At 44.3% G+C, this 288,358-nt stretch overlaps 8 protein-coding genes, 1 long non-coding RNA gene, 1 other non-coding gene and 1 pseudogene across 17 annotated transcripts in view; 6 read left to right on the top strand and 5 right to left on the bottom strand.

Moving 5' to 3' along the window:
- Positions 1-1,304, top strand: part of LOC144697897 (uncharacterized) — a 3,435-nt gene extending 2,131 nt beyond the window's left edge. The window contains 1 exon segment of the mRNA XM_078569860.1: positions 513-1,304. Within this exon segment, the coding sequence (XP_078425986.1) occupies positions 513-1,232 (720 nt within the window). The 3' untranslated portion in view covers positions 1,233-1,304.
- The window catches only part of LOC144696961 (uncharacterized), a 7,411-nt gene extending 2,266 nt beyond the window's left edge, over positions 1-5,145 (top strand). For 2 of the 5 annotated variants that reach the window (XM_078568687.1, XM_078568686.1), the window contains exon 2: positions 3,607-5,145. In XM_078568687.1, the coding sequence (XP_078424813.1) occupies positions 3,715-5,004 (1,290 nt within the window). In that variant the 5' untranslated portion in view covers positions 3,607-3,714 and the 3' untranslated portion in view covers positions 5,005-5,145. Of the gene's footprint in view, positions 1-1,751; positions 1,794-3,606 lie in introns of those variants that run through there. The other 3 variants (XM_078568688.1, XM_078568684.1, XM_078568683.1) reach the window with 2 other exon arrangements.
- A 46,476-nt stretch (positions 5,146-51,621) lies between these two features.
- Positions 51,622-113,982, bottom strand: LOC144697382 (uncharacterized). The gene is given in 6 exon segments (XM_078569360.1): positions 51,622-54,014; positions 66,141-67,187; positions 73,147-73,620; positions 107,383-107,550; positions 109,442-110,549; positions 113,889-113,982. Coding segments are annotated over 5 exon segments (3,135 nt in total). The 5' UTR covers positions 110,212-110,549; positions 113,889-113,982; the 3' UTR covers positions 51,622-53,338.
- LOC144697457 (uncharacterized) lies at positions 82,102-89,523 on the bottom strand. The gene is made up of 2 exons (XR_013580370.1): positions 89,440-89,523; positions 82,102-83,062 (listed from the first exon to the last, which is right to left on the bottom strand). It is a non-coding gene; the product is annotated as an uncharacterized LOC144697457 (long non-coding RNA).
- LOC144697447 (uncharacterized) lies at positions 96,732-124,981 on the top strand. The gene is made up of 5 exons (XM_078569424.1): positions 96,732-97,066; positions 97,542-97,595; positions 99,476-100,597; positions 118,061-119,992; positions 123,907-124,981. The coding sequence occupies exons 3-4, from the start codon at positions 99,585-99,587 to the stop codon at positions 118,938-118,940; spliced, it is 1,893 nt and encodes a 630-aa protein (XP_078425550.1). The 5' UTR covers positions 96,732-97,066; positions 97,542-97,595; positions 99,476-99,584; the 3' UTR covers positions 118,941-119,992; positions 123,907-124,981.
- A 1,757-nt stretch (positions 124,982-126,738) lies between these two features.
- Positions 126,739-165,312, top strand: LOC144697896 (uncharacterized). The gene is made up of 4 exons (XM_078569859.1): positions 126,739-128,803; positions 151,711-153,648; positions 154,148-154,403; positions 165,197-165,312. The coding sequence occupies exons 1-2, from the start codon at positions 128,063-128,065 to the stop codon at positions 152,317-152,319; spliced, it is 1,350 nt and encodes a 449-aa protein (XP_078425985.1). The 5' UTR covers positions 126,739-128,062; the 3' UTR covers positions 152,320-153,648; positions 154,148-154,403; positions 165,197-165,312.
- Positions 130,229-135,137, bottom strand: LOC144696958 (uncharacterized). Of its 3 annotated transcripts, XM_078568681.1 has the most exons (3): positions 135,068-135,132; positions 134,141-134,302; positions 130,229-133,204 (listed from the first exon to the last, which is right to left on the bottom strand). In XM_078568681.1, exon 3 carries the CDS (start codon positions 133,097-133,099, stop codon positions 131,894-131,896), a length of 1,206 nt encoding a protein of 401 aa, XP_078424807.1. In that variant the 5' UTR covers positions 133,100-133,204; positions 134,141-134,302; positions 135,068-135,132; the 3' UTR covers positions 130,229-131,893. The 3 variants fall into 3 exon arrangements, with proteins under 3 accessions (XP_078424807.1, XP_078424806.1, XP_078424805.1); XM_078568680.1 differs by lacking the exon at positions 134,141-134,302 and having other exon boundaries at positions 135,068-135,137; XM_078568679.1 differs by lacking the exons at positions 134,141-134,302; positions 135,068-135,132 and adding an exon at positions 134,734-135,049.
- Positions 164,087-182,245, bottom strand: LOC144697895 (uncharacterized). The gene is made up of 4 exons (XM_078569858.1): positions 182,171-182,245; positions 180,630-181,547; positions 177,503-177,630; positions 164,087-165,415 (listed from the first exon to the last, which is right to left on the bottom strand). The coding sequence occupies exons 1-4, from the start codon at positions 182,243-182,245 to the stop codon at positions 164,566-164,568; spliced, it is 1,971 nt and encodes a 656-aa protein (XP_078425984.1). The 3' UTR covers positions 164,087-164,565.
- Positions 182,246-188,363: 6,118 nt separating this feature from the next.
- On the top strand, positions 188,364-190,170 carry LOC144696948 (uncharacterized). The gene has a single exon (XM_078568665.1). It carries the CDS (start codon positions 188,364-188,366, stop codon positions 189,786-189,788), a length of 1,425 nt encoding a protein of 474 aa, XP_078424791.1. The 3' UTR covers positions 189,789-190,170.
- Positions 190,171-224,256: 34,086 nt separating this feature from the next.
- On the top strand, positions 224,257-224,329 carry trnav-cac (transfer RNA valine (anticodon CAC)). The gene has a single exon. It is a non-coding gene; the product is annotated as a tRNA-Val (tRNA).
- A 17,407-nt stretch (positions 224,330-241,736) lies between these two features.
- On the bottom strand, positions 241,737-242,983 carry LOC144697894 (Ig heavy chain C region pseudogene; annotated as a pseudogene). The gene is made up of 3 exons (XR_013580433.1): positions 242,929-242,983; positions 242,407-242,715; positions 241,737-242,044 (listed from the first exon to the last, which is right to left on the bottom strand). The product of XR_013580433.1 is annotated as an Ig heavy chain C region pseudogene (transcript).
- Positions 242,984-288,358: the final 45,375 nt, after the last annotated feature.

Here is a 288,358-nt window from a genome sequence, read left to right as displayed (position 1 = left end):
AAATTTCTGTTCATCCAGTACTGGATGTCAGACAAATCAAGACGGTGTGTGAGTTGGAGGGGAGCATGGAGGTGATGGTGTTCACATACACCTGCTATCCTGGCCCTCCTAGGTGGTGGAGGTTCAGGGTTTTGAGTTCCTGTCAAAATTCTGGTTGAATTGTAATCCCTCTTTTTCAACCCATGCCTCTCCCACCTGACCCTTCTCTCTCTTGTTATCTTCTCCAATCTAGGCCAGTGTCTTGTGTAGGCCCAGACTGGGTGGCAGATTCCCTTCCCTGAAGTACATTAGTGAACCAGTTGGGTTTTTATGACAATCCAGCAGTTTTCCAGGTCACTTTTTCCTAGTGCCAGCCCCACAAATTACCAGATTCATTCAGCTCAATTTCACAACCCGCCCTTGTGTTTTTGTGGGTTCTCTCTCACTCCCTTTTCTCTGTTTTCAGTCAATTTCACAGGGTATTAGAAGGGGAGGATTTGCAGTCGGGAAACTGAAACCAACCATCACATCAGAATCTGACAGATTTGCCCAATTTATCAAAACCTGAATATCATTGGATTTTGAACGTGGTCGGAGAAAGCACCGTTCACAGTGGAGAGAAACCGTACACGTGTTCTGTGTGTGGACGAGGTTTCAGTCAGTCACCTGGCCTGTTGAAACATAAATGCAGTCAGAATGGGGAGAAACCATGGAAATGTGGGGACTGTGGGAAGGGATTTAATTACCCATCAGAGCTGGAAAATCATCAGCGAGTTCACACTGGGGAGAGGCCGTTCACCTGTTCTGAGTGTGGGAAGGGATTCACGTGTTCATCCACGCTGCTGAAACACTGATGAGTTCACACTGACGAGAGGCCTTTCAAATGTCCAGACTGCGGGAAGTGTGTTAAAAGTTCCCAGGAACTGACGGCCCATCAACGTGTTCACACTGACGAGAGACCGTTCAGGTGCTCTCACTGTGGGTCTGGGTTCAAGACATTATCTGTCCTCACTGTGCACCAGCGAATTCACACTGGGGAGTGGCCGTTCAGCTGCTCTGATTGTGGGAAGAGATTTGCTCACTCATGCCATCTGTTGACACACCAGCGAGTTCACACTGGGGAGAGACCTTTTAAATGTCCAGACTGTGGAAAATGCTTTAAAAATTCCGTGGACCTCATGCTCCATCAACGTGTTCACACTGATGAGAGATCGTTCAGGTGCTGTCACTGTAATTTGTATGTTCATATGTAGGATCTGGATATGATCAGCATTTAAGTGTAAGCATTGAGTTCCAGGTTATTACTACTCGTTGCAAAAAAATTCTTCCTCATATCCTCCCTGTAGATCTTGTGGAAAATCTGAAATCTGTGTCCCACAATCCTTTTACAGTCAGATAATGGGAACAGCTTTCCTTTGCCTACCTTACCTACATCTATTATAAACTTGTACACCTCTATCAAATCTCCCTTTGATCTACTTTGCTTCAAGGAAAGCAACCTCAGTTTTACCAACCTAACATTTTGACTATAAACCCTCATCCCTGGAACCCTTCTGGTAAATCTCCCCTGCACCCTCTCAGGACCCTCACATCCTTCATAATGTGTGGTGATCACTGGTTTGCACAGACCCAGATGTCTATGTTCGTGTCTGTGATGTCATCACACACCGACAATTACACGGTGACATCACCCCGCTCCCCGGGTATTTCCTCAACTGGGAGATTTTTCTCTGACTGCAGTGCTTCTGATATCTTTCCAGCTGCAGGCTCCAGCAGGAGATTTTAATCTTGAAAAGAGTGAAATTGTTTCAGAGGTGAGTATTTTGACCATTCATCTATAATTCAGTTCTTTTCATGCTCTGTTCTGTTATCTGTGAGAGGTTCCATGGCTCTGGGGCTGGTGTGGCTCCTTTGCTGTGGATCTGAATCCATGTCCATCCATTGCTCTGTTTCAGCTCTGCCTAATCTCCCTGATCACCTCTCTGCCATTGTCTAACTTCCTCTGTCTCTAATAATGGGTGTGTTTTAGACATGTTTAGTATTTTACTGTTACTTCTGCTGACCATGTCTAAATGAGGTTCCCATCGCTGCCCATCCCCTGACCATGTGCTGTTGGTTGACCTGCTTTATCTTCCCACAGCATTTTTCAGAGTCAGGAATTGTTTTTCCAGCACTATAGTCCATTTCTCTTCTGCCTCTGAGCTTAAATTTTCCATCAAGCTCTGCACCATTTTTATTCCCTGTAATTCATTCTGTACACACTGAAATGGTAACTCTGTTTTTTGTCTCCACAGTTACTGCCTGATCTGCTGAGTATATCCAGTATTTGCTCTTTTTGTTTCAGATTTCCAGCACCTGCAGTATTTTGCTATTATTGTATTGCAGACGTCGCTCACAGAACTGAGTCTAGAATCACCAATAGACTAATTCAAAGCTGGTTTGTTGCAGGGTAGGCATTGGTTGTAGAAGTTAGCTCCCTGGCCTCCAGTGTATCTCCTTTTTCATCGCGTCATTGAATCACTGGATAGTTAAAATATAGACGGAGGCCACTCAGCCCATCCTGCCTGTGCTGGATCTCTGCAAGAGCAAATCAGCTAATCCTATCCCCTGCCCTTTAACTAACAAGACCAGCAGTTACCTGTGGAGAAGATGATATTTAACCTTCTTGAACCGCTGCAGTGCATGTGGTGTAGATTTCTAAAACACTTTTCATGTATTAGACCTTTCCAAGGTGTTGCACAGGAGTTTTATGAACCAGGAGCCTTGTAGGTCAGTGAGCACAGGGGTGATGGGTAAACAAGACTTGGTCTGAGTAAGTACACGGGCAGCAGAGTTTTGGATGACCTCATGATTACAGGGAGGTTGAATGTGGGAGGCCGGTGGGGAGTATGTTAGGATAGCTAAGTCTAGAGGTAACAAAGGAATGAATGACGGTTTCAGCAGCAAATGAGCTGAGACTGGGTTGGTGTTGGTCAATGTTACTGAGGTGGAAACATACTCTAATCGTGATGATGCAGATATGTGGTTGGAAGCTAAGTTTGGGGTGAAATATTTCACCATTGTTGTGAATCATCTGGTTCCTCAGTCAGTTGTCAGGGAGGGGGATGGAGTTGGTGGTTAGGAAGTGGAATTTGTAGCGGGGACTGAAGACAATGGATTTGGTCTTCCCGATATTTAAATGGAGGAAATTTCTGTTGATCCAGTACCGGATGTCAGAGAAGTCAGGTGTTTGACTTGGAGGGGAAACTTGGAGATGGTGGTGTTTATGTACACCTGCTATCCTTGTTCCTCTAAGTGATGGAGGTTGAGGGTTTGGGAGGTTCTGTGAAAGTTCTGGTTGAGTTGTAGATATGTAAAATCCCTCTTCTTCACCCCTTGCCTCTCCCACCCCACCGCTTCTCTCTCTTGCTCTCTCCTCCCTTTCAGTCAGAGTCTTGTGTTGACCAGTTTGGGTGGCAGGTTCCCTTCTCTGATGGACATTAATGAACCAATTGGGTTTTTATGACAATCCAGCAGTTTTCATGGTCACTTTTTCCTAGTGCCGGCCCCACAAGTTACCAAATTCACAATCTGCCTTTGTGTTTTTGTGGGTTCTGTCTCTTATTCTGTTTTAAATCAATTTCACAGGGCATTAAAGGGGAGGATTTGCAGTCGGGAAGCTGAGGCCAAACATCACATCAAAATCTGACAGAGTCGCCTAATTTTTCATAACCTGAATACCATCAGACTTTGAACATGGAAGGAGAAAGCACCGTTCACAGTGAGGAGAAACCGTACACGTGTTCTGTGTGTGGACGAGGCTTCAGCCAATCATCTGACTTGTCAGATCATAAATGCAGTCACAACAGGGAGAAACTGTGGAAATGCAGGGACTGCGGGAAGGGATTTAATTACCCGTCTGAGCTGGAAAGTCATCAGCGAGTTCACACTGGGGAGAGGCCGTTTACGTGCTCTGAGTATGGGAAGGGATTCACTTGTTCATCCACCCTGCTGAAACATCGACAAGTTCACACTGACGAGAGACCTTTCAAATGTCTAAACTGTGGGAAGTGCTTTAAAAGTTCCCAGAAACTGACTGGCCATCAATGTGTTCACACTGACGAGAGACCGTTCAGGTGCTCTCACTGTGGGACTGGGTTCAAGACATTGCCTGACCTCACTGTGCACCAGCAAATTCACACTGGGGAGAGACCATTCACCTGCTCTGAGTGTGGGAAGAGATTCACTCAGTCATCCCATCTGCTGACACACCAGCGAGTTCACACTGATGAGAGACCTTTTAAATGCCCAGACTGTGGGAAGCGCTATAAAAGTTCCTGGGACCTGATGTTTCACCAACGTGTTCACACTGATGAGAGGCCATTCAGATGCTCTCACTGTGGGACTGGGTTCAGGCGATCTACTGATCTGATTGTCCACCAGCGAGTTCACACTGGGGAGAGGCCGTTCACCTGCTCCGACTGTGGGAAGGAATTCACTCAGTTATCCAACCTGCTGACACACAAGCGCACTCACACTGGGGAGAGGCCATTCACCTGCTCCGACTGTGGGAAGGGGTTCATTCATTCATCCAACCTGCTGACACACGAGCGCACTCACACTGGTGAGAGGCCATTCACCTGCTCTGAGTGTGGGGAGGGATTCACTCAGTCATCCCACCTGCTGACACACCAGCGAGTTCACACTGGTGAGAGACCATTCACATGCTCCAAGTGTGGAAAGGGATTCACTCGGTCATCCACCCTTCTGGAACATCAGCGAGTTCACACTGGGGAGTGGCCGTTCACCTGCTCCAACTGTGGGAAGGGATTCACTCGGTCATCCCACCTGCTGACACACATGCGCACTCACACTGGGGAGAGGCCATTCACCTGTGCTGAATGTGGGAAGGGGTTCAGTCAGTCATCCAACCTGCTGACACACCAGCGAATTCACACTGGGGAGAGGCCGTTCACCTGTTCTGAGTGTGGGAAGGGATTCACACAGTCATCCAACCTGCTGGTACACCAGCGAATTCACAAGTAACTATAGTGATTGGATTTTTCTGTTAATCATATTTGGGATGAACCATTGTTCATTGGGGTCTGTTCCTGCTGATAATAAACTCTAGCCCAGTTATCGTAGCTAATACTATGGATAAAAGCGAAATAAAAGAGCTTTGTGTTCAACACACAGTCTGTTGAATCTTTTTCATAAACTAACATGAGTTTGTTCCTTTTGAAGTGCTCTCCCTTTCCCTAGTATCATCCACACTCACCTCCAACAACAAGTGTGAGGAACTCGTGGATCTTCTTCGTCACTAAGATTGAGACAAGTTGATCAGCTGCCTCTGCTGCTTCCCTCCCTTCCACTAGCTCAATGGGACAAACTGCCCCCCAAGTTTCCCTTTGTCTAAGCCCTGAATTTGCATCTTTCTCCAGCCTCTCTCCTATCCTCCATCTTCTTCAGTGCTCATTTTGTCCATGAGACCTGCCTTCTGCTCCCTTGACCCTATTCTCGCTAAACTGTTGGCCATCCATCCTCCCCATGTTAGTTGATATTGTTAACAGTTCTCTCTCTTTTTTGATACTGTCCGTCTCATCTTTAAATTCATTCTCGTCATCCATCTTAAAAAATCCTCTTTAACCCACCGTTTTTGCAAACTACTGCCCCGTGTCCAACCTGCCTTTCCTCTCCAAAGTCCTTGTACTTGGTGTTCCCCAAGGATCTATCCTTGGTCCCTCCTATTCCTCATCTACATGCTGCCACTGGATGACGTCATCCAAAAGCACCGTGTTAGTTTTCACATGGACACTGACAATGCCCAGCTCTACCTCACCACCATCCCTCTCCATTCCTCCACTGTTACTAAATTACCAAACTGCTTATCCAACATCCAGTACTGGATAAGCAGAAATTTCCTCCAATTAATAATTGGGAAGACCAAAGCCCAATTTGAACCCAAGATGACATTCTGACCACATATCCACACCATCACTGATACCAGATATTTCAATCTCCATAACGTCGTCTGTCTCCACCCCACCCCAGCTCATCTGCTACTGAAACTTTCATCCATGCCCATGTTACCTTCAGACTTGGCGATTCCAATGCATTTCTGACCAGCCTCTCATGTTCACCCCACCCTGACATGGAAATGTGAGATCATCCAAAACTCTGCTGCCCATGTGCTTTCTCACACCAAGGGCTGTTCACCCATCACCCCCTGTGCTCACTGACCTACATTGGCTTCTAATCAAGCAATGCCTCAATTTTAAAATTTACATTCTTGTTTTCAAATCCACCCATGACCTCAACCCTCCCTCTCTCCATAATCTCCAATTTCACACTCTCTGATATATATGCGCTCCCCTCATTCTATCCTCTTAGAGCATCCCTGATTTTAATTATCCCAGCATTGGTGGCAGGGCATAGGCATGAAGCTCTGAAATTTAATTTTTTTAAAAAAAATATACTTTATTCGTGAAACACCTGAAAGAACATTTCGAAATGGCCATCACAAAAAGTGCAATCATATTCAACTTTTACACATGGATCACGAGGTGCTTCAGTACAATCAATTAATATTACAGTCATTTCAATATGGTTATTACAGACAGCCAGTGCAATGGTATTTGAGTTATCAACATACATCATGTTGCAGTCTGAGGTACAATTATAATATATTTAGTATTCACTACATACAATCTTTGTGAGACGTACAGTCCGAGGGGTCTATACAATTCCCAGCCCCTCGGTGCACTATGGCAGAAGGGTCTTAGACAGCGACCTTTTCCCATTGCGCCTTTGCGGTGGCTGCCCCAAGCGTTAGTGCGTCCTTCAGCACGTAGTTCTGGACCTTGGACTGTGCCAGTCTGTAACACTCGGTTGGGGACAACTTCTTGCACTGGAAGCCCAACAAGTTTCGGGCAGACCAAAGAGCATCTTTGCCTGAGTTGATGATCCTCCAGCTGCAGTTGATGTTTGTCACAATGTGTGTCCCCTGGGAACAGCCCGTAGAGCACAGAGTCCTGTGTCACAGCACTGCTCGGGATGAATTTGGACAAAAACCACTGCATCTTTCTCCAGACCTTCTTTGGAAAGGCACATTCCACAAGGAGTTGAACAGTGGTCTCTTCACCCTGTAGCCATCTCTAGGGCAATGTGATGAAGCTCTGAAACTCCCTCCTTAAACCTCTCGGCCACTCTCCTGATTAAATATGCTTGTTACAATCTGCCTCTCGAATCCAGCTTTTGGCCATCGACCTTAATATCGCCCTTCGTGACTCAGTCTCCAATTCTGCTTTATAAAGCTCCTCTGAAGCACCTTGCAAAGTTTTACAATAATAAACATGTTCTATAAATGTAAGTTGTTACTCTCACAACAGCCAGTTTGCACAAGGTAAGATTCCAAAAACAGCAATTAGATGAATAACCAATTAGTCAAGGTTTTTTTGGTGCTGTTAGTTAAAACAAGAATGTTGGTCCCACTGCACTAGGAAGAAGGGAGAATGAGGAGAGGCAGCATAAACTAAATGGTATAATTTTAAACAGGGTGCAGGAAAAGAGTGACCTGGGAGTGTAAGTGAACAAATCCTAGATTACGACAGGACAAGTTGAACAAACTGTTTGACAAAAGCTAATGGGGACCTTGGATTTATCAATAGAGACATGGAGTACAAAAGCAAGTCAGTTATCCTGAATCTTTATAAACCTGGAGTTAATCCTAAAGTGAAATATTGTGTTCAATTCTGAGTCCCACACTTCAGGAAAAATGTCAAAGCCTCAGAGAGGGTGTAAGGAATGGTATTAGGGATGAGGAGTTTCTGTTATGTGGAGAGACTGGAGAAGCTGGGATTGTTCTCTTTAAAGCAGAGAGGTTAGGGAATGATTTCATAGCAATGTTGATATTTTTTAGGAGTTTTCCTCTAGGGAGAAATTGTTTCCATTGGCAGGATGGCTGGTGACCACAGAACACAGATTCAAAATAATTGGCAAAAATCCAAGGTGAAGATTAGGGGAGAGTATTTTAGTCAGTGAGTTATCATGATCTGGAACACATTGTCTGAATGACTGGTAGAAGCAGATCCAATAGTAACGATCAAAAAAGTTTTGGACTTTTACTTATAAGGAAAGATTTGGAGGGCTATTGGAAAAGAGCAGGGGAGTGGCACAGATTGGTAACATTCTCAGAGACAATACAGGCACAGTGGGCTGAATGGCCACCATCCGTGCTCTGTGGTTCTATCATATGGTATTTACTATGAATCATTATATTATTATAGATCATAGAAGCCCTAACAGGACAGCAGAGAAAGAGGCTCCCACCATTAACCTACCACCGTGCTAAATGGGATAGATTCGAACAGATCTAACAACTCAAGACTGGGCATCCATGAGGCACTGTGGGCCATCAGCAGCAGCAGAATTGTACTTGAAAACAATCTGTAACCTCATGGCCTGGCATATCCTCAACTCTACCCTTACCACCAAGTCAGGGGATCAACCCTGGTTGAATGAAGAGTGCAGGAGGGCATGCCAGGAGCAGCACCAGGAATACCTAAAAATGAGGTGTCAACCTGGTGAAGCTGCAACACAGGACTACTTGCATGTCAAACAGCATAAGCAGCAAGTGATAGACAGAGATAAGAGATTCCACAACCAATTGTTCAGATCTAAGCTCTGCAGTCCTGTCACATCCAGTCGTGAATGGTGGTGGACAATTAAACAACTCATTGGAGGAGGAGGTTCCACAAACATCTCCATCCTCAATGATGGAGGAGCCCAGCACATCAGTGCAAAAGATAATGTTGAAGTGTTCACAACAGTCTTCAGTCAGCAGTGCCGAGTGAATGATTCATCTTGGCCTCCTCCAGAGGTCCCAGCATCACAGATGCCAGTCTTCAGCCAATTCGATTCACTGCATATGACATCAAGAAATGGCTGAAGGCACTGGCTACTGCAAAGGCTATGGGTCCTGACAATATTCAATATTCTGGGAAGAGTACTGAAGACTTGTGCTCCAGAACTTCCAGTGCCCCTACCCAAGCTGTTCCAGTACAGCTACAACACTGGCATCTACCTGGAAATGTGGAAAACTTGGCAGGTATGTCCTGTACACAAAAAGCAGGACAAATCCAACCTGGCCAATTACCACCCCATCAGCCTACTCACAATCATGAGTAAAGTGATGGAAGGGGCAGCAACAGTGCTATCAAGCAGCGGTTGCTTAGCAATAACCTGCTCAATGACACTCGGTTTGTGTTTTGCCTGGGCCACTCAGCTTCTGACCTCATTAAAGCCTTGGTTCAAACATGGACAAAAGAGCTGAACTCCAGAGGTGAGATGAGAGTGACTGCCCTTGACATCCAGGCAGCATTTGACTGAGTGTGGCATCAAGGAGCCCTAGCAAAACTGGAATCAATAATTTGAGGTAATAACACAGTGTAATGAGAAAGGAAATTCAATAGCAGGATTGGGGAGCTGGGACTTGTAACTGAAGATTTGAGAACTGAAATAATCTGGAGTAAGAAAGGAGAAATTACAAGAAACTGAATAATCAGTAACAGGACATCAATTGGTCTCTTATTAAAGAGAAATCGACAATTCATTACAACTCATCAATAAACCTCAACTGTCAGGATGAACATGGTTCATTCCTGAATGTGATTGCTCTCTTTATTCTTTATGGAATGTGGGCATTGCTGACAAGGCCTGCATTTGTTTCCCACCCCTAATTACCCTTGAGAAGGTGTTGATGAGCCGCCTTCTTGAATATCACTGAGTGGCTTGTTCGGCCAATTCAGAGGGCAGTTAAGAGTCAACCACATTACAGTAGGTCTGGAGTCACATGTAGGCCAGGCCAGGTATGGATAGCAGATTTCCTTCCCTGAAGGACATTAGTGAACCAGATGGGGTTTTAGAACAATTGATGATAGTTGTCATGGTCACCATTACTGAGACTCGCTTTATATTCTAGATATATTAATTCAGAACCGTGGAAGAAGAGTCATATTGAACTCGAACCATTAACTCTGTTTCTCTCTCCACAGATACTGCCAGACCTATTAAGTTTTTCCAGCATTTTCTGCAGATGAGGCTGGATGCACAAGTGAATCCTTTCCCAAGTATGCAGCAGATGAACAACATCTCTATGGTAGAAAGGACGTTTCCTCTTGTGGATGAGTCCAGAACTAGGGAGCACTGTTTCAAAATTAGGGGTCACCCATTTAAAACGAAGACGAGGCAAATTTTTTTCTCTCAGGGGGTCATGAGTCTTTTGAACTCTCTTCCTGAAAAGGTGGTGGATGCGAAGTCTTTGAATATTTTTAAGGCAGAGGTGAATAGATTCTTGGTAAGAAAGGGGTGATAGGTTATTGGGAGTAAGTGGGAAACAGTCAAATGTGGTGGTCTGCAGTGATCAGTGATAAGGCCACTTTTATTCTTATTTTGTATTAATGACCTGAACTTGGGAACAATATCAAAACTTGCAGCTGATACCAAACAGTATTTCTTGGAAGGATGCAACATAAGACAAGAAGACATTGGAACGCTTGGCAGTTTAGCGGCAAATGAACTTTAACGATGATAATATGCAATGATATGCTTTGGGAGCAAACATACAAACAATGCCCAGATCTTAGAGAATAAGAAAGTGCATGGGGTGGAAGAACAAAACAACCTTGGGATACAGGTGAACAAATAATGAAAAATATCATTGCAAGTCAGAAAATCAAGTAAAAATGCTCACAAAGGACTGGGATTTATTTTTAGAGGTACAGGACTAAGAAATCATAAAATTATGTTCAATCTGTTAAGTTTCCTGTACACAGTGTCGTCTCCATACAATCAAAAAGCCAAAAAAGCACTGGAGCTTGTGCAAAAAAGAGTTTTATGGATGACATCAGAACTGAGGGATTACAGTTATTGGGAAAGATTTAACAGATTAGGGCTTTGTATCTTAGAAAAGTGCCATCTTAGAGGTGACCTGACAGATGTTGCTTTAAATTATGAATGAGTTGCGGAGGGTAGAAGGGGAGCAATGTTTCCATTTATTGGAGAATCAAAAACTGGGTCCATATGTACAAAAGAGTTCCTGATAAATCCAGCAGGGAAATAAGGAGAAATGTCTGTACTCAGAGAGTGGTTAGAATGTGAAATTCACTATCAGAGGAAAAGGTTGAGTGAACAGCTTAGATGCTTTTAAAAGGAAACTCGGTGGGTACACTAGATAAACTGTTGATCAGATAAAAGAGATAAACTAAAAGGCTGAAATGAGGCAGATGAAATGGAAGGAGATTACTGTTAAAGATAACTACCAGAGCAAACTAGGTGAATCAATTGGTCTGTTTCTGGGCTCAGTATTCTCTGTAACTCCTGATTAGCATGTTCCACATCCACTACTTGTACTGCACATGCTCAGAGTACAGCCCGGTGCTGAGTAATCACACTGGGCTCCTATAGTCATTGATGGGGCATATCATGGCCACTTGGGAAATAGTGGATTGTATCACCATCACAGAAAGCCAATTGGTGAACAGAAATTTGTGTCAACACATTGAGATTGGACCGAATGGCCTGTTTCTGTAATGAAATCCTGTAAGGTAGAGGTGGATTAATACTCAGGTCTATACAGTTGTGGCCCAAGAGGTGAATTAATACTTGGGTCCATGAAACCACCCCCAACCCCATAACTCAGCACCGACTCCATCCCCTTCCTTGCCACAGTGTAAGGGCAGACCAGACAAATTGCAACCTTCATTTCCTATTTGAAGTTGAGCTGAGCATCGAGTTACCAATAACATATCCTCTCCAACCCTAAGATCACCTGCTTCCAGCTCTGTCATATTAATTGTCTGCATCCCGTCTCAGCCAATTTGCTTCTGAAATCTTAATCCATGCCTTTGTTACCTCCAGTTTCGGCTATTCCAATGCTCTCTTGACTGGTCGCTCATCTTCCACCCTTCATAAATTTACGCTCATCTAAAACTCTCCCGGGTGGACAGCAGATTAGTGCGAATGGAGACCACAGAGCAGAAAGTGGGACTCATGGACAAGTTGAGCTCATGAAAGGATAAAGGGAGGTAGGAGAGAAGCTAAAGAAAGATGCTTGATCAGGGCGAGGGCTGGTCAGATCTGGAGAGGCAGTTTGGCCTGGAGGACTGGTGGAAAGGAGGAGAGTGGCAGAGGCAGCTGATCAGATGGTCTGAGTCTTAGAAACAAGGAGTGAATGAGCTCCTCGCCCTTGTCATTGGAGGTGAGGATGGAGGAGACAGGGGGGAGGGAGAGCACTTCAAAAGGAACTAACTTGTACTGGAGATATTAAAATGACTCATAACTCTGCCCGCTTAACACAAAATTTATTTATTTGACTATTATCCAGAATATCAACACATATAACTGAGAGTTTATTAACATTAGCAGAAACAGATCCGAATGCTATATTTGCTATGAGACGAGGGACGGAGAAATATCGTGAAGGTCAATGCAATATGAAGATTGTATTCATTGATCTAAAGGCTTATTACCAGTTGCCCAGGAAGTCTGGAGGTGGGTTGTAATTCGTGGAGTCCCTGAGAAGTATATAAGAATGTTATAGGATGTATCCAAGGAATGCCAGGCAAGAATAAGAGGCTGTGTGGGAGAGAGTGAGAGTTTCAAAGTCAAAGCTGGATAGCACCAAGTATCAACACAGAACCCCCTCCTCTTCCTGATGGTCATTGATGTTCTAAATGAGCAAATGTGACAGGAAGTACCATAGGTGGGTTTGATGAGAACATGATTGAGTATCTGGAGAACTGGAGAAAAGCACTGGAAGACATGGGGATGAAGATTCATTTTTATTGTTCTTTCACTGGATGTGGGAGTCACTGGCAAGGTCAGCATTTGCTGCCTGTCCCTAATTGCCATGAACTTGACTGGTTTACCAGGCCATTGCAGAGAGCAGCTAAAGGTCAACAACATTGCTGTGGGTCTAGAGTCACATGTAGGCCAGACTGGGTAAGGATGGCAGATTTCCTTCCCTAATGGACATTAGTAAACCAAAGACCCAATCTATGGACTGTCAGTTTGAGCCTAGGGAAGAGAATCAGAGTGAAGATGTAAATATTATGGACAAAGACTTGGAGAAAGTGAGTAGATTCAAGTACCTGGGGTCAGTTGTTGCAGACGATGGAAGTATGGAAATTAAGCAACGGATTAGCTCTGGTTGGAGTAATTGGAAGAAGTGTAGTGGATTGTTAAGTGATAGAAAAGCATTACTGAAATTGAAAGTGTAAGTTTTTGAGGGTGTTTAACCTTCAAATCTATGACTGCACTCACTCAATATTAATTTGTTTTTTTGAGACTTTAACCATTCAGGAAATAGGAAACAATCTAGTGATGTAACTCGGGAAATGTTTATTAAACAGAAGTAATACTTAACAAATCTAGGCAGCAATTTTACTGGCTGAATACACTCTTGCTTCTCGATTCAGCCCAGGGCACGAGATGACATGTGGTCTCTCGTTCTGTCTGTCAGTTTTGTGGTCTTCGGCTCCCAGCTGTAAAACAGTCTCTTGTCTTCAGATTCAAATTCATTGCATGATGGAGGCTGAAGCTTTTTAACTCTTTCAAACCATGACTTACATGCATGAACAGTCATGGTCTTGAATTCTGATTGGCTCAGGAAGCACATGGTCAGTCCATGAAAAGTTTTGGTGGTACAGGATCCGTTTCTGATTGGTTTCTTGAGAGTGATGCTCATCTATTGATGACATTCCCTGTTGTCTCCTGACTGGTCCTCTAAAGTGTCATTTACTTGTGTGACAGCCCCCCTCATTATAGTTTTTCTTGTTATTTCATCAAATTTTATGCCTTTAAATTGAGATAACAGGGCCTTCAGGTAGTTTTAGTGTCCACTTGTTTGAGATGAGAGGGTATGATGTCAGTTATACTCAATGATTGGACTCATTGTCCCAAGTGCCTAATTGATATATAGGTATCAATATTGTATGTCCTGCAGAACGCTCATTCCGACAGGCACCTATCAATGTGTTTTGGTTATGGTAACAGCTTCACTATTATATATATATTTTTTAGTATCTGCCTGTGCTTGGTACAAGTTAAATAAAAATAGTAAAAGTGTAGAGTGGTGCATAACGTTACAAAAATTATTAAGTTACAGAAATTACATAAAGTCTATATAAAATACATATAAAATTGATGCATAGAAAAATGATTGGTGTGTTAAAGTTGAGGTAACAAGTCATACCTAAAAATACAGCATGATACATTCCGCTAATATATGTTCCTCAGTAATAAATGTTAAGAGAACTATATTGTTACATAAACTGATTATAGAACTTAATTTAAAGCCTGAGGCAGTTACAATATTGTGAAGGGAGGTGACTGCTTCTCTTACAAAGCATTATATGTTAAAACTAAACTAATTTATGACATAAGGCTGAATGTTTAACACTTCATAGCTGTTTTCTTTACACAATAGGCCTTTCTAACTCCTCTCTAAGTCATAGGTATGAGTACCACTGATAGGTTTTCATTGCCATGTAGTATGATGGTGTCAGACATGGACTGCTCAACCTTGACAGCTTGACAGGACTTGCTCTGTAATTAGACCATGAATATATAACTTTACATGGCTTGGGGCGATGTGGTGTTTCTCACTTGTCAAGTGTGGATGTGACTGCTGACAAAGACTATTCACATGATGTACTCGTGGCCTGTATTAACTACAATGAAGCAGAATATAATACTGAGTTATTCATTAATATACTTTGATCGTTTGATCATTACACATAACTAAACTACAAACTAATTGTAAATAATTGTGAAACCTAAGCTTTTCTACAGAAGGAAGAATCTACAAGATGGTTTTGAGACCGGCCTTGTTATATAGAGCAGAAATTTGCACCATATCAAGAAGTGAGGAACAACGACTAGATACTAATGAGATACAGATGCTGAGATGGATGTGTGGAGTGACAAGAAAGGACAAGACCAGGAACCAGTACATCAGGGGGTCAGTGAAGATTGTGGAAACATCAAAGAAAGTAGCTGAGAAGAGATTGAAATGCTCTGGTCATCCATTGTACAGAGAGAGAGGAAATGAGGAGAGGTGAGTGATGGACATGGGACTGTCAGGAAGAAGAAGAGGAAAGTCTAAGGCCAGATGGAAATATGTGGTGGCCAGAGACAGAAATGCAGTGGGATTGGAAGAGGAATGTGTGAGTGACAGGAGGAGATGGAGAAGGTGATCAAGCAGCATTGCGGTGACCCCAAGTAAAATGGGAAGAGAAAGAAGGAAAAAACAGATCCCAATGAACATGCTTCAGTCCTGGATGTGGTTAACAGCAAAATCAAATCACGGTAGTTACTCATGAACTCGCTGGTGTTTAACTAGGTTGGATGACCGAGTGAATCTCTTCCCACAGTCAGAGCAGGTGAACAGTCTCTTCCCAGTGTGAATTAGCTGGTGTACAGTGAGGTTAGATGATGTCTTGAACCCAGACCCACAGTGAGAGCACCTGAACGGTCTTTCATCGGTGTGAACACGTTGATGGGACATCAGTGCCCCAGAACTTTTAAAGCGCTTCCCACAGTCTGGGCATTGAAAAGGTCTCTCATCAGTGTGAACTCGTTGGTGTATCAGCAAGTCGGGTGACCGAGTGAAGCCATCTCCACATTCTGAGCAGGTGAATGGTCTCTCCCCAGTGTGAGTGAGTTTATGTAAATGCAGGTTGCCGGACTGAGTGAATCCCTTCCCACAAATGGAGCAGGTGAATGGTCTTTCTCCAGTGTGAACTCGCTGGTGTATCAGCAAGCTGGATGACCGAGTGAATCCTGTCCCACACTCAGAGCAGGTGAATGGTCTTTCTCCAGTGTGAACTCGCTGGTGTCTCAGTAGGTGGGATGACTGAGTGAATCTCTTCCCACAGTCAAGGCAGGTGAACGGTCTCTCCTTAGTGTGAACTCGCTGGTGATTCAGCAAGATAGATGAATGGGTAAATCCCTTCCCACAATCCCCACATTTCCATGGCTTCTCCCCGTTGTGACTGCATTTGTGTTTCGAGAGGCCAGATGATTGGCTGAAGCCTCGTCCACACACAGAACACGTGTATGGTTTCTCCCCACTGTGAACGGTGCTTTTTCCTTCCATGTTCAAAATCTAATGATATTCAGCTTACGATAAATTGGGTGACTCTGTCAGGCTCTGATGTGATGTTGGGTTTCAGTTTCATTACTGAAAATCCTCTCCTTCTAAAAACCTGCCAAATTGATTTAAAACAGAAAAAAGGCAGTGAGAGAGAACTCACAAAAACACACAGGCACCAGAAAGGTGACCATGAACAAGAGAGAGAGAGATAGAGAGAGAGAAAGAGAGGGAGAGAATTTCCAAAACCTTCCATGTTCACCACCTGGATAGCCGGTGTATGCAAACACTGTCACCATCCTGACCAGTCTAACATGAACAGAAATTTGCTTTAATTGAATATTGGGAAGACTGATGCCATTGTCCTGTACAAACTCCACTCCCGAGCCACCGACTCCATCCTTCTCCCAGGCAACAGTCTGAGGCTGAACCAGACTGTTCACAACCTCTGACTCCAAGTTGATCTTCCAACCACATATCTGCATCATCACCAAGGCCACCTATTTCCACCTCAGTAACACTGCCCTAACTTCAGCTCATCTGCTGCTGAAACTCCATCCATTCCTTTGTTACCTGCAAATTTAACTAACCTAACGCACCTCCGACCAGCTGTCCACATTCAACCTCCCTGGAATCTTCAGGCCAACCAAAACTCTGCTGCCGGTGTGCTTACTCACACCAAGTTTTGTTCACCCATCTCCCCTGTGCTTGCTGACATACAAAGGCTCCCGTTTAAGAAGCATCAAAATTTAAATTTCTTATTCTTGCTTTCAAATCCTGCCCTGATCATGTCCCTACCTATCTCTGGAATCTCCTCCAGATACACAACCCTTTGAGGTATCCGCACTCATCTTGAATTGCACCTGCCCTGATGGCCGTTATTACAGTTTCCTAGGCCCTAAGCTCTGGAATTTCCTCCTTCAATCTGTCCAGTTTTTTAATCTTAAAACCCACTCCTTTAAAACCTTCCTCTCTGACCAAGCTTTTGGTCACCTGCCCTAACATCTCCTTGTGTGTCTTGGTGTTAAATGTTGCCTGAGTCACTGGCCAGACAAGAGTTTATTGCCCATCCCTAATTGCCTTTGAGAAGGTGGTGGTGAGCTGCCTTCTTGGAACCGCTGCAGTCCATGTGGTGTAGGTACACCCACAGTGCTGTTAGGAAGGGAGTTCCAGGATTTTGGCCCAGCGACAATAAAGGAACAGTGATACATTTCCAAGTCAGGATGATGAGTGGCTCGAAGGGGAACTTCCAGGTTGTGGTATTTCCATGCATTTGCTGCCCTTGTCCTTTCAGATGGTAGTGGTATTGGGTTTGGAACATGCTGCCTAAGGAGTCTTGGTGAGTTCCTGCAGTGAATCTTGTAGATGGGACACATTGCTGTTACTGTGCGTCAGTATTGGAGGGAATGATTGTTTGTGGATGGGGTGCTATCAAGCAGGGCTGCTTTGTCCTGGACGTGTCAAGCTTCTTGAGTGTTGTGGCAGCTGCACTCATCCAGACAAATGGGGAGTATTCCATCACACTCCTGACTTGTGCCTTGTAGATGGTGGACAGGCTTTGGGGAGTCAAGAGGTGAGTTACTTGTCGCAGGATTCCTAGTCTCTGACCTGCTCTTGTAGCCACAGTATTTATATGGCTAATCCAATTCAGTTTCTGGTCAATGGTAACCCCCAGGATTTAAATGGTGGGGGTTTCCGCAATGGTAGTGTCATTGAATGTAAAGGGCTAATAGAGAGATTCTCTTGTTGGAGATGGTCATTGCCTGGCACTTGTGCAGCATGAATGTTACTTGCCATTTTTCAGCCCAAGCCTGGATATTGTCCAGATCTTGCAGCATTTGGACTTGGACTACTTCAGTATCTGAGGAGTCACGAATGGTGAACAATGTGCAATCATCAGCGAAAATCCCCACTTCTCACCTTATGTTGGAAGGAAGGTCATTGATGAAGCAGCTGAAGATGTTTGGGCCTAGGACACTACCCTGAGGAACTACTGGAGTGATGTCCTGGAACTGAGATGATCGACCTCCAACAACCACAACCATCTTCCTTTGTGCTAGGTATGACTCCAAACAGCGGAGAGTTTTCCCCCTGATTCACATTGACTCCAATTTTGCTAGGGCTCCTTGATGCCGCAGTCAATCAGTTGCTGCCTTGATATCAAGGGCAGTCACTCTCACCGCACCTCTGGAGTTGCTGGAGCTATGTTAAAGGTGCTTTATAAATACAACGTATTATTGCTGACTTGGACCTATATCACCATTCCTTCATCATTGCTGGATGAAAATCCTATAACTCCTTATCTAACTGCATTGTAGGAGCAGCTTCACCACATGGACTGCAGCGGTTCAGGAAAGTCAAACATCATCTTCTCCACAGGTAACTGGTGGTCTTGTTAGTGATGACCAAATCCCAAGAATAAATTTTAAAAACATGCATATGTCAAATAGATCAAAAGCATCTAAAGAAATCCTTGTTCCTAAAACAATTACATTGCCTGGACAGTGTCTGTTTATTAATCTGATCTCATCTAGTATCTACCTCCCTCGACAATTTCACATAGGAAATTGCTGGGCCCAACTGGGTTCCAAAGTCCTCGGGGTTAAACCCAGCAGCTTCTCCTCCGTCTCCACTCCAGCTCAAACTGATACAACAAAGGCTTTCAAAGGGAATTGGATAAGCACCTGGAGAAGGAAAATTGCTGGGCTTCGAGGAAAGGGGAGGGGGGTGGGACTAACTGATTTGTACTTGACAGCACCAGCATGGGAATGATGAGCTAAATGGCCTCTGTCTGTATTGTAATCATTCTATGGCTGCATAAAAACGGACCGACACTGGGGGCCAGGGACCAACTTCTACAACCAACACCCACCCTGATGCAAATCAGTATTTAATTGGTCCATCTCTGTTCCTCGATTCGGTTCAGAGAGAAATACTGCAATAAAAAAAAGCAAACTACTGCAGTTGCTGGATATCTGAAATAAAAAGAGCAAGTGCTGGAAATACTATGTCTTAGTTCTGATGAAAGGTCATCCAGACTTGAAACGTCAACTGTGTCCCTCTCCACAGATGCTGTCAGACCTGCTGAGTTTTTCCAGGTATTTTTATTTTTGTGCTGGAAATACTCAGCAGGTCAGACAGTAACTGTGGAGAGAGAAAGAGAGTTAACATTTCAGGATGTGCAGAATCAATTAGAAGGAATAAAAATGGAGCAGAATTTGATGGTCAATTTCAGCTCAGGAGCGGAAGAGAAACGATCTCTAGTGCAGGAAAAACAACTCCTGACCATTGGAAGGTAAAGCTGGTAAATCAGCAATGAATAGCCAGGGCATGGGCAATGGTGGAAACCTCACTTAGACACATTTGGAAGAAATAACAGTAAAATACCAAACATGGTTAAAATACATCCACTATTAGAGGCAGAGGAAGTTAGACAATGGCAGAGAAGTGGTCAGGGAAGGCAGGGGTGAAACTGAGCAATGGATAGACATGGATTCAGAACCACAGTAAAGGAGCCACACCAGCTCCAGAGCCATGGAACCAGAGTACAGCTCTAAATGGTAGATGAATGGTCAATAATACTCACATCTGAAACAATTTCACTGTTTTCAAAATTTTAATCTGCTGGAGCCTGCAGTTGAAAAGATAGCAGAAGCACTGGAGTCAGAGGAAAATCTCACAATTTTCAAATCTAACTCCCTGTAAAAAGAGATCACAAAAGCAATAAGTGTCAGTTCAGGATCTAAGTTTAGAAGAGACAAATATTTCTCTTGGTTTCAGTTTGCTGTGTGTAAATCCTCTCATTCTAACCCGCTGTTAAAGATGTTTCCAAAATCCATCACTGTCAATCCAGGACAGAAATTCACAACATTCTCTCCACCTGCTGCCTGTCCCAGGATTACTTAAGCACTAGTTAAACCACACCTAGAATATTGTGAACAATTTTGGTCCCCTTATATAAGGAAAGATATATTGGCATTGGAGCCATTCCAGAGAATGTTCACGAGGTTGATCCCAGGTACGGAGGGATTTTCTTATACAGAGAGGTTGAGTAAACTGGGCCTGTAATCATTGGATTTTGCAAGAATGAGAAGCGACCTTATTGAAAGATATAAGATTCTTAGGGGGTTTGACAGGGTAGATGCTGAGATGCTCTCCCCTTGTAGGAGAGTCCAGGACCAGAGGGCATAATCTCAGAGTAAGGGGTCGCCCATTTAAAGCAGAGATGAGGAGGAATTTCTTCTCTCAGAGAGTAGTCAATCTGTGGAACTCTTTACCACAAAGGGCTGTAGATGCTGGGTTGCTCAGTATATTGAAGACTGAGATTTTTAATCAGTAAGGGAATCAAAGGTTATGGGGAAAAGGCAGGAAAGTGGAGTTGAGGGTTGTCAGATCAGCCATGATCTCATTGAATGGTGGAGCAGATTAGATGGGCTGAATGGCCTACTTCTGCTCCTACGTCTTATGAGACATATGTGCATTGGAAGCAGTTCAGAGAAGGTTCACTTAGCTGATTCCAGGGATTAGAGTGTTTATTTTCTGTGCAAAGGTTAAGCAGTTTGGGCCTATACTCATTGGGGATTAGAAGAATGAGAGATGATCTTACTTAAACCTGTAAGACTTTGGGGTCTTGACAGGATAGATCAGGGAGGATGTTTCCACTCAAAGAGGATTCTAGAATTAATGGGCCAGTTTAAAAATAAGGGGTCTCTCATCTAAGGCTGAGATGAGGAGGAACTTCTACTCTCAGAGGGTTGCTAATCTTTGGAATTTTCTTCCCCAGAGAGCAATGGAGGCTGGCTCATTGTATATATTCAAAGTTGAGTTAGATAGATTTTTAATCTACAAGGGAGTTATCGGGGGCAGGCAGGAAAGTGGAGTTAAGGCCACAATCAGATCAGCCATGTTCTTATTGAATGGCAGAGCAGGCTCGGTGGCCCACTCCTATTTCTGATGTTCTTAGGGTGGCCGCGCAAACGCCCTGCAGCACCTTGACCCTCTAAAGAGGGTGGCAATTAACTCGGGCCTGTCACCAGCTCTTGTGCGCAGACTACAATCGATGAGTCAATGATTTTTTTCTCCTGGTCACGGGGACCCTGTAGCCCCGCCCCGCCCCTCTGTTGCATCACCAACACAGCCGCGCATGCGCTCCGTTCCCCGGTGGCCATTAACCTGGGCCTATTCCTGGGAAAAAGCCCAGGAGCTGTAAACGCAGGACCCGCAGGGTCTTATTCAGGCCTTGCGGCATACACCAGGTCTTTTTGAAGCCTCCTCTTTCTCCCCACCCCGACTCCCGGCTCCATCCCTCCCTCCGCCTCATCGACTCTCACCCGCTACAAAAAGCGACTCCCGCACTCAGGGCTCTGACCAAAGTGACACTGCGCATGCTCTGGACACAATCCAATCTTGCTCCTGCGCACTGGGCTCCTGTAGAGGGAATAGGGCATATTCACATTCGCAGGGGATGTTGGGTAACAGCAGCGCCATTGATACCCCAACAGAGAATAGAAAATAATTCTGTTACCGACTGAGATAAATTAATTTAAAAAATCATATAAACTCTTGTCAATGCCGTGTTTCATTTCTCAAAGTGATTCAAACCGCTGCTTTCCTGTGGCAATACACTGAGATTTTAAAACTTTCTTTACTCTCTCCTCTGAAGGTGTTGATTCTGGCTGGCTTCAATCTCACAGCAGCTGCTTCCTCTCTCTTTATCTCGCTATCCCCTGATACTGAATATTCACTGTTTTATAGAATGATACAACACAGATGGAAACCACTCGGCCCATCATGCCTGTGCTGGCTCTTTGGAAGGTCTATCCAATTAATTCCTCAGACCCGTTGGCACTGTCAGAACAATGTATATCTGCTATAGAAATGGAAGCGGTGAATGGAAAAGGTTTTCCAGTTGGATACTTCTCAGACACACCCACCACTGTGGAAAGATCAATTGTCCAATTTATTAAGCAGGATTAAGTGTTCACTGGTTAGTTAAGCACACAGAGTATTTGATGGAGTTAAATTCAAAAATTCTACACACCCCCATATACTACAGTGACATTATTAGTTAAAGGCCAAGGCAAGCGAATATCCCTGGTGTGATAGAGTAAATGAATTGAGTTACAAAGCAATGACATTAACATCCTAAAACTGAAAAAATTACCAATTGGCTGGAATGTTGCAGTATGAAGGAACCCCACGTACTTGTCAGGTGAAAAAGGCCATATACAATGGACCTATTAAAGCCACACCACTGTTAGACTCCAGTGGGAATTATTTGGATGGGTCTTTGTTTTATGAACAGGGACCCTATTAGACTGGTACTACATCCTTGATTCCTCATGACAGCCGTAGTATCCTTAGTGAATTCCCACCACAATACTTAGCCCAGAGATCTGAGGTTATTGAGATTAAATCCCTTCAAAACGTCACTGATAGAATCAGCAACTATTCTGAAACCTCCTTTGGTTGTAACTCCCTCAGGGAAAACCTATTTCTCCGGCAAAAAAAAACACGACAGAAAGGCAACCACTCACCCACCACTCCAAACTCCGAATGATTTGGGATATTGATGGTAAGTGTCCAACACAAATTGCAATTTGTAAGGCTAAGGTACATCAACAGCAGTTTAGTGATGAGGTTAATAACCAGGCAGACTGACTCACCAGGAAAGCTGCTGGGATCTGCTTGGGATCCACCCAAAGCTCCATCATTGGCACCGGTATGACAAACTCCAGTTAAACCTGATTTAAAAACTTGTCAGAGCATTGACCCTGATGTGACTATGGTCAAAGAAGTCGTACACCATAGGAGACTTTACCGCATTCCTCACAGCAAGTAAGGACTCGCTCATCCTACATGATTAGACTTTTCTATTACATGGATGACTCTAATTTGACTTGGGTCACACCTCAATGGCTCAGAAAAGGATTAATTTTGTTTATGGGTCAAATTGGGGACATGTTTCTCTTGTTCAAGTCATTGATATGTTACACAATTACTATTGGTGGCAGAGGATGCACCAGGATGTTCATCACCACCTGAACTTGTGTCTCATATGTGTCCAAATCAATCCAGATCTTCAAAATGTAAGGTTCCAATGGACACATCCCACCTGAATAATGTTCCTGGGAAACATTGTAGATTGATTATACAGGTCCCTTGTGCATATAAAAGGAGGGGATTAGTATATCATGGTAATTATAGATACCTTTACTCGGTGGATTCAAGATTTCTTGGTATGTAATAATGATGCAGTCACTACAGCTAATATCCCATGGGAATAGATCTTTACCTGATGGGGCTTTCTTAAAAGGATAGAGAGTGATAATGATTCTCATTTCACAGCAGAAGTAATGCAACAGCTCTGTCATCTTATATGTGTAGAACTACGTTTCCACATCCCCTACCACACAGAGTCCGGTGGGATGCTCGAGAGCATTAATTACTTTGGATAAACAACACTAAAAAAAGCTGTCGTGGAGGAAGCCTATTCAACACCTCCAGGAGAACAACCCCATCCGTTCCATTAACTCCTAAATGGGAGATGAAGTAATGCTTTAAAAAAACATTGTGAAAAGAGGTGGGGCTAGGAGGTTGATTGAGAAGATCCATATGATTTTCCGGATAATTGGGAGAATCAAATCTTAAATGAGTTAATTGGAAATGAGGAAGAGTTATCTGAGTTACTATGGAGATCAGTGTAAACAGTACAAAATGAAAAGGTCAGATAACTACATGGGGAATAAACCCTGTGTTTGATTTTGTGCAACAGGGATTTGATGTGGATAGTCATCGTGCTCCTGGGCTCTGTCCAGGCTGAAGCTCTGTTCCTGCCCAATGCATTTCCCCCAGATTGTCCTTTCTGAGCTCCAGCCAGGTGATGCTAAACACACAATTGAGAAAGACAAAAATCTACAACAATGTGTTTAAACCAAAGTTAATTTATTCCACATTCAAACAGAATATTAAACTCAAGCCCAATGATGGGATTATTACAATCCTAGGCAAACCCTGACTCTCACAAGGAACGTGTTTCAATTCTGCCTGTGATTAACAGCAGATTCCAACCCCCATAGTCACTTGTGAACTCGCTGGTGAGTCAGCAGAGTGGATAACTAAGTAAATCGCATCCCACACATGAAGCAGATGAACAGACTTTCTTCAGTGTGAGAGTACTGGTATGTCAGCAGATCATTTTTACTTTTGGTATTGAAATGTTGCCTTGTCAGTGTGAATGCGCTGGTGGCTTCTCAGATGAGATGAAGTAATGAATCCCTTCTCATACACACAGCAGGTGAATGGCCTCTCTCTAGTGTGAACTTGCTGGTGTATCAGGAGATGGGGCGACTCAGAGAACCCCTTCCCAAACACAGAGCAAGAGAAGGGCTTTTTCCAAGTGTGAACTAGCTGGTGTAGGTGGGATGAACAAGGAAATCCCTTCCCACAATCGGAGCAGGTGAACGGCCTCTCCCCGGTATGAACTCGTTGGTGTGTTAGCAGGTTGGACAATTGCCTGAACCCCTACCCGCACTGAGAGCAGTTGAGCGACCTGGAACAGGAGCGAATGTGCTGGTGCTCTTTCAGCCCACATGGATGTTTAAAGCTCTTCTCACAGCCGGAACATTTGAGCTCTCTTGTCACTGCAGGTGTCTCAGCAGGGAAGAGAAATGAAAGAACCCCTTCCCACACTCGGAGCAGGTCAATGGCCTCTACCCAGTGTGACTGTGTCTCCAGCTGAAATAAGTAATTAAATATCTCCCCCAGTCCCCACATCTATCTGGTTTCTTCCCAGTGTGACTGTACATGTGTGTCGACAAGCCAGATGAATGGCTGAAGCCTCGTCCACACACAAAGCATGTGTATGGTTCATCCCCACTGTGAACAGTGCTTTTTCCTTCCACATTCAAAGGCTGATGATAGTCAAGTCCTGACATACTGTCAGATTTTGACTTGATATTTGTTTTGAGCTTCCGTCTGCAATCCTCCCCTTCTAAATACCTTGTAAAATGAATTTAAAATAGGACAAGGGGAGTGAGGGAGAACGCACAAAAGCACAGATAGGTGATGAAACTGAACTGAATGAATTTAGTCATTTGTGGAACCAACCCTCGGAAAAAGCGACCATGAAAGTCGTTGGATTGTAAAACCCAGCTGAGTCATTGATGTCCATCAGGGTAGGGAACCTGCCATCCAGTATTGACCTACAATAAGACTCTGACCTCAACAGAAGTAAATAGAGAGGTAGAAGGTTTGGGGCCATGGCGTGAGAATGATACTGAAGGAAAGGGATCTTATACATTGACATGTCGACAAGAACTTAGACAGAACCTCCTAAAACTGTAACTTCCACCCACTTGAAAGACAATAACAGCAGGTGCATGCAGAAACCTTCATGTTCATTTCAAGTCACACACACCATCCTGACTTGGACACATATCACTGTTTCTTCATCTTTGCTGGGTGAAAATCCTGCAATCCCTTACCTAACAGCATTGTCAAAGTACCTTCACCAGAAGGACTACTGTGGATCAAGAAGGCCCACGATCAGCTTCATGTGGAGAAGGTTAGATTTCACAGGGTCTGGGTGTTGCTGGCGAGGCCAACATTTATTGACCATCACGAATTGCCCTTGAGAAGGTACACCACACTGCTGCTAGGAAGGGAGTTCCAGGATTTTGATCAGCTAATAGTGAAGGAACTGTGATATAGTTCCATGTCAAGATGGCGAGTGGCTTGGAGGGGAACTTGCAGGTGGTGGCGTTTCATTAGTCTGCAGGCCTTGCCCTTCTAGGTGATAAAAGTCGTGTGTTTGAAAGGTGCTGTCGAACAAAACTTAATGAGCTGCTGCAGTAAATCTCATAGATGGTACACATTGTTGCCACTCTGCATCGGTCGTGGATATTTAAGCTGGTCGGCGGAGTGTCAATCATGCAGGCTGCTTTGTCTTGGATGTTGCCAAGTTTCCAGAGCGTAATTGGAGCTGCACTCATCCACTATATTTGGTGGCCTTGCTGGCAAAAGCCCATACCCCAAGAATTAATTTGAAAAACTAAATGGAAATGAATTAAAAGCGTTTACTGAAATTATTGCTCTGAAGGGAATACTTGTTTACTTTGTAGGGGCTGTGTTTGTTTAGCAACCGAACATCCCTGAGGAATCTATCTCCCCTGGCAGTCCCACACATTGGGAATTTTGGGGCTTAACTGGGCTGAAAACTACACAGAATATTCTCCCCCATCCCCATTCCTTTTCAAACTAATACAACAATAAAGATCCACTCAGGAGGCCAGGGACAGGCAAGGGCATCTAACTCCAATCCTGAGGCAAATATTGGAAATATTATGTTGTGTAAACAGAATATGTGCAGAGAGAACCGAAAAAGAATTTCATGCCGTTGAGTTTCTGCCAGGATGCAGGAAAACACTTATCGACAGCTGCTCATTAATGGTGGCTATCGTTCCCACAAATCCGCGCGCCCCAGAAACTGCTCTATCCAACTCGCTCTTTTCCCCAGGCACTGAGCGCATGTTCCCCAGGGCCAGCCGCGGGGCATTCTGGGCGGTTCCTTTGTTGTGTGTCGGACTCGGTGGAAACGGGGGAAGAAACCGGGAAGCGGCGGCGAGGATGGGGGAGGCGCTGCAGCATCGCTTTAATGGGCAGCCCCGACCCCTGACCCCCAGCCCGGGAAGATCACCGCACGGCCGCACTCGCTGTTCCTGAGGCTGCGCTCGCCCCCCACTCAGTTTCTCCATTGAATCCTGTTTCTCTCCTTGTTTTTCCCAACTCAGATTCACCGCCTCATTTTCCTTTCTTCCTCTGAGCCCCTGAATTCCATCTGACAGGGTCATGTTGGAGAGCGGGCATTGACTGTCCTGGGAAACAACAGCAAGAGGAGCTCAGAGGCCGGAGAAGCAAAGGGAGCAGCGAGTTCAGTCACCAATCGGGGGGATTGAGGACTGGACCCTGAGTCACAGTCAGGGGAGTCAGAGTGAACCCCTGGGAATTCAGTCATCTCTTAAACAACATTAAATGAGTATCTCTTTTAGCAGCAATACAATTTAACTTTTGTCAATTTTAATTTTTAAAAATTTATTCTTTGTTATCTCAATCCCAGGACATCGCTGCTGGAGTTCCTCAAGGCAGTATCCTAGACCCAATCATCTTCAGCTGCTTTATCAATAACCTTTCTTCCAGCATAGGTCAGACTTGGAAATATATTGCTGTCCCTTCACTGTTGCTGGGTCGAAATCCTGGGACTACCTTCCTAACAGCACCTACACCACATGGACTACAGCAGTTCAATGAAGTGGCTCACCACCACCTTCTGAAGGCAATTCCAGATGGGCAACAAATACTGGTCTTGTTAGTGACATCAACATCACATGAACAGATTAGAAAAAGGAAAGAAACTAGGATTGTCTGTTCTGAATTTCTATCCTGTACTGACTTTTGTGAACTCCTTTTATAGGATATTTGAACAGGAAGATTTGCTGACAGGAAACTCAAACCAAAAACCACATCAAAATCTGACAGATTCACTCAATACATCAGCAGCTGGATATCATTGAACTTTCAATATGGACAGAGAAATGTTTTAACCAATTGCACAGCCTGAAAAAGCATCTCACCATTCATAGTGTGAATAAACTGTGTGTGGATGAGGTTTGATCTGACCATCCAACATGGACAGCCACGAGGACACCGGCACCATGGAGAAACCGTGGAAATGTGGGGACTGTGGGAAGGGATTTGGTTCCCCATCAAAGCTGGAAATTCATCAACACAGTCACACTGGGGAGTGGCCGTTCACCTGCTCCGTGTGTGGGAAGGAGTTCACTAATTCATCCAACCTGATGAGACACCAGCACATTCACACTGAGCAGAGTTCAGTCATCTGCTCCATGTGTGGGAAGGCAATCAGTCATTCATCAAACTTTCAGAGACACCAGCAAACTCACAGTGGAGAGAGGCCATTCACCTGCTCTGTGTGTGGAAAGAGATTTACTCAGTCATCCTACCTGCTGACACACCAGCGAATTCACACGAGGGAGAGTCCATTCACCTGTTCCTTGTGTGGGGAGGGATTTAATCAATTATCCAGGCTTCTGAAACATCAGCGCATTCGCACTCGGGAAAGTCCAAACACCTGATTTTTCTGTGGGAAGGGATTTAATCGGCCATCCAAACTACTTACACACCAGTGAATTCACACTGGGGAGAGGCCATTCACCTGCTCTGGTTGTGGGAAGGGATTCACTAATTCATCCGACCTGCTAACACACCAGCGAGTTCACACTGGTGAGAGGCCATTCACATGTTCCACGTGTGGGAAGAGATTCACTCGGTCATCCCACCTTCTGTCACATCAACTTGTTCATACTGATCAGAGACCCTTTGAAGGTTCATACTGTGAGAAGACCTTTAAAAGTAAAAAGGATCTGCTGACACACCAACGAGTTCACACTGGGGAGAGGCCATTCACCTGCTCCGTGTGTGGGAAGGGATTCACTCAGTCAGGTTCCTGGCTGACACACCAACGAGTTCACAAGTGACTGTAGGGGTTGGATTCTGCATTTTTTGCTGTTGCTAATCATGTTCAGGATTGAATTCTTTCATTCTGACATTTGGGTCTGTTTCTGCAGATTTTAATGGACCATATAATTGGGCTGCTGTTTAATATTTTGGATAAATGTCGAATAGAATGTCAAGCTTTGTTTTAAACACATTATTGTAGATTTATGTCTTTCCCATCTGAGTGTTTAACATCACCTGGCTGGAGCTCAGAAAGGACAATCTGGGGGAGGATCATACAGCAGGAACAGAACTTCAGCCTGGACACAGTTCTTCAGGGTTACACTGAGAGGGACAAATGGCACTTTGGTCTTTCTCATCTTTCTTCACTGACAACAAAACCCACATGTGGATTAATCCTGAGGCGTGCAAGAAATGTGCCACAGCCACTTCTGTGCAGTACGTACAGTCTAAAGATGACCAAGGTCAGGCTACGTGGAGTCCAAGGCCACATAGAAAAATGGATGGAAAAATACAAACTCACTGTAAATCTAACCCTCTGATTTCTGGTTTGTACCCATCGTGGTTCAAAGCTCCTAGGCACAGAGCAGAAGTTTCCTTTACAACTATGGTTGTTCAGCCTGAGTCAGGCAGACTGGAAACGTGCTGTTAAATCAGAGATTGATGTAAAACTGTGCTCTGTTCCTGACTGAAACTTAAACACCAGGGTTAAGTTTCCAGTTTAAAAGTGACTGTGATTATTCTGTGAAGTTTTAAAGATGTTTTAGTGACAGTTCTGAATCTACCACTTTAAGCCAACATCAACAACAACTTGTATTGATACAGCACCTTTAACATAGTAAAATGCAGTTAAAATACATTGTTTAAAGCCTGTACTAAAATAACACATGGAGGAGTTCACAGGATCCTGTTAACTGCTGGGACAATTATACAACAGACATTTGATTTCCAGATAATGAAGACCTGCAGCATGTTTCCAGGAATTCCCTGTTTTATTCATGTGTGCATTTTGGATCCAAGGATTTTGTTGCAGTCTGCTCAGTATTAACTGCATCAGGTCCTTGTGTCCTTGTTCAGTCTGCAAAAGAATTAAAGATTTAATGAACTGTGGTTCAAAGTTTTGTTGATTGGGAATTCTTATCAGTGATTTACTGTAATTCTGCTCCCAAATTTTAAAATTGGAGTTTCATTTTCTGGGTCCAAATCGTTTACGTAAGTTGTGAATAACAGGGATCCCAGCATTGCTCCCTGTGGAACACCACTTCTCACCTTTTACCAGTCTGAGTAGCTACTCTTAACCTCTTCTCTGTTTTTTATTTTGTCACCTGCTTGCTTTCCATAACAGTGTGTACAATCTACAAGATGACCAAGTAATTCACCAAGGCTCCTTCAACAGCACCTTTCAAACCCACGACCACTACCATCTAGAAGGACAAGGGCAGCAGTTTGTGGGAACACCACCACCTGGAAGTTCCCCTCCAAGTCATTCACCATCTTGACTTGGAAATATATCGCCTTCCTTCACTGTCGCTGGGTCAAAACCCTGGAACTCCCTCCCTAAAAGCACTGTGGGCGTACCTACACCACAGGGACTGCAGCAGTTCAAGAAAGCAGCTCACCACCACCTTCTCAAGGGCAATGAGGGATGGGCAATAAATGCTGGCCCAGCCAGCGAAGCCCACGTCATGTGAATGAAAATTATCAGGCAGTGTGGAGGGAAGGGCCAGACAGCAGAATGGATGGAAAGGTGGCTACAACACCAAAATCAGAGGGTTAGATTTACAGGGAGTTTGTAGGCATCTTTCCATCCATTCTGCTGTGTGGCCTGACCTTCACCCAGACCATCAATATAAAGGGACTTAGCATCATCTGTAATGCCAGCAGGAAAGTAGAGGCTGCAATGAGCCAAGGATATTGTCCTGTATTGTGTAAAAACTCCCATCAGGGCTTATCACCTGGGGTGATCATAGACCGTTCAATATCTATTGACCACAACTTTTTTGTTGCTGCTTCTGTCCAAGGTGTTGTTCATTATAGATTTAAGGTTCAGAGAAAGTGGTGGCATCAGATGGTCAAAACTGCTTTCAATCCCTGGAGGGTAATGTTTACATGAATTTCTATAACTTTTTGGTCCTTACAGATGCTGATACTTTATCCCCAGTCTTAGTCAGTCATCAGGTTGGCTGGTGTGAGGCAAAACCTTGTCCACCTGATTGGGAGGAAGTGTACCCATGTGGTTTTGTGTATGTGTGGCTGGCTCTGTGTGTGTGTGTGTGTATCTGTGTTGGGGGAGGGGGGTGGGTGGGGAGGTGGCGGTTTTGGTGTCAGTGTGTGTGTAAAACCAGGCACCTGTGCAACCACCATGTCCCACTTCCTTTATAGCAACATTAAGTTTTTTTTCCACAACCCTTCCTTTTGCTTCACTATTATCTTCAGATAGTTCACAAATTCCTTGTATACAATATCCTCCAACACACCTGTGGTCTCCATTTTAAATGCTTCCATTGGCCTTACCAACAGATAGCAATGGGATTGCTGCTACCACAGCATTCAGTTCTGAAATACTGTCATTCTGATGTTTTTTTATTCCTTCACGGGATGTGGGTTTCACTGGCTGGGCCAGCATTTATTACCCATCACTAATTGCCCTTGAGAAGGTGGTGGTGAGCTGCCATCTTGAACCGCTGCTGTCCACGTGGTGTAGGTACACCCACAGTGCTGTTAGGGAGGGTGTTCCAGGATTTTGACCCAGCGACAGTGACGGAACGGCGATATATTTCCAACTATGGTGAGTGACTTGGAGGGGAACTTCCAGGTGGTGGTGTTCCCATCTACCTGCTGTCCTTGTCCTTCTAGATGGTAGTAGTCATAGGTTTGAAAGGTGCTGTCTAAGGAGCCTTGGTGAATTCCTGATGTGCATCTTGTAGATGGTACACATCGCTGCTACTGTGCGTCGGTGGCGGAGGGAGTGAACATTTGTGGATGTGGTGCCAATCAAGTGGGCTGCTTTGTCCTGGATGGTGTCAAGCTTCTTGAGTGTTGTGGGAGCTGCACTCATCCAGGCAAGGGGGGAGTCTTCCATCACACTCCTGACTGGTGCCTTGTAGATGGTGGACAGGCATTGGGGAGTCAGGAGGTGAGTTATTTGCCACAGGATTCCTAGCCTCTGACCTGTTCTTGTATCCACAGTATTTATATGGCTAGTCCAGTTCAGTTTCTGGTCAATGCTAACACCCAGCATGTTGATAGTGGGAGATTCAATGATGTAATGCCATTGAACATCTAGGGGTGATGGTTAGATTCTCTCTTTTTGGATATGGTCATTGTCTGGCACTTGTGTGGCGCAAATGTTACTTGCCACTTGTCAGCCCAAGCCTGGATATTGTCCAGGACTTGCTGCATTTGGACATGGACTGCTTCAGTATCTGAGGGATTGCAAATGGTGCTCAACATTGTACAATCATCAGCGAACATCCCCACTTCTGACCTTATGATGGAAGGAAGGTCATTGATGAAGCAGCTAAAGATGGTTGGGCCGAGGACACTACCCTGAGGAACTCTAAGGCTTCCTGGGGTAAGATGCTGATCCAGATCTTCCCACCTAACACTAATCCATATCCCCATCTGAGTTCCTGATTTTAATGCGATTGTCCCATATGTTTGGCATCCTTTCATCTATGAGAGATGATGGGAATGCAGCCTCAGGAGCTTGGTGAGGTCAGATGAGATGGTCTGCTGCCTTTCATCTGATGGCTGAACAATCCGATTCTGGGAAGACAAATTCTATCAAAAGTAGATATTCCTTACTCATGTTGTGGGTTGATATCAGCTGACACCTTGTTTGCCGGGATGGTGTCTGTTGTGGAGATTCTGAAACCACATGTCGCCGTGGTGGTGAACTCCTGCTCACAGCTGGCATTGGTATTTGCATCAATTGTCAGCTAGAGTTTCCCGCTCATCATGATTAATGTTGAGGGCTTTCATGTCTCATTTCTGAAGCTTTGAATATGATTGTCTGGGTGGTGCAGTGGTTAGTGCTGCTGCTTCGCAGCTCCAGAGACCTGGGTTTGACCCTGACCTTGAGTGTCTGTCTGTGTGGAGTTTGCATGTTTTCCCTGTGTCTGTGTGTGTTTCTGCTGGGTGCTCTGTTTTCCTACCACCCTCCAAAGATGTGCTGGTTAGGTGGATTGGCGACAGTAAATTGTGCCCTATTGTGTGTGTGCCCTGTGATGGACTGGCATCCTGTCCTGGGTGTACCCTACCTAGCGCCTGTTGGGATAGGCTCCTACTCCCTGCAACAATGAATTAGATGAAGCGGTTCTGAAAGAGTGATTGTCCAATAGAGAAAACATATTTGACCTCTGTCAACCTGATTCAGCACATAATTACAGACTACAGGAGATTGTCTTTGAGATCAGTTTTTCCTTTACAGTCTCTGTTGTTCTGAATGATTATTAACCTTCTCCCTAATCTGTCCTAACCCTTCTGCCTGTTCATTTATTGAAACCAGGGACTCTCCTTATTCTAATAATGACATTCCCTGTCTGCCCAGTTATTCCTTTAAGTCAGCCCTTAGATTGTGTGTCCATTGTTTCAACATATTCCCACATATCACTAACAAATGTTGAAATGTTTGCCCCACACCCACAGGGTTTCATCTGTTTAAAGCCACAAACAGAAAGGTCCAGCTTTCTGCTGGAGTTTGAGACAAACCAGCTTTCAAAATGATGCAGTTTCAGCCAATGAGCGAGATCCCGGATCGTCCCCGCCCCTCATTCACTCTGATTGATTGGAGGACCAGCCCCGCCCCCTATCCCTATTGGTCCGGAGCTGCCGTCAATCACTCCCCGGGCATTGTGATCTGGAGCATGTGCAGTGCGGGTGATGTCTTTGGACAGACGCTTGTTTGTCTCATCTTCAGGCGGGAAGGAGGCGGATAAGCGGAGGCAGCGTTAGGGGCAGTGGATGGGAGGGGAGGCTTCACAAATACCCAGTGGAGGCCGCAAACATCAAAAAAGAAGTTAACTGTCCCGATTTTGCACCATTAGTGAGGGCTTTTTGGCAAAATCCGGTCACAGACCCGAGTTAACGGCCGCCATCTTGAGCGGGATAAATGTGCAGTAGGGCGCATGCGCGGTCATCCCTGTCCCTGTCAGCAGGAGGAGAGAATGTTGTGAATTGTCATACGGACTCGAAACGTTAACTGTTCCTCTCCGCAGAGGCTGTCAGACCTGCTGAGTTTTTTCAGCTATTTTTGCTTTTGTTGTGAATTTCTATCCTGGACTGACAGGGATGGATTTTGGAAACTCCTTTTGCAAGGGGTTAAAGCGGGGTGTGGAGACAGAAAACTCAAATCAAATATAACGTTAAGATCTGACAGAGTCACTTGATTCATTACGATCTGGATATTATTGGTTTTTGAGTTTAAGCATTGAGTTCCAGGTCATAACCACTCATTGTGTAAAAACATTAGTCCTCACATTCACCTGTATCTCTTCCCAAAAGCTTCAATCTGGGTCCAGTAATCGTTTTGCAATCAGCTAACTTTTTTTATTCAATCACGGGATTTTGGCATCCCTAGCTAGGCCAGCATTTATTGCCCATCCCTAATTGCACTTGAGAAGGTGGAAGTGAGCTGCCTTCTTGAACCGCTGCAGTCCGTGTGGTGCAGGTACACCCACAGTGCTGTTCGGGAGGGAGTACCAGGATTTTGACCAAGTGATAGTGGGTCAAACGGCGATATATTTCCAAGTCAGGATGGTGAATGACTTGGAAGGGATCTTACAGGTGATGGTGTTCCGATCTATCTGCTGCCCTTGATGGTAGTGGTCGTGGGTTTCGAAAGTGCTGTCCAAGGACCCTTGGTGAGTTTCTGCAGTGCACCTTGTAAATGGCACATGCTGCTGCTAGTGTGCATCAGTGGTGGAGGGAGTGAATGTTTGGGATGTGGTTCCAATTAAGAGCGCTGCTTTGTCCTGGGTGGTGTTGAGCTTCTTGAGTGTTGCGGGAGCTGCATTCATCCAGGCAAGTGGGGAATATTCCACCACACTCCTGACTTGTGCCTTGTAGATGGTGGACAGGCTTTGGGGAGTCAGGAGGTGAGTTCCTCGCTGCAGGATTCCTAACCTCTTACCTGCTTTTGTAGCCACAGTAATTATATGGCTCGTCCAGTTCAGTTTCTGGTCAATGGTAACCCCGCAGGATGTTGATAGTGGGAGATTCAGTGATGGTGATGCCATTGAATGTCAATGGACGATGGTCAGATTCTGTCTTGTTGGAGATGGTCATTTGCCTGGCACTTGTGTGGTGCGAATGTTACTTGCCACTTGTCAGCCCAAGCCTGGATATTGTCCAGGTCTTGCTGCATTTGGACTTGGACTGCTTCAGTATCTAAGGAGTCATGAATGGTGCTATACATTGTGCAATCATCAGCAAACATCCCCACTTCTGACCTTATGATGGAAGGGAGGTCAGTGATGAAGCAGCTGAAGATGGTTGTGCCGAGGACACTATCCTGAGGAACTCCAGCAGTGATGTCCTGGAGTTGTGATGACTGACCTCTAACAACCACAACCATCTTCCTATGTGCTAGGTATGACGCCAACCAGCGGAGAGTTTTCCACCTGGTTCCCATTGACTCCAGTTTTGCTCGGGCTCCTTGATGCCACACTCGGTCAAATGCAGCCTTGATATTAAGTGCAGTCACTGTCACCTCACCGTGGGAGTTCAGCTCTTTTGTCAATGTTTGAACCAAGGCTGTAATGAGGTCGGGAGCTGAGTGACCCTGGCGAAACCCAAACTGCGCGTCAGTGAGCAGGTGATTGCTGAGCAAATGCTGCTTCATAGCTCTATTGATGATCCCTTCCATTACTTCACTGATGATTGAGAGTAGACCGATGAGGCAGTAATTGGCTGGGATGGATTTGTCCAGCTTTTTCTGTATTTTTTGTTTCATACTGTTGAAGAGAGGGGGTGAAGCAAAATAGGGGTAGTCGAAGCTTAGGAGCAATTTGACAAAGATATCTGACACAGGACAAAGGTAATGATTGTGGTAAATGCAAAGGCAGATGTTAACAGTGGCATCAAGGTCAGTTAGCAGAATGTGTTAATAGCAGAACAAGGGCCAGCACTCTCTGAAAGCAAAACATGAGAATTAGATACAGACTGGCCCTTTCTGAGGGAGGGCATTGGGAAGTAAAGAATTATCAAAGTGGAGTACCAGTGAACCTTTGTTTCAATCCCTCTAGAACAAGTATGTCCTTGCTTAGGTAAGGAGACCAAGACTGCAAACACTACTCCAGGTGAGGCTTCATCACTGCTCTGAATAATTGTAGTAAGTCTTCTTTACTCTGATACTTAATTGCCTATGCACTTAGGAAATACTAATATGATCAGACAGTCAACATGGTTTTATCAAAGCAAAATTGTGCTTGATAAGTATATTAGCTTTCTTGAGCATGTAACTGACAGGATGGATAAAGGGCAACCAGTAGATGTCGTATACTTGGATTTCCAAAAGGCATTCGACAAAAGGCTGCAGAAATTCCCTTATCAATGACTCCAGGAGCCCAGTGCACCAAAGTGGGGTGGGGTTGTGCTCTGAGCATGCTCGTACCAGCTGATGGAGATGGACTGGGGTGGAAAAGATGGCTCAGGAGGCCATAGGAGATTGTGGGAGGAATTGGAGCTGTGCATTGGCCGGGAAGGTTCAGAAACATCTGGCCTAGGCCTGAGACCCACAATAAGAACCTCCACATCGCATGTTTGCAACTTTGGGGCTTTATCCCAGGGACATGCCCAAGTAAGCAGCCACCATCCTAGTTTAGCGAATGGCAGAGCGTATACACTGCTGGGAATAGAGAGTGAGAGCGTCTTTGTGGTCCCAGTGACCAGGAGAGAAAATGTTTGACTCATTGATTTTGTTCTCATTCTGCATTCAGGGGCTGGAGAATTGAACCCAGCCAGAGTAGAGGCAGAAAAGGGAACGGAGGAAAGATAAGGTGGTGATGGCGCTGAAATCCAATCATACTGGGAGGAGGGAGAATGTGCGCTGTGGGTGTACCTACAGCATATGGACTACAGCCGTTCAAGAAGACAGCTCACCGCCACTTTCTCAGGGGCAATTGGGGATGGGTAATAAATGCTGGCCTAGCCAGTGATACCCACATCCCATGAACGAATAAAAAAAAATGTATCAAGCTGTATGGGACGAGGATTTACTTTGAGAGCTGTGTCTGCCAGTTGGAGAACAAGAGAGGAAAAGATGTTCCATAGAAAATGGGATTGTCTGTTCTGAATTTCCATCCTGCAGTTAGAGTGATTGATGACTTGTGTAATCTCCTTTAACAGGGAATAAGAACAGGAGGATTTGCAGCAGGAAACTCAAACCAAATTTCACATTGAGATCTGACTAAATTCCTCAGGTCTGGAATATCATCGACCCTTGAATGTGGAAGGAGACATGTCTGTTCTGTCTGCGTAAAAGATTTCAAACATCATTGTGACTGGAAAAGCACCGAGACACATAAACACTCGAGTGAGAGTGTTCCAGTGAACTGACTGTGGAAAGAGCTTTAACCAGTTACACAATCTGAAAAAACATCACACCATTCACAGTGGGAAGAAACTGTACACGTGTTCTGTGTGGACGAGGTTTCAGCTGATCATCCAACCTGGAGAGACCCAAGGACACCTGCAGCATGGAGAAACCATGGAAATGTGGGGACTGTGGGAAGAGATTCAGTTGTCCATCCCACCTAGAAACTCATCGACGCACTCACACTGGGGAGAGACCGTTCATCTGCTCTGTGTGTGGGAAGGGATTTACTCAGCCATCCAGCCTCATGTCACACCAGCGAATTCACACTGAGGAGAAACCTTTTAAATGCTCTGACTGTGGAAGAAGCTTTAGGAGCTCCGGCTGTTTAATTCAACATCAGGGACTTCACACAGGGGAGAGACCGTTCACCTGCTCCAAGTGTGAGAAGAGATTTGGGTCTTCATCTCAGCTCACAAAGCACCTACGTGTGCATACGGGGGAGAGGCCATTCACCTGCCCTGAGTGTGGGAAGAGATTCAGGTGTTCACCCAACCTCACTGAACACATACGTGTGCACACGGGGGAGAGGCCATTCACCTGCCCTGAGTGTGGGAAGAGATTCACTTGTTCATCCCACCTTGCTGAACACAAGCGGGTTCACACTGGAGAGAAACCATTTGTCTGCTCCATGTGTGGGAAGGGATTCACTACGTCATCCCAGCATCTGACCCACCAGCAGGTTCACACTGAGGAGAGACCATTCACCTGCTCCACATGTGGGAAGAGATTCAGTCGTTCATCCACCCTGCAGAGACACCAGCGAGTTCACACTGGAGAGAGACCGTTCCTCTGCTCCAAGTGTGGGAAGGGATTCACTCAGTCATCCCACCTGCTGAGACACCAGCGAGTCCATAAGTGACTACAGGAGTTTGATTCTGCTGATATTGCTGCTGATAATCACATCCAGGACTGAACCATGTTCATTCTGACAGAATTCTGGCTTCCTGAACTGGGGTTTGGTGTCCAATGAATCACCTTTCTGTGTGCCAAGCCCTTGATTTCTCCAGGATAAGAGGAAACTCATTGATCTCCTGTTACCTACTGCTCTGTTTTTGGAACTTGATGGGATAGAAAGCTGACAAACCCCTGGATCTCACTGCCTACATTCCAGGATTCGGATAGAGGTGGCTGCACCGATATTGGATGGACTGCTTGTGATTTTCCAAAATTCCCTAGATTCTGGAATGGCACCAATGGATTGGAAGGTGGAAAATGTAATCCCAATATTCAAGAAAAGCCGGAGAAAGGATACGGGGAAACACAGACCATTTAGCTGGACATCAATCATCAAGAAAGCACTGGAATCTATTATTAAGGAAGTGGTAACATTGCACTTAGAAAAGGACAATTTCATGAGACAAAGTGAACATGGTTTGATGAAAGGGGAACCGTGTTTGATAAAGCTGATAGAATTTGTTGAGGATGTAACTCACCGGTTAGATAAAGCGGAACCAGGGAATATAGCATGATTGAACCTTCAAAAGTCATTTGATAAGGTGCCACACAAAAGGTTGTTGCACAATATCAAGGCTCATGGGGTTGGGGGTAGAATATTAGCATGGATAAAGGATTGGTTAAAGGTCAGAACACAAAGATTAGGAATAAACATGTCATGTTGAGGTCAGCGGGCTGTTATTCTGTAACAGCACGAGCAGTGTGACTGGGGCTTCACGTATTTACCGTCTATATTCAGGACTTATTTCAAGGGGGACTGAGTCCCAATGTGTTCAAGTTTGCTGATCATATCAAGTTAGGTGGATAAGTAAGCTGTGAGGAGGACACAAGGAGTCTGCAGAGGGACATGGACAGGTTGAATGAGTGGGCAAGAAGGTGGCAGATTGAGTATAATATGGGAAAGTGTGAGTTTATTCACTTGGGTAAGAAGCAGAGAGAAACTGAATATTTCTTGAATGGCGAGAAACTAAATGTTGTTGTTCAGAGGGATTTGGGCTTCCTTGTTCAAGAAGCAAAGGAAGTGAACATACAGGTGCAGCAAACAATTAGAAAATAAATGATATGTTAGAGTTGATTCCAAAAGGATTGGAGTAGAAGAGTAAGGAAGTCTCGCTACAATTGTCCAGGGCTCTAGTGATACCACATCTGGACTACTGTTTACAGTTTTGACCTCCTTACCTAATGAAGGATTCACTTCCTTTGGAGGGATTGTAATGAATGTTCAGTAAATTGATTCCTGGGGTGATGGGGCTGTGCTATGATGAGAGATTGAGTGGACTGGTCCTATACTCTCTATATTTTAATGGAAGGCTCTGAGAATTTTCATTAGATTGATCCCTGGGATGATGGGGCTGTGCTATGATGAGAGATTGAATAGACTGGGACTATACTCTGCAGTTTAATGGAAGGTTCTGAGATTGTTCACTAGATTGATTCCTGGGGCGATGGGATGTGCTATGATGAGAGATTGAATAGACTGGGACTATACTCTGCAGTTTAATGGAAGGTTCTGAGATCGTTCACTAGATTGATTCCTGGGGCGATGGGATGTGCTATGATGAGAGATTGAGTAGACTGGGACTATACTCTCTGCAGTTTAATGGAAGATTCTGAGAGGCTGTTTCCCAGGCTTGAGAGTCTACAGCCAGGAGGCATCATCTCTGGCCTTTCAGACTGAAACTAGGAATAACTTCCTTCACTCAGAGGGCTGTCAATCTTTGGAATTCTCTACTCCAGAGGATTGTGGATGCTCACTTGTTCACTGTGTTAGAGGCTGAGATCGACCGGTTTTTGGACTCGAAGGAAATCAAGGTTTGAGTGGGAAAGTCAAGTTGAGATTGAGAATCAGCCATGATATGATTAAATGTCAGAGCAGGTTTTAGAGTCTGTATGATTTACTTCAGCTCTTATTTCTTACGTTCTCCTTTCTAATTCTGGATTATTTCACTTCTCAGACCTTTGGTTATTCTCATGGACACGTACCAGCTCCCCATACCTTCCAGAGGTTCTCCATCATGCTGGGGTCAACAGCACGGAGACCACCCTCCAGAAAATTCCACTTAGATGGCCAGGCCATGTCCCCCACATGGATGATAACAGAATTCCCAAGCAGATCGTCAATGGGGAACTGTCTCAGGGTAAACAACATCAAGGTGGTCAGTACAAACGTTACAAGGACACCCTAAAAAAGAGCCTTACAAACTTGTGCATTGCAGACCACATCTCTGGGGAAAACATTGCAGCCTACTGGCCCATGTGGAGACAAACACTGAAATTTGGTTCAGAATGTTTCAAGGACCATCTGCTCCAGACTCACAACATCCGATGTGCCCAGAGGTGGAGCAGCAGAAGATGTTCCCCCAGGCACCAACAACAACAACATGAACTGTCAGTTCTGTGGACGTCCATGTCAATCCCACATTGGACTCTTCAGTCATGAGAGGACCCACAGAAAATTATGAAATCGCTTACAGCTTGGACATACTCGAACAACGAGGAGCCTACCCCAACATTATCCCTGTTCTCCGGATCGGGGAACTATACTCTGTCTGTATGATTGCAGTACTGTTAATAAAGTCAGGAAAAGACAACCTGTTGTTGTGAGCTTGATTATCTGGAGTCTGAAACCACAAGATTCAACATTTAGAGTCAACAAGATGAACAAGGAAACACATCACAGCTCAATACTCCAGCTCAATATTCCCAGGAGAAAGTCTGTCATCTAACACCTCGAGTGGACAGAACAGAGAAAGATCCCAACCGTAAGAAACCCTCAAATCATTTGTAAATATCTTTGAAATGCTGACAGGTTCCAACAGTCAGTTTCCATTACATTGAAGTCAATGGAAGGTGAGAGAGCAGTTATTCTAGAATTATAAAGAACACTAGTTAGATCACAGCTAGAGTACTGAGTACAGTTCTAGTCAGGGGCCCAGATAGAGTGAATAGGAAGGTCCTATTTCATTAACAGAGAGGTCAATGACCAGGTGGCAGATTTTTAAAGTCATTGGTGGAAGGATTAACGGGGAGTTGAGGAATGTTTTCACCCAGAGGGTGGTGAGGGTCTAGAACTCACTGTCTGAAAGGGTGGTAGAGGCAGAAATACTCACATTTGAAAAGTATTCCAAAATGCACAGGTGTAGCTGTAACCTACAGAGCTATGGATCAGGAGCTTGAAAGTGGGATTAGACTGGAGAGCTCATTTTCAGGTGGCACAGACATGATGGGCTGAATGGCCTCCTCTGTGCTGTAAATTTCTATGATTCTATGATGACAAGTGGTCCTCATGTTTTTATCCGAGACAGGCCTCAGACCAATCATTTGCTCCACGTGTTGATGTGATGGTTCGAGCTAAGAGGTGTGTTCCGGAATCTGTGGTCAAAGGTTGTAATTATTGAGACAGACCCTAATTGAAGAGGGAAACTGAGAAAGGAACTGACTTGCTAAGGAAACTAAGACTGAACCTGGTTAAAATCATATAAAAGGACACAGAGAGCCCTCAGAGCTCAGTAGTAGATGATTTTCAGTGCTGCTGTACAGGCAGGCTGAAGAAGATGGAGACTCGAAACAGAAGCTGAGAATAAGGAAATATACAGTTTCTGCAGCTGTTTCTGTTACTTGGTGGATCTACACCATCCAGACCGTTGTAAGCAGAGTTGAGATGGTTCCGCAGATGTGTGTCATTTTTGGTGAAGACCATGCCCGTGGAACTCAGGTTGTGCGCTGCTGTCGGCTGGAGATCAGGCTACATCCTAGAAGAAGAGGAGCTGAAATTCCTTGTGAGGAAGACAGTGTTCTGAGTTGTGACTGAGACTGATGACATATAAGCGATACACTGCCAAGTCAAATCATAAGACCTGTCTTAATTGTATCTGCCATTTAATGTGTAATTTATCATTTATAATTGACCATGATTTGCCTTTTAATTCATGTTGAACTAATGTTGACTTTGTGTTTTAGAGTATAGATGATTAACTAAGAAAGCGTTCAGTGTTTGCTTTGCTTGACTCCCGTACAGTAAAAATTCTTCTGTTTAAATTGTGGAATCTTGTGTCTTCGTTCTTTCCATAAATAATTGAGATTTCAGATTTCTTCTGTTTTGAATAACAAGCTACTGGTCTCTCCCGAGATTATGGCAGGTGCCAGGTATCAGGAGCAGTAAATAAAGTCTAAATGTCAGTAAGCAGTGATATGATTTATCTGTATCCAGTTCTATTTGAATACCTTTTGCTGAATGGGGCCCTCACCCAGTGCTCAGAATTGAACACAATATTTGAGCTGATCAGGGATTTATAAAGATTCAGGATAACTTCCTTGTTTTTGTATTCCATGCCTCCATTAATAAACTGAGAATCCCATCAGCATTTTTTAAAACAGCTTGATCAACTTGCCTTATCACAATGAAAGAAGTGTGTCCATTCACCCCCAAGTATTTTGTTGCTACACACTCTGTTTAAAATTCTACTATTTAGTTTATGCTGCATCTCCTCATTCTTCCTTCCAAAATGCATCACTGACTGTGAATCACTTTGGGATGTTCTGAGGGTGTGAAAGGTGTTAAATGAACACAAGAATTTTCTTTCTCTTTTACAGCTGATTTAAAGTTGTAGATTTTTCTCCAAAGATTAAATTTGGATCGATTAACTATTTTACTGCACAAACAACTTCAGGGAGTCAGTGAATTAAGAGGAAAGATCCCAGACAGCGGTTCTTCAAGGTACACTGCAGACCCAACAGCTCAATCAGCTCCTCTCTCAGCTCAGGAGATCTCAACAACCCCACATACTGTCCACAGGGGAGTTCTCCTGGTGCAGTGGGACCAACATTCATGCTTTAACTGGCACCAAAAAAACTGGATTAATCGGTCACTGGTCTGATTGCTGTTTGTGGAATCTTATCATGTGCATACTGACTATTGTGAAACAGTAACAAATTGTATTTGTATAACATGTTTAATGTAATAAAACATCCCAAGGTGCTTCGGGGGAGTTATAAAGAAAAAATTAACACGGAGTCACATTGATTGGAGAGGCAGATTTTAACAAGCATCTTTAATCAGGAGAGAGAGCTAGAGGGGTAGAGAGGTTTAAGGAGGGAATTTCAGAGTTTCATGCATGGGCACAGGCACCATTGGGGGAGTAATTAAAATCAGGGATGTTCAAGAGGCCAGAATGAGAAGGGTGCAGATATCTCACAGGATGTGTGAAACTGGAGATTACAGAGATAGAGAGGGACAGGGCAATGGAGGAATTTGAAAACAAGGATGTAAATTTTAAAGTCAAGGCATTGCTTGACCAGGAGCCAATGTGGGTCAGTGAGCACAGGGGTGATGGGTGAATGAGACATGGTGATGGTTGAATGAGACATGGTCTGAGAAAGCACACGGGCAGCAGAGTTTTGGTTAATCTCACATTTCCGTGTTGCGACAGGGTGAACGTGAGAGGCTGGTCAGAAATGTATTGGAATTGTCGAGTCTAAAGGTAACACGGACATAGATGAGGGTTTCAGCAGCAGATGAGCTGGGGTGGGGTGAAGACAGGAGATGTTATGGAGATTGAAATATCTGGTATTAGTGATGGTGTGGATATGTGGTCAGTAGCTCATCTTGGGGTCAGATATGAGACTAAGATTGTGAACAGTGTGGTTCAGCCTCAGACAGTTCCCAGGGAGAGGGATGGACTCGGTAGTTTGGGAACGGAATTTGTAGTGGTGACTGAAGACAATGGCTTTGGTCTTCCCAATTTTTAATTGGAGAAAATTTCTGCTCATCCAGTACGGGATGTCGGATAAGCAGTTTGATAATTTAGTAACAGTGGGGGAATGGAGAGGGATGGTGGTGAGGTAGAGCTGGGCATTGTCAGTGTACATGTGAAAACTAACACGGTGCTTTTGGATGATGTTGCCTAGTGGCAGCATGTAGATGAGAAATAGGAGGGACCAAGGATTGATCCTTGGGGAACACCAACTTCAAGTACTTTGGTGAGGAAAGGGAGATTGGAGATGGGGTGGTAATATTTGCAAAGACAGTGGTGTCAAAGGTTTTTTGGGTTGGATGATGAGGGTGAATTTAAAGGGGAGAGGGACAGTATCAGAAGTGAGACAGAACCATTAACAATATCAGATAACGTAGGGAAGTTGGGTGATCAGTGCTTTAAGTGGGGAAAGAGTGAAGGGAGAAGGCAGGTCTCATGGACGAGATGAGCAATGAGGGGGTATGATGGGAGGTAGGAGAGAAACTGGAGAAAGATGTGAGTTCAGACCAGGGGGAAGTTTAAAGACAGAATGACCGAGTGGGCTAATGAAAGGGAGGGAAGCAGCTGATCAGATTGTCTCAATCTTAGTGACAAAGAAGCTCCATGAGAACCTCACACTTGTTGTTGGAGGTGAGGGTGGAGGAGACGGGGGAGAATCTGGCAATTTGTGAGGCCGGCACTAGGAAAAAGTGACCATGAAAACTGCTGGATTGTCATCAAAACCCAACTGGTTCATTAATGTCCTTCAGGGAAGGGAACCTGCCACCTGGTCTGGGCCTGCACAAGACTCTGTCCTCTATGGGAGGGGTGAAAGGGAGAGAGAAAGAGGTGGGAGAGGCAGGAGACGAAGAGGAATTCTTTATATCGATAACTTGGCCAGAACTACAGAACATCCTAAACCCTCAACCCCCACCACGTAGAAGGACCAGGGTATCAGGTGTATGTGAACACCATCACCTCCAAGTACCCTTCCAAGACACACACCATCCTGACTTGTCTGACATCCAGTACTGGATGAACAGAAATTACCTCCACTTAAATATTGGGAAGACTGAAACCATTGTCTTCAGTCCCCACTACAAGCTCCACTAATCACTGACTCCATCCTCTCCCTGGCAACTGTCTGAGACTGAATCAGACTGTTCACAACCATGGAGTCATCTTTAAAACTGAGTCGAGTTTTAAGCTACATACCTGTTACATCCCTGAGACCGCCTATTTCCACCTTGTAAACATCGCCCGACTCCACCCTAGTCTCAGCTCATCTGCTGCTGAAACTCTCAACCATTCCTTTATTATCTCGAGATTTAATTATCCTAACACACTCCCGTCCAGCCTCCTACATTCAACCTCTCTGCAATCTTGAGGTCATCCAAAACTCTGCTGCCTGTGCGCTTATTCGCACCAAGTCTTGTTCACCCATCAGCTCTGTCTTTTTTAAAAATTCTTTCACAGGGTGTGGGCATCACTGGCTAGGGCAGCATTTATCACCCATCCCTAATTGCCCTTGAGAAGCCGGTGGGGAGGTCCAGTTCTCGTTGCAGTCCATGTGGTGTAGGTACATCCATGGTGCTGTTAGGGAGGGAGTTCCAGCGACAGTGAAGGAATGGCGATATATTTCCAAGTCAGGATGGTGAGTGATTTGGAGGGGAACTTCCAGGCAGTGGTGTTCCCTTTTATCTGTTGCCCTTGTCCTTCTAGATGGTAGTGGCCGTGTGTTCGGAATGCGCTGTCAAAGAATCCTTGTGAGTCGCTGCCGTGCATTTTGTAGATGGTACACACTGCTGCTGCTGTGCATCAGTGATGGAGGGAGTGAATGTTTAAGTGACTGGAGTGCCAGTTACGTGAGATGCTTTATCCTGGATGGTATTGAGCTTTGAGTGTAGTTGGAGCTGCTCTCATCCAGGCAAGTGGATATTCCAATATTCCATCACATCCCTGACTTGTGCCTTGTAGATGGTGGACAGGTTTTGGGGAGTCAGGAGGTGAGTTACTCTCCACAGAATTCTCAGCCTCTGACCTGCCCTTGTCGCCCCAGTATTTCTATGGCTAGTCCAGTTCAGTTTCTGGTCAATGGTAACTCCCAGGATGTTGATAGTAGGGGATTGAACGATGGTAATGCCATTGAATATCACGGAGGGATGGTCAGATTCACTGTTGTTAGTGACGGTCATTGCCTGACATTTGTGTGGCATGAATGTTCACCCTTCAACCCTGTGCTCACTGACCTACAAAGTCTCCAGGTTAAGAAGCTCCAAAATTTTTAATTTCCCATCCTGGCTTTCAAATTCCTTCATTCTCACAGCCTGCCATAACTCTGTACCCATGGTGACTGTCCGCCATAACTCTGTAACCATGGTGACGGCCTGCCATGACTCTGTAACCATGGTGACTGCCCGACCTAACTCTACAATCATGGTGACTGCCCCCCATAGCTCTGTAATCTCTTCCAACCTCACAAGCTTCCCAGATATCTACTTCTCTAATTCTGACATTCTGAGCTCGCCTGATTTTAATTGTTCCATCTTTGGTGACCACATCTTCGGCTGCCAACAGCATAAGCTCTGGGATTTCCTCTCTAAACCCCTCCACATCTCGACCTCACTTTCTTACTTTAAGATTATCCTTAAAACCTACCTCTGTGGCCAAGCCTTTGGCAATCTGCCCTCATATCTCCTTACATGACTCTGTGCCAAATGTTGCTTTATAAAACACCCGTGAAACACCTTGGAAAGGTCTATTACATGAAATGTGTTATATAAATACACATTGTTGTTGTTGATTTGGACATATATCGCTGTTCCCTCATCATCGTTGTAACTCCTTACCTCACACATTGTTGGAGCATCTTCACCACATGGACTGCAGTGGTTCAAGGAGGTCAAACATCATCTTCTCCACAGGTAACGGGATGGGAAATATCTGCTGCTGGTCTTGTTAATGAAAGGGCAGGGGAGTGGGACTAGCTGATTTGCTTTTGCAGAGAGACAGCACAGGCAGAACGGGCTGAATGTCCTCCATCTGCATTATAACCATTCAATGATTCAATGATAAAGAACCGACACTGGAGACCAGGGACCAGCCTCTGGAACCAATGCCCAGCCTGATACAAACCGGCTCTTCATTGATCTGGGAGCTGCGGCCCCGCTCGGTGTAAACGGGGGAGGGGGAACCGGTCAGTTTATTTCCGGGGTTTGCGGTTTACACAACATGTTTCCGGAGCCTCTCCGTCCACCCGCCGGATCCATCGCTCCCACCGCCCCGCCATCCCCCCATTTACCCATTGTGGACCCGTCTCCCTAACGCCATTACCCGCGCTGCGCATGCTTCAGTCACAGCCTGGCCCCGCCCCTTCATTCGCTCCGATTGGTTGGAGGACCAGACCCAGCTGATGGGACCTCCAGTCCCGCCCCCTCTTCCTTTTGGTCCGGAGCTGCCGTCAATCACTAGGGCATTGTGACGGTTTCAAACGCTGAGAGATGCCAGACTCAGCCTGACTTGCTGATTCTTGGCAGCATTTTCTGTTGGGGAATTAGAGCTAGAGATGGATGGTCAGTTCCCCTCTGTCCGGAGGGGATTCACACTCATTTCCCCAGTGCAGTGATTATCACGTTTACTTTACATGAGAAAGTCCCCGGCTAAATCCCGGCTGGAAAATTGTTACTGATTTTTTTTTATTCATTCACGGGAAGTGGGCTTCACTGGCTGGGCCAGCATTTATTGCCTATCCCCAGTTGCCCTTGAGAAAGTGGTGTGGAGCTGCCCTTTTGAACCGCTGTTAGGGAGTTCCAGGATTTTGATCCAGCGACAGGATGGTGAGTGACTTGGGGGGTAACTTCCAGGTGGTAAAAGCAAAATACTGTGGATGCTGGAAATCTGAAACAAAAACAGGAAATGCTGGAAAAACGCAACAGGTCTAACAGCATCTAGAGAGAGAATAAACACACAATTAATGTTTCAAGTCTGTATGACTCTCCTTCCAGGTGATGGTGTTCCCATATATCTGCTGCACTTGTCCTTCTAGATGGTAAGTGGTCATTGGTTTAGAAGTTGCTGACAAAGCAGCCTTGGTGAATTCCTGCAGTGCATCTTGGAGATACACTGCTGATACTGTGCGTCAGTGGCTAGAGGGGCAGCAAGTTCTGGAGCACCAAGTCTTCAGTACTATTGCCAGAACATTGTCAGGGCCCATAGCCTTTGCAGTATCCAGTGTCTTTAGCCACTTCTTGACAGCACTTGGAGTGAATTCAATTGGCTGAAGACTGCCATCTGTGATTTTGGATACTTCCGGAGGAACCCGAGATGGATCATCCACTCGTCACCTCTGGCTGAAGGTTGTAGCAAATGTTTCAGCCTCATCTTTTACACTGATGTGCTGAGCTCCTCCATCATTGAAGATGGGGATATTTGTGAAGCCTCCTCCTCCAGTGAGTTGTTTAATTGTCCACCACCATTCACGATTGGATGTGGCAGGACTGCAGAGCTTGGATCTGGTCCGTTGGTTGTGGGATTGCTTAGCCCTGACTATCACTTGCTGCTTATGCTGTTTGGCACACAAGTAGTCCTGCATTATAGCTTCAAAAGGTTGAAACCTTATCTTTAGGTATGCCTGGTGTTGCTCATGGCATGCCCTCCTGCACTCTTCATTGAACCAGTGTTGGTCCCCTGGCTTGATGGTAATGGTAGAGTGGGGGATTTGCCAGGCTATGGGGTTACAGGTTGTTTTTGAGTGCAATTCTGTAGCTGCTGATGGCCCACAGCGCCTCATGGATGCCCAGTCTTGAGTTGCTAGATCTGTTCAAAATCTATCCCATTTAGCACGGTGGCAGTGCCACTGTGGAGGGCATCCTTAATGTGAAGGTGGGACTTTCTCTTCATAAGGACTGTGCGGTGGTCACTCCTACTGATACTGTCATGGACAGTTGCATCTGTGGCAGGCAGGTTGGTGAGGATGAGGTCAAGTGTGTTCTTCCCTCTTCTTAGTTCCTTCACCACCTGCCGCAGACTCAGTGTAGCAGCTATGTCAGTTAGGTCTCAGTCAGTAGTGGTACCACCGAGCCACTCTTAGTGATGGACACTGAAGTCCCCCACCCAGAGTACATTCTGCACCCTTGCTACCCTCGGTGCTTCCTCCAAGCAGTGCTCAACATGGAGGAGCACTTATTCATCAGCTGAGGGAGGGCAGTACGTGGTAATCAGCAGGAGGTTTCCTTGCCCATGTTTGACCTAATGCCACGAGACTTCATGGGGTCTGGAGTTGATGTAGAGGGCTCTCAGGGCAACTCCCTCTCGGCTGTATACCAATGTGCTGCCACCTCTGCTGCACCTGTCCTTCCAATGGGACAGGACATACCCAGGGATGGTGATGGTGGTGTTGGGTGGGGGTGGAGAAGCGGGCAGAGAGAAGTATTAAATAAAGTACAAACCTGAGAGTTGGACCGGGGTTAACGGGACACCGATTGGAGCGGATGCGGAGCTGGGTGGAGCAGACCAGGTGATCACAATTGGAGGGGGGGGGGGGGGGGGGGGGCAGTGACTGATGTACACTCCAACCAATAGGGAGAGGGTCGGCAGGACTGGAGGACAGATTGGGGGTGGGTCCTCCAACCAATGGCGGTGCGGCAGGGGGCAGGGTGTGGTGTGGCGCTCAGGTGCGCTGACACGGATTGTGAGGCGCTGTCCCCGGGTGAGAGCAGCACAGAGCTGGGACTGGAAACTGGGGCTGTTCTGGGACAGGGGGCATAGGGGGAGGGGCATCACAGGCAAAAATAATACAATAATTAAAATGTTTATATATTATTTATTAATTGTAGATATATATAAAAGTGTAAATCGATAAACCTTTAAGAGAATGTGGAACAACAGCAACCTGACCAAGAACCAAACTGAGTCTGCCAAGCCCGCGTCCTCAGCACATTCCTCAACAGTGGTGAGATCTGCACAACATACGCTGGGCAGGAGAAAAGGCTGAACAGTTTCCACCTTCACCATCTCAACACGTTTCCTCAGCACCTCCCAGTCATCAACTCAGAGGCCCTGGCACACACTAATTCCATCAACAGCCGCTCATTACAAAGTAAAAGTGCTGGCTCAGCCACGTCCATCGGATAGATGGCTGTTTACCCAGAGCTCTTCTGTAGGTGAACTGGCCACTGGATAACAATCCTCCGGACATCCAGGTCTCCACTGCAAGGAGGATATGAAGATGAGGACATTGACACTGACAACGGGGAGACAGTTGCCAATGGCTATGACCTCTGGAGGCTGACTGCTTGGAAGGGCCTTGGAAGTGGTGTGAAGAAACGGAAAGCTCAGCTGGCTGAGATGAGGGCCCAGAGCAAACAGAGGCCATTGAATCCTGCACCTTCTCAGCCCATTGCCTTTATCTTCAGCACATGGAGCAGAGGCCTCCATGTAGGGCCCTCAGCCACATCAGGTTATGCTTAACACAGAGTTCATCACCACAGCACAAACCATCCGTTGACATTCAATGGCATTACCATCGTTGAATCCCCCAGTCTCAACATCCTGGAGGTTACCATTGACCAGAAACTAAACTGGACTATCCATATAAATACTATGGCTACAAGAGCAGGTCAGAGGCTAGGAATCAAGTGATGAGTAACTCACCTTCTGACTCCCCAAAGACTGTCCGCCATCTACAAGGCACAAGTCAGGAGTGTGTTGGAATATTCCCACTTGCCTGGATGAGTGCAGCTCTATCAACACTGAAGCAGCTCAACACCATCCAGAATAAAGCAACTTGCTTGATTGGCACCCCATCCACCACTTTAATCATTCACTCCTTCCACCACTGACGAACAGTAGCAGCAGTGTGTTGCATCTACGAGATGCACTGCAGCAACTCACCAAGGTTCCTTTGACAGCACCTGCCAAACCCATGACCTCTGCCACCTAGAAGAGCAAGGGCTGTCGACACATGGAAGCACCACCACCTGGAAGTTCCCCTCCAAGCCACTCACTATCCTGACTTGGAAATATATCGCTGTTCCTTCACTGTCGCTGGGTCAAAATCCTGGAACTCCTTCTCTAGAAACACTGTGGGTGTACCTATACCACATGGACTGCAGCGGTTCAACAAGGCAGCTCACCACCACCTTCCCAAGGGCAACTAGGGATGGGCAATAAATGCTGGCTCAGCCAGTGAAGCCCGTGAAGGAATAAAAAAAAAATCAGCTCAGGAGATGGAAGACTGCCAAAGAAAGATAAACACTTTTCAGAACAAGTATTTTGTATCTGTCTTGATGGTTGAAGACACCTAAAGCATCCCAAGAATAGTAGAAAATGAAAGGGCTAAAGGGAGGAAGCAACTAGAGAAAAACTACTAGGAAAACTAATGGGACTAAGGGATAACAAGTCTCCTGGACCTGATGGCCTGAGGGTCTTAAAGGAAGTGGCTACAGAGAGAGTGGATGCTTTGGTTGTAATCTTTCAAAACTCCCTAGATTCTGGAAAGATCCCAGCAAATTGGAAAATCAGAAATGTAACACCGTTATTGAAGAGAAGGAAGGAGACAGAAAGCAGGAAACTATAGACCAGTTAACCCAACATTTGTCATTGGGAAAATACTGGAATCCATTATTAAGGAAGTAGGCAGAGTCAACACGGTTTTGTGAAAGGGGAATCATGTTTGACAAATTAGAGTTCTTTGAGGATGTAACAAACAGGGTGGATAAAGGGGAACCAGTAGATGTAGTGTAAAAGAAAAATACTGCAGATGCTGGAAATCTGAAATAAAAACTGAAAATGCTAGAAAAGCTCAGGTCTGGCAGCATCTGTGGAGAGGGCTGAAGAAGCGTCATACGGACTCGAAACATTAACTCTGTCTCTCTCTCCACAGATGCTGCCTGACCTGCTGAGTTTTACCAGCATTTTCTGTTTTTATTTCAGTAGATGTAGTGTATTTAGATTTCCAAAAGGCATCCTAAAAGATGCCACATGAAAGGTTACTGCACAAAGATAACAGCTTATGGTGTTGGTGAAATACATTAGAATGGATAAAGGATTGGCTAACTAACAGGAGAGCTGGGATAAAGGGGTCATTTTCAGGTTGGCAAACTGTAACTAGTGAGGTGGCACAGAGATCAGTGCTTTGGGGCTCAACTATTTACAATCTATATCAATGACTTGGATGAAGGGACTGACTGCATTGTAGCCAAATTTATTGCTGATACAAAGATAGGTAGGAAAGAAGATTGTTAGGAGAACACAAAATTTGCAAAGGGATGTACATAGGATAGGTGGGCAGTCTAAATTTTGCAGATGGAGTATAAAGTGGGAAAATGTGCGCATTTCCACTTTGGTAGGAATTGGGAATATCGAGTCTAGGAGGGGAGGTGTGGAATATCTGACCAGGAAAAGGCCATTTAGCCCAATGAGCCTATTCTCCATTTCACCAGAAAATGGCTGATCTGTCACTTCCAGACATCCATTCCATGATATTTAATACCATTGGTTAACATGACAGCTGTGGCCTTGGTAGAACTATCACCTCCAAGTCAGCACCTATGGGATCAAGTCCCACATCAGCAGTGTGAAATGGCTAGCCTCACCTGTTGCTGAAATATTTGGACCTGAAGAGTGCCCAGTATGCCTTAAATAACCCTGGAAGGGGACCGTATCTCAAAACTTTGAGCAACAGGTGAGGTTAACTGTTTTCACGCTGTGTCTATGCAGTAGCAACACGAGTGGTATTTTCCACTAACAGGATGCTGACGTGAAGCCAAAAAGCATTTTGCCTACAACTCAAATGAGTGATGTGGTATATAAATTTCAGTGTTGCTGTGATGCCAGGTAACAGGCTGTACGTTGCAACAGGTGGATCATATCAAACTGCATGTCACTTTGGCTACTCACAATAGGCAGCATACTGGCTGTACTCAAACAGCTCAGGCTTGCAAATCTCAGGACATAATGTCTAACATTAGATGTGATTCTGTGAATTGCTGAACATTCCAGGGTGTGCTCAGAATTATACTAACAACCGATTTAAGATTATCAATCAAGCTCACCATGTGGCTGACGTATGCTTGCTGGAAGCTACATATGTTCCGACACAGGGATCTGTCCTCAGCAGGCAGGACACTATCCAGGCATTGCACCATTTTTGAATTAAATAAAAGTGTGGGGGATAATAGTTCCCTGGTGAATTCTCCATGGCAACGCCTCAAATGATCAGAGTCAACTTGTCAACCAATCAGCACCCTTTTCTGATGCAGTATATATTGTTCTTCACTTTGAAATTTAGCATTCTTGCATCTGTCCTGATGAGTGCAAGATGCAAAGCTTCGACAGCATATCTCTCTTTTTCTCAGCAATATTCACGTTTTGTTCTACCAAGCGAGTGCTGGCAAAATTGGAGCAGTGCAGTCAGTTGTGAACTTGCTGGTGCTTCACCAGGTAGGATGATCGACTGAATCCCTTCCCACAAACAGAGCAGGTGAAGGGCCTTTCCCCAGTGTGAACTCGCTGGTGGCTCACCAGGTTGGAAGCTTGAGCGAATCCCTTCCCACACATGGAGCAGGTGAATGGATTCTCCCCAGTGTGAACTCTCTGGTGGCTCAGCAGGTTGGAAGCTTGTGTGAACCCCTTCCCACACATGGAGCAGGTGAATGGCCTCTCCCCACTGTGAACTCGCTGGTGTGTCAACAGGTCAGTTGACTGGTTAAATCCCTTCCCACATTCGGAGCAGGTGAATGGTCTCTCCCCGGTGTGAACTCGCTGATGTCTGAGAAGGGATGATGACAGAGTGAATCCTTTCCCACACATGGAGCAGGTAAACGGTCTCTCCCCAGTGTGAACTCGCTGGTGTGCCAGCAGGCTTCCTGACTCAGCGAACCCCTTTTCACACACACAGCAAGTGAATGGCCTCTCCCCAGTGTGTACTCGCTGGTGTCTCAACATGTTGGAGGCTTGAGTGAATCCTTTCCCACACTCAGAGCAGGTGAACGGATTCTCCCCTGTGTGAACTCGCTGGTGCGTCAGCAGGTTGGAGGGATGAGTGAATCCCTCCTCACACAGAGAGCAGGTGAATGGTCTCTCCCCACTGTGAACCCGTTGGTGCGAAAGCAGGTCAGATGACTGGATGAATCCCTTCCCACACATGGAGCAGGTGAACGGTCTCTCCCCAGTGTGAACTCGCTGGTGTCTCCGCAGGCTGGATGACAGTGTGAATCCCTTCCCACATTTGGGGCAGATGAATGGCCTCTCCCTGGTGTGACTGCAGCGATGAGTTTCCAGCTCAGAGGGGTGACTGAATCCCTTCCCACAGTCCCCACATTTACACGGCCTCTGTTCAGTTTGGTCACACTTGTGAGTCTGCAGGTCGGACGATCGTTCGAATCCGCATCCACACACAGAACACGGATACAGTTTATCCACACTGCAAATGCTGCTCTCCGCTTCCATATTGCCGATAATCTTCAGGTCCTGATGAGTGGTGTGAGTCAGAGAGATTGGCGCAGTTTCATCTGAGGTTCCCAGCCACAGACTCTCTCCCTGTAAAGCAAGTTTCCATCAGCAATAACTAAAAACAGGAGAGAAATTCAGAATAGACAATTTACTAGCTTTACCTAAATATTGCTCCAAAGCCTGCTGTCTCTCCTCTCAGCACTGAAATCAGTCTATCTTGCAATGCCTCTGTCCCTTTAAATTACAAGTGAACACAGAGGGACAGTGTCCCTTTAATCCCCTTGGCGGCATTCTGCAGGGATCGTTCCCTCCGGGACACCCTGGTTCACTCCTCCATCACCCTCTACACCTCAACCCCCTCCCACGGCACCTTCCCATGCAACCGCAGAAGGTGCAACACCTGCCCCTTTACTTCCCCTCTCCTCACCGTCCAAGGGCCCAAACACTCCTTTCAAGTGAAGCAGCATTTCACTTGCACTTACCTCAATTTAGTCTACTGCATTCGTTGCTCCCAATGCGGTTTCCTCTCCATTGGAGAGACCAAACGCAGACTGGGTGACCGTTTTGCAGAACACCTTTGGTCTGTCCGCAAACATGACCCAGAACTCCCTGTCGCTTGCCATTTCAACACTCCACCCTGCTCTCATGCCCACATGTCTGTCCTTGCATTGTTCCAGTGAAGCTCAACGCAAACTGGAGGAACAGCACCTCATCTTCCGACTAGACACTTTACAGCCTTCCGGACTGAATATTGAGTTCAACAATTTTAGATCATGAACTGTCTCCTCCATTCCCACCCCCTTTCTGACCCCCCCCCCTTTTTTTTCCAAAAATTTATATAGATTTTTCTTTTCCCACCTATTTCCATTATTTTTAAATGTATTTCCATCCATTGTTTTACCTCTACCTTTTAGCCTATTTCGATCCCTTCCCTTCATCCCACCGCACCCCTACTAGGGCTATATGTACCTTGCTTGTCTTGCTTTCTACCCTTCATTAGCACATTCCTTAGATAATATCACCACCTTCAACACCCCTTTGTCCTTTTGTCTGTGACATCTTTTGGTTATCTCCGCCTATCACTGGCCTTCTATCCAGCTCTGCCTGTCCCACCCCCCCTTCAACCAGCTTATATTTCACCTCTTTTCTATTTTTCCTTAGTTCTGTTGAAGGGTCATTCGGACTCCACGTTAACTGTGTTCCTCTCCGCCGATGCTGCCAGACCTGCTGAGTTTTTCCAGGTATTTTTATTTTTGTTTTGGATTTCCAGCATCCGCAGTTTTTTGCTTTCGTCCCTTTAAATATCCCGAGCTGCTGCCGGGATACGCGCATGCTCAGTCGGTTGAAACCAACCAGGCGGGTCCTGGGCCAAGCGGCCATTGAAAGGCCGAATAATGGAACGAAGGCGAGTTTTCCCAAACCGAGTGAGCGAGCTCGAGGATGGGGTAGGGATGGAGAGGCGGGCGGAGAGACTCAGAGAGAGAATCAAATAAAATACAAACCGGAGAGTCCGACCGGGGCTGACAGGACACCGAGTGGAGCGGACACGGCGGCGGTCCTCGGAAGAACAGACCACGTGACCGCCGAGGGGGCGGTGACTGACATGTGCTCTGACCAATAGGGAGGGAGCGGGCCGGGCCTGGCTGGCGGATCGACGGGGTGGCGGGTCCTCCAACCAATGGCGGCGCGGCGCGGTGAGGGGGCGGGGCGCGGCGTGGAGCTGGATTGTGAGGCGCTGTCCCCAGGTGAGAGCAGCTGAGGCAGCACAGAGCTGGGAAAGGGAGATGGGAATCACACAGGGAACAAACACACATATATAAATATAAAATGTGTATTTTTATACGTACAAATTCACTAAACTATATGTACGTAAATGTAAAATGCTGCAAATCGAACTATAAAAAAGTAACGGTGCAGAAAGAGGCCATTCAGCCCTCGTGTCTGCGCCGGTCATTTTAACCCCACTTTCGAGCACCTGGTCCATAGCCTTGCAGGTTACAGCGCTTTCGGATGCAGATCCGCGTCCCTTTTAAATGAGTTGAGTGTTTTAGCCACAACCACCAACTGAGGCAGTGAATTCCAGACCGCCCTCTGGGTGAAAAAGTTTTTCCTCATGTCACCTTAAATCTGTGCCCCCTGGTAACTGATCCCTCAGTGAGGGGAAACAAGTCTTTCCTTTCTAGCCTGTCTAGACCCTAACCCTCAAATAGGCCACCTGACTAGTCTGCCATGTGGAACCTTGTCAAATGCCTTACTGAAATCCATGTAGAAATGTCCACTGCACTATCCTCAACAATTCCTCCTTGTTACTTTCTCAAAAAAATTCTGTTAGGTTAGTAAGATTTTCCCATAACAAAACCATGCTGACTATCCTTGATCAATCTGTGCACTTTCTAAGTGCCAGTTTTTCCTGTCTCTCATAATTGTTCCCAATAATTTTCCAACCACTGAAGTTGGACTGACCGGCCTATAATTTTCTGGTTTATCCCTCGCAACCTTTTAAAATAATGGTATAATGTTCACAGCTCTCTAATCCTCTGGGAACTCACCTGTATCTGGTGAGGATTGGAAAATGATCCTCAGAGCATCTGCTATTTCCTCCCTGGCTTCCTTCAACAGCCAGAGATACAATCCATCTGGCCCCGGTGATTTATCCACCTTCAAGAATGCTGGAAATCTGAAATAAAATCACAAAATGGCGGAAAAAACTCAGCAGGTCTGGCAGCATCTGTGCAGAGAGAAACGGAGTTAACGTTTCATGTCCAACATGACTCTTCTTCAGAACCCTTTGATATCAAAGGAATCTGAAGCCCTCCCTCCTGCAGGAATTCCCCTATGGTAATTCCGAAGAAGAGTCATATTGGGCTGGGAACATTATCTCTGTTTCTCTCGCTACAGATGCTGCCAGACCTGCTGAGGTTTTCCAACATTTTCTGTTTCTATAAATTATTTATTCTTTCACAGGATGTGAGCATCGCTGGCAAGACCACAATGTGTTGCCCATCCATAATTACCCTTGAGAGGTGTTGATGAGTTGCCTTTTTGAATTGCTTCACTCCATGTGGTGTAGGTACATGCTCAGTGCTGTTAGGGAGGGATTTCCAGGATTTTGACCCAATGACAGTGAAGGAACCTTGACATTGTTCCAAGTCAGTATGGTGTGTGGCTTGAAATGGAATTTCCAGGTGGTGCTGTTCCCATGCATCTGCTGCCCTTGTCCTTCTAGGTGGTGGAGGTTGCAGGTTTGGAAGGTGCTGTTGAAGGAGCCTAGGTGAGTTGCTGCAGTGCATCTCATAGATGGTACACACTGCTGCCACTTTCCAAAAAAAGGTACAAAGCGTGAACATATTCCTTTGTTGCAGAGAAGGGGTCCCTGCATATGTCACTTCTAGCAAGCATAATTTTTTAAAATTTGTTCCTGGGATGTGGGTGTTACTGTCTAGGCCAGCATTTATTGCCCATCCTTAATTGCCCTCGTTCATTTTTGCGCTTGAACATTTTTTTAAGAGTCACCCACATTGCTGTGGGTCTGGAGTCACATGTAGGCCAAATCAGGTAAGGACAGCAGATTTCCTTCCCTAAAGGGCGTTAGGGAATGAGTTTAGGACATGAAGGCAGTGGTTTTCACAGCTTTTAATTCCAGAATACACCCTCTGCCGTGGTGGGATTCAAACCCGGGTCCTCAGAGCACTTCCCTGTGTCTCTGGATTACCACTCCAGTGACAATACCACTATGCCACAACATCCCCATGAGCTATTTATAAGCTGGACTAATATTAGCACACTCGGGATTGTGCAGCAAGTGCTGGCCAATCATGGAATCGAATCTAACAGAACTAGATCAAGGCAGGTTAACATGGAGCTGGTGAATTGCTGCAGGAGGGAGGGCTTCAGATTCATAGGGCATCAAAGCCAGTTCTGAGGAATGAGGCACCTGTTCAAGATGGACGGATTGCACTTCAGCAGAGCTGGGACAAGGGCTCTTGTGGGTCGGTTTGCTAGTGCAATGGGGGAGGGCTCAAATTACTTTTACAGGGTGAAAGACAAAACCGTTGTTCCTTCCACTGGGGTCACTTAAAGAAACATTTCCCCAATTATTTAGTTTACTTCCAATAATTGTTACATTGAAGTCCAGTTTCAATTGCACCAGAAGACGGAAATGACACATGACATGTCCCCTGATATTAAGGTCAGCCTGACAGTGCTCCCTCTCCACTTTCTGTATTATTATTTTACGGAAGTTGGGCAGGTTCCCACACGTGCCATTGGGCATTTTGCAATTGGATTCATTCATCCTGGTTTTGTTTGGGTCTCTCGCTCTTTGCTTCAGGCTCTGTGATGGTTCCCGTGTATTCGGTTCCCAGCTGCAGGCAGCACCTAGTTTAGCTTTATTCGGCGTATCTATGGTCTGTGATGTCACGTTCATAAAGCTTTTTTCACATAGAGAAAACCATTCCAAGGTGTTTGGTAATGTATAATAAATAGGAGAGGATTAATTTATGACCTCATAGTAAAGGAGCCTCTAGGTAGCAGCGATCATAACATGATTGCATTTCGCATTTGGTTTGAGGGAGAGAAGAATGTGTCTAAGACAAGTGTTTTAAACTTCAGTAAAGGCAAATGCAAGGGAATGAAGACAGAGCTGGAAAAAGTGAACTGGGAAATTAGGTTAAGGGTAGGTCAATGCAGCGGCAGACATTTAAGGGGATGTTTCATAACTCAGCAAAGGTAAATTCCAGTGAGAAAGAAAGACTCTCGGAGAAGTATGTGCCATCCGTGGCTAACTAAAGAAGTTAAAGATAATAACAAATTGGAAAAAAAAAAGCTTACAATTCTGCGAAGATTAGTAGTAGGTCATAAGGTCATACAACATTTAAAAAGCAGCAAACAATGACTGAGAAAATGAGGGAGAAATTAGATTCTGAGAAGAATCCAGCTGGAGGTATAATAACAGTTAGTAAGAGTTTCTACAAGTATTGAAAAAGGAAAAGAGTAACTAAAATGAGTGCTGGTCCTCTAGGGAGTGAGTCTGGAGAATTAATAATGGAAAATAAGGAAATGGCGCAAGTGTTGAACAAATTTTGTGTCTGTCTTCACTGTAAAAGAGACAACTAACATCCGAGAAATACTTGTAAATCAAGAGGTGAAAGGGAGGGAGGAACTTAAAATCACCAGGGAAAGGGTACTGAGAACACTATTAGAACTAAAGGCTGACAAGCTCCCAGTACCTGATGGACTTAACTGATAGGGTCTTAAAAGAAGTGGCTGTGGAGATATTAGATGCATTTGATATAATTTTCCAAAATTCCTTTGATTCTGGAAAGGTCCCATCAGATTGGAAAATAGCAAATGTAACTCCTCTATTCAAGATAGGAGTGAGACAGAAAGCAGGAATACATAGACCAGATAGCTTAACATCTGTCATGGGAAAAAAAATCTAGGATCTATTATTAAGGAGGTTATAGCAAGGCACTTAGAAAATCTTAATGACATCAGGCAGAGTCAACACTGTTTTGTAAAAGGGAAAACGTGTTTGGCTAATTTATTAGAGTTCTTTGGGGAAGTAACAAGCAACATGGATAAAGGGGAACCTGTAGCTGTGATGTACTTGGATTCTAACTGGCATTTGATAAGGTGCCACATCAAAGGTTATTACACAAAATAAGAGCTCATGGGGATGGGGTAGCATTAGCATGGACAGAGGATTAGTTATCTAACAGGAAGCAGAAAGAAGGGATAAATTGGTCATTTCTGGGCTGGCAAAATGTAACTATTGGAGCATCACAGGGATTAATGTTAGGGCCTCAACTATTTACAATCTATGTCAATTACTTGGATGAAGGGACTGAATGTTTGGTTGCTAAATTTGCTGATGACATAGGTAGGAAAGTAAGTTGTGAAGAGGACATAAGGAGTTTGCAAAGGGATGTAGATAGGTTAAGTGAGCAGGCAAAAAATTGGCAGATGGGATAGATTCTTGATTGACAAGGAAGTCAAGCAGTATGGCGTGTCGGCAAGAAAGTAGAGTTAAGGCTACAATCAGATCAACTCTGATCTTATCGAATGGCGGAGCAGGCTCGAGAGGCCCAATGGCCTACTCCAGCTCCTAATTCATATGTTTGTATGTTTCACAGGGATGATGACCACAGGCCACACAAGGAGATATTAAGGTGTTAAACTGAGGCCCACATCCAACCCTCAGGCGATGTAACATAAGAATATAGGAGCAGGAGTAGGCCATTCAGCTCCTCGAGCGTTCTCTGCCATTCAACTAGATGATGACTGATTGTTTACCTCAACGCCACTTTCCCACGCTATCCCTGTCTCCCTTGATGTTATTAGTATCTAGAAACCTATCGACCTCAGTCTTGAACACACTCAATGACTGAGCCTCCACAGCCCTCTGGGGCAGAGAATTCCAAAGATTCACCATCCTCTGAGTGAAGAAATTCCTCCTCATCTCAGTCCCAGATGGCCTTCCCCTTGTTCTGAGACTCTGTTCCCTTGCTCTAGACCACGCCCTGGCCCCGCCAGGAGAAACATCCTTTCTGCATCCACCCTGTCACACCCTGTAAGAATTTTGTAAGTTTCAATGAGATCACCTCTCATTCTTCTAAACTCCAGAGGATACAGGCCCAGTCTCCTCAATCTCTCCTCGTAAGACAATCCTGCCATCCCAGGAATCATTCTTGTAAGCCTCCACTGCAATCTCTCTATGGCAAGTATACCCTTCCTTAGATAAGGAGATCAGAACTGTACATAATACTCCAGGTGCGGTCTCACCAAGGCTCTATACAATTGCAACAAGAATTCCTTACTCCTGTACTCAAATCCCCTTGCAATAAAGGTTAACATGCCATTTACCTTCCTATTTGCTTGCTGCACCTACCTGTTAGCTTTCAATAACTTAGGAACAAGGACATCAATACTTCCCATTCTCTCACCATTTAAGAAATATTCTGCACCTGCATTCATTTTACCAAAGTGAATAACTTCACATTTACCCACGTTATATTCCATCTGCCAGGTTCTTGCCCACTCACAAAGCCTGCCAAATCCCCTTGAAGCCCTTTTGCATCCTCCTCACAACTTACATCCCCATCTAGTTTTGTGTCATCAGCAAACTTGGAAATATTACATTGGTCCCCACGCCAAATCATTGATGTAGATTGTGAATAGCCAGGGGCCAAGTACTGATCCTTGCGGTACCCCACTAATCACAGCCTGCTAACCTGAGACTGACCCTTTTATTACTACTCTCTGTTTTCTGTCCGTAATCAATCCTCAATCTATGTCAGTCTATTACACTCAATCCTATGTGCTCTAATTTTGTTTACTAACGCCCTAATCAAAAGCCTTCTGAAAATATAAATACACCACATCCACAGGTCCCCCCTTAGCCATCCTGCTAGTAACATCTTCAAGAAACTCTTACAGGTTTGTCAAATGTTATTTCCCTTTCATAAATCCATGTTGAACCTGCCCGATCAGATCATTGTTCTCTAAGTGTACAGTTATGACATCCCTTATTATAGATTCTAGCATTTTCTTTATTAGTTTCTTTGTTCTCTTTTGCTGAATTCAAAAGTGCTTCCAATCCTCAGGATTACTACACTTTTGGAAATTTTATAAGTGTTTTCCTTTGATCCAATATAATCTTTAATTTCCTTTGTTAGCTACGGTTGACTCACTTTTCCTCTTGGGTTTTTGTGCCTCAAAGGAATGTATATTTGTTGTAAACCATGTACTAATTATTTAAATACTAGCCATTTTCTGTCTACTGTCATACCTTTTGATGTAATTTCCTAATCCATCACAACCAACTTTCCCATCATATCTTCAGTTTTCATTGATTAGATTTAAGACCTGAATTTCAGATTGAATCACAAATTTTTCAAACTTATGTAAAATTCTATCATATTATGGTCACTCTCCCTAAAGGTGCTTTTACAACATGATTATTAATTAGTTCTTTCTCGTTGTATTTTCACTCTGTTTGATGCTGGCATTTTTTTCTGCTGCTTTCCACGTTTGTTTACTGCTTCCTATCATCAGCATTGTATTTTTTCCTATCTGAAATGCCTCTCATGTCCCCATCTCCCTGAGGAGCTGTTTAAACCCTTCCCAACAGCACTAGCAAGTATCCCCACAAGGATATTATGTAAAAGATTCCATGAGCACTATTTGAAGGACAGCACGGAGTTCTTCCCGGTGTCCTGGCCAATATTTTACTCCCAATCAATCTCACTAAAAACAGATCATATCTGGTCATTATCAGGTTGCTGTTGAGGAAGTGACCTTGGAGTGTATGTCCACAGGTCCTTGAAGGTAGCAGGACAGGTGGACAAGGTGGTGAAGAAAGCATATGGAATGCTTCCCTTTATTGGGCGAGGTATTAAATACAAAAGCAGGGATGTAATGATGGAGCTGTATAAAACGCTGGTTAGGCCACAGCTGGAATTCTGTGTACTGTTCTGGTCACCACATTACAGGAAGGACATAATTGCTCTGGAGAGAGTGCAGAGGAGATTTATAAGAATGTTGTAAGGGTTTGAAAATTGCAGCAATGAGGAGAGATTGGATAGGCTAGGTTTCTTTTCCTTGGAACAGAGGAGACCAAGGGGTGGCCTAATTGAGGTGTACAAAATTATGAGGAGTCCAGATAAGGTATGGAGGAAAGACTTGTTTCCCCTAGCTGAGGAATCAATTACCAGGGACCATAGATTTAAGGTGATTAGTAGAAGGATTATAAGGGACATGAGGAAAAACCTTTTTACCCCGAGGGTGGTGGGCATCTGGAATTCACTGCCTAAGTTGGTGGTTGAGGCTGAAACGTTCAACTCATTTAAAAGGTACCTGGATCTGCAAATGAAGTGCTGTAACCTACAAGGCTATGGACCAGGTGCTGGAAAGTGGGATTCAAATGAGCGGCTAGTTTCTTATTTCTCTTTTTGGCAGGCACAGACACAATGGGCTGAATGGCCTCTGTATGCACCATAACCCTTTCTATGGTTTGAGGAGGCTTACTGTGCACAGAGACATCCTGAGGTTGTGAAAGGTGCTAAAGAAATGCAGGTTGAGTCAGTAGTTAGGAAGGCAAATGCAATGTTGGCATTTATTTCGAGAGGACTAGAATATAAAAGCAGGGATGTGCTGCTGAGGGTTTATAAGGCTCTGGTCAGATCACGTTTAGAATATTGTGAGCAATTTTGGGCCCCGTATCTCAGGAAGGATGTGCTGGCCCTGGAGAGGGTCCAGAGGAGGTTCACGAAAATGATCCCAGGAATGAAAGGCTTAACATATGAGGAACGTTTGAGGACTCTGGGTCTATACTCGATGGAGTTTAGAAGGATGAGGGGGGATCTGATTGAAACTTACAGAATACTGAAAGGCCTGGACAGAGTGGACGTGGGGAAGATGTTTCCATTAGTAGGAGAGACTAGGACCTGAGGGCACAGCCTCAGAGTAAAGGGAAGACCTTTTAGAACAGAGATGAGGAGAAACTTCTTTAGCCAGAGAGTGGTGAATGTATGGAATTCATTGCCACAGAAGGCTGTGGAGGCCAGGTCATTGAGTGTATTTAAAACCAAGATAGATAGGTTCTTGATTGGTAAGGGGATCAAAGGTTACGGGGAGAAGGCGGGTGAATGGGGTTGAGAAACTTATCAGCCATGATTGAATGGTGGAGAAGACTCGATGGGCCGAATGGCCTAATTTCTACTCCAATGTCTTATGGTCTTATGGACTCTTCAACAGAACTAAGTAAAAAGAGAAAAGAGGTGAAATATTAGCTGGTTTAAGGCGGGGGGGTGGGACAGGTAGAGCTGGATAGAGGGCCAGTGATAGGTGGAGATAACCAAAAGATGTCATAGACAAAAGGACAAAAAGGTGCTAAAGCTGGTGATATTAGCTAAGGAATGTGACAATAAAGGTACAGATAGCCCTAGTGGGGGGGAAGGGATCAAAATAGGCTAAAAGGCAGAGATAAAACAATGGATGGAAATACATTTAAAAGTAATGGAAATAGGTGGGAAAAGAAAAACCTATATAAATATTTGGAAAAAAGGGGGTGGGGATGGTGGAGACAGTTCATGATCTAAAATTGTTGAACTTAATATTCAGTCCGGAAGGCTGTAAAGTGCCTATTCCCAGCAGACCCATCGTGTCAGCCTGTTCCTGCCCCACGGAACTCATTTCTTGCTATCTTGACTCCATTCTCTCTCCCCTTGTCCAGTCCCTTCCCACCTACATCCGTGATTCCTCTGACACCCTACATCATATCAACAATTTCCAGTTCCCTGGCCCCAACTACCTCCTCTTCACCATGGACATCCAATCCCTCTACACCTCCATCCCCCACCAGGATGGTCTGATCGCTCTCCGTTTATTCCTCGAACAGAGGCCCGAACAATCCCCATGATGGGGGGGATGGGGCGGATGGAGAGAGAAAGAATCAAATTAAATACAAACCGGAGAGTCCAACTGGGGCTCGCGGGAGTGGATAAGACAGCGGCCCTCGGAAGTGACGACATAATGATGCTGTGGGGGCGGGGCCTGGACTGTTGACTGACGTTCATCTCGACCAATAGCGAGAGCGCGGGCAAAGGCTGAAGGACCAAGTGGGCGGCAGGTCTGCCGCTGGGCGTTCATTGTGACGTCAGCAGAGGACGCGGTCTCAGCCCGGAAGCAAAATCCTGCAGATGCTGCAAAAGCTGGAATAAAAAATGAGAATGTGAGAAATGCTCAGCAGGTCTGGCAGCTTCTGCAGGGGGATAAACAGAATCAACCTTTCAGCTCTATAAATTAGAGAGGTGGGGTAAAAAACAAAAGTGGGCAGGTCTGTGGAAGGCAGGAGAGATTAATCAGCGAAAGGAATGATGGTGCAAAGCAAAATGAGATGGTGATAAAGAACGTAGAAAAATTCCCAACACTGGAGAAGGCTATTCTGTGTCTAACCGGTGCTGTACCTGTCCTGGGGAGTTATCGACCTTTATCCTCCACTTAAACAACCTCCTGCTATTACATATCCAACTTCCATCAAGCTTAACCCTTTATTCTCACCTCCGTAACATCACTCGTCTCCTCCCCTCTCTCAGCTCATCTGCTGCCGAATATCTCATCCACACCTTTGTCACCTCCAAACTCGACTATTCCGACACACTCTGGCTGGTCTCCCACATTCTGCCCCCTGTAACCTTGGGTCATCCAAAATTCTGCCGCCCTATGTCTTAACTCACAGACAGCCCCTCCATCTCCACAACCCCCTCCTCTAATTCTGGCCCCCTGTGCATCCCCCATTTCACTTGCTGTGCCATTGGTGGCCGTGCCCAGAAGCTCTAGAATAGACTACAGGGCATGATGGGAGAAGGGAGAGAAACTGGAGAAAGATGTGAGTTCAGAGCTCGGGTAAGGAGGAACTTTGGACAGTTTGGCCCGGTGCACTAGTATCAGGGAGGGAAGCAGCAGAGGCAGCTGATTGGATTGTTTCAATCTTAGTGACAAGGAAATTCCATGATGATCTCATACTTGTTGGAAGGTGAGGATGGGGGAGACGGGGAGTGGGAAAAACCTTCAAAAATAATTAACTTGTGTTAGAAATATTAGAAAGATTCAACACAATGTATTCAACACAAAGCTGATTTATTTGACTTTTATCTAAAATATTAGTCCATGTAACTACATTGGAAATTATTAACATCAGTAGAAACAGACCCAGTTCAGTCCTCTGTGACTACCAGCAAAATCCAATCACTCTAGTTACTTATGAATTCGCTGGTGTCTCATCAGGTTGGATGACTGTGTGAATATCTTTCCACACTTGGGGCAGATGAACGGTCTCTCCTCAATGTGAACTCGCTGATGTGTCAGTAGGGTGGATGACTGAGTGAATCCCTTCCCACAGTTGGGACAGGTGAACGGCCTCTCCCTGGTGTGAACTCGCTGGTGTACAGTGAGATTAGATGATGTCTTGAACCCAGTCCCACACTGAGAGCACCTGAATGGTCTCTCGTCAGTGTGAATACGTTGATGGCGCATCAGTTCCCCAGAACTTTTAAAACAGTTTCCGCAGTCCGGGCATTTAAAAGGTCTCTTATCAGTGTGAACACGTTGATGGGACATCAACTCCCTGGAATTTTTATAGCACTTTCTGCAGTCTGGGCATTTCAAAGGTCTCTTATCAGTGTGAACACTCTGGTGATTCAGCAGGGTGGATAACTGAGTGAATCCCTTCCCACAGTCAGAGCAGGTGAAAGGTCTCTCTCCAGTGTGAACTCGCTGGTGTGTCAGCAGGTTGGATGACTGAGCGAATCCCTTCCCACAGTCAGAGCAGGTGAATGGCCTCTTGCCCGTGTGAACTCGCTGGTGTTCAGTGAGTTGAGATGACTGTCTGAACCCAGACCCACAGTGCAAGCACCTGAATGGTCTCTCGTCTGTATGAACACGTTGATGGAGCATCAGGTTCCGGGAACTTTTAAAGCACTTCCCACAGTCTGAGCATTTAAAAGGTCTCTCATCAGTGTGAACTCGCTGGTGTGTCAGCAAGTCAGATGACCGAGCGAATCCTTTCCCACACTTGGATCAAGTAAATGGTCTCTGCCCAGTGTGAACTCGCTGGTGTCTCAATAGGTTGGATGACTGAGCGAATCCCTTCCCACAGTCAGAGTAGGTGAATGGTCTCTCACCTCTGTGAACTCGCTGGTGTCTTAGCAGACTGGATGACTGAGTGAATCCCTTCCCACATATGAAGCAGGTGAATGGCCTCTCTCCAGTGTGACTGCGTCGATGAGTTTCCAGGTCAGATGGAAATCTGAATCCCTCCTCACAGTCTCCACATTTCCACAGTTTCTCTCCACTGTGAACGGTGCTTTTTCCTTCCATGTTCAAAATCCGATGATATTCAGGTTACAACAAATTGGGCGACTCTCTCAGATTCTGATGTGATGTTTGGTTTGAGTTTCCTGACTGAAAAATTCTCCCCTTCTAATATCCTGTGAAATTGATATAAAACAGAAAAAAGGAAGTGAGAGAGAACCCACAGAAACACAAACACAGGTTGTGAAATTGAACTTCATGATTCTGGTAATTTTTGGGGCCAGAACTAGGAAAAAATTACCATGAAAGCTGTTGGATTTTTTGTAAAAACCCAACTAGTTCATTAATGTCCTTCAGGGAAGGGAACCTGCCTCCAGTCTGGGCTACACAAGACTCTGGCCTTTATGAGAACACTAGGGGAAGGCAGTGACGTAGTGGTTTTGTCACTGGACTGGTAATCCAGTGACCCAGGTAATGCTCTGGGGACCCGGGTTTGAATGCTACCACGGCAGATGGTGAAATTTGAATTCAATAAAAACCTGGAATTAAAAGTCTAATAATGAACATGAAACCATTGCTGTTTGTCGTCAAAACCCATCTGGTTCATTAATGACCTTTAGGGAAGGAAATCTGCTGTCCTTGCCTGGTCTGGCCTACATGTAACTCCACACTCACAATGCGGTTGACTCCTAAATGCCCTCTGAACAAGGGATGGGCAATAAAAACAGAATTACCTGGAAAAACTCAGCAGGTCTGGCAGCATCGGTGGAGAAGAAATCAGTTAACGTTTCGAGTCTTCATGACCCTTCGGCAGAACTGAGTATAGTTAGGAGAAAGGTGAAATATAAGCTGGTCTAAGGTGGGGGGGGGGGGGGGGGGGCGGGGGGAGAGAGAAGTTGAGGGTGGGATGATTGTGGAGATAAGCAAGCAGTGATAGGAGCAGATAATCAAAAGATGTCACAGACAAAAGGATCAAAGAGGTGTTGAAGGTGGTGATATTATCTAAGAAAAGTGCTAATTAAGAATGGAAGGCAGGATACTCAAGGTACAGCTCTAGTGGGGGTGGGGTGGAAAGACTAACAAAGTTTTAGTTTTAGATTTAAAAATAATGGAAATAGGTGGGAAAAGAAGAATCTATATAAATTATTGAAAAAAAAGGGAGGGGGGAGAAACGGGGTGGGGATGGGGGGAGGGGGAGTTTAAGATCTAAAGTTGTTGAATTCAATATTCAGCCCGGAAGGCTGTAAAGTGCCTAGTCGGAAGATGAGGTGCTGTTCCTCCAGTTTGCGTTGGGCTTCACTGGAACAATGCAGCAAGCCAAGGACAGACATGTGGGCAAGAGAACAGGGTGGAGTGTTAAAATGGCAAGCGACAGGGAGGTTTGGGTCTTTCTTGCGGACAGACCGCAGGTATTCTGCAAAGCGGTCACCCAGTTTGCGTTTGGTCTCTCCAATGTAGAGGAGACCACAATAAATGCTAGGCTAGCCAATGACACCCACATCCAATGAATAAAGAAAAAGAAATAGGAGCAGGAGTAGACCATAAGCCCCAATGAGCCTGCTCTGCCATTCAACAGGATTGTGGTTGATCTTGGTCTTTAACACCACTTTCCTGCATGCTCTCCATTTCCCTCGACTGCCTGAGAGACCAAAAATCTCTCCATCTCAGCTTTAAATATATTTAAAGATGGAGCATCCAGAGCCCTCCGGGATGGAGAATTCTATGTGACAAGAGAAAAAGAGAGAGAGAAGTGGAAGAGACACAGAGAGAAAAAATGAGGGAAATGGGATAGAGAAAGAATGAGAGAATAGAAGGGCACAGGAGAGACAGAAGAGAGACGGGGACAATGGAAAGGCATTTTAGAGACTGACAACTGAACCACAATTTGATAGAATCTCCCAAACCCTCAACCTTCACCATCTAGAAGGAACAGCGTAGCAGGTGTATGTGAACACCATCACCTCCAACTCACACACTGTTCTGACTTGTCTGATATCCAGGACTGGATGAGCAGAAAGTTCCTTAATTCAAATATTGGGAAGATGAAAGTCATTGTCTTCAGTCCCCAATACAAACTCCACTCCCTAGCCAACGGCTCCATCCCTCTCCCTGACAACTCTCTGAAGATGAAACAGACTGTTCAAAGCCGTGGTGAAATATTTCCCCCAAGATGAGCTTCCAACCACATATCCACATCATCACCAAGACAGCCTGTTTCCACCTCAGTAACATCACCCGACTCCACTATAGTCTCAGCTCGTCTGAAACTGTCATCCATTCCTTTGTTATTTCTAGGCTTAACTCTGGCTGGAGGCTCTAGATTCAGGGGACACAGTCCGGCCGGTCTCCCGCATTCAACCTCCCCATAATCTTTAGGTCATCCGAAACTCTGCTGCCTGTATAGTTACTCACACCCAGTCTTATTCACCCATCACCCCTGTGCTCACTGACCTATGAAAGTTCCTTTTAAGAAGCACCAACATTTTAAATTTCTCATCCTTGTTTTCAAGTCCCTCCATGGTCTCACCCCTCCCTATCTCTGTAATCTCCTCCAGCCTCACAACCCACCCGGGTCTCTGCACTCTGCTCATTCTGGCTTCCTGAGCATTCCCAATTTTAATCGCTTCATCCTTAGTATCCACATCTGAGCTCAAAGGCCATAAGCACTGGAATTTCCTCCATAAACCTCTCCGCTCTCTTTCTTTCTTTTCTCGTTCAAGATTCTCCTTAAAACCTACATCTTTGACCAAACTTTTGGCCAACTGCCCTCTTACCTCTTTACATGATTCTGTGTCAAATGTTGCTTTTTAGCACATCTGTTAAACCTGGGAAGGTCTATTACATGAAATGTGCTATATAAATACACATTGTTGTTGTTGATTTGGACATATATCGCTGTTCCTTCATCATCACTGTAACTCTTTATCTAACAGCATTGTTGGAGCATCTTCACCACGTGGACTGCAGCGGTTCAAGAAGGTCAAACATCATCTTCTCCACAGGTAACTGGGGATGGGTAATATCTGCTGCTGGCCTTGTAAGTGAAAGGGCAGGGGAGTGGGACCAGCTGATTTGCTCTTGCAGAGCCAGCACAGACAGGACGGGCTGAATGGCCTCCGTTTGTACTGTATACATTCAATGATAAAGAACCGACACTGGAGACCAGGGACCAGCCTCTGGAACCAATGTCCAGCCTGATACAAACCGGCTCTTCATTGATCTGGGAGCAGCGGCCCCGCTCGGTGTAAACGGGGGAGGGGGACCGGTCAGTTTATTTCCGGGGTTTGCGGTTTACACAACATGTTTCCGGAGCCTCTCCGTCCACCCGCCGGATCCATCGCTCCCTCCGCCCCGCCATCCCCCCCTTTACCCATTGTGGACCCGTCTCTCCATCGCCATTACCCGCACTGCACATGCTTCAGTTACAGCCTGGCCCCGCCCCCTCATTCACTTCGATTGGTTGGAGGATCAGCCGCTTTCGCTGGGTCCTCCTGCCCCGCCCCCTTTTCCTATTGGTCTGGAGCTGCCATCAATCACCCGGGCTTTGTGACGGTTTCAAACGCTGAGAGCGGCCACAGACTCAGCCTGACTTGCTGATTCTTGGCAGCATTTTCTGTTTGGGAATTAGAGCTAGAGATGGATGGTCAGTTCCCCTCTGTCCCGGGGGGGGGATTCACACTCATTTCCCCAGTGCAGTGATTCTCACGTTTACTTTACATGAGAAAGTGTCCGGTTCAATTCCGGCCGGAAACTTTGTGTTTAAAATTGTTACTGGTGAGGAATTAGCAGTGAGTTTAGTTTCATGTCGAACAGGGTGACAGTTCCTGTTGTCTCATTCTTTAAAAGCTCCTTCCTCACCTTTAAACAGGTAACGATAAGTGAGAGAAACTGATCCACAGTGACCCGAAAACAAGATACTGCATATGCTGCAAATCCGACCTCAAAACAGAAAATGTTGGAAACACTCAAACAGCATCATTCACGGTGAATGTTTCATGTCGCTGAACTTTTATCCAAACTGGAAAATTTCCCAGGTTTAACAGTTTATAAACAAGTCCAGAGTCAGAGAAAACACGGACAGACAGAAGGAAACAACAAACGGTCTTGTGACAGGATGGAAGGCTGGAGAAAGTAAATGATAAAGGGGACAATGGTGCAAGGCAACATTGGGTGACCAGACAATTAAAGAAACTAATGGGACAAGGAAACAAATAAGACAGGTTCAGAGGAGGGATAAATGGTAACAGCAGAATCATTACCAGCATCTACTGTCCTAAAAATGGGAGTGATGATTATGATATGAAATTATTAAAATTACCGTTGAGTCTGGAAGGTTGTAAAGTGACTAATCAAAGACGAGCTGCTGTTCCTCGAGCTTCTGTTGGGCTTCATGCGGCAGTACAGGAGGCCGAGGACTAAGAGGTCAGACTTTGAAGTGAGGCTGAGAATTAAAATAGTAAATGAGAAGCAGCTCAGGATCACACTTGCAAAGAGAATGGTGATTTAACATGAAGCAGTCACCTAATCTGGATTTAATCTCCACAGTGTAGAGGAGACCACATCGTGAGCAGTGAATACAGAATACTAAATTGTAAGAAGTACAAATAGATCACTGTGTCACCGGGAAAGTGTGTTTGGGGACCTGGAACGTGGAAAGGGAGGAGGTGGCAATGAATCTGTTTCAATAAGTTTGTAACAGGCCAATGCACAGTTGTTCTGCTGTGCTTTATATTTTAATGGGAATTATCAAATGTTTTTACCACTATGATCTTGGCTGGTGGACTATAATGTCCTCGCATTTCTCTGTTGATCCATCCAGGAGGGCTGGTGTGGTAAGAAGTCTTGGTCTGTAAATTACAGTCACTGTGAACGTGATAATGGAACATTTGTATATCAAAGTGCAATGATACCTGATCACCTATCGAGTGAGTGAGTTTGTAACAATGTAACTCAAATGATCACAGCTACTGCAGGTGATTCTCTGGCTACAAGCCGGAAAGAAAGAAATCAGGAGCGTGCAGTCTCACCCAGCTGGACACCAGTGGAGGGGCATTGGAGGATGATGGTGTCTGCTGCCCTTGTCCTTCTAGACGGTAGTGTTCGTGGGTTTGGAAGGTGCTGTCTATGGAGCCTTGGTGAGTATAGAAACAGGAGAGGGAGAGCACTTCAAAGGAATTAACTTGTGTTATAGATATTAAAAAGACTCGGCACACTGTGCGTTTAACACAAAGCTGATTTATTTTAATTATATCCAGAATATTAGCACCTACAACTGGGCTGGAGTTTATTAACATCAGCAGAAACAGACCCCAATGAACATGGTTCAGTCCTGGATGTGATTGGCAGAAAAATACAATCACTGTCGTGACTTGTAAACTCACTGGTGACTCGGAGCAGGTGAATGGCCTCGCCCCAGTGTGAACTCTCTCGTGTCTCAACATGTGAGATAACTGAGCGAATCCCTTCCCACACAAGTAGCAGGTGAATGGCCTCTCCTGGTGTGAACTCGCTGGTGTACAGTGAGTTGAGATGATCGCTTGAACCCAGTGCCACAGTGAGAGCACCTGAACTGGATTTCATCAGTGTGAAAACGTTTATGGGATATCAGTCCTCCAGAACTTTTATAGCACTTCCCACAGTCTGAGCATTTGAAAGGTTTCTCCCTAGTGTGAACTCGCTGGTGTCTCAGCAGGTTGGCTAACCAAGTAAATCCCTTCCCACACTCATAGCAGGTGAACAGTTTCTCCCCAGTGTGAATTTGTTGGTGTGCAGTGAGTTGAAATGATGCCTTGAACCCAGTTCCACAGTGAGAGCACCTGAATGGTCTCTCCTCAGTGTGAACACGTTGATGAGACATCAGTTCCCCAGAACTTCTATAGCACTTCCCACAGTCTGAGCATTTAAAAGGTCTCTCATCAGTGTGAATTCGCTGGTGTCTCAGCAGGTGGGATGACTGAGTGAATCCCTTCCCACACTCGGAGCAGGTGAATGGTTTCAACCCAGTGTGAACTCGTTGGTGTGTAATCAGCTGGGATGATCGAGAGAATCCCTTCCCACACATGGGGCAGGTGAACGGCATCTCCCCAGTGTGAATTCGCTGGTGTACAATGAGTTGAGATGAACGCTTGAACCCAGTCCCACAGTGAGAGCATCTGAACGGCCTCTCGTCAGTGTGAACACGTTGATGGAGCAGCAGTTCCCATGAGCTTTTATAGCACTTCCCACAATCTGGGCATTTAAAAGGCCTCTCATCAGTGTGAACTCGCCGGTGTCTCAGCAGGTTGGATGACTGAGTGAATCCCTTCCCACACTCGGAGCAGGTGAATGGTTTCTCCCCGGTGTGAACTCGTTGGTGTGTAATCAGCTGGGATAATCGAGAGAATCCCTTTCCACACACGGAGCAGGTGAACGGTCGCTCCCCAGTGTGACTGCGCCGATGAGTTTCCAACTCACACGGGTAACTGAATCTCTCCTCACAGTCCCCACAGTTCCACGGTTTCTCTACACTTTGAACAGTGCTTTTTCCTTCCATGTTCAAGATGCTATGCTATTCAGGTTACGATGTATTGGGCAACTCCTTCAGATGCTGTTTTCTGACTGCAGATCCTCCCCTTCTAATATCCTGTGAAGTTGATTTAAAACAGAAAAAGGGGTGGAGAGAACACAGAAAAACACAAAGGCAGGTTGTGAAATTGAGCTGAATGAAGAGAGAGAAAAAAAAAGAGGGTAGAGTGAGATTTTACATGTTTTATATATCTACAACTTGACCAGAACTGTGAAAGAATCCCCAAAACCCTCAACCTCCACCACCTAGGACTAGGGTAGCACCACCTCCAAATTCCCCTCCAAGTCACACAACGTCCCGATTTGTTTGACATCCAGTCCTGGATGAGCAGAAATTTCCTCTATTTAAATATTGGGAAGACTGAAGCCGTTCTCTTCAATCCCCACTACAAACTCCACTGCCAGCCACCGACTCCATCCCTCTCCCTGGTAACTGTCTGAGGCTGAACCAGGCTGTTCACAACCATGGAAAAATATTTCACCCGAAGATGAGCTTCCAAACATATCCGCATCATCACCATGACCAGCAACTTCCACCCCAGTAATGTCCTCGTCTCAGCTCAGCCCCTGCTGTAACCATCATCCATTCCTTTGTTACCTCTAGACTTAATTATCCTAACACAATCCCAGCCAATCTCCCACATTCAGTCTCCTTGTAATCTTGAGGTCATCCAAAACTCTGCTGCCCGTGTGTTTACTCGCACCAAGTCTTGTCCATCCTTCATCCTTGTGTTCACTGACCTACAAAGGTTCCCGGTTAAGAAGCAGCAACATTTTAAAATTCTCATCCTTGTTTTCCTCTCTGGCTGCGATAATGCATATATCTGTAATCTCCTCCACCCACACAACCCTCCACTCAATGGATTTCCTCTCTGGCTTCAATCATCTCTATCTCTGTAATCTCTTCCACCCACACAACCCTCCACTCAATGGATTTCCTCTTTGGCTGCGATCATCCCTATCTCTGTAATCTCCTCCTCCACTCTGAAACATGTGTTCATCTACCGCCGGCCTCTTCAACATTCCCCATATTAATCACCCCAGCATTGGTGCCGCTCTTTCCGTTGCCTAGGCCACAAGCTTTGGAAATTCCTCCTCCGTTCACTCCGCTCTGCAGCAGCAGGAGCGCCTCAGCTGTCGCCCTGCTCTTGTAAACGGGGACCGGTAGCTTCTCATTCGGGAGACTGCAGCTTACACAACATGTTTACGAAGCTCTCCCGTCCAACCACCGGATCGTTCGCTCCCTCAGAACCTCCATCCCTCCCTCACCGATTGCGGATCAGAGAAAGAAGCTTCTCTCCCTCGCCAGTGCTCACTCCGCGCATGCTCAAACATTGTTCGACACTGCGCCTGCGCGCTGACCTTCCTGTTGCGTCATTCTCTACCGCGGGGAATGCTGGGTAACCCCTTCCCCATTGAAAGTCCAATTTAGGATATCCTGATTTGCTTTCCTGTTGCGGAGTGGAAGCTGGGTCGGAGGGTCCAATACTAAAGTTAAAAAACAAATTATACCGAAAGCCCTATGCATGGACCTCCCATTACCCACCAGAAAAAAAGAGAATGGGAATTAATGGCGAATCGAGAATCCTCAAAACAGCAGCAAAAACAGAATTCCAACCCCTACAGTCACATGTGACCTCGCTAGCATCACAGCGGGTGGGAAGAACAGGTGAATCACCGCCCGCGCACACAACATTTAAACAGCCTCACTACTGTGTGAATGTGCTGAACATGCATCAAGTGCTTTGAACTTTCAAAGTTGGCGGGAAAACTGAGTAAACCCTCCTGTACTGGTGAATTACCTGGATGGTCTCTCTCCAGAGTGACTGTGCTGCTGTGTCAGTAAATGGGATGACCGAGTGAATCCCTTTTCACTCTCAGCCAGTACAAATCCTCTCCCTGGTGCCACAGCGCCCATGGTTTTTCAACTGAGACTGGTAATGAAAGTAGCTGCTTAAAGTAGACAACAATAACTTGCATTTATACAACGCCTTTAATGCAATAGCAACTTTATTAAAACTTACTCATTCAATAGTAAGGGTGATTTGCTCCATTGACGCTTACTTGAATCTCCCATTTGCAGGCATCTTGCATTTGTTCTCATCGAGGTCATAAAATGAATGCAGCAAAATCAGACATGCTGAGATTTCATGACACACTTGAGTGGAAATAGATGTTCTTATTTCACTGCACTCACATATTAGCAGTTCATTCAGTTAACAACAGAAATTAATGGGTCTTTCGATGCAGATTAACAGTTACTGACCATGTCAAAGATGTCTCATAGTAATGTGTGCTCACAGAGGGAAAAAATATAATTAACGCGTCATTCTCAAACCGGTTCCCTGTAAAATTCTTTGATGATTCTGTTGAAATGCTGACTGTTGTGCTAAATCTCAAATCAGACCCATATCAAGTGCATTACCTGGTGTCTGGCATTCTTTTGTTTGCCAATCACGTTTGCAATTCGATGTTGTTGTATATTTCAGAGAGTCTCAAGTCAAGCGAGGGCATCAGTAACAAATAGAAATATATTAATACTGAATGTTGAATAATGTAAAAAATTGCTGAGTCTTCTGAGGAGAAGGGTTCATAATGATTGAGCAGAAAGCATTGCTGCCTGAGACATTTACTGGACCGAGCCTTCTGCATTACGAAATTCAAAACAAACTGAGGCACCAGGTGGAAACCAAGTGTTGCCTTCCTGTAACAAGTGACATGACCTCTCAAGTCTAACCATTGGAATCCTCCAAACATTCTGGTAGATCAGCACTGCCCTGTTTCCTAAAGAAATAAATATTCTGTAAAATTACATTCCCAGAACAAAATTATATTAAACCAACTGAACGAAACGACATATTTCAGCATGTGATCCTGGCAGGGCTCTATTTAACTGTAGCAATCATTTTCCTCTGTGATATAACATCCTCAATTAATGAGTTGTGGAGCAAATCTAATTAAATTGTGTAAATAACTCAGAAATAATGAGATGTTTGTTCAGAAAAATGAGCACTTCCGTCAATTCGACATGAAATCAAGAGAAAAGGTAAAATAATGTTCATATGCATAGCTATGTAGGGGACCCAGGTCTAAATCTTCATGGCATTGGGTGAGGGAAACAGTATTATTTAAGGCAAACTAGGCATGGAATCTGCAGAAACTCCTTTTTCTTAAGGGAATTGTGCAATTAATTGATATTCAGAAAAATAACAGGTTTATTAAAAGAGAGAAGGATACTGTGATTAATTGGTTTGCTCCTTTAAAAAGCTGACAGAGACAGGATGATGGAAGGTCCATGGTATGGGTACATGATGTTATGCCATTTTATGATGACATTGTTTTCTGAGTGTGTCTGCAGCATTCCAAATTATAGCAGCTGAATTCCATTTCCCCCAACCAAAGAGCTAGAGAACTGCTGCGGGACAGCACAGTTTAACATCCCGGATAGGCTCACTGCCATCAAGGCTGGTCAATGTTTCTGTAGTGTAGTGGTTATCATGTTCGCTTAACACACGAAAGGGCTCTGGTTCAAAACCAGGCAAACATTATCTGAGCTCACTAGTTTTGTGACAGGAAAATCTGCGCAATTCAGGTTTGTTGTTGAATGCTACCTGAATCTCGCATGCTTCAGGCATGGTGCTTTTGCTCCTATCTGGGCCTTAAAATGAATGCAGCAAAATCAGAAATGCTGAAATTTCATGACACGCTGAGTAGAAATAGATACTCGTTTTTTGACTTGGCACACATTTTAGCATAAAAGCAAAAAACTGCAGATGCTGGAAATCCAAAACAAAAATAAAAATACCTGGAAAAACTCAGCAGGTCTGGCAGCATCTGCGGAGAGGAAAACAGTTAAGGTTTTGAGTCCGTATGACTCTTCAACAGAACTAAGTAAAAATAGAAGAGAGGTGAAATATAAGCTGGTTTAAGAGGGGGTGGGGCAAGTAGAGCTGGATAGAGGGCCAGTGATAGGTGGAGATAGCCAAAAGAATCCATAAACAAAAGAACAAAGAGGTGTTGAAGGTGGTGATATTATCTAAAGAATGTGCTAATTAAGGGTAGAAAGCAGGACAAGCAAGGTACAGAGAGCCCTAGTGGGGGTGGGGTGGGGTGAAGGAATCGAAAAAGGCTAAAAGGTAGAGATAAAACAATGGATGGAAATACATTTAAAAATAATGGAAATAGGTGGGAGAAGAAATATATATATAAATTATTGGAAAAAAAGGCGGGGGGGATTGGAAAGGGGGTGGGGATAGAGGAAAGAGTTCATGATCTAAAATTGTTGAACTCAATATTCAGTCCGGAAGGCTGTAAAGTACCTAGTCGGAAGATGAGGTGCTCTTCCTCCAGTTTGCGTTGAGCTTCACTGGAACAATGCAGCAGGCCAAGGACGGGCATGTGGGCATGAGAGCAGGGTGGAGTGTTGAAATGGCAAGCGACAGGGAGGTCTGGGTAATGCTTGCGGACAGACCGAAGGTGTTCTGCAAAGCGGTCACCCAGTCTGTGTTTGGTCTCTCCAGTATAGAGGAAATCGCATTGGGAGCAACGAATGCAGTAGACTAAAGACTAAAGGGAAGTGCAAGTGAAATGCTGCTTTACTTGAAAGGAGCGCTTGGACCCTTGGACGGTGAGGAGAGGGGAAGTAAAGGGACAGGTGTTGCACCTTCTTCGGTTGCATGGGAACGTGCCGCAGGAGGGGGTTGAGGTGTAGAGGGTGATGGAGGAGTGGACCAGGGTGTCCCAGAGGGAACGATCCCTGTGGAATGCTGCCGGGGGGGAGTGAAGGGAAGATGTGTTTGGTGGTGGCATCATGCTGGGGTTGGTGGAAATGGCGGAGGATGATCCTTTGAATACAGAGGCTGGTGGGGTGATAAGTGAGGACAAGGGGTACCCTACCACGTTTCTGGGAGGGAGAGGAAGGTGTGAGGGCGGATGCGCGGGAGATGGGCCGGACACAGTTGAGGGCCCTGTCAACCACCGTGGGTGGAAAACTTCAGTTAAGGAAGAAGGAAGACATGTCAGAGGACCTGTTATTGAAAGTAGCATCATCAGAACAGATGCGACGGAGGCGAAGGAACTGAGAGAATGGGATGGAGTCCTTACAGGAAGTGGGGTGTGAGGAGCTGTAGTCAAGGTAGCTGTGGGAGTCGGTAGGCTTGTAATGGATATTGGTGGACAGTCTATCACCAGAAATTGAGACAGAGAGGTCAAGGAAGGGAAGGGAAGTGTCAGAGATGGACCATGTGAAAATGATGGAGGGGTGGAAATTGGAAGCAAAATTAATAAATTTTTCTGGAGAGCATGAAGCAGTACCGAAGTATCATTGATGCACCGGAGAAAGAGTTGTGGGAGGGGACTGGAGTAAGACTGGAACAAGGAATGTTCCACGTACCCCATAAAGAGACAGGCACAGCTGGGGCCCATGCGGGTACCCATAGCCACACCTTTTATTTGGAGGAAGTGAGAGGAGTTTAAGGAGAAATTGTTCAGTGTGAGAACAAGTTCAGCCAGATGGAGGAGAGTACTGGTGGATGGGGATTGTTCAGGCCTCTGTTCGAGGAAGAAGTGGAGAACCATCAGACCATCCTGGTGGGGGATGGAGGTGTAGAGGGATTGGACGTCCATGGTGAAGAGGAGGCAGTTGGGGCCAGGGAACTGGAAATTGTTGATATGATGTAGGGTGTCAGAGGAATCACGGATGTAGTTGGGAAGGGACTGGACAGGGGGAGAGAGAATGGAGTCAAGATAGCAAGAAATGTTAAAACGCATTTAGCAGTTCCTCCGGTCAGCCACAGAATTTAGTGGGTTTTCGATGCAGATTTACATTGTTACTCACCATCTCAAAGACATCTCATGTTAAAGTGCGCTCATAAAGACAGGCGCAAGCGATGCTGTAATTGAACCAGAGGAAATGACAGAGCTGGTACGGAATCACTTCTTTAAATAATCGGCCTTTAGAATAGAGTTTCAGAAAAAATGACCCAGGGAGCCCTGGACACTGAGGCGCAGTGCAGATCTGCTGGCTTCCCTCCTGTCTTCTATATGGACGCCATTTATGCGCCAGAAAGCTTCTCAACTGGAACAAAGAGGGATCAAATATCATGAACGAATCATTCTCAAAACTGTTCCCAGTGAAATTATTCGATTTTGTTTACAAGCTAACTGTGCTCAATTTCAAATGAGCACCATATGATTTGCGTTCCCTGCTGACTGGCATCCTTCTGTCTATCAGCCATGTTTGCAATTCAAGTTTGCTGTATATTTCAGAGAGTCTCAATTCAAATGAAGGCATCAATAACAGATAAAATATCAATATTAAATATAGAATAGCGGAACAAATACAGTTTGTTCAATTTCGTCTTCCAAGGATAAGACGGATGTTCCTAATGATTGAGCAGAAAGCATTGCACCCAGAGACATTTGCGGGACGGACACTTCTACATTGAGAAATTCAAAACAAGCTGAGGCACCAGGGTGAAACCAACAGTGACATGGCCTCTCAGTCCCACCATTGGAAACCTCCAAACACCCTGGTAGCTCAGCACTGCCCTATTTGCTACACAAATATTTATCCTCTGTAAGATTCCGGTCCAGGAACATAATTGTTTTAAACCAAATGAAGGAAATGAACTATTGCATCACGTGCTCTTGGCTGTTAAACTCCTTCACAAACATTTTCCTCTGTAATATAACGCCCTCGATTGAAGGTTTGTGGAGCAAAAGTAATAAGGTTGTAAAAATAGTAAGATTGAAAAAATAACACTTTCATAAATTCGATATGAGGATCAATTGCATAATTACATCATGTTCATATGGTAAAGTATATTAGGAGCCCAAGTCCAAATCGTCATGTGAACCTTGTGAATTAAGGCAAACTAGGCATGGATTCTGCAGAAATTGCTTTTTCAAAAGGGAATTGAGCAATTTAGTGAAAAGGAGGAATAAACAGGTTTATTAAAAGAGAGAAGTAAATTGTGATTAATTAGTTTGCTCGTTTAAAAAGAGGACAGAGGTCGCATGGTGGAAGGGCCTCTTATGCGATTGTATGAATACACGGTGCTCGGCTACTTTATGATTACTTTGTTATGTCAGTCTCGCTGCAGTGGTCCTGATAATTGCAGCTGAATTCCATTTCTCTGCAACAGACACTCAGAGTGCTGCTGCATTTCAGCGCAGTTTAACATTCCAGACAGGCTCGATGGCAGTATGATAGTTTCTGTAGTACAGTGGTTGTCATATTCGCCTAACACGTGAAAAGTCCATGGTTTGAAGCCGTGGAGAAACATTGTTAAAACTTACTCATTCAATCGTGACCATAATCTGCATTGTTGAAGCTTATTTGAATCTCCTATGTTGCAGGCATTTTGCATTTACTCTTACTGAGGACGTGCTGAGATTTCATGACACACTTGAGTGGAAATAGATTTTCGTATTTCACTGCGCTCACATATTAGCAGCTTGCTCAGTCAACAACAGAAATTAATCTGTCTTTTGACACAGATTAACACAGTTAAAGATAATGTGTGCTCGTAACGGCAGACAAAGGGGGATCAGATCTAATTAACGCATCATTCTCAAATCTGTTGCCTGTAAAATTCTTTGATTATGTTGAAATGCTGACTGTTGTGCTAAATCTCAAATCAGACCCGTATCAAGTGCATTACCTGGTGTCTGGCATTATTTTCTTTGCCAGTCACGTTTGCAATTCGATGTTGTTTTATATTCCAGTGAGTCTCAAGTCAACCGAGGGAATCAGTATCAAATTAAAAAAAAAATTAATACTGAATGTTGAATAACGGAAAAAAATGCTGCTGAGTAAAGTTTGTTGAATTTCGTCTTCTGAGGAGGAGAAGGGTGTTCCTAATGATTGAGCAGAAAGCATTGCTGCCTGAGGCATTTGGTGGACCGAGCCTTCTGCACTATGAAACTCAAAACAAACTGAGGCACCAGGTGGAAACCAACAGTTTTCTTCCTGTAACAAGAGTCATGACCTCTCAGCCTAACCATTAGAATCCTCCAAGCATCCTGGTAGATCAACACTGCCCTTTTCCCAAAACAAATATGTATTCTGTAAGATTTCATTCCCAGGACAAAATTATTTCAAACCAAACGAACGGAACGAACTATTTCAGCATGTGATCTTGGCAGGGATCTGTCTTACTGTATCAATGATTTCCCTCGATTAACGGGTTGTGGAGAAAATGTAATTAGATTGTGCGAATAACTCAGAAATAATGAGGTGTTTGATCAGAAAAATGAGCACTTTCGTCAATTCGACATGAAATCAAGAGAAAAAGTAAATAATGCTTATATGCATAGCTATGTAAGGAACACAAGTCTAAATCTTCATGGCAATGGCTGAGGGAAAACAGTGTTTTTAAGGCAAACTGGGCATGGAATCTGCAGAAACTCCTTCCTCCAAAGGGAATTGTGCAATTCATTGATATGCAGAAAAATAACAGGTTTGCTAAAAGAGAGAAGGAAACTGTGATTAATTCGTTTGCACTTTTAAAAAGCTGACAGAGACAAGATGATGGAAGGGCCATGGTATGGATACACGGTGTTATGCCATTTTATGATGACATTGTTATCTGAGTCTGTCTGCAGCATTCCAAATTAAAGCAGCGGAGTTCCAATTCTCCCAACCAAAGAGCCAGAAAGCTGCTGCGTGACAGCACAGTTTAACATTCCTGATAGGCTCACTGCCATGACAGCTATCTAATGTTTCTATAGTATAGTGGTTATCATGTTCGCCTCACATACGAAAGACACCCCTGTTCGAAACTAGACAGAAACATTATCCCAGCTGGCTACTTTTGAGAGAGGGCAATTTGCGTCATTCAGGTTTGTTTTTGACTGTTAACTGAATCTCTCATGCGACAGGCATGTTACTTTGCTCTTACCTGGGCCTTAAAATGAATGCAGCAAAATCAGAAGCGCTGAAATTTCATCACACACTGCGTAGAAATAGATGTTCATTTTTTGACTCGGCACACATTTTAGCAGTTCGACCGAGCAGCAACAGAATTTAGTGGGTTTTCGATACAGATTTTCATCATTACCCACCACCTCAAAGATGTCTCATACTAAAGTACGCGCATAAAGAGAGGTGCAAGCGATGCTGTAATTGAACCAGAGGAAATGACAGAGCTGGTACGGAATCACTCCTTTAAATAATCAGGCTTCAGAATAGAGTTTCAGGAAAAACGACCAAGGGAGTCGTGGAAACCGAGGTGCAGTGCAGATCTGCTGGCTTCCCTACTGTCTTCGATATGGCTGCGGTTTAGACGCCAAAAGGCTTATCACCTAGGACAAAAAGGGATCAAATATAATGAAAGTATCATTCTCAAAACTGTTCCCAGTAATATTCTTTCACTTTGTTTACAAGCTAACTGCGCTCAATTTCAAATGAGCACCATATGATTTGCATTACCTGCTGACTGGCATTCTTTTGTCTCTCACTCATGTTTGCAATTCGAGTTTGGTGTATATTTCAGAGAGTCTTCAATTCAAATGAAGGCATCAATAACAGATAAAATATTAATATTAAATATAGAATAACGGAACAAATACTGAGTTAAGTTTGTTCAATTTCGTCTTCCGAGGATAAGACGGATGTTCCTAATGCTTAAGAGAAAGCATTGCACTCGGAGACATTTGCTGGGCAGATACTTTTACATTTTGAAATTCAAAACAAGCTGAGGCACCAACTGTCGTCTTCCTGCAACAAGTGACATGGACCCTCAGTCCAACCATTGGAAACCTCCAAACATTCTGGTAGCTCAGCACTGCCCTGTTTGTTACGCAAATATTTATCCTCTGTAAGATTCCGGTCCAGGAACAAAATTATTTCAAACCAAATTAAGTAAACGAACAATTGAAGCACGTGACCTTGGCAGGACTCTGTTAAACTCCGGAACAAACATTTTTCTCTGTAATATCACACCCTCGATTGAAGGTGTATGGAGCAAAAGTAGTAAAATTGTACAAATAGTGAGATTGAAAAAAATAGCGCTTTCGAACATTGGAGATGAGATCAATTGCATAATTAAAAATCATGTTCATATGGTGACGTATATTAGGGACCCAAGTCCAAATCGCCATGTGAACCTTGTGAATTAAGGCACATTAGGCATGGATTCTACAGAAAGTACTTTTTCGAAAGGGTATTGAGCAATTTAATGAAAAGGAGGAAAACACAGGTTTATTGACAGAGAGAAGCAAATTGTGATTAATTAGTTTACTCGTTTAAAAAGGGGACAGAGGTCGGATGGTGGAAGGGCCTTTTATGCCATTGCATGGATACATGGTGCTAGGCCATTTTATCATTACATTGTTATATCAGTCTCGCTGCAGTGTTCCTGAGAATAGCAGCTAAATTCCATTTCTACGAAACAGACACCCAGGGTGCTGCTGCGTTACAGCGCAGTTTAGCATTCCAGACAGGCTCACTGCAATCACAGCAGTTTCTGTAGTGTCGTGGTTATCATGTTTGCCTAACACGCGAAAGGTCCCCAGCTCAAAACCGGGCATAAACATTATGAAAGCTTACTCACAGAGATAAAAACAAAAAACTACTGCGGATGCTGGAAATCCAGAACAAAAACAGAATTACCTGGAAAAACTCAGCAGGTCTGGCAGCATCGGCAGAGAAGAAAAGAGTTGACATTTCGAGTCCTCAAGACCCTTCAACAGAACTGAGTAATATTAGGAGAGGGGTGAAATATAAGCTGGTTTAAGGTGGGGGGTGGGGGGAGAGAAGTTGGGGGGGGTGGGTGGTTGTAGGGACAAGCAAGCAGTGATAGGAGAATATAATCAAAAGATGTCACAGACAAAAGAACAAAGAGGTGTTGAAGGTGGTGATATTATCTAAACGAATGTGCTAATTAAGAATGGATGGCAGGACACTCAAGGTACAGCTCTAGTGGGGGTGGGGTGGAGAGACTGACAGGGCATTAAAGGTATAGATTTAAAAATAATGGAAATAGGTGGGAAAAGAAAAATCTATATAAATTATTGAAAAAAAAAGGGAGGGGGAAGAAACGGAAAGGGGGTGGGGATGGAGGAGGGAGTTCAAGATCTAAAGTTGTTGAATTCAATATTCAGTCTGGAAGGCTGTAAAGTCGGAAGATGAGGTGCTGTTCCTCCAGTTTGCGTTGGGCTTCACTGGAACAATGCAGCAAGCCAAGGACAGACATGTGGGCAAGAGAGCAGGGTGGAGTGTTAAAATGGCAAGCGACAGGGAAGTTTGGGTCTTTCTTGCGGACAGACCACAGGTGTTCTGCAAAGCGGATGCCCAGTTTACGTTTGGTCTCTCCAATGTAGAGGAGACTGCATTGGGATCAACGAATGCAGTAGACTAAGTTAGGGGAAATGCAAGTGAAATGCTGCTTCACTTGAAAGGAGTGATTGGGCCCTTGGACGGTGAGGAGAGAGGAAGTTAATGGGCAGGTGTTGCATCTTCAGCGTGGGCATGGGGAGGTGCCATAGGTGGGGGTTGAGGAGTAGGGGGTGATGGAGGAGTGGACCAGGGTGTCACGGAGGGAACAATCCCTGCGGAATGCCACCGGGGGGGTGAAGGGAAGATGTGTTTGGTGGTGGCATCATGCTGGAGTTGGCGGAAATGGCGAAGGATGATCCTTTGAATGTGGATGCTGGTGGGGTGATAAGTGAGGACAAGGGGGACCCTATCATGTTTCTGGGAGGGAGGAGAAGGCGTGAGGGCGGATGTGCAGGAGATGGGCCTGACACGGTTGAGGGCCCTGTCAACGACCGTGGGTGGAAAACCTTGGTTAAGGAAGAAGGAGGACATGTCAGAGGAACTGTTTTTGAAGGTAGCATCATCAGAACAGATGCAACGGAGGCAAAGGAACTGAGAGAATGGGATGGAGTCGTTACAGGAAGCGGGGTGTGAGGAGCTGTAGTCGAGGTAGCTGTGGGAGTCGGTAGGCTTGTAATGGATATTGGTGGACAGTCAATCACCAGAAATTGAGACAGAGAGGTCAAGGAAGGGAAGAGAAGTGTCAGAGATGGACCATGTGAAAATGATGGAGGGGTGGAGTTTGGAAGCAAAATTCATAAATTTTTCCAGGTCCTGACAAGAGCTTGAAGCAGCACCGAAGTAATCATTGATGTCCCAGAGAGAGAGTTGTGGGAGGGGGCTGGAGTAGGACTGGAACAAGGAATGTTCCACATACCCCATAAAGAGACAGGCATAGCTGGAGCCCATGCGGGTACCGATAGCCACACCTTTTATTTGGAAGAAGTGAGAGGAGTTAAAGGAGAAATTGTTCAGCGTGAGAACAAATTCAGCCAGACGGAGGAGAGTAGTGGTGGATGGGGATTGTTCGGGCCTCTGTTCAAGGAAGAAGCTAAGGGCCCTCAGACCATCCTGGTGTGGGATGGAGGTGCAGAGGGATTGGACGTCCATGGTGAAGAGGAAGCGGTTGGGGCCAGGGAACTGGAAATTGATGATGTGACGTAGGGTGTCAGAGGAATCATGGATGGAGGTCGGAAGGGACTGGATAAGGGGAGAGAGAAGAGAGTCAAGATAATGAGAAATGAGTTCCGTGGGGCAGGAACAGGCTGAAAATATTCATACTGAATGTTGAATAACGGAAAAAAAATGCTGCTGAGTAAAGTTTGTTGAATTACGTCTTCTGAGGACGAGAAGGGTGTTCCTAATGATTGAGCAGAAAGCATTGCTGTCTGAGACATTTGCTGGACCGAGCCTTGTGTATTATGAAACTCAAAACAAACTGATGCACCAGATGCAAACTAACAGTTGTCTTCCTGTAACAAGAGTCATGACTCTCAGCCAAACCATTGGAACCCTCCAAACATCCTGGTAGATCAACACTGCCCTATTCCCTAAACAAATATGTATTCTGTAAGATTTCATTCCCAGGACAAAATTATTTCAAACCAAACAAATGGAACGAACCATTTCAGCTTGTGATCTTGGCAGGGCTCTGTCTAACTGAATCAATAATTTCCCTCGATTAACGTGTTGTGGAGCAAATGTAATTACATTGTGTAAATAACTCAGACATAATGAGGTGTTTGATCAGAAAAATGAGCACATTCGTCAATTCGACATGAAATCAAGAGAAAAAGTAAATAATGTTCATATGCATAGCTATGTAAGGAACACAAGTCGAAATCTTCATGGCATTGGCTGAAGGAAAACAGTGTTATTTAAGGCAAGCTGGGCATGGAACCTGCAGAACCTCCTTCTTCCAAAGGGAATTGTGCAATTAATTGACATGCAGAAAAGTAATAGGTTTCTTAAAGGAGAGAAGGAAACTGCGATTCATTCATTTGCACTTTTAAAAAGCCGACAGAGACAGGACGATGGAAGGGCCGTTGTATCACGGTGTTTTGCCATTTTATGATGACACTGTTATATGAATCTATCTGCAGCATTCCAAATTATAGCAGCTCAATTCCATTTCTCCCAAACAGAGAGCCAGAGAGCTGCTGTGTGACAGCACAGTTTACCATTCCGGACATGGTTGCTGCAGTATAGTGGTTATCACTTTCACTCCTCACGCGAAAAGCCCCGGGTTTGAAACCGGGCAGAAACTTAACCAAATTCGCTAATTTTGAGAGAGGGAAATTTGGGTCATTCAGGTTTGTTGTTGAATGTTAACTGAATCTCTCATGCGACAGGCATGTTACTTTTGCTCTTACCTGGGCCTTAAAATGAATGCAGCAAAATCAGAAGTGCTGAAATTTCATGACACACGGAGTAGAAACAGATGTTCGTTTTTTTGACTCGGCACACATTTTAGTCCGAGCAGCAACAGAATTTAGTGGGTTTTTGATGCATTTTACATCGTTACACACCACCTCAAAGATGTCTCATACTAAAATGCGTTCATAAAGACAGACGCAAGCGATGCTGTAATTGAACCAGAGGAAATGACAGAGCTGGTACAGAATCACTCCTTTAAATAATCGAGCTTCAGAATAGAGTATCAGCAAAAACAACCAAGGGGGTCGTGGAAACCGAGGCGAAGCGCAGATCTTCTGGCTTACCTCCTGTCTTCTATATGGACACGATTTCGGCGCCAGAAGGCTTATCACATAGAACCAAAGGGGATAAAACATAATGAACGCATCATTCTCAAAACCGTTCCCAGTAAAATTCTTGCATTTTGTTTGAAAGCTAACTGTGCTCAATTTCAAATGAGCACCACATGATTTGCATTGCCTGTTGACTGGCATTCTTTCGTCTATCAGTCATGTTTGCAATTCGAGGTTGGTGTATATTTCAGAGAATCTCAATTCAAATGATAGCATCAATAACAGATTTAAAAAATTATATTAAATATGCAATAACGGAAGAAATACTGAGTAAAGTTTGTTCAATTTCGTCTTCCAAGGATAAGACGGATGTTCCTAATGCTTAAGCAGAAAACATTGCACCCAGAGACATTTGCTGGACGGACACTTTTACATTTTGAAATTCAATCAAGCTCAGACACAAGGATGGAATTAACATAAAAGCAAAATACTGCGGATGCTGGAAATCTGAAACAAAAATAAAAATACCTGGAAAAACTCAGCAGGTCTGACAGCATCTGCGGAGAGGAACACGGTTGACGTTTCGAGTCGGTATGACTCTTCATCAGAACGGTGAAACCAACAGTTGTCTTCCTGCAGCAAGTGACATGGACCCTCAGTCCAACACTTGGAACCCTCCAAACATTCTGGTAGCTCAGCACTGCCCTGTTTGTTACACAAATATTTATCCTCTGTAAGATTCCGGTCCAGGAACAAAATTATTTCAAACCAAATGAAGTAAACGAACAATTGAAGCACGTGATCTTGGCAGATCTCTGTTAAACCTCCTCCTTAAACATTTTCCTCTGTAATATCGCACCCTCGATTGTAGGGTTGTGGAGGAAAAGTAATAACATTGTATAAAAAGTAAGATTGATAAAATAACACTTTCGTAAATTCGATGAGGTCAATTGCATAATTACATCGTGTTCATGTGATAAAATATATTAGGAACCCAAGTCCAAATTGTCATGTGAACCTTGTGAATTAAGGCAAACCAGGCATGGATTCTGCAGAAACTAAATTTTCAAAAGGGTATTGAGCAATTTAATGAAAGGGAAGAAAAAACTGGTTTATTAAAAGAGAAGCAAATTGTGATTAATTAGTTTGCTCGTTTAAAAAGGGGACAGAGGTGAAAGGTGAAAGGGCCTCTTATGCCATTGTATGGATACATGGTGCTAGGCCATTTTATGATTACATTGTTATATCAGTTTCGCGGCAGCGCTCCTGAGGATTGCAGCTGAATTCCATTTCTTCGAAACAGACATGCAGGGTGCTGCTGCGTTCGAGCGCAGTTTAACATTCCAGACAAACTCACTAGTTACGGCAGTTTCTGTAGTGTAGTGGTTATCACGTTCGACCAGCACGCAAAAGGTCCCCGGTTTGGAACTGCGCAGAAACATTATTAGAACTTATTCATTAAACAGTGAGGGTGTTTTGCATCGTTGAAGATTAACTTCATTTGCATTTGTTCTCAGCGAGGACGTGCTGAGATTTCATGACACACTTGAGTGGAAATAGATGTTCGCATTTCACTGTGCTCACATATTAGCAGTTCGTTCAGTCAACAACAGCAATTAATGGGTCTTTCGAAACAGATTAACACAATTACTCACCATGTCAAAGATAATGTGTGCTCGTAACGACAGACAAAGAGGGCTCAGGTATCATTAACGCATCATTTTCAAATCGGTTCCCTGTAAAAGTCTTTGATTTTGTTGAAATTGGGTGAGGGAAACAGTGTTATTTAAGGCAAACTAGACATGGAATCTGCTGAAACTCCTTCTCAAAAGGGAATTATGCAATTAGTTGATATTAAGAAAAATAACAGGTTTACTAAAAGAGAGAAGGAAACTGCGATTAATTCGTTTGCTCTTTTGAAAAGCTGACAGAGATAGGATGTTAGAAGGGCCATTGTATGGATACATGGTGTTATGCCATTTTATGATGACATTATTATATGAGTCTGTCTGCAGCATTCTAAATTATAGCAACAGAATTCCATTTCCGGGAGTTGAGGAGAAGCGCGAGAGTAGCCGGGAGAGCAGGGGTGACTGAGGGAGTTCGGTGAGGAGGGAAGGAAGTGATCCTTTGATGACTGTGAGTACGGCCGGGTAAGTAATTACTTCTTTTATCACTTCTAGTTTTTAAGGCCTTATTTTGTGGTTGATCGTTTGTAAGGGCTATATTCTGTAATAGCGAGGAGCAGGGAAGAAGGGCCCTCGAGTAATTGATATTATAGGTGGGAAAAGAAAGATATATATAAATTATTGGAAAAAAGGGGGATCGGGAAGGGGGTGGGGATGGAGGAGAGAGTTCATGATCTAAAATTGTTGAACTCAATATTCAGTCCGGAAGGCTGTAAAGTCGGAAGATGAGGTGCTGTTCCTCCAGTTTGCACTGAGCTTCACTTATCTTCCGACTAGGCACTTTACAGCCTTCCGGACTGAATATTGAGCTCAACAATTTTAGATCATGAACTCTCTCCTCCATCCCCACCCACTTTCCGATCCCCCCTTTTTTCCCAATAATTTATATAGATTTTTCTTTTCCCACCTATTTCCATTATTTTTAAAATGTATTTCCATCCATTGTTTTATCTCTACCTTTTAGCCTTTTTCGATCCTTCACCCCACCCCACCCCCACTAGGGCTATCTGTACCTTGCTCGTCTTGCTTTCTACCCTTAATTAGCACATTCCTTAGATAACATCACCACCTTCAACACCTCTTTGTCCTTTTGACTGTGACATATTTTGGTTATCTCCACCTATCACTGGCCCTCTATCCAGCTCTACCTGCCACCCCCCCCCCCCCCCCCCCCCCCCCCACCCCCTCAAACCAGCTTATATTTCACCTCTCTTCTATTTTTACTTAGTTCTGTTGAAGGGTCATTTGGACCTGAAACGTTAACTGTGTTCCTTTCCGCAGATGCTGCCAGACCTGCTGAGTTTTTCCAGATATTTTTGTTTTTGTTTTGGATTTCCAGCATCCGCAGTTTTTTGCTTTTATTTGAGTTAGATATAGTTCTTGGGGCGAAAGGGATCAAGGGCTATGGGCAAAAAGAGGGAGCAGGCTATTGAGTTGGATGATCAGCCATGATCATGATGAATGGCGGAGCAGGCTCGAAGCGCCGAATGGCCTGCTTCTGCTCCTGCTCCTAGTTTCTATATGTCTCCTCATGTACAGTAAACATGATAATCACTGCACTGGGGAAATGAGTGGAATCCCCCCTGACAGAGGGGAACTGACCATCCATCTCTAGCTCTAATTCCGGAACAGAAAATGCTGTCAAGAATCAGCAAGTCAGGCTGAGGCTGTAATAAAAACAAAAAACTGCGGATGCTGGAAATTCAAAACAAAAACAGAAATATAAATACCTGGAAAAACTCAACAGGTCTGGCAGCATCGGCACAGAAGAGCACAGTTGACATTTCGAGTCCTCATGACCCATCAACAGAACTAAGTAAAAATACGAAAGGGGTGAAATATAAGCTGGTTTAAGGGGGTGGGTGGGTTGGGGAGGGGGGGGGGAAGGGGGAGGGGGAGGGGAGTGTTGTTGGGACAAGCAGCCGGTGAGAGGAGGAGATAACCAAAGGATGTCACAGACAAAATATCAAAGATGTGTTGAAGGTGGTGATGTTATCTAAAGGAATGTGCTAATTAAGAGTGGAGAGCAGGACAAGCAAGGTACAGATAGCTCTAGTGGGGGTGGGTGAAATAAGAGAAAAAGGGCATAAAAGGTATAGATAAACGATGGGTGGAAATACATTTAAAAATAATTGAAATAGGTGGGAAAAGAAAAATCTATATAAATTATTGGAAAAAACAAAAAGGAGGGGGAAGAAATGGAAAGGGGGTGGGGATGGAGGAGAGAGTACAAGATCTAAAATTGTTGAACTCAATATTCAGTCCGGAAGGCGGTAAAGTGCCTAGTCGGAAGATGAGGTGCTGTTCCCCCAGTTTGCGTTGAGCTTCACTGGAACATTGCAGCAAGCCAAGGACAGACATGTGGGAAAGAGAGCAGGGTGGAGTGTTGAAATCGCAAGCGACAGGGAGGTCTGGGTAATGCTTGCGGACAGACCGTATGTGTTCTGCAAAGTGGTCACCCAGTCTGCGTTTGGTCTCTCCAATGTAGAGGAAACCGCATTGGGAGCAACAAATGCAGTAGACTAAGTTGGGGGAAATGCAAGTGAAATGCTGCTTCACTTGAAAGGAGTGTTTGGGTCCTTGGACGGTGAGGAGGGAGGAAGTGATAGGGCAGGTGTTGCATCTTCTGCGTTTGCATGAGGAGGTGCCGTGGGAGGGGGTTGAGGAGTAGGGGGTGATGGAGGAGTGGACCAGGGTGTCACGGAGGGAACAATCCCTATGGAATGCCACCAGGGGGGGTGAAGGGAAGATGTGTTTGGTGGTGGCATCATGCTGGAGTTGGTGGAAATGGCGAAGGATGATCCTTTGAATGCGGAGGCTGGTGGGGTGATAAGTGAGGACAATGGGGACCCTATCATGTTTCGGGGAGGGAGGAGAAGGCGTGAGGGCGGATGCGCGGGAGATGGGCCGGACATGGTTGAGGGCCCTGTCAACTACCGTGGTTGGAAAACCTTGGTTAAGGAAGAAGGAGGACATGTCAGAGGAACTGTTTTTGAAGGTAGCATCATCAGAACAGATGCAACAGAGGCAAAGGAACTGAGAGAATGGGATGGTGTCCTTACAGGAAGCGGGGTGTGAGGAGCTGTAGTCGAGGTAGCTGTGGGAGTCGGTAGGCTTGTAATGGATATTGATGGACAGTCTATCACCAGAAATTGAGACAGAGAGGTCAAGGAAGGGAAGGGAAGTGTCAGAGATGGACCATGTGAAAATGATGGAGGGGTGGAGATTGGAAGCAAAATTAATACATTTTTCCAGGTCCCAACAAGAGCTTGAAGCAGCACCGAAGTAATCATTGATGTACCAGAGAAAGAGTTGTGGGAGGGGGCCGGAGTAGGACTGGAACAAGGAATATTCCACATACCCCATAAAGAGACAGGCATAACTGGGGCCCATGCGGGTACCCATAGCCACACCTTTTATTTGGAGGAAGTGAGAGGAGTTAAAGGAGAAATTGTTCAGTGTGAGAACAAGTTCAGCCAGATGGAGGAGAGTAGTGGTGGATGGGAATTGTTCAGGCCTCTGTTCGAGGAAGAAGCAGAGAGCCCTCAGACCATCCCAGTGGGGGATGGAGGTGTAGAAGAATTGGACGTCCATGGTGAAGTGGAGGCGGTTGGGGCCAGGGAACTGGAAATTGTTGATGTGACGTAAGGTGTCAGAGGAATCACGGAAGTAGGTGGGAAGTGACTGGACAAGGGGAGAGAGAAGGGAGTCAAGATAGCGAGAAATGAGTTCCGTGGTGCAGGAAAAGGCTGACACGATCGGTCTGCCGGGACAGTCCTGTTTGTGGATTTTGGGTAGGAAGTAGAAGCGGGCTGTCCGTGGTTGGGCGACTATCAGGTTGGAAGCTGTGGAAGGAAGATCTTCAGAGGAGATGAGGTCAGTGACAGTCCTGGAAACAATGGCTTGATGTTCAGTGGTGAGGTCATGGTCCAGGGAGAGGTAGGAGGAAGTGTCTGCGAGTTGACGCTCAGCCTCTGTGAGGTAGTGGTCTGTGCGCCAGACAACAACAGCACCACCCTTGTCAGCGGGTTTGATGACAATGTTAGGGTTGGACCTGAGAGAATGGAGTGCAGTAAGTTCAGAGAGAGACAGATTAGAATGGGTGAGAGGAGCAGCGAAATTGAGACGACTGATGTCACGCCGACAGTTCTCAATGAAAAGATCAAGAGAAGGTAAGAATCCAGAGGGAGGGGTCCAGGTAGAGGGAGAATATTGGACGCGGGTAAAAGGATCCGTTGAACGGGGAGAGGACTCCTGCCCAAAGAAGTGAGCACGGAGACAAAGGTGGCAGAAGAAGAGTTCAGCATCGTGCCGAGCCCGAAATTCATTGAGATGAGGGCGTAAGGGTATGAAACTAAGTCCTTTGCTCAGCACTGAACATTCAGCGTCGAAGAGGGGAAGGTCAGGGGGTATGGTGAATACACGGCCGGGGCTGGGATTGGAAGACGGGCTGGGGACAGAGGGACAGGCAGGGGTGGAGGGTCCTGGATGGGTCTTGGTGTCGATGAGTTGTTGGAGCTTGCGTTCCTTAGTACTTGAGTGAAAGAGAAAAAGTATCTTGTTGAGGCGTCGGATGAGACGAAGAATAAAATGAAACTGGGGGCATGCGCAGCTTTGAAAAAGGGTGCGGCGGTGCTGCTGGAGGGAGAGGTCGAGTGTGTTCATATGGCGGCGCATGGCACAGAGTGTGGACCTCAGAACGCGATGGCTGAGGCTGTAGCCGCTCTCAGCGTTTAAAACTGTCACAATGCCCAGGTGATTGACGGCAGCACCGGGCCAATAGGAAGACGGGGCGGGACTGGAGGACCGAGTGGATGGGGGTGGATAAGGGGCGGGGCCAGGCTGTGAAACATGCGCAGTGTCGATAAAAATAAAAAACTGCGGATGCTGGAAATCCAAAACAAAAACAGAAATACCTGGAAAAACTCAGCAGGTCTGGCAGCATCGGCAGAGAAGAGCAAAGTTGACGTTTCGAGTCCTCATGACCCTTCAACAGAACTAAGAAATAGGAAAGGAGTGAAATATAAGCTGGTTTAAGGGTGGGGGGGGGAGGGTTGTTGGGACAATCAAGCAGTGATAGGTGGAGATAACCAAAAGATGTCACAGACAAAAGAACAAAGAGGTGTTGAAGGTGGTGATATTATCTAAAAGAATGTGCTAATTAAGAGTGGAGAGCAGGACAAGCAAGGGAGCTCTAGTGGGGGTGGGGTGAAATGAACGATGGGTGGAATACATTTAAAAATAATGGAAATAGGTGGGAAAAGAAATATCTATATAAATTATTGGAAAAAACAAGAGGGAGGGGGAAGAAACAGAAAGAGGGTGGGCATGGAGGAGGGAGTTCAAGATCTAATGTTGTGGAACTCAATATTCAGTCCGGAAGGCTGTAAAGTGCCTAGTCGGAAGATGAGGTGCTGTTCCTCCAGTTTGCATTGAGCTTCACTGGAACATTGCAGCAAGCCAAGGACAGACATGTGGGCAAGAGAGCCAGGTGGATTGTTAAAATGGCAAGCGACAGGGAGGTCTGGGTAATGCTTGCGGACAGACCATAGGTGTTCTGCAAAGCAGTCACCCAGTCTGCGTTTGGTCTCGCCAATGTAGAGGAGAACGCATTGGGAGCAACGAATGCAGTAGACTAAGTTAGGGGAAATGCAAGTGAAATGCTGCTTCACTTGAAAGGAGTGTTTGGGCCCTTGGACAGTGAGGAGGGAGGAAGTGAAGGGGCAGGTGTTGCATATTTTGCGTTTGCATGGGGAGGTGCCGTAGGTGGGGGTTGAGGAGTAGGGGGTGATGGAGAAGTGGACCAGGGTGTCACAGAGGGAACGATCCCTATGGAATGCCGCCAGGGGGGGTGAAGGGAAGATGTGTTTGGTGGTGGCATCATGCTGGAGTTGGCGGAAATGGTGGAAGATGATCCTTTGAATGCGGAGGCTGGTGGGGTGATAAGTGAGGACAAGGGGGACCCTATCATATGTCTGGGAGGGAGGAGAAGGCTTGAGGGCTGTCCTTGGCTTGCTGCATTGTTCCAGTGAAGCTCAACACAAACTGGAGGAACAGCCCCTCATCTTCCGACTGAGCGCTTTACAGCCTTCCGGACTGAATATTGAGTTCAACAACTTTAGATCTTGAACTCCCTCCTCCATCCCCACCCCCTTTCCGCTTCTTCCCCCTCCTTTTTGTTTTTTCCAATAATTTATATAGATTTTTCTTTTCCCATCTATTTCCATTATTTTTAAATGTATTCTACCCATCGTTCATTTCACCCCACCCCTACTAGAGCTAAACAAAAACAGAATTACCTGGAAAAACTCAGCAGGTCTGGCAGCATCGGTGGAGAAGAAAACAGTTGACGTTTCAAGTCCTCATGACCCTTCGGCAGAACCTTCTAGAGCTACCTTGCTTGTCCTGCTCTCCACTCTTAATTAGCACATTCTTTTAGATAATATCACCACCTTCAACACCTCTTTGTTCTTTTGTCTGTGACATCTTTTGGTTATCTCCACCTATCACTGCTTGATTGTCCCAACAACCCTCCCCCACCCCTCCCCCTTAAACCCGCTTATATTTCACCCCTTTCCTATTTCTACTTAGTTCTGTTGAAGGGTCATGAGGATTCGAAATGGCAGCTTTGCTCTTCTCCGCCGATGCTGCTAGACCTGCTGAGTTTTTCCAGGTATGCGCAGTGTCGATATTGGCGACGAACGGATGCTTCTTTATCAGATCTGCAATTGGTAAAAGATGCCGAATGAAGGGAGCGATAGATCGGTAGGTGGGCGGGAAGGTTTTGTAAACATGATGTGTAAGCGCAAAGCCCGAAAAATAACTTCCTGGTCCCCCCTTTTGCACCGAATGGGGCCGCAGCTTGGAGCGATGGGCCCAGGTTAACCACCGCCATCTTTGTAGGGAGCGATGTGAAGCAGGGCGCACGTGTGGCCGCCATCTTTGTAAGGGGCAACTTTTGTAATAACTGGGTGGGACTTGTTACCGATTTAGAATGGGGACAAGTTGTCCATTAGCTGCATTAACCTTTGACCTCGGTAATTTGACCCTCCATTACCCTGGTTTGTACAGACCCAGATGCCTTATTGATGAGGCAGAGCAGCAGCAGAGAAGGCAGGAAAGAGAAGCAAATCTTGCTCTCCAGATCCCACGACCTCATAGGACGACCTGCCCCATGTGCCCAAATATCTGCAGGTCTGTTCAGTCACTTGAAGACCCACGACAGATACCCACGACCCTGAATAGACGTCATCTGCGAATCGAGAGACTGCCGACGACAACGATGATGGGGGAAATGTGCAGCAGGGTGAATGGGCAAGGAAGCAGGAGCAGAGAGTGTTGTGAATTTCTATCCTGGACTGACAGGGATGGATTTTGGAAACTCCTTTTACAGGGGGTTAGAAGGGGAGGATTTACACACAGCAAACTCAATCAAGCGAAATGTTTGTCTCTTTGGAAATTTTACTCTTGGACTGACAGTGATAGCTTTTGTAAACTTCTTTTTTAGCAGACAGGAAACTCAAACCAAATCTCACTTCAAAACCTGACAGAATCACTTGATTCATCAGGACCTGGATATTATCAGCCTATGAGTGTAAGCATTGAGTTCCAGGTCATTACCACACACTGTGTAAAACGTTTTCCTCACATCCCTCCTGTAGATCTTGCTCAAAATCTTAAATCTGTGTCCTGTAATCCTTTTACAATCAGCTGATGGGAACAGCTTTTCTTTACCGACCTGATCTAAATCGATCATAAACTTGTGCACCCCTATCAAATCTCCCCCCAATCTCCGATGCTCCAAGGAGAACAATCCCTGTTTCTCCAACCTAACCTGCCAATTAATATAGCTCACCCCTGGAAACATTCTGGTAAATCTACTCTGCACCCTCTCAAGGACCCTCACATCCTTCATAATGTGTGGTGATCACTGGCACAGACCCAGATGTTCTGTGTTCATGTCTGTGATGTCAACACGCAGTGACGCTCAGTGACATCACTCCGTTCCCTGGGTATTTCCTCAACTAGGAGATTTTTCTTTGACTCCAGTGTTTCTGATATCTTTCCAGCTGCAGGCTCCAGCAGGAGATTTCAATATTGAAAACAGTGGAGTTGTTTCAGAGGTGAGTATTTTTGAATATTCATCTAAAATTTAGTACTTTTAGTGCTGTGCTTTGGTTCCATAGCTCTGGGACTGGTGTGGCTCCTTTACTGTGGATCTGAATCCATGTCCATCCATTGCTCTGTTTCACCTTTGCCCTCCCTGATCACCTGTCTGCTATTGTTCAACTTCTCCTGCCTCTAATAATTGGTGTATTTTAGTTATGTTTACTATTTTACAGTTGCTTCTGCCAACTGTGTCTATATGAGGTTTCCACTGTTGCCCATCCCCCGACTATGTGCTGCTGGTTTACCAGCTTTATCTTCCCACAATATCTTTCATTGTCAGGAATTCTTTTTTCCTGAACTATAGTCCATTTCTCTTCCACATCTGAGCTTATATTGATCACCAAATTCTGCACCATCTTTATTACCCATAATTCATTACGGACACCCTGAAATGTTAACTCTGTTTCTCTCTCCACAGATACTACCTGACTTGCTCGGTATTTCCAGCATTTGCTATTTTTATTTCGGACCTCCAGCAGCTGCAGTATTTTGCTATTATTTTATTGCAGGCATTGCTCACAGAACCGAGCCTAGAAACACAGATGGACCAATTAAAAGCCGATTTGTTGTAGGGTAGGCATTGGTTGTAGGAATAATTCCTGGCCTCTAATTTAGGAACTTTTCCATAGAGTCGAATAATCACTGAAGGATTACAATACAGGCCGAGGCTATTCAGCCCGTCCTGCCTGTGCTCGCTCTCTGCAAGAGAAAATCAGCTAGTGCCACTCCCCTGTGCTTTCACTAACAAGACCAGCAGCAGATATTACCCATCCCCAGTTACCTGTGAAGGAGATGATGTTTGACCTTCTTGAACCACTGCAGTCCGTGTGGTAAAGATGCTCCCACAATGCTGTTAGATAAGCAGTTACAGGATACAGTGGTATATGTCCAAAATCAACAATAACAATTTGTATTTGTATAGTGCCTTTCATGTATTCGACCTTTTCAGGCTGCCTCACAGGAGTTTTATGAATCAGGAGCCTTTGTAGATCAGTGAGTACAGGGCTGATGGCTGGACAAGACTTGGTCTGAGTAAACACACAGACAGCAGAGTTTTGGATGACCTCAAGATTACAGGGAGATTGAATGTGGGAGGCCGGCCGGCAGTGTGATGGGATAGTTAAGTTTAGAGGTAACAAAGGAATGGATGAAAGTTTAAGCAGCAGATGAGCCGGGACTAGGGCAGAGTCAGAGGTGAAAACATTCAGTAATGATGCTGATCTGCGGCTGGAAGCTCAGTTTGGGGTGAGATATTTCACCATGGTTGTGAACAGTCTGATTCAGTCTCAGACAGTTGCCAGGAGTGGGTTGGAGTTGGTGGTCAGGGAGTGGAGTTTGTAGCGGGGACTGAAGACAATGGCTTTCGTCTTTTCAATATTTAAATGGGGGAAATTTCTGTTCATCCGGTACTGGATGTCAGAGAAGTCAGGACAATATGTGACTTGGGGAGAACTTGGAGATGATGGTCTTCACATATGCCTGCTGTCCTTGTCCTTCTAAGTGATGGAGGTTGAGGATTTGGGAGGTTCTGTGAAAGTTCTGGTTGAGTTGTAGATATGTAAAATCTCCCTTCTTCACCCCTTGCCTCTCCCACCCTACTGCTTCTCTCTCTTGCTTTCTTCTCCCATCTAGTCTTGTGTAGGCCCAGACCGGGTGGCAGGTTCCCTTTCCTGAAGGATATTAGTCGTCCAGCTGGGTTTTTACGACAATCCAGCAGCTTTCATGGTCACTTCTTCCTCATGCCAGCCCCACAAATTACCATATTTACATCTGCCTTTGTGTTTTTGTGGGTTCTCTCTCACTCCTTTTTTTCTGTTTTAAATCAATTTCACAGGGTATTAAAAGGAGAGGATTTGCAGTCGGGAAACTAAAATCAAACATCACATCAAAATCTGACAGAGTTGCCTAATTTATCATAATCTGAATACCATCAGATTTTGAACATGGAAGGAAAAAGCACCGTTCACAGTGAGGAGAAACTGTACACGTGCTCTGTGTGTGGACGAGGTTTCAGCCAATCATCTGACTTGTCGGAGCATAAATGCAGTCACAACAGGGAGAAACCATGGAAATGTGGGGACTGTGGGAAGGGATTTAATTACCCGCCTGAGCTGGAAAATCATCAGCGAGTTCACACTGGGGAGAGGCCGTTCACCTGCTCTGAGTGTGGGAAGGGATTCACTTGTTCATCCACCCTGCTGCAACATCGAAAAGTTCACACTGACGAGAGGCCTTTCAAATGTCCAGACTGCGGGAAGTGCTATAAAAGTCCCCGGGAACTGACTGGCCATCAACGTGTTCACTCTGACGAGAGGCCGTTCAGGTGCTCTCACTGTGGAACTGGGTTCAAGACATTATCTGTCCTCACTGTACACCAGCGAATTCACACTGGGGAGCGGCCGTTCATCTGCTCAAAGTGTGGGAAGGGATTTGCTCACTCATCTCACCTGCTGACACACCAGCGAATTCACACTGGGGAGAGACCTTTTAAGTGCCCAGACTGCGAAAAGGGCTTTAAAAGTTCCTGGGAACTGATATTTCATCAACGTCTTCACACTGGCGAGAGGCCGTTCAGGTGCTCTCACTGCGGGGCTGGGTTTAGGCGATCGCCTGATCTGATTGTACACCAGCGAGTTCACACTGCAGAGAGGCCATTCACCTGCTCCGAGTGTGGAAAGGGATTCACTCGGTCATCCACTCTGCTGGAACACCAGCGAGTTCACACTGGGGAGAGGCCATTCACCTGCTCTGACTGCGGGAAGGGATTCACTCGGTCATCCCACCTGCTGACACACCAGCGCACTCACATTGGGGAGAGGCCATTCACCTGTGCTGAATGTGGGAAGGTGTTCAGTCAGTCATCCCACCTGCTGACACATCAGCGAATTCACACTGGGGAGAAGCCATTCACCTGTTCTGAGTGCGGGAAGGGTTTCACTCAGTTATCCAACCTGCTGCTACACCAGCGAGTTCACAAATAACGGTAATGATTGTATTTTCCTGTTAATTATATTTGGGGTGAACCGTTGTTCATTGGGGTCTGTTTCTGCTGATGTTAATAAACTTCAGCCCAGTTATTGTAGTTAATACTGTGGCTAAAAGTCAAATAAAACAGCTTTGTGCTAAACAGAGTGTGTTGAATCTTTTTAATATCTCTAACATGTTAGTTCCTTTTGAAGGCTCTTTCTTTCCCCTGTCTCATCCATCCAGAGCTCCAACAACAAGTGCAAGGAGCTCATGGAGTTTCTTTGTCACTAAGATTGCGATAAATCAATCAGCTGCCTCTGCTGCTTCCCTCTCTTCCACTAGCCCACTGAGACAAACTGCCTCTAAAGTTCCCCCTTGTCTAAGCCCTGAATTCACATCTTTCTCCAGTTTCTCTCCTATCCTCTAACTCCATCAGAGCTCATCTTATCCATGAAACACACCTTCTGCTCCCTTGACCATATTCTCACTAAACTGCTGACCATCCATCTTCCCCATGTTAGCTGATATTGTTAATGGTTCTCTCTCTCTTTTGATACTGTCCCTCTTGCCATTAAATGCACCGTCATTATCCACCCTAAAACAAAACAACCCTTCGCCCCATCACTTTTGCAAACTACTGCCCCACCTCCAACCTCCCTTTCCTCACCAAAGCCCTTGTACTTGGTGTCCCCCAAGGATCTGACCTTGGTCCCTTCTATTTCTCATTTACATGTTGCCACCAGATGACATCATCCAAAAGCACCATGTTAGTTTTTACATGTACACTGACAACGCCCAGATCTACCTCACCACCATCCTTCTCCATTCCTCCACTGTTACTAAATTATCAAACTGCTTATCCGACATCCAGCACTGGATGAGCAGAAATTTCTTCCAATTAAAAATTGGGAAGACCAAAGCCATTGTCTTTGGTCGCCTCTCCAAATTCCGTTCCCTAACTACCAAATCCATCTCTCTCCCTGGGAACTATCTGAGGCTGAACGACACTCTTCACAATCTTGGTGTCAGATTTAACCCCAAAATGAGTTTCTGACCACATATCCAGACCATCACTGATACCAGATATTTCAATCTCCATAATATCGCCTGTCTCCACATTCCTGACAAGCCTCTCACACTCACCCTGTCCGTACACAGAAACATGATCTCATCTAAAACTCTGCTGCCCCTGTGCTTTCTCACACCAAGTCCTGTTCACTCATCACCCACTGTGCTCACTGATCTACATTGGCTCCAGGTCAAGCAATGCCTCGATTTTAAAATTCACATTCTTGTTTTCACATCCCTCTATTGCCCTCTCCTTCCCTATCTCTAATCTCCAGTTTCACAACTGTTTGAGATATCTGCGCTCCTCTCATTCTGGCCTCTTTAGAGCATCCCTGAATTTAAATTACCCCAGCATTGGTGGCGAGGCCTAGGCATGAAGCTCTGAAATTCCCTCCCTAAACGTCTCCACCATTCTCCTGATTAAAGATGCTTGTTACAAACTGCCTCTCAAATCTAGCTTTTGGCCATCTACCTTAATATTGCCCTTAGTGACTCGGTCTCTAATTTTGCTTTATGAAACTCCTCTGAAGCACCTTGTGAAGTTTTATTACAATAAACATGTTCTATAAATGCAAATTGTTACTGTTTCACAACAGTCAGTTTGCAAAGTAAGATTCCATAAACAGCAATCAGATGAATAACCAAGAAGTCCAGATTTTTTTTGGTGGTGTTAGTTAAAACACAAATGTTGGCCCCACGGCACCTGGAGAACTCCCCTGTGGACAGTATGTGGAGCTGTTGAGGTCTCCTGAGCTGAGAGTCGAACTGATTGAGCTGTCGGTCCTGCAGTGTACCTTGAAGAACCGCTGTCTGGGATCTTTTCTCTTAATTGACTGACTCCCAGCTGAAGCTGTTTATGCAGTAAAGTAGTTAATTTTGAATATCAATCCCAATTTAATCTTTGGAGCAAAATCCACAACTTTTAATCAGCTGTAAAAAAGAAAGGTCTCATGTTCATTTAGCACCTTTCACACCCTCAGAACATCCCAAAGTGATTCACAGTCAATATTGCATTTTGGAAGGAAGAATGAGGAGAAGCAGTATAAACTAAATGGTACAATTTTAAACAGAATGCAGGAACAGAGTGACCTGGGAGTGTAAGTGAACAAATCCTCGAATACGACAGGACAAGTTGATCAAGCTGTTTGAAAAAAGTTAATGGGGACCTTGGATTTATTAATAGAGGCATGGAGTACAAAAGCAAGTCAGTTATCCTGAATCTTTATAAATCTGGGGTTAATCCTAAACTGAAATATTGTGTTCAGTTCTGAGCACCACACTTTAGGAAAGATGTCAAGGCCTTGGAGAGGGTGCAGGGAAAATTTACCAGAATATATCAGGGATGAGGGTTTTTAGTTAAGTGGAGAAACTGGAGAAGCTGCAGTTGTTCTCTTTACAGCAGAGAAGGTTAAGGAATGATTTAATACAGTTGTGGGCATTTTTGATGAGCTTTCACCTATATAGGGAAAAATTGTTTCCATTGACAGCATAGTTGGTAACCACAGAACACAGATTTAAAACAACTGGTAAAAATCCAGGGTGAAGATGAGGAGAGTTTATTTTACTCAGTGAGTTACGATGATCTGGAACACCTTGTCTGAATGACAGGTGGAAGAAGATTCTGTTGTAACTCAAAACTGATTTGGACTTTGATTTAATAAGGAAAGATTTGGAGGGCTCTCGGAAAAGAGCACGAGAGTGGGACGGATTGGTCACATTTTCAGAGACAGCACAGACACAATGGGCTGAATGGCCACCATCTGTGCTCTGTGATTCTATCATATTATGTTTACTATGAATCACGATATTATTATAAATCACAGGATCTTCTAATAGGACAGCAGAGAAGGAAGCATCCGTCCAGCAACCTCACACCTGACAGCTCACAATGCCCGAGTGATTGACGGCAGCTCTGACCAATAGGAAGAGGGGGTGGGACTGGAGAACCGAGTGACAGGCCCTGGTCCTCCAACCAATTCGTGTGAACGAGGGGTGGAGCTGAGCCCAGGTCTCCCTCATTGGCTGAAATTCTGTATAATTTTGGAAGCTGATTTTTCTCAAACTCCAGGAGAAAACTGGACCTTTCTGTTTGTGGCTTTAAACAGATGAAACCCTGTGGGTGTGGAGCAAACATTTCAACATTTGTTCATGCAATGGATTCATTCAGGACTGACAGCAGGGATTATTTCAGGGAATAACGCAGTGTAGTGAGAAAGGAAATTCAGTGGCAGGATTGGGGAGCTGGGACTTGTAACTGAAGGTTTAAGAATCGAAATGATCTGGAGTAAGAAAGGAGAAAATGATAAGAAACTGAATAATCAGTAACAGGACGTCAATTGGTCTCTTATCAAAGAGAAATCGACAATTTAGCACAACTCATCAATGAACTCCAATTGTCAGAACGAACATGGTTCATTCTTGAATGTGATTTCTCTCTTTATCCTTTATGGAATGTGGGCATTGTTGACAAGGCCAGCATTTGTTGCCCATCCCTAATTGCCCTTGAGAAGGTGCTGGTGAGCCACCTTCTTGAATACAATTGAGTGGCTTGTTCAGCCAATTCAAAGGGCAGTTAAGAGTCAGCCACATTGCAGTGGATCTGGCATCACATGTATGCCAGGCAGGGTAAGGATGGCAGATTTCCTTCCCTGAAGGACATTAGTGAACCAGAGGGGTTTTTACAACAATTGATGACAGTTGTCTTGGTCACTATTACTGAGACTAGCTTTACATTGCAGATTTGTTAGTTCAGGACTGAGGAAGAAGAGTCACACAGACTCGAAACATTAACTCTGTTTCCCTGTCCATAGATGCTCCCAGACATGCTGAGTTTTTCTCGCATTTTCTGTAGATGAGGCTGAACACACAAGCGAATCCTTTCCCACCTATGGAGCAGATGAACAGCATCCCCCTGGTGTCAACTCGCTGGTCTATCCAGAGACTGGATAATTGAGTGTATGTCTTCCCACACACACAGCACGTTTTACTGCTTCTCCCTAGGGTGAACTCGTTGGTGTTTCTGGAGTCTGGATGAGTTGATGAATCCTTTCCCACACAGGAAGTTGATAAATGGCCTCTCCCCCGTGTGGCAGTATTGATATGTTTCAAGCAGGAACGGACAACTGAGTCGCTTCCTGCCAGCCCCACATTTCCATGGTTTCTCTGTGGAGCAGGTGTCCTTGTGTCTCTCCAGGTTGGATGATCAGTTGAAGCCTTACATAGGGTTACATAGGATAAACAGCATAGAAACAGCCCAACCAGTCCATGTTGGTGTTCATGTTCCACTCGAGCTTCCTCCCATCTTTGGAGATCTAAAGCTACCATCATAACCCGGTATTCTCTTCTCTGTTAAATGCTTGTCTAGCTTCCCCTTAAACACATCCAAGTTATTCACTTCACTCACTCCCTATGTGGTACTGAGTTCCACATTCTCACCACTCTCTCAGTAAAGAAGTTTCTTCTGAATTCCCTATTTGATTTCTTGGTGACTATCTTATATTGATGATCTCTGGTTTTGCTCTTCCCCACAAAAGGGAACATTCTCTCTGTATCCTCTCTATCAAAATGTTTCATCATTTTAAAGACCTCGATTAGGTCACCCCTCAAGCCTTCTTTTCCAAGCGATAAGAAATCCAGCTTGTTCATCCTTTCCTGATATGTAAATCCACACATTTCTGGCATCATCCTTGTAAATCCTCTCTGCTCCCTCTCCAGTGTCTCTATATCCATTTTATAATTTGGGATACCAGAGATATGGAAAGCTCAGTTTTCTGAGAAGTAGTTCCAGGGAAAACAGAGACCAGTGAATCCTGCTCACTGCTCACCTTCTCAGCCCACGGTCTTCCTCTGCAACAATTACAGTGGGTACTGTCTTGCCAGAGTGAGGCTCCTGAACTACACCAAGTGATGTTTAAAACAGAATTGAACACTTAAGATGCAAACCAAATGAGACAGAAGGCTATTAAAGAAGTATGCCGAACGGGACTAATCAAGGTCCAATAAAGATTTAGCATAACCCTACGTTTTAATTTTATCCCTTTAGAAATAAAGCATAGTTCTTGGTTGTATTTTTTTTAATGTCCTTGCTAACCTGGGACACAATTTTTAGTTCAATTTTTAGAGATCCCTTTGTTCCTCTACCTAACCTAGACTCACACCTTCCATAGAATAACTGACTTCCTTACACTTCCTATCAAAATTTACTACCTCACATTTCTCTGTGTTGAATTTCATTTGCCAATTGTTTGTCCATTCTGTAAGTTTGTTAATATCCTCCGGTAATCTGTTGCAGTCCTCAATACTAACGCCACGCCCGCCCCCCAATTTGGTATCATCTGCAAATTTAGAGATTGTGTATTAGATTTCAAAATCCAAATGGTTAATGTAAATTGTGAACAGCCGTGGTCCTAGCATTGATCCTTGTGGAACATCACTTCCTACCTTCTGTCACTCTGAATAACTCCCCTTTACTCTCTGCTTTCTGTCTTGAAGCGAGCAAGCAATCCATTCTGTCACTTGTCCCCTGATCCACATTCTCTGACCTTATTCATTAGTCTACTATGAGGCATCTTATCGAAGGCCTTTAGAAAATCCAGATGAATTATACCTAATACATCACCATTGTCCACTCTGTTCCATCCTAAAAACATTCAGTAAGGTTGGTCAGACGAGATTTTCCCTTTTGAAATCCATGCTGACTGTTCAGTGTTGTATTTCTCATTTCTAGATGTTCTTCTATTCCCACCTTTAGTAGAGATTCTATTATTTTTCCTGCCACTGACGTTAAGCTGAATGGTCTATAATTCCCTGCACATGTCATGTCCCCCTTCTTAAATACAGGAATTACATTGACTATCCACCAGTCCTCTGGTGCTAAAGCTTTTGAATAAATTATTAAGCATGAGCAGTACTGCCACTGCTATTTCTTCCCTACACTCCTTTATGTGAAATCAATCAATCCGGACCACTTTATCCTCTTTGAGTTTATTTGGTTTATCCAAAACATCCTTTCTTGACTTTCAATGCACTTATCGCATTACTCATCTCAATAATTCAATGCGCTGTTGACCTGTTCTCTCTCCCTGGGAAACAATGAGGCAAAATAATTATCTAATATTTCTGACATCTCTCTATCATTCCCTGCGGTATTATCCTGTCTAATCCCTTAATTGTCCAATTCCCATTACAGCCATCATTCTTTTATAGATATTGTAAAATATTTTACTATTTTGTTCATATTCCATGATAATTTAATTTCATAATGGAGATGTCACTGTGAAGAATGTCCAAGTCAGCAGGGATTAATCAGCGGTTTCTAATCGAAGATGTTAATCAGGCACTGAATTGTAGATTTTGCAATGATAAATTTAGATTGAAGTAAAAGTTTAGAGTTTTATTGTAAATGAGTTCCCGTTGAGAGTTCTTGAATTATGGAGAAGGTCACAGATGACCTTAAAAAGGGACACTGCAGCCTCTAAAATCAGCAACAGATCCAAAATATTAAACTCCAGCCAGTTTAAATTAATAGGAACAAACTAAACATTGTTAGACTATCAGTCCTGGATGTAATTAATGGCATCATTGAGAAATACTACCCCCGCCTTGACAATGACTTCCACACCAACAAAAGCGTCTGCGAGGAGATTGACATCATCCCCAGCAAGAAACTTCGCAACAGCAACAGCAGAATCCAATCCCTGTAATCACTTATGAACTCGCTGGTGTGTGAGCAGGTATTGTGACTGAGTGAATCTCTTCTCACACACGGAGCAGGTGAACGGCCTCTCCCCAGTGTGAACTCGCTGGTGCGTGAGCAGGTGAGAGGACCGAGTGAATCCCTTCCCACACACGGAGCAGGTGTACGGTCTCTCCCTGCTGTGAATTTGCTGGTGTGTCAGCAGGTTACGTGAGTGAGTGAACCCATTCCCACATACAGAGCATATGAACAGCTTTGCCCCAGTGTGACTTCGCTGATGTCTCAGCATGTTGTTTAACTGAGCAAATCCCTTCCCACACTCAAAGCAGTTGAATGGCCTCTCCGCAGTGTGAACTCTTTAGTGTTTCAGCAACTGGGATGAATTAGTGAATCCCTTCTCACACACTGAGTAGGTGAATGGTCTCTCACAGGTGTGAACTCGCTGGTGTATCAGCAGAGTTGTTGACTGAGTTCCCTTCCCACACATGGAGCAGGTGAATGGTCTCTCCCCAGTGTTGATTCGCTGATGTGCAGTGAGGTTGGATGAACACCTGAACCTCTTCCCACAGTCAGTGCAGCTGAATGATCTCTCCTCAGTCTGAGCTCGCTGGTGTGACTGGAGACAGAAAGACTGAGAAAATCCCTTCCCACACACGGAACAGATGAACGGCCTTTCCCCAGTGTGACTGCATTGATGTTTTCCAGCTTGATGGGTAATTGAATCCCTTCCCACATTTCCATGGTTTCTCCATAGTGTTGGAGTCCTTCTGTCTCTCCAGGTTGGATGATCAGTTGAAGTCTTGTCCACACACAAAACACATGTACGGTTTCTTCCTTCACGTGAATGATGTGATGTTTTTCAGGCTGTGTAACTGGTTAAAGCTCTTTCCACAGTCAGCGCACTGGAACACTGTCACTCGGGTGTGTGTGTCTCGGTGCTTTTCCAGTCACACTGATGTTTGAAATGTTTTCCCACAGACAGAACAGACAAACATTTCTCCTTCCACATTCAAAGGCCGATGACACTCAGGTCCTTATGAATCGAGTGACTCTGTCAGATCTTGATGTGATGTTTGGTTTGAGTTTTCCATCTGCAAATCCTCAATATCTGGTACCCTGTTAAAAGGAGTTTACAAAAGTCCCTATTGTCGGTATAGGATAGAAATTCCAAATGGATAATTCTAGTTTCCATCAAACACTCTCCCTCCTCAATCATTTTGTCTCCTGGTCACTGGGATGCTGAAGCTCCAGCCATTCTCCGTTCCCCCACCAAGATGGCCCGAACACTGAACAGGCCAACCTTCATTAGGTCATATGAAATAGGAACAGGACAAGGCTGTTCTGCCCCTCAAGCCTGCTCCACCATTCAATAAGCTCATGGCTGATCTAATTCTGTAAATACAGGGCCAGTGGGCTCCATGAAAGCAGCCACTCTCTCCATGACAGATAGTCTCTGGTCCCTCCTCAAGCCCTATGACACTTCAAGTCCCTGCGCTCCTCCAATTCTGAACCCTTCCTCCCCCCCCACCCACCAGCCATCCGCATATATCACTCCACCATTGGCGGCCGTGCTTTCAGCTGCTAAGGTCCTGAGCTCTGGAATTCTCTCTAAACCTCTCCCACCTCCCTTAAGATACTTCTTAAAATCTACTTCTTTGACCAAGCTTTTCATCATCTGTGAAGCACCTTGGGATGTCTTACTGTGTTGAAGGCTCTATATTATTTTTTTCCTTATTCTTTCATGGGATGTGGGCGTCACTAGCAAGGTCACTATTTGTTGCCCATCCCTAATTGCCCTTGAACTGAGAGGCTCACGAGGCTACTTCAGAGGACAGTTAAGAGTCAACCACATTGCTGTGGATCTGGAGTCACATGTAGACCAGACCAGGTAAGAATGTCAGATTTCCTTCCCTAAAGGACGTCAGTGAAGCAGATGGGTTTTACAACAATCTATGATAGTTTCATGGTCACCAAATGTAACTTGCAACCTTACATTGGTGGAATCAAAAATACCACACACTAAATCCTCATACCGTTATTACCACAATCAGTTTCCGCCTCTGCATTCACTTGTGAACTCGCTGGTGAGTCAGCAGGTTAGATGACTGAGTGAATCCCTTCCCACACACAGAGCATGTGAATGGCCTCTCCCCGGTGTGAGTGCGTTGGTGTTTCAGCAGATGGGATGAACAAATGAATCCCTTCCCACACACGGAGCAGGTGAAGGGCCTTTCCCCAGTGTGTACTCGTTGGTGTGTCAGCAGGTTGGATGACCGAGTGAATCCCTTCCCACACACAGAGCAGGTGAAGGGCCTCTCTCCAGTGTGAGTGCGTCGGTGTCTCAACAGATTATTGTTGCTTTTAAAGCTCTCCTCACAGTCAGAACATTTAAAAGTTCTCATGTCAGAGTGAATACGCTGGTGTCTCAGCAGGTTGGATGAATTAATGAATCCCTTGCCACACACAAAGCAGGTGAACGGCCTCTCCCCAGTGTGAGTGCGCTGGTGTACAGTGAACTCAGATGATTTTCTGAACCCAGTTCCGCACTGAAAGCACCTGAATGGCCTCTCGTCAGTGTGAACACGTTGATGGGACATCAGGTCCCCAGAACTTTTATAGCACTTCCCGCAGTCTGGGCATTTAAAAGGTCTCTCCTCAGTGTGCACTCGCTGGTGTGTCAGCAGGTTGGATGACTCTCTGAATCCCTTCCCACACTCAGAGCAGGTGAACGGTCTCTCCCCAGTGTGACTGCGTCGATGGATTTCCAGCTGGGATGGCCAAGTGAATCCCCTCCCACAGTCCCCACATTTCCAGGGTTTCTCTATGGTGTGGGTGTCCATGGGTCTCTCCAGGTTGAATGATCAGTTGAAGCCCTGTATACACACAGAACAGTGTACAGTTTCTCCCCACTGTGAATGGTGTGATGTTTTTCAGACAGTGTAACTGGTTGAAGCTCTTTCCACAGTCAGTTCACTGAAACACTCTCACTTGGACGTGGGTGTCTTGGTGCTTTTCCAATCACACTGGTGTTTGAAATCTTTTCTCACAGACAAATATTTCTCCTTCCACATTCAGAGGCCAATGATATTCAGGTCCAGATGCATTGAGTGGTTCTATCAGATCTTGACGTGATGTTTGGTTTGAGTTTCCTGTCTGTAAATCCTCTCCTTCCAACGCCCTGTGAAAGGAGTTTACAAATGTCAATTTAAATCCAGGTTAGAAATCCAGAACAGACAATTCTAGTTTCTGTGGAACGCTTTTTATTTTTGCTCCACTTCCCACACACTCTCCCTCTTGCCTCTGCAGAATCCAGTTAAGTTTCTTTCCTCCATCCCCAGTTTTCTCTCTCCCTCCACTCTGGCTGGGTTCAGTTTACCACTCCCTGTTTGCAGACTGAAAGTAAAATCAATGAATCAATCATTTTCTCTCCTGGTCACTAGTACCGTGAAGCCCTGATGTCCTCTCATCAAGATGGCCGCCCAGGCACCCTGCTGAACAAGCCCCACCTTCCTCACTCAACTGGCAACAGCAGCTGGGGTAACCTGGGCCTGTCACCGGGAAGGAAGGCCAACCTCCTGGATCTGTCCTGACTCTCTATTTCTCAGATAGTCCCTCAGGATCGAGGATGACTTGCTTCCACTCTGATGTGATGTGTTCTGAAATGGCTGATAAGTCCAATGCCTGATCTGCAGACTCTGTCACACGCGGGGCAGGTGCTGCCTGAAGGGTTGGGTAGATGGGTAGTTTGCAGGGTCGTGCGTTCTCTCAGATGCTTCAACTTCGCTTCTGCGTGTTCCTGACCAAGTGTCTCGATGCACTTGAACATATGAAACAGGACCACAAGTAGGCCATTAGGCCACTCGAGCCTGCTCCACCATTCAATAAGATCATGGCTGATCTGTTTGTGTTGAATTCCAAATTCCCATCTACCCCGATAATCTGGGATTCCCTTGCCTAACAAGAATCTATCTACCTTCGCCTTAAAAATATTCAGTGGCCCCGCCTCCAACACCTTCTGAGGCAGAGTTCCAAAGTCGCACAACCTTCCTAGAGAAAAGACTTCTCCTCATCTCTGTCCTATAAGGGTGACCTCTAATTTTCAAACAGTGCCCCCTAGTTCTGGACTCATCCACAAGAGAAAACATCCTTTCCATGTCCACCTTGTCAAGACCATTCAGGATCTTCTATACTTCAATCAAGTCACCCCTCAACCTTCTAAACTCCAGCGGAAATAAGCCCGGCCTGTCCAACCTATCCCCATAAGACAACCCACTCATTCCAGGTATCAATCCAGTAAACCTCCTCTGAACCGCCTCCAATGCATTTACGTCCTTTCTTAAATAAGGAAACAAAAGCTGCACACAATATTTGAGATGTGGTCTCACTGATGCCCTGCTCTGTATAACTGAAGCATAACATCCTTACTTTTATGTTCAATTCCTCTTGAAATAAAGGATAGCATTCTATTAGCATCCTTGATTACATGCTGTACCTGCATACTAACTTTTGGTGACTCATGCACGAGTACACCTAGATCCCTCTGCACCTTGCAGTTCTGCAGTCCTCTGTTTAAGTAATTCTCTGCTTTTTTATTCTTCCTGTCAAAGTGAACAACTTCACATTTTTCCATTATATTCCATCTGCCCACTCACTCAACTTATCTATATCCATCTGAAAACTCCTTATGTCTTCTTCACAACATATTTTCTTATCTATCTTTGTGTTGTCTGCAAATGTAGCTACCATACCTTCGCTCACTTCATCAAAGTCATTGATTTAATTGGAAAAAGTTGAAGCCCCAGCACAGTCCCCTGTGGGACCCCAGTCATCACATCCTGCTAATCAGTCAAAGACCCATTTATGCATACTCTCTGTTTTCTCCCAGCCAGCCAATCTTCAATCCAGGCTAATATGTTACCCCCTACACCATGAGCTTTTATTTTCTGCAATAAACTTTGATGTGGTGACTTCCCGAATGAGCCTTCTCCATTTTTACCGAATGATCCAGTGAGTTGGTGGGGATATTTTGATCTCTTCAGAGGCACGTTGAGGAGATCTCTAAAGCATTTCTGCTGTCCTCCTGGAGTCTCCTGCTGTGACTGAGTTCCAAGTAGAGCAGTTGCTTTATGCGTCTGGTGTCAGGAATACGAGTAACATGTCCCATCCAGCAGAGCTGGTTTTGAATGATTAGCCCCGCGATGCTGGGTAAGTTGGCTTGGGAGAGGACGTTGCTTTTGTACTGCCTTTCTTGAATTGAACATCCACAACTCCATTCCTCAATACCCTGTGCTGCTCAGTCTCGGTGCTCCCACGGTCCACAGCAAAAATGTTAAAGCTATTTGACAGCTGAAAAACAACAAGATTTTCTGGAGCAAATGGAATCCCTACTGAAATTCTGAAACACAGTGGAGTCATACTCCTGGCCCGGCTGCATAGCCACATATTCCTTACTAGCGAAGAGGGATCCATGATGGGGATCTCTGGGACACTCAGATCGTGAATATATTCAAGAAGGGAGACAAGTCTAATTGCGATAATTACAGAGGAGACTCCCTGCTGCCTGCCACAGGGAAATTCATTGCAGGGAACTTCCTCAATCACCTTCTCTTCGTGGCCAAAGAGCTCCTTCCAGAGTCACAGTGTGGTTTCCCCCATTGGGAGACATCACAGACATGATCTTCACTGCATGGAAAACCCAAGAAAAATGCAAGTAGCAGCACCAACCACTGTCCTTGACCTTTTTGGACCTCAAAAAAGATGTTTACAAGTTCAAACGTGAAGTATTATCCTGTATCCTCCTCCAAGCCGTAATCCTCATCAATGGAAACACTACAGACCCTATCTCAGTGAAAACTGGGTTCAGACAAGGCAGTGTCATTGCACCAACCCTCTTCTCCAGTTTCTTCCCTGTATCTCATTACGTGCAAATTGTCCACAGGCGTGGAAATAATCTACAAAAGAAACAGTAAACGAACACTGCCTTCAAAATACAATCAGAATCAGTCCAACCTCAGACACTGAGCTCTAGTATGCAGATGCCTGATTTTTATGTTAAATCCATCCATCTCCCTTGATTCCATGACCCTTAATTCTGTCTTGCCTCACAAACGTCCAGCAATCTGTTTTTAAATTTTCAATTCACCAAATCTCAACATAATTCCAGATTTCCACTATATTTCTGTGAATTGATTTCTGACATTGTTCCTGAACAGCCGAGTCTCGGTTACACAAATAAATATCACTGATTTGTACATTTAAAGGGTAACAATTATCTTACTCTTAACTAATCCAACAAAATTTCAAAGAAACATAATTTTAGAAAAATACTGTGGATGCTGGAAATCTGAAATAAAAACAGAAAGTTCCGGAAATCCTCAGCAGGTTTGGCAGCTTCTTTGAAGAGAGAGAAACAGATTTAACATTTCCAATCCAATATGATTCTTCTTCAGAACTGAGTATTTCCAGCGTTCTGATTTCATTTTAAACACATAACTGATGTAAACTTTATTGTCCTTACAGGTATCTGGATGTAAATCTGATTTCAGACCTTCCTCTGAACAGTTTTCAAACTGAATCCAGCTCATTGTCCATTCCTTCACGAAAGACCCGGATGGAAAACCCTCAGCACAAGATGGCGGCGGCCGGTTGCCCGGGTAACCCGGGCCTGTCACCGGGGAGGAAGCCCGCCCTCAACCACCCTTCCCTCACCAAGATGGCCGCCCATGCGCCCGGCTTCCTGAACAAGGCTCAAACCAACTTATATTTCACATCTTTTCTATTTTTACTTAGTTCTGTTGAAGGGTCATTCGGACTCGAAACGTTAACTGTGCTCCTCTCCACAGATGCTGCCAGACCAGCTGATTTTTTCCAGGTATTTTTGTTTTTGTTCTGAACAAGGCCCGCCTTCCTCTCCCAAGATGGCGGCGGCCGGTGAGCCCAGCTCCCAGTGCGCAGGTGCAGTGTGGGTGTGCGCTCTGAGCATGCTCAGTGCCAGTCATGGGGACAGAGTGAGGAGGAGCGGACGGTTCGGGAGGCGGGAGGAGATTGTGAGCACAGGGTAGGAATGGAAACCGCGGCTGGACTACGAACTGGATCAACTTCTGGGGTAGGCCCCAGGCCCTAGGCCCCGTGTTTACCCCGCGGTGACAGGCCCGGGGGGAGGGAGCGATGGAGCCGGCGGCTGGACGGGGAGGATTTGGAAACAGAGATAAAAACAAAAAGCTGAAAGCTACTGCGGATGCTGGAAATCCAAAACAAAAACAGAATTACCTGGAAAAACTCAGCAGGTCTGGCAGCATCGGTGGAGAAGAAATCAGTTAACGTTTCGAGTCTTCATGACCCTTCGGCAGAACTGAAGCATAGTTAGGAGAGAGGTGAAATATAAGCTGGTTTAGGGTGGGGTGGGGGGGTGGGGAGAGAAGTTGAGGGTGTGGTGATTGTGGAGATAAGCAAGCAATGATAGGAGCAGATAATCAAAAGATGTCACAGACAAAAGGATCAAAGAGGTGTTGAAGGGCCCCAGCTATGCCTGTCTCTTTATGGGGTATGTGGAACATTCCTTGTTCCAGTCCTACTCCGGCCCCCTCCCACAACTCTTTCTCCGGTACATCGATGATTACTTCGGTGCTACTTCATGCTCTCGTCGGGACCTGAAAAAATTTATTAATTTTGCTTCCAATCTCCACCCCTCCATCATTTTCACATGGTCCATCTCTGACACTTCTCTTCCCTTCCTTGACCTCTCTGTCTCAATTTCTGATGATAGACTGTCCACCAATATCCATTACAAGCCTACCGACTCCCACAGCTACCTCGACTACAGCTCCTCACACCCCGCTTCCTGTAAGGACACCATCCCATTCTCTCAATTCCTTCGCCTCCGTCGCATCTGTTCTGATGACGCTACCTTCAAAAACAGCTCCTCTGACATGTCCTCCTTCTTCCTTAACCGAGGTTTTCCACCCACAGTCGTTGACAGGGCCCTTAACCGTGTCCGGCCCATATCCCGTGCATCCTCCCTCACGCCTTCTCCTCCTTCCCAGAAACATGATAGGGTCCCCCTTGTCCTCACTTATCACCCCACCAGCCTCCGCATTCAAAGGATCATCCTCCGCCATATCCGCCAACTCCAGCATGATGCCACCACCAAACACATCTTCCCTTCACCCCCCATGATGGCATTCCGTAGGGATCCTGGTCCACTCCTCCATCACCCCCTACTCCTCAACCCCCACCTATGGCACCTCCCCATGCCCACGCAGAAGATGCAACACCTGCCCCTTTACTTCCTCTCTCCTCACCGTCCAATGGCCCAAACACTCCTTTCAAGTGAAGCAGCATTTCACTTGCATTTCCCCTAACTTAGTCTACTGCATTCGTTGATCCCAATGCGGTCTCCTCTACATTGGAGAGACCAAACGCAAACTGGGCGACCGCTTTGCAGAACACCTGCGGTCTGTCCGCAAGAAAGACCCAAACCTCCCTGTCGCTTGCCATTTTAACACTCCACCCTGTTCTCTTGCCCACATGTCTGTCCTTGGCTTGCTGCATTGTTCCAGTGAAGCCCAACGCAAACTGGAGGAACAGCACCTCATCTTCCGACTAGGCACTTTACAGCCTTCCGGGCTGAATATTGAAATCAACAACTTTAGATCTTAAACTCCCCCTCCCCCCATTCCCACCCCGTTTCTCCCTCCTCCCTTTTTTTTCAATAATTTATATAGATTCTTCTTTTCCCACCTATTTCCATTATTTTTAAATCTAAAACTAAAACTTTGTTAGTCTTTCCACCCCATCCCCACTAGAGCTGTACCTTGAGTGTCCTGTCTTCCATTCTTAATTAGCACTTTTCTTAGACAATATCACCACCTTCAACACCTCTTTGATCCTTTTGTCTGTGACATCTTTTGATTATCTGCTCCTATCATTGCTTGCTTATCTCCACAATCACCACACCCTCAACTTCTCTCTCCCCCCGCCCCCCCCACCTTAAACCAGCTTATATTTCACCTTTCTCCTAACTATGCTTCAGTTCTGCCGAAGGGTCATGAAGACTCGAAACGTTAACTGATTTCTTCTCCACCGATGCTGCCAGACCTGCTGAGTTTTTCCAGGTAATTCTGTTTTTGTTTAGGATTTGGAAACACTTTGTGGATCCGCAAAGCGGCCTCTCAATTAGTGGTTAATGGAGATCAGAAACCCAGAGTCAGAGTGTCGAACCCCACATTGGGTGGTTGTTTTATTAAATATCGTTATTTATTATTTATCTACCCAAGAATATGTTCATATTTTTTTTTAATGTCATTTTATAAGCATCTGTGAAACGACCTATTAAAATACAATCCCCTGATGTATTTCTGATGAGAATTTGACTGACAGGATTTTGGGGAACAGTAAATCCTAACATGATTGTGTTTTAATTTACTCCCTGATACCAGATTTCAGCTTGTATTTCAAAACTTAATTTAGAATGTCAGTCCAGCAGCAAATGGTAAAATGAGATATAAGACAACAGCTGCACTTAAAACCATCTCTGACTTTTCGCGTCTGACACAGTCCTTGTGTTGGTGCAGGAAGTACTTCCTCTGGTGTTGTGGCACAAATAAATGCAGCCTCTCCCGGGAACAGGCCCATGTTGGTGGTCTTCATGTTTCAGCGGCGAGCAGAGCACATGTGTGGCCATTGTGGTAATGCAACACAGAGTGGGTGGGACTTCAGGGGCCTGTGACCAGGAGAGAAAATTGTTGACTCGTTGATTTTACTCTCACTCTGCACACAGGACAGAAAACTGAATTCAGCCAGTCTGGGGTGGGGGTGGGGGGGTGAGTGGAGGTGGGGGTGGGGGGGTGAGTGGAGCTTGGGGCGAAGCTCAGAGTGGAGACTTCAGATGGTGCAATAAGTTTGGATTCCAACCTAGGGATGAGGGAGTGTGTGTGGGACAGGGATTTATAGCTCTGAGTAGATGAGAGGAAAAATGTTCCACAGAAACTAGAATTGTTTGTTCTGAATTAATTTTGTAAATTCCTTTTCCAGGGTATTAGAAGAGGAGGATTTAAAGACAGGAAACTCAAACTAAACTTCACATCAAGGTCTGTCAGAGCCATTTGATTCATCACAACCTAAACAGGCAGCTCACCACCACCTTTTCAAGGGCAACTAAGGATGGGCAATAAATGCTGGCCCAGCCAGTGAAGCCCACATCCCGTGACCATGAAAGGAGAAATATTTCTCTCTTCTGGATGTGAAAGAAGATTTCAAAATTCAGTGTGACTGGAAAAGCACCAAGATACACATATATACCCGAGTGAGAGTGTTCCAGTGTAGTGACTGTGGAAAGAGCTTTGACCAGTTATTCTGCCTGAAAAAACATCACAACAGGGTGAAATCATACACGTGTTCTGTGTGTGGCTGAGGCTTCAACTGATTGTCCAACCTGGAGAGACGCAAGGACACCAGGTGCATGGAGAAACCATGGAAATGTGAGGATTGTGGTAAAGGATTCAATTATCCATACCTGCTGGAAAACCATCGACGCAGTCACACTGGGGAGAGGCCATTCACCTGTTCAGTGTGTGGGAAGGGATTTACTCTATCGTCCCACCTACTTTTACACCAGCGAGTTCACACTGAGGAGAGACCTTTCAGCTGCACTTACTGTGGAAAGAAGTTCTCATGTTCATCCAACCTCAGTGCACATCAGCGAGTTCACACTGGGGAGAGACCATTCTCGTGCTCCTTGTGTGGGAAGGATTTCACTGGGCGATCCGGTCTTTCATTACACCAGCGAATTCACACAGGGGAGAAGCCGTTCACCTGTTCCGTGTGTGGGAAGGGATTTACTCTGTCATCCAAACTGCTCTCACACCAGAGAATTCACACTGAGGAGAGGCCGTTCAGCTGCACTTTCTGTGGAAAGAGGTTCAGGTCTTCATCCAACCTCAATGCACACAAGCGAGTTCACACTGGGGAGAGGCCGTTCACCTGCTCTGTGTGTGGGAAGGAATTTACTAAATCATTCAGCTTTCTGTCACATCAGCGAATTCACACCGAGGAGAAGCCATTCTGCTGCACTCACTGTGGAAAGAGTTTCAGGCAGTTATCAGCCCTCACTGCACATCAACGCGTTCACACTGGGGAGAGACCATTCACCTGCTCCGTATGTGGGAAAGGATTCATTCAATGCGGCAGCCTGAATTTACACCAACTCACTCACACTGGGGAGAGACCGTTCACCTGCTCTGTGTGTGGGAAAGGATTCAAGCAGTCATCCCACCTGCTGACACACCAGCGAGTTCACACTGATGAGAGACCTTTTAAATGCCTAGAATGTGGGAAGTGCTATAAAAGTTCTGGGGAATTGATGTCCCATCAACGTGTTCACACTGATGAGAGACCGTTTAGGTGCTCTCACTGTGGGACTGGGTTCAAGCGATCATCTGAACTCATTGTGCACCAGCGACTTCACAGTGGGGAGAGGCCGTTCACCTGCTCCGAGTGTGGGAAGGGGTTCACTCAGTCATCCCACCTGCTGACACATCAGCGAGTTCAAAACTGTCAAGAAATCTTTTAAATGCCCAGACTGTGGGAAGTGCTATAAAGGTTGCAGGGAACTGATGCACCATCAACGTGTTCACACTGACGAGATACTGTTCAGGCGCTCTCACTGTGCGACTGGGTTCAAGTAATCACCTCAACTTATTGTATAGCAGTGAATTCACAATGGGGAGAGACCATTCACCTGCTCTGTGTGTGGGAAGAGATTCACTCAGCCATCCCACCTGCTGACACACCAGTGAGTTCACAAGTAACGACTATGATTTTGTTCTGCTGTTAACCACATCCAGGACTGAATCATGTTCATTGGGATCTGTTTTTATCTTCTTCAAAGGAAGATGGTTGTGGCTTTTGGAGGTCAATCATCTCAGTCCCAGGACATCGCTGTAGGAGTTCCTCAGGGTAGTGTCCTAGGCCCAACCATCTTCAGCTGCTTCATGAATGACCTTCCCTCCATAAGGTCAGAAGTGGGGATGTTCACTGATGATTGCACAATGTTCAGCACCACTCATGACTCCTCAGATATTGAAGCAGTCGTATCCAAATGCAGCAAGACCTGGACAACATTCAGACTTGGGCTGACACGTGGCAAGTTACTTTAGCTCCAACAAGAGAATCTAACCATCTCCCATTAATGTTCAATGGCATTACCATCACTGAATCCTTCACTATTAACATCCTAGAGATTGCCATTGACCAGAAACTGAACTGGAAAACCCCTAGATACACCGTGGTGAAAAGAGCAGGTCGAGATTGGGAATTCTGCAGCGCGTTTCTTAGCTCCTGACTCCCCAAAGCCTCCCCAATACCTAGAAGGCACAAGTCAGGAGTGTGATGGAATACTCTCCACTTGCCTGGATGAGTGTCGCTCCCGCACGGAGCAGCCCACTTGACTAGTGTCCAATCCACCACGTTCAACGTTCACTCGCTCCACAACCGATCCACAGTGACATCATCTACAAGATGCACTGCAGCAACTCACCAAGGCTCCTTCAACAGCTCCTTCCAAACTTGCAAATCTACCACCTGGAAGGACAAGGGCAGCAGACACATGAGAACATACAACCTGTAACTTCCCCTCCAAGCCAGTCACCATGATGACTTGGAAATATATCGCCATTCCTTCTCTGTTGGTGGGTCAAAATGCTCTAACTCCTCCCTAGCAGCAGTGTGGGCGTATCTACACCACATGGACTACAGTGGTTCAAGGAGGTGGCTCACCACCACCTTCTTAAGGGCAATTTTGGATGTGCAATAAATGCTGACCTAGCCAGTGACCTCATCTACGCTCCTGGTCACCTGTTTGAAAAATTCAGTCAAATTGGTTAGACATGACCTCCCCTTAACAAAACCATGCTGACTGTCCTTGATTAATCCCTGCCTCTCTCCAAGCGTAGATTAACTCTGACCCTCAGAATTGCTTCCAATAGTTTCCCCACCACTGAGGTTAGACTGACTGGCCTGTAGTTCCCTGGGTTATCCCTTCCTCCCTCCTTGAATAACAGTACCAGCTTGGCTGTCTGCCAGTCCTCTGGCACCTCTCCTGTGGCCAGAGAGGTTTTGAAAATTATTGCCAGCGCCCCTGCTATCTCCTCCCTTGCCTCACTCAACAGTCTGCGATACATTTCATCCGGGCCCAGAGATTTATCTACTTTTAAGCCTGCCAGACCACTCAGAACCTTTGTATGCTAATTTCTTCAATTATATCACAGTCCTTCTGCCTGATTTCCATACCCATGTCGTCCCTCTCACTTGTGAACACCGACACAAAGTATTCATTTAGAACTCTGCCTACGTCTTCCGGCTCTACACACAAACTGCCACTATGGTCCTTAATGGACCCTACTCTTTCCCTAGTTATCCTCTTACTGTTAATGTACTTGTAAAATAACTTTGAATTTTCCTTTATTTTACCTGCCGATGTTTTCTCATGCCCCCTTTTTGCTCTCCTAATTTCCTTTTTAAGTTCCCCCCTACACATTCTATGCTCCTGGAGGGCTTCCGCTGTTTTGAGCCCTCAGTATCTGCCATAAGCCTCCCTCTTTCTCTTTATCCAATCCTGTATATCCCTCAACATCCAGGGTTCCTGAACTTTTTGGTACCACCCTTTGTCTTTCTGGAATATGTTGGCCCTGTACTCTCCCTATTTCCTCCTTGAATGAGTCCCACTGCTCTGACGCAGATTTACCTAAAAGTAGCTGCTCCCAGTCCACTCTGGCCAAATCATATCTGATCTTATTAAAATTGGCTTTCCCCCAATTTAGAACTCTGATTTTTGACCCATCCTTGCCCTTTTCCACAACAACCTTGAATCTAGCGGAGTTATGATCACTCTCTGCAAAATGCTCCCCTACTGATACCTCTACTATTTGCCTGGCTTCATTCCCTAATATTAAGTCCAGGACCGCCTCCTCTCTTGTAGGACCTTCTACGTATTGGCTTAATAAGCTCTCCTGGATGCATTTTATGAATTCTGTTCTCTCTAAACCTATCACAACTATGACTAACCCAGTTAATGTTGGGCAAGTTGAAATCGCCCACTTTTACTAACCTATTATTTTTATACTTCTTTGGAATTTGCCTACATATCTGCTCTTCGATTTCTCTCTGACCGTTTGGGGGCCTATAGTACACGCCTAGCAATGTGATTGCTCCTGTTTTGTTTTTCTGTTCTACCCATATGGCTTCACTTGAGGAGCTTTCTAAGATAACTTTGACTTCCAGAAGGCCTTTGACAAGGTGCCGCACAGGAGGCTGCTCTGTAAGATAATAGCCCATGGTGTTAGTAGCAAGGTACTAGCATGGATAGAAGATTGGCTGTCTGGCAGAAGGCAGAGAGTGGGGATAAGGGGGTCCTTCTCAGGATGGCGGCCGGTGACTAGTGGAGTTCCGCAGGGGTCAGTGTTGGGATCACAACTTTTCACTTTATACATTAATGATCTAGATGAAGGAACTGAGGGCATCCTGGCTAAGTTTGCAGATGATACAAAGATAGGTGGAGGGACAGGTAGTATTGAGGAGGCGGAGAGGCTGCCGAAGGATTTGGACAGGTTAGGAGAATGGGCAAGGAAGTGGCAGATGGAATACAACATGGGGAAGTGTGAGGTCATGCACTTTGGTAGGAAGAATATAGGCATAGACTATTTTCTAAATGGAGAGAGAATTCAGAAATCTGGAGTGCAAAGGGACTTGGGAGTCCTAGTCCAGGATTTTCTTAAGGTTAACTTGCAGGTTGAGTCGGTAGTTAGGAAGGCAAATGCAATGTTGGCATTAATTTCGAGAGGACTAGAATATAAAAGCAGGGATGTGCTGCTGAGGCTTTATAAGGCTTTGGTCAGACCACATTTAGAATATTGTGAGCAAGTTTGGGCCCCGTATCTCAGGAAGGATGTGCTGGCCCTGGAGAGGGTCCAGAGGAGGTTCACGAGAACGATCCCAGGAATGAAAGGCTTAACATATGAGGAACGTTTGAGGACTCTGGGTCTATACTCGATGGAGTTTAGAAGGATGAGGGGGGATCTGATTGAAACTTACAGAATACTGAAAGGCCTGGATAGAGTGGACGTGGGGAAGATGTTTCCATTAGTAGGAGAGACTTGGACCCGAGGGCACAGCCTCACAGTAAAGGGAAGACCTTTTAGAACAGAGATGAGGAGAAACTTCTTTAGCCAGAGAGTGGTGAATCTATGGAATTCATTGCCACAGAAGGCTGTGGAGGCCAGGTCATTGAGTGTATTTAAAACCGAGATAGATAGGTTCTTGACTAGTAAGGGGAGCAAAGGTTATGGGGAGAAGGCAGGAGAATGGGGTTGAGAAACTTATCAGCCATGACTGAATGGCGGAGCAGACTCGATGGGCCGAATGGCCTAATTTCTGCTCCTCTGTCTTATGTCATCTCTCCTTATTGCTGTAATTGATTTCTTGATCAACATTGCAATACCCCCTCCTCTTTTACCTCCTTCCCTGTCTTGTCTGAAGACCCTATATCCTAGAATATTGAGCTGCCGATCCTGCCCCTCTATCAACCATGTCTCTGTGACAACAATGACATCATCCTTCCATGTGTTAATTTGTGCCCTCAACTCATCTGCCTTATTCATCTGACTCCTTGCATTAAAATAGAAACCATCCAACCTTGCCAAACTCCATTGTGCCTCAACTGGCCTATAATTTCTATGCCTTCCAGACTCACTTGCTCTCTCTTCTAATTTTGGCTGTGCATCTCCCCCTGCTGAACCTCCTGTAAGGATCGCATCTCCCTGCTAAGTTCGTTTTAAGCCTTCCCCAACAGCACTAGCAAGCCTCCCCACAAGGATGTTGGTCCCATTCCAGTTCAGGTGCATCCCGTCCACCTTGTACAGGTCCCACCGGAAACTGTTCCAGTGTCCCAGAAATCTAAAGCCCTCTCTCCAGCCACACATTCATCTGGACTAACCTCCTATTTCTATACTCAATAGCGCATGGCACCGGAAGTAATCCAGAGATTACCACCTTTGAGGTCCTGTTTTTTAATCTGCTTCCTGGCTCCCTAAATTCAGCTTGCAGGATCCCTCTTTCTACCTATGTCATTGGTACCAATATGTACCACGATCTCTGTTTGCCCTCTCCCTTTCGAATGCCCTGCAGCCGTTCAGTGACATCCTTGACCCTGGCACCAAGGAGTCAACATACCATTCTGGAGTCATGTCTACGGCTGCAGAAACGCCTGTCTGTTCCCCTTACTATTGAGTCTCCTATCACTGTTGCTCTTCCCCTCTTTTTTCTCCCCCTCGTGCAGTTGAGCCACTCAAAGTGCCATGAGCCTGGCTGCATTCCCCAGAGGAATACCCGAGTGAGTGGGTCGCAAATAAAACAACAACTTTTCAACTCTTTTCACTGAAAAATTCCTTCCTTTTGTTTAGAGCTGAATGTGGTGAATCTGAAAATGAGCACCATGGGATTTGTGTTACTGACTGACTCATTTGCCATTGTTTGTCCATCAGGTTTGTAATTCAGTTTGTGTTGGAGATTGAAGCGAATCTGATTTCAAAATGAGGTCACATTTTGAAGCAGGTCAATATTAAATCCAGAAACAAAACCTGAGAAAAAATGGATCACAATGTCTGGAAGGATGTGCATCAAGAAGTGGAAGTTGTGAATGATGTTATCGATGATTGAGCATGAAGCACTGGACATTTGTTGGTTGATTTCCTTTCCACCGTTGCATTCAGAGCAAACTGAGTCACCAGTGGAAACCACTGCTTGCCTTGCTCTAATAAGAGATTTGGATGTACAATTACTGCATGTCCGGCCAGCTCAACCAGTAAAGCAAAACTTTGCTGCTTTAATGCGTTAAGCCCAACTCTCCATTTCTGTGGTAGTAACAGCACTCTGAAACTGAGCTTTTCTCCTGCACGCTTTTGTTAATATCAATATTTCTGCTTTATGAGTGAAAACTCTCCTCTACTTCACTGGAAGCACAAGACACATGTTTGTAGCTGAGGCCGAATGTATAATGAATGATGAAACTTTAAAACAAGAAGTTCCAGTCAAGCCCCTATATCAGCAAAACTGCTCCGAGTCACAGAATTAGAATGGCCACTTCCTGGGGGACCAACAGCAGCTGGTGAACATTAAACCTGATCCAGAGAGGAATGATCTGATACATCAGATTGGGGACAGGATTCGGGAGCTCCCCTTGAACATTATTCACATCAAAATGAGCGAGGAGGAAGGATTGGATACAATGGGTTTGTATTCTTTGGAACAGGGAAGGCTCAGGGGAAATTTAATTGTGGCGCATTAAAATTGTGAGGGACCTAGATACAGTGGATAGGGAGAACTTATTTCCATGAGCAATGAGATCAATAACCAGGGGCTTAGATTTAGGAAGAAAGAAATCCTCAAATTTATGTAGCACCTCCCACCACCCCTGGAATCCCAAAACACTACAGTCAGTGAAGTTCTTGTTGTAAAGTAGGAAATGTTGCAAACTCTCACAAGCAGCGACATAATAATGACCAAATCATCTGTTCTTGTGATGTTGGTTGAGGAATAAATATTGGCCTGGGCGCAGAACCCTGTTCATTGTCAAAATAGTGATCCTTTATATCCATTTTAAATAACAGAGGGGGCCTCAGCTTAACATCTTATCCAAATGGCAGCACCTCGAATGGTGCCGCACTCTCTCAGTATTCTGCCAGTCCAGATTGCTGTGCCCACGTCCTGCAATCAGATTTTGAACTCTTAACGTACTGACTTAGAGGTGAGAGTGTCTGACCCACGGTTGACTAAACAATCCAAATTATCCTAATTGGTGGATGGATTAGAGCAGAGTTGTGGAGTAATTTATATCTCAGGGGTGGAGTACGGGGGTGGGGACCTGGGAATCACTGCTTGAGCTGGTGGTGGAGGCAAAATCCCCCTTTGAATTAAAAAAAGGAGCACTTGGATAAAACATCTGAGGCGCCACAACCTTCAGAAGAGCTAAAATGTGGGATTAGACCAGATTGTTCTGTTTCTGCTGGCATGGACACTATGGATGGAATGGCCTCCTCCTGGCCCAAAAATACTTCTATCTTTAAATCATAGAATCTTGACAGCACAGAAGAAGGCCATTCGGCCCATCGTATCTATGCTGGCTCTCCTAAGGAGTAATTCACGTCCTGCAACTCCCCCACTCTCTCCCCACATCCCTGCACATTCCTGCCTTTCAGGTGTTTAGAAAATTCAGAATTGTAGAAATGTTTACAGCACAGAAGGAGGCCATCCGGCCCACCGTGTCTGTGCCAAATGGAAAACGAGTCACCCAGCCCAATCTCATTTTCCAGCACTTGGTCCATAGCCCTGGAGGGTAAGGGACTTCAGGTGCATATGCAGACCCCCTGGTTTCTGCCTCTCCTCCCCTTTCAGACAGGGAGTTCCAGACCCCTTGCAGCCTCTGGCTGATTTCCACCCACCCCCCCGCCAAATCTCTAATCATTCTAACAATCACTTCAAATCTATGCCCCCCGCCACCGCCCCTATCCACCCCCCACCTCCCCTCTTCCCGCCCTCTAGTCACTGACCTCTCTCCTAAGGAAATAGTTTACATTTCAGGTCTATGATCTTTTATCAGAAATGTTATCAGAAGTGACCTCAAACATTAACTCCATTTCTCAAACTACAGATGCTGCCAGATATGCTCAGCATTTTGTCTTTTAACCTCCAGGTAAAGAAGTTGCTCCCGAATTGCATATGAGATTTATTGCTGACTAACTTATAATTATTATCACATTTCCACCATTTTGGGCTTTTAATTCAGATTCCAAGGATCTACGTCGTTTTACTTTTCTTTAACTGGGGAGTGCTGAGAATGTGGAGCTCATTACCAGAAATGTTTGAGATCTCCATGTGAGCTGGAAACTAATGGGTCAATTCCCACCAAGAAAAGATCGTTCACCAGCTGAAATTGGAAAGGGATTTATTCGGTGAATCCAATTACTTAGAGTGCAGTCGACACAGCAGGGAGACCATTCAGGTTCCACACGTGTGTGAAGGAATTTACTGAGTTTCCCCATATGTTAACACTCCAACCTTAGAAGTTTAAAGAATTTGATTCACAATTGATGACTTCTTATTGGCAAGGGGCAGTTGAACTGTTCTGTATATGGTAGAAATAAATATTTGTTCACTCCAACTGCTGAGACTCCAGTGAGTTCTTATCTGATTGTAGGGGTTTATTTTGCTGTTCACAGAATTGTTATGGTGATGAAGGAGGCAATTTGACCCATCGTGTCTGCACCAGTTCCCCCAATGAGCAAATGACCTAGTGCCGCTCCCCCTCCTTCTCTATGTAACCCTGCACATTCTTTCTTTTCAGATAACAGTCTAATTCCCTTTTGAACGCCTAGATTGAACCTGCATCCACCACACTCTCAGTCAGTGCAATCCAGGCCCTAACTACTCGCTGCATGAGAAAGGTTTTTCCTCATATCACTTTTGCTTCATTTACCAATTACTTTAAAACTGTGCCCTCTCGTTCTCGACCCTTTCAATCACACTCAGCACAGAACTATGGTGGAGAGCCTGTGCACTTTGATTGCTGTATTTGTGATTTTATATCTTGTCCTTATGGCTCCAATCGAAATCGGACCAGAAAACATAATTTTCGATCAACAAATGGCGGGGCTCTAACCCAGCATTCCCCGCGTTGCAGAATGTGCCCTATCAGCAGACCAGGAGCTCTCTGCGCAGGGGCAATGCTCAGCTGTGATTCGAGCATGCGCCCTTCGAGCTGTGACTGGAGCATGCGCCCTGCGGGCTGTGACTGGGGCAGGTGAGTTGCAGGAGCTGGACTGAGCGGCTAGGAAAAGACCACGAGCATGGGTAATCGAGCCGCTGGGTAAACAGAGAGCAGTAGAGCCGGTGGGGTGATCTGAAAGACTTCATAAGCACCCCGTGGAAGCGACAAACCCTGAATGAGCAGTTAACGAGCCCGTGCTTGTAGCTGTGCGGCTGAGATCAGGCCCAGGTGATGGTCGCCATTTTTATAGGAGCAATGAGGAGCGGCGCGCGTACGCGACCATAATCATACGGGACACTGCTCAGCAGTGCGCATGCGCGGAGATCCTGGATCCGGAAGAGAGAATGTTCTGAATTTCAATCCTGGCCTAACAGTGATCACTTCTGTAAACTCCTTTACAGGGGGTAAGGAGGGGAGGAGTTCCAGACGGTAAAGTCAAAACAAACATCATGTCACATGTTCTGATGAAGTCATACGGACTCGAAACGTTAACTGTGTTCCTCTCCGCAGATGCTGTCAGACCTTCGGAGTTTTTCCAGGTATTTTTATTTTTGTTTTGGATTTCCAGCATCCACAGTTTTATGCTTTTAACATGTCAAGATCTGACAGTCACTCAGTTCACCAGGACCTGAATATCATCGGCCTTTGAATGTGGAAGGTGAAATGTTTGCTCTGTGGGAGAAGATTTCAAACATCAGTGTGACTGGAAAAGCACCAAGACAGACACATCTGAGGGAGAGTGTTCCAGTATACTGGCTGTGGAAAGAGCTTTAACCAATTTCATAGCCTGAAAAACATATTGAACCATTCACTTTGGGGAGACACTACAAAGGTTCTGGTGGATGAGGCTTCCACTGATCACCTAACCTGGAGAGATGCATGGACACTGCACCATGGAGAAACCATTGAAATGTGGGGACTGTGGGAAAGGATTCACTTTCCCATCCCAGCTGGAAACTCATCAACGCACCCACACTGGGGTGAGGCCGTTCACCTGCTCTGTGTGTTGGAAGGGATTTACTCGCTCATCCAACCTAGCATTACACCAGCGGGTTCACACTGGGGAAAGGCCTTTTACCTGCTCCGAGTGTGGGAATGGATTCATTAATTCATCCAACCTCGTGTCACACCAGCGAGTTCACACTGAGGAGAAACCATTCAGCTGCACTTCCTGTGGAATGAGCTTCAGACTTTCATCCACCCTGCAGCAACACCAGCGAATTCACACTGAGGAGAAACCATTCAGCTGTACTGACTGTGAAAAGAGCTTCAGGCATTCTAGCAGCTTCATTGTACACCAGCGAGTTCACGCCGGGAAGAGGCCGTTCACCTGCTCCACATGTGGGAAAGGATTCACTCAGTCATCCAATCTAGCATTACATCAGCGAGTTCACACTGGGGAGAGACCGTTCACCTGCTCCATTTGTGGGAAGGGATTCACTGATTCATGCCAATTGCTGAGACACGAACGAGTTCACACTGGGGAGAGGCCGTTTATCTGCTCAGAGTGTGGGAAGGGATTTCCTGATTCATCCCAATTGCTGAGACACCAGCGAATTCACAAGTCACTGCAGGAGTTGGGTTCTGCTGTTATGGATGCTGTTAATTACAACCAGGCCTGAATCATGATCATACTGATTGGTCAGGCTTGTTTCTTCTGATAAACTCCAGCCTAGTTACAGGGATTATTCTGGATCGATAGCTGATTGGGCTGCAGTGTCCCTTTAAGAACCGCTGTCTGTGATCCTTCCCCATAATTCAGGAACTCTCTTCAGAAATTAGTTTACAACAAGATCACGAACTTTTACTTCAATCCTAAATTAATCTTTTGTACGAACTCTACAATTCAGTGTCTGAAAGGTCCACTGATTAACATTTCTGATTAGAAAGTGCTGATTAATCCTTGTTGACAATTCTTACTGACTTGCACATTACAAACAGTGACACCTTCATTATCCACCATAAAGAAGGGGAATGGGATTTGGTGGAGAATCGAGAGTCCCCAAATGTTACCCCTCCCATCTGGTACAAGTCCAAGTAACAAGCCAAGTAACAGACTGTAAGAAATTGCCATCTAATAACTTTAGAAAATCTTCAGAAATTTATGGAATATTATAAAAATAGCTCACTCTCTCTCTCTCTCTCTCATGAAGAAAGCTTCCATAGCAACTTGCTGGCTAACAACACAGGACAGGCCTGTTATCTCTGCTGAGGTCATGTCTCTAGCACGGGCCCTGAAACAAGACATTTCTCACCCTGATATGATTGGATCTCTTGACCTATACGTAAACCAACTGCCTGTGTAAAGGTTAAAACATGTTCTCGAGATCAAAAAAAGATTTCTAAGTGATCCATACTGGCTTCACCCCGACACCCACACTCTGGCCATTCAGAGGAGACTGCCACCACCAGCTACAGAGACTAACGTTCGCTTTGCATCATCCGTCCGTCTATCCTGCGGGACCGGCAAACGGTTCTCACTTGTCACAGCTCGTATGCTTTTCCTGTCTATTTAACTCCTGCATCATATTACAACTCTTGCTACTCAATAAACTACTTTAAAATCACTTCTGAGCTGGACCCCCTTTTGAGGTTATCTGTGACTCCCGGACCTAAATCTTACAACTGGTGTTAGGAGTGGTCGAGACCACAGGCTTGAGAACCAACAGTCTTGGTTAAATGTGAATGGAGAATATGAATCTTGACTCCAAAGAGTTAAAAAACAGATTGAAAATGCTTCTGTAGGTATGTAAATAGGAAGAGATGAGTGAAAGTAAACATGCCCCCATTAGAGACAGATGCAGGGGAAATTATAATGGGGACTAAGGAAATGGCAGAAACATGAAACAAATACTTTGTATCTCTCTTCATGGTAGAAGACAGAAAAAATTCTGGTCATGGGGAACTGAGGGTTCAGTGCAGGGGTCAGCAACCTGGACAGAAGGAAGAGCCATTTTTAAAAAATTAGTCAAAAATACAATATCCGAAGAGCCATAATGCTGTTAATCAAATGTCGGCAATAATGGAAAACCAGACAGAGACAAGTTTCAACAACATTCTATGGATTTTTACAGAAAAGTTGTTAATTGAATGATACTTTCTAACAAGTACAATATAACTAAAAGTTTTTAAAAATGGATCAAACCATTTAATTACCATCAAAATGGGTTTGAAGGATGAAGAGTGGTTGCTGCATGAGTCCTTATTGAGCTGCACTGGCTTTGGAGACACAGGTTATAAACTCCCTTGTCTAGTGAGAAGGAGGAACTTAAAGAAATAGCACTGGAGAAATTAATGGGACTAAGCGGTGACAAGTCCCCTGGACCAGGTGACCTGCATCCTCGGGAATTAAGAGAGGGAGCTGCAGAAATAGGGGATGCGTTGTTTTTGATCTTCCAGAATTCCTGGAACAGTTCCCAAGGATTGGAAGGTAGCAAACATAACCTCACTATTCTAGAAAGTAGGAAGAGAGAAAAAAGGGAACTTTAGGCCAGTAGCCTAACATCAGTTGGAGGCAAAACCATTGAATGTATTATTAGGGACTTGGTAACAGGATACTTATCAAATCAGACTAGGCCCAAATTTCATAGAGTTTAGAAAAATGAGAGGTGATCTTGTTGGGACATACGATTCTTAAGGGGCCTGACAGTTAGATGCTGTGAAACTGTTTCCCTGCCTGGGGCAATGCAGAAGTCTCAGAATAAGAGGTCGAACATTTAGGACTGAGATGAGGAGGAATTTCTTCACTCAAAGGCTGTGAATCTTTGGAATTCTCTATCCCAGGGAGCTTTGGATGTTCAGTCGCTGAGTGCAATTAAGACGAAGATCAATAGATTTTTGGGTACAAAGAGAATTGAAGGGAAATGGGGAGAGGGCAGGAAGGTGGAGTTGAAGTAGGTGATCAGCCACGATCTTTTTGAATGACGGAGCAGAATCGAATGGCCTATTCCTGCTCCTATTTCTTATGTTCATTAAACCTCAGTTTGGTTCCCCTCAAGCTGCTGAGTGAGTGAATTAAACCTTTCTTCACAAATCACCCGGATACCAGACTACAAGTCAGGCCATGAACATTGTTTATTGTTTACAAATCACAGTGAAATGTGGGCACACGGACCCTTTCTAGACGTGTCTAAATGTGATCAGAGTTATCGAGCAGTTCAGCACAAATGGGGAGAGCTATTTCACAAAACAAGGAACAAAGATTCCACAGGATATTCAGTGATTCACTGTAAATCAGCACGAATGGATGCTGAGTATTGATTACAGCAGGGGGCAGAGTCTGAGGTTATCAATTGGTGAGTTTTCTTTCAGAATAATTCCTTCAATATTTGACAAGTTAACAGCTTTGAACAACCCGTCTCTCAAATAGCTCGAGCCTACTTGTGATTACAAACATTCGGAACTTACCGAGCCTTATCCTCGAGTTACAGAACAGACTTTCTCCTGTCAATATAGAGCTGCAGGATTGGACTGTGATCTGTTTCTTGTTTATCTTTAGTTCAATACAGTTTCTGAGCGATTTACGTTTCAGACAAGGTTTGCAGGTGTAAAGGTCTTTTCACACATGTATGAGAGAGGCTGTGGGACACACACAAAGTCCAATCGGGCAATTTATATATGCAATGAACTCCAACTATCCGAATGAACATGGTTCAGCTGTGGATGTGATTAATAGCAGCGATAACAGCAGAATCCCACCCCTGTGATCACTGGTGAACTTGCTGGTGTCTCAGCAGGTTGGATGACTGGGTGAATCCCTTCCCACACATGGAACAAGTGAAGGGCTTCTCCCCACTGTGGACGTGCTGGTGCCTCAGCAGGGTGGATGAGCGAGTGAATCCCTTCCCACACTCAGTGCAGCTGAATGGTCTTTCCCCAGAGTGATTACGCTGGTGTGTGAACAGATCTTTTTTGCTTTTGAAGCTTTTCTCACAGTCAGAACATTGAAAAGGTCTCTTATCTGTGTGAACAAGTTGGTGTGAAGCGAGATGGGATAAACAAGTGAATCCCCTCCCACACTCTGTGCAGGTGAACGGCCTCTCCCCAGTGTGAACTCGCTGGTGTACAGTGAGGTCGCCTGATCGCTTGAACCCAGTCCCGCAGTGAGGACACATGAATGGTCTCTCGTCAGAGTGAACACGTTGATGGCGCCGCAGTTCCTCAGAACTTTTATAACACTTCCCACAGTCTGGGCACGAGAAAGGTCTCTCCTCACTGTGAACGCTTTGGTGTTTCTGCAGATTGGATGATCGATTAAATCCCTTCCCACACTCAGAGCAGGTGAATGGCTTCTCCCCAGTGTGAATGCGCTCATGTGCCACAAGGTGGAATGATGTCCTGAACCCCTTCCCGCAGTGAGAGCAGCTGAATGGTGTGGAACCGGTGTGAAGGTACTGGTGCTCCCTCAGTGTGCGTGGACTTTTAAAGCTCTTTTCACATTTAGAGCATTTAAACTCTCTCTTGTCAGTGTGAACTCGCTGGTGTCTCTGCAGGGCAGAGAAATCAGTACATCCCTTCCCACACACGGGGCAGGTGAACGGCCTCTCCCCTGTGTGAATGTGCCGATGTATCAGCAGGGCTGACGACTGAGTAAATCCGTTTCCACATTCGGAGCAGGTGAACTGCCTCTCCCTGGTGTGAATGCGCTGGTGAATCAACAGGCCAGCTGACTGGGTGAATCCCTTCCCACACACGGGGCAGGTAAAAGGTCTCTCACCAGTGTGAGTCCGTCGATGACTTTCCAGCTCAACTGGATAATTGAATCCCTTCCCGCAGTCCCCACATTTATACGGTTTCTCCCCGGTGTGAATGCGCTTGTGTCTTGTCAGGCCAGATGATCGGCTGAAGCCTTGTCCACACACGGGACACATATACGGTTTCTCCCCACTGTGAACGGTGCTTCTTTCTTCCATGTTCAAAGGCTGATGATGTTCAAATCCTGATGTATCGAGTGACTCTGTCACATCTTGATGCGATGCTTTGTTTGATATTGTCTGCAATTCCTCCTCTTCTAATACCTAGAAAATTAATTGAAAATAGAAAAAGGGGAACATGAGAGAGAGAAGCCACAACAACATAAAGCCAGGTTGTGAAATTGAGCTGAATGAATCTGGTAATTTGTGGGGCTGACACCAGGAAGAAGTGACCATGAAAATTGCTGGATTGTCATAAAAACTCAACTGGTTCACTAATGTCCTTCACGGAATGGAACACACTGGACAGCATTGGTCTCCTTATTTAAGGAAGGATCTAATTGCATTAGAAACAGTTCAGAGAAGGTTTACTAAACTCATACTGGGAATGGGCAAGTTGTCTTGTGAGGAAAGATTGGACAGGCGAGGCTGGAGAACTAGGGGGTCACTGTTTAAAATTAAGGGGTCGCCCACTTAAGACAGAGATGAGGAGAAATTTTTCTCAGAGGATAGTCAGTCTTTGGAACTCTCTTCCTCAAAAGGAAGTGGAAACAACCTTTAAATGTCATTAAGGCAGAGGTAGGTAGATCTGTTTGAATGAAAGAACAGATTCGAGGGGCTGAGTGGCCTTCTGCTCCTAATTCATGTTCGTATGTATGCTCGTATCTGGTCTGAGCCTACATAAGGCTCTAGCCTTTATGAGAGGAGAGGGAGAGGTCGGGGAGGAGGGGGAAGGAGAGGGACTTTATACATCAACTCAACCAGGATTTTGACAGAATCTCTCAAACCCACAATCTGCACCATCTGGAAGAACCAGAGCAGCTGGTGCTTTAGAAAACTGCACATTATCCTAACTTGAATAAATATCACTGTTACTTCAATATCACTGGGTTAAAATCTTAAAACTGTTGGCATTGTGGGAGCCCCTTCACCACATAGACTGCAGAGGTTCAAGAAGGCGGCCAGAATCACTGCCTCAAAGGGCAGCTGATGATTGTAATATATCCCTGTCAGTACAGGATAGTAATTGAGGGCAGATACCTGGGCCTTGTCAGCGGTGGCCACTTCAGAAGAATTTTTCTTTTGCAAATCTCTATAAAACCTGCAATAAAACAAGAGCAAAACTCTGCTGATGCTGGAAATCCAAAAGATAAAGAGAAAATGCTGGAAATCCTTAGCAAGTCAGGTGAGTTCCTGCAGCGTCTGTGGAGAAGGAAACAGAGTTAACATTTCAGCTGAAGCTTAGTGTGAAAAGTTTCTCTGCAGAAGCTGAGGATTTCCAGCAGTTTCCAAAAGGTTTTGATACAGAGAGAATGGAGGCAGAACAAAGCTGAGACCATCAATATAAGATAGTCACCAAGAAATCCAACAGGGATTTCAGAAGAAACTTCTTTATCCAAAGACTGGTGCAAATGTGGAATTCACTACCACGGAGTGGTTAAAGTGAATAGTCATGATGAATTTAAAGGGAACCTGGAGAAGGGAATAGATGGTAGATTTAGATGAGAAAAGATGGGAGGAAGTTCGAGTGGAGTATAAACACTGGCAGGGAGTGTTGGGGCCGAATGTGTCGCATACGCTCGGCCATCCCGTGTTTTTCTTTCCCAAGCTGGGGGAGAAGGTGCCACACTAACCATTTAAATCATTGCTGTCTATAAAAAATAAAGTATATTTAAATATTTAAACATTCCAGCATCTAAAATTTCTCTTCAAAGTGCAGGAAGGTTGTGGGGTTTAAGTTCTTGAATGGTTCCTAAGAATCCTCTCTATATCTCTCTCTCCCCCCCGGGCAGCAGCTGGGGGTCGGTCTGATCCCCCGGGGCTGCTGAACTGAACCCAGAGGGAGGGAGAAAATTCCCCCTGAGCTGCGGTCCCGGGACCTGCAGGATCTTATTGGGGGTTTGCGGCCTCCACCGGGTGTTTCTGAATCCTCCCCTCGGTGTAAACGCGGGCCCGGTCGCTTCTTACTGGGGGTCTGAATCCTCCTGAAGGAGTTTCTGAAACCTCCCGATCCAGCCGCCGGTTTCATTTCTCACCCACTGTGGGTGCCAAACCACCGCCTCCATTCGGGTCCAGAACCCGCACCACGCCTGCGCGAGGGCTCCTCGAATGAGGATAACGCCCCGCCCCTCGTTCGCATCCGCTCGGTCCTCCAGTCCCGCCCCCTCTCGATCCTTGGCCCGGAGCTGCCGTCAATCAGCCGGGCATTGTGAGGTATCAGGTGAGAGGTCACTGTCGGGAGCGGGTTAATAAACCCCGGGCAGGGGGGGCGGGGTTTACAAATCCCGAGTGCGGCCCCAGAGCCGAATATTAAACAATGAACATTCTCCACTCTCACTATCCGCCGCTTCCGGCTTCTCTCCGGGAACAACCTCAAACAAAGAGCCCAGGGGGAGACAGTGGCCTAGTGGGAATGTCACAGGATCAGTAATTCAGAGACCCAGGGTCATGTTCTAGGGACATGGATTTAAATGCATTAAATTAATACAATTTGGAATATAAAGATAGTCTCAGTGATGGTGACTGAGGCCCCTCTGAGAAAATCTCCACACAGTCAGTTCTGGACACAAGGTGAAAATGTCTGTTATTCTGCCTGGTCGTCAGGGTGATCCAGGTTAATGTTTTGTCACGAATCATGAATGAAGTTATCTCCAGTTGTAGAATTTGTTTAAAAGATACGGAAAGAATTATCCAACACTTTATTCAGCCCAGGGAGGAGGGAGAGTGTGTGGGACAGAGATTCACAGCTTTGGAGGGACAAGAGAGAGAAAAAATATTCCACAGGAACAAGGATTGTCTGTTCTGAATGTGCATCCTGGACTGACACTGGTTACTTTTGTAAACCCCATTCGCAAGATATTAGAAGCTGAGGATTTGCAGACAGGGAACTCAAACTAAGGATCACATCAGGATCAGACAGAGTCATTTGGGGGAATGAAAGCGGAAAATATTCCACCAAACGAGAATTGTCTGTTCTGAATTTCAGTCCTGTATTGACCATGATGACTTTTATAAACTCTTTTATCAGGTTGTTAGAATCAGAGGATTTGCAGATGGAGAACTGAAACCAAACATCACGTCAAGATCTGATACTCAATGAATTGGGGTGTGAATATCATTGGCCTTTGAATGTGGAAGGCGGATTGTTTTAACCAATTGCATAGCCTATAAAGACATTGCAACATTGGAACCGGAGAGAACCTGTACACCTGTTCTGTGGACGAGGCTTGAGAAACAAAGACAACAGCATCACGGAGAAACCATGTAAATGTGGGGACTGTGGAAAGGGATTCAAATACCTATCGCTGCTGGAAATCCATCGACGCAATCACACTGGGGAGAAGCTGTTCACCTGCTCCGTATGTGGGAAGTGATTCGCTCAGTCAATCACTCTGTTGAGAGACCAGCAATTTCACAGGGGAGAGACCATTCCCCTGTTGTGTGTGTGCAAAAGGATTCACATAGTCATCCGAGCTACTGGTACACCAGCAGGTTCACACTGGGGGAAGCCATATACCTGCTCTGTTTGTGAGAGGGGATTCACTCAGTTATGCCACCTGCTGACACACCAGCAAGTTCACAAGTGACCATTGAGGTTGGATTCTGCTGTTGTTGCTGTTGTTGATCACATCCAGTACTGAAACATGTTCATTCCAACAGTTCAGGTTTGTTTCTGCTGAAGTTACTAACCATAGCACTAGGCTGGAGTTTAGGATTCTGGTTATAAAGCTGATTATGTTCTCAGGAATGCAGTCTCCTTCTCAGATTAGATGTCTGTGAGCATTCCCCTGAATTCAGAGAATCTCAACAGTAATTAGTTTGCAACAAATATTAAAGTTTGACTTCAACCCTAAAGTGATCTTTGATACAAAATCTACAATCAGTATCTGAGAGATTCCACTGATTAACATCTCCAATTAGAAAGTGCTGATTAATCCTTTCTGACAGTTCTTACTGACTTGCACATAACACAGAGTAACACCTCCATAATCCACCAGAAAATAGGGGAATAGGAATTGGTGGAGAAACGACATTTCCCAAATGTTACCCCTCCTGTCTGGTACAGAAATCTCATCTGCACAGGAATGGAGACAAATCAATTCCAAATAAAAGACTGAGTTTAACCTTTCTGGAGATATGGGGCTGCAATATAATGAGACATGAGGAGACTGGTGTCAGTGACTGTGGGGTTGCTTCACATCAGACAGGAGGAGATTGGTGTCAGTAACTGTTGGGTTGGTTCATAGGATGCAGGAGGAGATCGGTGTCAGTGACTGTGGGATTGGTTTATTTTAGACAAGATGCGATTGGTGTCAGTGAGTATGGAGTTGTTTCATATCAGGCAGCAGGATATTAATGTCAGTGACTGTGGGGTTGGTTTATATCAGACTAGAGGAGATTGGTGTCAGTGACTTTGGGGTTGGTTTATATCAGACAGGAGGAGATTGGTGTCAGTGACTGTGGGGTTGGTTTATATCAGATAGGATGAGGTTGGTGAGAATGACTGTGGGGTTGGTTCATATCAGACAGCAGGAGATTAATGTCAGTGACTGTGGGGTTGGTTCATATCCGACAGCAGGAGATTAATGTCAGTGACTGTGGGGTTGGTTTATATCTGACAGGAGGAGATTGCTGTCAGTGACTGTGTGGTTAGTTTATATCAGACAGGAGGAGATTGGTGTCAGTGACTGTGGAGTTGGTTTATATCAGATAGGAGTAGATTGGTGTCAGTAACTGTGGGGCTGGTTTACATCAGACAGGAGGAATTGGTGTCAGTGACTGTGAGGTTGGTTTATATCAGACAGGAGGAGATTGGTGTCAGTGACTGTTGGGTTGATTTACATCAGACCAGAGGAGATTGATGTCAGTGACTGTGGGGCTGGTTTACATCTGACAGGAGGATTTGGTATCAGTGACTGTGGGGTTGGTTTATATTAGAGAAGGGGAGATTGGGGTCAGTGACTGTGGGGTTGGTTTATGTCAAACAGGAGGAGATTGGTGTCAGTGACTGTGGAGTTGGTTTATATCAGACAGGAGGAGATTGGTGTCAGCGACTGTGGGGTTGGTTTATATCGGACAGCAGCAGTTTGGGGTCAGTGACTGGGGTTGGTTTATATCAGATAGGAGGAGATAGTTGAGAATAACTGTGGAGCTGGTTTATATCAGATAGGAGGAGATTTGTGAGAATGACTGTAGGGTTGGTTCATATCAGACAGCAGGAGATTAATGTCAGTGACTCTGGGGTTAGTTTATTTTGGACAAGAGGCGATTAGTGTCAGTGAGTATGGAGTTGTTTCATATCAGGCAGCGGGATATTAATGTCAGTGACTGTGGGGTTGGTTTATATCAGACAGGAGGAGATTGGTGTCAGTGACTGTGGGGCTGGTTTAGATCAGACAGGAGGAGATTGGTGTCAGTGACTGTGGGGCTGGTTTAGATCAGACGAGAGGAGATTGGTGCCAGTGACTGTGGAGTTCGTTTATATAAGACAGGAGGGGTTGGTGTGAGAAACTGTGGGGTTGGTTTATATCAGACAGGAGGAGATTGGTGTCACTGACTGTGGGGTTCATTTATATCAGACAGGAGAGGATTGGTATGAATAAGTGTGGAATTGGTTTATATCAGACAGGAGGAGATTGGTGAGAATGACTGTGGGGTTGGTTTATATCTGACTGGAGGAGATTGGTGTCAGTGACTGTGGGGCTGGTTTATATCAGACAGGAAGACATTGGTGTCAGTGACTGGGGCTGGTTTATATCTGACGGGGAGATTGGTGTCAGTGACTGTGGAGTTGGTTTATATCAGATAGGAGTAGATTGGTGTCAGTGACTGTGGGGTTGGTTTATATCATATAGGAGGAGATTGGTGTTAAGAGACTGTGGATTTGGTTTATATCAGACAGGAGGAGACTGGTGTCAGTAACTGTGTGGTTGGTTTATATCAGACAAGAGAGGATTGGTATGAATAAGTGTGGAATTGGTTTATGTCAGACAGGAGGAGATTGGTGTCAGTGACTGTGGGGATGGTTATTATCAGGCAGGAGGAGATTGGTGTCAGTAACTGTAGGGTTGATTTATATCAGACAGGAGGAGATTGGTGTCAGTGACTGTGTGGTGGTTTATATCACACAGGAGGAGATTGGTGTCAGTGACTGTGGGGTTGGTTTATATCAGACAGGAGCAGATTGGTGTCAGTGACTGTGGGGTTGGTTTATATCAGACAGCAGCAGTTTGGGGTCAGTGACTGCGGGGCTGGATGAATTCATGTAGGAGGAGATTGGTGTCAAGAGACTGTGGATTTGGTTTACATCAGACAGGAGGAGATTGTTGTGAATGAGTATGGGGTTGGTTTATTTTAGACACAAGGTGATTGGTGTCAGTGAGTATGGAGTTGGTTCATATCAGGCAGCTGGAGATTAATGTCAGTGACTGTGGGGTTGGTTTATATCTGACAGGAGGAGATTGGTTTGAATGACTGTGGGGTTGGTTTATATCAGACAGGAGGAGATTGGTGTCAGTGACTGTGGGGCTGGTTTACATCAGACAGGAGGACTTGGTGTCAGTGACTGTGGGGTTGATTTATATCAGACCAGAGGAGATTGGTGTCAGTGACTGTGGGGCTGCTTTACATCTGACAGGAGGATTTGCTGTCAGTGACTGTGGGGTTGGTTTATATCAGACAGGAGGAGATTGGTGTCAGTGACTGTGGGGTTGCTTCATATCAGGCAGGAGGAGATTGGTGTCAGTGACTGTGGGGTTGGTTTATATCAGACAGGAGGAGATTGATGCCAGTGACTGTGGGGTTGGTTTATATCAGACAGGAAGAGTTGGGTGTCTGTGACTGTGGGGTTGATTCAGATCAGACAGGAAGTGATTGGTGTCACTGAACGTGGGGTTGTTTTTTATCAGGCAGAAGGAGTTTGGGTTAAGTGACTGTGGGGTTGTTTTATATCAGACAGGAGGAGATTGATGCCAGTGACTGTGGAGTGTGTTTATATCAGACAGGAGGAAATTGGTGTCAGTGACTGTGGGGTTGGTTTATATCAGACAGGAGCTGATTGGTGTCAGTGACTGTGGGGTTGGTTTATATTAGAGAAGGGGAGATTGGTGTCAGTGACTGTGGGGTTGGTTTATGTCAAACAGGAGGAGATTGGTGTCAGTGACTGTGGGGTTGGTTTGTATCAGACAGGAGGAGATTGGTGTCAACGACTGTGGGGTTGGTTTATATCGGACAGCAGCAGTTTGGGGTCAGTGACTGTGGGTTTGTTTTATATCAGATAGGAGGAGATAGTTGAGAATGACTGTGGAGTTGGTTTATATCAGACAGGAGGAGATGGGTGAGAATGACTGTGGTTGGTTTATATCAGATTGGAGGAGATTTGTGAGAATGACTGTAGGGTTGGTTCATATCAGACAGCAGGAGATTAATGTCAGTGACTGTGGGGTTGGTTTATTTTAGACAAGAGGCGATTGGTGTCAGTGAGTATGGAGTTGTTTCATATTAGGCAGCCGGATATTAATGTCAGTGACTGTGGGGTTGGTTTAGATCAGACAGGAGGAGATTGGTGTCAGTGACTGTGGGGCTGGTTTAGATCAGACGAGAGGAGATTGGTGCCAGTGACTGTGGGGTTGGTTTATATCAGACAGGAGGAGATTGATGCCAGTGACTGTGGAGTTGGTTTATATAAGACAGGAGGGGTTGGTGTGAGAAGCTGTGGCGTTGGTTTATATCAGACAGAAGGAGATTGGTGTCACTGACTGTGGAGTTGGTTTATATCAGACAGGAGGTTGGTGTCAGTAACTGTGGGGTTCGTTTATATCAGACAGGAGAGGATTGGTATGAATAAGTGTGGAATTGGTTTATATCAGACAGGAGGAGATTGGTGAGAATGACTGTGGGGTTGGTTTATATCAGATACGCGGAGATTGGTGAGAATGACTGTGGGGTTGGTTCATATCCGACAGCAGGAGATTAATGTCAGTGACTGTGGGGTTGGTTTATATCTGACAGGAGGAGATTGATGTCAGTGACTGTGTGGTTGGTTTATATCAGACAGGAGGAGATTGGTGTCAGTGACTGTGGAGTTGGTTTATATCAGATAGGAGTAGATTGGTGTCAGTGACTGTGGGGTTGGTTTATATCATATAGGAGGAGATTGGTGTTAAGAGACTGTGGATTTGGTTTATATCAGACAGGAGGAGACTGGTGTCAGTAACTGTGTGGTTGGTTTATATCAGACAAGAGAGGATTGGTATGAATAAGTGTGGAATTGGTTTACATCAGACAGGAGGGGATTGGTGTCTGACTGTGGGGCTGGTTTACATCAGACAGGAGGAGTTGGTGTCAGTGACTGTGAGGTTGGTTTATATCAGACAGGAGGAGATTGGTGTCAGTGACTGTTGGGTTGATTTACCTCAGACCAGAGGAGATTGATATCAGTGACTGTGGGGTTGGTTTGTATCAGACAGGAAGAGTTGGGTGTCTGTGAATGTGGGGTTGATTCAGATCAGACAGGAAGTGATTGGTGTCACTGAACATGGGGTTGTTTTTTATCAGGCAGAAGGAGTTTGGGGTAAGTGACTGTGGGGTTGGTTTATATCAGACAGGAGGAGATTGGTGTCAGTGACGGTGGGGTTGGTTTATATCAGACAGGAGCAGATTGGTGTCAGTGACTGTGGGGCTGGTTTATATTAGAGAAGGGGAGATTGGTGTCAGTGACTGTGGGGCTGGTTTACATCAGACAGGAGGACTTGGTGTCAGTGACTGTGGGGTTGATTTATATCAGACCAGAGGAGATTGGTGTCAGTGACTGTGGGGCTGCTTTACATCTGACAGGAGGATTTGCTGTCAGTGACTGTGGGGTTGGTTTATATCAGACAGGAGGAGATTGGTGTCAGTGACTGTGGGGTTGGTTTATATCAGACAGGAGGAGATTGATGCCAGTGACTGTGGAGTTGGTTTATATCAGACAGGAAGAGTTGGGTGTCTGTGACTGTGGGGTTGATTCAGATCAAACAGGAAGTAATTGGTGTCACTGAACGTGGGGTTTTTTTTATCAGGCAGAAGGAGTTTGGGTTAAGTGACTGTGGGGTTGTTTTATATCAGACAGGAGGAGATTGATGCCAGTGACTGTGGAGTGTGTTTATATCAGACAGGAGGAAATTGGTGTCAGTGACTGTGGGGTTGGTTTATATCAGACAGGAGCTGATTGGTGTCAGTGACTGTGGGGTTGGTTTATATTAGAGAAGGGGAGATTAGTGTCAGTGACTGTGGGGTTGGTTTATGTCAAACAGGAGGAGATTGGTGTCAGTGACTGTGGGGTTGGTTTGTATCAGACAGGAGGAGATTGGTGTCAACGACTGTGGGGTTGGTTTATATCGGACAGCAGCAGTTTGGGGTCAGTGACTGTGGGTTTGTTTTATATCAGATAGGAGGAGATAGTTGAGAATGACTGTGGAGTTGGTTTATATCAGACAGGAGGAGATGGGTGAGAATGACTGTGGTTGGTTTATATCAGATTGGAGGAGATTTGTGAGAATGACTGTAGGGTTGGTTCATATCAGACAGCAGGAGATTAATGTCAGTGACTGTGGGGTTGGTTTATTTTAGACAAGAGGCGATTGGTGTCAGTGAGTATGGAGTTGTTTCATATTAGGCAGCCGGATATTAATGTCAGTGACTGTGGGGTTGGTTTAGATCAGACAGGAGAAGATTGGTGTCAGTGACTGTGGGGCTGGTTTAGATCAGACGAGAGGAGATTGGTGCCAGTGACTGTGGGGTTGGTTTATAGCAGACAGGAGGAGATTGATGCCAGTGACTGTGGAGTTGGTTTATATAAGACAGGAGGGGTTGGTGTGAGAAGCTGTGGGGTTGGTTTATATCAGACAGGAGGAGATTGGTGTCACTGACTGTGGAGTTGGTTTATATCAGACAGGAGGTTGGTGTCAGTAACTGTGGGGTTCGTTTATATCAGACAGGAGAGGATTGGTATGAATAAGTGTGGAATTGGTTTATATCAGACAGGAGGAGATTGGTAAGAATGACTGTGGGGTTGGTTTATATCAGATACGCGGAGATTGGTGAGAATGACTGTGTGGTTGGTTCATATCCGACAGCAGGAGATTAATGTCAGTGACTGTGGGGTTGGTTTATATCTGACAGGAGGAGATTGGTGTCAGTGACTGTGGGGTTGGTTTATATCAGACAGGAGGAGATTGGTGTCAGTGACTGTGGAGTTGGTTTATATCAGATAGGAGTAGATTGGTGTCAGTGACTGTGGGGTTGGTTTATATCATATAGGAGGAGATTGGTGTTAAGAGACTGTGGATTTGGTTTATATCAGACAGGAGGAGACTGGTGTCAGTAACTGTGTGGTTGGTTTATATCAGACAAGAGAGGATTGGTATGAATAAGTGTGGAATTGGTTTACATCAGACAGGAGGGGATTGGTGTCTGACTGTGGGGCTGGTTTACATCAGACAGGAGGAGTTGGTGTCAGTGACTGTGAGGTTGGTTTATATCAGACAGGAGGAGATTGGTGTCAGTGACTGTTGGGTTGATTTACCTCAGACCAGAGGAGATTGATATCAGTGACTGTGGGGTTGGTTTATATCAGACAGGAAGAGTTGGGTGTCTGTGAATGTGGGGTTGATTCAGATCAGACAGGAAGTGATTGGTGTCACTGAACGTGGGGTTGTTTTTTATCAGGCAGAAGGAGTTTGGGGTAAGTGACTGTGGGGTTGGTTTATATCAGGCAGGAGGAGATTGATGCCAGTGACTGTGGAGTTTGTTTATATCAGACAGGAGGAAATTGGTGTCAGTGACGGTGGGGTTGGTTTATATCAGACAGGAGCAGATTGGTGTCAGTGACTGTGGGGTTGGTTTATATTAGAGAAGGGGAGATTGGTGTCAGTGACTGTGGGGTTGGTTTATGTCAAACAGGAGGAGATTGGTGTCAGTGACTGTGGAGTTGGTTTATATCAGACAGGAGGAGATTGGTGTCAACGACTGTGGGGTTGGTTTATATCGGACAGCAGCAGTTTGGGGTCAGTGACTGTGGGTTTGTTTTATATCAGATAGGAGGAGATAGTTGAGAATGACTGTGGAGTTGGTTTATATCAGACAGGAGGAGATGGGTGAGAATGACTGTGGTTGGTTTATATCAGATTGGAGGAGATTTGTGAGAATGACTGTAGGGTTGGTTCATATCAGACAGCAGGAGATTAATGTCAGTGACTGTGGGGTTGGTTTATTTTAGACAAGAGGCGATTGGTGTCAGTGAGTATGGAGTTGTTTCATATCAGGCAGCCGGATATTAATGTCAGTGACTGTGGGGTTGGTTTAGATCAGACAGGAGGAGATTGGTGTCAGTGACTGTGGGGCTGGTTTAGATCAGACGAGAGGAGATTGGTGCCAGTGACTGTGGGGTTGGTTTATATCAAACAGGAGGAGATTGATGCCAGTGACTGTGGAGTTGGTTTATATAAGACAGGAGGGGTTGGTGTGAGACACTGTGGGGTTGGTTTATATCAGACAGGAGGAGATTGGTGTCACTGACTGTGGAGTTGGTTTATATCAGACAGGAGGTTGGTGTCAGTAACTGTGGGGTTCGTTTATATCAGACAGGAGAGGATTGGTATGAATAAGTGTGGAATTGGTTTATATCAGACAGGAGGAGATTGGTGAGAATGACTGTGGGGTTGGTTTATATCAGATACGCGGAGATTGGTGAGAATGACTGTGGGGTTGGTTCATATCCGACAGCAGGAGATTAATGTCAGTGACTGTGGGGTTGGTTTATATCTGACAGGAGGAGATTGGTGTCAGTGACTGTATGGTTGGTTTATATCAGACAGGAGGAGATTGGTGTCAGTGACTGTGGAGTTGGTTTATATCAGATAGGAGTAGATTGGTGTCAGTGACTGTGGGGTTGGTTTATATCATATAGGAGGAGATTGGTGTTAAGAGACTGTGGATTTGGTTTATATCAGACAGGAGGAGACTGGTGTCAGTAACTGTGTGGTTGGTTTATATCAGACAAGAGAGGATTGGTATGAATAAGTGTGGAATTGGTTTACATCAGACAAGGGGAGATTGGTGTCAGTGACTGTGGGGCTGGTTTACATCAGACAGGAGGAGTTGGTGTCAGTGACTGTGAGGTTGGTTTATATCAGACAGGAGGAGATTGGTGTCAGTGACTGTTGGGTTGATTTACCTCAGACCAGAGGAGATTGACATCAGTGACTGTGGGGTTGGTTTATATCAGACAGGAAGAGTTGGGTGTCTGTGACTGTGGGGTTGATTCAGATCAGACAGGAAGTGATTGGTGTCACTGAACGTGGGGCTGTTTTTTATCAGGCAGAAGGAGTTTGGGGTAAGTGACTGTGGGGTTGATTTATATCAGACAGGAGGAGTTGGTGTCAGTGACTGTGGGGTTAGTTTATATCAGACAGGAGGAAATTGGTGTCAGTGACTATGGGTCTGGTTTACATCAGACAGGAGGACTTGGTGTCAGTGACTGTGGGTTTGGTTTAGATCAGACAGGAGGAGATTGGTGTCAGTGACTGTGCGGTTGGTTTATATCAAGTAGGAGGAGATTTGTGTCAGTGACTGTGGGGTTGTTTTATATCGGACAGCAGCAGTTTGGGGTCAGTGACTGTGGGGCTGGTTTATATCAGATAGGAGGAGATTGGTGTGAAGAGACTGGATTTGGTTTATATCAGACAGGAGGAGATTGGTGTGAATGAGTGCGGGGTTGGTTTATCTTAGACAAGGGAAGATTGGTGTCAGTGAGTATGGAGTTGGCTAATATCGGACAGGAGGAGATTGGTGACAGTGACGGTGGGGTTTGTTTATATCAGACAGGAGGAGATTGGTGTCAGTGACTGTGGGGTTGGTTTATATCAGACAGGAGGAGATTGATGTCAGTGAGTGAGGATTTGGTTTATGTCAGACAGGAGGAGATTGGTGTCAGTGACTGTGGGGTTGGTTTATATCAGACAGGAAGAGTTGGGTGTCTGTGACTGTGAGGTTGATTCAGATCAGACAGGAAGTGATTGGTGTCACTGAACGTGGGGTTGTTTTTTATCAGGCAGAAGGAGTTTGGGGTCAGTGACTGTGGGGTTGGTTTATATCAGATAGGAGGAGATTGGTGTCAAGAGACTGTGGATTTGGTTTATATCAGACAGGATATTGATGTTAGTGAGTGTGGGGTTGGTTTATCTTAGACAAGAGCAGTTGGTGTCAGTGACTGGGGTTGCTTTACATCAGACAGAAGGGGTTGGTGTCAGTGACTGTGGAGTTGGTTTATATCAGACAGCAGGAGACTGGTGTCAGTGACTGTGGGGTTGGTTTATATCAGAGAAGCTGGAACTGATTACATTATATTCTTTGGGCCTTCTCAGGACTGAAGTGTCTGATGTGGGACCGGTGTTGGTGTCCACGGAACTGGCTGTTTATGTCATTTTTGCTGCCTATGGGAATTTCTGTCTGTGCCACCTCTGGTCTTACGGAGATTTACTCTCTCCAGACCCCTCATAGTTAGAACAACTCTGTCAAATCTCCTCTCAACCATGTTTTCTCTGAGGAGAACTGCCCCAGCTTTTCCAATCTGTCCACATTACTGAATTCTCTTATCCCCGGAACCATTCTTATAAATCTTTTCTGCACCTTGTCTAAAGCCTTCACATCGTTCATAAGTTGTAGTCCCTGGAGTTGGACGCAATACTCCACTTGAGGTCGAACCACTGTTTTATAAAGGTTCTCCAGAGCTGTGACCCTTTAATACGCCATGTCTCTATTTATAAAGTCCTGGAACCCATTTACTTTATTAACCACTTTCTCAGCCTGCCCTGCTACCTTTGTGATCTGTGCACATAGACCCCCAGGTCACTCTGTTCCTGCATCCCCTTTGGAATTTTATATTTTAGTTCATATTGCCTTGCCATGTTCTCCCTACCAAAACGTATCGCTTCACACTCTGCATTAACTTTCATCTTTCCATGTCCACCCATTCTACCAGCCTCTGTAATTTTCTTGCAAATTTGTTCCTCTAGATCTTTCCCCCTAGTTGGTGTCCTATAGAACACATTCCGTAGTATACTGGAACCTCTATTGTTCCTTCGCCCTAACTGGATAGATATTGTCCTTGACTCCTCTGGAACTGCCACTCTTTCCAACACTGTCATATTCTCCTTATGAAATACTGCCACCCCTTCTCTTTTCTTTTATCCCCTATCTTTCCAACACACCTTGCACACAGGAATATTTAGTGCTCAGTCCTGCTCATTTTAAGGCAGGATTCTGTTATCACTATAACATCGCATTCCCACTTGGCTATCTGCACCTGCAGCTCCCCAACGTTATTTACCACGCTCCGTGTGTTCACATACATGCACTTTAAACCGGAACTGATTACATTCCCTTTTACTTTAACCCTCTTCATGCTCACTATTTCTTACTCCAGTCCTATCTGTGTCACCTAATTCTTTCTGCACTTTGTTTTTCTTTCTAATATTACCTTCTGTTTCCCATTCTCCTCCTCAATGGTGCTAGTAAACCATCCGACAAGGACATTGAAATAAAAACAGAAAGTGCTGGAAATATTCAGCCGGCCAGGCAGTATATCTGGAGAAAATCATGAATCGCTGAAAGCTAGTGTGCAGGTACAGCAGGTAATAAGGAAGGCAAATGGAATTTTGACATTTATTGCTAAAGGAATAGAGTTTAAAAATAGGGAAGTGTTGTTGCAACTGTACAAGGCATTAGTGAGACCACACCTGGAGTACTGTGCACAGTCTTGCTCCCCTTGAGGAAGAATGTGGTTGCATTGGAGGTGATTCAGAAGAGGTTCACTAGATTGATTCTAGAGATGCGGGGCTTGTCTTATGAGGAGAGATTGAGCAGTTTAGGCCTATACTCACTAGAGTTTAGAAGGATGAGAGGAGATCTAATTGAGGTATATAAGATGCTAAAGGGGATAGACAAAGAAGACGTGGAGCGGATGTTTCCCCTTCTGGGGCATTCTAGAACGAGAAGCCGTAGTTTTAGGCTAAGGGGTGGTAGATTTAAATCAGAGTTGAGGAGGAATTACTTTTCTCAAAGGGTCGTGAATCTGTGGAATTCACTACCTCAGAATGCAGTGGATGCCGGGACGCTGAATAAATTTAAGGAGGAGATAGACAGATTTTTAATCAGTAACGGGTTGAAAGGTTATGGGGAGAGGATGGGAAATTGGAGTTGAGGCCAAAATGAGATCAGCCATGATCGTATTGAATGGCGGGGCAGGCTCAAGGTGCTGAATTGTCTACTCCTGCTCCTAGTTCTTATGTTCTTATGTAAAGAAACAGAGTTAATGTTTCGAGTTGAACATTCATTTGTTTTGAAATATTAACTCTGTTTCTCTCCCCATGGAAGCTGCCGGACCTGCTGAGTTTTTTGAACATTTTTTGTCTTTATTTCAGATTTCCAGCATCCACAGTATTTTGCTTTTACCACAAGGACATTGATCTGCCACTTATCAGACTTGAATAGATCCCACCTCCTGCAGAATCATCCTAATGTCCCAGGAATCTAAAACCCTCCTTCCTTCACCATTTATTCAGTCTTATATTGATCTGCTCTAACCTCCTATATCTATGCTCACTAGCACATGACACTGGGAGGAATCAGGTTACTGTCCAATGTTCTGCTTGTGAGTCTCCTTCCATCTCCTTAAAGTATGCCGGCAGAACCTCATAAAATCCGTGCATTTCAATCTTTATTGTGAAAACATGATACCAGTGACCGAATTGGAGATACAAGCTCAGATATGTCAGGGATCAAAAGTCTTAACATGGGAAAAAAGCAAAATGCTGAGGATTCAGGAAATATCCAGAAGTTCAGGTTCCATCAGTGGAGGGAGAGACAGAATTAATGTTTCAGGTTGATGACCTTTCATCAGAACTCTTTGCGGGTCTGTCAATGTTCCTGTGAAGGGCTTTGGAACATTTTTTTAACGATGATAGAGCTGCTAAATGAATGCAGGCTGTTGTTGATTTTGACTGTGGGCAGATTCAGGTGCCCACCTGAGCTGGAAACTCGATCCAGTCCGACCAGGGAGAGGGTGTTCACCAGCTGCATGAGGAAAGGAATTAACCCAGTACTCACTGACACAGCAGGACAGTCACACTGAGATACGGTTCTGAAACTTCATGTGTGCAACAGGGATTACTTAGCTTTCCCACCAGAGAACATCTCTTTTTTAAAAGATCAAATGATTTGATGCATGATCAGTACCTTCTTACTGGAGACAGGCTGTTTGAATGTTCTGTGTTTGAGCAGAATCTTACTCGTTCATCTGACCTGCTGAGACAACAGTGAGTTCACATCTGACTGTAGGGGTTGGATTCTGCTGTTATTTCTGCTATTTAGGAGACTCTTGATTCTTCACTAACTCCCATTCCCATTCTTTGTGGTTTGTGGTGGATAATGGAGGATCCATACACTTGGGTTTCTGTATATTTTTGCTCCTAATTTTATTCTTGGCCCTCCGGACCGAATCTCCACCCCATCACAGAACAAAATGACTGTTCACAAACTGCGGGCTCCAATGGCGGGACATTTACCCAGCATTCCCCGTTGTGGGGAATGTCCCCTATCCACAGGAGAGCAGTTTTGAATAGGGTTTGGAGCATGCGCAGTGCGAGTGATAGGAATAGACAGACGCTTAATTTAGTCTACTGCATTCGCTGCTCCCAATGCGGTTTCCTCTACATTGGAGAGACCAAATGCAGACTGGGTGACCGCTTTGCGGAACATCTTCGGTCTGTCTGCAAGCATGACCCAGACCTCCCTGTCACTTGCCATTTCAACACTCCACCCTGCTCTCATGCCCACATGTCCGTCCTTGGTCTGCTGCAATGTTCCAGTGAAGCTCCACGCAAACTGGAGGAACAGCACCTCATCTTCCGACTAAGCACTTTACAGCCTTCCGGACTGAATATTGAGTTCAACAACTTTAGATCGTGAACTCTCTCCTCCATCCCCACCCCCTTTCCGATCCCCTTTTTTCCAATAATTTATATATATTTTTCTTTTCCCACCTATTTCCATGATTTTTAAATGTATTTCCATACATTGTTTTATCTCTACCTTTTAGCCTATTTCGAACCCTTCCCCCCACCCCACCCCACCCCACCAGGGCTATCTGTACCTTGCTCGTCCTGCTTTCTACCCTTTATGTCACCATTAGCACATTTCTTAGATAATATCACCACCTGTAACACCTCTTTGTCCTTTTGTCTATGACATCTTTTGGTTATCTCCACCTATCACTGGCCCTTTATCCAGCTCTACCTGTCCCACCCCTCCTTAAACCAGCTTATATTTGACCTATTTTCTATTGTTCCTTAGTTCTGATGAAGGGTCTTTCGGACTCGAAACGTTAACTGTGTTCCTCTCCGCAGATGCAGTCAGACCTGCTAAGTTTTTCCAGCTATTTTTGATTTTGTTATAGAGAGGCGCTGGTTTCTCATTTCCACAGCGACTGAGCAGTCGGCGGGGTCTGGGGGCGACTGAGGGAGTGACGGGTGGGTGAGGAAGCTTGACAAACACTTTCGGTCGGCTGCAAACCCCAAAGCCATATTTGCACCGGTCTGGGCGGCAGCTCTGGGCTTTCCCCCAGTAACAGGCCTGGGTTAATGGTCCCATCTTCATCGGGGGCAATGAGCAGCAGGGCGCACAGGCAGCTGCCATCTCTATAGGGGGCAATGAGCAGCAGGGCACACAGGCAGCTGCCATCTCTATAGGAGGCAGTGAGCAGCAGGGCACATAGGCGCTGCCATCTTTATAGAGGGCATTGAGCAGCAGGAGTCGCAGCAGTCAACATCTTTATAGGGGGCAATGGGCAGCAGGGTATGTAGCAGTCACCATCTTTATAGGGGGCAATGGGCAGCAGGGCGCATGCGTGATCATCCTGGGCCAGGAAACAGGAGGAAAGAATGTTGTGAATTTCACAGAATTGTTACAGCACAGAAGGAGGGCAGTCGGCCCATCGGCCCATCGTGTCTGTGCTGGCTCTCTGAATGAGCAATTCACCTCGTACCATTCCCCTGCCTTCTCCCTGTAATCCTGTTCATTCTTCCTTTTCAACTTACAGAATTCAGAGTTTGTATCCTGACTGACAGTGATGGATTTTGGAAACTCCTTTTACAGGGGATTAGAAGGGGAGGATTTACACACAGCAAACTCAAACCAAGAGAAATGTTTGTTCTGAATTTTATTCTGTCCTTAGTGATTGCTTTTGTAAACACCTTTTGCAGGGGGATTTACTGACAGGAAACTCAAACATAGCATCACGCCAAGAGCTGACAGAGTCATTCAATTCATCAGGACCGGAATATCACGGCCTTTGAATTTGGAAGAAGAAATGTCTGTCTGTGGGAAAAGATTTCAGTGTGACTGGAAAAGCACCAAGACACACACACCTGAGTGAGAGTGTTCCAGTGAACTGACTGTGGAAAGAGCTTTAACCAGTTACACAGCCTGAAACAAACATCACACCATTCATGGTGGGGAGAAACTACATGTGTTGTGTGTTTAGTTAAAGTGTGAACTGATTATCCAACCGGGAGAGACACAAGGACACCCACACCATGGAGAAACCGTGGAAATGTGGGGACTGTGAGAAGGGATTCAGTTCCCCATCCCATCTGGAAGCTCATCGACGCAGTCACACTGGGGAGAGGCCATTCACCTGCTCCGTGTGTGGGAAGGGATTCACTCGGTTATCCTGCCTTCAGACACACGAACTTGTTCATTCTGATAACAAACCGTTTACATGTTCTGACTGTGAGAAGAGTTTTAAAAGAAAACCAGATTTGCTGACACACCAACGTATTCACACTGGGGAGAGGCCATTCACCTGCTCTGTGTGTGGGAAGGGATTTGCTCAGTCATCCAACCTTCTGACACACCAGCAAGTTCACAACGGGGAGAGGCCATTCAGCTGCTCCGAATGTGGAAAGGGATTCACTCACTCATCCATTCTGCTAAAACATCAGCGAATTCACACTCAGGACAGACCGTTCACCTGCGACTGTGGGAAGGGATTCACTCAGTCATCTCATCTGTTGAGACACCAGCGAGTTCACACTGGGGAGAGGCCATTCAAATGCTCTGTGTGTGGGAAGAGTTTCATTAATTCATCCCACCTGCGGAGACACCAGCGAGTCCACAACTGACTGCATGGTTGGATTCTGCTGTTAATCACATCCAGGACTGAACCATTTTCTTTCCAACAGTTGGTGTTGGTTCTGCTGATGTTAATAACCTCAATAACTGAGCTGGAGATTAATATTCTGGATGAAAGTCAAATAAATCAGCTTGGTTTCAAACACACCGTGTGTGGAGTATTTGTTTTCTTCAGGATAAGAGGAGACAAATTGAAATCCTGTTCTTGACTGTTCCATTTCTGGGCCTTCTCTCCTCTGTTAAAGATAGCTTTGTATTTCTGCAGAGCCTTTCATGACATCAGGATGTCTCAAAGCATTTTACAGCCAATGAAATTCCTTTGAAGTGCAGTCAATGATGTAATGTGGAAAATACAGCAGCTCATTTGTACACAGCAAGATCCCACAGATAACAAATTGATAATACCCAGATTATCTGTTTTAGTGATGTCGATTGAGGGATAAATATTGACCACGACTCTGGGGAGAAATCCCCGGCTCTTTGAAGTAGCATCAATGGATCTCTTAAACCTGCCTGTTCTGCCTGATCTGAAAAACGGGACCTCTGACAGTGTAGCACTCCCACTGTACTGCAGTGGAATGTCAGCCTGGATTTTATGTTCAAATTCTAGAGGTGGATTTGAACACACAACCTCCTGACTCAGACAGGAGTATGCACCCCTAAGCCACGACGAACACCTCATCATTACTTTGGATTGTTCCAGTTCTCAGACCTTTGTTTACTCTCATGGACAAGTCCCAGCTCTCCATACCTTCCAGGGTGTCTCTCCAGGCCTGGATACCACTGGGAGGTATCAGTAACACACCCGTGTACCTTCCCTCGGAGTGTTTGATGGGACAGTGTAGACAGAGAGCCAGAGGGACAGTGAGTGTCCTGAACATTGTTGTGCAGTCTGCTCCAAATTCCATCCCTGGCTCTGATTCTTTTGGTGATGACTTGAATTTGATGTCCTCTAGTTACCAACTCACCGACTGTTTTTCCTCATTTACCTGATGAAATTTTGAACCTCTCCCTCAGATCTCCAATCAGCCTTTGTTCTGATGAAAAGAGCCCCAGTTTCTCCAATCTCTCCCGATAACTAAAGCCTCTCTTCCCTGGGACTTCTCTGTGACTCTCTTCTGCACCCTCTCCATGGCCTTGACATCCTTCCTGGTGTAAGATCCCCAAAACTTGACTCAATATTCTAACTGCAGCCTGACCAATGATTTGTACAGGTTAACATGACCTCTGTCCTTTTGAATTCTACACCCCGAATTATAAAACCCAGGATCCCATGGGCTTTTTAATCACTTTACCAACTTGTCCTCCCACTGTTAAAGGTTTGTGTCTCTGAATTCCTTGTAGGTTTTAGAGATATTAACACAACATGACTAAAATACATTTACGTCCAATATCTGATATAATGTGTATTATGGCATAGAAAAGTTTATTCAGAGTTAGAAACTCAAACAGGCTCTTCACTGCGGACAGGTCACCATGGAAACACTGATAAGACATTCCATTCCACAGAACCGACTCATTGGAAACTCTAATCAGATCAGGGGAAAGGACAGAGTTTAAAAACAAAAAACTACTGCGGATGCTGGGAATCCAAAACAAAAACAGAACAGAGTTTGTCTGTTATGAACCACAATTAAAATGTAAACAAAGTGAGGATTGGAATAGATTCGATTGTCATGTGTGAGGTTTATACCTGTAATTGTAAAACTATAAGAAATAACAGAATTAAGAGTCGGCAGGGGAGTTTGGGGAGAATGAGAAAATTACTGAAGAAAAGTAACTGCTGGGAACAAGGGAATGTGTCTTTGTAAATCACAGATTAGAGAAATTCCAGCTGTCCTTTCCTCACTCCCTGCCAAAACCCAACAGAGAAGACAAGGAGTCAGAGGCCAGAGCTGGATGACTACAGGGTATAAAAGTGAAGGAGTTCTGATGTAACAGGGCAGTCAGGGACTGGAGACACCAGAGATCAAGCTCAGGGTGCCCAAGTCTCCATCCAGTGGGCTGACCTTGTGTAAGTGACTGTGGACACTTGGGACTTGGATGTTTACTCGGATTGATGGAACAATATAAGGTAAAGTAGAGGACAGTGAATCTGTTCATTTCTTTATTTCTTAAGAAGATGTTAAAGTTGCTGACACTAACTTCATCAGTGTGTTTATCAATAAGAAAATGTAAACTAGAGTCTTCCATGTCTTAACTGTTCTGTTTCTCCAGCCCTTCTGAACCATAAGCATTTGGTGAATATTTTAGCTTTTTAATTCAGGAAATATATCACCTCATATTTTCTGCGTTAAATTTAATCTGACATGTTACCTGCCCCAGTTGCTAACCTGTGTATTAACACTGAGTCACTTATATTCCTCTTCACTGTTCTCCCCATTTCCTATTGTAAAATCATCCAGAGATTTTGATCTTAAACCTATATAGTGAAACCCGATCATTCCGTTATATTAAGAAGCGCAAAGGTCAGAACACCGACCCTGGGAAAGAACTGGATAGTCTGAAGAATATCTATTTGTCACTACTTTTCTTTATTCTTTCCTGGGATGGGTATCGCAGGCAGTGCCAGCATTTGTTGCCCATCCTTAATTTCCATTTGAGGGTAGTTAAGAGTCAACCACATTGCGGTGGTCTGGAGTCTCGTGTAGGCCAGGCCAGGTAAGAATGGCAGATTTCCTTCCCTAAAGGTCATTAGTGAACTTTTATATGGTTTCCCCTCCTCACTTCCTGCTTCAGTTGCCCTCTACAGCTCCATTCACCAATACCCATAGCATTATTTGGTGACATGCCACTAAGGTTACTACGCAAAAAAAAAAAGCTCATGGTGTAGGGGATAACACATTAGCATGGATATTGGATTGGTTAGCTAACTGGAAGCAGAGAGTAGCAATAAGTGGGTCTTTTTCAGGTTGGCAAGCTGTGACGAGTGGAGTGCGTCAGGCATCAGTGCTGGAGCCTCACATATCTATATAACAACTATTTATATGTAAGTATATTTATATGTAAGTATAAAAATATACTATTTGTATAGAACCTCACTATTTATATAGAAGACAGTGGACAAGCAGATGGAGTATAATGTAGGAAAAGTGAACTTGTACACTTTGGCAGAAAGAATAGAAAGCAGAATATTATTTAAATGGAGAGAGATTGCAGAACTCTGAAGTGCAGAGAGTTCTGGGTGCCCTGGTACGTGAATCAGGAAAGGTTAGTCTGCAGGTACAGCAAGCAATTAGGAAGGCAAATGGAATGTTGTTGTTTATTGCAAGGGGAATGGAATATAAAAGTAGGGATGTTTTGCTACAGTTCTACAGGGCTTTGGTAAGACCACATCTGGAGTACTGTGTACAGTTTTGGTCTCCTTATTTAAGAAAGGATATAAATGCATTAGAAGCGTTTCAGAGAAGGTTCACTTGGTTGATTCCTAGGATGAAAGGGGTTATCTTACGAGGAAAGGTTGGACAGGCTGGGCCTGTATCCATTGGAGTTTAGAAAATGGAGAGGTGATCTTCCTGAAACATATAAGATCCTGAAAGGACTTGACAGGGTAGATGCTGAAAGGATGTTTCCTCTCGTGGGAGAAACTAGAACTAGGGGGCACATTTTAAAGTAAGGGGTCCACCATTTAAGATGGAGATGAGAAGAATTTTTTTCTCTCAGCCGGTTGTGAATCTTTGGAACCCTGTTCCCCAGAGAACAGTGGAGGCAGGGTCTATGAATATTTTAAAGGCAGAGGTAGATTTTCTCTTATTCATTCATGAGATGTGGGTGTTACTGGCTAGACCAGGATTTGTTGCTCCATCCCGAATTTCCCTTGAGAAGTTGCCTTCTTGAACTACTGCGGTCCATGTAGGTATACCCACAGTGCTGTTAGGGAGGGAGTTCCAGGATTTTGAGCCAATGACAGTGCGATAATGGCGATATATTTCTAAGTCAGGATGGTGAATGGTTTGGAGGGGAACTTCCAGGTGGTGGTATTCCCATCTATCTGCTGCCCTTGTCCTTCTAGATCACTTCTAAGGCATGGAAAATGCTGCCTAAGAAGCCTTGGTAAGTTTCTGCAGTGCATCATGTAGATGGTACGCACTGCTGCCACTGTACGTGGGTGGTGCAGGGAGTGAATGTTTGTGGATGGGGTGCCAATCAAGCGGACTGCTTTGTCCTGGATGGAGCTTCTTGAGTGTTGTTGGAGGTGCACTCATCCAGGCAAGTGGGGAGTATTCCATCACACTCCTGACTTGTGTCTTGTAGATGGTGGACAGACTTTGGGAAGTCAGGAGTTGAGTTACTTGCCACACGATTCCGAGTCTCTGACCTGTTCTTGTGGCCACAGTATTTATTTCCTAGTCCAGTTCAATGATGTGGTCAATGGTAACCCCCAGGATGTTGACAGTGGAGGATTCAGTGATGGTAATGCCATTGAATGTGGAAGTTAGATTCTTTCTTGTTGGAGATGGTCATTGCCTGGCAGTTGTGCATTGTAAGTGTTACTTGCCTCTTGTCAGCCCATGTCTGGATATTGTGCAGGTCTTGCTGCATTTGGACATGGACTGCTTCAGTATTTGAGGAGTCCTGAATGGTTCTGAACATTGTACAATCATCAGCAAACATCCGCACTTCTGACCTTATGATGGAAGGTCGGTCATTGATGAAGCAGCTGAAGATGATTGGGCCTAGGACACTACCCTGAGGAACTTGGCTAATCTTGACTAACAAGGGAGCCAAAGGTTATTGTGGGTAGCTGGAATGTGGAGTTAAGGCCACAATCAGATCAGACATGATCTTATTGAATGGCAGAATGGGCTCCAGGACCAGAGCCCTCTGTACTACTGAGTTCTGCTCTCCACTTGTATTGTAGACTATTTTCTATTCTTCCTGCCAGAGTGGACAAGTTCACATTTTCCCATGTTATCTTCCATCTGTCAAATTTTTGCCCACGCACTTAACCTGTCCATATCACTTTGCAGACTCTCTACTTCCTCTTGACAACTTCTTTTCCTATCTATATTGATCTCATCAGCAAATTTAGCTGCCATACATTTGGACCCTTCATCCAAGTCATTGATGTAGATTGTAATTTGTTGAGGACCCAGCAATGATCCCTGTAGCACTTCACTAATTACAGTTTGCTAATCCGAAAAAGACAGATTTTTCCCTGCTTTCTGCTTTCTGTTAGCCAACCAATCATTTATCCATGCTAATATGTTACCTCTTACACCATGTGCTCTTATATTGTGCAGCAATCTGTTACGTGGCACCACATTTGCCTTCTGCAAATCCAAGTACACCATATCTGTTGGTTTCCCTGTATCTACCTAAAATGTTACTTCATCAAAAAAAGTCTAACAGATTAGTTAAACACAATTTCCCTTTCACAAAGCCATGTTGGCTCTACCTGATCAAATTTTGATTATCTAAGTATCCTGCTTTAACCTCCTCAATAATGGATTCTAACATTTTCCCAAGACTAATGTTATGCTAACTGGCCTATAGTTTCCTGCTTTCTGCCTCCCTCCTTTCTTGAATAACAATGTTGCATTTGCTATTTTCCAATCCGTGGGAACCTTTCCAGAATCTAAGGAAATTTGGAAGACTATAAGCAATGCATCTGCAATCTGCGCCGCCACTTCTTTTAAGATCTACCTATTTTGGTGTCATTGGCAAATGTAGCAACCATAAATTCAGTCCCTTTATCCAAATCGTTAATGTAGATTGTAAATAGTTGAGACCCCAGCACTGATCCCTGTGGCACTCCAGTAGTCACATCTTGCCATCCTGAAAAAGAGCCATTTATCCCTATTCTCTGCTTCCTGTTAGCTCACCAAGCCTTCACCCACGCTAATATTTTATCTCCTACACCATGTTCTCTAATCTTGTGTAGGAAGCTTTGATGTGGCACCTTATTAAATGGCTTTTGGAAACCCAAGTACACCACATCTGCAGGCTCCCCTTTTTTCCACGTTGCTTGTTACTTCTTCAAAAAACTCTAATAAATTAGCTAAATACGATTTCCCTTCACAAAGCCATATTGACTCTGCCTGATCACATTATGATTTTCCAAGTATCGTGCTATAAACTCCTTAATGATGGATTCTAGCAATTTCCCTATGACAGATGTTAGGCTAATGGCCCTGAATATTCCTGCTTCTGTCTCCATATTTTCTTGAATAACGATATTACATTAGCTATTTTCCAAACCATTAGGATCTTTCCAGAATCTTAGGAATTTTGGAGGATTATAAACGATGCATCGACTATCTCTGCAGCCACTTCTTTTAAGTTTAGTATTCTATAATACTTGCTTTAATAACTTTATATCTTGGCCCCATGGCCCCAATCGTAATTGAATCACAAAACGTAATTGGATCACAAAACGTAATTTTCATTTCAACAACATCGCCTTTAAATGGCGGGGCGCTTACCCAGCATTCGCGGCGAAAGAGACTATGCCCTATACCCGCTGCAGGAGACCGTTGCGCAGGCGCATTAGCGGGTTGTGGCTCGAGCATGCGTATTGTGGGTGCTGAAGGCGCAGGGAGGGAGTCATCTCGACTCTGCAACAGGTGAGTAACAGTCGATTGAAGGAGGATAATGGAGGCAGCGGAATGGGTGGAAAGGCTTGATCAGCACCCAGTGGAGGCCTCAAGTACCAAAAAAGGAACCTGCCTGTCCTGCGTTGGCCACATTTCGGGGCCGCAATTCCGGTTGGTGGTCCGGCTTCACGGTCGCCATCTTCATAGGGGGCAATGTGCAGCCGCCATATTTATAAGGGGCAAAACTGGGCCAGGCGGCCAGAGGGGGTAAAAACAAAAAACTGCGGATGCTGGAAATCCAAAACAAAAACAGAAATATCTGGAAAAACTCAGCAGGTCTGGCAGCATCGGCGGAGAAGAGCAAAGTTGACGTTTCGAGTCCTCATGACCCTTCAACAGAACTAAGTAGAAATAGGATAATAATAATATTTCACCCCTGACTTGCAACTTTCTCTTGTTTCTTTCTGATCTATCATACCTGATTTCTCCATGGTGCAAGTTTCTTTGTGTCTCTCCAGGTTGGATGATCGATTGGAGCCTTGTCCATACACAACTTATGTGTGGTTTCTCCACACTTTGATTGTTGTGGTTTAATCAGGCTGTGAAACTGGTTAAAGCTCTTTCCACACACAGTTCACTGAAAGACTCTCACTTTGATACGCGTGTCTCGATGCTTTTCCAATTTCAATGATAATTTAAATGCACAGGCAAAACAAACAATTATTTATCCTTCGAAAACAAAAATAGCTGGAAAACTCAGCAGGTCTGACACCATCTGCGGAGAGGAATACAGTTAACGTTTCGAGTCCGTATAACTCTTCATCAGAAAAATCATATGGACTCAAAACGTTAACTGTATTCCTCTCCACAGATTCTGTCAGACCTGCTGAGTTTTTCCAGCTATTTTTGTTTTTGTTTCGGATTTCCAGCATCCGCAGTATTTTGCTTTTATCTAATTGTTTCTCCTTCCCTAATTAGAAGCTGACCATATTTGAATGAAGTAATTGCATAAGATCTTGTTGAGATTTTTGGTTTGAGTTTCCTGCCTGCAAATCCTCCCCTTCTAACCCCATGTAAATGGAGTTTACAGAAGTTATCACTGTAAATACAGTATAGAAATTCAGAACAAACAATTCTAGTTTCTATGGAACATTTCCCCCCTTTTCATTCCCACAAATCTGTAAATCTCTGTCCCACACACTCCTCTCCCTCTCTGCTCATTGTTCCAGATTCAGTGTCCAGTCTCCGACTTATTCTTTTCTCTTCTCCAGATTCTCTCTCCTCAGCAGGTCTGACAGAATCTGCAGAGAGGAATACAGTTAATGTTTCGAGTCCGAATGACCCTTCAACAGAACGAAGTAAAAATAGAAAAGAGGTGAAATATAAGCTGGTTTAAGGGGGAGGGGGTGGGGTGGGGTGGGGTGGGGGGGAGGTTAGAGCTGGATAGAGGGCCAGTGATAGGTGGAGATAACCAAAAGATGTCACAGACAAAAGGACAAAGAGGTGTTGAAGGTGGTGATATTATCTGAGGAATGTGCTAATTAAAGGTAGAAAGCAGGACAAACAAGGTACAGATAGCCCTAGTGGGGGTGGGGTGAAGGAATCGAAATAGGCAAAAAGGTAGAGATAAAACAAAGGATGGAAATACATTTAAAAATAATGGAAGTAGGTGGGAAAAGAAAAATCTATATAAATTATTGGAAAAAAAAGGGTGGGGGGGGGGGGGAAATCGGAAAGGGGGTGGGGATGGAGGAAAGAGTTCATGATCTAAAATTGTTGAACTCAATATTCAGTCCGGTAGGCTGTAAAGTGCCTAGTCGGAAGATGAGGTGCTGTTCCTCCAGTTTGCATTGAGCTTCACTGGAACAATGCAGCAAGCAAAGGATGGACATGTGGGCATGAGAGCAGGGTGGAGTGTTGAAATGGCAAGTGACACGGAGGTCTGGGTAATGCTTGCGGACAGTCCGAAGGTGTTCTGCAAAGCGGTCACCCAGTCTGCGTTTGGTCTCTCCAATGTAGAGGAAACTGCATTGGGAACAACGACTGCAGTAGGCTAAATTGAGGGAAGTGCAAGTGAAATGCTGCTTCACTTGAAAGGAGTGTTTGGGCCCTTGGACGGTAAGGAGAGGGGAAGTAAAGGGGCGGGCGTTGCACCTTCTGCGGTTGCATGGGAAGGTGCCGTGGGAGGGGGTTGAGTTGTAGAGGGTGATGGAGGAGTGGACCAGGGTGTCCCGGAGGGAACGATCCCGCGGAATGCCGCCAGGTGGGTGAAGGGAAGATGTGTTTGGTGGTGGCATCATGCTGGAGTAGGTGGAAATGGCGGAGGATGATCCTTTGAATGCGGAGGCTGGTGGGGTGATAAGTGAGGACAACGGGGACCCTATCATGTTTCTGGGAGGGAGAAGAAGGTGTGAGGGCGGATGCGCGGGAGTTGGGCCGGACACGGTTAAGGGCCCTGTCAACCACCGTGGGTGGAAAACCTTGGTTAGGGAAGGAGGACATGTCAGAGGAACTGTTTTTGAAAGTGGCATCATCAGAACAGATGCGACGGAGGCGAAGGAACTGAGAGAATGGGATGGAATCCCTACAGGAAGCAGGGTGTGAGGAGCTGTAGTCGAGGTAGCTGTGGGAGTCGGTAGGCTTGTAATAGATATTGGTGGACAGTCTATCACCAGAAATTGAGACAGAAAGGTCAAAGAAGGGAAGGGAAGTGTCAGAGATGGACCATGTGAAAACGATGCAGGGGTGGAAATTGGAAGCAAAATTAATAAAATTTTTCCAGGTCCAGACGAGAGCATGAAGCAGTCCTGAAGTAATCATCGATGTACCGGAGAAAGAGTTGTGGGAGGGGGCCGGAGTAGGACTGGAACAAGGAATGTTCCACATACCCCATAAAGAGACAGGCATAGCTGGGGCCCATGCAGGTACACCTTTTATTTGGAGGAAATGAGAGGAGTTTAAGGAGAAATTGTTCAGTGTGAGAACAAGTTCAGCCAGACAGAGGAGGGTAGTGGTGGATGGGGATTGTTCGGGCCTCTGTTCGAGGAAGAAGCGGAGAGCCATCAGACCATCCCGGTGGGGGATGGAGGTGTAGAGGGATTGGACGTCCATGGTGAAGAGGAGCCGGTTGGGGCCAGGGAACTGGAAATTTTTGATATGATGTCGGGTGTCAGAGGAATCACGGATGTCGGTGGGAAGGGACTGGACAAGGGGAGAGAGAATGGAGTTAAGATAGCAAGAAATGAGTTCCGTGGGGCAGGAACTGGCTGACACGATCGGTCTGCCGGGTCAGTCCTGTTTGTGGATTTTGGGTAGGAGGTAGAAGCGGGCCGTCCGAGGTTGGGAGACTATCAGGTTGTAAGCTGTGGAAGGAAGATCTCCAGAGGAGATGAGGTCAGTAACAGTCCTGGAAACAATAGCTTGATGTTCAGTGGTGGGGTCATGGTCCAGGGGGAGGTAGGAAGAAGTGTCTGCGAGTTGATGCTCAGCCTCTGCGAGGTAGAGGTCAGTGCGCCAGACAACAATAGCACCACCCTTGTCAGCGGGTTTGATGACAATGTCAGGGTTTATACCTTCCTCGTCCTGCTTTCTACCCTTAATTAGCACATTCCTCAGATAATATCACCACCTTCAACACCCTTTTGTCCTTTTGTCTGTGACATCTTTTGGTTATCTCCAACTATCACTGGCCCTCTATCCAGCTCTGTTTGTCCCACCCCCCCTTAAACTTGCTTATATTTCACCTCTTTTCTATTTTTACTTAGCTCCATTGAAGGGTCATTCGGACTCGAAACGTTAACTGTGTTCCTCTTCGTAGATGCTCAGACCTGCTGAGTTTTCCAGGTATTTTTGTTTTTGTTCCAAATTTCGTATTTTTGTTTTTGTTTAGGATCTCCAAGCATGCGCGTAACTGCCTGCCAAGCCGCGGCAGATAGAGTGGTTTCTGAGACGCATGGGATTGTGGGTGACGCAGCCGCCATTGGAGACCAAGTCTTAGTTTTTCTTTGTCTGCATCTGGGGAAGTGAGGAGGAGATTCTGATCACATAAGGATTGCAAAATAAGAAAGGCCAAAATCCATCTCCCAATCCACATCTTCCAACAATGGATCTGTTAGCCAATCTTGGCAATGCTTCTGTTTCAATAAATATGACAGCTGGTCAGTAATGCTTTGCATTTTAACGGGAAGTATCTGATTTTTTTTTACCACTAAGAGCTAGCGCGGTGGACTGTAAATTTTTACTCTTCTCTTTGGATTTTATCCAGAAGGGCTGGTGTAATTAGAGAGACTTGATTTGCAAGATGCAGTCACTGTGAGCGTGATAACGGAACATTTGGTCAAAGTTCAGTGACACCTGAGCACTTACTAAGTGAGCGAGTGTGCAAAAATATAACTCAAACAATCACAGTTTCTACAGGTTATCCTCTGACGATAATTAGATAGATAAGAAAGGAATCAGGAGTGTGGAGTCCCTTCCAGCTGGACAACAGTGCAGAGACATTGCAGGAGGATGGTTTGATCAATGATGCTAGAGACTGCAGGCAGGCCAGGAAGGACAATGATGGGTAGTTTACCTTTGTCACACTCAAATAAGATGTACTTTGTGACTTTAATTAGGGTTGTTTGGAGACTGTGGCAGAGACAGAAATCTTATTGGAGGGATTCAAAGGTTGAGTTCTAGGAAAGAGGGGCATGGATTTGGGAGGTAAGAAAGACCTTGAAGAGGAAAAGGTGGTGCGAAGGGGCAGTAGTTTGCAACGACTGAGGTGAAGGATTGTTTTTATTGAGGAGGGGGTGATGATGGCAGATTGAAGGAAAGGAGCAGTAATTAAAGAGAGAGAACCATTAACAAAGTCAGCATACATGGAGAAGTTGGGTGGTCAGGAGTTTTGAGGGAATAGGGTTGATGGAGCAGGAGTAGTTCTCATGGACAAGATTATCCCTGGGGGGGCAAAAGAGGAAATGGGAGGGAAACTAGAGAAAGATGAAGGTTCAGGGCTCGGGAAAGGGAGAACTTTAGAGGCAGTATGGCCCAGTGGGATAGTGGGAGGGAGAGAAGCAGCAGAGCAATTGATCAGAATGTCTCAATCTTAGTGACAAAGAAGCTCAATGAGCTCCTCATACTTGTTGTTGGAGCTGAGGATGGAGGAGACAGGGGAGAGTGAGAGCACTTCAAAAGGAACTAACGTGAGTTAGAGATATTAAAAAGAATTGACACTCCATTTAATGCAGTGCAGATTTATTTGACATTTATCCTCAATATTAACACCCATAACAGGGCTGGTGTTGATGAACATCAGCATCAACAGATCTCAATGAACATGGTTCAGTCCTGGATGTGATTAACAGCAAAATTCAATTACCGTAGTTACTTGTGAAGTCACTAGTGACTAGCAGGTGGGATAAATGAGCGAATCCCTTCCCACAGCAGGGGTTTGACCTTTCCCCACTATGAACTCACTAGTTGATGGTGTACGGTGAGTTGAGATGATCTCCCAAACCCAGTTCTAAAGTGAGAGCACCTGAACAGTTCCTGGCGATGTGAACATTTTGATTGGATATCACTTCCCGGGAACCTTTGTAGGATTTCCCATGATATGGGCATTTAAATGTCCCTTCACACTGTGAACTTGCTGTTGTTTCAGCGAATAGGATGGCTGAGTGAATCCCTTCTGTCACTCAGTGAGAACTTGATGGGGTGTTAGAAAGGTGGCTGTCTGAATCCATTTCCACACAAGGACAAGGTGAATGGTCTCTTCCCATTGTGAACTTGCTGGTGTCTCAGCAGGTTGGATGACTGAGTGAATCCCTTCCCACACTTTGAGCAGATGAAAGGCCTCTCCCCAGTATGAATGCGCTGGTGTGCAATGAGGTCAGTTGATCGCCTGAACCCAGTCCCACAGTGAGAACACCTGAATGGTCTCTCTTCAGTGTGAACACGTTGGTGGGACATCAGGTCCCCAGAACTTTTATAGCACTTGTCACAGTCTGAGCATTTAAAAGGTCTCTCATCAGTGTGAACTTGCTGGTGTCTCAGTAGATGGGATGATCTTATGAATCCCTTCCCACACATGCAGCAGGTGAATGGCCTCTCCCCAGTGTGAATTCGTTGGTGTGTCAGCAGGTCAGATGACAGAATGAATCCCTTCCCACATTCAGAGCAGGTGAATGGCCTCTCCCCAGTGTGAACTCGCTGGTGTGTCAGCAGGTCAGCTGACCGAGTGAATCGCTTCTCACATTCAGAGCAGCTGAACAACCTCTCCCCAGTGTGAACTCGCTGGTGTGTCAGCAAGTTGGTTGAATTAATGAATCCCTTCCCACACTTGGAGCAGGTGAATGGCCTCTCCCCAGTGTGAACTCGCTGGTGTGTCAGCAGCGTGGACGACTGAGTGAATCCCTTCCCACATTCAGAGCAGGTGAACGGCCGCTCCCCAGTGTGAGTGCGTCGATGAGTTTCCAGCTTAGACTGGTAACTGAATCCCTTCCCACAGTCCTCACATTTCCATGGTTTCTCCCTATTGTGGATGGTACTTTTTCCTTCCATGTTTAAAATCCGATGATATTCAGGTTACAATAAATTGGACGACTCCGTCAGATCCTCTTGTGATGTTTGGTTTGAGTTTCTCAACTGCAAATCCTCCACTTCTAATATCCTGTTAAATTGATTTAAAACAGATAAAAAGGGAGTGAGAGTGAAATCAGTAAAACACAAAGACAGGCTGTGAAATTGAGCTGAATGAATCCGGTAATTTGTGGGGCTGACACCAGGGAAAAGTGGCCATGAAAACTGCTGGAATGTTGTAAAAAACCAACTGATTCACTAATGTCCTTCAGGAAAGGGAACCTGCCACCCGGTCTGGGTCTCACAAGACTCTAGCCTCCACAGGAGGACAGAACATGAGAGGGGCAAGAGAGGCAGGGGGTGAAGGAGAGGGATTTTATATGTCTACAACTTGGCCAGAACTGGCGGCAGGTGTATGTGAACATCATCAACTTCAAGATCCCCTCCAAGTCACACATCACCTTGATCGAATGAACAGAAATTTCCTCCCATTTAAATATCGGGAAGACCAAAGCCATTGTCCTCAGTCCCTGCTACAAACTCCACTCCCTAACCACCAACTCCATCCCTCTCCCCGGCAACTGTATGAGGCAGAACCAGACTCTTCATAACTTTGGTGTAGTATTTGATCCTGAGATGAGCTTCTGACCACATATCCACATCATCATCAAGACCACCAATTTCCACCTCAGCAACATTGCCCGACTCCACCCTCGTCTCAGATCATTTGCTTCTGAAACACTCATCCATTGTTTTATTTACTCAAGACTTAACTATCCTATCAGACCCCAGGCTGGCCCCCCACATTCACCCTCCCTGTAATCTTGAGGTGATACAACACTCTGCTGCCTGTGTGTTTACTTGCAGTAAGTTTTGTTCACCCATACCCCCTGTGCTCACTGACCTATAAAGGCTCCTGTTTAAGAAGCACCAAAATTTTAAAACTGTCGTCCTTGTTTTCAAATCCTTCTGTGGCTGTGATCATCCTTATCTCTGTTATTTCTGGACTTACAGCACTGTTGCTGGCCTCTCACATTCAACTTCCCAGTAATATTGAGGTTGTTCCAGACTCTGCTGCCCGTGTGCCTGATCACACCAAGACACCCAAACTCCCTGTGCTTACTGACCTACAAAGGCTCCCGTTTAAGAAGCACCTAAATTTGAAAATTCTCATCCTTGTTTTCCTCCCTGGTCGTGCCCCACCCTTTCTCTGTAATCTCCTCCAAACACACAACCCTCCAAGATATCTGCTCTCTTCTAATTCCGGCCAATATGGATCATTCTACCTTCAGTGGCTGTTCTTGCAGTTCCTTCTGGATATTCCTCATTAAATCTCTCTTGCTCACTACTTCGCTTTCCTATTTTAGGATAATCCTTAAAACCTACCTCTTTGACCAAGCTTTTGTTCACCTGCCCTCATATCTCTTTGTGAGGCTCGGTGTCAAATGTTGCTTTATAACATTTCTGTGAAATGCCTTGGAACATTTAATACATTAAAGGTGCTATATAAATATAAATTATTGTTGCTGATTTGGACATATATCACCATTCCTTCACCATTGCTGGGTGAATAACTTGTAACTTCTTACCTAACATCATTGTGGGAGCATCTTCACCACATGGACTGCAGCGGTTCAAGAAGGTCAAACATCATCTTGCCCACAGGTAACTGGGGATTGGCAATATATGCTACAGGTCTTGTTAATGACACCCAAATCCCAAGAATAAATTTTTAAATATGTTTGTGTAAAATAGATTAAAAGCATCCACAGAAATATTTGTTCCTAAAACAATATCCCTTTACATTGTATGGACAGTGTCTGTTTAGCAACCTGATCTCTCCTGGAATCTACCTCTCTCGACAATTTCACATTGGAAATTGCTGGGTCCAACTGGGTTCCAAAGTCCTTGGGGTTAAACCCAGCAGCTTCTCCTCCATCTCCACTCCAGCTCAAACTGAGGCAACAAAGGCTTTCAGAACAGAATTGGATAAGGCCATGGAGAGAAAAAAAAATCCTCAGCTACAAGGAAAATGCAGCAGACTGCTACTAGTTGATTTGCTCTTGCATGGGCATGACAGTTTAAATAGCCTCCACCTGTATTGTCATCATTCAATGATTCTATGACTTGATGAAAAAGGACCAACACTGGAGGCTAGAGACCAACTGCTGCAACCAACACACAGCCCGATAGAAACCAGCTCTTAATCGGTCCGTCTGTGTTTCTAAATTCAGTTCTGTGAGCGATGCATGAAATAACATAATAACAAAATATTGCAGCTGCTAGAAATATGAAATATAAAGAGAAAATGTTCAAAATATTCAGCAGGTCAGGTAGTAACTGTGGAGAGAGAAAAGCGGTCAATATTTCAGGGTGTAAAGAATGAATTACAGGGAATACAAATGAAGCAGAATTTGACGGTCAAAATAAGCTCAGAAGTGGGAGAGAAATGACCTCTAGTGCAGGAAAAACAATTCCTGACCACGGGAAGATAAAGCTGGTAAATCAGAGATGTGTTGATGGGAGTTGGGCAGCAGTGGAGACCTCATGTAGACGCGGTTGGCAGAAATAACAGTAAAATACCAAATATGGTTAAAATACACCCATTATTAGAGGCAGAGGAAGTTAGACAATGGCAGTGGCAGAGGTGAAACAGCAATTCAGATCCACAGTAAAGGATCCACACCAGCCCCAAAGCTATGGAATCAGAGCACAGCACTAAGAGCTCTAAATGGTAGATGAATGCTCAATAATACATACCTCTGAAACAATTTCACTGTTTCCAAATTTAAAATCTCCTGCTGGAGTCTGCAGCTGGAAAGATATCAGAAACAAGAGTCAGAGAAAAATCTGGCAATCTTCATAAGACCATAAGACATAGGAGCAGAAATTAGGCCATTCGGCTCATCGAATGTCATTCAATCATGGCTGATAAGTTTCTCAACCCCATTCTCCCGCCTTCTCCCCATAACCTTTGATCCCCTTACCAATCAAGAACCTATCTATCTCGGTCTTAAATACACTCAATGACCTGGCCTCCACAGCCTTCTGTGGCAATGAATTCCATAGATTCACCACTCTCTGGCTAAAGAAGTTTATCCTCATCTCTGTTCTAAAAGGTCTTCCCTTTACTCTAAGGCTGTGCCCTCGGGTCCTAGTCTCTCCTACTAATGGAAACATCTTCCCCACGTCCACTCTGTCCAGGCCTTTCAGTATTCTGTAAGTTTCAATCAGATCCCCCTTCCTTCTAAACTCCATCGAGTATAGACCCAGAGTCCTCAAACGTTGCTCATATGTTAAGCCTTTCATTCCTGGGATCATTCTCGTGAACCTCCTCTGGACCCTCTCCAGGGCCAGCACATCCTTCCTGAGATACGGGGCCCAAAATTGCTCACAATATTCTAAATATGGTCTGACCAGAGCCTTATAAAGCTTCAGCAGCACATCCCTGCTTTTATATTCTAGTCCTCTCGAAATAAATGCCAACATTGCATTTGCCTTCCTAACTACCGACTCAACCTGCAAGTTAACCTTAAGAGAATCCTGGACTAGGACTCCCAAGTCCCTTTGCACTCCAGATTTCTGAATTCTCTCTCCATTTAGAAAATAGTCTATGCCTCTATTCTTCCTACCAAGGTGCATGACCTCACACTTCCCCACGTTGTATTCCATCTGCCACTTCTTTGCCCATTCTCCTAACCTGTCCAAATCCTTCTGCAGCCTCCCCACCTCCTCAATACTACCTGTCCCTCTTTGTACCATCTGCAAACTTAGCCAGGATGCCCTCAGTTCCTTCATCTAGATCATTAATGTATAAAGTGAAAAGTTGTGGTCCCAACACTGACCCCTGCGGAACTCCACTAGTCACCGGCCGCCATCCTGAGAAGGACCCCCTTATCCCCACTCTCTGCCTCCTGCCAGACAGCCAATCTTCTATCCATGCTAGTACTTTGCCTCTAACACCATGGGCTCTTATCTTACTGAGCAGCCTCCTGTGCGGCGCCTTGTCAAAGGCCTTCTGGAAGTCCAAGTAGATAACATCCATTGGCTCTCCTTTGTCTAACCTACTCGTTACCTCCTCAAAGAATTCTAACAGATTTGTCAGACATGACCTCCCCTTGATGAAACCATGCTGACTTTGCCCTATTTTACCATGCACTTCCAAGTATTCTGAAATCTCATCCTTAATAATGGACTCTAAAATCTTACCAACGACCGAGGTCAGGTTGTCAGCCTGTAATTTTCCGTCTTTTGCCTCACTCCCTTCTTAAACAGGGGGGTTACATTAGCGATTTTCCAGTCCTCTGGGACCCTCCCTGACTCCAGTGATTCCTGAAAGGTCACCACTAACGTCTCCACTATCTCTTCAGCTATCTCCTTCAGAACTCTGGGGTGTAATCCATCTGGTCCAGGTAATTTATCCACCTTCAGACCTTTCAGTTTTCCTAGCAGCTTCTCCTTTGTAATGGCCACCATACTCACCTCTGCCCCCCGACTCTCTTGAACTTTGGGGATGTTACTTGTGTCTTCCACCATGAAGACTGACGCAAAGTACTTATTCAGTTCCTCCGCCATTTCTTTGTTCCCCACTACTACTTCTCCAGCGTCATTTTCCAGCGGCCCAATGTCCACTTTTTCCTCTCACCCTTTATATATCTAAAAAAACTCTTGCAATATTCTTTTATATTACTGGCTAGTTTACCCTCATATTTAATCTTCTCCCTCCTTATTTCTTTTTTAGTTGTCCTCTGTTGGTCTTTGTAGGCTTCCCAATCCCCTGGTTTATCATTGCTCTTCGCCGCATTGTTTGCTTTCTCTTTAGCTTTTATGCTGTCCCTGACTTCCCTTGTCAGCCATGGTTGCCTCGTCCTCCCTTTAGTATGCTTCTTCTTCCTAGGGATGAATTTTTGCTGTGTCTCCCAAATTACACCCAGAAACTCCTGCCATTGCTGTTCCACTGTCTTTCCTGCTAGGCTCATCTCCCAGTCAATTCTGGCCAGCTCCTCCCTCATGCCTCTGTAGTTGCCTTTATTCAACTGTAATAATGTTACATTTGATTCCAGTTTTTTCCTCTCAAATTGCAGGGTAAATTCTATCATATTATGGTCACTTCCTCCTAAGGGTTCCTTCACCTTAAGCTCCCTTATCAATTCTGCCTCATTACACATCACTAAATCTAGAATTGCCTGTTCCCTAGTGGGCTCCACCACAAGCTGCTCCAAAAAGCCGTCTCGCAGTCATTCCACAAATTCCTTTTCTTGGGATTCACTACCAACCTGATTTTCCCAGTCTACCTGCATATTGAAATCCCCCATGATCACTGTAACCTTGCCTTTCTTACATGCCTTTTCTATCTCCTGGTGTATCTTGTGCCCCACAACCTGACTACTGTTCGGAGGCTTGTACATAACTCCCATTATGGTTTTTTTACCTTTGCGATTCCTCAACTCTACCCGCACAGATTCTACACCTGACCCTACGTCGTTTCTTGCTATCGATTTAACTTCATTTCTTACTAACAAAGCAACCCCACCCCCTCTGCCAACCTGCCTATCTTTTTGATAGGATGTCTATCCTTGGATATTTAGCTCACAGTCCTGATCCCCTTGCAGCCATGTCTCCGTGATGCCCACTACATCATACCTGCCAATTTCAATCTGCACCACAAGCTCATTTACCTTATTTCGTATACTGCGTGCATTCAGATACAACACCTTCAGTCCTGTATTTCCTGTCCCCTTTCTCATTGTTGTCCCTTTATCTGATGTGCTTGAAGTTAGATTCCTAGCCCTTTCCAAACACTCTGTCCTATTTTGTGTTCTGGAGAATTTAATAGCCTCTCCTGGGCTCTCATTTCTTTTCAGTTTTTTCATAATTTTCCATGAAGTTGAATCCACCACCACATGCTAACCTGCTGCTTTGTTTCCCATTAGTCATACTTCTTGGAGTTTTACCCTTCCCTCCACCCCCCCTTTCTAGTTTAAAGTCCTGTTGACCACCCTATTTACCCTTTTCGCTGGAACATTGGTCCCAGATCGGTTCAGGTGGAGACCCTCCTAATGGTACAGATCCCTCCTGTTCCAATACTGATGCCAGTGCCCCATGAAATGGAACCCCTCTTTCCCGCACCACTCCTTTAGCCACGTGTTTACTTCCCTTATTCTCACGTCCCTATGCCAATTTGCACGTGGCTCGGGTAGTAATCCGGAGATTATAACCCTTGAGGACCTGTTCTTTAATTTAGTTCCTAGTTCCTGATAATCCCCAAACAGGTCCTTTTTCCTAGTCTTACCTATGTTATTTGTCCCGACGTGGACCACAACAACTGGATCCTCCCCCTCCCTCTCCAATATCCTTTCAAGCCGGTCAGAGATGTCCCTCACCCTGGCACCGGGCAGGTAACATACCATGCGGGACTCTCGATCCTGCTTACAAAGGATGCTGTCAATTCCCCTAATTATAGAATCCCCTACAACTACCACTTGTCTTTTTGCTCCCCCCTCTTGAATGGCCTCCTGTGCCACGGTGCCGTGGTCAGCTGGCTCATCCTCCCTACAGCCCTGTTCCTCATCCACACAGGGAGCAAGTACCTCGTACTTGTTGGACAAGGTCAAGAGCTGAGGCTCCTCTGTTCCTGAACACAGGATCCCTCTACCTGCCTCACCTGCAGTCACACCCTGCTGACCCTGACCACTGACCGAGCTTGAGGTACTTAACCTACCGGGTGTGACCGCCTCCTGAAACAAAGCGTCCAGGTAACTCTCCCCCTCCCGGATGTGCCGCAGCGTCCAGAGCTCGGATTCCAGCTCATCAATTCTGAGCCGGAATTCCTCCAGTTGCAGATGTGCTAACTGCGGCTCGCAATGGGATCTGCCAGCTCCCACATCATACAGCTACAGCACATCACCTGCCCAGCCATCTCGATTTAGTTAATTAATTTATTAATTGGCTTTGCAGTGTTTTTTTTTCAAATTTGGTGCAGATTTTCTACCAACCAATCAGGTCACAGATTTCCTGTGATGTCACTTTTTCAGTTTTGGCTTCAGTTCCTCTGCCCCGAAGTCACCACTCCGGTGCTCCTCCCTCCGAGTCTGCTCCCAGGATTTACTCACCAATCAGCTGCTTTTTCTTTAAAATCCACTTTCAGAAGAGTGTCCCTCACAGGTCTGGTGTACTCCTGAAGGCACTGCCTCTTCCTCTCTCTCTTTTTTTTTAGGTTTGAGGAGGAGGGATGGATGGAAACACTACAGCAATGTAATGTTTGGGTCTATTCCGTTCTTTGACAGTGGGTCCTCCTCGATTCCCTCCTGAGTCGAGGTGGCTGCGGTGACTTCTCCCAGAATGCTTCAGTCACTTCTCACCAGTGCCCTCTGTTGTTCATATTTTCTAACTCCCTGCACAGGAGATTATAAATGTCATAATATTCAGTCAAGGTTTGACTTTCAGTGGAGACAACTTTTCTGTTGATTTGAGTTTGCTGTGTGTAAATCCTGTCCTTCTAACACCCTGTAAAAGGAGTTTCCAAAATCCATCCCTGTCAGTCCAGGACACAAGTTCACAACATTCTCTCCTCCTGCTGCCTGGCCCAGGATTAGTTAAGCAGGGACATATTTGCATTAGAAGCAGTTCAGAGAAGGTTCTCTCAGCTTTAGAGTTTCTCTGGGATTAGGGGGTTTATTTTATGAGGAAACGTTGAGCACGTTGGGCCCGTACTCATTGGAGTTTTGAATAATGAGAGGTGATCTTACTGAAACATATAAGATTCTGAGGGTGCTTGACAGGGTGGATGCTGAAGGATGTTTTCCCTGATGTGGAACCTCGAACTAGGTTTAAAAATAAGGGAGGTCCAATTTAAGACTGAAGTGAGGATAAATCTTTTCTCTCAGGTTTATTACTCTGTGGAACTGTCTTCCCCGGGAGGAGTGTAGGCTACGGAATATTTTAGATATAGTCAAGGCTGAGTTTTTGATGTACAAGGGAGTCCGGGGGGGGGCGCGGGGGGCAAGCAGGAAAGTGGAGTTAAGGGAACAATCAGATCAGCCACGATCTTTTTGAATTGCCAAGCATGCTCGATTGGCAGAATGGCCCACTCGTGCTTCTAATTCTGATATTCTTATTCTTATAGTATTAAGATGCTCGCACATGCGCCCTGCAGCACATTGCCCCTCTAAAGATGGTGCACGTTCATCCCGGCCTGTCACCAGCTCCTGTTTGCAGAGTGGGAATAAAATCAACGCGCCAATGTTTTTTTCTCCTGGTCACCGGGACCCTGAAGCCGCGCCCATTACGTTACGTCACCGAGATCGCCGCGCGTGCGCTCTGCTCCCCGCCGCCCTCCCCAATCACCTCTCTGCTATTGTGTAACTTCCTGAGCCTCTAATAATGGTTCACCTGGGCCTGTTCCCAGGAAAAAAGCCCCAGGGCTGTAAACACGGAACCTGCAAACCCCGATTCTGGCCTTGAGGCCTACATCGAGTGTTTATGAAGCCTCCCCTCACTCCACTCCCCTCCCCGGCTCCATTCCTCCCTCCGGCCCGCCCGCTCTCACCCATTTCCAAAAGCCTCTCCCACACTCGCAGGGCTCCGATCAAAGTGGCACTGCGCATGCTCCGTATAGGTCAGCACGGCGCATGCGCACTGAGATCCTGTGGAGTGAATAGAGCACATTCACATCCGCGCGGAATGTTGGGTAACATGCGCCATTGACATTCGAAATACAGAATAGAAAATAATTTTGTTACCCAATTGAAATAAATTAATTTAAAAACACATATAAATTCTGTGCATCGCTATGTTCCATTTTTCAATGTGATTTAAATTTCTGCTCTCCTGTGGGAATACGCTGAACTTTTAAAGCTTTTCCACTGGTTCCCCTCTCCCTCCTCCCCTCTAGGTGCTGACCCTGGCTGGGTTAAATCTCAAAATTACTGCTTCCTCTCTCCTTGCGTTTCGATCCCTGATACTGAATGTTCACTCTTTTATAGAATGACACAGGTAGAATTTAATTCAGCTCATCACACCTGTGCTCGCTTTTTTGAAGATCCATCCAATTAATTCCACAGCCCTGCTGGCAAGGTCAGAACAATGTATATCTGCTATAGTAATGCAAGTGGTGAATGGAAAAGGCTTTTCAGGTGGATGCTTCTTAGACACACCCATCCCTGTGGAAAGATCAGTGTATTTAGCAGATATAAAGGATTCACTGAAATAAAAACAGAAAGTACTGGAAAAACTCAGCAGGTCTGGCAGCGTCATTGGAGAGTCAAACAGAGTTAACATTTTGAGTCTAATACGACTCTCCTTCAGAACTGAAATGGACAGATTTTCATCCTTTATTCTGACATTAAAACTTACTGTGTCTTGTTTCTTTATCACAACCATTACCACTCCCTTTACCTTTCATTCAATTACATCTTTGTTGTTTAATCTCTCCCGCCCTCTAAACCGCCCTGACCTTCTCTTTTGTTCGACCTGACACCATTTTTTTAACAGCATAAAACTCATCCCATTTCTACCTCTCTTCAGTTCCAAAGAAGACTCATATTTCACCCGAAACATTAACTCTGTTTCTCTCTCCACAGATGCTGCCAGACTGCTGAGTTTTTCCAGAACCTTCTGTTTTTATTTCAGATCTTCAGCATCCACAGGTATATTGCCTTCAAATAAGAGTTAAGCACACAGAGTACCTGGTAGAGTTTAACTGAGTAATTCTACACACCCCATATACCACAGTGACATTATTAAGAAAGGGCCAAGTTAAGAGAATATCCCTGGAATGACAGAGTCGATGAATTATGGAGTTAAAAAGCAAAGGTATTAATATCCTGTAATATCACAAATACCAACTGGTTCGGATGTTGCAGTATGAAAGAACCCCACATAGTTGTCACATGAAAGAGGCAGTGTCCAATGGACGTATTAAGGCCACACCACTGTTAAACTCCAGTGGGGTTTATGTGGATGGGCCTCGGTTTTATAAACAAGGACTGTATCAGACGAATGCTGTGGCTTTGCTTCTTGACAGCCATAGTACCTTTATTAAATGCGCACCGCGATATTTAGCCCAGAAGTCTGAGGTTATTGTGATCACAGCCCTTCAATCCGTTACTGATGGAATCTCCAACTATTCTGAAAATATCCTTTGGTTGCAACTCCCTCAGGGAAAACCTACATCTCTGGCAAAAAAAAACACAGCTTCTCCACAGCAGAAAGGAAATCACTCACCCACCACTCCAAATTTCGAATGATTTGGGATCTTACTGGTAAGTGACTGGGACAAGTTGCTATTTGTAAGGTGAATGTACATCAGCAGCAGGAGTTAGCGAAGAGGGTAACGGTAATAACCAGGCCGACTAACTCACCAGGAAAGCTGCTCCAGAGGCATTTCCTTGGGATCCACTCAAAACACAATCATTGGCACCGGGACGACAGTCTCCAGTTAAACCTGATTTAAAAACTTGTCAGGACCCTGACCCTGATATGACTGTGGTCAAAGAGGCCGTACACCATAGCAAAGACTTTCCCTCATCCCTCACAGCAAGTATCTTAATCTTACACAATGAGGTTTTCTATCACAAGGATGGCTCTGTTTTTGATTTAGGCCACACCTTGATGGCTTAGAAAAGAATTAATTTTGTTTATGAAACAAATTAGGAGAGTGTTTCTCTGTTTCAAGTCCTCAATATGTTACATAATTACTCTTGATGGCTGAGGATGTCCATTACCGCCTGAACCTGTGTCTCACCTGTATCCAAATTAATCTGGCCCTGCGAAATGTAAAGTCCCAATGGGCACAACCCATCTGAATTATGTCGCTGGGTAACATAGGCAGGCCCACAACCCACAGTAAAGGAGGGGACTCGTATATCTTGATAGTTATATGTATGTTGGCTGGTGGATTGAAGCTTTCCCTGTCTGTAAAAATGGTGCAGTTGCAACAGCTAAAAGCTTGCGGGAACAGATTTTTACCAGATGGAGCTTTCTGAAAAGGATAGAGTGATAATGTTTCTCAATTCACAGCAGAAGTAATGCAGCAGCTCTGTCATCTTGTGGGTGTGGAACAACATTTTCACATGCCCTATTACCAAGAGTCCAGTGGGATGGTCGGGAGCTTTAATCACTCGGGAGAAAAGACACTGAAAAAAGCTGTCATGAGGGGAGCTGATGATCTGGTCAAAGCTAATGACTGGGTCACTGCCTTGCCTGGTGTCTTAATGACCATTCACTCCACTCCTGTTCACTCACCCAGTCACAGCCCGGTTCAGCTCATGACAAGTCGACCAATCCAGATTGTGAATCCCCCCGGGTGGCACTCCCCATGGCTACTCGACAGACTTAGGACCAGTTTCTCCACAACCTCCAACAAACTTTAACACCCTCCCTGCTAAGGCAGTGGAGAAGATGGTGCTGCCCATCACAACACCTCCAGGGAGAACCAACCCACCCGTTACATTAACTGTTCAATGAGAGATGAAGTCACGTTAAAACATTAAAAACATTGTTAAACGGGGTTGGTCTGGGGGGGGCTACCTGGGAAAATCCATTTGATGATCTAAATAGATTGGGAGAAATAAATCTTATATTAGCAAATTGGAAACGAGGGAAGGAAATACAATATCTGTGTTACCATGGAGATCAGTGTAAACTGTACAAAATGAACAGGTCAGATACTGAGGAGAATAAACGCTGTGTTTGATTTTATCCAACAGGGACAATATGTGGACGGTCATTGTGCTCCTGGACTGTTTCCAGGCTGAAGGTCTGTTCCTGCCGTATGATCCTCCCCCAGATTGTCCTTTCTGAGCTCCAGCCAGGTGATGTTAAACACTCAGGTGGGAGAGACAAAAATCTACAACAATATATTTAAAACAAAGCTGATTTATTTAATATATAACCAGAATACTAAACTTCAGTTCAATTATTAACACCAGAAGAAACACCAACTCTCAGAATGAACATGGTTCAGTCCTGGGTGTGATTAACAGCAGGAAAAACAGCAGAATCTAACCCCTGCTGTTACTTGTGAACTCGCTGGTGTCTCACCAGGTTGGATAACTGAGTGAATCCTTTCCCACACCCTGAGCAAGTAAACAACCTCTCCCCAGTGTGAACTCGCTGGTGTCTCAGGAGGTTGGATAAATGGACGAATCCCTTCCCACACTCAGAGCAGGTGAAAGGCCTCTCCCGTGTGTGTACGTTGGTGTGCTAGCAATTCATGCCTGCTTTTAAAGCTCTTCTCACAGTCAGAACATTTAAAAGACCTCTGATCAGTGTGAACCAGTTGGTGTGCAGTGAGGCAGGATAATCGTGAGAATTTCTTACCTCACACAGAGCAGGCGAATGGCCTCTCCCCGTGAGAAATCGCTGGTGTATCAGAAAGTCGGATGAATTAATCCATTCCCACACTCGGATCGGGTGAACTGCCTCTCCCTGCTGTTGGTGTGTCAGCTACTGGTACCTACTTTTAAAGCCCTTCTCACAGTCAGGACATTTGAAAGGTCTCTTATCTGTGTGAACCAGTTGGCGAAAGTGAGGTGGGCTGACTGAGTGAATTCCTCCCACACGTAGAGCAGGTGAATGGCCTCTCTCCAGTGTGAACTCGCTGGTGTATCCGAAGGTCAGATGAATTAATTAATCCATTGCCACACAAGAAGCAGGGGAATGGTCTCTCCCCAGTATGAGTGTGTCGATGGATTTCCAACTGCAATTGGCATTTAAATCCCTTCCCACAGTCCCCACATTTCCATGGTTTCTCCATGGTCCTTCTGCCTCTCCAACTTGGAAGATCAGTTGAAGCTTCGTCCACACACACAACACATGCACATTTTCTCCTCGCTGTGAGTGGTATGATTGTTTTCAGGCTGTGTACCGGAACACTGGAACACTTGCACTCAGGTGTGTGTGTGTCTCGGTGCCTTTCCGGTCACTGATGTTTGAAATCTCTTCCCATGGACAAACATTTCTCTTTCCATGTTCAAAGGCCGGTGATATTCAGGCCCTGATGAATCGTGTGACTCTGTCAGATCTTGATAATTGGTTTTAGTTTCACACCTGTAAATCCTCTCCTCCTAATACCTTGTAAAAAGAGTTTACACAGAATGTACAGAATAGGCACAGTCCATTCTTCCCAACTAGTCACTGCTGGTCATTACACTCCACAACCTTCACCTTCCATTCCATCTACGTCAGCTCAGTCTTTTAGTTTATTTTTTTATTCCGTTTTCTCTCGTCTAGTTTCCCTTTGAAATTATCTCAGCTTTTTGCCACAACCACTTCCTGTGGTAGTGAGTTCACTTTATAACCGCTCTCTGTGTAAACACATATCTCCTTATTTCCCTACGGGATTTATCAGTAACTATCTTGTATTTCTGGCCCCTAGTTTTGGATTCTCCCACAAATGGAAACATTCTCTCCACATCTACAAGGTCCCACATGACAGACTGGGCAGAAAAATAAAACCTCATGGGACCCCAGGGCAAGGTACAAGTTGGATGCAAAGTTGACTCAATGGTAGGAAGTGATGCATGATGGGTGTTTTTTTTTTGTGACTGGAAGGCTGTTTGCAGTGGGGTTTCACAGGGCTCAGTACTGGGTCCATCATTCCTGGTTTATATCACTGATTCAAACTTAAATGTAGGGACATGAATAAGAAGTTTGCGCATGATACAATAAACAAATGGATGTGTGCTTGGTAGTGAGATAGAAAGCTGGAGACTGCAGGGAGATAAGAATGTACTGGTCAGGTAGGCAAGACCATAAGAGATAGGCCATTCAGCCCATTAAGGCTGCACCATGGCTGATCTGATTGTGGTCTTAACTCCACTTTCCAGTCTGTCCCCAATCCCATTAACCTTTGATTCCCTTGTAGGTCAAAAATCTGTCGAACTCAGTCTTGAAATATTCAATGATTCAGCCTCCATACTCTCTGTGGAAGAGAATTCTAGAGACTAATGCCCCTCTGAGAGAAAAATATTCCTCCTCATCACCGTCTTAAATGGGAGACCCCTTATTTTTAAACAGTGTCCCTTACTTATCAATTCCCCCATGAGAGGAAATATATTCTCAGCATCTACCCTGCAAATCCCCTCAGAATCTTGTATGTTTCAGTAAGATCACCTCTCATTCTTCTAAACTCCAATGGATACAGGCCCAATCTTTCTTCATAAGACAACCCCTTCATCCCCGGGAATCAGCCCAGTAAACATTCTCTGAACTGTTTCTGATGCAAGTATATCTCTCCTTAAGTCAGGAGACCAAAATTGTACACAGTACTTTAGATGCAGTCTCACCAATGCCCTGTACAATTGCAGCAAGATTCTCCTACTTTTATACTCCATCCTCATTGCAATAACGGCCAACACTCCATTTGCCTTCCTAATGACTTCCTGTACATGAATGCTAACTTTACATGATTCATGTACAAGTACACCCAGATTCCTCTGTGCTGCAGCATTCTGCAGTCTCTCTCACTATTTCAATAATATTCTGCTTTTCTATTCTTCCTGCCAAAGTGGACAACCTAACATTTTACCACATTATATACCATCTGCCTATTCACTTAACTTATCTATATCTGTTTGCAGACTCTTTGTATCCTCCTCACAACTTGCCTTCCTACCTATCTTTACATCATTAGCAAATTTAGCAACAATACATATGGTCCCTTTATCCAAGTCATTAGTATAGATCAGAAATAATTGAGGCCCCAGCACTGATCCCTGTGGCACTCCACTAGTTACAGTTTGCTAACCTCAAAATGACCCATTTATCCCAACTCACTCTTTCCTGTCAGTTAGCCAATCCTCTATCCATGCTAATATATCACCCCCAACATCATGAGCTCTCATCTTGTACAATAACCTTTAATGTGAGAGTTCATTGAAGGCCTTTCGGAAATCCAAACACGCTACATCTACTGGTTCCCCTATATCCACCTTGCTTATTATATCCCCAAAGAACTCAAAGCTCCTCCTTCATTTTGGAGGTGAGGATGGGGCAGACATGGGGGAGGGAGAGTCCTTCAAAAGAAACTAACTTAAGTTAGAAATATTAAAAGATCCAACACACTGTGTGTTTAACACAAAGCTGATTTGACTTTTGTCCAGAATATTAATCACTGTAACTGGGCTGGACTTCATGAACATCAGAAACAGACCCAAATGGACAAATGGATTAACAGCAAAATCCAATCAGATTAGTTACTTGTGAACTCGCTGGTGTCTCAGCAGGGTGGATGAGTGAGAAAACCCCTTCTTACACACGGAGCAGGTGAATGGCTTCTCCCCAGTGTGAACTCGCTGGTGTGTCAGCAAGGTTGATGACTGAGTGAATCTCTTCCCACAGTCAGAGCAGGTGAACGGTCTCTCTCCAGTATGAACTCGCTGGTGCTCCAGCAGGTCAGTTGACTGAGTGAATCCCTTCCCACACTTGGAGCAGGTGAACGGCCTCTCCCCTGTGTGAACTCGCTGGTGTTTCAGCAGGGTGGATGAATTAGTGAATCCCTTCCCACACTCGGGGCAGGAGAATGGTCTCTCCCCAGTGTGAACTCGTTGGTGTGTCAGCAGGCGTGATGACCGAGTGAATCCCTTCCCACACTCCATGCAGGTGAACGGACTCTCTCCAGTGTGAACTCGTTTGTGCACGGTGAGGTCAGATAATTGCCTGAACCCAGTCCCACAGTGAGAGCACCTGAACGGTCTCTCATCAGTGTGAACACGTTGATGGCGCATCAGTTCCCCAGAACTTTTATAGCACTTCCCGCAGTCTGGGCATTTAAAAGGTCTCTCGTCAGTATGAACTCGCTGGTGAGCCAACAGGTTGCATGACAGAGTGAATCCTTTCCCACACGTGGAGCAAGTGAATGGTCTCTCCCCAGTGTGAATGCGACGATGAGTTTCCAGTTCAACTGGATAATTGAATCCCTTTCCACAGTCCCCACATTTCCATGGTTTATCCCCATTGTGACTGCATTTATGTTCTGACAGGTCGGATGATTGGTTGAAGGCTCGTCCACACACAGAACACGTGTACGGTTTCTCTTCACTATGGACGGTGCTTTCTCCTTCCATTTTCAAATTCCGATGATATTCAGGTTTTGATAAATTGGGCAACTCCGCCAGATCCTGATGTGATATTTAGTTGGGGTTTTCCGGATTCAAATCCTCGCCTTCTAATACCCTGCGAAATTGATTTAAAACAAAAAAAAGGGAGTGAGAGACAACTCACAGAAACAACACAGTTTGTGAAATTGAGCTGAATGTATCTGGTAATTTGTGGGGACAGCATGAGGAAAAATCTGCTTCATTCTTGTAAAAACGCATCTGATTCACTAATGTCCTTCAGGGAAGCAAACCTGCCAGACAGTCTGGACCTACTCAAGACTCTGACCTCGATGGGAGGAGGGTGAGGGAAACAGGGCGAGAAGAAGGAGGGAGATTTTATGTGCCTTCAACCCGACCAGAGCTTTGACAAAACCTCCCAAACCCTCAATCTCCACCACTTAAAAGTAAATCCTTCCCTTCTAACCCTCTGTAAAAGGAGTTTCCAAAACCCATCCCTGTCAGTCCAGGATAGAAATTCACAACATTCTCTCCTCTCGCTGACAGGGACTGGGATGACCGCGCATGCGTACTCCTGCTCATCGACACCGGTAAAGATGGTGGCTGTTAACTCAGGCCTGTCATCAGGTTCAGTTCTGCGGCTGTTGCCCCGCTTGGACTAAATGCGGGACTGGTAGATTCTTAACCTTGGTCCGAGACCTCCACTGGGTGTTTATGAAGCCTCTCCGCCCATTCCGCCGCCTCCGGTACGCCCCTATCATCAGCCGTAATTCACTGATTGCGGAGTCCAGATGACCTCCTCACTGCGGTTGCAGCATCCAAACTGCACATGCGCCAGTTCCAACCTGCGGTGCGCATGCTCCGGTCACAACCCACCACCGCGCCTGCGCCAGGGTTTCCTATAGTGAGTATGGGGCACAGTCTGTATCGTCGAGAATGCTGGGTAAAAGCCCCGCCATTGAACGATGACATTGTTCAATAGAAAATTATGATTTGTGACCTGATGACGGTGCAGCCATAGGGCCAAGATATAACATTATTAAATTAATTAATACAGCAAACAAAGTGGCCCTCCACCTTAATTCTGTCCTGGGTATAATTCACAGCAGAACAAGCCACTAAGGTTAAGTGTGAACTCACTGGAGTCTCAGCAGCTGGGGTGAACAAGTGATTTTTCCCCCATATGCAGAACATTTAAAACATGCCTTCCCTGTAAGAGTGTACCCATTGTGGATAAAATCCTTTGAACTTTCAAAGCTGAAGTGTGAACAGGTGGGCAAACTGAATTATAACTCTAATGATGACCATTAAATCATTGTTGATTTTCATAATAACCCATCTGGTTCATTGATGTCCTTCAGGGAAGGAAATCTACTGTCCTCACCTGGTCTGGCCTACATGTGACGCCAAGACACAGCAACGTGGCTGACTCTTTAAAAAATGTCCTCTGGACAAGGGCAATTAGGGATGGGCAATAAATGTTGACCTAGCTAGCGACATGCACATCCCACAAATGAATAAAAAAAAAACACGTGTGTAGTATCTGAGATGCCTCTGTGCGGTGTGACTGTGCTGCTGTATCAGTAAATGGGATAACTGAGTGAATCCATTTCCACATTCAGCTGGTAAACGACATAGGTGTGAATTTACCCGAGTTTCCAGCTCAGATGGGGATCTCAAACCCTTTCGGTGATGAATTCCAGATTCTCAACATTGTCCTTGTAAAAAAAATACTGCAGGTGCTGTAAATATGAAATAAAAACAGAAAATTCTGGAATTTTCTGCAGAGCTGGGAGTGTCTGCAGAGGGGAAATATAATTTACATTTCAGGTCTGCAACCTTTCATCAGAACTGCACTGTGTCAGTGCACAGAGCTGAAATGTTAACCATGTTTCCCAACCCACAGATGCTGCCAGACATGATGAGGATTGATATCACCACCTTCAACACCTCTTTGTTCTTTTGTCTGTGACATCTTTTGGTTATCTCCATCTATCACTGGCCCTCTATCCAGCTCTTCTTGTCTGCCACCCCCCCACCCCCCCCCCCCCCCACCCCCCCTTAAACCAGCTTATATTTCACCTCTTTTCTATTTTTCCTTAGTTCTGTTGAAGAGTCGTACGGACTTGAAACGTTAACTGTGCTCCTCTCCGCAGATGCTGCCAGACCTGTTGAGTTTTTCCAGGTATTTTTGTTTTTGTTTTGGATTTCCAGCATCTGCAGTTTTTTGCTTTTATATTATGGTGAGGATTGAAGCATTTTCTGGTTTTATCTCCTGTTATCTCCCGAATTGCACATTAGATTTGTTGATGATGAACTTACATTTATTCTCGTCCATCTGAAACTGGAACCATCCTCAACTTCTCTACTTTTTCAGCCCCTTTTATAATCTGAAAAGCTCAATCAGGTCACCTCTCACTCTCTTTAGCAGAGAAAACATCTCTAGCTTGTTCAATCTTTCTTGATAGGCATAATGTTGTAGTTCTGGCATCGTTCCAGTACAATTGATACAAAGACAGCAGATGCAGCAACCATCTGTTCACCTCCTCCGTTCCCATGTTCCAGGGCCACAAATATACTTTCTGAGTGATACAGCAAATTATTTGTACTTCTTTCAATTTAGGATCGTGTATTCATTGCTCATCATGTGATCCCTTCCATACTGAGGTGACGAAATCAAGATTGGATAACTGCTTTGTGGAACATCATCATTCAGTCTTCAAGCATGTTCCTAAGCATCCAGTCGTTTGCTGTTTTAATTCTCCACCTCATTCCCAGTCTGACCTCTCTGTCCTCAGCCTCCTGCACTGATCATAATCACCACTCCCATTATTTCAGACAGTAGATGCTGGTAATGGTTCTGCTGATATCATTTATACTCCCTCTGGATCTGAATTTTATTTGTTCAGTTGTCTCATTCGTTTATTTACTTGTCACATTATCACACAATTTTGTCTGACATTATCCTCCCCTTTGTCATTTAATCACTGCTGCCTTCCATTAACAATGTTCTTTCTTCTCTTCCCCTCTCTTTTCCCTGGCTCTGTACTTGTTTGTGAACAATTACATCTCTAAATTCTTCAAGCTTTGATAAAGGTTCACTCACCTTAAACATTGATGCTGCTGCCCTCTCCATAGAGGCTCTTTGACCTGCTGAGTGTTTCCAACATTATCTGATTTAAGTTCAGATTTGCAGCATCTGCAGTATTTTATTTTTGGGTCATTGTGGAACAGTTTTCTCTCACTTAATGTGAGCTGTTTAAAGAAATGAAAGAAGGAGCTATTAAAGAATAAGGCAAAAGTTACTGTCACCCTATTCGAAAACAAATGGAACAAAATGTTAATTGCTCACTTTTTAAACTATTGTTTGATGGGATGTAGGGTCACTGTCAAGACCAGCATTTATGACCAAAACCTAATTTCCATTGAATTTTGCAGCTTGATCGGCCATTTTAGAAGGCAATTAAAAGTCAACCACATCACCGTGGGCCAGGAGTCACGTTAGGTCAGACCAGGTAAAGAAAGCAGATTTCCTCTCCTAAAGGGAATTAGAGAATCATATGGGTTTTCATGACAATCGATGATAGCTTCATGGTCACCATTACTGAGACTAGTCTTCAATTTCAGACTTATTGATGAATTGAATTGAAATTCCGCTGGTGGGATTTGAACCTGTGTCCACACATCTAGGTTATTAGTCCAGTGACCCGATCACCTGCCCTTTGCAATTGAACCACAACGTTTCCACATCGGATCAAACCAGGAATTTCGCATGTAAAGCAAACATTATGATCACTGCACTATGGAAAGCAGTGTCCACACCCCAGGCCGAGGGGGACTGACCATACAACTCTCAGTCTAATTCACAAAAAGGAAATGCTGTGAATACTGAGCAGGTCAGACCAAAGGAAATGCTGGGAATACTGAGCAGGTCAGACTGAGAGTCTGTGGAGAGAGAAACAATTAATGGTCCAAGACATTGAACTTCCATCAGGACAAGTTCACAGACGGGGAAAGGGGAGGATGGGGAAATAATAAAAGAGAAGGTTTGTGATTTGGAGAGATTAAATAACAAAAGGGATGAGGATGCAAGGCAAAAGTGATGGTAATGGAACTCGTGATGAAACTACAGGTGGAAGAGTCATTCTGTATCTGTCATCTATTTCTGCTCTGATTGAAAATGTGTTGCTTCTCTGTTGACCCATTTCACTTCTGTCCTACACGCAAAACGCTCAATCTTTCTCCACCGTTACCTTTTACAAACATTTCATTGAACAAACACACACAGTCACAAAGGAAAACAGCCATCATTTTGAAGTGTTGAAACAAACAAATATTTTCATAACTATCTTGTTCATGATTCATATCAATATTTTAGAGATAATTTTTGGCTTGGAGAAGATTAAAGTTGTAAGGATAAGGTTATTAACATTCTAGGCTTTTGAAATTGCCAGGACACCTCAAGAAATGATCGTTCAAAGGGTGACGCGTGTTTGTTTAACATGGTCTGCATAGAAGAGGGAGAGAGAAAGAAAGCTATAAAATGGCAGGTGAACTCATTTACCTAGAAATCTGGAGACAGAGTGTGTGTGAGTTGTATTGTCCAGTCTTTGTTAAAGAGGTGAATTATTTAAATAAACTTCAGGGTTAAGAGGTTTGGTTAATTCATGCAAATATTTATTGGTTCATGGGCTCTCTTTTGAAATACCATCATGTATTATACATTAGGCCACACCTACAAACTTGTCCCTTGTACTTCCAGTGAAGTCGAGGGCAATTTTTAATGGCTGTTTCAGTGGATTGAAAATCAGAGTGATGCACAGACACAGTGTGGTTCTGATGAAAGGCCACAGGCTGAAATACATGTAAACTATGTTTCTTTCTCCACAGACGCAATCAGATCTGCTAAAAATTCCAGCACTTTCTGTTTTTCATTCAGGTTTCCAGCATCCGCAGTAATTTTCTTTTCCTGAACTGGAGAGTGCTGAGAATGTGGAGCTCATTGCAAGAAGGCTTTGAGATCCCTGTCTGAGCTGGAAACTGATGAGTAAAATCACAGCGTGAAAAGATCATCACCATCTGGAAGTGGAAGGGGATCCAGTCGGTCATCCTATTTACTGACACAACAGCAGTCAGACTGCAGAGAGACCTTTCAGATATTTCACGAGTGAGAAAGGATTTGCTTAGTTTTCTCACCTCCCAATCCACCAATTTAGAAAGTTCAAATGATTTGATTCACAATCAGCACTTTCTTACTAGAAAGAGACATCTAAAGTGTTCTGAGCCTTGGGGTAAAAAACCATTTGTTTCCCCCATATTCTGAGACTCCAGTGAGTTTGAATTTAACTGCTGAAGTGTTAATTCCTATTAATTACACCCAGGACAGAACTATGGTGGAGGACCCGTGCACTTTGGTTGCTGTATCAATTGATATGATAATTTCATCTCTTGACCCTATGACTCCAATCGATCACAAAACATGATTTTCTATTCAACAATATCACTGCTCAATGGCCGAGGCTTTAACCAGCATTCGCGGCGGGGCAGAATGTGCCCTATCCTCGCTGCAGGAAGACCTTGCGCAGGCGCAATATCAAGTGTGTGTCGAGCATTGTGGGTGCTTTTAGGGGAGCATGCGCAGCTGCTTCCTGCAGCAAGAGCTGGTCGAAGGAGTTGACAATTTTCGAGTGCAGGCGAGTCAATGAAGCCGGTAGATGGGGAGGATTGGAGGCGGTGGAGTGGGCAGTGAGATTTTATAAAGATCCACTGGAGACTTCGACACCCGAATAAATTGCAGTGGCCCCGCAGTCGCAGCGAATGGTCGTGGGGGCAGCTGCGGGCCGCACTTCTCAGTAAAATGGCGGAGTTAACGGCCGCCATCTTGAGCGGGGTCAATGTGCAGTAGGGCGCATGCGCGATCATCCCTGGTCAGCAGGAGGAGAGAATATTGTGAATTTCTATCCTGGACTGACAGGGATGGATTTTGGAAACTCCTTTTACAGGGGAGGATTTACACACAGCAAACTCAAACCAAGAGAAATGTTTGTGTCCTCTGTTATAGGTCGTTAAAATAAAAACAAAAATTGCTGGAAAAACTCAGCAGGCCTGACAGCATCTATGGAAAGAAAGATGGAGTTAACGTTATGAGTCCGTATGACTTCTTCAGAAGTCGAGAGTCATTCGGACTTGAAACATTAACTCTGTCTTTCTCTCCACAGATGCTGTCAGACCTGCTGAGCTTTTTTCCGGAAATTTTTGTTTTTGTTTCAGATTTCCAGCATCCGCAGTATTTTGCTTTTATCTTGGTCTTTAAAATGCTCATTAGGATGGGCAGGTCGATGCGGACAGAATGTTTCCACTTGTTGGTCTGTCCAATGCTGGAGGTCTTGTGTACACAATGGTTACAAATAAATCCAACAGGAAAACTGGAGATATTTCTTTCCTCAGACAGTAATTAAAATGTGGAACTCGCTACTACAGTAAGTGGCTGAGAAAAATACTTGAGACTCTTTCAAAAAGAAATTAGATGAGAACATGAGAGAAAAGGGATCAGAAAGATCAGCTGAAAGGCTGAGATTAGGTTGGCAGAATGGGAGGAAATTCGTGTGGAGTAGAAACTCCAGTACAGACGAGATAAACCGAATGGCCTGTTTGTGTAATGTATACAGTGTAATTCTTTGTAAACTTATTTTACAGGGTAATAGAAGAGGAGGATCTGCAGACAGGAATATCTAATCAAACCTCACGTCTGACAGAGTCAGCTGGGTCATTGGGATCTGAAGATTTGTATATCTGAAGGGATTTAATTGACTATCTCAACTGGAAACTGGTGAGAGGCTGTTCACCTCTTTTGTGAAGGGATTGATAGAGCTGGTAAACATGCTGACACGACAGCGAGCTCACAATAGTGAGAGGCTGTTCACCTGCTCTGCGTGTGGGAAGAAATTCATGTGTTCATCCAACCTGCAGGCACACCAACTCGATCACGTTGATGAGAAGCCTCTTCAATGCTCTGACTCTGGGAAAAGTTTTGAAACCTCTGAGGAACTGGTCCAACACCAGCAAGTTCACACTGATGAGAGACCGTTCAGCTGCTCCCACTGCGGGAAGAGGTTCAGGCTGTCCTCCTGCCTCGCAGAGCACCAGCTCCTTCACACTCACGAGAGGCCATTTAGCTGCTCCCACTGTGGGGAGTCGTTCAGTGAGTCAGTGCATCTCACTGAGCACCAGCGAGTTCACACCAAGGACAGGCCATTCAGCTGCTCCCAGTGTGGGAAGGCATTCACTCAGTTTTCAAGCTACACTAAGCACCAACTGGTTCACTCAGATGAGAGACCTTTTAAATGCTCCGAATGTGAGAAAACCTTTAAAAGAAGCATTGATCTGCTGAGGCACCAGTGCATTCACACTGGGGAGAGGCCGTTCCCCTGCTCTGTGTGTGGAAAAAGATTCATTCATTCTTTCCACCTTCTGACACATAAGCGTGGTCACACCGGGGAGAGACCATTCATCTGCTCCGTGTGTGGGAAGGGTTTCATTCGGTCATCCAGCCTTCTGATGCACCAACGGGTTCACACCGGGGAGAGACCATTCACCTGCTCCGTATGTGGCAAGGGATTCACTCGTTCAAACCAACTTCTGATACATAAACGAGTTCACACGGGAGAGAGACCGTTCACCTGCTCCGTGTGTGGGAAAAGATTCACTCAGTCAGCTAACCTGCGGACACATCAGTCGGTTCACACTGGGGAGAGGCCGTTCATCTGCTCTGTGTGTGGCAAGAGTTTCTCTCGTTTGTCCTACCTTGAGGTACATGAGCGAGTTCACACCGGTGTGAGGCCGTTCACCTGCTCCACGTGTGGGAAGAGATTCGTTCATTCATCCCATCTGGTGAGACACCAGCGCAGTCACACTGGAGAAAGGCCGTTTACCTGCTCTGTGTGTGGGAAGGGATTCACTTGTTCATCTTATCTGGTGAGACACCAGCGCATTCACACGAGGGAGAGGCTATTCACCTGCTCCTTGTGTGGGAAGGGATTCCCTGATTCAACCCACCTGTTGAGACACCACCGCATTCATATGGGGTTGAGGCCGTTCTCCTGTTCTGTGTGTGAGAAGGGATTCACTAATTCATCCAACCTGCTGAGACACCAACGCATTCACACTGGGGAGAGGCCATTCACCTGCTCCGTGTGTGAGAAGAGATTTACTCGGTCATCCGACCTGCTAAGACATAAGCGAGTTCACATGTTACCAGAAAAGTTGGATTCAGTTGTTGATGCTGAGGATCACATCCAGAACTGAACCTTTTCTCCTTTCTAACTCTAGATTATTTCAGTTTTCATACCTTCAGTTACTCTTATGGACAAGTCCCAGCTCCCCGTACCTCCTAGAGTGTCTCAACTTTTTACGATTTACATCAATGACTTAGATGAGGGGAGTGAAGACATGGCAGCTAAATTTACAGAGGACACAAAGATAGGTAGGAAAGTATGTTGTGAAGAGGACATGAGGAGGTTGCAGATGGATATAGGTAGGTTGAGTGAGTGGACAAATATCTGGCAAACGGAATTTAATGTGGGAAAATGTGAAGTTCACTTTGGCAGGGAGAATGAAAAAGCAGAGTATTACTTAAATGGAGAACGGCTGCATAATTCTGAGGTGCAGAGGGATCTAGGTATTCTAGTACATGAATCACAAACAGTTAGTTTTGGTTCATTTGCAGGTACAGCAAGTAATTAAGAAGGCTAATGGAATGCTATCCTTTATTCCGAGAGGAATTGAACATAAATGTCAGGGTTTCACGCTTCAGTTATACAGGACATTGGTGAGATTGCACCTTGAATACTGTATACAGTTTTAGTCTCCTTATTTAAGGAAGGATAGAAATACATTGGAGGCGGTTCAAAGGAGGTTTACTAGATTGATACCTGGAATGAGTGGGTTGTCTTATGAGGAAAGGTTGGACAGACTGGGCTTGTTTCCACTGGTGTTTAGAAGAGTGAGGGGTGATTTGATTGAAGTATACAAGATCCTGAACGGCCCTGACAAGGTGGACGTTCAAAGGATGTTTCCTCTTGTGGGTGAGTCCAGAACTAGGGGGCTCTGTTTTAAAATCAGGGTCGCCCTTTTAGGTCAGAAATTAAAATTTTTGCTCTCTCAGAGCGTTGTGCAACTTTGGAACTCTCTGCCTCTGAAGGCAGTGGATGCGGGGTCACTGAATATTTTTAAGGCAGAGGTAAATAGATTCTTGTTAGGAAAGGGAATCAAAGGTTATCAGGATTGAAACACAAGAAGATCAGCCATGATCTTATTGAATGGTGGAACAGGCTCAAGGGGCCGAATGGTCTACTCCTGTTCCTATTTCTTATGTTATTATATCTCTCCTAGCCTTAGCATCCAGGGAGGGATAATACACCCAGGATCACTATTGCTGAAATTTTGCTGAACATTTCTGAAAAAAGAGACATCCTGTTGAAGTTTTTCATCCTGCACTCATCAGGACAGATTTGTAAGAATACCAATTGTAAATGGAACAATGATTTACACTACATGAGAAGAGGGGCTGATTCGTTGGCAAGACGACTCTGATTGGTAGAGGTGTTACCATGGAAAATGCGCCAGGCAGTAGTTAACTGCCAAGCTTTTGTTTAAATTCAAACCAGGCAGGTCGACTCTGGTCATGGGAAATGAACCAGGGAATGACTGTCCCTAAGCTTTTGTTTTGTTGAAAAAGCGCAGTGTGTGGACATGCTCTTTCTGTTTGCAAAGGACAGGAACCTGTGTGTGAATACATGAGTTTCTAGCTTGTGTAAATGAGCTATACCGTGAGCATGACTGATAATTTTAAATTGTTTGTCAGTGTCATTCTTAGCATAATCAGATTTGTTTAGTAAATGCTGTCCAATTGCAGAGTCACTTATCATGTTGGACACTTTGTTCTGAGATTTGCAAGCATGGGCCGGTTTAGTATGGTCAGCACTTTGCCTGTTGTGAACAGCCGAAGGGACGCGCTGTTTGACAAGAATGATATCAGAAATGTGTGTGTTTACATATGAGAAAAGGATTGACAGGCTGGGTCTCTTCTCTCTTGGTTAAAGGAGACTGAGAGGTGACCTAATCGAGGTCTTTAAAATGATGAAAGGTTTTGATAGAGAGGATACAGAGAGAATGCTTCCTCTTGTGGGGAAGAGAGACCATCAATATAAGATAGTCACCAAGAAATCCAACAGGAATTCAGAAGAAACTTCTTCACCCAGAGAGTGGTGAGAATGTGGAACTCGCTACCACAAGGAGTGGGTGAAGTGAATAGTATGGATGTATTTAAGGGGAAACGAGATAAGCACAAGAGGGAGAAGGGAGTAGAGGGTTACGGTGATAGATTTAGATGAGGAAAGATGGGAGGAGGCTCGAGTGGATCATAAACACCAGCATGGACTGGTTAGGCTGAATGGCCTGTTTCTATGCCTTATATCCTCTGTAATCCTATGTAATCGAGCTCTGAATCCACTGTATTATTTCTGTTTGTGTCGGGAAGCAGCATGGCATTAACCTGAAGACTAAAGTCAGACTCTCCCAAGCCATTGTCCTTACCACCCTGCTGTATGGAGCAGAATCCTGGGTCTGCTATCGGAGCCACGTCAAAGCTCTGGAACGCTTCCACCAAAGACACCTGAGGTCCACCATGAGAATTCAATGGCAGGACAAAATCACAAAATAACGAGGTCTCCATCGTGCTGGGCTCAACAGCACAGAGACTACCCTCCAGAAAATTCCACTTGGATGGCCAGGCCATGTACCCCACATGGATGATGACAGAATTCCCAAGCAGATCGTTAATGGGGAACTGTCGCAGGGTAAACAACATCAAGGTGGTCAGTATAAATGATACAAGGACGCCCTAAAAAAGAACCTTACAAACTTTTGCATTGCAGACCACATCTCTGGGGAAAACACTGCAGCCAATCGGCCCATGTGGAGGCAAACACTGAAATTTGATTCAAAGACCATCTACAGCAGACTCACAACATCCGATGTGCCCAGCGGAAGACCAGAGGTGGAGCAGCTGCAGAAGTTCCCCCAGGCACCAACAACGACAACATGTTTCAAAGACCATCTACAGCAGACTCACAACATCCGATGTGCCCAGAGGAAGACCTGAGGTGGAGCAGCTACAGAAGTTCCCCCAGGCACCAACAACGACAACATGAACTGTCAGTTCTGTGGACATCCATGTTGATCCCATATCGGACTCTTCAGTCATAAGAGGAGCCACAGAAAACGATGCAATCATTGACAGCTTGGAGATACTCGAACAAAGAGGAGTCAACCCCAACATTACCCCTGTTCCCCGGATCGGGGAACTATATTCTGTCTGTATGATTGCAGTGCTGTTAATAAAGTCAGGAAAATACAATCTATTGTTGTGAGTTTGATTATCTGGTGTCTGAAATCACAAGATTCAATATTTAGAGTCAACAAGATGAACGAGGAAACACATCAAGGCCCAATATTCCAGCTCGATATTCCCAGGACAACGTCTGTTATTTAACACCTCAAGTGGACAGAACAGAGAAAGATCCCATCTGTAAGAAACCCTCGAATCATTTGTAAATATCTTTCAAGTGCTGACAGGTTCCAACTGTCAGTTTCCATTACATTGAAGTCAATGGAAGATGAGAGAGCGGTTATTCTAGAATTACAAAGAACACGAGTTAGACCACAGCTAGAGTACTGAGTACAGTTCAGGTCACCACATTACAGGAAGGATGTGATTGTACAGGAGAGGGTACAAAAAAAATTTATCTGGATGTTGCCCAGATTGGGGAATTTTAACTGTGAGGAAAGATCGGACAGACTGGGATTGTTTTCTGTGGAACAGAGGAGGCTGAGGGGAGATTTAATTGAGATGTATAAAATTATGAGGGGCCCAGATCGAGTGGACAGGAACTATTTCATTAACAGAGAGATCAATAACCAGGGGGCAAAGATTTACACTAATTGATGGAGGATTAGAGGGGAGTTGAGTAATGTTTTCACCCAGAGGGTGGTTGGGGATTTGGAACTCACTGCCTGAAAGGGTGGTAGAGGCAGAAACTCTCATCACATTTCAGAAACACTCCAATGTACAGCTGGAGTTGCTGTAACCTCCAGGGCTACAGACCTAGAGCTGGAAAGTGGGATTAGACTGGATAACTAATTTTCGGCCAGCACACGCATGATGGGCTCAATGGCCTCCTCTGTGCTGTAAATTTCTGAGATGACAAGTGGGCCTCGTGTTTTTTTCTGAGACAGGCCTCAGCCCAGTCATTTGCTCCAAGTGTTGATGTGATGGTTGAAGCTAAGAGGTGTCAGGTGTCGGGAGCAGCAGGAGCAGTAAATAAATGGAAATGTCAGTAAATCCTGATATAGTTTATCTGTATCTAGTTCCATTTTAATAACTTCTGCTGAATGTGGCCCTCACCCAATGCCAGGATATCGGATCAGAGCCACCATGGAAAATGAGTTTGACACTCCTGAGTCTCTGTAACTTCCTCCAGCTCCACAACCCTCTGTGTAAATACAAGGTGTTGTTGTTGGATTACACCCTGAGATAGACAATGTCAACCCAATTCCCCTCGTCCACAAACACAACAACTTCTCCACAAAACACAAACGGGTTTGCAAAGTTGTGACCTTTTCCAGAAGCCGTGTCGAGGATCTCTAATGGCTCCTTCTCTTCCCCGGTGATCAGAAACAGTATCTCTTAGGATCCCTTCAAGCATCTTCCCTGTGACCGACATCACACTGATGGGCCTGTCGTTCCCTGGCTCTGATTTGTCTCCAATTCGGAAAGTGGGAACTAAGTGAGCTGCCTTCCTAACTCAGGGAACAATCCCCGACTCTATTGAGCTGTTGAAGATTCGGCCAAGGGGCTCAAAGAGCAGCCATCCCATCTCTAAGCAGCCTTGGTTAGGTATCATCTGGACCTGGAGCACCATCTAGTTTGAGATTTCCTATTTTATCCAGGATGACAATCACTTTCTACTTTAATATTGATGATGTTACTGTCAACAGCACATCCCGCAGCTGGAATCTGAACATCATCCACAGGAGTGCAGACTGACGTGAAATAGTCATTTAACAGCTCTGTCATAACCTGGCAATCTGCTTCAATCTGTCCTGAACTGACAGTCAGTGACTCAAAACCATCTTTAACCATCTTCTCACTCCTGATGGAGCTGGAAAAGTTGTCACTATTATTCCTTTAATTGTTCACCACCTTCTTTTCCAAAGATCGCTTCACTTCTCTAATGGCTGCTTTTGTCTCCCTCAATTGTGGGTGATATTTGTCCCTATTCTCCTGGACACTGAATCCATCTTGTTCTAAACTGGGTTCAATGTCAGACAGTTAAGGGAGTCGGGAATCATTCACCCCTAGACCTACACTGACAGGTAAAACCCCAGACAGCTCTTCAGTCAGGATTCCTCTGGTTCGTTACCATGTATTAGTCAGGATACTGAAACCCAGCTTTCTTACAGTCCACCCCTGGAGACCCCACTCCCTGAGCCCACAACCTTCAGCAGGGTCAGTGGTGGAGCTCCACAGCGGGAGTGATCCCAGAGTAATTGTCGGGATCACACTGCCATGGGTGTTCCAAGTTGGGTATTTTTAGTTCTCCTGACGTCTCTCACACACACATCAATAAAACAGGGAATTACTGGAAACACACTGCAGCTCCTTCTTTATCTGGAGACCAAGTGTCTTTTTTTTATTCATTCAGAGGATGTGAGCTTCGCTGGCTGGGCCAGCATTTATTGCCCATCCCTAGTTGCCCTTGAGAAGGTGGTGGTGAGCTGCCTTCTTGAACCACTGCAGTCCATGTGGTGTAGGTACACCCACAGTGATGTTAGGGAGGGAAATCTAGGATTTTGACCCAGCGACGGTGAAGGAACGGCGATATTGTTCCGAATCAGGATGGTGAGTGACTTGGAGGGGAACTTCCAGGTGGTGGTGTTCCCATCTATCTGCTGCCCTTGTCCTTCTAGGTGGTAGTGGTCGTGGGTTTGGAAGGTGCTGTCAAAGGAGCCTTGGTGAATTCCTACAGTGCATCTTGTAGATGCTACACACTGCTGCTACTGTGTGTCAGTGCTGGAGGGAGTGATTATTTGTGGATGTGGTCCCAATCAAGTGGGTTGCTTTGTCCTGGATGGTGTCAAGCTTCTTGAGTGCTGAGGGAGCTGCACTCATCCAGGCAAGTGGGGAGTATTCCATCACACCCCTGACTTGTGCCTTGTAGATGGTGGGCAGGCTTTGGGGAGTTTGGAGGTGAGTTACTCGTCACAGGATTCCTAGCCTCTGACCTGCTCTTGTAGCCACAGTATTTATATGGCTGGTCCACTTCAGTTTCTGGTCAATGGTAACCCCCAGGATGTTGATAGTGGGGGATTCAGTAATGGTAATGCCATTGAATGTCAAGGGGCGATAGTTAGATTCTCCCTTGTTGGAGATGGTCATTGCCTGGCACTTGGGTGACGCGAATGTTACTTGCCATTTGTCAGCCCAAGCCTGGATATTGTCCAGGTCTTGCTGCATTTGGACATGGACTGCCTCAGTATTTGAGGAGTCGTGAATGGTGCTGAACATTGTGCAATCATTGGTGAACATCTCTACTTCTGACCTTAAGATGGAAGGAAGGTCTGAAGCAGCTGAAGATGGTTGGGCCTTGGACACTACCCTGAGGAACTCCTGCAGTGTTGATCTCAAGCTGAGATGACTAACCTCCAAAAACCTCAACCATCTTCCTTTGTGCTAGGTATGACTTCAACCAGCGGAGAGTTTTCCCCCTGATTCTCATTGACTCCAGTTTTGCTCAGGCTCCTTGATACCACACTCTGTCAAATGCGGCCTTGATGTCAAGGGCAGTCACTCTTATCTCACCTCGAGAGTTCAGTTCTTTTGACCATGTTTGAACCAAAGCTGTAATGAGGTCAGGAGCTGAGTGGCTCTGGCGGAACCCAAACTGGACGTCAATGAGCAAGTTCTTGCTCAGCGAGTGCTGCTTGATGGTATTGTTGATGACCCCTTCCATTCATTTATTTATGTTCGAGAGCAGACTGATTGGTAACTGGCCGGGTTGGACTTGTCCTGCTTTTTGTGTACAGGACGTAAGTGGGTACAGGCATAATTATCCCAGCAGTTAACTGGCTCCTATGAACTCTTCCATCTGTTATTTTAATGCAGACTTTCACAAAATTACTTAAAATGGGTTTATTTTAAACTAGTAACACCAGCCCTCAAGTCGTAGATTCAGGACTGTCACACAAACACATTCAATCATCATGGAATAATTACCACAATCATTTTCAGACTGGAAACTTAAATCTGCCATTTCACTCTGTCAGGAACAGATCACAGTTTTACACCAATCTCTGATTTGACAGTACGTTTCCAGCATTCACTGTTGTTCTTCCTGACTCTAAACCCAGTTGCAAAGGAGCCTTCTGTTCTGTGTCTAGGAGCTCTGAACCATGGAAGAGAGCGGCTGGGGCACATTTCATCCACACCTCAGGGTTAACCCACACATGGACTTTGCTGTTAGTGAAGAGAGATGAGAAAGACCAAAGTGCTGCTTGTCCTTCTCAGTGTGACCCTGAGGGACTGTGTCCAGGCTGAAGTTCTGTTCCTGCCGTATGATCCTCCCCCAGATTGTCTTTTCTGAGTTCCAGCCAGCTGATGTTAAACACTCAGGTGGGAAAGAGAAACATCTACAACAATGTGTTTCAAACAACATTGATTTATTTGACAAAAATAGCTGGAAAAACTCAGCAGGTCTGACAGCATCTGCGGAGAGGAGCACAGTTAACGTTTCGAGTTCGTATGACTCTTCATCAGAACTGTTCTGATGAAGAGTCATACGGACTCGAAACATTAACTGTATTCCTCTCCGCAGATGTTGTCAGACCTGCTGAGTTTTTCCAGGTATTTTTGTTTTTGTTTCAGATTTCCAGCATCCGCAGTATTTTGTTTTGATTTATTTGACATTTATCCAGAGCATTAAACTTCAGCCCAGTTAGAGGGATTATTAACATCAGCAGAAGCAAACCCCAAGTGTCAGAATGAACATGGTATTTATTGCTAAAAGAATGGAGTATAAAAATAGGGAAGTGTTGTTGCAACTGTACAAGGCATTGGTGAGACCGCACCTGGAGTACTGTGCACAGTTTTGGTCCCCTTACTTGAGGAAGGATGTTGTTGCACTGGAGGCGGTTCAGAGGAGGTTCCTCTGGAATCAATCTAGACTCACTAGATTGATTCCAGAGATGCGGGGCTTGTCTTAGGAGGAGGGATTGAGCAGTTTAGGCCTATACTCGCTAGAGTTTAGAAGGATCGGAGGAGATCTAACTGAGGTATATAAGATGCTAAAGGGGATAGTCAAAGTAGATGTGGGGCGGATCTTTCCCCTTACGGGACATTCTCGAATGAGAGGCCATAGTTTTAGCCTAAGGGGTGGTAGATTTAAATCAGAGATAAGGAGGAATTACTTTTCTCAAAGGGTCGTGAATCTGTGGAATTCACTACCTCGGAGTTCAGTGGATGCCGGGGCGCTGATTAAATTTGAGGGGACAGACAGATTTTTAATTAGTAACGGGTTCAAATGTTATGGGGAGAGGGCGGGAAATTGCAGTTGAGGCCGAAATGAGATCAGCCATGATTGTATTGAATGGCAGGACGGGTTCGAGGGGCTGAATTGCCTACTCCTGCTCCTAGTTCTTATGTTTTGTTAACATGGTTCAGTCCTGGATGTGATTAACAGCAGCAATAAGAGCAGAATACAACCTCTGCTGTCACTTGTGAACTCACTGGTTTCTCAGCAGGGTGGATGACCGAGTGAATCTCTTCACACATACGGAGCAGGTGAATGGTCTCTCCCCAGTGTGGGTGCAATGGTGGACACTGACTTCATATGATCACCTGAACCCAGTCCCACAGTGAGAGAACCTGATCAGTCTCTCGTCAGTGTGAACATGTTGATGACATGTCAGCTCCATAGATCTTTCATAACGTATCCAGCAATTCAGACATTTAAAAGATCTTCTGTCAGTGTGAACTTGCTAGTAGGTCAAGAGGTTGAATGAATTGGGAATCCCTCCCCACACATGGAGCAGGTGAATGACCTCTCCCCAGTGTGAACTCACCAGTGTTGCTGTAGAACGGACAATCACCTGAACCTCTGCCCTCACTGAGAGCAGGTGAATGGAGCGAATCTGGAGTGAATGCACTGGTGCATCATCAGTGAACGTGGGTTTTTAAAGCTCTTGTCACAGTCTAAATATTTAAACCCTCTCTCTCCAGTGTGAACTCACTGGTGTGTGAGGCTGGATAGAGAAAGGTGGGAGTTCAGGACTCAGACAAGGAGGAACTTTAGACACAATTTGCCCCAGTGGGCTAGTGGAAAGGAGGGGAGCAGCAGAGGCAGCTGATTGGATTATCTCAATCTTAGTGACAAAGAAGCTCCATGAGCTCCTCATGCTTGTTGTTGGAGGTGAGGATGGAGGAGATAGGGGAGAGGGAGAGCCCTTCAAAAGGAACTAACTTGTGTTAGAAATACTATAAAGATTCACCACATTGTGTGTTAACAAAAAACTGATTTTTTTGGACATTTATCAACTATATTAACACCTATAGCTTGGCTGGAGTTTATTAACATCAGCAGAAACAGACCCCAATTCCAGTTCCAAATGTGATTAACAGAAAAATCCAATCACTGTAGTGACTTGTGAACTCGCTGGTGTTTCAGCTGGCCGGATGAGGTAGTGAATCCCTTTCCACACTCAGAGCAGGTGAACGGCCTCCCCAGTGTGAATTCGCTGGTGTGTCAGGAGGTTGGATGATTGAGTGAAACCCTTCCCACATTGGGGACAGGTGAATGGTCACTCCCTCTTGTGAATTCGCTGGTGTACAGTGAGTTGAGATGAGTTCCTGAACCCAGTCCCGCAGTGAGAGCACCTGAATGGTTTCTCATCAGTGTGAATATGTTGATGGGACATCAGGTCCACGGAACTTTTATAGCACTTCGCGCAGTCTGTGCATTTAAAAGGTCTCTCGTCAGTGTGAACTCATTGGTGTGTCTGTAGGGTGGATGAATAAGTGAATCCCTTCCCACACTGGGAGCAGGTGAATGGCCTCTCCCCAGTGTGAACTCGCTGGTGTAACGCTAGTTTGGATGACTGATTGAATCCCTTCCCACACTTGGAGCAGGTGAATGGCTTCTCTCCACAGTGTGAACTCGCTGGTGTCTCACCAGGTGGGATGAGGTAGCGAATCCCTTCCCACACTCGGGGCAGGTGAATGGCTTCTCCCGGGTGTGACTGCGTTGATGAGTTTCCAGCTTCGATGGTTAATCGAATCCCTTCCCACAGTCCCCACATTTCAGTGGTTTCTGCCCATTGAGACTGCATTTATGTTCTGACAGATGATTGGCTGAAGTCCTGTCCACACTCACAACACATGTAGTTTCTCCCCACTGTGAATGGTGCTTTTTCCTTCTATATTCAAAATCCAATGATGATATTCACATTACAATAAATTGGGTCACTCTGTCAGATTTTGAGGTGATGTTTGGTTTGAGTTTCCCGACTGCAAATCCTCCCCTTCTAATACCCTGTAAAATTGATTGAAAACAGAAAAAAGGGAGTGAGAAAGAACCCACAAAAACTCAAAGGCAGGTTGTGAAATTGAGCTGAAAGAATCTGGTAATTTGTGGGGCCAGCACTAGGAAAAAGTGACCATGAAAACTGCTGGATTGTCATAAAAACCCAACTGGTTCACTAATGTCCTTCAGGGAAGGCAACCTGCCACCCAGTCTGGGCCTACACAAGATCCAGCATCTATGTGCAGAGACAGTGGGAGAGAGACACAGAAGGAGAGAGACAGACAGACAGGTAGAGACAAAGGGAGAGAGATGGAGGGAGAAAGAGAGATGCAGAGAGAGATAGAGACAGAGAGAGCGAGAAACAGAGAGGGAGGGCAGAGGGTGAAGGAGAGGGATTTTATATATCTACAATTCAACCAGAACTATGACAACATCTCCCAAACGTTCAACCTCCACTTCCCGGAAGAACCACGATAGCAGGTGTATGTGAAAACTATCAACTCCAGGATCCCCTTGTTAATTCCAATAACTGTATGCTGAGGAAGAATGAGTCTGAAACTAGCCTGTATCTTAAAACAGGTTTATTTCCAAGACAGCAGAGTCAAGTAACAGAGTCTCCCAGACACCTAGAGTAAACTAGTTTATATACGGTTGCAAAGATTCCCAAATCCTTCCCCTACTGGGGATAGCTGTGCTTAATTACCAACCTAAAGCTTGTATTCCATTGCAGCACAATTTCAACATTAATGTTTTGGAGCAGATGGAATCTCTGCTGAAATTCTGAAACGCCGCAGAGTTACACTCCTGGCACAGCTGCACAACCTCATATCCCTCACCTGGGAAGAGGGATGCATGACAGGGGATCTCTGGGACACTGTGACTGTGTTCAAGAGGGGAGATAAGTCCCATTGCGATAATTGCAGAGGAGTCTCCCTGCTGTCTGCCACAGCGAAGATCATTGCAAAGATCCTCCTCAATTGCATCCTCCCAATGGCTGAAGAGCTCCTTCCGGAGTCGCAGTGCAGTTTTCCCCCATTGAAAGGCACCACCTTCACTGCAGGGAAAACCCAAGAAATTGCAAGGAACTGCACCAACAGCTGTACTTAGACTCTTTCAACCTCACAAAAGCCTTTTACACTGTCAAATCTGAAGTTTTAAGCAGCATCTGCCTCAAATTTAGCTGCGCTCAGAAATTTGCCACCAACCTCCACCTACTCCACAATGTCATGAAAGCCATGATTCTCATCACTGGAACCACCACAGACCCTATAACAGTGAAGACTGGGATCAGATAAGGCTGTGTCATTGCACCAACCCTCCTTCAATTTCCTCTCTGCATCTCACTTTGAGAAAGTTACCCACAGGTGTGGAGATAATCTACAGAGCAGACGGGAAACCTACACCACCTTCAAAATAAAAACAGAATCAGTCCAACCTCAGATACTGAGCTCCAGTACGTAGGTACCCAATTTCTATGTTAAATACATCAATCTCCCTTGATTCCATGACCCTTAATACTCTCTTGCCTCACAAACGTCCAGCAATCTCAGTTTTTAAATTTTCAATTGACCAAATCTCAACAGAATTCCAGATTTCCATTATATTTTCTGTAAAGTGATTTCTGACATTGTTCCTGAACAGCCGAGTCTCGGTTACACAAATAAATATCACTAATTTGTACATTTAAATTGTAACAATTATTTTACTCTTAACTAGTTATGCAACAAAATTGCAAAAGAAACATAATTTTAGTAAAATACGGTGGATGCTGGAAATCTGAAATAAAAACAGAAAGTTCCGGAAATCCTCAGCAGGTTTGGCAGCTTCTGTGAAGAGAGAGAAACAGTTTAACATTTCCAATCCAATATGATTCTTCTTCAGAACTGAGTATTTCCAGCATTCTGATTTCATTTTAAACACATAATTAATGTAAACTTTATTGTCCTTACAGGTATCTGGATGTAAATCTGATTTCAGACCTTCCTCTGAATAGTTTTCAAACTGACTCCAGCTCATTGTCCTTCACTAAAGACCCGGATGGAAAACCCTCAGCGCAAGATGGCGGCGGCCGGTTGCCCGGGTAACCGGGGCCTGTCACTTTAAGGGGTATGTGGAACATTCCTTGTTCCAGTTCTATTCCAGCCCCTCCCACAACTCTTTATCCGGTACATCGTTGACTGCTTCGGTGCTGCTTCATGCTCTCGTCTGGACCTGGAAAAATTTACTAATTTTGCTTCCAATTTCCATCCCTCCATCATTTTCACATGGTCCATCTCTGACACTTCCCTTCCCTTCCTTGACCTCTCTGTCTCAATTTCTGGTGATACACTGTCCACCAATATCCATTACAAGCCTACCGACTCCCACAGCTACCTCGACTACAGCTCCTCACACCCCGCTTCCTGTAAGGACTCCATCCCATTCTCTCAGTTCCTTCGCCTCCATCGCATCTGTTCTGATGATGCCACTTTCAAAAACAGTTCCTCTGACATGTCTTCCTTCTTCCTTAACCAAGGTTTTCCACCCACGGTAGTTGACAGGGCCCTCAACCGTGTCCGACCCATCTCCCACACATCCGCCCTCACACCTTCCTCTCCCTCTCAGAACCATGATAGGATCCCCCTTGTCCTCACTTATCACCCCACCAGCCTCCGCATTCAAAGGATCATCCTCCGCCATTTCTGCCAACTCCAGCATGATGCCACCACCAAACACATCTTCCCTTCACCCCCCCTGACGGCATTCTGCAGGGATCGTTCCCTCCGGGACACCCTGGTCCACTCCTCCATCATCTCCTACACCTCAACCCGCTCCCATGGCAGCTTCCCATACAACTGCAGAAGGTGCAACAGCTGCCCCTTTACTTCCCCTCTCCTCACCATCCAAGGGCCCAAACACTCCTTTCAAGTGAAGCAGCATTTCACTTGCACGAAGCAGCATTTCACTTGCACTTCCCTCAATTTAGTCTACTGCATTCATTGTTCCCAATGCGGTTTCCTCTACATTGGAGAGACCAAACGCAGACTGGGTGACCGCTTTGCAGAACACCTTCGGTCTGTCCGCAAGCATGACCCAGACCTCCCTGTCACTTGCCATTTCAACACTCCACCCTGCTCTCATGCCCACATGTCCGTCCTTGGCCTGCTGCAATGTTCCAGTGAAGCTCAGCGCAAACTGGAGGAACAGCACCTCATCTTCTGACTAGGCACTTTACAGCCTTCTGGACTGAATATTAAGTTCAACAATTTTAGATCATGAACTCTCTCCTCTATCCCCACCCCCTTTCCAATAATCTCTTTAATAATTAATAATTAATAATCTCTTTTTTCCAATAATTTATATAGATTTTTCTTTTCCCACCTATTTCCATTATTTTTAAATGTATTTCCACCCATTGTTTTATCTCTACCTTTTAGCCTATTTTGATCCCTTCCCCCCACCCCACCCCCACTAGGGCAATCTGTACCTTGCTTGTCCTGCTTTTTACCCTTAATTAGCACATTCCTTAGATAATATCACCACCTTCAATACCTCTTTGTTCTTTTGTCTGTGACATCTTTTGGTTATCTTCACCTATCACTGGCCCTCTATCTAGCTCTAACTGTCCCACCCCCCCTTAAACCAGCTTATATTTCACCTCTTTTCTATTTTTCTTCATTCTGTTGAAGAGTCATACGGACTCGAAACGTCAACTGTGTTCCTCTCTGCAGATGCTGCCAGACCTGCTGAGTTTTTCCAGGTATTGTTATTTTTGATTGTGAGCACAGGGTAGGAATGGAAACTGCGGCTGGACTGGGAACTGGATCAACTTCTGGGGTAGGCCTCAGGCCCCGTGTTTACCCCGCGGTGACAGGCCCGGGGGTAGGGAGCAATGGAGCCGGCGGCTGGACGGGGAGGATTTGGAAACACTTTTTGGATCCGCAAACCCTGAGGAATAATTGTCAGCTCCTGGTTTTCAGCTGCGGGGCTTCTCCCTCCTGGGAACAGGTCCAGGTTAATGGCCGCCATCCTGGGTCAGCAAGTGGAGGATGGTTCACATCAGAGGTTGGGGGAGGGCGGACAATAAATAAGAGGTTACACTTTGGGCTCAAATCAATGAGGATCTGATCTGTGGGAAGGAAGGAAACCCTGGGAGGTGGGTGGGGAAGATTCAGAAACACCGCTGGAGGCCCCAAACCCCCAACAAGGACCTGCAGGTCCCGCGTTTGCAGCTCCGGGCTTTTTGCTTTATGTGCGGCCATGTTGGTGAAACGACAGAGAGTGGGCGGGGCTTCAGGGTCCCAGTGACCAGGAGAGAAAATGATTGACTTTATTCATCTGCACAGAGTGGCTGGAGAGCGGAATTTAGCCAGATTGCTGGGAGGGAAAAAACTGGGAGTTGAGGAAAGAAATGGTGGAGATGGTGTGATGGGTTCAGATTTTAGTCCATGGAGGGGGGAGTGTGTATGGGACGTGGATTTACAGTTTTGGGGAACAAGAGGAAAATATATTCCATCAAGGGGAAGTGATGGTGTCGTGGTAATGTCACTGGACTAGTAATCCAAAGGCCCAGGGTAATGCTCTGGGGACATAGGTTCAAATCCCCTCACATCAGCTGGTGGAATTTAAATTCAATTAATAAATCTGGAATTATAAACTCGCCTCAGTGATGGTGACCATGAAACTGTCATTGAGCATTGTAAAAACCCATTTGGTTCAGTAATGTCCTTTCAGAAATCTACCTGTTCTGATTTACATGTGATTGACTCTTAAATATCCACCAAAATGGCCTAGCAAGCTACTCAGTTCAAGGGTAATCAGGGATGGGTAGCAAATGCTGGCCTTTCCAGTGATGCCAACATCACGAGAAAGAATATTTTTAAAAACTGGAATTGTCTACTCTGAATTTCTACACCCTGCTTACACTTACAATGATTAATTTTGTAAACTCTTTTTGCAGGTATTAGAAGGGAAGGATTTGTAGATGGAAAAATCTAAACAAGCATCTTGATTTTGATTATTCTGGACCTGAATATCATGAACCTTTGAATGTGGAAGGAGAAATGTTTGCCTCTCCTGTCTGTGGAAAAGATTACAAACATCTGTGTGACGGAAAAGCACCGAGACACATACACCCGAGTGAGAGTGTTCCAGTGAACTGACTGTGGAAAGAGCTTTAACCAGTTACACAGCCTGAAAGAAATTCACACCATTTTCAGTGGAGAGAAACCATACACGTGTTCTGTGTGTGGGTGAGGCTTCAACTTATTGTCCAACCTGGAGAGACACAAGGACAGCCATGGAGAAACCGTAGAAATATGCGGACTGTTGGATGAGGTTCACTTTATCATCCCGGCTGGAAATCCATCGACGCATTCACACTGGGGAGAGGCCGTTCATCTGCTCCGTGTGTGGGGATTTACTAAGACAACCTCCCTGATGTTACACCAGAGAATTCACACTGAGGAGAGGCCCTTCAGCTGCACTTACTGCGGAAAGAGTTTCGGGTAGTCATCCGCCCTCACTGCGCACCAACGCACTCACACTGGGAAGAGACTGTTCACCTGCTCCGTCTGTGGGGAGGGATTCACTCTGTCATCCGGCCTTTGGACACACCAGTGAGTTCACACTGAGGAGAAGCCATTCAGCTGCACTTACTGCGGAAAGAGTTTCGGGTAGTCATCCGCCCTCACTGCGCACCAGCGCACTCACACTGGGGAGAAACCGTTCACCTGCTCCGTGTGTGGGAAGAAGTTTTCTCAGTCATTCGACCTGGTGAGACACCAGCGACTTCACACTGGGAAGAGACTGTTCACCTGCTCTGTGTGTGGGAAGGGATTCGCTCGGTTATTCACCCTCCAGTCACACCACCGAATTCACACTGAGGAGAATCCGTTCAGCTGCACTACCTGTGGAAAGAGTTTCAGGCAGCATCCAACCTTCTGACTCACCAACGCACTCACATTGGGGAGAGACCTTTCACCTGCTCCTCATGTGGGAAAACATTCACAAGGTCCTCCAATGTGCTGAGACACCGGCAAATTCATCAGTGACTGCAGGGGTTGGATTCTGTTGTTATTGCTGCTGTTAATCACATCCAGGAATGATAGTATTGTGGAATATTGTGCGCAGTTTTGGTCTCCTTACCCAAGAAAGGATATACTTGCCATAGAGGGAGTGCAGCGAAGGTTCACCAGACTGATTCCTGGGATTGCATGATTGTCGTATGAGGAGAGATTGGGCTGACCAGTCTTGTATACATTGGCATTTAAAAGAATGAGAGGGGATATATTTGAAACATGTAAAATTCTGACAGGGTTGAACAGACTGGATGCAGGGATGATGTTTCCTCTGGCTGGGAGGGGGAGGGGTGTGGGAGGGTGTCCTGAAGAAGGGATCTGTCTCAGGATACTGGGTAAAACATTTAGGACTGAGATGAGGAGAAACTTCTTCACTCAAAGGGTGGTGAACCTATGAAATTCTCTGCCACAGAAGACTGTGGAGGCCAAGTTAAAGAATATATTTAAGAAGGAAATAGATCGATTCCTGGACTCTAAAGGTATCAAGGGGAATGCCGAGAGATTGGGAGGATGGTGTTGAGATAGAGGATCAGCCATGATCATACTGAATGGCAGAGCAGGTTCGAGGGCCGAATGACCTACTCCTGCTTCTATTTTCTATGTTTCTGTATCAGGTTTGTTCCTGCTTACGGTAACAACCCCTATAACTGGCTGGAGTTTAATATTCTGGAGATGTCACTGATTTTTGCGGCTGCAGTGTCCCTTTTTAAAAGCCCCATCTGTGATCTTTCCCCTCTCAACTGGAACTCATTTACAATAAAATAATGAACTTTCACTTCAATCCTAAATTGGTCTTTGGTACAAAATCTACAATTCAGTGTCTGAAAGGTTCCACTGATTAACATCTCCAATTAGAAAATGCTGATTAATCCTTGCTGATAATTCTTACTGACTTCCACATTCTTCACAGTGACACCTCTGTTATGAAATTAAGTTATCAAAGAAGAATCAAAACAGTAAAATATTTTACAGACAATAAAAGCTTCATCAATCAATATTGATATTGATGAAGTTTGGAAGTCGCTGATTTCAATCATTTCTGACAGCAGCAGCAACATTTGGTAAAGGTGGAATCCACAACAAAGGCTGGTTTGAGACCCACTCAGCAGAGATGACAACTGTTAAGCAAATAAGCAAAGCCTACCTGATGCACAACATAGACCCAACAGCTAGAACCCTCTGTAACTTGAATGTCGCCTAGACAGTCGTGTAAAAGACAGGGAGATACTGTTCAATGTTATGAAGCTATTAGTGTCTATAATATTTTGGAAAATATTTTTCTTTTAAAACAGAGGTTTAGTCTGTGGGTGTGTCTTAATTGGATAAAAGCTAGTCTGGGTGCTTTGAAATGTACTAGTTTTGTTATGCAAGAGAGAGAGCGTGTATTTGCATTTTTTGAATAGATCATTAAACAAGTGGGGTGAAAATTGACACTTTTCTAGCAGCTACCAAGCAATATGTTCATATTACTCATAAAATTGGTATTATGAAAGGGATGTCATTGTTAAAAGGTGAAGTTCAAAGAGGTTGTTGATACAATGAGAACTAACATTCAATGGAGCTGGTAGGTATAACTTCAGTAGTTTTCAGGTGTGCAGGCAGAGGCAATGTAAGGTCAAAAGGCAGCTGCAAGCCTCCAACTAGCTCCACAGTGAAAAGAACCTCATTTTGAATTCATAAGATGAAAATGCTTTGCCAGGTGTTTGGTTAAGTCTATGGGTTGCTGTTGCCTTAATGGAGATTAGTTTGGGAATTTGTTAAGAGCTATAATAGTAGTAATTTGTAGCCATGTGTATATGTTTTAACCTGTGTAAATTAATAAATGTTTCAATTAGTTTAATGTAAAACCTCGAGAACTGATGGTCTGATTCCTGAATTTAAGGCCGCAATTCAAACATAACACTTAAAATTATAGGTTATGACAGTTGTTTAAAGTTTCCCTCAGGGATTTTTAAATAACTATACTTCATCAACTGCATTGGTCATAACAGCAAATAAACACTGGATCGACCTGTGTCAAGAAATTCAACCAGCCTGCAACATAGGAAATCTATGTGCTATGTAGTGATTGGATAAACAGAGCACTTGTCCGACCATCACCAAAGTTGCCTCCCACTGAAATCATATGGTGAAGTGCTCACCAACAGAAGAAATCACATGTCCTGCTGGGTTGAACATTACTGTGATCTGTACACCCATGAGATGGACATCTCCCAGTCTCTGTTTGACTCTCAAGTAACTTCCTGTCGTGGATAGTTGGACAAGGAACCCTTATCACTCGAGCTTGAAAAGGCCATTGATTGTTCAGCAAACAGAAAGTCACCCGGCTTAATGGAATTCCAGCTGAACTGCTCAAGCACGGAAAGTCCCATCTATTGTTAGCACCCCCTTCTCTGTTGGGAGGTAGGAACCATTCTACATGCGTGACACAAAAATCATCACAATAACCAAAAACAAAGATGACAGAAGAGATTGTGACTACAGGGCCATCTCACTCCTTAGTGTCACTAGGAAGACCTTCACTAGGGTCATGTTTTATAGACTTTATCTTTTTGCAGACTGAGTCTATGGAGAACCACAGTGGTGTTTCTTGCTGGTAGTTCTACAGTGGACATGATCTTCTCCATACACCAGCTACAAGAGAAGTTGGAAGAAGAAGAAAGGAAGGGCAATAGTGATCGGGGATTCATTAGTTAAGGGAACAGAGAGGTGTTTCTGCGGCTGTCGACATAACTCCAGGATGGTATGTTATCTTCCTGGTGCCAGGGTCAAGGTTGTCACCGAGTGGGTGAGGATATTCTTCTGGGGGAGGGTGAATAGCCAGAGGTCGTGGTCCACGTTGGTACCAATGACTTAAGTAGGAAGAGAGATGTTGTCCTGCAGACAGAATTTAGGGCGCTAGGTCGAAAATTAGCAAGCAGGACCTCAAATGTAGTATTCTCCATATTACTTCCAGTGCCATGTGCACGTGAGTATAGAAATAGGAGGTTAAGGCAGATGAATGTGTGGCTGGAAAGATGTTGCAGGAGGGAGGGCTTTAGATTCCTGGGACTGGCTCTGAGGGAAGATGGCACCTGTACAAGCCAGAAGTGTTACAGCTGAACAGAGCCAGGACTGAGCTCCTTGAGGTGTGTTTGCTTGTCCTGTTGGGGGGCGGGGGGGCTTCAAACTAATTCAGCAGGGGTGTGGGTACCAGGAGAGAATATTAGAGAGTAATACCAAGGTGCACAAAATACTGGGAGAGACAGATAACACTAGAATAGCAAAAAGGGAGTGAGAGAGAAAGTAACACACTCAAAATCAGGGTTACACTATATGTATGTGAATGCACAGAGTATGGTAGATAAGATTGCTGAGTTATAGGTGCAGATTGCCATGTTACGTTGTGGCAATGACAGAGAGCTGGTTTAGGGAAGGGCAGGACTGGGTGTTAAATCTTCCTGGGAACAACGTGTTCAGGAAAGATAGGGCAGGAAGAAAAGCAGAGGGGTGGCTGTATTGATTAAGGAAGGCATTGCAGCGCTGGAGAAAGAGGATGTCCCAGAGGGTTCAAGGACAGAATCAATTTGGCTCGAGCTAAGGAACAAAAAGGGTGCAATTACATTGCTCAGTGTAGCCTATAGACCACCAACTCGTGGGAAGGATGTAGAGGAACAAATCTGCAGGGTAACAGCAGAGAGGTGCAAACATTATAGAGTAGTTATAATGGCGGACTTTAATTTCCTGAATATAGACTGATATAGTGTTAGTGTAAAGAGAAGAGAGGGGCAAAAGTTCCTAGGGTGTGTTCAGGCAAATTTTCTACAGCATGTGTCCAGTCCAACAAGAAAGGAAGCACTGCCAGACCTGGTTCTTGGAAATGATGTGAGCCAAGAATATCAGGTGTCAGTGGGGGAATATTCAGGAGACAATGATCATTGTATCATAAGGTTTAGGATGATGGTAGAAAAGGACAATGTGCAATCCAGAGTAAGAATAATTAACTGGGGGAGGGCCGACTTCAATGGTGCAAGAACAAAACTGGGCCGGATAGACTGGAACCAAAGGTTGGTGGGAAGAGGTAGCTGAACAATGGGCTACCTTCAAAGAAGAAATGATTCAAGGTATATTCCCTCAAAAAGGAAAGGTAGATCAAATAAATCCAGAGCTCCCTGATTGAAAAATGAGATAGAAGTTAAGATAAAGGAGAAAAAGTGTGCTGATGACAGGTGTCAGATTGAAAATACAATTGGGAACCAATCAGACAACAGAAGGCTCAGAAGGGAGGTGAAAATGCAAATAAGAGAAGAAAAGAGGGGTCATGAGAATAAGTCTTCTATAGGTACATAAAAGGAGGAGTAGGGTCGATTAGGGGCCAAAACGGGGGATTACACATGGAGGCAGGGTGAGGTGTTAAATGAATATTTTGCATCTGACTTTACCAGGGAAGCAGATGCTACACAGGCCACGGTGACAGACGGGGAACCTCTGTCACTGGAAGGGTACAAAATTGATAAGGGGGAAGTGTTGGTTGAACTGTTGGTACTTAAAGTTGACAAGGCACGGGGACTGGATGAGATGCATCCAAGGATATTGAAAGAAGTGAGAGTGGAAATTGCAAGGGCACTGGCCATAATCGTTCAATCTTCCTTTGACTCAGGGGAGGTGCCAGAGGACTGGAGAATTGCAAACGTTACGCCCTTGCTCAAAAAAGGTAAGGATAAGCCCAACATTTACAGACCAGTCAGTTTAACTTCGTTGGTGGTGAAGCTTCCAGAGAAAATTATTTGGGATAGAATTAGTCGTCACATGGAAGAATGTGTGTTGATTAGGAAGAGCCAGCAAGTATTTCTAAAGGGGAAATCATGTTTAACAAACTTGCTGGAGTTCTTTGAAAAGGTAACAGAGAAGGTTGATGAGGGTATTCTCTTGATGTGTTTATGGACTTTCAAAAGGCATTCAATAAAGTGCTGCACAACAGACTTGTGAGAAAGGTTATAGCTCATGGAATAAAAAGGACAATAGTAACGTGAATACAGAATTGGCTGAGTAATAGGAAACAGAGAGTTATGGTCAATGGATTTTTTTCTGGCTGGAGGAAGGTTTCTAGTGGAGATCCCCAGAGGTCGGTATTGGGACCCTTGCTTTTTGCGACCAATATTAATGATCTGGATTTTGGTGTGCAGGGGACAATTTCAAAGTTTGCAGATGATACTAAACTTGGAAGCACTGTAAACTGTGAGGCAGACAGCATAGAACTTCAGAAGGACATAGGCAAGTTGGTGGAGCGGGCAGATAGATAGCAGATGAAGTTCAATGTGGAGAAGTGTGAGATGATGTATTTTGGTAGAAAGAACATGGAGAGGCAATATAAAATAAGGGGTACAATTCTAAAGAGGGTGCAGGAGCAGTTGGGCCTGGGCGTATACGTGCATAAATCATTGAAGGTGGCAGGACAGGTGAAGGTGAAGAGAGCCGTTAATAAAGCATACAGTATTCTGGGCTTTTAATGGGGCATAGAGTACAAGAGCAAGGAGATTATGCTGAATTTAGATAAGGCACTAGCTCGACCTCACCTGGAGTATTGTGTACAGTTCTGGGTGCCACAGGATAGGAAGGATGTGATGCATTGGAGAGAGTGAAGGAGAGGTTTACAAGAATGGTTCCAGGGATGAGAATCTTCAGTTATGAAGATAGATTGGAGAGGCTGGAACTATTCTCCTTGGAGAGGAGAAGGTTAGAGGATAGAGATGTTCGAAATCACGAGGGGACCGGATAAAGTAGATTTGGGGGTGGGGGTGAACTGTTCCTGCTCATAAAAGGATAGAGAACAAGAGGGCACTGATTTAAAATGGTTTACAAAAGAAGCAAACGTGATGTGATAAAAAAAAATTCACTGAGCGAGTGGTTCGAGTCTGGAATGTACTGCCTGGAAGTGTGGTGGAGGCAGGCTCAATCCAGGCATTCGAAGGCATTGGGTGATTATCTGAATGGAAACAACGTGCAAGGCTACAGGGAAAAGGCGGAGAATGGCACTAAGTCATAATGCTCATTTGCAGAGCCAGTACAGGCACATTGGGCCAAATGGCCTCCTTTTGTGCCATTACAATTCTGTGTTTCTGTGATTATCTGAACTGAGATCCCAGTTTGAGCTGGAAAATCATGGGTAAAATCATGAAAAGGTCATTCACCAGCTCAATGTGGAAATGACTCATATAAAAGCCATATACTGCAGATGCTGGAAATCTGAAATAAAAACATAAAATGCTGGAAAAACTCAGCAGGTCTAGTAGCATCTGTGGAGAGAGAACAGAGTTAATGTTTCGACTCTGTATGACTCTTTTTCAGAAGAAGTGATTCACTTGGTCACCCCATTCGCTGACACAGCAACACAGTTACACCTGAGAGAGACCATTCAGACACTGCATTTGTGCAAAGGGGTTGACTCACTTTGCCCACCTGTTAACACACCAGTTTTAAACCTTCAGAGGCTTTGATCCAAAATAGCTACATTTCTACTGACAACACAGAGTTTGAATGTTCTGTGTATGGGAAGAAAAGTCACTTGTTCAAACCGCCTACTGAGAGTACAGTGAGCTCACAATTAACCATAGGTGTATGTTCTGCTGTTAATTATATCGGGACAGAGCTATGGTGGAGGGCCAGTGCACTTTGGTTGCCGTATCAATGGACTTAATAATTTAATATAATACAAACACAAAAAGTACTGGAAAAACTCAGCAGGTCTGACAGCATCTGTGGAGAGAGAAACAGACTTGACGCTTCAAGTTCGTATGATTCTTCTTCAGAACTGAACAAGAGTCAGCTCTGAAGAAGTCATACGGACTCGAAACATCAAGTCTGTTTCTCTATCCACAGTTGCTGTCAGAACTACTGAGTTTTTCCAGCATTTTCTGTTTTTGTTTCAGATTTTTGGCATCTGCAGAATTTTGTTTTCATGATAATTTTATATCTTGGCCCTGTGGCTCCAATCTACATCGGATCACAATTTTCTGCTGAACAAAATCACATTTCAATGGCAGTATATTTACCCAGCATTCGCCGCGGGGCGGAATGGACCTTTTTATTCTTTTTATTTATTCACGGGATGTGGGCGTCGCCGGCTCGGCCAGGATTAGTGGAGATCCTTGCGCAGGCGCGGTACCGGGCAGAGACAGGAACATGCGCAATGTGAGCTCAAACCGGAGCATGCGCAGTCCAGAGAGTCCGGAGCTGACCGAAGCACCGAGAACAGGCGAGTGAAGGGAGCCGGTGAGTGGGGAGGAATGGAAGGGGCGGAGATGGCGGGGATCTTCATAAACACCCAGTAGAGGTCTGAAACCGTGAATAAGAAGCTACCGGTCCTGCGGTTGCATCAAACGAGGCGGCGGCAGGTGGGGCCCGCTTTGCCTTCGGAGAGAGACCCGAGTAAACGGCCGCCATTTGTATAGGGGACAATGTGCAGCAGGGCGCATGCGCCGCCGCCATCTTTCTAGTGGGAAACGTGCAGCTGGACTCAGAATCACACAGAGCAGAAGAGGCCCTTCGGTCCATCGAGTCTGCACCGACACGTGAGAAACACCTGACCTACCTACCTAATCCCATTTACCAGCCCATAGCCTTGAATGTTATGACGTGCCAAGTGCTCACCCAGGTACCTTTTTAAAGGATAAAAGCAAAATACTGCGGATGCTGGAAATCTAGAACAAAAACAAAAGTACCTGGAAAAACTCAGCAGGTCTGACAGCATCTGTGGAGAGGGATACAGTTGACATTTCGAGTCCTTATGACCCTTCAACAGAATTAAGACATATAGAAATGAGATGAAATATAAGCTGGTAGAAGAGGGTGGGGCAGGAGAGCTCGACAGGGGGCCAGTGACAGGTGGAGGCCCAAGAAGAGATTCCCAGCTTTTAAAGGATGTGAGGCATCCCGCCTCCACCACCCTCCCAGGCAGCACATTCCAGACCGTCACCACCCTCTGGGTAAAAACGTTTTTCCTCACATACCCCCTAAACCTCCTGCCCCTCACCTTGAACTTGTGTCCCCTCGTGACTGATCCTTCAACTAAGGGGAACAGTAGCTCCCTATCCACCCTGTCCATGCCCCTCATAATCTTGTACACCTCGATCAGGTCACCCCTCAGCCTTCTCTGCTCCAACGAAAACAATCCAAGTCCATCCAACCTCTCTTCGTAACTTAAATGTTTCATCCCAGGCAACATCCTGGTGAATCTCCTCTGCATCCCCTCCAGTGCAATCACATCCTTCCTATAATGTGGCGACCAGAACTGCACACAGTACTCCAACTGTGGCCTCACTAAGGTTCTACACAACTCCAACATGACCTCCCTAATTTTGTTATCTATGCCTCAATTGAAAAAGGCAAATGCCCCATCTGCCTTTTTTATCACCCCACGGACATGCCCCTCCGCCTTCAGAGATCTATGAACACACATGCCAAGACCCCTTTGTTCCTCAGGACTTCCAAGTGTCATGCCGTTTATTGAATACTTCCTTGTCAAATTACTCCTTCCAAACTGTACCACCTCACATTTCTCAGGGTTAAATTCCATCTGCCACCTATCTGCCCATTTGACCATCCCATCTATATCTTCCTGTAGCCCAAGACACTCCCAAAGCAATTAGGAGAGCAAACAGGGGGTATGAGAAAGCTCTAGCTGGAAAGGCAGGGAAAATCCCAAGATATTCCATAAGTATATCAATAGGAAGAGGATAACCAGGAAAAGGGTCGGGCCCATTATGGACCAAGGGGGAAATCTATGGGTGGAGCCAGAGTGACAGTCTGGAATGCACTGCCTGGGAGGGTGTGGAGGCAAGTTGCCTCACATCCTTTAAAAAGTGCCTGGATGAGCACTTGGCACATCATAACATTCAAGGCTATGGGACAAGTGCTGGTAAATGGGATTAAGTAGGTCAGGTGTTTCTCACGTGTTGGCGCTGACTCGATGGGCCGAAGGGCCTCTTCTGCACTTTGTGATTCTGTGATTAAGCTCCACTCTGCACTTTCTCTATTCCACTAATGCCTCCACTGATTTGCTCCCCTTGTACCTGCTAAAAGCCTCTCTTTTCCTTCTCATCGTATCCTGAATATCTCTGGTCATCCATGGTTCTCTGGGCTTGTTACTCCTTCCTATCACCCTAGAGGGAACATGTTGAGCCTGTATCCTTCCCATTTCCTTTTCCAACCCCCCCACTACTCTTCTGTAGATTTCCCCACAAGTAGTAGTTCCTAGTCTACCTTGGCCAGATCCTGCCTTATTTTACTAAAATCTGCTCTCCCCCAATCCAAAATATTTTTTTTTGCAACTTGTCTATTTCTTTGTCCAAAACAAGCTTAAATTGTACCATGTTGTGGTCACTATCACTAAAATGCCCCCCACATGCCCATTCATCCCTCTCCCTGTGAGCAGGAGGAGAGAATATTGTGAATGTCTATCCTGGACTGACAGGGATGGATTTTGAAAACTCTTTTTACAGGGGGTTAAAAGGGGAGGATTTACACACACCAAACGCAAACCAAGAGAAATGTATTTTTCCTCTCAATGTCTATCCTGGACTGACAGTCATGGATTTTGGAAATTTCTTTTCCAGGGTATTAGAGGCAGAGGATTGACGGACGGGAATCTCAAACCAAACATCACATCAAGATCTGACAGAGTCATTTGATTCGTCAGGACCTGAATATCATCAAACTTTTAACGTGGAAGGTAAACAACTTATCTGTTCTACCTGTGTGCAAAGATTTCAAGTAAGGGTAAGAATAATTAACTGGGGGAAAGCCAACTTCAATGGTGTAAGAATGGATCTGACCCAGGTAAGTTGGAATTTCAAAGGGAATGGAGTTTAAAAATCGGGAAGTCTTGCTCAAACTATATAAGGCACTAGTTGGACCACACCTAGAATACTGTGAACAGTTTTGGTCCCCTTCTCTAAGCAAAGATATGCTGGCATTGGAGGCAGTCCAGAGAAGGCTCTCGAGGTTGATCCCGGGTATGGAGGAATTTTCTTATGAGGAGAGGTTGAGTAGGCTGGGCCTGTACTCATTGGAGTTTAGAAGTGTGAGAGGTGACCTTATTGAAACATATAAGATTCTTAGGGGTCTTGACAGGGTAGATGCTGAATGGGAGAGTCTAGGAACAGGGGGCATAATCTCAGAGTGAAGGGTCGCCCATTTAGGACAGAGACAATGAAGAATTTCTTCTCTCAGTGGGTAGTGAATCTGGAATTCTTTACCGCAGAGGGCTGTAGAGGTTGGGTCGTTAAGTATATTCAAGGCTGAGATAGACAGATTTTTAACCTGTAAGGGAATCAAGGGCTATGCAGGAAAGTGGAGTTGAGGATTATCAGATCAGCCATGACCTCATTGAATGGCGGAGCAGATTCGATGGGCCGAATGGCCTACTTCTGCTCTTACATCTTATGGTCTTATGAATCAAAAGTTGTTGGGTGAAACTGTAACTGAACAATGCACTGCCTTCAAAGAAGAGAGTTCTGACACAGTAAAGATATATTCCCATGAAGGGGAAAGGTAGGGTAAACAAATCCACAGCCCCCTCGATGAGAAAAGAGAGAGAGATTGAGATAAAGGAGAAAAAGTGTGCTTATGACACATGTTAGCTGGATAATAAAACCAAGAACCAGGCTGAATAGAGAAACCAAAGGGATTTGGAGAACCAAATAAGAAAAGCAAAGAGAGCATAAAAAGAGACTGAAAGCAAACATGGAAATAAATCAAGAAGTCTTCTGTGGGCATGTAAATAGTAAAAGAGTAGTAAAAGGAGGAGTGGAGGCAATTAGGGACCAAAGAGGTGATTTAGGCATGGAGACAGGAGTCATGGTTGAGGTATTAAATGAATATTTTGCATTGGCCTTTACCAAGAGAAAATATGCTGCACAGGTGATTGTGAAAGAGGAGATAGTTCAGACCCTTGTGGGGTTTAAAACTGATAAGGAGGAGATATTGGATAGTCTGTCTGATAAAGTTGACAAAACCCTGGGACTGGATGAGATGCATCCAGGGATACTGAGGGGAAATGAGAGTGGAAATTGTGGAAGTGCTGGCCATAATTTTCCAGCCTTCCTGAGATTCAGAGTTGCTGACACAGGGACTGGAAAATTGCAAACGTTACACCTTTGTTCAAAAAAAGGTGCAAAGAGAAGCCCAACAACTACAGACCAGTCAGTTTAATCTCGGTGCTGGGGAAGCTTCCAGAAATGGTCATTCAGGACATATTTAATAGTCACTTGAGAAAATGTGGGTTAATTAAGGAAAGCCAGCATGGATTTGTTAAGGGAAAATTGTGTTTAACTAAGTTGCTTAAGCTTTTTGATGAGGTTACAGAGAGCGTTGTTCAGGGTAATGTATAGATAAATGATTTGGAGGAAAATGTAACTGGGCTAATTAGTAAGCATGCAGACGACACTAAGGTTGGAGGAGTTGCAGATAGTGAAGAGGATTGTCAAAGGAGACAACGGGATATAGATCGGTTGGAGACTTGGGCGGAGAAATGGCAGATGGAGTTTAATCCGGACAAATGCGAGGTAATGCATTTTGGAAGGTCTAATACAGGCAGGAATTATACAGTAAATGGCAGAACCCTTAAGTGCATTGACGGGCAGAGGGATCTGGGTGTACAGGTCCACAGATCACTGAAAGTGGCAACGCAGGTGGATAAAGTAGTCAGGAACGCATATGGCAAGCTTGCCTTCATTGGCAGGGGTATTGAGTATAAAAGCTGGGAAGTCATGCTGCAGCTGTATAGAACCTTGGTCAGGCTACACTTGGAATATTGTGTGCAATTCTGGTCGCCACATTACCAGAAGGATATGGAGGCGTTGGAGAGGGTGCAGAGGAGGTTTACCAGGATGCTGCCTGGTCTGGAGGTTATTAACTATGAGGAGAGGTTGGAGAAACTTGGATTGTTCTCACTAGAGCGACAGATGTTGAGGGGCGACTTGATAGAAGTTTACAAAATTATGAGTGGCATGGACAGAGTAGATAGTCAGAAGCTTTTTCCCCAGGGTGGAAGAGTCAATTTTCTAGGGGACATAAATTTAAGGTGAGAGGATAAAACTATAGAGGAGATGTGTGGGGCAAGTTTACGCAGAGGGTAGTGAGTGTCTGGAATTCGCTGACAGAGGAGGTGGTGGAAGCAGGTACGATAGTGGTGTTTAAGAGGCAGCTTGACAAATGCATGAATAGGATGGGAATAGAGGGATATGGACCCTGGAAATGCAAAATGTTTTAGTTGACGGGCAATATGATTGGCGCAGGCTTGGAGGGCTGAAGGGCCTGTTCCTGTGCTGTACTTTTCTTTGTCCTTTCTAATGCTGTTAATGTGGTGTGCATGGACTTCCAAATGGCATTAGATAAAGTGCTATGCAACAGACTTGTGAGCAAAGATTATATCTCATGGAATAAAAGGGACAGAAGCAACATGGGTACAATATTGGCTGACTGGAAACAGAGAGTCGTGGTTAATGGATGTTTTTCAGACTGGAGGAAGGTTAAGAGTGGAGTTCCCCAGGAGTCAGTGTTCGGACCCATGCTGTTCCTGATACATATAAATGATCGAAACCTTAGTGTTCCGGCACAATTTTGAAATTTGTGGACAGAGTCTTGAGTGGGCATAGACCACATAGCAGGTTCCCTTTCCTGAAGGACATTAGTGAACCAGTTGGGTTTTTATGACAATCCAGCAGTTTTCATGGTCACTTTTCCCTGGTGCCAGCCCATAAATTACCAGATTCATTCAGCTCAGTTTCACAACCTGCCTTTGTATTTTTGTAAGTTCTCTCTCACTCACTTTTTTCTGTTTTAAATCAATTTCACAGGGTATTAGAAGGGGAGGATTTGCAGTCGGGCAACTCAAACCAAACATCACATCAGAATCTGACAGAGTGACCCAATTTATCGTAACCTAAATATCACTGAATTTTGAACATGGAAGGGAAAAGCACCGTTCACAGTGGAGAGAAACTGTCCACGTGTTCTGTGTGTGGACAAGGCTTCAACCAATCTTCTGGCCTGTCAGAACATAAATGCCGTCACAACGGGATAAAACCATGGCAACGTGGAAAGGGATTCAAATCCTCGTCTCACCTGGAACGTCATTGCCGCACTCACACTGGGGAGAAACCGTTCACCTGCTCCGAGTGCGGGAAGGGATTCACTAGTTCATCCTATTTGCTGATACACCAGCGAGTTCACACTGGGGAGAGGCCATTCACCTGCTCTAAGTGTGGGAAGGGATTCCTTCAGTCATCCAACCTGCGGACACACCAGCGAGTTCACACTGACGAGAGACCTTTTAAATGTCCGGACTGTGGGAAGTACTATAGATGTTCCACGGAACTGATGCGCCATCAACGTGTTCATACTGACGAGAGACCATTCAGATGCTCTCTCTGCGGGACTGGGTTCAGGTGGTTGTCTCAACTCACTGTACACAAGAACAGCCACACTGGGGACAGGCCATTCACCTGCTCTGTGTGTGGGAAGGGATTCACTCAGTCATCCAACCTGCTGAGACACCAGCGAGCTCATACTGGGGAGAGACCATTTACATGCTCTGAATGTGGGAAGGGTTTTACCCGGTCATCCAACCTGCTGACACACCAGCGAGTTCACACTGGGGAGAGACCATTTACATGCTCTGAATGTGGGAAGGGGTTTGCTGTTTTATCTACACTGCAGAGACACCAGCAAGTTCACAAGTAATGACAATGATTGGATTTTGCTGTTAAACATATCCAGGATTGGGGTCTGTTTCTGATTATGTTAATAAACTCCAGCCCAGTTATTTGGGCTGATATTGTAGATAAAGGTCAAATAAATCAGCTTTGTGTTAAATATACAGTGTCTTGAGTCTTTTTAATATCTCAAACCTAAGTTAGTTCCTTTTGAAGTGCTCTCCCTCCCCTGTCTCCTCTACCCTCACCTCCAACAACAAGTGTGAGGAGCTCATGGAGCTTCTTTGTCACTAAGTTTGAGACAATCCGATCAGCTGCCTCTGCTGCTTCCCTCCCTCACCAGCAGTGGCTGTGATTATTTGAATTAGATTTTTACATAATCACTTGGTAAGTGATCGGGTGTCACTGAACTTTGGCAGAAAATTGTTCCATTATCATCCTCACAGTGACCGTATCTTGCAGACCAAGTGATTCTATCCACACCAGCCTTTCTGGAGAAGATCACCAGAGAAGAGTGAAGACATTACAGTCCACAACCCAGCTCCTAGCGGTGCACACATCTGATAAATCCAATTAAAATGCAGAGTATATCAGTCTGCTACAGGTTTATCGATAGACAGTGATTATCAATCATAATAAATAGGAACTAGAGTTCCTGGGTCCCCAGTTTGAAACCAGGCAGAAACATTATCAAAACGAATTTAAGTGTGAGCAATAATTCACCTTTATTGTTAAATATTAACTGAATATAATAACAGCCATGTGATATTAGCTCTTCCCCGCTACAGTCTGTACACACTGAAACTAAACAGAATCTTCCACTTGCTCCCATTTCCAGTCCTGATGGTTCAGAAAGCCTCCCTCAAACTTGCACATTCTGGCTGATTGATGTTGATTTGTGTAAGATTATTAAAGGCTCCTGCAGAATGACCTCCATTACTAACAGTTGGTCAAAGCTACATTTCAGACGGGGCAACAAACGCATCAATGATTCTGTCTTCCCTGCTCCACAGTGAGTGAGACAGGGACAAGCAGCAGGATTTTGCCCTGCACACTCCAATCACCCGCTGCCAACCGAAAGCAGCGATAGCAGCTTCAATCAACGGGTTACTGCCCATCTCTGGGATGCAAGATACTGCAACCCGGTCCAAACCTCCGAATACCCTGAGCATGACTCAGGAAAACACAAGGAGGTTATATTCCAGTCAATCAACCTCTGAGCAGTGTTCACAGAAAACTTGAGTGAGTGAAACTTTCTTGAGCTTTAATTGAGAACCTCAGCTGATACAATTTGTGGAACCTTATTCTGCATGAACGTTTTCACTTTTGTGAAAGAGGCTAAAATCCTTTTGCATTTGGTAACAGCTGCAACAGACTATTCATGTCCTGAGAACCTTTTTGACTAAACTCTTAAAATACAGTCCACAAAATGAGAAGCGACATAAGTGCATGGCACTAAGAGCACAAAAAGTGATGAAAGTGTTGACTGTCACACAGCAGATACATTAGCATTTCTTACAGTCTGCAACAGAAATGTATGGGTTTATTGAAGCAGATTGACATTTTTACACACCAACATTAAAATATCAATGTTGTATATTAAATCCTGAAACAAGTCTTGAAAATAGATTGCAATGTTTGGAAAGAGGTGCAGCAATGAAGTGGAAGATGAGAATGATGTTATTGATGATTGAGAGGAATGCATTGCACCCTGGGGCTTTTGTAGGTCAATTACAAAGAACAAGAACAAAGAAAAGTACAGCACAGGAACAGGCCCTTCAGCCCTCCAAGCCTGCGCCGATCATATTGCCCATCAACTAAAACATTTTGCACTTCCGGGGTCCGTATCCCTCTATTCCCATCCTATTCATGTATTTGTCAAGCTGCCTCTTAAACATCACTATCGTACCTGCTTCTGGCAGCGAATTCCAGACACTCACTGCCCTCTGCATAAAAAACTTGCCCCGCACACCTCTATAGTTTTCTCCTCTCACCTTCAATCTATGTCCCCTAGTAATTGACTCTTCCACCCTGGGAAAAAGCTTCTGACTTTCTACTCTGTCCATGCCACTCATAATTTTGTAAACCTCTATCAAGTCAATTACCTTCTACACTCTGAAATTCAGAACAAACTGAGACGCTGGGTGGAAACCAACATTTGTCTCCCTGTATTTTGAGATATGAAGCCTAATTCATGAATGCCCGGCTGCTTCAGCCAGTGGGGCATCAGCTTCTTAATCTCAGGAGCCTGTGTTCAAGCTCCACTTGGATATTGTTAACTTTAAACGTTGCTGCTGTTTTCAGGAGTTAACCCCAGCTCTCCATTCCTCCAGTAGTGTCACCGCATTGGAACGGAGTCTGTCTCCATCAGGTAACATCACAGTTATTGGGCTCGGAGTGCAAACTGCCCTTTGCTTCACTGGAAGTGCGGGACAGCAGTTTGTAGGTGCGGGTCTGATATGCAATGAATGACGATTGAGTATTTTTAAGGCAGAGGTAGATAGATTCTTGTTAGGCAAGGCAATCAAAGGTTATCAGGGTTAGATCGGAATGTGGAAATCGAAACACAAGAAGATCAGCCATGACCTTATTGAATGGCGGAGCAGGCTCAAGGGGCCAAATGGCCTAGTCCTGTCCCTTTTCTTATGCTCTTATGACAGTTTAAAAGTGGCAAGTTCCACTCAAGCCCCTGCACCAACAGAACTACTCAGAGTCACAGAATTAGAATAGTCACTTCCTGGAGGACTGATAGCATCGGGTCCACATCCGATTGGATCCAGATGAAAATGGTCTAATTCATAAGATTACAGGAGGGAAATTAGGGAACTGCAACTGAAATTATCCAAGTCACAGTGAAGATTTTTTTTCCTGTGTGACTTGTGTGGGTTTGTTCAATGAAATGTTTGTTCCAGGTAACAAAGGGGAAAGATTGAGAGTTTTCAGTGTGGGACAGAACTGAGAGCAGAGAGAACTGATTTATATAGAATGGCACCATCGTCCCTTGTGCTTTTTTTATTTATTCATGGGATGTAGGCGGTACTGGCTGGGCCAGCATTTTATTAGCTATCCCTAATTGCTCCTGGGAACCGAGTGGCTTGCTCAGCCATTTCAGAGTCAACCACATTGCTGTGTGTCCAGAGTCACATGTCGGGCAGACCAGGTAAGGACAGCAGGTTTCTGAAAGGACATTCGTGAATCGGATGGGTTTTTTTAAGGACAATTGATGGTTTCATCATTTAGAATTTTAATTCAAATTTCACCGCCTGCCATGGTGGGATTCAAACACTACCCTGAGCCTTTGGAGTACTAGTCCAGTGACAATACCAGTCTGCTGCCCCCTCCATCTCTCCTGCTCCTACCAACTTATCACAGACTTTCCCTTTTGTTTCTTCCTTCTCTCCTCTGTATCTGTTTCAAACCTGTTACATCTCTAACATTTACCAGTTTTGATGTAGCACAGTGGTATTTTCACTGGACTGGTATTCCAGAGACCCAGGGTAATGCTCTGGTGGTCCCACCACAGCAGATGTTTTGAATTCAATAAAAATCTGGAATTATAAGTCTGTAAAACCCCATCTGGTTCACTAATGTCCTTTTGATAAGGGAATCTGCTGTCCTTACCTGGACTAGCCTACATGTAGCTGATTCTTAACTGCCCCATGAAAAAATGGGCAATTTAAGGATGGGCAATAAATGCTGGCTTAGCCAGAAGCGCCCACCTCCCATGAACGAATAAGAAAAAAAAACATTAACTCTGTTTCTCTCTCTGCCTGCTATTTTCAGCATTTTCTGATTGAAAAGTCAGGAGTCACTCCATGAAAAGAACAAAAGGGAAGGTCTGTGATAGAGAGCGAGGCAGGATAGATGTTAATGTGTAAGTAACTCAGAAATAATGAGGTGTTTGATCAGAAAAATTAGCACTTTCATCAATTCGACGTGAAATCAAGAGAAAATGTAAATAATGTTCATATGCATCGCTACGTAAGGAACACAAGTCTAAATCTTCATGGCATTGGGTGAGTCAGTGAAACAGTGTTACTTAAGGCAAACTAGGCATGGAATCTGCAGAAACTCCTTTTTAAAAAGGGAGTTGTGCAATTAATTGATATGCAGAAAAATAACAGGTTTGCTAAAAGAGAAAGGAAACTGCAATTAATTCGTTTGCACTTTTAAAAAGCTGGCAGAGACAGGATGATGGAAGGGCCATGGTATGGATACATGGTGTTATGCCATTTTATGGTGACATTTGTTTTATGAATCTGTCTGCAGCATTCAAAATTATAGTAGCTGAATTCCATTTCTCCCAAACAAAAGCCAGAGAGCTGCTGTGTGACAGCACAGTTTAACATTCCGGATAGGCTTACTACCATCATGGCTGGCCAATGTTTCTGTAGTGTAGTGGTTATCACGTTCGCTTCACACGCGAAAGGTCCCCGGTTCGAAACCGGGCAGAAACATTATCCAAGCTCTCTAATTTTGAGAGGAAAATTTGCGTGTGTCAGGTTTGTTGTTGAACGTTACCTGAATCTCGCATGGTGCTTTTGCTCTTACCTGGGCCTTAAAATGAATGCAGTGAAATGAGAAACGGTAAAATTTCATGGCACATTGATTACAAATAGGTGTTCGTCTTTTGACTCTGCACGCAGTTTAGCAGTTCGTCCGGTGACCAACAGGATTTAGTGGGCTTTAATGCACATTTACAACTTTACTCAACATCACTAAGATGTCTCATAGTAAAGACAGGCGCAAACGATGCTGTAATTGAACCAGAGGAAATGACAGAGCTGGTACAGAATCACTCCTTTAAATAATCGGTCTTTAGAATAGAGTATCAGGAAAAACGACCCAGGGAGTCCTGGAAACCGAGGCGCAGTGCAGACCTGCTGTCTTCCCTCCTGTCTTCTACATGGGCGCGATTTAGGCGCCAGAAGGCTTCTCACCTGGAACAAAATATAATGAACGCATCATTCTCAAAACTGCACCCAGTAAAATTCTTGAAAGTTTTTTTTCAAGCTAACTGTGCTCAATTTCAAATGAGCACCATGTGGTTTGCATTACCTGTTGAATGGCATTCTTTCATCTATCAGTCATGTTTGACATTCGAGGTTGGTGTATATTTCAGAGAGTCTCAATTCAAATGAAGGCATCAGTAACAGATACAATATTAATATTAAATATAGAATAACGGAACAAATACTGAGTAAAGTTTGTTTAATGTCGTCTTCCAAGGATAAGAAGGATGTTCCTAATGATTGAGCAGAAAGCATTCCACCCGGAGACATTTGCTGGACGGACACGTCTACGTTTTGTAATTCTAAACAAGCTGAGGCACCAGGGTGAAACTAACAGTTGTCTCCCTGCAACAAGTGACATGGACCCTCAGTCCAACCATTGGAAACCTCCAAACATCCTGGTAGCTCAGCACTGCCCTGTTTGTTACACAAATATTTACCCTCTGTAAGATTCCGGTCCAGGAACAAAATTATTTCAAACCAATGAAGTAAACGAACAATTGAAGCACGCGATCTTGGCAGGGCCCTGTTAAACTCCTTAACAAACATTATCCTCTGTAACAAAAACAGAATTACCTGGAAAAACTCAGCAGGTCTGGCAGCATCGGTGGAGAAGAAATCAGTTAACGTTTCGAGCCTTCACGGCCCTTCGACAGAACTGAAGCATAGTTAGGAGAGGGGTGAAATATAAGCTGGTCTAACCCCCACCTTAGACCAGCTTATATTTCACCCCTCTCCTAACTATGCTTCAGTTCTGTCGAAGGGCCGTGAAGGCTCGAAACGTTAACTGATTTCTTCTCCACCGATGCTGCCAGACCTGCTGAGTTTTTCCAGGTAATTCTGTTTTTGTTTTGGATTTCCAGCATCCGCAGTAGCTTTTAGCTTTTTGTTATTATCCTCTGTAATATCGCACCCTTGATTGAAGGGCTGTGGAGCAAAAGTAATACGATTCTAAAAATAGTAAGGTTGAAAATATAACACTTTCATAAATTCGATATGAGATCAATTGCATAATTACATCATGTTCATCTGGTATAGTATATTCGGGACCCAAGTCAAATCGTCATGTGAACCTTGTAAATTAAGGCAAACTAGGTATGGATTTTGCAGAAACGGCATTTTCAAAAGGGAATTGAGCAATTTAATGAAAGGGAGAAAAATAACAGGTTTATTAAGAGGGAGAAGCAAATTGTGATTAATTAGTTTTCTCGTTTAACAAGGGGCCTGAGATCGGATGATGAAAGGGCCTCTTTTGCCATTGTATGGATACATGGTGCACGGCCATTTTATGATTACATTGTTATATCAGTCTCGCTGCAGCGTTCCTGAGAATAGCAGCTGTATTTGTGTTCCGTTTCTCCGCAACAGAGACCCAGATTGCTGCTGCGTTACAGCGCAGTTTAGCATTCCAAAAAGGCTCGGCAAAGCCATGGCATTTTCTGTAGTGTAGTTGTTGTCACATTCCCCTAGTATGGGAAAGGTCTCCGGTTCGAAACCGGGCAGAAATATTATGAAAACCTCTTCATTAGATAGTGAGGATAATTTGCATCATTGAAGCTGACCTGAATCTCCGATGTTGCATTTGCTCTCACCGAAGTCATAAAATGAATGCAGCAAAATCAGCACGTGCTGAGATTTCATGACACACTTGAGTGGAAATAGATGTTCGTATATCACCGCGCTCACACATTTGCAGTTCGTTCAGTCAACAACAGAAATTAATGTATCTTTCGATGCAGCTTAACACAGTTACTCACCCTGTCAAAGATGTCTCGTTGTAATGTGTGCTCACAAAGAGGGGCCAGATCTAATTAATGCATCATTCTCAAGCCTGTTCCTTGTAAAATTCTTTGATTTTGTTGAAATGCTGACTGTTGTGCTAAATCTCAAATCAGACCCATATCAAGTGCATTACCTGGTGTCTGGCATTCTTTTGTTTGCCAGTCAAGTTTGCAATTCGATGTTGTTGCATATTTCAGAGAGTCTCAAGTCAACCGAAGGCACCAATATCAAATATATTAATACTGAATGTTGAATAACGTTTAAAATTGCTGAGAAAGGTTTGTTGAATTACATCTGCTGAGGAGGAGAAGGGTGTTCCTAATGATTGAGCAGAAAGCATTGCTGCCCGAGACGTTTGCTGGACCGAGCCTTCTGCATTTTGAAATTCAAAACAAACTGAGGCACCAAGTGGAAACCAAAAGTTGTCTTCCTGTAACAAGTGACATGACCTCTCAGCCTAACCATTGGAATCCTCCAAACATTCTGGTAGATCAACACTGTCCCTTTTCCTAAACGAATATGTATTCTGTAAGATTATATTCCCAGAACAAATGTATTTTAAACCAAATGAACGAAACAAACTATGTCAGCATTTGTTCTTGGCAGGGCTCTGTTGAATTGTGACAATCATTTCCCTCTGTGATATAACACCTTCGATTAGTGGGTTGTGGAGCAAATATAATTAGAATATATAAATCAACTCAGAAATAATGAGATGTTTGATCAGAAAAATAAGCACTTTTGTAAATTCGATAGGAAATCAATAGAAAAGTAAATAATGTTCCTATGCAGAGCTATGCAAGGAACACAAGTCTAAATCTTCATGGTATTGGGCGAGGGAAACAATGTTAACTAGGCATGGAATCTGCAGAAACTTCTTTTTCAAAAGGGAATTTTGCATTTAACTGATATTCAGAATAATAACAGGTTTACTAAAAGAGGGAAGGAACCTGAGAATAATTCGTTTGCTCCTTTAAAGAGCTGACAGAGATAGGATTATGGAAGGGCTCCTTATGCCATTGGTGCTTTGACTTTTTATGTTATATGAGTCTGCCTGCAGCATTCCTGATAATACCAGCTGAATTCCATTTCCCCGAAACAGAGACCCAGAGTGCTGCTGCATGACAGCATGGCTTAACGTTCCGGATAGGCCCTGGTCAATTGGACAGCTCACCCTTCATTCTCCCCTGATTCCGGTTCCCAAAGAGTTTGTAAATATTCACAGAACTGGAAACTGGGTTTCTGTTTTGGTCCCTCCTCCATTTTTCCACCTGCGAACCAACATTTTCCAAAATCTCGTCACAATGTTCCACTCTCGAGGATCACCAGAGGACTGGGGTTGATGATAAGTAAATAAAGACTGGTTTGCATTTGTATAGCACCTTCCCCGACCAGCGGACGTCTCAAATCGCTTTCCAGTCAATGAAGGACATTGTGAAGTATCGTCATTGCTGTAATGTAGGAAACACTGCAGCCAATCACCGCTCAGCAAACTCCCACAAGCAACAACGTCATAATGAGCGGAGAATGTGTCTTTGTGACGTTGATTGAGGGATAAACATTGACCAGGAAGCGGGGAGAACTCCCCTGCTCTTCTTTCAAATAGGCTCATGGCATCTTTTACATTCTGGCGCCTAAATCCCGTTCATGTCTCTTCTTTCCCTACTGAATAAGAAAGGAGGGGTTTCACCCGACCTGCACTGAGCCTCGGTTTCCTCGTCACGCTGGTAGTTTTTCCTTTTCCTCTGCTGAAGACCGATACAAAGTGATGATGTAGCGTGTCTGCCATTTCCTCGGTTTCAATTACAGTATCACTTGCGTCTGTCTTTAGGAGCACACATTACTATTATTCACCTTTGAGACGACGAGTAAGCATGTTAACCTGCGTAAATAAACATATTCATTTATTTTACTAACTGAATGAACTGTTGATATGTCTGTCGAGTTATAGTTGAAAGCGATTGACAAACTTTACTGCATCGGGTGTGATGAAATGTCGCCTTAATTTTATTTTGTGGGATGTTGTTTAGTATTTCGAGAAGAGCAATTGCCACGTGGCCGTAAGGGTAAGCTATTTAATACGCAAGTGCACTTAAACGAGGAGATTTCGGTAATGTTTGTACCGGGTTTCGAACCGGGAAACTATTTGCGTGTTAGGCCATTACACGAGAGAAACACTGCGCTGCGGAACCCTCAACGGGTTTGGCTGAAACGGTAACCTGTGCGGCCATGCAGCAGCACTTTGGGTTTTTGTTGTGAAGAAATGGAATTCAGCTGCTACAATTAGGAATGCTGGAAAGTGACTGATTTAACAATGTCATCATAAAATGGTACAGCACATTAGGAGGCAATTCGGCCCATCGTGTCTATGTCAGCTTTTTGCAAAGAGCTTTCCAATCAGCCCTAATATCCTTCTCTTTTTCAATATTCCTCATTTTTCTCATTTTCAAGTCATTGTCCAATTCCCTTTTGAAAAACCTGAGTGAAGAAAAACAATATTGAAAGAGGTGCAGGAGTTTCTGCAGTGCCCATGCGCACTGTGTGATCATGAACAAAGTTTCCCTGACCCAATGACGTGAAGAGTTGAACTTTAGATTCTGATATAGTTTTTGAACCAAAAATATATATTTATGGGGCTGATTTCACACCGAACTTCGAAAAGAAGTTTAATCAGATCAGGCGTATCCTCATTTTTCTCAGTCGTTCTATACAATCTAATTCACCTCGCTGTGCAACCTGTTACAGAGGCTGTTATGGAAAAGAGGGAAAGGTTTGCTGCAGCTAGACAAAGCTCTGGTTAGATCACACCAGGAAGACTGTGGATAGTTCTGGGAACGGCACTTTATAAAAGATTAATATTTGCCTTGAAAGTTTCAGAGGAGCTGCATTGATTCTGTTGGTGGGTTTGGAAATTGAAAGTTGTACATCCGCAGCCTGTGGCACTATTTCCCCTCACTGTTCACGTCATGTTCATGTCCAACAAACTGGATGCTGTTATTGGCTGAAAAAGTCTTCGATGTATTAACATTATTCGGCGCTCCCTCTCCTACCGCCCGGGGTTGGCCTTCATTAGGGATAGTTGTTTTCTTGTTGTTGTGCGAACAGTCACAACGAACTGATCCTGGAGTCTGAAACAAAAACAGAAAATGCTGGAAAAACTCAGCAGACCCGGCAACACCTGTGGAGAGAGAAACAGAGTTAACATTTTGAGTCCGTATGACCCTTCTTCAGGCGGACTTTTCACACGGACTCGAAATGTTATCTCTGTTTCTCTCTCCACAGATGCTGCCAGATCTGCTGAGCTTTTCCAGCATTTACTGTTTTTGTTTCAGATTTGCAGCATCCGCAGTATTTTGCTTTTATTTTTATCCTGGAGTCTCTTTCCCGTGGGATCTAAAAAAACCCGTCATTTCTCTTCTTTCATTCTCAGTCTTCCATTTCCAGTTTGAGTCGGTTGCCCTTTCGGGCTCTTCAACAAATCCACTTGGGCGGACAAGTGGCATCTGAAATTTAATGTAAGGAAGTGTGAAGTGATTCATTTTGGTCGGAGATGAGAGGCAACAGGAAATAAAGCTCCCATATTTATGTTACACAGCGAGTGGTTAAGATCCGGAATGTATCAATGCGACTCAGTTCCACAAGCAGGTGAACGAATTTTTACCATCCCAAACTACGTTCACATTAGTTTTGTAGCTTCATATTAAAATGGTTCAGAGAGAAAAAGGAGGTTGGAAAGATTCCTTTTGTATCTTTTGGAACTGAAAATATCTGAGATGGAGAATACGAGTTAAAAAATGTGACGTGAAAGTGGAAGAATTTGATGTCTATCAGTTGCTTTTAGTGATGAATCTGCCGTGCGCTGCCTTGTCAGTTTCACAGGAGCCGCAGTGATTAGGTTGGTGGGTTTTGGAAATTGAAATTTACATTTCAACAGCTTTGGTACTATTTCACCACACTGTCGATTTCATGTTCCAGACAATAGCAAATGGTCCAGAATGAAGAAAATGGCAAAAGCCGCGTGGATATCCCAAAATGCAAATACAGTAGGCAGCTTCCTTGATAGTCCAGTGGTTAGGATTCGGCGCTTTCGCCGCTGCGGCCTGTGTTTGCATCCCGGTCAGAAGCTAGTCGTTTAATCATCTTGTGAAAACGACTTTATTAAGTTACTGATTGAAAACAGAAAATGCGTTACAGCCCTGCCCGAATCAGTGGAGTTGGAACTGGAGCTCCGCATCAGAAATGAAAATGTCACATGTGCAACAGGTGGAGAACAAATGTAGATGTCGGGCTGGAAAGTAAAAGAATGAAAGAGAAAGGCTGTGATCGGTTGCAAAGCGCTGGCTACAACGATTTTGGTACAATGCACAATATGGATGAGAATGGGGCTGCTTTTACTGCAGCACTGTGTTTCGTTCAGAGAATGACACCTGATAAAGGATCAGTATTGATCTTGGAAACAGGGCAGCGCTGATCCACCAAGATGTGAGTTTTGGAATGCGAGTGGACATTCTTCCCTCTGTAAACTTGAGGTCCTTCAAAACTCTGCTGCCCGTGTCTGAACTCGCAGCAAGTCCCATTCCCCTATCACCCCTGTGCTTCCTAACCTACATTGGCTCCTGGTCAAGTACCATCTTCAGCTTAAAATTCTGCTTGTTTTCAAATCCCTCTATGTCCTCTTTCGCTTTAGTCTCCCAGAACCTTCTGAGATGTCCACGCTCCTTGAGTTGTGGCAGATCAACGCCAAACGCGGAAGAGCTTATTTTCTACAATTTACCCCGGTTGAAATCGGGAACAATGAGGAAACATAGTCGGCAGGATTCGAGCCTACGTGGGAAGATCCCAATGGATTTCGAATCCATCGGCTTAACCACTCGGCCATGACTACGCTGGCCTCATTCATATAAAACAATAGGTGGCTGCTGCAGAGCAGGAGGACATTCGCCCCGTCGTGTTCGTGCCAGCTCTCTGGAAAAGCAAATCAACTGGTTCCACACAGGCTCCTTTTCCCCCACAGAAATTCATATTTGTATTGTCTCTCCTTGTTCTTCCCATCAAAATGAAACACCGCACACTCCACCTGAAGCTTCCCCGTCTAAAGATTTCGTGACACGGCGCAAATACCAGCCCATTGAAACAATGGGATTCGAGCCCACGTCCCCACAGAAAGGGTAGCTTTAACACAGCATTTTAGACCACTCGGCCACGATAACACAATGGACGCCTTTTCCCTTACCCGGTATTTCCATTGAAATATAGACAGTAAGGAGAAGGGATGGAAGCGGTCTTCAGGCACCTCGAACCTGCTCCGTCACTTGTTCAGATCATGGCGGATCCCCAGCCTCAACACCAATTTTCTACCCCATCCCGATATCCCTTTATTTCCGTAGAATCCAAAAATCTATCCATCTTAACCTTCAATGTACTCATCGACTAAGGATCTGTTGATGTCTGGGCTACAGTACTCCAAAGATTCACAACCCTTTGAGTGAAGAAATGTCTCCTCATCTCAGTCCTAAATGGCTGACACATTATCCGCAGAAGGTGAGCACAGTTCTTGGCGCTCCAGCCAGGGGGAAAACAGACTCTCACCATTAACACTGTCAAACTGTCTCAGAATTTCACACTTTGCAAAGAGGAAAAGGAGACCTAGAGAGAGACAGAGAAACTGATGGCGAACGCAGATATACGGAGACAAAGAGAGACAGATAGGGACAGAGAGTTGGTTAGACACAGAAAGGAACAGATACACTTCACCATTCCATATGATTGATAACTTAGATTGAAAGATGGAAAAGAAGGAGAGAATAAAAGACTTACGTTTAAGCAGGGCCTTTCACGAAATCAGGACAACAGAAAGTGCTGCAGAGCCAATGGAGTGCATTTGAAGTGTAGTCAGTGTTGTAATTTAATGACACAGAGAGACAGTTCGACAAAAATGCTGATCCAGCAAATGACAAAATGTGATCTTAAGAACTACACCTCAATGTAAACATTTCATTCTGTGTTTCTAAACTTTTCATTATTTGTTTGATCAGATTCAGCATGTAGAATCCTTGACAAAACAGGGACAAAACATTCCATTTCTATAAGGCCAGCGTTCAGCCTTCCCTTTTCTAGAGTAAAGACATTCAGACTGTTCAGCCTTTCCAGATGATTATAACATTTGTGATTGAACTTCAATTTTCCTGTTCCTTCTGAGGTATCACCGCAGTAGAAACAGTTCCTAAGGTCTGAGGGATTTCAGTTTGGACTATTTGTATTTACAAATTCATTCTCTCGGTGTGTCCATTGCCTTAACTCCTCGACCACAAGGACTCGGTTTCTGTCTGTTTTAATGTTGCTCAGTGTGAGTGTCAGGCATCCCCCACTTTGTAACATAGGGGCACTTAGACGCTGAGCAACTCCATTCAAAAACAAGTAGAGCCGGAATTCCCCTCTTGCATGTTTTAAAGCTGCTCTTTTTTGTTTGTACGATTTTAATATGAAGCTACCCAACTAATATAAATAAAGTTTTGATTAGTATAAGTGGGGAACTGAAGCGCATTGACATACGCAGATGAACACACACAGATATATAAGACCGAGAGTGACAGAGACCCAGGGACAGGCAAACACTCAGAAAACAAAGATATCACCAAATTGGCTCAGTTTCGTTTTCACAAATCCAACAGCAAATTCCGTGAATGCTTGTAGATGAATGGAAATAGGAAAAATCCAAAATGTTTGGCTCTGTTTTTTATTCTATTGAACAGATAATTAATCCTGTATCTGTAGACACCTAGTTAAAATCAGGAATGCGGAGAAGTGTAGTCGGCAGAATGGGACCCTGGGTGGGGAGAATCCATCACCTTAACCACTCCGCTTTCGCCTGCAGACACTGTGTGCTCACCAAGAGGTGTCATATAAAATCACAGAATGTTTACAGAAGAGAAGGAGGTCATTCGGCCCGTCATGTTCCTGTTGGCTCTCTGGAAGAGCAACTCAACTCGTCTCACTGTGCCGGCCTTTTCCCAGTCGCCCTGTAATTTATATTGACATTTCCTCTCCTTGGAATTCCGACCAATCGGAAACACCGCTCACTTTCTTGCTATAAATTTTCACAGCTTCTCCTCCGCCGAAGCGATTTGCACGAAGTCCGCAAAACATCTCGTATGGCGACTGGAACTTATGCCCAGCACCTTAGGCCACTCGGCCACACTACCACGATGCTTGCAGCCCGTCATCGTCTTGACCAGTATCGGCAGTGAATGAGAACTTAAGAAATCCGAACAGGAGCCTGCCAAAAGGCTCCTCGAGCCTGCTCAGCTACTTCATAAGATCATGGCGGATCCTGGGCCTCAACACCAATTTCCCGGCCGATCCCTATAGCCCTTGATTCCTTTGCTGTACCTCGTCTTTGTGGCATAAACGGTGAGTGCGTTCCGACATTAACAGAAAAGTTGGTGGTTTGACATCACTCAACAACGGCCAAAGTCTCTTCCTCACCCCCCTCCTTTTCTACTCTCATTGCCGACACAGTTCCAGGTTGTGCGCTTTGATCTGATGGAAATGTTCCCAAAATGTTGTCAGCCCTGCTGTTATCCAGTAAGTTCCCACACAAACAGTCATATAAATATTAATTTCAAATAAAACGAGAATAAAAATAATTCAACTGCGTAGTATTTGTACATCAAATTCCTGAGAAATATGCGATTCAAAGCAGCGAATAGAAATTCATTCTCTGAATGTATTAATAGAACTGGAGCACACCATTGCATAGTGTGAAGCTCCATTTAATTTGTGGATATTATTCAACTGGTATTAAGAAAAAGCAGTAATGAAGACGTTACATCATTTGAATGGTATTTTACCTGAATTAAAGAGTTCAGTCTTCTGATATAAAAAAGTTCGCTAAAATATCCAAGTTGTCATAATCCCCGACTATATCAGTCCACACATACACAAACACATCCACACACACAAACACACACAAAACTCAAAAACAAACAAACACAGACAGGCCAACACACACACAAACACACACATAGAAACACACACACACACAGACACACATGCACACACACAGACTACCCACAAACACAAAGGCACAGGTACACAGACAATACGCACAAGCAAACACACACACAAAGGCACAGGCAGGCACACACACATACACACACACACACACACAAACACAAAGGCACAGACACACAAGCACAGACAGACATACACATAGGAACAGACAGGCGCACACACAGACACACAGACAGACACACTGATACACACACAGCCGGACACACAGGAACAGACGCGCAGACAGGCAGACGCACACAATCAATTGATTCAAAATACCGATTAACCATCCATAACAATATAGTAATCGTCATTGGTTGTAACCAATTTTGATTGATGCCATCATTTGATGATTAGGGAGATGGCAAGGCTTCATTCTCATGAAATCAACAAGCAAACATTACCAATTGTGGACTAATTAAAGTGAAATCCATCTATTTTATGCAACTGGACATGTATTGCATTTCTGAGTTGGGAATGTAAGAAAACTGAGTCAAATAATCTCGGAATAAATATAACACAAACTGTACAAAAGGGCAACAGTTACAATAACAATGAAATCAACACAATAAAAACATATTAATCTGCCATAATGACAACCCAACAATATTCACCAATATTTTCATTTAGAGTCGATATTTCACAGACAGAATTCCACCTGGCGTCTCTCAAGGACTCCATCATTGACCAAGCTTACAGAGCAGACAGTTCAGCAGTGTCGTGAAACTGACAGATCTTTTCATTATGTTATTGTGGTGTATTGTAAAGTAGGTTTATGGGTGTGCGTATAAATGGTTCTGTCTGTGTGATTTAATTGAATTAGAGTCAGATAGACTGCAAGCTTGAAATTATCAAAAGAAATTAGGGGAAAAAGGTATTTTAAATGCTATTGAGTAAACGTGGATGAGGTCTTAGCATGTACAGTATGAAGGAAATTTGCATTTTTAGAAAAGTGAAGGAAGATAAGCAAGGCCAAGCAGTGTATTTATTTTCCCAAAGGTGCTGGCCATATTTGCAACATGAAACATTTTTATATCATGGGAAAAGTAAATTTCGAAAGGCATATAGAACGATGGAAGACAGAGGAATATACATGAAGAAGAATGGAAGGCTATGTTGGTGGGCCATGTAAAACCTAAGAGGTCTGTGTAAAACAACGCTGGGGAAGTCTCCAGCCACTTTAGCAGACGCCTGCTGTGTCCAGCAACCAAAGGTGGAGGATTGCCTTTGGAATTCCACTGTCGAGTAGGTGCTGCGGTAAACTTGCTTGCTTGCCATTTTAACACTCCACCCTGTTCTCTTGCCCACATGTCTGTCCTTGGCTTGCTGCATTGTTCCAGTGAAGCCCAACGCAAACTGGAGGAACAGCACCTCATCTTCCGACTAGGCACTTTACAGCCTTCTGGGCTGAATATTGAATTCAACAACTTTAGATCTTAAACCCCCCTCCCCCCATCCCCACCCCGTTTCTTTTCCCCCCCCACCCGCCTTTTTTTTCAATAATTTATATAGATTCTTCTTTCCCCACCTATTTCCATTATTTTTAAATCTAAAACTAAAACCTTTAGTCTTTCCACCCCACCCCCACTAGAGCTGTACTTTGAATATCCTGTCTTGCATTCTTAATTAGCACTTTTCTCAGACAAAGACCACCACCTTCAACACCTCTTTGACCCTTTTGTCTCTGACATCTTTTGATTATCTGCTCACACCACACCCTCAATGTGTCTCTTCCCCCCCACCCACCTTAAACCAATTTATATTTCTCCCTTGTTGAAACTATGCTTCAGTTCTGCTGAAGGGCCATGAGGGCTCGAAACATTGACTGATTTCTTCTCCGCCGATGCTGCCAGACTTGCTGAGTTTTTCCAGGTAATTCTGTTTTTATTTTGTTTTGGATTTCCAGCATCCGCATTAGCTTTTAGCTTTTTGTTTTTATTATTATGATGAATGTGGAAGCGGTTGTCGAGATGTTGCCGTTATCATCGTCAGAGCCTTCAATCCAGATGCCATCTGTGGAATCTACGTGGGTATAGCGCCCGAAATAAATTAGATTGTTTATTAATATTGAATTCAACAACTTTAGATCTTGAACTCCCTCCTCCACTCCCACCCCCTTTCCGTTTCTTCCCCCTCCCTTTTGTTTTTTCCAATAATTTATATAGATTTTTCTTTTCCCACCTATTTCCATTATTTTTAAATTTATACCTTTTATGCTCTGTTAGTCTTATTTCACCCCAGCCCCCACTAGAGCTGTACCTTGTGTGTCCTGCCATCCATTCTTAATTAGCACATTCGTTTAGATAATATCACCACCTTCAACACCTCTTTGTTCTTTTGTCTGTGACATCTTTTGATTATGTGCTCCTATCTCTGCTTGTTTCTCCCTACAACCACCCTCCCCAACTTCTCTCCCCCCCCGCCGCCACCTTAAACCAGCTTATATTTCACCCCTCTCCTAATATTACTCAGTTCTGCTGAAGGGTCATGAGGACTCGAAATGTCAATTTTATTCTTCTCCGCCGATGCTGCCAGACCTGCTGAGTTTTTCCTGGTAATTCTGTTTTTGTTCAGGATTTCTTACTGTCGTTTTGTATTCACTTTTCCTTCTTAAGCTATTAATATAATCTCTAATTTAGTTTTTAATGTATGTCTACTGTTAAGTTCGTGACATTCAGCAACCTATCTCTGTAACTATTTCCACAGCTGTCCTTCCTTGACCTTCCTCATGTAGCCCATGTCGGAAGGTATGGGAAATTTTCTTTAGTGTCAGTTCATTTTCGAACAATTTTGTACGATCTATTATTAGAGAATATTACGGTGGATTTCAAGAGAGGTTCATGAGCTACTTATTTGGAAACTGTGAATGTTACAGTTTAAAAGCTCGGTTGTGAGTTCCCATCTTGTTTATTTATTTGTTATGGAAATGTTTGGCACGTCTGTAACTTAAATTACTTTCTCAGTAAGAACATTGCTTCAGTGTGTTTGTCGGATCATCATGCGATTGGGACAACTGTCGGTGGATATGACCTTTAAAAAGTGCGTTTGAACAATGTTTTCATCAATAGACTGGCGTTTCCGTTGTGCCTTAGAGTTTGTGTCTGTGTGGATGAATGATCTCGTGTGTTACATTACTCTTTGTTTGTATTTTTCCTTATGTGTGTATGACTGTTAATGTGTGTGTTCATGCGCCAATCAGTGTTGATTTGTGTAGTTGTGTGTCTGAGTCTGTGTGTATACTTTGTGTTTCTATCAATGTATATAATGAGTGTGTTATTGTGTGTGTTGATGTGTTGAAGTCTATATTTATTTATGAATATCTGTGTTAGTGCGTATTTACGTGTTCATGACTGCTAATATGTGTGTTCATATGTCTATTTATATTCCACGTGTGAGTCAGTATCTTAACGTTTGTGTCTCCATGAGTTTCTGTGTGTGTGTGTATGTTTGTGTGTGTGTGTGTGAAAATGTGCATTTATGTGTTGGTTGATTTTTGTAACTGTGTATTGATGTGCTTCTATGCCTCCATGTGTTCCCGTGTGTATGAGTATGTTAATATTTGTGTCGTCATGTCTGTTCATCTATGTGCTTGTGTGCCAGTGTGTAGTCTGTTAATGTGCGTGTATGTGTGTCAGCCTATGTGTGTTAATGTGTGTCTTTACATCTAAGTTTCTGTCATCATGAACGTGTGCTTATGCATATGTTAATGGTTACAGTTGTGCTTTGTGTACTCCTGTGAGTCTGATTGCCTGATTTTATATGTTTGCCTTTGTGACTGTTTATTTACGTGTGTGCTTGTGTACATTTGTCTGCATGCTTACGTGTGCGTGCACTTGTGTGGATATGTGTACTTGTCTGTGTGTCTGTGTGTGTGTGTGTGTGTGTGTCTGTGTGTATGTGTGTATTTCTCTGTGTGCGTATTTGGATGTGTCTGTGTGTGCATTTTTGCCTATGTGTGTGTGTTTTTGTATGTGTATGTGTCGATATATTTGTGCATTTGTGTTTGCATTTGTGTGTCTGTGTGTATATGCGTATGTGCGTGTGCATGTGTTTCTGTACGTGTATGTGTTTGTGTATGTGTGTGTGTGTGTACGAATTTGTGTGTTTGTGTACGTGTATGTGTGTGTATCTGAGTAAGTATACTTGCGTGTGTGTGTGTATTTGATTGTGTGTGCATATCTCTATGTGTATGTGCGTGTACATTCGTATGACTGTGTGTGTATTTGTGCGTCTGTGTATTTGTTTGTGTGCGTGTGTGTTTGTATGCCTGTGCATGTGTAAGTGCATTTGTGTGTGTGTCTGTGTGTGTGTCTGCGTCAGGTGAGTGCAGTTTTATCAGTTGTATGTCTTTTTAGCATTACTCCAAGCTCCAGCATGTACCAATAACCCAGTCTGACTTTAACGGTGAGAATTATGGTTAAAATTTTCGATCTTATTTCTATAGATGTGTTTTTTGTGAGATGCTAAGTGATATCAGGTGAACAAATGCAAAAAGCAACTATGCGCGTCATAAAACTCAGTGAGAGAACATTGAAAACCCAGGGAGGATTCAATCACCAGTTTAGATTTGGATTATGTGAAATCAATGTTAGCATAAGGTCAACACGAACAATGGTGAGTTCAAAATCTGTGGCCAGAAAATTGACTTATACTGTTGGCAACTGAGTCCTTATAGCAGAGATCCGATCCCTTCCAGATTCAATGCTGGGGGAGTGGGAATGTAATGATTTAATGGTTTCCCCTCTCTCAGGTCAGCTAAGCAATTTACTTTCGGTTCTCTCTTCTAAAGAGGTGGAGGTAGACTGGGTTAACTAATCACCTTTCCCCCTTTCTTCTTGCTGGAGCATTGGAGCACCCCACCCTTTGCTAGGGAAGTAGAGGGGCAGTGGGTTTACTAATGCCCTTCCCCGTGTCTCTTTTGGGGAAGTGGGGGTACAGTGGGTTAACAATTTCCCTTCCACCTCTTTATGATGGGAGATTGTTGATAGATGTTCCTGTGTGACCCTCACTCCAGTTCCCAGTGGGTGTGGTGCAGCAACTTAAAGCTGATATCATTTTAAAGGGATGGACAATAAGAGAATCAGGAACACCGAGAGCTAAATGTGCTGTGTTTGTTTGTCGGGAATCAGAAATTGTCAGATTTCTCCTCTGCGGGAGGAGAGTTAGTGAAGTTATTTTGCGGAATCCTGTAATGAATGAGCTTTACTCTGTCTCTAACCCAGGGTGTATCTGAGCTGGGAGCACTGGGTGTACGAGACTTGGGTCTGAGACCTTTGAATGTCCGATTTTAAATGAACAAGGATAACATTAGCAAAAGTGGAAAGCAACATTAGTTAAGCGATTGTGTAATTAAATCACGAATGGAGGAAAAGGCCTTTATTATTTTTATTAATGTTCGATATGCAACCAATAGACTCTCACTGGCATGAATTAACAGTGTCCATCGGTACCAGGGAAATGTTCAGAAAACTTGGTTTACCGCTGGATTTATCAACCGTTCTGTTGATGATCTTGAGGGGGATCGCTTCATGCCCCACCACACAGGAGAAAGGAACGCCGCTGGCCCACTCCTCCGCTCCAATGGATAACAGGCTGTACATGAAGAAGGAGCGATTACTGTTCACCATCACCTCGGTATTCTTGTAGTTCCCGGGATTCACCGGCTTGTCATTGACGGTCCACTTGACGAAGATCTCTCAGAGGTAGAAATCTTTCACTAAGCAGCTGAGGGAGACGAATCTCTGAACGGAGACATCTTCTGCCGAGGGCAGGAGGACAGACACAGATGGTTCCCGCAGATTTTTCGCTGCAGAAAACGTGCAATAAATGTCAATAAACTGGACAATCTCAGAACCAGAAAGAAAAACGCTGCTTAGATGTTGGAGAAGTGGGGGTTTGTGTTGAATCTTAAAGGTTTCCATTTTCCACTTTGAGATCTGTCTGGTTTTCCAGCTCGGAGTAGAGTTGGATGTCTAAGAAATTGGGGTAGTCAAAAGCTGCTATTTTCTGCATAATAACGAACCTTTATAGGATTTGCTAAATAGCATGGATTGTCTCTCTGGAAAGAGGATTTCTAAACACTTTGACCTCTAAACATTCTTAGCTCAGGCTGCCATGTTGACATTCCTGAGCTGGTAGGCTGGAGTCTTGTGCACCCACTCATCTGTGCAAATGTTTAGAAAGGACCAGGATGTGAGCATCAGCATGATGTAAACTTAAAATCTGAACTCGAGCAGGGGATGCGGTAACCACCCTGACAGTTTGGGTACATGTCCTGACCACTGGCCAGAAAAGTTTGCATTGGCAATTGACACTGGGTTAGTTACCGGCTCCCAGATAAAGATTATATTAATAAGTGCTCAGACACAGGGCCTAGGTCCTGGTGGGGTCATATGCTGGTGAGGTGCCGTGGTGAGGCCGCAGTGCCAGTCAGCAGCTGCCTTCCTCAAAATAGCCAAGGAGGAGGAGGAAGGTGAGGTCAATGCACGTTGTGCCAAACATTTGTCCGTCGTCTGGGGCCAGTAAAACGCTCTCAACTCTCACCGGTCGTATACTTATTAGGTCTAATGAGTTCCTTTATGAAACCCAAACTGTTGCTTCTTAATAAACTTTAAAACAATCTTAAAATCCCTGAGACTAGCCGGCTGTCCTTTTAGGCATCTCTGGCCCCCGAATCCAAACTCTTACAGATACTGTCCTTTTCTCTGAGAACTTCGGGGGTTGGACGGGAAAATTCCTCAAAGTTTACAGCACAGCAATAGACCATTCAGCCCACCTGGACCGTGCTGGTGTTTAAGCTCCACACCAGGCTTCTCCCTCCTTACTTCATCTAAACCCAATAACACGGTCTTCAGTTCATTGTTCAGTCATCTACTTATCAATTTCCCCCGGAATGTCTACAGGCCCAGAACGTTTAGTTAGTGGAATTACCAATCAGGGCAGACCATGAATACACTGAATAGTAAATATTGACCCTTACACTGGAAAGAGACACAATGACTCGTTTATTGCTTTATTTTCACCGCTTGTGGATGGAACTTTTTAAAGGAATCCGCAGATCCTGATGGCTCACCACGCAGTAGAACTCAGCCCCACTCAGCCAGGCTTGTGTCGAGATGTTTACGTTGCTGACGACGCTGTTGGGATCCTCTCCCGGTTGGACGGCAACCTCTGATTTCAAAGGCTTCGTTTCTTGGGTCCAGGACACGAGGACTCCATAAGGGGCATTAGAAACGATGCAGGTTAAGGTCACGGTCGCCTCCAGTAAGACCTGTTCTATTGGCGGTGGCAGTAGAGTAATTGTGGGATCGCTGCACTGGGAATGATCTGTGAAACAGAAATGAAAATCAGCCAAAGTTCTACCTTTAGAATCAAGACAGCAGTATTCAACCTTCACTCTCTAAAGGAGAATAAATCATCTTTGGCATATCAACCTCTAACTATTATCTTTAATCTTCTTTACACAATGGAAAATCAGTTTGATCTGTGTAAATCGTTCTCATAATATGAGTCGTTCAGCCCCGGAAACATTCTAATGAATCTACGTTGCCCCCGTCCCAAGACAAATATAGTATTCCCCTGCCCTGGAATGCAGTGCAGAACGCCGTTTTCTGAACAGGATGGATTCCCTTCGCAATACATAATCCAGAAGCTGTTGTCAGTTACTGTAATCGGTTTGTATCTCTTACCAGGTCTGTTGATGTTTCGACTTTGGGTGATCCCTTGATGAGTGACCTGACAGGTATAGACCGCGTCGGTGAACCATTCCCGAGCGGAGACTTTCAGCCGACTGGTCGCCGAGAAGTTCCCGTCCATTGCAAAGACGGGAGAGGTGACAATTCCTGAATCCATGGGTTGTCCATTCTTCAGCCACTTCACGGTGATTGACTTTGGATGGAAATCGATGATTGAACAGACGGCGGTTGCAAATTTGTTGGTTATGATTTCTTCCCGGGAACTCACGGTGAGGAGAACAGTTGGAGGGAAGTCAGGAGGACCTTAAAGAAACACAGGTTAGACATTTCTTGGAGAAGAAATTGTTAACAGATACAATGAGTTCCTATATTTTAACAGACTTTTTCCGTTAATAGGCACTAACCTGGATTTTCCAGGGATCAGAACTATGCAGAGTACTATAAATGCGTTATAACCAAGGCCCTATACAGATTAATCACAGCCTTTCTGTTTCTCACAGGTTCCCCAACACTTACATTGCATTCCAATGCTCTTGTCTGAGCCGCTGTGTCGAACCTCACAGTTGATTTTACTGCACTCCCCCTCTGACTCGGTGGTTAACTGGCTGCCAGGGTGTAGGTTCCCTTCTGGTTTCTCACTGACGGGTAAGTCTTAAATCCAGTGGTGATCGGCTGCCCATCTTTCTTCCAGGTCAGGCTGGTGATTTCTGGGGAATAGTCTGTCGCCAAACAACCGTAGGTGACGGAGCCGTCGGTGTTATGTTGCTGACAGGGGGAGACCAGGCTGTAAAGAGTGGGAGAAGACGGTGTTGCTGGGAAAGAATGGCCGATTGAACAAGTTAGACTCTGATTTGTGATTATTAAGTAACCAAATAACTCAAAATTTGACTATAAGTATAAACTTCTCCTAATATATTCCAACTAAAACCTACATCCACGTTTGAACTTCTATTAGTTCCATAATTTGGTAATCCTGACCTGTCCGTTCCCTCTTTATAAATCCACACCTTTTTCTCCACCTCCATCGCTTTACAAAAAAAAAGAACACTTTGATGTAATCTGGATGATGTGCCTTTCATTGGATGAAAATAGAAGAGCACAGGATTTTCCCCATTATTTCAGCCACCATTTATTTCTCAAAAACATTTCTCGTTTGGTGAACAATAAATTCGCTCGTCATTCATATCATTGCAGTTTTGGAAATTGGCCCTATTGAAATTGATTTCTGTCCCCTCCCCCCTCCATTTCCCCAAAAATTGTGACTCAGCTTCAAAAGTACCTTGGTAGTGAGTGCTTATAAAATTGCCATGACACTGTCAATTGAATACAAGATAAAATAATTCCAACATTTTATAATCAAGACCTGTTGTGGCCTTTGAGCTAAAATGGGTTGTGAGGCCTGGCGTGACACGCCTCCATGCAATTTCAATGTAGAAAATGAAAACCTAGAGCCTGAAAGGGGTGTTCTGACCATGAAACTGCTTTATACCAAGTGAAATCCGGAATATTTAACCATTAGCGTTCTTCAGATCTTGACTCCTGTTGAGGAATACTCTCCCCTCCCCAAATATTTTCGCGTTAGATTCTTCCAAATTGCGTCCATTGAGGACCTCTCTACATACGTTCACTACCAACCTTTGGGGAAATACATTTTAACATCTGCACAAGCCAGGCTACTCCACGATATCCGTTTAAGATGCTGCGTTAAAACTGACCTCCCCGACAAAGCCTTACTTTTTTTAGCTCATGGAATGTTGGCGTTGCTGGCCAGCATTTATTGCCCATCCCTAATTGCCCTTGGATCAGATATAGTGGTCATCATCAGACTTTTAATTCCGGATTTTTTTCTTTCATTGAAAACAAATTTCGCCCCAGAGCATTACCCCCCACAGCATTATCCTGGGTTTCCTGTCCAGTGACAATTCCAGTATGCCACCGCCTCTCCTTTATTTGACTCGGTTTCAGATCGTCTCTTATCACGGTCCAATGTATTGGGAAGTATTACTGCATTGAAGTGGCTGTATAAATGAAGGTCATTGTTGTGTTCAGAGGATACAATTGTTTTAATTTCGATGGGTTTAGTTTCCCTAATAACAGAACTCCTACTGTTAGATATACAAGTTAAAACACGTTTAAAACAAATCCCAGCATGTTCATGAACCATAATGCAGAATTATAAAATAATTGAATGTGACAGCAGGGAAGAAAACTATAAGGTCGACCACACCACTAAAGGCCCTCGCCAGCAATCCCATTAACCTTTCAATCCGAATCTTCCTTTTGAAAGTTCTATTTTACCAAACCATTACGGATTCCACTTACAATAATCTTTCTGGTAGGACTTATCAAATCCTAACAACCCGCAGTATAGAAAAATTGATTCATCCTCTTTCCCTTCATTCTTTCCACGTTTATTGTAACACATTGTCCTCTACATACCAACTCACTGATTTGGGGAAATAACTTGCTGAATTCCTGTTAAAAAAAAGCAAAACCTTTCAATTGTACAAGTCACCTTTCGTAGATCTCATCCTAGTCTTCTTTGTTCGAATGACAGTAATAAACGTTTGCAATAACTGATTGATGGCCCTTTTCAAATATAAACTGGACCATTTAGCACACATATTACAGAGGTGCATTTTACACGACTTACTACCTGGAATTGAATATTTGGATTAATTGGCACTGAGTCTAGCCTATCTCTTTCCTTCTCAGTAATTGAGAAACAGTAATGCTCTACGAAAAAAATATGATTTGTGCTCTATTCTGAGTGGTCTCTCTCAGGAGAGTAATTGTCATCTAAATGATATTAGCTTGAAGGGCGAAGAGAAGTATAGAGACCCGGGACGCATATTCACAACAATTTTGAAAGCAGCAGGATAAATTGAAAATATGGTTAAGAAAGCGAATGGACAACCTGGCCTTGTAAATAGGAGCATTGAATAGAAGGAAGCCACGTTAAAGTTTTACAAATCACTTACCAGGCTGGAGTATCTTTTGCAAAATTCTGACCACCGCTTTAGGAAGAATGTTAAGTCCCCGGGGAGAGTACAGGAAAGATTTACCAAGGTTGATGTCAGGAATGAGAGAGTTCAGTTATATAGAGAGATTATACTAGCCGAATTGTTCTGCTTAGAGCCGCGAAAGGTAAAGGGCTACCGGATGGATATATTAAAAATGATGAGATATTATTGATACAGCAGTTGAGGAGAAACATTTTCTGCTGGATATCGAAAGGTCACAGATTTGAACCAATTGACACAATAATTTGGAAGTGCGGAGGTGTTGCAGAAGGAGCTTTTCGATGTGTAGAGGATGTAAATCCGAGAATCATATGATGGCTACAGCACAGCAGAAGGCCATCCAGACTGTTGTGTCTATATCGCTTCGCTGCATCTGAAATGCGCAAGGGAATTGGACATGCCCTCGAGGGGGATCCACTAACAGGATTATGAAGATAAATCTGAGATGTGGGTCCAAATTAGAACTCTTTCGGTGAAGGCAGAATTGCTTCCTTCTGTGCGATAAGATTCTACGATTCTACTCTACTCAGTGGAAAAAGTTCTTTCCGATTTAATGGGATTAAAGGCTTCATAATTTTGCACACCTCTTTCATATACTTATATTGTTTGTAATAATGGACAAGGGTGTCAAAATAAAGGGGCCTGAGGATTTGACGGATCAATTGAATGGTGTCAGAGATTTAAATCTCACAGTAAAACAACTGATTGCAAGCTCAATGCATCACTTTAAGTCTTTGAATTAAATGTAATTCAGTGACTTTATGTCCTGTGTCGTGACCCTGTTGGACAATTGCATCTCATTCAGCTGTGAACTTTTTAAAATTATTGAACAAAATAATAATTTGAAACGTAAGTTTATTATGATGGTTATTTTGGCAAGGGAGTCTCGTCATTGTCCATTTCGGTTGTCTAAATAACTCGCAGCCTCCTATCAGGGCAGAACAAACGCTGCTCTCTGGATTTCACTGTCACTTCCTGATACCGTTGTTCTGAAATTGCGCGCAAACTCAGGTCACTCGCATTCAATGATTTTCTGATGCTCAAAATGTTTAAACACAATTAATTCATTAAAAAAAATTGTCGTTCTTGTTTCAGAAGGATGGTTAAAATCTATTAAATTGCAATATTTCGTCCGAGCAATGGAAGAATTTATTTTCCTATATCTGGCTCGACAGCGTACGCCTAGTTAGTTAAATACTAATTAAGTTTGCTTCAACTGTGCGGGGAGACTTTCAGTTCAGGCAAAGGTCAAATATGGAGTAAAGGCCCCCTCCCGACTCCACTGCCCATAACGCCCCAACGCCATCCGCCACCAACCGCCGCCCCTCCACCCACCACCGGAGTGAGTCAATTCCTATATCCCAAAACATGTCCACCATTTATGAGGCACAATTCGGACAGAGACTGAATAATTTCCACTTACCTGTATGAGTGCAGATCCAACAACACTCAAGAAACTCGATGCTTTCTAGGACAAAGCAGCCAGCAAAATTGGCACCCCATCCACGCCCTTAAATATGTACTTCCACCACCAACAACACACAGAGACAGCAGTGTATACCATTTACAAGATGCACTGCAACAACTCGCCAAGACTCCTTTGACAACACCTTCCCAATCCGCGTCCTCTGGCAGCTAAAAGGAAAATGGTAGCCGGTGTATGAAAATATCACTGCCTGCAGTTCCACACCAGGACACACACCACCTTGACTTGGAACTATATCGCCGTTCCTTCACTGTCGCCCGGGCAAAACCCTCGAACCCCCTTCCTAGCATTACCGACACTAAATGGTCATCAGCGATTCAAGAATGCGCCTAAACAATACCTTCTGAAAGGCAAATAGAAATGGGCAACAAATGCTGACCTTGCCAGCGACCCTAACACCCATGATATAATTTAAAAGAAAACACAGCCTATTTACTCCCTCTATATTACAGAATAGCTAGAGCGTGGATTAAATATAGAGTAAAATTCGTTCTAAAATGCCCAAACTAACAATCCCAAGGCAGATATCGCGTTACAAACTGACCAAAACTCCTTCCCCAGTCTGTGGTTGTTTCTGATTCTCGCAGACTGTTTAGGGATCCCATTTCTGAGGCGCCCAGTCAAACATGAAGTCAAACCTTCACATTTCTCACAGATACAAGTTTTTTGAAGAAATAAATCAAATTGCACTTCCTGAAATGCAGGAGAGGGAACCAGAAGGTTTACAAGCAGTCAGGAAGATTCCTGGTCCCAGCACAGTGACCACGCGCACAGAAACAGAACAGACACAAATGGTGCAACAAGCGAGTTCCCAGCAGATAGATCTGTTCAATCTGTCCATTTCATTCAAGCTGTTTGATTCTAATTCATCAATGGTCAATTTACTACAACGATAAGTCTACACGTTCTTTGAAATTAAATTAATATTCACTTCAAAACTTCCATCGACTTCCACTAACTCTCCCAGTCTATCTGCAATCTTGAAAACAAAGATTTAGTTTGCCTGAAAATGAGCAAATAAATATTACAGATTAAAGGCGATCTGATGTCCGTAAAAGTGACAGGGTAAGCAATACACAAACCAGGAAACATTCACATTGAAAATGATGACGCACAGCTTTGATAAAATTCCACAATTCAATGTAATGAACACAATCATCAAGGCGAAGCACCTTATCGAGCTGAGCACAGTTGAGTAAAGAAATGTATTATTTTCTAAAATCATTTTGGATACAATTAAAAATTCTTTCCGGCCATTGAGGTTTGTACTCACCGTAACGACTCAATTGTAGGAGGTCATTATATTGAATGAATTAGCAATTCTATTATGTTGGAAGTTAATTATCTTATTAGCTGATTTATACTCTATAATATGAAAAATAGTTTTTGATAACTCAAAACATGTTTCTGCTTGATGCTTTGTGAAATAATTGGGGTATAAAGAAATTAACATGACGCTTAGCCTATGTGAAACAATAAACGTCAAATTAATAGATGGAAAAATTTAGACATATATTACTTTTACTTAAATCTGATCACATTTTAATAATTTAAAATGGACAATATTTGCTACTGCCCTCTTTTTTACCAAGAAACTTACAAACATTGTATGTTCCTGAAGCTATTGATATATCATGAACTGTATCTCAGTAAGTATTTCACATGATGAATTTATGAGTAGAATATTTCAAGAAGTTCCAAATTTGTTGGGTCACATCGCACTAACTGTCGATGGGCTGTAACATCAACTGGTTGCTAAAGCAGGACTCAAATTTATATATGGTCTTCAATCGTAGCTTTACATATAATGACAGGAGTAAATATAAAATATTGTCTGCGTTATTAAATACAGACAACACTTGTATTGATCATAAACTGCAAAGGTTTATATATATCGGGCGTTTGTGATCAGTAACGGTGCTGTCTCGATTTAATAACTCAGACGATCTTTTATATTTACTCCTGCTGTTTACACAATTCCCGCAGATTAATTACTAAATACATTATTAATTGATAGAAGGGCCAAAGTTATCACTGTAAAACTTGGGAACAATTCATTCAGGTCATTTGCGACAGTGAAACATAACGGGCAAATGCAGTCGAGATTTTGTTGTTCAATTTAACAATTGATAAGAATTAACCATAAAGCTCAGACATAATCCGTTCTTCACCTATAAATCTATCCTGTGCACTTCCCAATTATTGGAGACAGGATATTGTTATTAAATTCGAAGCTAATGTTAATCTTCTGTATTTAAATTAGTCTGTTTGAAATTCAAGTTTTTACTTGACTATCTCTAGCCATATACAATCTGCACCTTCCTACAATTTAACTAAAATCATTATGAACAATCATTTCACTTCCAGGGACGTGCACCGCTCATAAAACTGTTTAAAATTAGATTAGATATAATTATTTCGCTTTCAAACTACAAATGACGTTGAAGGAATAATATGGTTGCGACTGCACACAAATAAGATAAAACCAGATGCATGTATTGCCAAAATGCAATGTAAAACTTAAATTTAATTGGATGCAAACTTTCATTCATCTGTTTTAACAAGGGGCACACCAATTAATTCAAAACCGCTCGTGAAACTGAACACTAGGGTGGAATCATTAGGTTCTCGTTGAAATAGTTTCAGACATTATCAAAAAACATTTCCAATGTATAAACTTTTCCGGTCATGTTAATTGCGCTCAGTGCACAACAGAATTGTGAAAGGTTACTAATGGTTCGTGGCATTCATGTAAAAGCATCTTTGGTTAATATTAATGGGAGTGTGACGGGGGAGGATGCATTTTAAGAGAGCCAGTGCAGACTCGATGGGCCGAATGGCCTCCATTTTCACTGTAAAGATTCTGTGATCATGTAATATGGAGAGACATTATCACATTGATAATTATTTGCATTACATTAATTTTACTCTTCCATTGGTAAACTTGTTATTTAAGTAGTTTATGATTGTAATTACAAATTGTATCCACAATGAGCGTCGGAAACCATGGCTTAGTTTAATCTACAATGACCACTTAAAATTAAAAAAAAGTGCATCAACATATCTTTAAAGGTATATTTTTCATTTCTAAAGTCTGCCTGTTTTAGGCGCACAATCCAGCTTCAAACAGTTTCAAGCGCGTTTGCATTCAATAAGAAAACGTGTAACCTCTTGATGTCACCGAGTTTAAACAACGCAGAAATGCCAAACAGTTTCACATTCTTGTCTTATTCAAACTGTCCTCAGTAGAAAAGCACCAAAGCACATCACTGAGGGGCTGAAACCCGTTTCATGGCGAAGCAGCTCGATTCTGCAAACACTTCCAACAGAATCAAATGTAATTGCAAGAAAATGTCAGGATAAAATCCAGCCAACCCGCTCGTCACCAAAGGATTTGATTATTAACATAAACAGAAATATGGAATAATAGCAACAGCATTGAGTAGACAGAACACATACAATAAATTAATATTTACATTTTTGGCATATTTTATTGACACTGAGTTGTTGGTTATATCACTACATTACAATAATTGTAATAAAAATTTTAAAGTTATATCAATTTAAATCTGAAAAAAGCTTCAAATTTACTATTATTGCTTTGCTAGATTACATTAACGTAATAATACTGAAAAAAGACATTCTTGTTGAAACTTTTCGTCTTGAACTCATCAGGACAATTCACAAGAAAATAAAAATGTCAAGGGAAACAACATATATATACTGTATGAGAACAGGCTGTTAATTTGTTGGCAAGTGGTCTCTGATTTGTAGAGGCATTGACATGGAGAATGCACCAGTTGATAATGACTGACAGTTAACTGCCAATCACTGTTTGAAATTTAAATCAGACATTGCACAGGGAATGAACCAGCGAATGGCTGTCACTTATTTTGTTTAGCTGAAACGGGGGGGATGTGTGTAAAACAATACAGAGAATACCTGCAAAGAACAGGGCCCTGTGTATTAACATATGCAGCTCCCAGTACATATAAATGCACCACACTGCGAGCCCAATTTGCCTTAAAATTCATTCATGGGATGTGGGCGTCACTGGCCAGGCCAGCATTTATCACCCATCCGTAGTTCAGAGGGCATTTAAAAATCTACAACATTGCTGTGGTCTGGAGTCACACACTGGCCAGAAAACGGCAGATTTCCTTCCCTGAAGGATATTAGTGAACCAGATGGGTTTTTACAACAATCGACAATGACCATTATTTCATGCTCATTATCAGACGTTTTAATTCCATGTTGTTATTGAATTTAAATTCCTTCTCCTGCTGTGGCTCTGGGTCCCCAGAGCAATACCCTGCGTCTCTGGATTACTAGTTCAGCGACAGTACCACTACAACATCGCCTCCCCAATCTTAAATTGGCTGTCAGTATTAATTCAATGAGCATTATTCTTCAGATGTTGTCCAGTCGCGGAATCATATCTAATGTTGAACATGGCGTTTTGAGTTTTGCAAGCATGGACTCGTTGGGTACGAACCATACCTTGTCCATTGTAGGAGGTACATGCTATTTGATACAATCCGCCAATCTCTGGACCGCACGGCCTACATTTTTTAGCATCACGCTGGCACTGAAATTCATATACAATATTGCTCAATTTTATGATAAGCAGAACGTCATTTTGGATTGACGGCAGCATCCTGTTAGTGGCGAATACCACTCTGTTGCTACTGCAGAGTAGCAGTGTGAAACAGCGAGGTTCACCTCTTGCTCAAATTTGTGAAATACTTTGCCCTTTCGGAGTAATCGAGGTAGACTGGGCACTTTTCAGGGCCGAAAATGATGGCCTTGGGCCCGTTCATGAGTTTGCATCATATACAGCGTGAAATGACCTGACCAAGGTAGCCATTATCCCGCAGGATGTCTTTGATATGCCCGATTTCAGCATTAGGCTTGCACAGTGAGCAAATGTCTCGGGCCCGATTTAGGAGTTTTCCGATAAGGCCACCGTGTGCATTGAACAGTGAAGGAAGGCTTGTGGTAGACCATGGTAGAGAACCTCTTAAAAGTTTTCTCAACCAGTACGTCAAGGAAAGGGAGTTCATTTTACTCCTCCATTTCAAAGGTGAATTTGAGCGCAGAATAAGGTGTGTAAGGAAATTATTAAAGTTTTTTGCACTACCTATGAGCATACATAAGCATTTAATGATTATATGCCAATTTAAATACCACAAAGTCACATAAAAATATTGTTTTATCGCATTTAACCGCTAAAGATTTTGACCTATAATCATATTTAAAATATATTTCAATGCTTAATGTTTACGGTGGATGGTAAAACTTGCCGCCACTAGATGACACTGAGATTAAAATATGTAGAAATGTCACACTTTTCAACAGACGTTTGGTATTTGACATTACCCAGCCACACAGTGTTTGTCTTGTGAATTGATGGTAATTGGTGAATATAATTATTTATCTTTGTGGATTGATGGTAATTGATGAATATAATTATTTATCTTTGTGAATGGATGCCAATTGGTGAATATACTTATTTATCTTTGTGAATTGATGATAATTCCCGAAGATAATTATTTACCTTCGTGAGTTGATAATAATTGGTGTTGATATTATTTATCTTTCTCAGCCTTTACGGCCTTCGTCTTCTCTGCTGAAAGATAAGATCTGTTCCACAGGAGGTGAATGGTGCAAAAATCACCACACTATCTGAAAACAAAGCCAACAGGTGAGACTGCAACAACTACAGGGATATCTCACTCATAGAGTCACGGAGAAGGCCATTGCTCGGGTCATGCTTTAAAGTCTTCATCTGGTTGCAGGCTGAAGCACAGAGTGATGTTTGCGTCAGAAGATATACTCTGGACATGATCTGCTCCATACGCTTGTCACCGTCAACAGAGCAGGACTCTACAAGATTATTGGGAAAATTGGCTGTTTACCAAAGCTCCACAGTCTCATTCACTCCTTCCATGACAATATGCACTGCACTGTACAGATTTATGATTCCACTTCCGACAGATTCAGAGTGAAGAATGGAGTGAAACAGGCCTGTGTCCAACCCCCGTCATTGATCACACTAAATAACAAACCGATGGAAGTAAATTCCGCTCCCTGGGTTCCAAGGTGACAGGCAGCCTGTTCCTTGATGAAGAACCTGATACCCACATGGGGAAAGCAGCTGCCACCTTTGGCTGACTCATGAGACGCCCATGGGATAACATCAAACTGACCCTTAGGACCAAGCTGATGGTTTATAAGGCCTGTGTACTCAGCACCTTGCTGTATGGCTGTGAAACATGGGCGACTGACAGCTATCAAGAAAAGAAGCTCCACAATTTCCATCTTCAATGCCTGCTGCGCATTAGAGGTATGTACTGGCAGGATAAAGTCACGAATACAGTGGTACTCTCAAAGGCAGAGTTCCCAAGACTGAAGAACTCATCAAACAGAAGCGGTTTTTGTGGCTTGGGAACGTTCGCAGGATGGAACATGGTCACATACACAAGGACTTTCTGTATGGTGAGGGAGCTGGAGGCAGGCAACCAGTGGGACGCCCAAAGCTCCGCTTCAAGGATGCTTGAAGTGAAGGCCCTAAATAGCGATTATCGCAACTGAGCGTAACAAACTGATGACTGAGGAAAATGGCGGCACCTCCTGTGGGTTGGCGTGAATCACCACGATGACCAGCGGCTACAGCGGCTACAGCGGCTTGGCACTCCAGGCCAACACCGGGAAAAAAAACAAGCTACAACGACACTTTGTAGCTTCATGTGCAGCACTTGTGGCAGAGCCTGCCTCACAACAATGGCCTCCTCAGTCATCAGCACATCTGAAATGGGTTTGCTTCCATTGTATGTCTGTGACCTTTCATAGATGGAAGGTTGTCCAGGGTCTTCGTGAAATTCAGTTGCAAACAATATGATGTGCTTCTTTCTCTCTCCCTCACACACACACACACACAGACCAAAATGGCATCTTGTGCTTCAACTTAAGATCCCACCTTGACTTCCTGGGAGGCTCCATAGCCCTTAACTATTGAAGAAAATGACCCTAACTGTCTTTCAGGTGGTACCATGAACCAATAAACTCTCCCCAACACTATGTTTGTTGAGGTGGATATTAAAGCTCCCATCGTTTCTATACAGCTCCCTGGTCAACATCCCTCCCTTTAATCAAGTTGAGCAAAGTCACATCACCAGGAATTGGGCCGCTTTACTCTGGTGCTGACTTTAACGTGCGCTAATCAACCACGTTCATCTGCAATTAGTTGACTTTTGTTAAATTTTCACACCTCCCGCAGAAGGCGACGTGGTGTGACATCTGGGGAAGTGGATTCTTGATACAATAATATCAAAGATATTACCTGACAGCGACATTTTCACAGTAGCTGCAATTGCAACGTTTGGCCAGCAGATGGATTTGAAATCTTGAAGAATGCTTTATACGAACAGGCATTGTCTCAATTAATACTGCACTGGACCCTGTCTCTGTCTTTCTAAATTAGACTCCATCTATACGTATGTTAGACCAAGCACTGTCTCTGTTTATATTTCAATGTACCCTGTTTCAGTTAATACTGCACCAGTCAACACCAATATTTATATCACACAGTCTGGAAATCCCAATTCAAACCGATCGGAATTACCTCTGCAGTCCTGTCACATCCAGTCGTAAATGGTGGTGGACAAGTAAAAAACTAACTGGAGAATGGGGTCCACAAAGTTGTGGGTCTGGAGTTATATGTATGGGAGGTGGTGATGTGGTGGTATTCTCACTGGGCTAGTAAATCGCTGGGGATCTGTGTTTGAATCCCACCACGGCAGATGGTGAAATTTGAATTGAAATATCTAATGATGACCATGAAACCATTGTCATAAAAACCCAGCCCAATAAGCCACGCTGTTCTCAAGGGGGCAATTAGAATGAGCAATAAATGCTGGCCTAGCCGGTGCCGCCCCCATTCTCATGAACGAACAAAAATAATGTAGGCCAGACTGGGTAAGGACGGCAGGTTTCCTTCCCTAAACGACATCGGTGAACCAGATGGATATTTACGATAATCGATAGTTTCAAGGTCACCCTTATTGAGACGAGCTTTCAATTCCGGATGTATTTATTGAATTTGGATTCCACATGCTTCCAAAATGGGATTCAAACCCCTATACCCAGAGCAAAGGCGTGGAACGGTGGATTACTAATCCAATGACGTTCCCACTGCACGGTCATCTCTCCCATGTTGTACAGGATCCTGTTTCGATTATTAAGGTCCCAGGAACGACTTCATTTCTATTGTGCTGGATCAGGCCTCTGTTTGTATTAGATATACCCTATCTCGTTAATGTTCCATTGGAAGCCATCTCAGTTTGTATTGCACTGGACCCTGTCTCCGTTTATATTACACAAGGCCCTGTCTCTGTTTATATTAAACTTGACCCTGTCTCTGTTTATATTATATTAAATCTTGACTATGTCCATATTATACCAGACCGGGTCATTGTAACTACGGCACTATGCTATATCTCTGAAGAAGAGTCTTACGGTCTCGACACACGAACTCTGTTTCTCTTTCCACAGATGCTGTCAGACCTGCTGAGTTTGTCCAGCATTTTCTGTCCGTATTTCAGATGTCCAGCATTTGCAGCATTTTGCTTTTATCTGTGCCTCTGTTTAAATTATGGCTGCATGACTCCATGTTTCTGTGATATGGAGAGATAATGTTATAAATAAAGATGTTAGGCTAGAAATCTGTATCTGGCAGTAGCCTGAAGGGGCGGCATCGGATCGGCCGTACATGGCACGCAGAATTGGATATTAATTTTCAGTGCAGTCAGCAGAATTAGATTTCCGATATCCCTTCTTTGCCAGCGCCAAAGACCAATTTCCCACCAATAGAGTGGTATGTGTAAGAGGATGCAGGGCATTGTGTTCCCATGTGCTTGTTGGCCTTGTTATTCTGGGGGGTGGAGGTCACAGGTATGGAAGGTGCTGTTGAAGAGGCCTTGGCGAGTTGCTGCAGTGCATCTTGTGGAAGGTACACACTGCAGCTACTGTGTATCAGTGGTGAAGAGAGTGAATGTTTAACTCCTGGAGTTGATTCCAAGGGGTTGATTTCCCCTGGTTGGCCTGGAGGTTATTGAGTGTTGCTGCAGTTACATTCGTCCAGGGAAGTAAACAATTTCCAACAGACATCTGACCTGCAGATTTGCAGATGGTGGAAAGGCTTCGGGGAGCCCGGAGGTGAGTTATTCACCACAGAACCCCCAGCCTCTGACCTACTCTTGTAGCCACAGTATTTATATGGCTGGTCCAGTTCAGTTTCTGTTCAATGGCACCTGCACGACGTTGATGGTGGGTTTCAGCGACGGTAATGTCCTCTGAACGTCAAGGGCAGATGTGTAGTTGCTTTATTGTTGGAGTTGGTCATTGCCTGGCACTTGTGTGCCGCTTATATCACTTGCAACTTATCAGCTCAAACTTGTCCAGTTCGAGATGCAACAAGTAAGGACGGTTTCATTATCTGAGAGGTCATAAATGGAACTGAACACTGTGCAAATATGAGCGAACATCCCCACTCCTGACCTGGTGATGAAGGGAAGGTCATTGATCAAGCTGCTGAAGATGGCTGGACAAAGGACACTTCTCTGAGAGACTCCTGGAACGATGTCCTGGTGCTGAGATGATTGGTCTCCAACAAAACAACATCTTCATGTGCGCTAGGTGTGATTCCAGCCAGTGGAGTGACTTGCCCCTGATTCCTGTTGACCTGACTCTTTCCAAGGCTTCCTGATGCCACATTCAGTCAATAGCTACTTTGACATCAAGCACTGAAGCACTCACACATTATGTTTGGAAGTTAGCTCTCTTGTCCATGTTCAGACCAAGTTTACAATGAGCTTTGAAGCTGGCTGATCTGGGTGTATCCAGTCTGAGCTTTGGTGAGCAGGCCAGCGACACCTTCAGTCACTTTACTGATGATTGAGAGTAGACTGATTGAGCAGCAAGGGGACGAATTTGATCTGTTGTCCATTATGTACGGTGTTCTAGCTTCACACTATGGTTCATCATTTTCAGGTATGCCTGGTCTTGCTTCTTACGTGCTGGCATACATTCCTCATTGTTCCCAGGCTGAATGCTAGACTCATAGATGTTTACAGCACAGATGGAGGCCATCCGGCCCATCGTTTCCGCGCAGGTCAACAGAGATCTGACTGCACTAATCCCATTTTCCCGCGCTTGGCCCATAGCCCTGTAGGCGATGGCAGCTTAAGTGAACATTTAAATCCTTCTTTGATGTTACTAGAGTTTCTGACTCAACCACCCTTTCGGGCAGTGAGTTCGAAATTCCTACCATCCTCTGGGTGAAAAAAATTCTCCTCAACTCCCCTGTTAGCCTTCTGCCTCTTATCTTAAATCTCTGCTCTCTGGTTTTTGACCCCTCTACTAATGGAAAAGGTGCCTTCCTATCCACCCTACCTATGCCCCTCAACCATCATTGCTCCAAGGAAAACAGCCCCAGCCTATCCAATCTTTCCTCATAGCTCAGACCCTCCAGCCCAGACAGCATCCTGGTAAATCTCCCCTGCACTCTCTCCAGTGCAGTCACATACTTCTTATAATGTGGTGACCAGAACTGCACGCAGTGCTCCAGTTGTGGCCTAACCAACGTTTTATACAGTTCCAGCATAACCTCCCTGCTCTTGTGTTCTATGCCTCAGCAAATAAAGGCAAGTAACCCATATGCCTTCTTAACCACCTCATCTACCTGCTCTGTTACCTTCAGGGATCTGTGGATAAGCACACTAAGGTTTGAGTGAGGGATATTCTGGTCCATGAGATTACAGGTTGTGATTGAATGCAATTATCCTGCTGTTAATGACCAACAGTATCTCGTTGATGGCAAGTTTTGAGCTGATCTTAACGTGCGCTAATCAACCATGTTCATCTGCAATTAGTTGAATTTTGTTAAATTTTGACACCCCCCGCAGAAGGCGATGTGGTACTACGCCTGGGAAAGTGGATTCTTGATACAATAATATCAAAGATCTAACCTGACAGCGATACTTTCACAGTAGCTGCAATTGCAAGGTTTGGCCAGCAGATGGGCTTGAAACCTTGACGGATACATTGTATGAAACAGGCATTGTCTCAGTTCACGTTGCACTGGACCCTGTCTCTGTCTTTTTAAATTGGACTCCATCTATACTTATGTTATACCAAACACTGTCTCTGTTTATATTTCACTGCACCCTGTTTCAATTAACACTGCACCAGTCAATACCAATATTTATATCACAGCCTTGAAGATCCCACATCCAATAGATCGGATCTACTCTGAAGTCCTGTCACATCCAGTCGTTAATGGTCATGGACAATTAAACAAATAACCGGAGAATGGGGCGACACAAAATTGTGGGTCTGCAGTTCTATGCCTGGGACGTAGTGTAGTGGTGTAGTGGTATTCTCATTGGGCTGGTAAATCGTTGGGGATCTGAATTTGAATCCCATCACGGCAGATGGTGAAATTTGAATTCAAATGTCTAATGATGAACTTGAAACCATTGTCGTAAAGACCCATCTGGTTCACTAATGTCACCTGGTCTTGACTACATGTGACTCCAGAACCACAGCAATTTGGTTGACTCATAAATAACCTAATAAGCCACACTGTTCTCAAGGCCAATTAGGGATGGGCAATAAATGCTGGCCTCGCCATTGTTACCCAAATTCCCATGAACAAATAAAAAGAAATGTAGGCCAGACTTGGTAAGGACAGCAGATATCCTTCCCTAAAGGACATCAGTGAACCAGATGGATGTTTATGATAATGGATTATAGTTTCATGGTCACCATTATTGAGATGAGCTTTCAATTCCAGATTTATTAATTGAATTTCGATTCCACATGCTGACATAATGGGATTCAAACCCCTATCCGCAGAGAAAAGGCCTGGATCTCTGGATTACTAATCCAATGACGTTCCCACTGCACGATCATCTCTCTCATGTTATACAGGATCCTGTTTTGATTATTAATGCACTCGGCACTACCTCATTTTTATTGTACTAGATAAGGCCTCTGTTTGTATCAAAATAGGCCATTTCTCATTAATATTCCACTCGAAGCCATCTCCGTTTGTACTACACTGGACCCTGTCTCTGTTTATATCATATTAGATCTTGACTATGTCTGTATTATACCAGACAGTACCACTGTAATTACAGCACGAGACTATGCCTCTGGAGAAGAGTCATACGGACTCTAAACTTTAACTCTGTTTGTCTCTCCACAGATGCTGTCAGGCTTGCTGAGCTATTCCAGCAGTTTCTGTTTTTATTTCAGATTTCCAGCATTCGCAGTATTTTACTTTTATTTGTGCTCCTGTTTAAATTATAGCTGCATTACTCCATGTTTCTTTGAGACGGAGAGATAATATTAGAAATAATGATGGTTGGGCCAAGGACACTTCCCTGATGGACTCCTGGAAATATGTCCTGGTGCTGAGATGATTGGTCTCCAACAACCACAACATCTTCATGTGCGCTCGGTGTGACTACAACCAGTGGAGAGACTTCCCGTGATTCCCATTGAGGTGACTCCTTTCAAGGCTTCTTGATGCCACACTCAGTCAAACGCTACTTTGACACAAAGCACTAAAGTATTCACACATCATCTCTGGATGTTAGCTCTCTTGCCCATGTTCAGACCAAGATTACAATGAGCTTTGAAGCTGGCTGATCCGGGTGGACCCAGTCTGAGCCTTGGTGAGTACCTCGGTGACATCTTCAATCATTTTACCGATGATCAAGATTAGACTAAATGAGAGGCAAGGGGACGGATTTGATCCGTTTTCCATTATGTACAGCGTTCTAGCTTCACACTATGTTTCATCATTTTCAGGTATGCCTGGTTTTGCTTCTGACCTGATGTTCTACATTCCTCATTGTCCCCAGGTTGGGTGTTAGACTCAGAGGCTCATACAGCAGAGAAGGAGGCCAACTGGCCCACCGTGTCCTCATTGGTCAAAAAAGATCTGACTGCACTAATCCCATTTTCCAGTGCTTGGCCCATAGCCCTGGAGGCTATGGCAGCTTAAGTGAACATTTAAATCCTTCTTTAATGTTACTAGAGTTTCTGACACAACCACCCTTTCGGGCAGTGAGTTCGAAATCCCTACCACCCTCTGGGAGAAAAAAATTCTCCTCAACTCCCCTCTTAGCCTTCTGCCTCTTATCTTGAATCTCTGTTCCCTGGTTTTTGACCTCTCTACTCATGGAAAAAGTGCTTTCCTATCCACCCTATGTATGCCCCTCATAATCTTATACACCTCTGTCAGATCCCCTTTCAACTTTCCCTGTTCCAAGGAAAACAACCCCAGCCTATCCAATCTTTCCTCATAGCCCAGACCCTCCAGCCCAGGCAGTATCCTGGTAAATCTCCTCTGCACCCTCTCCAGTGCAATCACATCCTTCCGATAATGCGGTGACCAGAACTGCATGGAGCACTCCAGTTGTGGCCTATGCAGCATTTTATGCAGTTCCAGCATAACCTTCCTGCTCTTGTATTCTAGACCTCAGCTAATAAAGACAAGTATCCCATATGCCTTCTTAACCACCTCATCTACCTACCCTGCTAAATTCAGGGATCCGTGGATAGGCACATCAAGGTGCAAGTGAGGGATATTCTGGTCCATGAGATTACAGGGTGTGATTGAATGCAATTATTCTGCTGCTGATGACCCACAGCATCTCGGTGATGGCAAGTTTTTAGCTGCTTCATCTGTTCTGAATGTATCCCATCTAGCACATTGGCAGTGCAGCACAACACAATGGAGAATGTGCTCAGTGTGAATACCGGCCTTGGTTTCTGCAAGGACAGTGCAGGGGTCACTCTCACCTATATCGATAGTGTGATGGGCCTGAGATCAGGTAGGGATTTCCCTCGTGTTGGCTCTCTCACCATCTGCGACATGTCCAATCTGGCAGATACATCATTCAGGACTGATCCAGCTCGACCACTAATGGTCATGTCAAGTGGCAATTGACTTTACAAATCCACGGCACACTCATTGCCCTTTCTACCCTCAGTGTTTCTTCCAAGTAGTGCTAAAGATAAAGGAGTACAGGTTCATCAGCTGAGGGATGGCAATAGGTGGTAATCACCAGCAGATATCTCCACCCATACCTTACCTGGTTCTGTAGGGCTTCAGGACATCTGGTGTCAATATTGTTGCACTCCACCATGTGTCTGTTCGTATTACACTGGGCCTATCACATTGTTACTGCTCTAGTCCATGTTTCTGTAACAGGGACCCTGTCTCAGTTATTTATGTAATTGTCCTCTGTTTATATTACACTAGTATATTTCCTTACTTTATCGCACTGGTCCCTGGAAATAGGAGTTAAATGGTTCAATTTAAACAGTTGCAAGGTAAGAGAGACCTGCGGTTTATGAACACAAATCTGGGATGCAGGGAGGACAAGTCACGACATCAAAATAGGCACCCATGAAAATTGTTCTCCAAAGAATTTTTGCATCATTACTGTTCCCACCATCTTGCTGTCTTATCTTCACTATTTCCACCCCAACAAATTTCCACATTATTGGGCTTGTGCAGTGCATTAATACCCGAGGCCGGTATTGTAATTTAAATACAAACATGATCTAGCACAGAACTGAGGCAGCATCTACTGCAATACAGAGACAGGTCTAGATTAATATATACAGAGACCTGTCAAGTATAATATAAACAGAGACAGGGCCTTGCTTAATAGAAGCAAAGACAGGGTCTAGGGTAATATAAACAAAAAACAGGGTCCAATGTAATATAAAAGGAGGCAGGATCTAGTGTATTACAAACAGACAGGGTCCAGTTTAATATAAACAGGGACAGGGTCTAGTGTAAGATAAACAGAGACCAGGTCTACTGTAATATAAACAGAGTCAGCGTCTAGTGCAGTATAAAGAGAGACAGCAACTAGTGCAATATAAACAGAAACATATCGAGTATAATATAAATAGATACATGTCGAGTGTAATATGAACAGACAGATATCAAGTTTAATATAAACAGGGGCAAGGCCTAGTGTAATACAAACAGAGACCTAGTCTCGTGTCATATAAACAGAGAGAGGGTCTGGTGTAATATAAACAGAAACGGGGTCTAGTGCAGTATAAACAGAAACATCTTGAGTGTAATGTAAACAGGGACAGGGCCTCATGTAATAGAAACAGGGACAGAATCTAGTGTAATGTAAACAGGGGCAGCGTCTACTGTAATATAAACAGAGACAGCGTCTAGTGCATTATAAACAGAGAAATGTCAAGTATAATACAAACAGAGACATGCCGAGCGTAATATAAACTGAGACAGGGTCTCGTGTAATATAAACCGAGACAGGGTCTGGTCTGTGTAATATAAAAAGGGACAGGGTCACGGTCGAGTGCAACATCGAGACCGGGTCTACCGTCCCATCAAACTTTCCAAGGACAGGTGCAGCATGGGGCTCGGCACCGAATTTAAAGCTCCCTCTACATTGCCACATTAAACACTCCCAGGGAAGTTACAGCACGGTTTCGATAGAGCGAAACTTCCTCGACACTGTCCCTGTGAAACACTCCCAGGGCAGGTACAGCAAGGGCTAGATGCGGTTCGACACGGCCAAGCGTAATGCAAAGACAGGGCCTACGGCTCCACACAACACTCCCAGGGCAGGAGTAGCATGGGGCTACATTGATCATGTAAAGCTCCCTCTACATTGCCACATGAAAAAGTCCCAAGGCGGATTTAGCACGGGTTAGGTTCAGGGTGAAACTTCCTCCACACTGTCCCACCAGACAGTCCAAAGGCAGGGAAAGCACACGTTAGATACAGGGGAAGGTCCTTCGACACGGCCACATCAAATCCCCGCTACTGGGCACAACACAGGTTATATGCAGAGTAAAGTTTAATCTGCAGTTTCCCATCAAACACTCCCAGGTCAGTGAATGCTCAAAACAGATTTAAAGCAAAGTTCCCTCAATGGACTCCGGTCCATTTCATTAGACCCATTTAGTTTGAAGTACATGAATCGGGCTGAGAGAATACATTAGCCATACGTGGACTACATGTTGTGGGGTAAAGACAATGACCCATAGCGAAGAGACAAGGCACAGCACCAGAGAGGAAAAAGTTACAGAGAGAGAGGGACGATACCAGACATCTGTAAAAACACATTTTCCATGTCATTATATTTCATGATAAGTGGGAATCTTTCTTAATTCTGAACATCGATATCGTCGTGACATAATTCTCATATCACTGACATTTAAAGTTGCCCAAAAAACAGTTGCTACTGGAATCGGTTGATACATTTGCATGTTTGACTCTATTTCTGTGCTGTGTTGGTGGGGAAATATTTGCTGTGTTTTTGTATCTCAAGAATCTAATTTGGGACTTCTATTTCTGTGTTTATTTACATAAATGCCTTACTGATCTCAATGAAGTGTCCATGGCAGCAAAACGAGATAAACACAGTTCTGTTGAAGGGTCGTGAGGACTCGAAACGTCGACTCTTTTCTTCTCCACCGATGCTGCTGAGTTTTTCCAGGTAATTCTGTTTTTGTTACAGACACTTATTGATTGGTTTCTACTCAAAACAAAGATTTATTTTGAGAATATTGACAGTTGGTACAAAATGAATAGCAAATTCTTCAACATTCATTGGAACAGATGTTTTTTATTTCAAACAAATACGTTTAAATTAAGAATTTAATTCCATAAGTTCCACTGTCACAATCAATAAAGAATCTTTGAACAGGCTGGGATTCCACTGAATGTCAATTTGATTGAAGATTTAACCCATTTAAACTGGACAAGTTAAAACAGCAGCCAGAGGAGTGACCTACAATCATATTAATCTCAGAGTTTTCAACATATCACAATGAGCATTTTTAAATGTTAACATTGAGAAAGGCTTGGCATTTATACAGCGCTGCTCACGACCCCAGGACGTCCTAAAACCCTTAAAGCTTGTTAATGTAGTTTTGTTGATGTTTAGTCACTGCTGTAATGTTGGAAATCCATCCGGTGATTTGTGCACAGCAAGTTCCCACGAATAGAGCTGTGAAAAATGATCAGATAATGTGTGATTTTAGTTGACGAATGAATATTGGTCTAGAATAGAGGGCAGAACAGTCCTGATCTATAGAATTGTACCAAGGGAGATTTTGCACCTGTTATCGACCTGAAAGTTTGATCTGTTTCTATTTCTACTGATGTCCACAGACCTGCTGAGTGTTTTTTTTTTGTTTTGCTTTAGATTTCCAGAATCCACAGTATTTTGCAGTACTTTAATTCTTTCTTGTGATATGGGCGTGACTGATGAAGTAATTATTGCACTTTTCCATGTCTCACTTTATGATAGTCCAGACCATACATTAATAATCTCTTCATTACACCCTATCTTAGTTTACATTAATATAGTCCCTTTGTCAGTAATCACTGCACGAGACCCTGTCTCAGTTTATATTAATCTAGACCCTGTATCGGTAATCACTGCACTCTGCCCTGTCTCAGTTTCTATTAACCTGGACTTTGTATCAGTAATCATTGCACTATGCCCTACATCAGTTTATATCAATCTAAACCCTATGTCAGTAATCTGTGCACGGGATCCTGTCTCAGCTCATATTAATCTAGACGATGTATCAGTAATCAGTGCACTAGACCCTTTCTTATTTAAAATTAATATAGTCCCTTTGCCAGTCATCACTCACTGGACGCTGCCTCAGTTTATAATAATCGATACCTTGTATCATTAATCACTGCACTATGCCCTGTATCAGTTTATATTAATCTAGACCCTGTATCCTTAATCACTACACTAGACACTTTCGCAGTTTGTATTCGTCTATATCCTGTATCAGTAATCACTGCACTAGACTCTGTCTCAGATTATATTAATCTAGTCTCTGTATCATTACTTACTGCCCTGGATATGGTCTCAGTTTATTTTGATCTAGATCTTGTATCAGTGATCAGTGCACTATAAACTTTCTCAGTTTATATTGATTTAGAGCCTGTATCAGTAATCTCTGCACTGGACCCTGTTTCAGTTTATATTAAGCTAGTCTCTGTATCATCAATAAAAGCAACATACCCTGCCCCAGTTTATTTAAATCCGGACCTTATTTCAGTAATCATTGCACCAGATCCCGTCTCAGTTCATATTAATCTAATCCCTGTATCAGCATTCACTGCACTATGCCTTTCCTGAGTTCCTATTAATCTAGATCCTGCATCAGTAATCACTGCACTAGACCCTGTACAGGTTATATTAAGCTATGCCTGTATCAGTAATCACTGCACTATGCCCTGCATCAGTTTATATTAATCTAGACCATGTAATAGGAATCACTGCACTAGGTCATGCCTCAGTTCATATTAACCTATGCCATGCATCAGTAATAACTGCATTGGACACTCTCTCGGTTTATATTGATCTGAACCCTGTATCAGTAATCACTGCTGTGGACACGTTCTCATTTTATATTGATCCAGACTCTGTATTAGTAATCTCTGCAGTAGAGCCTGTCTCAGTTTAAAGTAATAAAGAGACTGCATTAGTAATCACTGCACTAGGCCCTGCCTCAGTTTATGTCTCAAGGCCCTGTATCAGTAATCACTGAACTTGGCTCTGTCTCAGTTTCTATTAATCTAGGCCCTCTATCGATAATCACTGTATCATGCTCTACCTCAGTGTTTATCAATCTTGGCCCTGTATAAGGAATCAGTGAACTAGACCCTGTCTCAATTAATATTGATCTAGACCCTGTATCAGTTATCTCTGCACGCAAGCCTGCCTCACTTTATATTTGCCTAGTCCCTGTATAATTAATTATGGCATGGGAACCTGTCTCAGTTTATATTAACCTAGAGCCTGCATCAGTATTCACTGAACAATGCCCTGCCTCAGTTTATATCACCCTAGACCCTGTTACAGTAATCACTGCATTTGGCCGTGTCTCAGTTTCTATCAATCTTAGCCCTGTATCAGTAATCACTGCATTGGACACTGTCTTAGTTTCTATTAATCTAGACCATGTATCAGTAATCACTGCACTAGCTCGAGTCCCAGTTTATATTTACCTGGGCCCTGCATCAGTAACCACTGCACCATGGCCTGTCTCACTTTATATTAGTCTAGTCCCTGTGTCGCTAATTACAGCACTAGAACCTGTCTCAGTTTATATTAACCTAAAGCCTGTATCAGTATTCAGTGAACTATGTCCTGCCTCAGTTTATATCAACCTAGACCCTGCATCAGTAATCACTGCACTGGACACTGTCTCAGTTTCTATTATCCAAGATCATGTATCAGTAGCCACTGCAAAAGACACTGTCTCAATTTACATTGATCTCGACCCTGTATCAGTAATCACTGCAATGGACATTGTCTCAGTTTATATTGATCTAGACCCGGTATCAGTAATCACTGCACTTGGCCCTGTATCAGTTTCTATTAATCAAGACACTGTATCAGTAATCAGTGCATTAGACCCTGTCTCAGTTAATGTTGATCGAGACCCTGTATCAGTTATCTCTGCACTAAAGCCTGTCTCAGTTTATATTAATTTGGCCCCTGTATCACTAATTACTGCATGAGAACCTATCTCAGTTTATATTGATCTAGACCCTATACCAGTAATCACTGCATTAGCCCATTTCCTAGTTTATATTTATCTGGGCCCTGTAGCAGTTTCTATTAATCTAGATCCTGTATCAGCAATCACTGCATTAGCTCATGTCCTAGTTTATACTTATCTACCTGTCTAAGTTTACATATTCGTAGACCCAGTATCAGTAATCACTGCACTACACCCTTTCTCATTTTGTATTGATCTAGCCCTGTATCAGTCATCACTGCACTGGACAATGTTTCAGTTTATATTAATCTAGAGCCTGTACCAGTAATCACTGCACTAGGCCCTGCCTCAGCTGATATCAATCTAGACCCTCTATCAGTCATCACTGCAGCTGGCCCTGTCTCAGTTCATATTAATCTAGACCCTTTCTCGATAATCATTGCACTAGATACTGTCTCAGTTTATATTAGTCCAGACCCTCTATCAGTAATCAATGCACTTGACCCTCTCTCAGGTTATGTTAATCTAGAGCCTGTATTGGCAAACAATGCTCTATGCTCTTTCTCAGTTTATATCAATCTAGGCCCTATATTAGTAATCACTGCACTTGGCCCTCTCTTCGTTTCTGTTAATCTAGACTTTGTATCAGTAATCATTGCATTAGACCGTGTCTCAGTTCATATGAATGTAGACCCTGTATCAGTAATCAATGCACTAGGTCCCATCTCAGTTTATATTAATTTAGATCCTGTACCAGTAGACACTGCACTGGGCCCTGTATCAGTAATCATTGCACTAGACCCAGTCCTGGTTTGTATTTATACAGGCCCAGTATCAGTAATCATGGCACAATGCCCTGCCCCAGTTTTTCTAATCTAGACCTGTATCACTAATCACTGTTCTAGGCCCTGTCTCAGTTCATATTAATCTAGACCTGTATGAGTAATCTCTGCAATCTGCCCTCCCTCAGTTTTTATAAATGTAGATCCTATATCAGTAACCGCTGCTCAGGACACTGCCTCACTTCATATTAATCAAGACCCTGTATCAGTAATCACTGCACTAGGCCCTGTCTCAGTTTATATTAATCTAGAGCCTGTATCAACGTTCACTGCACTCTGCCCTGCCTCAGTTTATATCGATGTAAGCCCTTAATCACTAATCACTGCAGTTGGCCCTGTCTCAGTTTATACTAGTCCAGGCCCTGTATCAGTAATCACTGCTCTATGCTCTGTCTCAGTATATATCAATCTACCCTCTATATTAGTAATCACTGCATTTGGCCCTCTCTGTTTATATTAATCTAGATACTGCATCAGTTTATATTAATCTAGACCTGCTATCAGTAATCAGTGCACTTGGCCTTCTCTCATTTTTGTTAATATCAACCCTATATCAGTAACCAGTGTACTACACCCTGCGTAAGTTTAAATTGATCCGGACCCTGTATTAAAAATTACTGCATGAGACCCTGTCTCAGTTTATATCAATCTAGACCCTGTATCAGTAACCACTACACTAGACCCTGTCTCAGTTCATATTAACCTATGCCATGTATCAGTTATAACTGCACTGGACACTGTCTCAGTTTATATTGATCCAGACTCTGTATTAATAATCACTACAGTAGAGCCTGTCTCAGTTTATATTAATGAAGAGACTGCATTAGTAATCACCGCACTAGGCCTTGCCTCGTTTTATGTCTCGCGACCCTGTATCAGTAATCACCGCACTTGGCCCTGTCTCAGTTTCTATTAATCTAGGCCCTCTCTCTGTAATCACTGTATTATGCTCTACCTCAGCATGTATCAATATTGACCCTGTATAAGTAATCAGTGAACTAGACCCTGTTGCAGTTAATATTGATCTAGACCCTGTATCAATTATCTCTGCACTCGAGCCTGTCTCACTTTATATTAGTCTAGTCCCTGTATCACTAATTATGGCACTAGAACCTGTCTAAGTTTATATTAACCTAGAACCTGTATCAGTATTCACTGCACTAGGCCCTGCCTCAGTTTATATCAACCTGGACCCTGTTACAGATATCTGTGCACTTAACCATGTCTCAGTTTCTAACAATCTAGAACCTGTATTAGTAATCACTGCATTGGACACTGTCTCAGTTTATATTGATCTAGAGCATGTGTCAGTAATCACTGCACTAGCCCCTGTCCCAGTTTATATTTATCTGTGCCCTGTGTCAGTAATTACTGCACTAGGCTGTGTCTCAGTTTACATTAATATAGACACTGTATAAGTATTCAGTGCACTAGACCCTATCTCGGTTATTGTTGATCCAGGCCCTGTATCAGTTCTCTCTGCACTAGAGCCTGCCTCAGTTTATATTAATCTAGTCCCTGTATCACTAATTACTGCACTAGAACCTGTCTCCATTTATATTGATCAAGACCATGTATCAGTAATCACTGCACTTGGCCCTGTCTCAGTTTCTATTAATCTAGATCCTGTATCAGCAATCACTGCATTAGCCCATGCTCTAGTTTATATTTATCTGCCTGCCTAAGTTTATATATTCATAGACTCTGTATCAGTCATCACCGCACAAGATACTACCTCAGTTTATATTGATCTAGCCCCTGTATCAGTAATCGCTGCACTTTGCCCTGCCTCAGTTTATGTCAACCTAGACCCTGTAAAACTAAACACTGCATGAGGCCCTATTCCAATTTATATTAATCTAGGCCCTGCATCACGAATAACTGCATGAGGCCCTGTATCATCTTATATTAATCCCGACCTATATCAGTAATCACTGCACTCTGCCCTGCTTCAGTATTTATCAATCTAGACCCTGTATCAGTAACCACTGCACTAGACCCTGTATCAGTTTATATCAATCTAGACCCTGTATAAATAATCACTTCAGTAGTCTTTGTCTCACTTTATAATAATCCAGACCCTGTATCAGTAATCACTGCATTATACCCTAAATCAGTTTATATTGATCCAGACCCTGTATCAGTAATCACTGTAATGGACACTGTCACTGCACAATGCCCTGCCTCAGCTTTTATCAATCTAGATCCTGTATCAGTAATCACTGCACTTTGCCCTGTCTCAGTTTATATTAATCTAGACCCTGCATCAGTCATCACTGCACTTTGCCCTTCCTGAGTTTATATCAACTTTGACCATGTATCAGTAATCAAAACAGTTGGCCCTGTCTCAATTCATATCAATCCAGACCCTTTCTCAGTAATCATTGCACTAGACACTGTCTCAGTTTATATTAGTTCAGGCCCTGTATCAATAATGGTAGCTCTAGAGAATGCCTCAGTTTATATTAGTCCAGAACCTGTATCAGTAATCAATGCACTAGACCCTCTCTCAGTTTCTATTACGCTAGAGCCTGTATTAGTAATCAATGCTCTATGCTCTGTCTCAGTTTATATCAATCTAGGCCCTATTTTAGGAATCACTGCACTTGGCCCTCCTTTCATTTATGTTAATCTAGACCCTGTATCAGTAATCACTGCAGTAGACCCTGTCTCTGTTTATATTAATGCAGACACTGTATCAGTAATCACTGCACTAGGCCCCCTCTAAATTTATATTAACCTAGACCCTGTGCCCGTCAACACTGCACTCGGCCCTGTATCAGTAACCACTGCACTAGGCCCAGTCCTAGCTTATATTTATACAGGTTCCGCATCAGTAATCTCTGCACTATGCCCTGCCTCAGTTTTTATCAATGTAGACATTGTATTAGTAACTGCACTGTAGATGCACTGGACACTGTCTCATTTCATTAATCAAGACCCTGTATCAGTAATCATTGCACTAGGCCCTGTCTCAATTTATATAAATCTAGAGCCTGTATCAGTGTTCACTGCACTTGACCCTGCTTCAGTTTATATCAATGTAGGCCCTGTATCAGTAATCGCTGCAGTTGGCACTGTCTCAGTTTATACTAGCCCAGACCCTGTATCAGTAATCACTGCTCTATGCTCTGTCTCAGTATATATCAATCTACCCCCTATATTAGTAACCACTACATTTGGTAGACCTGATATCGATAATCACTGCACTAGGCCCTGTCTCATTAATGTTCATCTTGACCCTGGTTAAGTAACCAGTGTACTACACCCTGCATCAGTTTAAATTGATCCAGACCCTATATCAGTGATCGCTGGAGTAGAACCATTCTCGTTTTATATTAATCAATGCCCAGTATCAGTAATCACTGCAGAAGGCTTTGTCTCACTTTATATTAATCCAGACCATTAATCAGCAATCACTACACTAGATCCTATCTCAGTTCATATTGATATAGACCCTGTATCAGTAATCACTGCAATGGGCACAGTCTCAGCTTATATTTATCTACACCCTGTATTATTAATCACTGCCCTATCACCTGTGATGGTGTATATTCATCTCGGCCCTGTATCGGTAATCACTCCACTATGCCCTGCCTCAGTTTATATCAATCTAGACCCTGTATGAGTAATCACTGCGCTAGCCCCTGTCTTCATTTATATTAATCTAAACCCTGTATCAATAAGTTCTGCACTAGGCCCAGTTTCAGTTTATGATAATCTAGGCCCTGCATCAGTAAGCACTGCACCAGGCATTTTCTTAATTTATACCAATCTGGATAAATACAAAATATTGCAGATGCTGGAAGCCTGAAAGCAAAGCATAAAATGATGGGAAATCTCAGCAGGTCTGACAGCACTTGTGGAGACAGAAGCAGAGTAACGTTTCAAGACCGTATGGCTCTTCTTCAGAGTTAAAGAACAGTCGACATGTCATGACCTTTATACTGTTTAAGCGTGGTGGAGCCGGTGAGGCTGGATAGAAAGCAAGCGATAGGTGGGTGTCGCGGAAAATGGAGTGAACACTCGGACCCAGGAGGTTTGTCTTGGAAGTCTTTATTAAATCTTGATATCATGGAGAGCCCAGCAGCATACAATGGAGCTAGCCAGCACTCTGAGAAGCATCAGAGTACACACATAGTTATAGCAAAAGCGTACGCGATAGAGGTCATGCAATTTACAAAGTTGCTAGACCCTTAGTAATTAATAACATTGAAATTTTATCTTTGGCATGCATACAATTGTTCTGTCTTAGTTTATAATTATGCAAAAACCTTGAGTAGCCCATCTGGCGATTAGTCATCTGGACAGACAACAGATAGCGTGACTAGGCCCTGTCTCACGTGCTGATAACAGACATACTAGCTTTGTTTCAAGGACGCTTGGTAGTTTGTTCATTATACTTGTTTTCATTCCTCCACAATAGCTGACAGCGCAGGTTTGTCTACTACTTGATGGACTGGTGCAAGGACACTTCGTTGTAGTATTCCACTTTGGTTTAACCACTTAACCCTTTGTTATCCTGCATATGTATTTTATTCTCCCACAGTGGGGGTAAGGTGACAATGACAAACATCATAGGCAAAAAGACAAAAGATAAAGAAGGTGCTGATAGCAGCACAAATGTAAGAAAGCAGAATGTGTTAATAGGAGAACCAGAATCAGCACACTGTGAAAGAACAACATGGAACAATTAACAGATAGCCCTTATGGGCATATGGTTCATGGTGGTTGGGGTAAAACGGTATAAAAAGGAATAAAAACGAGGATAAAAAGGGGGATAAAACAATGAATAAATGAATAAGACTGTGAAGTGCCTAATTGGGAGATGAGGTGCTGTTGCTCCCATCTGTGTTGGACTTCACTGGAACATTGCAACAGACCAAGGATGGGCATGTGGGCATGAGAGCAGGAAGTTGTGTTGAAATGGCTAGCGACAGGGAGGCCTGGGTCATGCTTGCAGAAAGACCGAAGATGTTCCACAAAGCAGTCACCCAGTCTGTGTTCGGTCTCCCCAATCTACAGGAGACAGCATTGGGAGCAGCGAATGCAGTAGACCAAATTGAAAGAGGTGCAATGAAGCAGTGCTTCACCTGAAAGGAGTGTTTGGGCCCTTGAACGGTGAGGAGGCAAGGGGTAAGTGGGCAGGTGTGGCATCTTCTGTGATTGCATGGGAAGGTGCCATGGGAAGGGGATGAGGTGTTGGGGGTGATGGAGGAGTGGACCACGGTGTCCTGGAGGGAATGGTGTCTATGGAATGCTGACAGTAGTGGAGAGGGTGGGGTGGTGAGGGGAAGATGTATTTGGTGGTGGCATATGCTGGAGTTAGCGGAAATGGCAGAGGATGATCCTTTGACTGCGGAGGCTGGTGTGGTGAAATATGAGGGCAAGGGAGGCCCTATCATCATTCTGGGAGGAAGGAGAAAGTTTGAGCAGAGGCTCAGGAGATGGGTCGGACACAATTAACCACCTTGTCAACCACAGTGCCGAAGAAACTTCGGTTAAGAAAGAAGGAAGACATGTCAGAAGTGCTGTTTTGGAAAGTGGCATAATTGGAACAGATGCAAAGGAGGCAAAGCAACTGAGAGAATGGGATGGTGTTTTTCCAGATTTTTCTGCTTTTATATTAATCTAGACCCTATATCAGTAATCACTGCATTAGACCCCATCTCAGTTTCTAATAATCTAGACCTTGCACCAGTAATCACTGCACTGGACCTTGTCTCAGTTGATAATAACCCAGGCCCTGCATCAGTAATAACTGCACTAAACCTTGCCTCAGTTTATGTCAATCAAGGCCCTGTTTTAGTAATTCCTATACATCCCTGGTTCAATTTATTTCGTACCCTCATCTGCAGCTGTCAATGCTAGACTACACACTGCTTTCATTATTGTTGTACTAGAGAGCGTCATTATTAATAGTACAATGGGTCCTATCTTATTTATTAATGCAGTCGTTCATATCTCTATTTTTGTTGCAATTGGTCCTTTCCCAATTATCACTTAACCTGACCTTGCCACAGTTTATATTATTAGATCTTGTGTCAGTTATTACCACACTATGCCATGCTTCTGTGGACACTCCAGTTGACCCTTTTTCTGTTCATACCATAGCACTCCCATGTCTGAATTTATATTTCACTGCACCTTGTGTTTCGTTATTCCACACTGTACCATGCTTCAGTTATCACTGCCCTTGGCCTGATGACCTTGTCTCAGTTATGACTGTACTGGACCATACGAACAGGGAGCAGGAGTAGGCCATTCGGACCCCCGAGGCTACTCCGCCATTTAATAAGATCATGGCTGATCTGATAGTAACCTGAAATCAGGATCCCACCTATCCCCGATAATCTATCACCCCTTGTTTACCAAGAATCCATCCACCTCTGCCTTAAAAATATTCAAAGGCTCTGTTTCCACTGCCTTTTTAGGAAGAGAGTCCCAAAGACTCACGACCCTGAGTGAAAAAAATTCGCCTCATCTCCGTTTTACATGGGCGACCCCTTATTTTTAAAAAGTGACCCCAGTTCTAGATTCTCCCACAAGAGGAAACATCCTCTCCAAATCCACGCTGTCAAGACTCCTCAGGATCTTATATGTTTCAGCCAAGTCACCTCTTACTCTTCTAAACTCCAGCAGATAGAAGCCGAGCCTGTCTAACCTCATTAGGCAACCCACCCATTCCAGGTATTTGTCTAGTAAACTGTCTCTGAACTGCTCCTCACACATTTACATCCTTCCTTAAATAAGGTGACCAATAATGTGCACAGTTCTCCAAACGTGGTCTCACTCGTGTCTGATATAACTGAAGCAGAACTTCTCTACTCTTGTATTTAATTCCCCTCGCAAGAAATGATAACATTCTATTAGCTTTCCCAATTACTTACCATTTCCCCTTTTATCTTTCTCTCAGCACTGTATCTGTGTATATAATGCTATCTGCAGTTTAATTTATTAATGCACTGGACCATGCCTCTATATACACCACAATTGACCTTTTCTCAGTTATTACTGCACTAGACTTTGTCTCTGTTTATATTGCATTATATGCTGCATCGTTTATTAATGCACATAGCCGTGCCTCTGTATCCACTGCAATAGACAATTTCTGACCCGCTGTTGCATTGAAAAAAGTCTCTGTTTTTATTATATGAGGATTCATCTCACAACCGACTTGTGAGAAAAATTATTGCTCATGGAATAAAAGGGACAGTAGCAACGTGGATACAAAATTGGCTGAAAAATAGGAAGCAGGGAGTAATGGTCAATGGATGTTTTTCGGGCTGGAGGAAGGTTTGCAGTGGAGTTTCCCAGGGATCGGTATTGGGACACTTGCTTTTCCTGATATATATTAATGATCTAGATCTTGGTGTGCAGGGGAAAATTTCAAATTTGGCGGATGATACGAAGCTTGGGGGTGCCGTGAACTGCGAGGAGGACGGTGTGGAACTTCAAGAGGACACAGACAAGTTGGTGGAGTGGGTAGATAAGTGGCAGGTGAAGTTCAATAAAGAGAAATGTGACGTGATGCATTTTGGTAGGAAGAATATGAACAGACAATACAAAATAAGGGGTGGAATTTTGAAGGTGTACCGGAGCAGAAAGACTTGGGTGTACATGTGCATAGATCATTGAAGGTGGCAGGACAGATGGAGAATGCAGTTACTAAAGCATATAATATCTTGGGCTCTATTAATAGGGCATAGAGTTCAAGAGCAGGGAGGCTATGCTGAGTTTATATGAGACCCTCGTTAGACCTCAGCTGGAATATTGTGTACCGTCCTGGGTACCATATTATAGGAAGGATGTGAAGACATTGGAGAGAGTGGAGAAGAGGTTTCCAAGAATGCTCCCAGGGATGAGAAACTTCAGCTATGAGGTTAGATTGGAGAAGTTGGGACTGTTCTCCTTGGAGAGAAGAAGGCTGAGAGGAGATTTGATAGAAGTTTTCAAAATCATGAGTGGGTTGGACAGAGCAGATAGGGAGAAACTGTTCCCACTCGTAAAAAATCAAGAACGAGAGGGCACCGACTTAAAGTGATTTGCTAATGAAATAACTGTGATGTGAGAAAAAAAACTTATTCATACAACGAGTGGTTCGAGTCTGGAATACACTGCCTGGAAGTGTGGTGGAGGCAGGTTCAATCGAGGCATTCAAGAGGGCATTAGATGATTATTTGAATAGAAACAAAGTGCAAGGGTTTCGGGTAAAGGCACGGCAATGGCACTAGGTCATAATGCTCATTTGGAGAGCCGGTGCAGGCATGATGGGCCGAATGGCCTCCACCTGTGCCTTTAAGATTCTGTGATTCTGTGATATTACTGTATTAGGCTGCTTCATTCATTACTGTACTCTCCTATGTCTCACCTTATATTATAGAGGTCCAATCCCATTTATTGATACACTAGACCCAGTCTCAGTTATTACTGCACTATGAAAGGTCTCTGTTAACTAGAGATAGAGAGAGAGCCAGATGGATATGTAGGTATTAATTTTAAAAATGTTATGGTATCCTGTAGGTAAAAAGGGGTTGGAAGAATACGTTTAGCCTCGTTAATGACTATTAGGCGTTGGATGCAATTTCTAATTGCTCTCGTGTTAATTGTGTAATGTTTGTATTGAAAGGATGGGGCAAATTTTATTACATTCTCTTAATTAATGAGATTGATTAACGGAAATAAAGGTGAACCACATTGCACTGCACATTGCACAACTTAGTCACAAGCTGCATTGTGTTAGAGATGACTAACTCATACTTGAGTTGACCTGTGGCAATTGCTCACAGTTTTCTTTAATTTTAAGATTTTTTCCCCACTTTACCAATAGGGATTTCTGTTTGCTTTTGGCGTGGTCACTGATTGTGAGAGACAGAGTCTGAAACCGCATCCTCAGGCAAATGGGCGTCCGCGGGGTCCTAATGACACAATGTGTGTGCGTGTCGGAGTGTGCGTCTGTGTGCAGCTGTAATGTGGTTGTGGAGGCGGGTACGTCTGGAACACATCATTTTTTATTGCTTGCAAAAGAGGTTACAATTATTTTTCAGCGCGTTATGATAGCTTATTGAGAATGTACTTACAGATCCTATGCTACTGTTAATATTTATCGGTAATGCATTGTCTTGCGTGCTCTTGAAAGTAATGTCAAGCTGGCAATTCCGTTGTCAAGGCAAATACATCTTTCAAATGACTCACTGAACTTCTTCCCTCTCCTCCTCTGTCTCAGACTACACCTAAATCAGTTAACCTCTCTTCTCTCTCTCAGACTTCACTTAACTCACTTACAGACTCACAAGGGCCGGATCTGGCAGCTACGAGGAACCAATGTTTAAATCTTCTGCTTAAGGCACATTATCACTGAAAAGATTGAGTGCCAAAACCTCATCAAAGGAAAATTCAGTGCCAGAAAGACACCAGATCACTCACTTTACCTCTCTCCTCTCTTTCTCTCAGACAGCACCAAACCCTCTTAAAACTTTATATTTTAGAATTACCCTCTGTGAGGGAAATTATTGTTTTAATTTCCCCTCTTTTCTCTCAGTGATAACCTTCAGTCCACCACGCCTCCAGTTAATACGTTATAACCAAAATAATGTCATTTATTCAATTCTTTAAACTGGGAATAGAGGTGAATGTAATGCTAAGATCTGCAGCAATCTGTCTGGTTGTTCTTGATGCTGTCAGAGTGAGTTCACCCTCACAGGCAGGAAGACTGTTCACGATGATAACATGAAACTGACGCCTGCTGTTTCATTCTCAGGTAACACAACTTCCTGTTTCTCTGTTGCCGATTCCAAACCGCACATCTCACTTCTAGGCAGAAAATAAATCCAGGGGCCACAATCTGGTGAGAACATCTGTCAAGGCGGCCTATATCTGGCCACAGAGTAAGGGCAGAGTCACACAGATCACATTGCGGTGACATTTACAAATGAAACTGTTGTGATCTGTTTAGAGCTACCATTGCAGGACATAACTGGATGGTCAGTGGATCAGACACTGAGCTCCCTCGAGTCCCAGAAGCGGGGAAACGACGCTTTGTTACCTTTCACTTTTCTTACCATTCTCTCCACCCAACCTCCCCACCTCCCCCCTTCGCCACCCCCCAGCCTCCCCACCCCACCCCCCCACCACCACCACCCACCCCCCCCCCCCACCCCCACCCACCCCACCACCCGCTCTCTGCGGTACTTTCCCCCTCTGTTCCTCCTCAGCTTTTATCTCTCAACACGCCGTCTCTCTTTTTCATTTCAATTCTGTTTTTTGCAGTTTTACTCTCTGTCTATCTCTGCCCGCATCTCTCTCCATCTCTCTTTTCAATAAAGGCGTTCAAAATTATGAAAGTATTAATAGATTAAATAAAGGGAGACTACTTCAACTGGCAGGAGGGTTGGTACCCAGAGGAGACAGATTTACTTTATTGAAGAGGAAGACCGGAGGATAATTGTATATTTTTTTTTACATGGCAAGTTGTTCTGAACTGGAATGTACAGCTTGAAAGGATGATGGAATCGGATTTAATCGTAACTTTGTAAAATTAATTAGGTAAATGCTTGAAGGGGTTAACATTTGAACGATTATAGGGGATAGGCCCAACTGGATCGCTCATCGATATCATTGTCCCAGCAACTTTTCTGTATTTCCCTCTGTCCTTCATCCAGCTAGAGTAAAATGCAATAATGAGACAGCTTTCGTCTCGTGATAGTCCTGTCCTTTGACAGTACTTGAGTTTGTGTGTTGATAATTGCCAGGAATCCTTCGGAAGTTCATTGCTGTTTACAAATCACTGCATTGAACAAAGCATCACTGATAGAACTTGTTTCGATAAAGCACAATTGCCCTTAATATTTGTGACTGAGTTTTCCTCTGGTGAGACATTGGTGTTTAATCTTTTCAGCCATCATGTGTCTCAAGAAGATGATTTAAACATTGGTGCCAGATCCGGCCCTTCGTGCCTGCGTAAATGGAGAACAGTCGGTGAGAATGAGAAGGAGCAGATTATTTTCTGTTCCTCTGACAGGTGCAGCACTGACCCCTCATATATTAGAAATCTCTGGAGTCTGCCATGATTGTCCTCCCTTTGGGTACAACAGCTCTTAATCAGGTGGAGTTAGTCACACGGGCCTCTGTCATGATGGCTTCATTTCATTTTTGCCAGACAAATCCCTGTGTCACTCACCATAACACAGAAGCCTGCGCTCAGGCCCTAAACATCATTGCTTCCTTACACTTTGACCTCCTATTACAAGTAGATGTTTATTCACCCCCCTGCCTCCCTTCAAGTAAGATTACCAATAGCCTCTGTTATTGATACACTGGAGCTGGCCTCTGTGATTATTATTAGAACAGGCCCCAGTCTGGCCCAGGGCCTGAAGTCAGGATTCCCTTGGCAAGTCCAAGGAGGGAGAAGTTGTTTGTATTTTTGGAAACGGCGGGATCGTCAAAGTAGCAATGATGCCGCAGGAAGCCATCCTTCGCTGGATGGACAAACTGTCCAGAGTTGCCCTGTCTTTATTCCTCTCATTCCTTCCGAATGTCAGAAAATAATGGATAAATTGGCATAAAGACTTGCATGTAAACTGTCACCGTGGCCTACATCATGTGGTCGAATCTCTGGACTAGGATTTGAACCCACAGCCTTCTGACAGGGGTGACAGTGCCACCAATTAGTCAATGTTGACATGATCTGTTCCCAGTTTCCATTACATTAGTACCAAGGTGACATACTGCAGATGCTAGAAATCTAAAATAAAAACAGAAGGTGCTGGAAATATTCCACAGGCTTTCAGAGCGTGGAGAGTCTGTTTGTTTTTGTACCTTCGTGCTCTTGCAGAAAGGTGCAGAGAGGCGGAAGAATTTTAGAGGCGAATTAACAATCTGCATCGAGTTGCACGAATTCTCCTTCCATGGCCAACAAACCCTGGAGAGGAGCTTGAACCCAGGTCTTTCAGTGCAGAAGCAGGTATGTTACCAAATGTCCCACTCGGGAATGTAGCAGCTTTAAAGAGAAACACAGTTAGTTTCAAGTCGATGAACCTGGTTCTGGTGTACAGTCATCGACATAAAACATTAACCCTGTTTGGCTCCTCAGAATCTGCCTGACCTGCAGAGCAATTTCAGCATGTTCTGCTTTTATCTGCAATTATACGAGATCGTTTCAGTGTCATTACATTAACTCCATCCCATTCATATTGCAATGGCGTTTGACTCTATTATTAGGAATTAGACAAAACATTTGCCCTTATATCAATAGGCACGGACACACACACACACACACACACATATTTATATCGGACCCAACTTGGATTTGGGTACACTAGATACTGACTGTGTCATCATCACAGTGGATACAGTGACTTTTTCAGTAGTACACTGCAGACTGGATCTGTTATTCTTGCATCAAACATTATATTCGTCACATTTAATTTTGCTGTTCTTAATCTATTCCCTCTGTCCACTTTAATTGCCTAAGTCGCTGCACCTGTAATGGTTGCACTCAGAGCCTACCCGTTATTCAAATTCTAGTGCAAACATCTATTATTATTATTATTATTATTATTATTATGTTTATTATTATTGCTGAAAACCTTGTCCCTATCAGTTTCCAATAGAAATCTGCTTCTGGTATTGATAAATTAACCCTGTTACTGTTACTGTTCCAGTGTGACTTCTTTCACTTATTATTGTGAAATGTATTTTTTCTATTATGATTAAACAAAGGCTTGCTTATTCAAATGTTATATTAGATCCTGCCTCTCTTATTCCTGGACTAGCTCATATCTCTGTTTATCTTACTCCCAGGCCCTGTTCATGTAATATTGCACTAGCCCATGTCTCTGACTATATTAGACTAGGGCCTGTCTCTAATTACTGAGCTAGTCCATATCTCCGTTTGTAACACCGGGTTCTATTACTGTTATTACTGTACTAGCCTATATTTCGCTTTATATTACACCAAGTCGCCTCCCTACTATTACATCACTAGCCCATACCTCTATTTATATTACATGAGACCCTGTCTCTGTTATTACTGAACTAACCTATACCTGTGTTTATACCACACCAGGTAATGTCTCTGTTATTAATACACTAACTAATATCTCTAGTTATATTACAACAGAGTTTGTCTCTGTTATTACATCACCAGCTCATATTTCGGTTTATATTATAACAAGTCCGGTCCCCGTTTATGTTACACCAGGCTCTGTCTCATTATAGATAAGATAACATAGAATATGCAGCTGAGAGACAGATAAATTAGTCCAAAAACATTAGAGTGGTTGGGGTGGAATTTGTGAAGATGGCAGTTAAAAACTGCAGAAACAGAGATAGTGAAAGCTCTCTGGAGAGCAGCAGATGCTTCAATCCTTTCCATTAATAGGAATAATAAGTTAGAGAATTACAAGTCTATTGTTCTCAGATCAGGTATTTGTACAGTTTCATTTTTTCCATCACTTGCTTAAATCATCACACAATCGAGATATATATTAGGAGCTTCTGTGAAATGCTGTGGTGATAATTTGCCAATAAACTGCTCCTTATTCTGGATGTGGTTCAATCCACTTTCCAACCGATCGCCGGAGACAAATAAATTTAAAACAAAATAAAAACAGAATTACCTGGAAAAACTCAGCAAGTCTGGCAGCATCGGCGGAGAAGAAATCAGTCAACGTTTCGAGCCCTCATGGCCCTTCAGCAGAACTGAAGCATAGTTTCAACAAGGGAGAAATATAAATTGGTTTAAGGTGGGTGGGGGGGAAGAGACACATTGAGGGTGTGGTGTGAGCAGATAATCAAAAGATGTCAGAGACAAAAGGGTCAAAGAGGTGTTGAAGGTGGTGGTCTTTGTCTGAGAAAAGTGCTAATTAAGAATGCAAGACAGGATATTCAAAGTACAGCTCTAGTGGGGGTGGGGTGGAAAGACTAAAGGTTTTAGTTTTAGACTTAAAAATAATGGAAATAGGTGGGGAAAGAAGAATCTATATAGATTATTGAAAAAAAAGGCGGGTGGGGGGGGGGAAAGAAACGGGGTGGGGATGGGGGGAGGGGGAGTTTAAGATCTAAAGTTGTTGAATTCAATATTCAGCCCAGAAGGCTGTAAAGTGCCTAGTCGGAAGATGAGGTGCTGTTCCTCCAGTTTGCGTTGGGCTTCACTGGAACAATGCAGCAAGCCAAGGACAGACATGTGGGCAAGAGAACAGGGTGGAGTGTTAAAATGGCAAGCGACAGGGAGGTTTGGGTCTTTCTTGCGGACAGACCGCAGGTGTTCCGCAAAACGGTCGCCCAGTTTGCGTTTGGTCTCTCCAATGTAGAGGAGACCGCATTGGGAGCAACGAACGCAGTAGACTAAGTTAGGGGAAATGCAAGTGAAATGCTGCTTCACTTGAAAGGAGTGTTTGGGCCCTTGGACGGTGAGGAGAGAGGAAGTGAAGGGGCAGGTGTTGCATCTTCTGCGTGGGCATGGGGAGGTGCCATAAGTGGGGGTTGAGGAGTAGGGGGTGATGGAGGAGTGGACCAGGGTGTCCCGGAGGGAACGATCCCTACGGAATGCTGTCAAGGGGGGTGAAGGGACTTCCCTTCACCCCCCTTGACAGCATTCCGTAGGGATCGTTCCCTCCGGGACACCCTGGTCCACTCCTCCATCACCCCCTACTCCTCAACCCCCACTTATGGCACCTCCCCATGCCCACGCAGAAGATGCAACACCTGCCCCTTCACTTCCTCTCTCCTCACCGTCCAAGGGCCCAAACACTCCTTTCAAGTGAAGCAGCATTTCACTTGCATTTCCCCTAACTTAGTCTACTGCGTTCGTTGCTCCCAATGCGGTCTCCTCTACATTGGAGAGACCAAACGCAAACTGGGCGACCGTTTTGCGGAACACCTGCGGTCTGTCCGCAAGAAAGACCCAAACCTCCCTGTCGCTTGCCATTTTAACACTCCACCCTGTTCTCTTGCCCACATGTCTGTCCTTGGCTTGCTGCATTGTTCCAGTGAAGCCCAACGCAAACTGGAGGAACAGCACCTCATCTTCCGACTAGGCACTTTACAGCCTTCTGGGCTGAATATTGAATTCAACAACTTTAGATCTTAAACTCCCCCTCCCCCCATCCCCACCCCGTTTCTTTCCCCCCCCCCACCCGCCTTTTTTTTCAATAATCTATATAGATTCTTCTTTCCCCACCTATTTCCATTATTTTTAAGTCTAAAACTAAAACCTTTAGTCTTTCCACCCCACCCCCACTAGAGCTGTACTTTGAATATCCTGTCTTGCATTCTTAATTAGCACTTTTCTCAGACAAAGACCACCACCTTCAACACCTCTTTGACCCTTTTGTCTCTGACATCTTTTGATTATCTGCTCACACCACACCCTCAATGTGTCTCTTCCCCCCCACCCACCTTAAACCAATTTATATTTCTCCCTTGTTGAAACTATGCTTCAGTTCTGCTGAAGGGCCATGAGGGCTCGAAACGTTGACTGATTTCTTCTCCGCCGATGCTGCCAGACTTGCTGAGTTTTTCCAGGTAATTCTGTTTTTATTTTGTTTTGGATTTCCAGCATCCGCAGTAGCTTTTAGCTTTTTGTTTTTAACAAATAAATTTAACTTGGAAATGAAATAGTCAGTCTGACACCACTTTGTCAACAAGAGCACACAACAGAATGGTTATCAACAAATTATTACAGTATTAAACAATCTACAACTGAGAGAAACGAAGGAAAAATGTAAAAGAAAAATTCTAAAGAGATTTATTAGAAAATAAGACCTATTTTAATATAAACAAAGAAAAGGTCCGGTGCAGTAGTACCGCGACAGGGTCGAGTGCATCTATAAGTTATACAGAACCTATAGTAAAATAAGTGGAGGCTGGGCCTAGTTCAGTAATTGCTGAAATAGGATCTAGCACATTAATGACAGACGTGGTCTAATGGGGAAAGGGCTGCATAAGAGTTCAGACAGGCAAGGAAAGTTCATCATAAGGCTAAATATGAGTTAATGCAATACAAATTTGTTTGTGGAATTCATTTTTAACATAGTTGCAAGTCAAAGTCAACTAGTATAATTGCTCAGTTGCTGCTGACCCGTTCTTCTTCAGCGTTGTTTTTGTTTTGATATTTCATTAAAGACCCTGTGAACCTTACAGGCTGTTACTCCTTCCGCTTATCGGTGTGAGAACGCCCTCTGCTGTGCACGAACTGGAACTCCCAGTGACGGTTTTTGTACGGGATCCGCTATATCTCTGCAGCAGTGTGGGGTCCATGGCACAGAAATACACGGCGCTGTCGGAGAGAAGAGTCCCGGTGATATTTAAAGGAACAGTTTTGCTTCCTTTGTGCAACACAGCTGAGAACCTGTCTGGGAAATCTGGAGACTTATCTGCATCCCCCAAGCTATAAATCCTCATTAAATATCTCGGACCTTCTCCGGGGTACTGGATGTACCAGAACAGAGTTGAGGCAACAGTTGTCGAGTAATTACAGTCCAGTGTGCTCTGTCCTTCCAGAACCGTTAATTCAGGGGGATCCTGGGACACTGAATCTTTACCATTTGTTCCTGCAACAAAACACAGAATGTATCAAATATCTGGGAGTGAAGATAACACAAGGAACAGACACTGGCCGTTTAAACATTGACTCACCAGGCAGCAAGACCATTATTAGCAGTAAGGAACACAGAGAGCACATGGTGACAGGATTAGAGTTCGGAAGAAATAAGATAAGATAAAATATGTTGACATTTCTGTTCAGATATTAAAGTGGAAATTCAGATCAGGGGCAGGCTTCACTTACTGAGAAACTGAGGGGCGTTTCCCAGTTACAGGATTGGCTGGTCTCTCAGAACTGATGACAGTTGGGCACCAAACAGTGTTAGCTCTGGACCGATTATTCCTTCTGACTTTCTCTTTCTCCCTGTCTTTCTCGGGTTCACTGGATCTCTCTTGGTCTCAGGATCTCTCTGTCTCGCTTTGTCTTTCGGTCTCTGTGGCTGTATCTCCCCTTTCGTTTATTCTGACCATCCCTCACACACGCTTTCTCTGCCTCTTTCTCGTTCTCCCGATTTTCCTAAGTTCAGAGTGCAGAAAATCCAATTTACCCCAGTCTCCCATTTCGATGAGCTCAGGAAAGTGCTCAATTAATAGGAGCAGCTGCAATAGATCAATTATTTAATCGCAGCTCAAAGGCAGCATTAAAATGGAAAAAAGTTATATTTAAATCCCAAGTATGACAGGCGTCCTATTTACATCCTTTGTCTGTGTTGATATTTGAGACTCGGCATCCCATTGGAATTTCGGTTGTTTCATATTGTTAACACAAGCTTCTTTGAACCAGTAATCGCCGAGATATTAAAATAAACAAGGGAACCGCCAGGATTAAAAGTAAAGTTTGAATTAGCCCCTGTGTATAAATTCACCTGCACTAAAATACAGTATAATAAGAAGAAGAACTCGAGAAATGCGACATAATCATGCAACAGTATCATGCTCCAGTAATTGGAGCTCCCTTATCGTTTCCGTGCGCTTACTGAAGCGGGTACGGGCACCACAACATGGTGGTTATGAGACTGTTCTAGTAATCTACGAAGCCAAGTCGTTCTCGGAAATCATCATTTCCCTATCACGTGCCATGTTATCTTATTTATCTTTCCCGTCCTGGAATTCCTGCCTCCCTTTCGAGCATTGTTCTTCTCACTATATCCCTTAGATTCCCTCACTGTCTATGCCGGTTTCTCTTGGTTTGCCTCTCTTCGTTGCTCAGTCTGTATTGTCTTCATATTTCTGCATCTGTTCCCTTCACTGTGTCTTCATCTATTTCCCTCCCTGTCTCCGTCTCTCCCTCATTTCTCTTACTGTCTCTCCCACTGTTTATCTCCCTGATTTCTAGCATTCTCTTTCCTCCTGTTTATCTCCCTGTATCACCACCTGCTTTGTTCTCTTTGTCTCTATTTCTATCACAGTCTCTCCCTCTGATTCAATCGCTGTCTTTTTAATTTTATCTCTTCATTTCTCAGTTTGTATGTCTTCATGTTGCTGCATCTGTTCCCTTCACTGCACCTTCATCTTTTTTTATTCATTGATGAGATGTGAGCGTCGCTGGCTAGATCAGCATTTATTGCTCATCCCTAATTGCCCTTGTTCAGAGGGTATTTAAGAGTCAACCACATTGCTGCGGGTCTGGAGTCACATGTAAGCCAGAGCAGGTAAGGCAGCAGATTTCCTTCCCTAAAGGACAATAGTGAGCCAGATGGTCGTTTATGGCAATCGGCAATGGTTTCATGGTCATCATTAGACGCTTAATTCAAGATTATTTTTTATTGAATTCAAATTCCACCATCTGCCATGGCGAGATTCAAACCCGCATCCCGAGAACATTACCTGGGTTAAATCTTGGGCCCCTGGATTACTCGTGCAGCGACAATGCCACTATGCCATCGCCTCCCCCAAAATCTCTCCGTGGATCCCTCTCTCATTTCTCTTAATGTCTCTCTGTCTGTTATATCTCTCTGTTTATCTCCAAAACTCTCCTTCATTTCTATCGTTGTCTTTCCTCCCGTTTTCCTCTCTATATCTCCGTCTGTGTTTATCTTTCTGTCTCTCACACAGCCTTTCGCCCGATACCTCCATCTGTGTTTCTACCATTGTCTCTCCCACATTTCTTTTCTCTGTCTCTCCCTTTGTGCTTCTCCCTCTGCCTGTCCCTCACAGGCACTTATTAAAAACAGATATTTAGCCGCACAGGCGGCCCTCTCGTCCATCGTAATTATTTGATTCATTGAAAATACCCAAGTGTTGCTTTTACATTCTATTCCCTGGGGTGTTTTCGGGATTAGATGCCTGTTACAGTCCTAGAAAAGGAGATTAGTCTATAAGGCGCAGCGAATGCTAACAACACAAGCGAGTCCATTCCTGGCCACAACAACAGGCTTCAAAATCTCTCCATTTTATATTAAGACATTCGTTTCCTAAACCAAATGCGGGCTCTACACATTTTCTGGGCTCTAATTAAATTCAGCAGAAATCGCAGATTTAAATCAATTGATGTTCTCAGTCCCCATCAGACACAGTAGATGTCCATTCTTGTATAAGAGTAAAATGCTGTGGATGCTGGAGATCTGAAATAAAAACAGAAAGTGCTGGAAATACACTGCAGGTCTGGCAGCATCTGTGGAAAGACAAACAGGTATAAAGTTTTGAGTCGAATATGACTCTTCTTTGGAATTCTGAGTTGGCCCCAACAGCCCTTCCTGAGCCATAGGAGACAGTTGTATCTTTTAGTGAAAAGGAAAAATGAGAAACCTGGCTCCAGAGGTCATGTCAATGGAAAAAGAACATCAGCATCTGTTTGCTCCCTTTCCCTCGTTGACGATATGGAAGAAATTTACCATAAAAACATGGATTTGTAAATCTCAATGACCCCAAATTAAACCAATTCTCCAGTAATATTCCTGATCCAGCGAGTGCAGAAACCAGGAAAACTCAATGAATGGAATTACAGCTTCACGGTTTTGATTTTAGGTGAGGGCTTTGTGGAGTAAAGCATTTGCCATTAGAACATGTTTCTTCTCTTTTGTATTAGCAGTTATCGGTGGAGAGAATGTGATCCACCAGTCACAGTGGATCTTTACACAAGAGGGACAATCGATTGAAATGCAGTAAAATGTCATCACCAGAGGCTCCGAGACTATTCACTGGTATAGAATATGACAGAACCGTGCCCTAAATTTATCATATCAGTTGTTAGCAGGAACACCACAGACAGACTCTTCAACCTATTCATTTACCCAACAAGAAGTTATAACATTCCCGGTAGGGACAGCACAGTGGGATCAGAAACTGGGGTGTATTAGTCTGGGGTGTATTACTGTGCAGTGAGGCACTGAGAGATAAAACAACCATTCCAGCTGACCACCTCCACAGCGGCCACTGCTCCCCTCAATATGCTGACTCCTTTGTGAACTACAGGTCCACAGACGCCATCCATTCTGCAGGGACTAGGTTAATCGGGTCGGTTGAAGCCTGTTACTGTTTCACTGCTATCCTTTTCTCTTCATGTTGTTAACTATCAGCTCTTGATGGTTGGGCAGGAAATGTTAAACCAAATTAAACTAATCACCGCGATGTTGGCAACAATCTTTTGGCTCATTTGCAGGCTGAGATCAATGAACCAGTACAGCAGAGGAGGAGCCCATCAAAACACTATTCTGCAGAGGAGGAGTCCATCAATATACTGTCGATCAGGTCAATTAAAAATCAAACTTTCTCTCCAATCAATTAGAGATCCAACTGATTCATAGGGCAATTAGAGAACAAACTGTCTCTCAGATCAATTTGAGAGCAAACTGTCTCTAATGTCAATAAAATTTCAAACTCTCAGATCAATTTGATATCAAGCTGTCTCTCGGGTCAGTTAGAGGTGAAACCATCTATATTTACCCTTGTGTCCCTCTGATCAGCAGAGAGCGATGTTAACGTCTAATTTCTCTGCAATAAACACTCCTGCCCTGGGTATGGAAATGGCATCAGACACCGCGAATGTCAGACACTGCGGTCTATTACTGTGCACAAAACCTCACAATGATTGGAACGAATGAAAGCCCCTTAGAATAACTGCCGCAGGTTTCTGGGTCACAGCTGCTGTCTGCTGAGGGCTGTTTATAACACCGGATGAGACACTGTCATATGAATTAATTCCTGTGCGCGCAAATCTGACCACAATCCACACAAACACCATCTAAAATCCTTCACATCGAATACTGACTCCGTCTGATTGTTACATTAGCAAAATCAGCCTTGAATATACTGAACGACACAGCGTCTACAGCACTTTGCGGTAAAGAATTCCAAAGATTGACTACCCTCTGAGAGAAGAAATCCCTCCTCATCTCTGTTTTAAATAGGGGCCCCCTTACTCTGAGTTTATGCCCTCTAGCCCTCGACTCTCGAACAAAGGGTAACGACCTCTCAGCATCTACCCTGTCAAGCACCCAGCAGAATGG

Source organism: Cetorhinus maximus, chromosome 23 (assembly GCF_964194155.1).
Source record: "Cetorhinus maximus chromosome 23, sCetMax3.hap1.1, whole genome shotgun sequence".
Classification (NCBI taxonomy): domain Eukaryota; kingdom Metazoa; phylum Chordata; class Chondrichthyes; order Lamniformes; family Cetorhinidae; genus Cetorhinus; species Cetorhinus maximus.
The sequence above is the reverse complement of the archived record's forward strand: the minus strand, read 5'-3'. Positions and strand labels throughout refer to the sequence as shown.

Bases quoted from the DNA above. Each gene is read 5' to 3' on its own strand.
- LOC144696948 (XM_078568665.1), top strand. From the start codon at position 188,364: ATGCTGACACGACAGCGAGCTCACAATAGTGAGAGGCTGTTCACCTGC.
- LOC144697896 (XM_078569859.1), top strand. From the start codon at position 128,063: ATGCATGGACACTGCACCATGGAGAAACCATTGAAATGTGGGGACTGT. The intron at 128,804-151,710 runs GCCTGAATCATG...TCCAACCGGGAG, and splicing joins ATGCTGTTAATTACAACCAG to AGACACAAGGACACCCACAC.
- LOC144697895 (XM_078569858.1), bottom strand. From the start codon at position 182,245: ATGATAGGGGCGTACCGGAGGCGGCGGAATGGGCGGAGAGGCTTCATA. The intron at 181,548-182,170 runs GTTAAGAATCTA...ATATCACATCAG, and splicing joins AGTGGAGGTCTCGGACCAAG to GATCTGGCGGAGTTGCCCAA. The intron at 165,416-177,502 runs GTGTGGGAAAGG...ATATCATCGGAT, and splicing joins AGGTTGTTTACTTGCTCAGG to TTTAAACATGGAAGGAAAAA.
- LOC144697447 (XM_078569424.1), top strand. From the start codon at position 99,585: ATGGAAGGAAAAAGCACCGTTCACAGTGAGGAGAAACTGTACACGTGC. The intron at 100,598-118,060 runs GCTACACCAGCG...ATCCAACCTCAG, and splicing joins ACTCAGTTATCCAACCTGCT to TGCACATCAGCGAGTTCACA.